Source organism: Diceros bicornis, chromosome 36, assembly GCF_020826845.1.
Source record: "Diceros bicornis minor isolate mBicDic1 chromosome 36, mDicBic1.mat.cur, whole genome shotgun sequence".
NCBI lineage: Eukaryota > Metazoa > Chordata > Mammalia > Perissodactyla > Rhinocerotidae > Diceros > Diceros bicornis.
In genome coordinates, this window is record NC_080775.1 from 17644080 (window position 1) to 17874598 (window position 230519).

Below are 230519 nucleotides of genomic sequence, written 5' to 3' on the forward strand. Positions count from 1 at the left end.
TGCAGGAGAGTGATCCGATGACAATGTGAAATAGTTTGGCTCATCAATTACTGATTTGGGAGTGGGCCTCTCTTTCAGCCGGAAGCTGTCCTGTCCACACGTGGTCCAGGGACTGCCCAGGACCCTACTGGACAACCTCCTTAAGTTTTGCCCTTGACTCTGGTGCCCTGAGGAACATCAATAAACCGTAAAACCCATAATGGTTATATGGGGGCTCATTAGACTATTCAATCCACTTTTCTATATATTTGAGATTTTTCCAGAAGGAATTCTTGGACTCTACCGTCTTGTGAGTTCCTTGCTAAAGGTACTTTGAAAGGCTTTAATGAGTTAACTTTCCCGAGTATCAAAAATATTTATATTTCAGCTGGAGTCTCCTAGAGACATGCCTAGGTCTTAACCTGAAAGACCAGTGTGAGAGCCTTTTGGGGAGCAAATGGGCCAGGCAGCTCATAAAGCTGTTGCCAGTGCTTTTGTCACCTGAGAAATAACTACATATATCAAGAAGAGAAATACAAGGCTGCCTAGTTCCTTTCTGCTAATTCATCACTTAATTAAAAATATTTAGTTGACAACTAACCAGAACTTTGCACATAGTAGTGGATCAATAAATGTCCGGTAAATGAATAAAACACCTCGGAACCAATGCTATTCTTAAAGAGAAAAAGGTGTAAAAAACGGAAAATAAATGTGACTGGAAATATGATTTCCTTCCATAGCTCATTACTGCTGTTAAAGTATGTACTAATCAATAAAGAAAATTTGCTACTTTTATGCAAGACTGACATTTTTAGGAATCCAGCTGCTTATCTTAGCACGATAAAGTAATGCTGTATTCATATAGTGCTAAAATAATAAAGTCATCCAATTCTACGTGCTTGAAAGTTTAAACATTCTGTTAGATAAGTAGGATATGGCACAATTATCTTGAAAATAAAAAAGTTGTCTGGATTTGGAAGATAGTCTAAATTTTATTTCTCTTAGAGCAAAAGACTTGTACAGACAACTCAGGATGAAAATGGTTTGCAGAAAAAGAAAAAGGCATTATTGTATCAGTCAGGAACCTGCAATTTCACCTAATTTACTAAAGTTTAATATTTCAGCACAGCTGGGCTTAAGGCGACAGCAGAAGAGGCAGGCTTGCACTGGGCTCCCTAAACACCGTTGCCACAAATGAAGTTACTTTTTATCAAGCTAATGGCTATCAGCAGGTGACTCACAAAATCCCATTTTAATTGGAAAACCAAGTGTAAATTTGCAATGGGAATTCTGAACCAAGTGTTAAAATTTGATAGTAGAGAACTTCACCACAAGCTTTGAAATTGAAGACTTGGGTAGGTAAAATATGAATTATCTTTCTTATCCTTGAGAGATAAAAGCACCTGACAAAACATGATTCCTTAAATATTATCAGGCATAGACCCAATACTGGAAAACCGTGCATTTGTTAACTTAACGTTAGCAAGTTTGACCAGAAACCGCAAAAATCTATGCCATGAAATAATTTGAGATACTGCCAAGGCCCAGAATGGAAACAGAAACTCAGGCCAACATGCAGAAGCCCAAGTTGGTGCATGAACTTACCTCACTCAGCCAGGCTGCTCAGCATTCGCCTCTCCTTTCACCTTTGTTAGTCATTATTCATTATCACAAATGCCCTTACTTTCATCAAATAACAAAAAATGATTGCGAAGTTTTGATATATAAAAAATGTCCAAGGAATTGAAAATCTTCCTGGAAGATGCGGTTTCTCATTTTCATGTTAAGTTTTTAAACTCTTCCATAGGCACAGATTTGGGGATTCGTGAAGAAGAATCCCAGATATCAAGTGTCTGCTATATGCACTGGTATACACCAGTGAGAACCCTCTATAGCGGGAAAGAAAGGAGCACTGTGAGAAACACAGAAAATTGATGCACCAAAGAGTCTTTTCTTTCCTTTGGGTGCCATTTTTCTCTCTCTGTCTAGAAAGGATGGTTTCTGATGTCTTCAGGCTGCTTGATTAGTTTTAGCAATATTAAAGGTTTGTGAGCACTGCAGGACAATAGCGCATTCATAAATATTAAACTGTTCCTTGGGGGAAGAAATTCATAAGGACAGTATAACCAAGGTTACACATTTTCAGTAAATCATAGGATATAAATAAAAGTAGAAATAATGTCAAGAAATCAACAACTTTGTATGTGGAGAGCTATGCTTTCAAATATATTTTATTACAGATTTTGGCTACTGCTAATTGAATATAAAAAAAAATTGAAGCAACTCCATTTTAACTTTAAAGATAGAACACCTAGGATCATATACAAACTCCACATAGGTGTTATATATAAATATAAGAAATCCAATTTGTAGTATAACTAAAATTACAGAACAAAAAAATGAGTTATTATTCACAGTATGAAATCGATTTTTAATGTATAAAACGTTTAATCTTCTGAAACTGCTCTCCCTGAAGTTCACTTAAAAGATCATAAAAGACCAAAAAGAGAAATGGAAGCTATAAAATAGTCACAATCCCATTCCACTGACTCCCAAGAATGCCCACTAAAGGTGAACCAATTGGACAAGAATGCCAAGTTCAAGACCTATCTCCCCTATATATGACCTTCGATTTATCGGGGGAAAAATGGAAAAGTTTTTGAAGGTCCTACTGATACTTAATTTGGAAGAGCAAAGGCTGGGAGCAGGTCACAACAAAAATGAGTATCCATCAGTGTGAATGGCCAGGGCCACAGAGTTCAAAGGGAGATGGTGATCAATATTTCTGTTTTCAGTGAATTCAGCTTTCTAGCCAGAGGAGTGATAGCCTAGAGACAATGCTAATCTTGAAGAGAGATGGTATAAGAGAATTTTGTAGCTACTGATTAAAGTCAATTTATCAAAGAAAAATGAGCACATATTCTACATGGTCGATGAACAAAAGATTCTTCAGCCATTGGTTTTTACACTGAATTGTCCTCTCCCAGAGTATCCTGCCTAATTCCAGAGTTTGCAAGACTGGAGAACTCCAGTTGTTTCAACAGACTGGGGCGTGGAAACTGTGTGTGCAGAGATAATATACCCAAACCTACCATATTTCTTTCCTCAACTTCTCTTCCCCACCCCTTCATTCCATACAATCTAAACCAGAAGCAGATAAATAACTAGACAAAAAATATCCAATAACAAGTCCTTAAGGCAAAACTAAGTTTCAATAAGTGAGCAAATACTAAGGACTGACAGAAATTTTCTATTGACAATATTCCTGGCAAGTAGCAGAAAGAAATAGGCATGACTCCTTTCAAGATGAGTAAACAGAAAAAAAACTATGCAAAATTTCTGCAAAATAAGAGATAAAAGGAAATAAATGTAACCAATAAAAAGGCAAATAAAATATACGTTGGAGCAAGACTTACTTCAGGAAACAGCAGAAAATTCAAGCAACAATTACCTCACACTCCCAGGAAATGAAATATAATATAAATATTCTGATAGAAGAAATAAGAACTGAAAGGAGAGATAGCAAAGCAATAGGATGAAAAGTGAGCTGACAACAGTAAAAAACTAAACAAAACAAGAAAAACATTGTAGAACTTAGAACTATCTTAGAAACCTGAGGAGCAGAATTAAGATGGCAAAAATCTGAATCAGTGTCATAGAGATTAGGTTGATGAAAATTGCAGAAAACACAAAGAAAAGGGACAAGGAAAATACACTGATTAGGAAAACAATTGTATATATCAAAGATAGATACACATCATGTAGGTATTAATGGTTCTTTTTCAAAAGCATAACAGTGAAATATTAAAAACATTTTGGGATATAATAGAAGAAAACTTTACTGAAATAAAGAAATATATAAATCTGCAGATGTTTTATATTCTCATTGTCTGAACTCAATATGTAAACTCGTGGTGTTCCAGAGAAATTTAATAGAGAACAACTAACTTCATGATTTTCCCTCTTTCACAGATTATTCAAAAACAAAGAATGAATCCTAAAAGCATCCAGACAAAAGAGACAGGTAAAAATTAGACTTAAAAGGAACAAAACTATATTTACAGAGTTTTTAAGCAGAAAAGGTGTGACCCCAAAATTCTATACCCAGCTAAGATAATTTTCATAAATAAAAGCAAATATTTTTACATATGAAATTTTCAAATATTCAAGAACTTAGAATGTATAATACTTATGTATGTATCTTGGGAAAAAATCAACTTGAGTCATAACCCAGCCATAAAACATGAATCAAAATAAGGAATTCAAAATGAAGAAGTTTCGATCATAAAGAACTGAGATGAGAAATAGATCATTTTTAAAAAAGAATTGAGTCTAAATAATATAATTCCACAATATATGTTACATTTTCTTTAAAAATCACTACATAGAAAATAATAAGTTGATACCCTAAATCTGGGAAGGAAAATTCCAGTTTGTGGTAAATTGTGGAAAATATGAAAAAAGAAGAATGAAAGATGTAGTGAAAGCACATTACTTTCCTCATTTTTCAGGGTGAATATACAATTAAATCATAAAAGCCTTGTTAGTCAAAAAAAGTAATAATTGTTTTACAAAAAAAAGAAAAAAGAAAAAATGTATAAATATCTTTCAAAGAAGAAGGGGCAGAAAGAAAGAAAACTTGGACTTTTTAGCTAAAGATAGAAAGAATACCTATTCAAGCAATATATGGATCTGTTACCAACACTCAAAAATGTTTTATAAAATATAACAGTAAAAAAGGAATGCATGACTGAGTTCTCAATAAAGAAAGGAAAGGCCCCAGGTGCGAGAAATGAGGAAAGAACTGAAAAAAAGAGTAATAAATGTGTGATCTGAGCAGCAGCTCACGTGGAATATACTACATCCTCATAACCTAGAGGTTGCTTTTCACATCTACGCAGGGAATGAAAGAGGAAGACTGGGTTCCCAGTGAGACAGAGTTAGAATTAGAATTTCTGTGTAGAGCTTTTTTGTTGTTGTTAAAATAAGTGAACTAGAAAAATAAAGATCCACACACCTGCACAATGACAATTGTTTGCCTTTGCCTGAGCTCTGAGTGAAAGAATTTTACTTTAAAACCTTTGCTTTCTTTGGGTTTGACGTCCCACGTTACAGTGCCTAAGTGGTCCTGAAATTAACATAAAGATTGCTCCCCAGCTAATGATGCCCTGAGGTGCATGGCAGAAAAGTGCTAACTATTCTGGCTCTGTAAAAATCTCAAGGAAAAGGAACCTCACTAAAAATGAGCATAAAATTAAAAACTGCAAAACACTTGAATTCACCATGAATATGTCTCAGTAGGTGCAATTAACAGAATTATTATTAAGCAATAGTTAGAAAGAGAACATAAAATAAGTAAGTGAAGAATCATTAAGGACATAAAGGGTGAATCAACACGCTGAGAAAAGAACTATGATTTAAAAAAAGCAGACTTTGGGGTCAGCCCGGTGGCGTAGTGGTTAAGTTCGCATGCTCCATTTCAGCGGTCCAGGGTTTGCAGGTTCAGGACCCGAGCGCAAACCTACATCCTGCTCGTGAAAGCCACAGCATGGCATCCCACAAACAAAGTAGAGGAAGATTGGCACAGATGTTAGCTCAGGGCCAATCTTCCTCACCAAAAAAAAAAAAAGGCAGATTTTTTTTTTTTTTAAAGAACAAGTAGAACTATAAGAAAAAAACATTTGGTCATTAATATCAAAATAATCAATTGATGGGTCAAGTGATAAGATTATATGTGGCTAAAGAGAGAATCAATGACCTAGAATACCAATCTGAGAAAATTATCCACTGAAAGATGAAAAATATGAAAGAGAGGCTAAAAGACCTGCAGAAAAGAATGAGAAGATCCATATTCCTGTTACCTACTGCTATAAGAAAGTACCCCAAAACTTAGTGGTTTAAAACAATAACATTTTATTATACCTAAAAATTTTGTGAGTCAGGAATTCAGACAGTGCCCAGCTGGGTGATATTGATTTTCACATGGCATCGAATGTGGTCTGGAGGGTTCAATATGGTTTCACTCACATGTCTTGCCCTTGATGGGGATGGTTGAAAAGATGAGTTCAGCTGAGACTGTCAGCTGGAGTGTCTACTCATGAACTCTTCAGCATCTTGATCTCGGGATAGCCAGGCTTCTTACACTGAGGCTCATGATTCTCGGTGAAAATGTTCTAAGAGGCATGGGTAGAAGCTATAAGTTTCTTATGATCTAGTCACAGAAGTATCAGAACATTACTTCTCCCACATTCTATTGGTCATACAAGTCCCTAAGTCTAGCATATATTCAAAGGGAGAGGAATTAGACTCCATCTCTAAGAGAAATAACAAGTGATTTGTGGCTATCTTAATCTATCATGACCCAATATTTGTGTAATAGGAATTGCAGGAGAGAATAGAAATGGGGAAGAGGTAATATTTGAAGAGCTAATGTCTGCAAACTTTCCAGAACTAATTAATGATTTGAGACCTCATATTTAATAGTGACAACAAATCCTGACCAGGATAAATAAAAGTACATTCAAATCTAGATACATTGTAATAAAACTGCAGAACCTCAAAGAGACAATCTTAGAAGAAATCAAAGAGGAAAGAAATATAACTTACCAAGAAATGATAATTGGATTATGACATATTTCTCATCAGCAAAACTAGAGCCCTAAAGTTAACTCAATTTTCAAAGTGCCAGTAGAAATAACTATCAGTCTTAAAGTATATATCTGTCTAAACTATCACACAAAGGGGAGGGTAAACTAGAAATTGTTTACAAAGTCTGAAAAAAGTTGCTACCCACAGACCCTTGTAACTATAAGTGGTTCATTCCAGGAGAAAAGAAAATGACCCCAGAAGAAAAGGAGTGAGATCTAAGAATAAAGGAAAACAGCAAACCAACTGTGACTATATAAAACAATATAATGATGACTAATCTGTGCAGGGAACTACAAAACAAGACTGAATTAAAATAACAGTCAATAATAACATGAAAGACAGAACAGGAGCTGAGTTAAACCACACTAAGTTCCTTGCCTTATTCAGGAAGTCTGTAGAAATAACAATTACCTCTATTCATTGTTAGGTCAAGTATGCACTTTTTAAATGTTAAAACATCCACCATAATATGTGAGGTGATGGATGTGTTAACTTTATTGTGGGAATCCTCTCACAATGTATACGTATATCAAATCATCACCTTGTACACTTTAAATATATTACAATTTTGTCAATTATACCTCAATAAAGCTAAACAACAAAAAGACATCCCCTATAAAGTAAAAACATAATCGTCTTAAACCCCTAGAAGAGAAAAGAGAGTGAGGAAAAATCAACCCATTCAATAGAAGACAGAAAAGGAGGGGAGTGAAAAATAAATAGAAATCAAAAATAAAGCACAAAATAAGATGGTATAAATAAAGTCAAATATATCAGTTATTATAATGAATATAAATAGACTGCACTTACCAGTTAAAAGTGAGAAACTCACAGCATAGATAAAAACAAACAAAATGACAGAAAAAAGATGAAAATAACAGTACGTAAAATGATATACAAAGAAATACTCACCAAAAGAAAGCTAAAACAATATTAGACAAAACAGACATGGAGGTGGAAAGTATTATTAGAGATAAAGAAGGACATTTCATAATAATAAAAGGCACACAACTAGGTAGAGATAAAAATCCTGAAATCTGTATGGAACAACATAAACTCAAATTATACAAAACAAATTTGATAGATTCAACACACCTTTCTCTCAAGGAGAAGAAAACTTAGAAGAAAAACATGGATTGAACAACACAATTCAAAAGAACACAGTCTTCTCAAGCTAACCTGGAATATCTCTGAAAACTGGCCATATTGTACTCCACAAAGCAATCCCCACAAAAAACTGCAAAATGGATATTGTAGAGATGACATTCTCTGATCATAAAGCGGGAAAATTAGAAACCAATGACAGAAAGATTAATAAAACCATCCCCATACTGAAACACACTTTCAAATTATTCGTAGGTCAAAGAGGTCATCTTAATTAAATTTAGAAAATATTTAGATAAAGCCAATAATGAAAAGACAGCATACCAAATAGTGGGCTATAGTGAAAGCTGGAAAACACATAGCCCTCATAGCCCATGTATATATTAAAAATTAAAAAAATTAAATATCAATGAATTAAGCATCCAACTTAAGATGCTGAGAAAATAGAGCAGAGTAAACCCAAAGAATGTGAAATATACCAAAAAATGGCATTATAAGGAAAGAAAATTGGGAGATCAATCTAAGGAACCTATTATCCAAATAATAGGTTATCTTAGCCCGGGTCCTCCCCCTGGATCTCTAAAAGCAAAGCTGAGACAGGGGCTTTTGTGCAGGTAGTTTGTTTAAAAATAAATCTGTGGGAGCAGGAGTGAGAAACGGGGGGAAATAAAGCGGGAGAGAGAAAGCTTCTCCATCAGGTTCTGCTGCACAAGAACGAATGACAGGTATCCTGCCGTGGCACCATGACCCCATATCAGACTTCAATTTACAGGAGAGTGCTCCCTTATTAATAAATTCTCCCCTCTTCGGTTGTATATTCTGCCACGCCTGCTCCGGCACCTTCAAGATCCACGCTCAAATGTGTTCCTTGGCTTCTGCCAGTAGCTACTGCAATTTGTGTGATGTGTATGCTCTTTCCTCCAGGACTGAGTAAAAACACAGACTGTGTTTTCTTGCTTAAGCCATGCTGTGACTTGACCCTAGTTTTTAGTTTGGAGGCAGTGAGGGAGGTGGGGCCAGATCTTGAGGAGGAAAAACATCATCAGAGGTATCCGCTTCCGTTGAGGTCTTTGCCTGCATTGAGGCACGGCGAAGCTGCTCTCTCTTACCAAAGGGTGGGAGGTACAGCTTCTCCCAGTGCAGAGAGTTTAGGGGAACCTAGGCATTCAAGATTCTCAGGATTATCCACCCAAATATCCCCATGACAGGCGTCAAAGTCCTACTCGTTTCCTACCATAACTATGGTATTTGCACAGAGGACCTGTCAAGGCTGGAGATTCAATCGGCTTTATGGCTCTGCCACCCATAAAATTCAATCATGGGCCAAAATGTTCTGCAGCCACAAGTCATGATACCTTTTTTAAACGCTACTATAGATGTCTAGCTTTCAAAGCCTGCTTTGAGTGAATAGCCAAACTAAGCCTGTCATTTTCTCAATTTAAAGCTTCTAAAGCATTAACCAAAACCAGCCAATCTATGATCCTTTTCATTCCCATTGCCCCATTCAATGGCCTCACCTATCTCTTAACTGAACATTGTCCTCACCTGTTCCACACTCCAGTCCACTTCAGTGAGAGTCTCAGTAATTATGATATCAAGGATGCTCCCACCCCATCTACCACCAGCAATGGGGCCCTGGTTGCTGTCTGACTGGTAAGTGATTCAGTTCCAGAACTCTATCCTGAGTCTCTGCCTTCTAGGACCACTTCTGATACCAACTCTTGACCTGCCCACCACTGTGCCCACCCCCAAGCAAAGCCGGAGGCAAAGGCTTGCAAGTAGGAAGCTTATCTGAGACGTGATCCCCAGAAGGAGGAAGGAGGAATGTGGAAAGAGAAATCATGACTTGATGGGCCCTTCTCTGGGAAGCTGGAGTTCAGTCCCAGTAGACACCCCCAAGGCCCCACATGGAACGCACCTCAGAACTGTTCATGCGAAGGCCAGGCAGAAGCATTTATCCATCAGCTTGTGTCCCCATCTGTCAAAGGTTGTCTCCTGAGTGGAAACTCCCCCACATTTTCAAGTTGCACATGAGTGAGGCCCAGGTGGGTTCCTACAGAAATAGGACTATCACACTATGGTATCAGAGAAGCTCCAGAAAGAAAAAAGGAGATATACGTGACAACTGAAGGTTACACCTGCACGAATATGGAAATCTCAGCAGTGGACACCAGATAAAACAACAGGTCGTATACAAAAGTATCAGGAATTAAACTGTCGTGAGACGTGGTATCACCTAGTGGTTGAGAAGGAACTCTCGAGCGAGACCACCGGGGTTCATATGCAGGTCTTCCTGCTTACCTGCTGTAGAATTTGGGGTAAGATACTTTGCCTTTCTGTGCCTCAATTTCCTCATACTTAAAATGGGGATAATAATAATCATATCTATCTCATAATGCTCTTATAAAGATGAACTGAGTTTTTTTTAATATAAAGAGGTTAGGACAATGCCAGGCACGTCATAAACACTTTATAGATGTGACAATTCTCAAAAGCAACAATGGAAGATAGAAGACAATGTAACTACAGCTTCAAAATTCTGAAGCAAAATTATTTCTGACCTAGAATTTTACACCAAGTAAGAAAGTAGAAACTACCTAATTGCCCTTCAGTAGAATGATAAATATTTTGTCACTTACTCATTCAGCAATTAAAATGAATGAACAAGGCAACATACCATAAATCTCAAAAACTACTTCAAAAGAACCATTAGCACTGTATGATTCCAACTATATGACATTCTGGAAAATGCAGAACTATGGAGACAGTAAAAAGATAAGTGTTTGCCAGGAGTTACAAGGGAGGGAAGGATGAACAGACAGAGCACAGGATTTTTAGGGCAGTGAAAATACTCTGTGATACTATAATGACGGATACATGTCATTATACACTTGTCAGTAGAATGTACAACACCAAGCATGCACTCTAATGTAAATTATGGACTTTGGGTGATTATATGTTAAAGTAGGTTCACCGGTTGTAATAAATGTACCACTCTGGTGGGGGATGTGTAATGAGGGAGGCTACGCATGTGTGGGGGCAGGGGGTATATGGAAAACCTCTGCACCTTCCTCTCAATTTTGTTCGAAACCTAAAACTACTCTAAAAAAATATAGTGTTTTAAAAATAAATAAATAAAGTCTTAAGAAAATGGAATCACTGGCATTTATTCTCATGATGCAAAGATGGTTCAACCTGAGAAAATCTAATTTTGTTTATCTTACTATGTGATTATTGCAGGAAAGCCACGATCATCTTAGCGAAGGAAAAAGAGGCATTTATAAAACTTAGCAACATTTCCCAGGTTTAAAAAAAATCCTTAGTAAAACAGGACTTCACAGCAACGTCTAATAAAATGATAGAAAAAATAAACATCTGGAATCAAAAGGCAACCTCATGCTTAATTAATTATTTAATAAAAACAATTTCTTTTTAATGAGGAATAAAACAAGTTCTCAATAAATATTTGTTGAGTGAAGTGCATCTGTGGTCCTGGGTAGGTTCTTGATGTGCCATTTGACTACTCAATATTGCTAAAAATAAGTTTCTAAACATTCACAAAACTTTAAACCCGAATGGAACCACATAAAATTACTCAGCATTTTCATCCATGGTTTAACAACCAGTATAATTGCAAGTTATCAGTTGTTCTATCCTGATACTTAACACCAAAAATTAGGATTAATTTTACAGCTATCTCTAAAACTAGAGAAGAAGAAATTAGAAAGTAAGTCTGATTTTAGAATCAGTACCAATTAACCCAAATGATACTCCTCACTACTCATCTATATGACCAATTTGATCCCCATCAAAATGCATGTAGATTTTAGACTTAGTAGAAAGTTCTAGCTCTATTGGGACAAGTGATTTAACTTTTGTCTTCACTGGCAATTCAGAATCCTTAAAGGCATCTTTCTCCCAGACATGTATCTAGAACATGATGTTATAATTTAAAATTGAGGGAAAATATTTAGAAATGTTTTGGGATCAGGCATAAACCTCAGGTAATTTCCTTCTTGCCTCCTTTCTAGCATTCTTCTCCTAACTATGAGGAAGGGAATACATATTGCACTTGGGAAGCATGAGGTCAAATGATTCTGCCACAGGGTCTTTGCACTGGCAATCCTGTTTCTTCTGCCAGAAAAACTTCGTGTTCCAGATATGTTAACGGCTTACTCTCTCTTCCTTTAGTCTGGTCAAATGTTACCTTAATAAAATAAGAACTGCCCCTCAATTTTAGATGACCAGCACTTCTTGCCTTCTTCCCTTGCTTTAAGTTTACAATAGCACTATCCCCACCAAATACTTACATATTTATTTGTATACTGTCAGTCTCTCCCAATTACAGTGGAAGCTTCGTGAAGGCACACACTTAGTCTATTTTGCCCTCTTCCTGCATTCGCAGCACCTAGAACACATAGAAGTTACAAGATAAATATATATAAATAAATATATAAAACAAATAAATGCATGTAAATTCTAGAGTGTTCAGAATGTACAACTGACATTTTCCTATAGCTAACCTAAAAACTGCTTTTCCTCTAAAAATTTCAATGGCCTTTAGAAATGGGCACAATAACAGTAATAATGTAAGCATAAATATAAGGAGAAGCTTTTTAGCCACTAAACAATGCAGAATAAAGTATAATGAAAGACCAGAAAAATGTACTGGTCATAGACTGAAAAATTCTACCAAGTTGTTTTCCTATGAAAATATTTCTTCCCACTAAAAATTTCAACTGGAAATATTTCTTTGAAAAGATGACATGTGTAGATAAAGAACTAAGATTTTAATAGATTATTCCCCGATCTTCCTATTCTGATACTCAGAGCACTTTGTTGTAAGAGAAAGAGCATGAGGTTTTTATTCAAACAGATCTGGTGGGTATCCTGGTTCTGCCACTCACTGGGTATGGGATATTTAACCTCTCAGAGTTTCTACATCTGAAAGCAGCAGTAGGGCGGGCCCCGTGGCTTAGCGGTTAAGTGCGCGCTCGGCTACTGGTGGCCCCGGGGTTCGGATCCCGGACGCGCACCGACGCACCACTTCTCCAGCCATGCTGAGGCCGCGTCCCACATACAGCAACTAGAAGGATGTGCAACTATGACATACAACTATCTACTGGGGCTTTGGGGAAAAAAAGGAGGAGGATTGGCAATAGATGTTAGCTCAGAGCCGGTCTTCCTCAGCAAAAAGAGGAGGATTAGCACGGATGTTAGCTCAGGGCCGATCTTCTTCACAAAAAATAAATAAATGAAAGCAGCAGTGAAATGAAGCTAACGTGGACTCTGTTCCTCCTCCTGGGTTCTCTAAGTGAAGAGCATCATTAGTCAGCAAGTTGCCCAAGCCAGAAATCGAGTGCTATCCTTCACACCTTCTCCTCCTCACCACCACCCCACATCCACCTGATCAATAAACCATTTCAAGTCTACATCATTAAGGGCTGTTGAATCCTCTCATCGCTCTGCATCCACACTGCCATCTGCCGCTTCCACGGCCCAGGTCACTACCACCTCTCTTTATCCGGATTATCGCAACAGCCTCTTGGCTGATTTTATAGCAGGCAGTTCCCCCGCAACCACCACCGCCATTTTCCCTCCATTCTCCAAACATCAGAAGGGATGATCACTCTAAAACACAAACAAGAGAATAAGAAGCAGACATTTGCCTCTTTTCCTGGCTGCCTGATATGCTAACCCCTCTTTCTTCCTCTATTTTGTGGCAGAATTCCACATTTTGTGAATTCTGGCAGGAAGGAGGCCAACCCCCCACTATCCAAGTCTGTGAGGGTCAGACATTCTTTCTCGAAACCCTCTGGAAACTAAGTTATGGGTCTCTGAACCAGGCTTGGCCAATCACACACTCACCTCCAAAACTTTGAATATTAGGGAAGTGATACCAAGCTGCAGGGCCAGCTGGGAAATTACGCAGCACGGTGGCAGTGGTATCTGTGAGAATTCTGTGGCTCTGGTAGTGGTGTGTGTCTGTGGAACAGTGTCCACTGCAAAGCCCTGACAGGATTGTCCCTGTTGCCTGGCCTCTCTTGGTTCATATCTGTCTTCCAAGTTCTGTTCTCTAGTCCTCCTGATGTTTCCAGAACTAGCCAATAAATATCCTTCCACTAAATTCCACTCCTGCCCATGTCAATTACTTGTGCTGGCAACCAAGACCGCTACCTGGCACGTCATGAAACGCCCGCCTCCTCCAACTCCTACAAGCCCTCCTACCACTTCCAGTGGCCTCATGTTAACCCCCACCGTCCTTAGCGTTGCTTAGGGATTCGAGCAGCACTCACCTCTCCAGCCTCCTCTTGTCATCTTACACCCAGCCACACCTACCTTCCTGCAGTTGAGCTAGCATGGCGTGTTCTCTCTCGCTTCTGGACATGCTTTATTTTCTCTGTCTAAGGTCTTCCCCGTTTGCATGCAAGTGTCCTTCTCTCCTATTGCCAGAGGAGTCTCTTCAACTAGCAGGAGACGTAGCCATAGGCAGCTCCATACTTAATGTCCTGAGAGCTTCACAAAGAGAACCTTTTTATACTAGGTGCACTTAGAAAAATCCTAGGGCAGGACCCAGTTTGGGTCATGAGCTCATCTTTCTCATAAGAAGGATAAGGAGCTGTGATGATCTAACCGAGGTCCTGTGCCCACCTGTGTGGCCTGGAGGGCAGAGTCTTTGATTGTCCTCCCTCTGCCCCCTTGCAGTGGTGTACTCTCCCCAGATAGATAGCCCAATATCTAGCTGTTTTATTTAGAAAAAGAATTCCGATTGTGAGTGAGGGATGTAAAGGAGAGAGAATTAGAAGGAGGCATTAGGTATTTCTGGAGAAAACAATGAGGGTAGAGAGCTATAATAAAGACAGAGCTAAAGTGGGGTGCTGTGAGTTGTATGAAGGTGCTGGACACAGGGCTGGGAAAGAAGATTCTAGGAGGTGGGAGAAGAAGGCATAAAGGAAAGAGGAGAAGACAGACTTTAGGTGCTCTGTAATTCTACCTAGGTTTGGTAGCATCACCATTTATAGATGGAAAATCACCCCAGTGCCTAAGTGACAACAGGAGAAGTAAAATGAATCTGAGATGTAAAGTCAGACAGACTCGAATTCTCAGTTCTGCCAATCACTGTCAGGCAACTTAACCTCTCCTAGCCTCAATTTCCTCCTTTGTAAAATAAGGATAAAACATCATTCTCAATATTAAATGCCAAAAGTAAGGTGCAGAACTATGTGTATAGTATGGTCCCATTTATCTATTTTAGAAAAGGCAGTATTTTCGTTAAATATCCCTGTGGATACGTGAAGTGGAAACAGTGGCTACCTCTGGGAGAGGAGACGGAGCGGAGTGAGACATTCCACTGTGTCTTCCTTTGTCTTTTTGAATTAAACAGTAGGTATGTGTTTTAACTATTCTCATTAATTAATTAATTGCTTAAAAATATCTATCTCACAGAGTTGTTGCAAAGAAAACCCACCATTTAATAGGATTCCAATAAATACTGGTTCCCTTCCCCTTCGTAAGGCAGCATAAATCACCCGTCTGGAGTGGCATATGAAAGCTAGAGACCTTCTAGTGTAAACCCCACTGGTCACTGGTCTATGGGAGCAAGCCTGCGTGCGTGCTTCAGTATGAGCGTGTGTGTGTGTGTGTGTGTGTGTGTGTGTGTGTGTGTGTAAATCCTGCATATCTATAGTAAATGGGAATCACACAACTTGAACCTACATCCTGTCGATTTGAGACTGCTGTACCACTAACTCATCTTCAAGAAAGTTATGACATTTGAATGTGCTTAGGTTCATACCTCAATCCAAAACAGTTTAATTTTTATAGGTACAAAAAATAAACACTAAACATTGAACAAGCGACTTTGACTCTTTCCGTTTCTGAACATTGATTGATATGCAAGGTGCAGGTGGTCCAATATGAGCTAATAATTCTGAAAAGTGAAAGAAATTTCTAGTACATCTAGAATAAGCCCTCATTTTTACGCATTAGGAAACAGCTCCCTGCGACAGGTTCTCTAACTCATTAACCATCACCTTCTTAACGTCTGCCCGTTATTCTGCACACCTTGCTTCCACGAGCCGTTTCACCAACCCAGTCTCTAAATCAATAGCGTGCTTGTCCACCTGTGCATTTTTCCATTGTCAAAAAAGGAAAGGAAAAATTGAACATGGGGTGGAAAGCAAGGGTTTTTGAAAAGAAAAATCTAGTAACCTGGAACAACTAGTAAATACAGAAGCCTCTGTGACTTACAAATAGCTCTGAGTTAGATATTCATTAGAAGCAAATGCATGAAATATATTGTGGATCTAAATATATAACTGTTACTGTGCAAAGGTATTCCAAATTAACAGAGGCCCAGGAACCTATCAAGTATGTACGTGGTTCTTCTAAATACATGTTTTATTTACCATCAAATACATAAAATATTTACTTTTTTCCTAAAAAGATATTGTAAATTATTCAAAGTCCAGTACATTTCTCCATTTCTTTCCACAGGTAAAATAGGTTTTTTGGATCATTAGTCATTTTTTTCAAAAGCAATCTTGGGCCGGCCCTGTGGCATAGCGGTTAAGCGCGTGTGCTCCGCGGCTGGCGGCCTGGGTTCGGATCCCGGGTGCACACCGACGCACTGCTTGTCAGGCCATGCTGTGGTGGCATCCCATATAAAGTAGAGGAAGATAGGCACAGATGTTAGCCCAGGGCCAGTCTTCCTCAGCAAAAAGAGGAGGATTGGCATGGTTGTTAGCTCAGGGATGATCTTCCTCACTAAATAAATAAATAAATAAACAATCCTGAGATCCCAGACAAGCACAATTCAGTCAAATCAAACACCCACACAGGAGACTTAATTGTTCCAAAAGCTAAATATGAAAAATTGGATGTCCATGTGGAAAATCAAAGGTAGTCATTTGGAGATTAACAAATAGCACTAGTGTGATCAGAAAATAGCACAGAAATCAAATATCTATTCTTCTGTACCCTACTAGAGTAGATGAAAAGTTATGATTTGGAGGCATTTTTGATATAGAGTCACAAGAACAGCACTGGAATTTCTATTTAAATCAAAACCATTCTAATGGATAATTAAGAAAACCAATCTAATGGATAATTAAGGAAATCCTTGATGAATAAAATACTTCATTTCACACTTCTTATCTTTCAGTCATTATCTTTTCCATTCTATTACTTAGGGACATGTAAATGGTATTCCCCCTGAAGACCTATTGGTAAGGAGACCCCTGCTTAGTATTTCACCTCCGAGTCACCATCCTTTAAGCGAACATTCCCTTATACTCTTTCATACATTGAATTACTTGCCATGGCTCCACACCAAACACATGGATCACGGCAACGTTCCAACTCACCTATGTTGTAAACTAGAATTCTTGTTCTCTTAGAGTCTTCCTGGTGTGTCAATGGTAACTTCACTCTTAAGTTAGGTGATAACCATATGTTTACCCATCTTAATTCATTTTCCCTTGTAAAACGTTCCTTTCATTATGTTTTGCATATTGGAATGAGGCCCATTTTCCAGCTGTGTTCAAAGGCACCTGATTCTGATGGATTGCTTATCAAGGTTAGAGATAAGATGCCATGATAATGGACCACACGTGTTTGACCTGGCCGATATTTGTAACCTATTTTATCACCTCATTAACTCTATGAAGACTTTTCAGTGCTATTTAACATCTTATGAATGCGTAATTAAAATATATTATAACTAAAATTATAGAGCCAAGACCACTTGGCCTTCTCTTCCTCATTTCTCCCAGAGGTTCTCGTTACTAACTAACGCTGACCCTCTCTCCGCCAATCATCTTCACTGTTTTTCTTCCATGGGCACTTTTACTTATTTCCTTTTAACAATTTTCCTTTGACAACCACTTTGCTTCAGTTAAGTTTCCAACATGCACATAAAATAAAAGTTTGAAGGGGTTATTCAGATCATTTGAGCCAATATCATGTTTTGTGTTTGGATTATTGGAGTAAGAACAGCAGAGCCAGAATTTTCTTTCCTGCTTTATCTAAACAACAACCTAATTACCCTTCCTATTCCAGCTGTGAAAGCCCAACCCGTGGGAAGGGAAATGATTTTTCCCTAGTCCCAAAGTAAGTTATTAGCAGCTGTGGACCCAGGAATCTCTCCTGTCTCCATGGGTGCCCAACAAATATTACCCCATGTGCTACTGAGCTGGAAGAAGATGTTTTTCCATGCACCTTCCTGAGAATGGCTGCCTGTTGTAGTTACTGATCGTATTCCACCTTTGAATTACTGATTTTGTCCTAATTATTTTAAATCTGCTCCATAAAACAGTTTAAATACATACAATAACATTAGTACTATGACTGGGGCTTACATTTTCTGTGAAAATACCTTAAAAATTAAAAGATTTTTACTTGGAGTTATTTTTTGGTACAAATAATAGAAATTTGTCAGTGATACAGGGAGAGAGATATAGAGATAGGCCAGTGTGTCCAAAAAATGTTTAGTTATTTAATTAAAAGCAAGGACAGCTAGAGAATTAAAATTTAATACAAGAGATTGCCAAATCTAAAATTACAGACCAAGATGAGTTGCTATTTTAAGAACACACCTTTTTATAGAGTCATGCATTAAGTTTAAGCAGAGCTGAACAGATGGGTATCATTTAATACAGGTAGGAAAGATCCCTCCGCTGTGAAACACCACCACACAATAGACACCTGAGAGAAGGAAAATTCCTCATGCCCTTTTCTCATCAGCTAATTTTTATTAAAGCACATTTTCAAAAGTCATAATGTTTCAATATAGATATTGGAATAACACGACAATTTGAGCCCCACACGTAAATAACTGATAGTTCTCTCATATATTCTTGTTTTTCAGGAATGACCAATTAACCTTATTTAACTGGTTTTACATTTCTAGGTATTTAAGAAATTTAAATTTTCCCATTTTTTTAAATATCCTTTTCATTTAAGGAAATATATAAAGCTTATAGTTTTTCTGTTTGTAAGTCCAAGCTCCCGGAGAACAGCCGTGATGCTTGCCTTGTTCACACTCTGTCCTCGGCACTCAAAACCACACTGCTGCCAGCCGGCCCAGTGCTGTAGTGGTTAGGTTTGTGCGTTCCGCTTCAGCGGCCTGGGGTTCGTGGGTTCAGATCCCGAGTGTGGACATACACTCCGCTTGTCAAGCCATGGTGTGGTGGCATCCCATATATAAGGTAGAGGGAGATGGGCACAGCTATTAGCTTAGGGCCACTCTTCCTCAGCAAAAAGAGAAGGATTGGCAACGGATGTTAGCTCAGGGCTAATCTTCCTCACAAAAAACAAAAAAACCACACTGTTGCTTAAGTAGGTGACAGTGAACCTTTGCAGAATGAATAGATGAATGACAGGAGATGACATATGTAAAACACAGATTGAGAGTTCACTTGCAAAATATACATTATTATGATGTCTTACAAGTATAAATAAATTTCACACCATCTTGAGCTTTTAAAAAATGTGACTTCTTGAATTTGAAAATGGTAGATCTGTGGAATTCACTGAAGTGACAAACACATAGAGCAAAATATTTTCTTCTGAGGGCACTGGCAAGCCAGACTAAAATGTCATTTTTACTCCTGAGACAAGTTCTATTTCAGAAGTGGTGGCACCAACACCAACAGCATTCTTTCAGGAACAGGAAAGCTGGAAAGCATAACATAAAAACTTGTTGATGAAGAGCCACAGCTGTAAGAAATGGACCCCCCAGATGAATCCACACCTACCCACCCCTTAGGACTGAGCGGGAGAAGACAGAAAGAGAATCACTCATATCAAAACAAGCGAGTTTCATTAGCAACATCTGAGAGTGGTCTTCACAATGGCTCTGGTCATGCTCACTTATTCTAAAACCAAAGTGAGTCACATTATAATCAATTAAGAGATCTGTTGATGACATGAGTATGTTATATGGCTCAGGTTATGGGGGTGGAAGAAAGGTCAAAAACCATTGGAAAAGGTAGGCATTTTCCCCCTATAGTTCAGTCCTCAGTCCTCTCCCCTCTACTGTGATCCTCAGGGAACACACTTGCAAATATGGATTAGCTCCTTTGCTCCTTAATTGGATGACTCCTAAATTTGACCTCCAGCTTTGTCCTCTCTAGTGATTAGAAAACTCCTGGGCCGGCCCCGTGGCTTAGCGGTTAAGTGCGCGTGCTCCGCTGCTGGAGGCCCGGGTTCCGATCCCGGGCGCGCACCGACGCACCGCTTCTCCAGCCATGCTGAGGCCGCGTCCCACATACAGCAACTAGAAGGATGTGCAACCACGACATACAACTATCTACTGGAGCTTTGGGGGAAAAATAAATAAATTAAAAAAAAAAGAAAACTCCTATTTCTGGAAGCCTGCCGGACATCTCCACCTTGATGTCCCACCAGTTTATCTGCTCCTTCTCCCAAACCCAGTCTTCCTCACAGCCTCCCTATTTCCTATAAGGACGCTATCAAACCACTGTCAAGACACTCAGACTAGAGTTCTCAGATTCATCTTGAATTGCTCCCCCTCCCTTCCCACCTCTTCAGCCCACTCCCACTGACACAGCTTTCCCCTGTTCCAGCATCAGAACTGGTCCCTTGACTTCACTTACTGATTTATTCCACATGCCACTACCAAAATAATTTTCCTTAAACTTGTCCTACCTAGGTCACGTCATACAGCTGTTCCAAGCTCTAATCTTCAATCTCTCTCAATTGCCTCTCAGTTGAGACGAAACTCAATGATTGACACCCAAACTAAACTCAGGACCGAGACACTAGGGTTCAACGTCCTGGGTTTGTCACTTCTTACCTCTGTGATCTCAGACCTCATCTCTCCATGCCTCAGTTTCTTCACCTGAAAGGTTTCCTCTTAGGTTGTGTAAAGAATAAATGTGTTAATGTACATTGAGCATTTAGAACAGTGCCAAGCACTTAGCATATAATATATTGGTGTTTCTTGTTATGACCTATCTTATAACCTAACAAATGGGACCACTCACCATTTCCAAAATATGTCTTCACTTTTATCGTTTCTGATCTTTTGCTCAAATTGTTCCCTCTGCCTTAAGTGACATTTTCTCCACCTAAGATCTACTCATTTTTTAAAAATGTTCTTCAAATACCAACTCTTCCCTTGAAGCTTTCACTTAAAAGATTTGTCTTTTTCTGAATTCAAGATAATGTATCTACCCGATCTTTGTTCGTAATAAATGAAATAATACAGATTTTAGTATTTTTAAATCTCTATATAAGATGCTATCCTATAGAGCCATTATGTTCTTAAATTGACTTTATCGCAGCCATGCTTCAAATATTTTTTATGTTATTTTATTCCATTTGTTTGTAAGTGGCTTTGAATTTCAAATCGTTTTCAATAGCAAAACCAGAAATAAAAACACAGCTTTAGGAAGAAATAAATTAGAGCTGTTGAAAAACATAACATTTTTAGGCTTTAGGAAGATTTTTAAGAGCAAAGATTTTAAATATTTTTGAAGTATAAATTCAAAGCATTTCTGGAGACTCTGAAGCAACAGATATAGCATTATGCCAGTATTGTATCATTTACTATTATTTCACAGACGATTCTAAAAGCTGGATGATTCTTTTTTTCCCTTCAACTTCACTTTTTCTGCTATATTTGATGCATTGCGAGATTTTAAAGGTTGGCCTCTCATAGAGACAAATTACACCTGAGGAAATTGGTCCAGGTGCAGCCAATTAATTGTGGAGTCAGAAACTCCTCCGAGAAGTGAGACTGAGCGTTCCCACCACATGCTCTGCTTTAGCTTCTTTTTCTCAGATGATGGATCTTCACTTTTAATACGAGAAAAGTGACCCCATGTGGTTTGTACTTGACCTTCTTTTTTTTTTTTTTTTTTAAATCTAAAGATGATGCATTTTCCTTATGGAAAAGCGGATAGAACTAGGAAGAAGACGGTGCTCTCCTTGGCTCACCGTCTCCCACCCATCCTTGCTGAAATGGTCTGTGCTGTCTTCCTGAAGGGCCAGGATCCCTTGATGGACCAACCCATTCTAATATTTTCACGAGGGAGACAAAGAAACCCTTCAGCAATGGTCTGTGCTGGGCTTCTCTTCTCTTTCATCCATTGATTCCATCTGTTTCTCATTCCCACTCTCATCCCTCTGATCTCCCTCCCTCCAACTTTTCTAATATCTTTGATGAATGTTCTCTTATCTGTGTTTATTCTTATACAACGTTTATATTGGTTTTGTGTGCAGTTCTCAAAGCCTTACATAAATGGTAGTGGGCTACAGATATCATTCTTTCTTACTTTAGTTACTCGGTACTACGTCTTGAAGGCTTACCCATGTTACTGTGTGTACATTCAATGCGTTGCTTCTATCTGCTGCCCGTATTCCATATAATGTTCCATGTAGAACATTATACCTATCCTCTATTCCAATGATAGACATCCAGATTGCCTCCAGTTCCCGCAAACAGTGCTATAATGAACACCCATGTACATGTCCCATTGGAGGCCTGCACATGAATTCCTTAGAAATACCAAGGAAGACAATTTCTGGATCCTAGGATATACACATACTTAATTTGATCATTTCCGGCCAGAATAGTCTCCCGGATGGTTACACCAATCTATACTCCCACCAGCCATGCATGAGGGTGCCTATAACTCCACATCCCTATCACTCTGCCAGGCTAACCTGTGTGAAGTGGTATTTCATTGTAATTTTAACTTACATTTTTGATGAATAATGCATTTGAGCAACTCTTCAGTGCTTGTTAACCTTTAAAGTTTTCTTTTCTGTAAATTGGCTATTCGTAGTCTTAGCCCATTTTTTATGTTGGGGTTCCTACCTTCTTCTGATTAATTTGCAGAAATTCTCCTTTTCTTATGTATTAGGTTTTGGTCCCTTGTCAGTTTTAGGCATAGTCAAATAATTTCTCCATATCTGTCACTTCTAACATCGTCCACAGCTTGCCATTGAATGAAAATCCTTAGTTTTGCTTTACGGTATATGCTTGTGAATATGTAAGAAGTCCTTTAGTCCCCCATATAAAAAGATCTTCTCCTACATTATCTTCTATTAAATTTTAATGCATACTTTTCACATTCAGGTCATTAATCCATCTGGAGTCCACCCTCGCATATGGAATTGGGTAGATTTTTCATTTTTTATTTTTCTTTGTATGGGGAGTCAGTTTTCCAAACATCGTCTACCAGCATGCAGACTTTCACATTAATTTGCAGTGCCATCTTTATCATATATTAAATCACTGAATTATCTATTCTATTCCAGTGGTCTATTTGCTTGTTCTTATGCAAATATCATCCTTTTTTAATTACTGTGGATTTGTAGTATGTCTTAATATCTGGTAGGGCAAGACCTCCTCTTTTCTCTTTTTTCTAAAGACTGATTTAGCCATTCATGGACCTTTATTCTTTCACATAAACTTTATAGTAAATTCAACCAGGAATTTTGAGATTTCCTTTGAATATATAGATTAATTTGAGAAGGAATGACATCTCTATAATATTAACATCCATCCAGAGACATGGAAAATTTGTTTACTTAGATTATTTCTGTGTCCTTTATTCAGTTTAAAATTTTTCTCAAAAAGGTTTTATGTATTCTTTGTTAATTCCCAAACACCTTTAAATTTTATTATAATTATGAATCACATTGTATTATTTATTGTACTTTCTAGACAATTAATATAATTATTTTTAAAAATCACCAATTTTTATAAGTTGACATATCCAGCAATATTCCTAAAATCCTTTAATTGTTCTAGCAGCTTGTATATTGATTCTGTTATTTTTTCCTAGGTAAATTATATCATCTACAATAATGACAGCATTATACACCATTTCTTTTTCTTTTCTTATAGCATTCACTAGAATTATGTTAAGCAGTAATAGTGCTAATGGGCATTCTTGTCTTTTCCCTATCTTAAAGGCAGTATTTTTGGTTTGAGATATATAATGGTGGCAAAAAAATTCTTTTTTTTTCACTTTTCCATTTTGTTACAGAACCTCTGAATTTTTAGCTGGATTCACATCCATCCAGAATTAAGACTGCCTTTCCCAGCTTCTCTTGCAGCTAGATATGGCCTCGTGACTAAGTTCTGGTGAGTGGATATGAGTAGAAGTGATGTGTTCATCTTTTGGTTGTACTTTAAAAAAGGAAGGGCCAAGGCTTCACCTTATTCATTTCTGATGGCTGAAATATGGATGTAGTGCTGATAGCTACCGTAGCCACTATGGATCATACAGATGAAGCCAGCACCCTAAGGATGTCACACCAACATGAAAGAAAGAGCCTGGGCCCCCCAAAGCATGAAATTGCCCTATTAGTCCTGAACTGCTGTTATACAAACAACACACTTGAAGGAAATACAGTCACGCACTGCATAATGACGTTTCGGTCAATGACGGGCCGCATATATGACGGTGGTCCTGTAAGATTAGTACCCGTATAGCCTAGGTGTGTAGTAGACTATCCCATCTAGGTCTGTGTAAGTACACCCTATGATGTTCACACAACAATGAAATCACCTAATGACGCATTTCTCAGGACATATCCCCGTCGTTAAGTGATGCACGACTGTACTTAAATTTTTATTCATACCCTCACGTATAAATGCCAATATGGCTGGATACAAAAATTTTGGCTCAAAGTTCATTTCTTTATCAATACTTTTATTTTATTTTATTTTATTTTTTTGTGTGTGTGTGAGGAAGATCAGCCCTGAGCCAACATCCATGCCAATCCTCCTCTTTTTGCGGAGAAAGACTGGCCCTGAGCTAACATCCGTGCCCATCTTCCTCCACTTTATGTGGGTTGCTGCCACAGCATGGTCTGACAAGTGGTGCGTTGGTGCGGGCCCGGGATCTGAACCAGTGAACCAAGGGCCACTGCAGCGGAGCGCGTGCACCCAACCGCTTGTGCCACCAGGGCGGCCCCAAGGATTCATCTTTAAACTCCTCAAAAGAATAGGCATTGAGGGGCCGGCCCAGTGGCATAGTGGTTAAGTTCACGCTCTCCACTTTTGCGGCGCCAGGTTCTTGGGTTTGGATCCCAGGCACAGACCTCCACATCGCTTATCAAGCTATGCTGTGGCAGGCGTTCGACAAATAAGGTAGAGGATGATGGGCACGGATGTTAGCCCAGGGCCAATCTTCCTCAGCAAAAAGAGGAGGATTGGCAATGGATGTTAGCTCAGGGGTAATTTTCCTCACCAAAAAAAAAAAAAAAAAGAATAGGCATTGTGAGTACGTAGTCTCCTTCAGTTGCAATCGACTAGTCCTGGGGGGTTAGAGACACAGAAGTGAAGACAATGCCAGAGTGTGGCTGGTCATTCCTCATCTATTTTTATAAACTCTTCACTCCTGTAAGGCTTTTGCTCTGCCCTGATATTACCGCAAAGGCCCTGGTACCAAAGTCCTGGACTGTAACAACTGATTTCTGTGGAGAAGGATCCATCAACTATTGACCCAGTGCCATGTAAGGAAGAAGTAAGAACAGAACATGAAAACTTTTCTCCAACCTGTCATCTCACTGCAATGTACCATCCCGCTCAAGCTACCCCTCTTCCCTGCAGTCCACCCTCCACCCTGACCCCTACCCAGACACAGGAGCTCACCACACCATTCACTCTCCCCAGGAGTTTCACGCCATTAGTGTTAGTTTCTCAAATCCATACTTTCTTCTCATTTCTAGTTCCTCTAAGGTTGACTTGAAGAGAGAAAGCCAGCAACCCATCCTAGTTCACCATCCTAATGGGAAGTCAAAATCAGATATAAGAATTTTTTTAATGGCCTTATGGAGATACTGGCATATTAATAGTGAAACTTGTAGACCTGGAAGGAGGGAAAGATAGCTTCACTAGAGCCTGGAGAGGATGATAAATTAAGCCAAATGGAACCTTGCTGGACCACCGTATTCACACACAATGGGTGGCTACAAGCTACTCAAACCATCAGCGAGGCTATCTCTGGGGAAAGACATGACCTAGAGTAGAGTAGCATTTTGGAAATCCCTAGAGAGTCACCTAATCAGGCATCACTGTGACTGGTCCTGATAGTCAACAGGACTCAGTTAAGAAGAGAGGTTACATAAAGCTTTCTTTCCCATCAGTGTATCTCAGAAGCACATTGCAAATTAAACACAACTGAAATAAGACTGCCCTGGTGTGTCCTGTTTTTTTGTTTTTTGTTTTTTTTCCTGAAATCTGCATGGATTGTTCCTTCTCTAAATAGGGACTTGTCTTAGGGATTTTAGGGAGGTCATTATTTAGGCTGCCTTTTTGCCTGTAAAAGTACAGGACGAAAGAGGCAAAGGACTATTAATGCCCGCGTAGTTCGGTGCTGCTGAGTCAACATGACTTTGATTGAGCCCAAGGACCATTTAGAAATAACAGCCTCTGGGTATTGTCTTAGTCCAATGCCTAAAAGAAACTGTCTGGGATGACAATTAAACCGATGGATGTCAGGAATGAGAGCAAAAGTTCTAAAATCTCGCCTGAGAAAGTAGATGGGTCCGAGTTTGTTCTACCACCATTTTCTAAAGAAAAAGTAGAGACGTCTAGCTTTTTTAAAGTCAGTGTTAGAAAATCCCAAATCCCAACCATGGAAGGGCCATTAACAAAATATGGAACATATCAATAGAGGACAATACTGTTGGCAATCAAACTGGATTGATCCAGAAATAATACTTTCACACACTACCTTTATTACCTGCTTCTCACACTTCATTCTCTCTATTGCATCATCCACTCCTAGAGACAGCTTTACCCACTGGTATTAATTAAATGTGAATGTCACCATGTAGAAAGATTTATAACTTCCTTGGCCTGACAGCTGTGCTGTGGCTGAAATGCATCAAAGAGGATGAATGACCCTGTCTACCCCACATGAATTATGATCCATTCCTCCAAATTGGCCAGAGCTTTTTTAAAGTATTTTGGGGAACTTGCCAAAAAAGCCTTTTCCCTCCGTCCTCCTCACCCGCATTCTAACCACTGCCACCATCATAAAAGGACCACATCCATAGGAAGCAGTGTGTAAAACTGGGGCTCAGGTTTAAAAAGGGAGAAGAAAGTGAGAAGTAAAGATTTGATTAAGTGCCGAATTACAAAGTTCCAAAGAAAAATAGTTTGGCCTAGAATCTCCCCTATTTGAACCACAGCCAATGTAGGCAAACAGAACAATATATTTTCATATAATCTACCTGTACAGATGTAAGACAGGTCAGAAACAAAACTCTTGGCCTATTTTAGACTGTGGGGCTCGATGATGGAAAGAATGGATGTCAAAATGATACCAGCTCAAGACAAGGTTGACATAAGGGAAGCCATATTGTAGCAAAGAAACCTTTTGTAATTTTGAATGACCTCTGACTAACTAACCCAGCTGGATATGCACCCTTCAGGAGATCTAACTGCTCTGTAGATTTTACAACCTCTGCTTGTGCATGTACCTCCCAGCTGCGATAAGATGATAACTTTATTCCTTTGTGTTCCTTCAGAATGTGATAACCCCTGAACAGAGAGTCTATGCTGATAGCCATCATCAATGAAAACTGAAAGATCTGGTGTGGCGACTCCCAGTCTGTAACACCCGAGGGTCAATATTTCTAACCCCCTCCTCTATAACCCACTGGCCTATATAACTGCTGTAAGATTTTGTGCCCCCTTAAGATGGTTCTTTGAGACATTAGTCAGCCATCCTCCCCCTTGCTGGCAAGCTGTAATAAACTGCCCTTTCTTTTCCACCGTCTTTCCTCTTGACGATTGGCTTTTGTTTTGCGGCGAGAAGATCGTGCCCTTTGTGCAGTAACAAAAACACCTCTGAAATTTCAGAACAGAAAATAGAGAAAACAAATTTGAAACTGACAACTATTTCTCATCATGACATTTCCTATAGTTTTCAAATCCAACTTTTCAAAACTTAAAAAATTTATCTGGGGGCCAGCCTGACGGTGTAGCAGTTAAGTGCGTGTGCTCCACTGTGGCAGCCCGAGGTTCGCGGGTTCGGATCCCAGGCACTCACTGATTCACCACTTGGCAAGCCATGCTGTGGCAGCATCCTATATACAGTAGAGGAAGATGGGCACAGATGTTAACCCAGGGCCAATCTTCTTCAGCAAAAAGAGGAGGATTGGCAACAGATGTTAGCTCAGGGCCAATCTTCCTCACACACACACACACACACACAAAATTATCAGTACTGTGATTTGTGGGAATCACATGAAGATTTTTTGTGTGTGTGTGATGAGATCAGCCCTGAGCTAACATCTGCCAATCCTCCTCTTTTTTTGCTGAGGAAGACTGGCCCTGGACTAACATCTGTGCCCATCTTCCTCTACTTTATATGCGACGCCACCACAACATGGCTTGCCAAGCAGTGCATCAGTGTGCGCCCGGGATCCGAACCGGCAAACCCCAGGCCGCCGCAGCAGAGCGCGTGCACTTAACCACCTGTGCCACCGGGCCGACCCCCACATGAAGATTTTTAATCCTGATTTTATGTATCAATTTACTTACATAATCAGAGCGTCCTCATTAACATGACTTTACTATTCCATTGTCTTTATAACACTATTAGCATAACTTTACTATTCCAGGACTCTTTTGCCAGGAACGACTTGATTGATCATTACAGGAAGTTCCCAGAAGGCCCATCAAGGCTTCTCTAGGAAGCATCAACAATTGGTTTATGCTTCCCTGACACTCTTTAAATTCCTTGCCTCAAATCTCTTGCTTTGCTGTTTCCACCAATCCTAATCTGTTCTATCATGATCCTTACCCAATCCTAATAAAACCTCTGCTTCGAAAGCCCCACTTTAAAGCAAGTTTCAACTTCTCGGTAAAATCCAACTAGCCTTTCTCCTGGAGACCCTATAAAAACTCTGCTGAGGCAGTGGTCACCCTCACCATGATAAGCAGCAAACTTTGTCTTATCAACAGGTTGTATTGGTGATATTTGGGGAGCACTCGACATGAGATAATATAATACTGCTGCGTATTCATTAAAAGCATTTAGAACTTACAGTGCAAAGAAAGATGTAAATGACAAATTTTTCACTTTAGTAAAGATTCATCTGGAAGAGAAGCTGATGGAGAGAACTTGAAATTGTTCTAAATGGTAGAATGTGTGGGTCCCATGCTACACATAGTTATGTACCCTATATAAAGTAACAAACTTCTCTGCCCCAGCACCCCCTATTGTAACCACAGGACCAGGAACACAATTTGTCACCCCCAAATATGCCTCTTGGACCTAAGAATTACTTTAGGCTGATTATTTTTAACAGCAGACACGGAAAAGCTCTGAAAACCTAGTAGAAGTTACCCATTTGTAAGGGAAATTTACATTTATGAGAGAAATCTCCATTTGTAAGGGTGTCTTCCTCTCTGTGCCAGGAAGAGAGGATGACTAAGTCTCTGGAAACTCTTATCAGTGGAGAAGGCAATGACTTAAAGCTACATAACAACATTACGCTTGTTTACAGTGCTGACCTCATCCTAGCAACAGAGTGTTAAGACTGTTATTCAGGGACCTCCAGCCAGCCAGGAGCAAGTGCGGAAGAGGAAATTTTGATCTGCCAATCGAAACTCATTCTACCAGCTCTTCCGTGTACCAGCCTGCCCTCCCTGATGCCTTAAACCTTACCCTATACGCTAGATCGCAGAGACAAATTTGAGACCCCGTCGTCCTGTCTCCTTGCCAATCGATTGTGTAATAAACTTTCTTCCCTCAAAGACTGGTGTACACAGTATCGGCTTCTATGCACACAAGCGGAGAGAGCCCTTGCTCGGTAACATTATTCTCCAGACACTGCTGTCTTTCTTTTTTGTGGAGAGGTGTAGGGGATAGGGTTCAGCACGGAACATCATCTGCCATGCTAACCACACATACACAAATTTGCTTATTTGTTTATTGTCTGTCTCTACACACAATCCTAACTCAAATGTAAGCTTTGTGAGGGCAAGGACATGGTTTATTCCCAGGACCTAAAACAGTGCCAGACTTAAATATTTGTGGAAGGAAGGAAGGAAGAAAGGAGGGAAGGAAAGAAGGAAGGAAGAAGAGAAGAGAAGAAAAAAGAACGGAGTGAAAGGGAAAAAAAGAAAGAAAGAGAGAAAAGCTAAATTAAATGAGGCTACTTAGTCCAATGGCAAGTGCCCAGATTTGGAAGTTAGAACTAAATTCAAATTTTTTCACCAACTTACTAGTTATACGACCTCGAGCAAAATACTACAATTCTTTGAGCCTCAACTTCTCCTCTATAAAGTAAAGATAACAATATCTATACTGCACAGTTGTGAGAATAGGAAATGTACAAAAATATCTGGAATGGGTCCAGCACAGTGCCTCTCAAGCAGTAAATCATTAGTAAATATAAGATCGATATGTAAAGAGAAAAAAATCAGTAGGTTTTTAGGAAAGAATGATGGCTAAGCTTTGCATTCTAAGGGAGGGGGAATATTTGCCTATTTATTTTAGTGGAAAATGGGATTTTAGTTGGGGAAAAAACACCTTGATGAGCTTTTTTGGTTTAGAAATTAAGGAACCTTTGGCAAGTCAAAGAGAGGAGAACTTAGCTCAAAAGTGCTCAATTGTTTTGTATAATTAAGTGCCAGTGCTGGGAATGGAAACTTGGTGGTTTCTAGCGGGAACTCAGGAGAGAGGATTGCAGCACCCTGAACAGGGAGACAGACAGAAAAGAAGAATGTAGTCTAGAGGGAGGAGGTGGAGGCAGGGCCTTGGAGAAGGGCAGCCATGCAAAATTCTCCGGGGGCAGGGAAGGCCAGGGAACTTTAGAACAACGACATCTATGATTCAGGTTTCAGTTTTTATGTGCTCTGTGCTATCCTCTTCCATCATTTGAAACTTTCTGTAAAAGTCAGCTACATACAATTACCTTGTGTTCGTGGCACCCTGGGGAATTGAGGTAGGAGCAGTGAAAGGAAGAGTTGCTTTCTTGGATCATCCAGCTTTGGATGTTAGGTGGCTGTGGTCCTATGTTCAAGGGAGAGTGTACGGCTTCAGTGAGGACTGACTCCGGAGCAGATGCGAGCAAACTCCCACTCCCCGGGTGACCCTCGAAGGTAGCAGAAGAGAACCTGCTCCTCTGTGGATCCTGCTGTTGAGAAGGCAGATGTGGTGAGAGAGGAAGAGAGACCTAAGTGAGCACAGCAGGCCTGGACTACGGCAAGGCAAGGGACACGCACCTCAGTCACAAGATTTAAGGGCTTTCCAGAACACTCGGGAATCTAGAGAAATAATGTTTTCCTGCAATAAGTCAATAAGCCAAAATTAATGCAAAAATATCCACAATGAACAAATATCAAAATTTTAAATTAAGACAGGATCATGATGACTGATTTTTCCTTTTGCCTCAGGCTCCAGTGAGGCTCAGCATGGCCTTGTTACTGAGTCTGACTTTTTCTAAAATTTTGATATTTTGTTCTTCATGGATATTTTTGCACTGATTTTGATTTTTAAAAATATCGTGTTAGGGGCCAGCCTGGTGGCATAGCGGTTAAGTTCACATGTTGCATTTTGGCGGCCCGGGGTTCCCCGGTTTGGATCCTGGGCACAGACCTACTCACCACTCGTCAAGCCATGCTGAGGCGGCGTCCCACATAGAAGAGCTACAACTCTACAACTACAATATACAACTATGTACTGGGCTTTGGGGAGGAAAAAAAAAAAAAAAAAGAAAAACAGGAAGATTGGCAACAGATGTTAGCACAGGGCCAATCTTCCTCGAAAGAAAATATATATTATGTTAAAATATTGTATTAGCATTGGGGCCGGCTCAGTGGTGTAGTGGTTAAGTTTGCACACTCCACTTCAGCGACCCCAGGGTTCACAGGTTCGGATCCCAGGCGTGGACCTACACACTGCTCATCGAGCCATGCTGTGGCCGAGTCCCACATACAAAAATAGAGGAATATTGGCAACAGATGTTAGCTTAGGGCCACTCTTCCTCACCAAAAAAAAAAAAAAAGATATATATAGTATTAGCATTCTGCAGAGAGACAGAACCAATAGAACGTACATATAATATGTAAATATATATGACAATATATGTAATACATTATACATACCAATAGGATATCTTTATTTATATATAAATATATATAAGATAATATATATAATATTTAAGATATATACCAATAGGTAGAGATTTATTATAATAATAATAATTGGTTCACATGATTATGGAGGCTGACATGTCTGTCCCACGATCTGCCGTCTGCAAGCTGGAGACACAGGGAAGCAGGTGGTGTAGTTCCAAGGCCTGTGAGCAGGAGAGCCGATAGTGTAGATTCCAGTCTGAGTCTAAAGGCCTGAGAACCACAAGCACCAAGGATAGAAGAAGACCCAGCACAAACACTGAGACAGAGAGAGGGCAAATCCAGCCTTCCTCCACCTTTTGGTTCTAATCAGGTCCTCAATGGATGGGATGATGCCCACCCACATCGAGGAGGGCCATCTGCTTGACTCAGTCCACCAATTCAAATACTAACCTCTTCCAGAAACACTCTCACAGACACACTCAGATATAACGCTTTATCAGATGTCTGGGCGTCCCATGGCCCAGTCAGGTTGACACACAAAATTAACCATCACAAATATAATTTATCTTGATTACTGAGTTTTTTGGCACACGAGGTGAGTGAGGCCCTGGACCACCCTAATCCCAGCCCTGGACCACAGATGTTGTGTTATCTTCTATGTGGATCTTATTGCAGTCCAAAAATTTTAAGAAATATTTATTAAACTCAGTGTCAGTCACTGGGTTCACGTTTAGGGATTGAATAGTAAGCAAGGCAGTCATTCCTCGTGAAACTCACTGTCCAGTGATAGAAACATACATCAGACAGTCAAGGCGATGGGTGTTACGGAGAAAGTATGAAAAACAATGGGAATCTACAGCCAGAGGTCCTCATCTAGGAAACGGTCAACGAAGGCCTCTCTGTAGAAAGGACACTTCACCTCAGTCCTAAAAGACACATAGGAAGTGCCTAGATTAATGAGGAGGTAGAGAGCAGACAAGTGTTCTAGGGAGAGAGAATTGCATACAGAAAGGCCTAGAAGCAGGAAAGTTTATCTTTGTACAGGCAGTGAACAAAGTTCAGTATATGCAAGGCATAAAAAATATTAGGCAAGTTATAAAATAACTAAGTCCTGGGGATGTAAGGTACAGCATGATGACTATAGTTAATAATACTAGACTGTATATCTAAAAGTTGCTAAGAGAGTAGGTCTTAAAAATTCTCATCAGGAGAAAAAAATTTGCAAGGACATGTGGTGATGGATGTTAACTAGACTTGTTTTGATGATCATTTTGCAATATATACATATATCAAATCATTATGTTGTACACCTGAAATTAACATACCGTTATATGTCATTTATATCTCAATTAAAGAATATTAGACACAAGCTGTAAAGATAGGTAGAGGGTAGAGGACTTGGAAAGTCACATGAGGGGTTCTAGACTTTATCCATAGAGCAATGAGAAGACTTTAAAGAATTTTAAGTAGAGAAAGGACACAGTAACATTTGTGCTTTGAAAAATTGAAATTTGGAGATGGTATTGGCGGAGACAGAACGTGTATATTGCAATGGCCAAGGCAAGAGAGATAGAGGCCAGGACAGAGGCAGCAGGGTTAATGAGAAGTAGAAAAGCTCTAGAGACATTTATAGATGGAATAATCAGGATTTGATGACTCATTTAAAAGAGTAGTGAGGTAGAAGAAGGAATCAAATATGATACTGTGGTTTCTGCCTTGGGAAACTGAGTGGTTGGTGGAGTCATTTTCTGGAGATTGGGCATATTAATTAAGGTGGCACTCGCTATATACACAGTGCTCTAGTGATTAAGACTGGGGGCTCTCACTGCCACCTGGGTTCGTTTCCCACTCGGGGAACCACATCACCCATCTGTCGGGTGTCATACTGTGGTAGCTGTGTGTTGCTGCGATGCTGAAAGCTCTGCCATTGGTATTTCAAATACCAGCAGGGTCACCCATGGTGGACAGGTTTCAGTGGAGCTTCCAGGCTAAGACAGACAAGGAAGAAGGAGCTGGCCACCCACTTCTGAAAAAATTGGCCATGAAAACCCTATGAATAGCAGAGGAACATTGTCTGATATAGCACCAGAAGGTGAGAGGATGGTGCAAAAAGACTGGGCAGGGTTCCACTCTGCTGTATACAGGGCACTAGGAGTCGGAATCCACTCGACGGCACTAACAAAAAAGCTATATACACAATGGAAGTTGATAACTGAAATGATTTTGTATGCTGCATATTTACTTATTTACTCCCTGAAAAGAATCAGATTCTAAGACAAAGAAAGTTTTAAAAAAACCCAGAAATCAATTACATGGGTTGATTGTTATACCATGTGATAAAAAGTTTTAAGTTGTCATTAATCATTTTGAATAGAAAATAAGTGATATAAGATTTTGGTAGTCGCACATTATATAGTAACAGAATAACAATAGATCTGGAAACAATGGATCTGGAAAATGTGGAAGTTCATTTCCTTTTAATTCATCCAGTTTGTGTTTCTTGGCTTATTATTCATACATTCTGTAAGCCTGAATTTCTGAGAGGCTTATCATAGGAAAAAAGGTCATAATTCTCAATATTTATTTGGAAGGGGATTGTAACGATTTCTTCCATAATATTACAAACACAGACAAAATGGCCTTCTCTCTCGAGATCTCTGATATTTTCCAAACTCCGCTCAATAGTTTTCACTGTATTTTCAAACAGTATCATGTTTGTTATCTGATAAGTTTAAAGGAGAGAAAAAGGACAAAGCCATTACAAAGAAAAATAAAATCTCACCTCCCGTTTTACATGTTTAAAAATATCTACAGCAGCCCATTTACTCCCAAATTACCCAAGACCGTAGCAGTGGCAATAACACAGTTTTTCAATCTCCCCAAATCACACCCAGCCCCTCAAAATAGAGAGAACAGTTGAGACAACAAAACAAAAACCCATGGACAACATCTACGATAAAAGTGACAAGGTACATATCCCCAAGAGCAGGAGGGGTCAAAACACCAGCAGCAACAAGATGTGCGGTGACAACTACAGGAGGAAGCAGAAAGACGAGGTACTTCCACCAAACAGCCCAGAAATTGAATTGCCAACAGGGACCCACTCTCAACGGGATGAGTCCACTCTCAGCGTGGAAAGCTCTTCAGGCCAACCTGACAAGAGCAACCAAACTGGCAAGGGGCTTAGCAGGCCCCAGGTGCCCTGCAAACTCGCAGATTGCTCAGATCACAATGCACTTCAAAAGATAAAGAAGTCTTTGTAATTCTAAAAGCTAACATTCACAATGAAGATACAACAGGTATTAATATTTTTGCACTCAAATACTCAACACCACTTTGCTAAAGCAGAGACCACAGGGTAAATCCCCAGACTGGAGAGAAACTGCCGGGCATTGGATGTAAGCAGAACAGATCAGGAGCGCTAAAGGCAAAGGAAAGAGAAGAGCCAGACCAAGGTGGGAGACAAGCAAAGGCAACCTATCCCAGAAAGGGGAAGTCCTTAGAGCTGGATACCCCACAACAATGGGAAGGGGAGCCCTGGAGCATGAAGCTAGGAAAGGTATGCTGGGCACCCTCCTCTCTACGAGCATGGAAAACCGTGATCAACAGCACTGATTGTGGTTGAAACCACGTGATGTTATTTTAAGAAAAAAAAATGGACAGAGAATACTATTCCTATAGACAATGAAATCATGTCATAAAGACGTGAGCGTAAAACAATAGAAAACTTAACCTAATGTTTCCCGATGAGCTAAGAGAATTTGAGAAAATGCTAGACGCTATGGAAGAACGCCCTAAGTCAGGATTAGAAAACGAGAGGATTGGACAGAAGAAAAGTTCAAAAAGTGAGTGGAGAGAGTTTGAGAAACGATTAAAAGTAAAAGAAATCAATAATTTCAGAAATGAACAAAAGTAAGAAGAGCACAAGGACAAATCAACATCATAAGAAAAGACAGAAAATAGAAGGGGAAGAAAATAAAAAATAGAAACAAAATAAGGAAAAAGACAAAAACGATTGGAGAGAAAGTAGTAGATTATTCAGGAAAATGTTCCTGATATAAAGAAGATCTGAATCTACCTATCTAAAGGGCAGAGGAACCTGGAAAGTCAACCCAGAGTGGCCAAAATGAGACATATTTTTATGAATCTATTTAACTTAAATGAAAGGAAAAAAAAAATCTTTAGACATCAAAGCAAAATGACCAAGCCCCCCATTAAGGAAAGAAAATAGACTGACATTAGACTTTTCAATAGCAATATTTTTTGTCGTAGGACAACAGAGTAACACTTATGTTATAAGAGGTAGGAAAATGTGTGCAAGGATTTTGTATTCAGTAAACAGACATTCAACTTTAAAGTCATATACAAACTATTATGAATATGCAAGAACTCGGGGAGTGTTGTTCTCATGTGCCCTTCCTGAGGAATCCACTAGAAAATGACTCAGACAACCAAATGACTGAAGAAGAATTGGCATAATGACTGGCCGTGAGCGTTGAATATATATTCACGCGTAGAATTAACACCAAGTGATGGGCATAAAGACAGTATAGAATATAATTGTCATATGATACAGTACAACTATAAATAATTATAATCCAAAATTTTCTTTAAAAAGTAATCCCTATAAATCACAGCAAAATGAAATGAATAAACTTAACTATTTATCCAATTGGTGGCATATGCACAAAAAAAGGAAGTATTTCAAGTGACTTTAAAATACGACAATCTGGTGACACGACAATTCTCAATGCCTAGTGGTATGTGCCCTAAAAACAAACAAAATAAATTTTAAACTGTTTTTAGTAATCAAATTTTTAGTAATAATATTGGTATTGCTATTCTGCAACTCATATATTCTATAGGAAAAATTAAATAAGTAATTCCATGCGTGTTGTTAGGAACCGAGATTTTCAGCACGAGAAAAGGAGATAAAATCAAAGAATTAAGTTAAAACTCTATAATCTAAAATTTCAATTGGAAATGTAACTATTAACTAACAGTATAATTTAAAAATATATACATAAGCATGTACATGTCCTTAAAAGGACTTAATAACAATAACCAAAGCAGCAAAGAGCACCCCCTAGTGTCCGGGATGTATTCTATAAACACTATTTTGCACTAAAAGAAACCAGGGATCTTGGATAAATGGCTGATTCCAGGTCTAGGGCAAGAAATGTACAAGATAAGCCTAAAATATCTTCTAATGCCAAAATGAGCCTAAAACAGCACATCAAAAGAACTTAAGAGCCAAACTGAAGAGTCGCTAACTGGCCAACAATGGGACAATATGAGGATCAAAGAAATATTAACTGCAATAAACTGAAACATGTCAAAGATGTTTAAATCCACTAGTCAGTAATGATACTAAAAAAATCTCACTGGTCACATTTGGAAGATGGTAGAGAATCAACATGTTATTTTGAAAAATGATAAGAGTAAAATGAAGACAAGTAGTTATCTTGCCTTACTTGTTTGAACTGTACCTCAGGACAATAATCAATGAGGGAAAATTTGAAAGTATTTTAGCTAATAAATGAAGATAGAGTGATAACCTTTTTTTTGCAAACCTTAGTGAAAGAATAGATCTAGGCAATGATCACTAGTGATTGCTGATATCACAGAGAGCCAACCAGAAAATAGGTGCCTCCTGATGGAAACACACAATACCACTAATGCAGTATTACCATCAAAATCTTGAACCCGAATGATCAAGACTCTAGATCTCACTACGCAATTTACACGAAATGCAAGAAAGAGAAACTTGTTAAACCATATACTACAGGGATGCAATTAGAAAATTTCAGAATATGGGAAGCTTAACAGACAAGTATCCTGGTTTCCTTAAGAAATCAATTATAATGAAAAATGAAAGAGAAGGGGAGAGAGGAAGAATCTATAGATAAAAAGAAACTTAAAATATACATCAATAAATTGCAATGCACAGATCATATTTGGATCTTAATTCGTACAAACCAACTGTAAAAAAATTATGAATCAGACAAATTTGAACCCTAATTGAATAGTTGATAATATTAAGAAATTATTGTTAATGTTTTTAAGTTTAATAATGATGTTCTGGTTGTATTTTAAAAGAGTCCTTATGCTTTAGGGATTCATACTAATGTATTTTTGGATCAAAGAATATCAAGAATATCATAAGATTTGCTTCTTATGAAATGAACTTGCCTCAAAATAATCTAGTAAGCGAGAAGAGTATAAAAGGGCCAAGAATGGCTTTGAGTTGATAATTGTTCAAATTGAGTGATGAAATTTGGGGCTTCTTGTATTATTCTCTATACTTTTGTATATGTTTGAAATTTTTCCATTATGGAAAGTTTAAAAAACATAAATCGTCCTTTTGTTTTAATCACAACTTTATCTCAACCAGTTCTTCTACAATGAGCATGTTAGATTAATTTTCCAGGTTATCAAGCCATTTGAAAATGGGCTCTAAGTTGAAAGAGTAAATCATACTATAAGTGTGACACATTTCCCTTGATGTTGTTGTATATCATTTGTCAATGAATTTTAATAAACACTAGGTGGCATAGTCATTGCTTATACTAAACGGGCAAAGGAGAAAATGGATTATCCCTGACATGAATAATGCCGTCTATCAATGCTACGACATGGTGACACCACTCTTTGAAATTATCTCATTTCTCAATAGATGAAAATATATTTTTTCATTTAAAATTATAATTCTGCCTCTGCATTACAAGTTTACCTAAACATAATTTATTAAAACTTCTATTTATATAGTAATTTTCATTCTTGCATTTTTTTCATTGTTCATTTTATTTTCACATGTCTGCGCCCTGCCAGGAAGAAACTGAACTTGAACTTTGCATAGTTAAGTAGGAGGAAGAATTTTATATTCCTCAAACTGGCTTGACACAAAGTATGCCATATGCTGCAAAAATTAATATGAAGTAGCCTTGAGCCTTTTCTCTAATATCTGCATATTGCTTCTAGCTTCTCATTCTCATACCATTAATTGGTCCGAAATCTTGTTTTAGCTATCTCCTGTCAGCTGATTTTTTTCTTAACCAAAATAACATATCATTCTATTTTTACAGGGCATGACTAATTTAGGGAATCACTGAGGTTTTAATTAATGGATTATGATTAAAATATTCGAATTCAAAATCCATTATTTTGGACAGGAAATAAACTTAACAGCCAGTGAGATAGTAGAAAGAACGGTGGATTTGGATGTCTGGAGAGCCACTGTGCCACATAGCATCGGTCCACTTAATTCATTTCTCTGTGTCTCAGTTTCCTTCATTCAATCTTTAATGAATGAATATTGATGCACCTACTAAGTGACCATCTTTGTGCTGAAGCTAGGAATACAGCAGTAAATGCAGTATTACATCTCTACCAAGGTGTTTGAATGGAGACTGAAAAGATGTTTAAGAGTTATCCAATTGAAGAGTGTTTGGGGAAAAGATAAATTCAGTGGTCCTGAGGAAAGGAACTGGTATGAAATGGAGAAGCATGATTTAGAATGAAGGAGGAAGATAAAATAGAGAGGTGCACTTGCTAAATGGTAGGCTTGAACAAAATGACCCATTAGATTCTTCCAGTTATAAATGCGTATATAATTGATTAGCAGTTGAATCAGAGAATCTTGGCTTTCCATATATTATCGCCATGATCATATGCAAATTCTTAGCATCACTAAACCTCAGTGTCCTAGTCTATAGAATAGTGAGTATAACTATCTCAAGATTGTTATGGGTTTAAATAAGATAATATATTTAAAGCCTGTGTCTGGTATACAAGAAACGTTCTGTACATAAATGGGAAGGATTATTGTTAGCTTCTACTTTGCCCTTCTCGAAGAAGCTCCTGCATCTTTTATCTGATTTTATTCCAACAAAAGTCCTAGGAGAGATTTATGACAGTATATTACTCCTGTTTTGCAAATGAGAAAACTTGAGCTCAAAGAGGCAGCATAGGAAATGAATAGAAGAAGCTGATCTCCTGGCTTTCTGGTCGGCCTTCTTTTTTCCATCACATGATACTCTTCTGACTATTTTAGCTTCCCATTAAACAAGTAAGAAATCTTAACACAGACTGGGGACTTGTACAAATTTGTTTTTCTTAGAGCTCAAGATTTCAGGTTTTCCTTTGGGTATTTTCCTATTATTCCAACACATCGATCTCATACAGAAGCTATTCCTCTCATGCTAAGCCTTCTTTTTGGAGCGTTAAGGTTATGAATGTCCTGTCAGTCAGTGACCTGTTAGAATGAAGACGAGCAAGTGTTTTTAATCATTTTTATGTGCACTATAGTCTCTTCTCTGTCATTCTTCCATTACTTTGGATTTGTGAGCTAAAGCTTTCTTTATAAGCTATTTCTCAAGAAATCAGTAAAGCTTCCACTAGAAATTGCCTCAAATTGGATCACATATCTCAAATAAAAAGTCACCCTGTCTTGGACTGTGAGCTCATCTTTCCTTGAAAATTCAGTAGAAATAGGGTCACTCCTAGCCTCGTTTTTACTTGAATTGCAGATAATCAAGAAAAAACTAAAAGCTATCATCACTGGATGTATTGGAAAGTGGAAGAAAGAAGAAGGATGGGCGCTAAGGGGCATACTGCAGCAGTCTTCCCAACTTTTAAACACTTTAGAGCTCACCTTACTACTGTTTAAAAATGATTAGATGGCAGTTCCTCTCATGAGCTGCCGCGCAGTTGAGTATGTGGGTACAATACTCCAACTCAGTTCTCTTCCAGGCAAAGTTCTTAGTTGATCCAGGAAGAGGAACAAGACATTTTCTTTCTGACAACAACTCAAAGAGACATTAAATTTATTGGTTTCCATAACTCTATTAAGGAAATATTTCTTCTGCTATTCACCTAAAATGTAGCTGAAGATGTTTCCTAAATATTAGATACCAACTTTGAGCGTGTTGACAAGTGTGACAAGTTAATTTTACCGAAGTTGTTGCTCCTGTTTCTATATATCAAACTTCTCACCACCTTTACAAAATTGTTCCTGATTCTCCCCAGCCCAATCAGATGGAATCTTGCCTAGAACTCATGCAACAATCACCCACTCCCACAACACGTAGCCATCTGTGCCTCTCTTGAGTTGAGGTTGTTTGTGTCCTTGTCACAGCCTTTACTTGACTGCTTCCTGAGCTAAGCCTTTGTTGCCTCACCACCCTGCAGTACTTACCATCACTCCCTGAACATGGTAGGTAGGAGTTTAGAAAATGTGCATAGAATTGAATTCTCCTGCCTTAAACCAAAAGTACTTTATGCACCAGAAAGATGATGTTTAGAGGAAACAAATGCATTCCTTTGAAGCCTTTGAAAAAAAAAAAGAACAACGATACAGTATACTTCAAATTATGGATCTTAGACTCCTAAGCTTTTAATACAAGCCATAAATTTAGGCATCAAATTGTTCTTGCTACGAAAGGAAAGAGTGAATGTACTTTTTGGTTGTATGCTGATGATTTGGGTTGTTTTTATGATGGGAGAAATCTGTCTATCAAGAGACTCAGAGTGCTGCATGCTGCATAATCATTACCACTCAGTACAGGGCTGTCAAAGGTCTTATTTTAAGTGGGTTTCCCTGAAAATCATCCCTGACCATTTGTCTTGAACAGCTATATTTCAAAAATAAGATCTTTATTGAAAAATGTAAGACAAAAACAAGAAGGTATAAATACTGATGAAAGATATCTCACCGGCAAAGATTCACAGAACAGGCCCAGTAATACAACACTTGGTTTTGTAAATTTCCTGTCTCTTTCCAGGGCCCTTGGAATGATTTCTACTATAAAGTCAAATTCGCATCTAGGATGCCATCATTGATAGAGTTCTAGGCTAGAAGTCTATCAATAAACCAGCATGTCTTTTAATTTCTTAGTCATTATAAGTTAAATATGCATATAATAACAGACTTACAAACCCACATGATATGCCTACTAAGATGTTTAAACACTGGTGATACACATACTATATATATTGTCTGTCCGTGAAGCACATGATGAGAAGGAGACCACTCTCTTGTCTCTCTTGACTTCTCACTCTACCCTATCCAGGATGCACTATGACAGACAGATTTATTATCTCCATTCCCTGACTTTGAACTTCATTTGCCTCATTGTCCTTTTGCTGTTTGAAGCACAGCACTGTCTCCACTGTTCTCAGTGGAGAATTTCTCACCAAAATCTACACAACCATGCTCCTTCTATTACTAAAACCAGAATCAAATGACTAATTTCATTTGACTTATACGTGATAACTGCCTTCAAATTCATATGACTACCAGTTGCTCTTTTTCTCCAGAGGAAATGACATCGTTTTTGTTTCATGGATGATATGACTTTGGTTTGAGTTTGTGTTTTCCTTTTTGCTTTGGCTTCCTGGATGCTCAGATTCAAATTTGTAGCCCACTTCAGTAAACTCAAAGGACCTTTTGCTCCATAACATTTTCCAGCTTGTTTTATCTTGCTAATGTACCTGTGTTTTCTCTGGCCTTGATCTTTTTTTATTACTCTCACATTTTATATGGCTTTTAAACCATATCAAAATCTTTATAGAATAAATAAGGGTATAAACATATAAATAATTACTTCAGGTAGAGAATGCACTTCAGAGAGTACAAGAAAGAGTCCAGAGAGTTTAAGAAAGTCAACTTATTAATGATTGGCTTTATAAGCATTTTATTCTATAACAGAATAACAAACTGGTTTTCTTAATTTTTAATTCATATTGAAAATTCTAGTTTCACCACTTCTTTCCAAGTTCAGCTCAAGAACTGTCTTTTAGCCCCAAATTTTCTCCCATCTGTGATTAATGTTTACTCTCTAGCATATGTGGAAGCAATATATCTTAATGATCAAAAGGTTTGGCCACAAGTCAACTGAATTTGGGTTCAGCCACTTACTTAACCTTATCTGTAAAATAAGATAATAATACTCATTGAAGTTTAAAATTATGTCTACAAATTCTTTGACAACCCTCCAATCAAAAGGCAGAGTCTATGTACCTCCTCTTGAAACGAGGTATATCTGTGACTTGTTTGTCACCGATAGAATAAAGGAGAAACGATACTAGCTACCTTTGAAGACTAGGTCAAAAAAAGTCAGGCAGCTTCTGCCTTGCTCACTGAGATACTTGTGAAGACTTGAGCTATCATTTAAGAAGTCCAGGGGCCAGCCCCATGCCCTAGTGGTTAAGTTCGGTGGGCCCCACTTCAGCAGCCCAGATTTGGTTCCTGGGCATGGACCTACACCACTCATCAGTGGCCATATTGTGGTGGCGACCCACATACAAAATAGAGGAAGATTGGCACAGATGTTAGCTCAGGGCAAATCTTCTCCAGCAAAAAAAAAAAAAAAAAGAAAAAAGAAAAAAAGAAGAAGTCCAACTACTCTGAGGCCACCATGCTATGAGGAAGCCCAGATCGCATGAAGACATCATATGTTAGGTGTTTCAGTAGGAAGGTCCAGGTGAGGTCTCAGCCAACAGTCAGCATCAATTGCTAGACATGTGGGTGAAGACAGCTGCAGAGGAGTCCAGCCCTCAACTGTCAAGTCATTGCCTGCTCATAGTCTTTCCAGTTCAGGACCCAGCCATCATGGAGCAGAGACAAACTACTTCTGTTGGCCCTGTCCAAATTTCTGAGCCATAGAAAACCTGAGCATAATAAAATAGTTATTTTAAGCTACTCATTTTAGGAGCAATTTGCTATGCAGCAATAATAACTAGAACAGAAATTTGGTACCCAGAAGTAGAGTGCTACTATATAAAAAAGCTAAAGCATGAGACATTGGCTTTGAGACCACTGTCTGGCAGCAGCTGAAGGGAGATAGTTCATGGAAGCCTGACAAGGCTAGAAGAGGCTGTCAGTAAGGATTTGAAGAAAAGCAAGGGAAATATTATAAGAAGCCAGAGGAAAGTGAAATCTTACTACCAAGGGGTACAAAGTTTGGCTAAACTGTCATGTGTGGTAATGTGAAAAAGTGGAAATATACCTAAGGAATTTGATGATCTAGCTAAGCAAATTTCCCTGCAGAATGTTTAAAAAGCTACCTTTCTTCTTGCTGCCAATGATAAAAAGCAAGAGGAGAGAGATGAGCTGAAAGGCAAACTGTGTAGTTTCAAGCAAAATTTTGAAGAAACACACACAGGAGCTAGAATTTACTGGGATCAGACGTAAAACTGTTTCACATTCTTGGCATCTCCAAAGGGCAAATGATTTCCAAATTAAGCAGTATTTCTAGGGCAAAGATCAAATCTAAAGGGAAAACTGTAAGATCATTTGTTAAGGCCTCAGGAAGATCTAAGACTGTGCCTCATGGAAACTTTCAGACATACAAAAGGACCTCTAAAGGTATTAAAGGCATATCTCACAGACCCTCCCTCTTAAAGGGCTTCCAGTAATCTTAAGGGCCTTGTCACTCAGCAACTTCTCAGGGACCCCAAGATAAAGAAGGGCTTGCCCTAAAGACATGTGTGGTTGTGGCTTTTGTCTAACAGAGTAAAGCCCAATAAGATTCAGAGAAAATCCACAAAGTTTTAAGGAAATTGTATCGAGGGAATAATGTCAGCTTGTACTAAGAGAGACAAAAACAGTGTAAAATGAAAGGACAAAAGTTCTTTGGACTGAACCCCTAAACTTCTATGGGCAGGAAGCAGGATGAGGAGCTTACTCAGTTACATATGTGGGCCAATTATTATGAAAAAGGAAGGATGACTCAAAAGATGGAACCAAGAGTTTAGAGGGAAGAGTCAAGAACCACAGAGAAAACTCCTAATAAGTAGAACTAAGCTCTAATCAGGGGTCTGGCAGCCCATGCCTGATGTGATTTCAGAATTTCTGTGGACCAGTGGCTGCTGTTCAACTCCCATTCTCTACCTTTTTGAACCAGAATGTGTTAGCAGTTATCCTATGCCTGTCTCACCATTGGGTAGTGGTAAGCTGGATGTGTGAGTGGTAGATAGTTTCTTTAGTCTTCAGGTCTTCAGATAAAGAGGAACCATTCTTGAAGAGCCATACCTGAGAAATTGTACCATAAGGGAGTCTTATCCACACGTGGATTTGATTTTGATGACGAGAAACTGAACCTCAAACTTAAGCCTGATGACATTATACATGCCACTATTAGGGGATCTTGGGAGGACGCAAGTGTGTTTTGCATGAGAATAGACTGTGGCTGTTTTAAAACGTGTCTGCAAATTCTTTGACCCAAGAAAGTCAAGAGGTAGGGTCTATGAACCCTCTCTGTGAATACAGAGCAGAGTTGCAATTCACTGGTAACCAATAGAATGCACTGGACATAATGCTAAATGACATCCAGAGGCTATTCATAAAAGTCAAGGTAGTTTCCCCCTTGTTAGCTAGGACACTCACTTTTGGAGGTCCTGAGACCACCGTGCTGTAAGGAAGCCCAGGCCACATGGAGAGGCCAAGTGTAGGTGTCCCAGTCTACAGCCCTAGCTGACAGCTAGCATCAACCGCCAGATATATGAATAAGAACATTTCCAGGTGATTCTAGTCCCAGCTCTCATGTCACTGCTGAGACCCGAGACTTCACGAATCACAGACAAGCCATTTCCTCTGTACTCTGCCTAAATTCTTGACCCAGAATCTGTCAGCATAAAATGGTCATTTTAAGCTGCAAGCTTTGGGGATATTTGTTGTACAGCAATAGTAACTGGATCAATACCTCAAAGGATTACTATGAGGATTAAATGAGACATGTGCATAAAGCAACAAGCACGGCGTTTGGCAGAATAAACATTGAGTGAATGGGACCTATCAAGGGCTAACTCTTCCGCTTATTTGGCTCTGCTCAAAATATTCTGGGATATACAAGAGATGCTTAATATATCCTTGTTGACTTGAAGTGATTACAGACTTGAGGATGGAAAAGATGAAATTGCAGAGAAATTACAACCTCATTTTCCTGACCTGAGAGGGATTTTTTTTAATGCTATTAAAAGAAACTGAACTCTTCCTGCTGCAGTCTATAAAATTCTAAAATTTATCTTGGTGAGAAATCAGATTGTGAAATTCATTTGATTGCCTTCTCGGCTAAGTCTAAGGTAATAAAATTGTAAATACTTGGATTCAGCGAATAATAGTTAATTTGGGAAATGTGGGATCCTGGCTCACAAATGTGGGATATGGATACTGCAGTGGTCCACATCTGTCCCAACCTTCACTGCAACTCTGAAGTAAGTGAGGTTTACTCCCCCTCTCATCTACTCTTGCATACCCTCAAACCCTCTCCCCAGTCCAGCCTTGTCGCTGTCATCCTCTAACCCCTAGTGTAATTTCCTACATCTCATCACTTAGAGTCAAACACCAGAAGGACTTTTTGTGCCTAAAGCATTTAAAACTTTTTTCTGGAGACAAAACCCCACCTGGAATTTTGGGATATATGGATCACAAGTAAGAAATACTTTGATTCATAAAATCACATTGGATTAAAACAGTCCCTAATTTCTCACCTACCTTGTCACAGTTGGTGCAAGAGACAATACAAAGTGACTGGTGAGCCTTGCCTGGTTCCTAACCTGTGGAGTCTTCATCTTCCCATGGATGAGGCCAAGCAACCACTGCAGGCACCTTTCTTGGAAGGAATCTGAAGAGCTCTAGCTCAACAGGTAACAACATTCTGATGTCTGCGTTCCATGTCTGATAAATGGTCTTGACCTCATTTCCCAACTGGAAAACATGCCTAGATCTTAGCTCTTCTTGGACTAAGGTCCTGCCTTGCTGTTGCTAATCAATTTCTTGGAAAATTCTAATCTCTGTCTTAAACTCCTGAGTAGCAGCTAGAAGCCTTGCTATGATAGACTTCCCTAACTCCACAGATCCACAATCAGGGCTCCCAGTGTTCTCCCTCACCAAGCCAAGCTAGTCTTTTGGAGCATTCTAACACTTTTGCCAAACCCCCCAATTAATAACTTGACTGCTGGTTGGCTGATATCCCCTCTGAATATCATATTCTGCCACTACCTGGAATTTTCCCGGCATCTGCCCCATCCAGCGGCTGAGACCAATTTTGTTCTAGTTAAGCAAGTCATGTGGAATGATATGATAGTCATGTGAGAATGAAAACCTTCTCAGTTTTTTAGAAGGTTCTATTCTCCAGTTATAACATGACAAATTAAATATGCAAATTCATTTGCTCCTTGAGCTGCTTCTTAGAGAAGCAGAAAGAGGTTTCAAAATATCTGTAAAACGAGGCGAAAGGACATAGCTTTCAGTCATCTGAGTAATGATTTCTCTGCTGAGAAAAGGGTAAACAGGAAATAATTTCATTTCATTTAATACTAAAGACACTGAAAATGTGCCTTTTGAATTAAGCTCTAGAACACTGTCCAAAAATTCTTTTGGCTCTAGGGCAAATCTTTTAATAGAACCAAAAAATAACAAAAAAGAAGGCTAAGAAAAGAGGAACTCTTTTCACCCCAAGACTGATCTCATGCTTGTTTTTTTTTTTTTAAAGATTTTATTTATTTAATTACTTCCCCCCCAAAGCCCCAGTAGATAGTTGTCTGTCATAGCTGCACATCCTTCTAGTTGCTGTATGTGGGACGCGGCCTCAGCATGGCTGGAGAAGCGATGCGTCGGTGTGCACCTGGCCCCCGAACCGGGCTGCCAGCAGCAGATCGTGCGCACTTAACCGCGAAGCCACGGGGCCAGCCCTCTCATGCTTGTTTTTAATTCAAGGAGTATTCTCTAAGGAGAGGGGGTGGGAAGAAGGATAAACTGTTAAGGTCTGTAGTCCTTTTCCATTGGGAGAAACTGAGAGATAATGAGACAGAAACACTTGACAGGTCTCCCCAAGGATAAGCCCCACAAGCTGCTTCAAGTGGCAGCTCCAAAAGTACCCCTGTAAGTTTCTTAGACTTCTCACCCATTAAAATTCTAGGAAAAGGAGGCTAATTTCACGAGAAGCTAACTGTAACTTCCTGCTACATGTGCCTCTTATAAAACGACAAGAAGAGGATTACATGACAAGAAGACTTGAATAGCCATGGCAGTTTTTCCAGGTACTCATAGAGATTTGGTAAATAGATACTACCTCAAGATGTTTACAACTTTTTGTTTTTAAATAATTAATTAGATTTGTAAGCACAAAAGGTACGATTGAAATAGTTACTAAGGATACTACCAATGCTGTTATATAAGAGATACCTCTGCTATTGTACTCAGTGGTCCTGCTATGCCTTGTGGCATGTGTGTGAAAGAGGCACATTATATAGAAAGGATTCTGGCTGGCCCAGTGGCTTAGTGGTTGAGTGCTCCTGCTCCGCTGCTGGCAGCCCAGGTTCGGATCCCGGGCGCGCACCGACGCACCGCTTCTCCGGCCATGCTGAGGCCGCATCCCACATACAGCAACTAGAAGGATGTGCAGCTATGACATACAACTATCTACTGGGGCTTTGGGGGGCAAAAATAAATTTAAAAAAATCTTTAAAAAAAAGTAAAAAAAAAAAAAGAAAGGATTGGCATTGGTAGATTGAAGACCCAATGAAAATGGGAAGAAAATCTCTGGCCGAGGTAAGCTAAATAATTGAGAGAGGAGGAAAAACAAGATGTTGACCGCCAGTGAAGGTGATCGGGTGTTGTGGTAGATCATCTACAAAGAAGGCAGCCAACAATTCCTCCCATCCCTGCACATGCGTGCCATTCCTTCCATCAAGAGGTTGACTCTATTTCCCTCCGCCTTGAATCTGGGCTGGCCCAATGGCTTGATTTGACCAAGAGAAAGCAATAGAAGTGACAGGACTTCAGAGTCAAGGCTTTGAAAGGCTTTATAGCTTCCACTTTCACTTCTTGGAGGCCAGCTACCATGTAAAGAAGCTCAGGCTAGACTGTAATTATAATGAGAGGCCAGATGGAGAAAGAGATGCCCAGCTAGCCCAGCCATTCCAGTCACCAGCTGAGGTAACAGGCTTGTGAAAGAAGCCATCTTGAACATTCTAGTCCCAGTAGAGCTCCCGGCTGAATGCAGCCCCATGAGTGACTGCAGCCAACACTAAGCAGAGCGGAAGAACATCCCAACTGAGCCCAGAGAATCCACAGAATTGTGAGAAATAATGTGGTGGTTGTTTTAAGATAGTTTTGAGTGATATATAGGTAGCTGAAACAGATCCTCTGTCCCCAGCGACAACGAAGAGATAATTTGGCAACATGTATGGCTTGAGTGGTGAGTAGACTAGATGTGTGGACAACTGCTGTGTAAGCCAGTGGATTTCTGGAAGGTGGGCAGGAAAAAGGTAACAATCCAAGCAACCAGAAAGCTGTTGCCAGTTTTGACAGGATGAAAAGAGGGCAGACAAACTGGGATCGAGCTGAGGGATCGCTCAAACTGGGATCGCTCTTAAACTCAGGCTGTATGGCGGCATCCCAGAAAGCTGAGTGATACAGCACAGAAACAATCGCTTCCCGAGGTCTCTCATGCCAGCCTAGGGGGAAAAAAAGGAATAAATTCAAGCAGTTATAGGATATTTTAGTTTAGGTTTCCACTGAAGACCCTGAGACCAGGATTTGAGTGAAAGCAGATCACTGAGAGGAATACAGAGAGGTGAGGGGGAAAACTGATTAAGAGAAGTGAAGGTAGCCAGAGTTAGGAAGCCAGTTACCAGAGCTGGAGACTGGGAATCTCTGAGAAACGGTGCAAAATACACACTCCAGTATGATCCTGGCCAAGCTGTGAGAGAGCTGGAAAGAATATACTCATCTCTTCATAGATATGTGTACTAATGGTTTTCCAGGAATGCTGGGAAAAGGAGTGGAAAATGCTTCCCAATATATTCCAGGAAACTGATTTCCTGGAGGAAGGCAAGTAACATACATTGATGAAAGTTTACGGTTGAATCCACAGACACTCCTTGTGAAAAAGAACTCACAGGATGGGCCGGCCCCGTGGCTTAGCGGTTAAGTGCGCGCGCTCGGCTACTAGCGGCCTGGGTTCGGATCCCGGGCGCGCACCGACGCACCGCTTCTCCGGCTGCGTCCCACATACAGCAACTAGAAGGATGTGCAGCTATGACATACAACTATCTACTGGGGCTTTGGGGGAAAAATAAATAAATAAAAAATTTAAAAAAAAAAGAACTCACAGGCTGTGGTCTTTGCCAAGTTAGAAGCTAGACGGGCAGCAAAGTTATCTCAAAATCAAAGGGAAGGGCCAGCCCCATGGCTTAGTGGTTAAGTGCTCGCACCCCACTACAGGCAGCTGGGGTTCGGATCCCGGGCGCGCACTGATGCACTGCTTCTCCGGCCATGCTGAGGCCGCGTCCCACATACAGCAACTAGAATGTGCAACTATGACATACAACTATCTACCGGGGCTTTGGGGGGAAAAACAAAAAAAGAGAAGGATTGGCAATAGATGTTAGCTCAGAGCCGGTCTTCCTCAGCAAAAAGAGGAGGATTAGCAAGGATGTTAGCTCAGGGCTGATCTTCCTCACAAAAAAAAAAAAAAAAGAATTTCTAAAATCAAAGGGAATTCCTCAACAGGAAGGATAACTACACAATCCACAATTGAATGTATCAGAAGCTTTGCAGTCAGAAAGCCATATCTTCTCACTTCAACATGTCACAACATTCTACAGAGTCATGTGACAAACTAATTAATGCATCAAAGTCCCCAAGTCACTGCTAAAGTAATAAAAACTGTGTTTCCTGAGGACATATATTTTAATCTGTAATGAGATGAAATATAATAACTGAGAAGCCTACTATTTCAAAACATCAGACAAATGAATTATTTTCATGACAGAAGTCTTCAAAGTGATGAGAAAAATCGTGTATTAAGCATCTTTAGTAAAATAGTCTTTATAAAATGAAAGAAAAAACTTAGATTGGCACTTTTATGTCCTAATTTTTGTATCTATACCAGCTTCTTGATAAACCAACTTAATTGTTTATGTACTTGATACTTATTAACGTACAGACGTTTAAATATTAGCCTATTAACTTGCTCAGGATTTTCAGATATTTCCACTGCTAAACTATCAAAAGAATATGCTTAACTTCTAATATTTCTTTAAAGGTTTTCATAATTTTATTTTTCCTTCTATTTTTGTGCACTAGTGAATGAATTCATTAGGTAGAAATATCCCTATGGAGAAAAGATTCAGGTACCTATTATAATTGGATGGGAATAAACTAAGTAATGACTAATTTATTTGTTCTTAATTCTTTAATTTTTCATTCCTAATGTTTCTAGTGTATGACTATTCTAATGAGGAAATCCTATTCAAAGGAATTAAAACAAAACAAACACATCACGTTGTGACATTGAGATTTGAGTTTAAGACAACTCAAGAATTGTTACATATTAAATAATAGCTTGTGTTTGGCAATCTATAGTCAGAAACTGTAACTGAAAAACAACAAAAAATATTTTCAAGCAAAGAAAAAATATTGAAGAGGAGAATTCCCCTCCGTTAGCACAATTAATTTACAAAATACTAATAAATATCTACCCTTTAAAGAGTGATGGTATCTACAAAGCATTGTGGTCATTATTGAATCCATACAGCAACCTTTATTTTACAGGTGGCAATCAAGAGAGATTAAGGAACTGGCCTTAATGGCCAGTTGTGGTTGTGGTTGGTCTCACAACCAACAAGTAATGTGAGACCCCAACACTTGTCTTCACAGTGTTAACCCAAAATGAGAATTTTGGTAGCCTTTGCAACACCAGAAAAAATTTCCTCTTCTCTATTCCAGAGCATCGGGTTGACAATATTGCTAAAGATTTAGGATCAAGATCATACGTTCACTACATTTTTAAAATAACACATGGAAATCAGAGTTATGTCAGTAAAAATTCTTAAATTTATAATGACAACATTTCAACAATGTTTTAACAGGGAAAATGGAAATAAGGGTGCAAATTCTTTATGAAATAATTTTAGTTAGCAATAAATGCTCATTGTATAATAGTCAAAAAACAGAAGAGAATAAAAAAGACAATAATCCTACCCAGAAACACAGTGCAAAATGTTAACAGCTATGTAGAAATATAGCTCTTTGGAAGGCCCCTAAGAGATAATCTGGTCCAGTTCCTACCTTGAGTAGCTGAGGCATTTTTAACCAGAGAAGTCAAGTAACATTGCCAGATCACGTGGCCACTCAGTGGTGGAGCAAACACAAGAACCTCAGTCTCTTGCTTTTCCATGTACTGTTCCTTTCAACAACAGGATGCCGCTCTCTTAACTTCGGTGTAGCAAGAGGACACAGCCAGCTGGGGGAAAGGCGCAGGCAAAGTCACTGATCACCGGCTGAGCAGAATAGACATATAAGCCCCGTAAAGGACGCTGGCAACTTACAGACTAGTCCAAACTAGGTAGCTTTTATCATACAAGTAGACTTGGAAGTGGTACTGGGATTGAGGAATAAAAGCAGAATGCAATCTAGGACTTCAAATATACTTGAGACTTGTTTTACGAGTAATTTTGTGTTAGTCCTTGTTTTGAAATGCTCAAAGCATTTTCTAGTCCTCAGCAGTGGTATTGATAACCCCAAATTAATTCAAATTCTCCCCTACACCTTCCGGAAACAGATGCAGGAATGCAAACCATAATGGATGCTTTCCAAAGTGACCGTGAGTCATAGCAGAAGGGCGAAAATCAGGAGAGCTAGGCTGAAATAGTGCAAAGTCACCAGCTGATGGACTGTGGGTCTGATCAAGCTGAACCTTGTCCTCCAAAGGGACAGTCTTGTTTCTCGAATTTGTTTTAATGCATATGATAAAAGCTCAAAGAGGCTCTGATATATTGACCTATAATAATGGAAACAGTAATAATAGCTAATACTTAGCATCTGTTCTAAGCACTTGGTTCATTTAATCCTCATAGGTTACCCTGTGAAGTAAATATTAATTTTTGCCCTACTTTTCTGATGAAGGAACAGAGACACAGGTAAGGTAACATAGCTAGTAACAGGCAGGGGGGTATTTGAACCTAGGAAGTCTGGCTCCAGGGCCTCTGCTCTTAACCACATCTCCCTTAAGGTCAAAGGGAAGGCATGGAAGTCTTCACTTCCTGCAAGTTCCCTGAGCCCTGTGTAAGGTTGTCCCTACCTCTCCACCACTCCTCCTCCCCTAATCCCAAATACCTAAAAGATTATAGAGCAGAGACTTCGTCAAAAGACAAAATGTACTGGATGATCCATTCCACAGAGTGATTAGGCCCCACCTGACTGAGTAGACAGCAGTCATCTAACCAGTCCTTCCAAGAATAAAGAATAAAAGTCACCTTCAAAGGCTATTTTTGGCCTCTACCTAGATGAGAAGTATCTGGAAACTTTTCAAACAATGTTTCCTAACATGGCATTCACGAAACTTGCATAGGAAAAAAAATTGCATCTTTGTTCTCATTATCCTTCAGCTGAAATCTAGTATTTTCTTCAATTATGAAGGACAATCTACAATAGCATTAGCAATACTTGTGACTTTGTAACCCATTGAAATATCATCTCTCTTCATATCATAACAGTTTGCAGATATCTCAAAGGATCACTTACACTAGTCACTATTTTGACATTCTGTTAGTTACATGACTCGCTGCTAAATCTTGTTACATAAGATGTTAGTGAAGAAGCACCTGTCTTGCTAATTGCAAATTTATTTTTTAATAGTTCAGTAAGTATATTTCAATATAATCAGTGTCCTTTGTCATCCTATATATTTTATTTAATGCATTTTAAAATATTATTGTGAGAAGAAGTCCATGGGCACAAAAGATTCATATCCTTTATTTACAATGGGTTTCTCTCTCATGTTCCATAGCCTTGATCTCTTTCAAACTGTCTCTGAGCATCCCATCCCTTAGGTGTTGGTCTCATTCATTCAGCGCAGAAGCAGTTCCATCTTCCATCTTTAAGATCCACTGTAGACTCTCTCAGAGGGTCCAGAAAGAGCTGAAGAAATTTGGAGCTCCCCAGATCTTCAGAGAGAGAACTCCCCAGAATGCTCCAGAACCTAGGGTTTAGAAATCAAACCAAGCAACTAGAAGGATTTGCAACTATGACATACAACTATCTACTGGGGCTTTGGGAGAAAAAAAAAGGAGGATTGGCAATAGATGTTAGCTCAGAGCCGGTCTTCCTCAGCAAAAAGAGGAGGATTAGCATGGATGTTAGCTCAGGGCTGATCTTCCTCAGAAAAAAAAAAAAAAGAAAGAAATCAAACCAAAGTATAGCATTCTCTTCTTTTTCCTTGGCTTAAAACAAAGAAGTTTATTGTGTCGTAGTCTGGAGGCCAGAAGTCTGAAATCAAGGTGTAGGTTGGGCCATGCTCTCTCTGAGAGCTCTAGGGGAGAATCCTTCCTTGCCTCTTTTAGTTTCTGGTCTCGAGTATGATCTCATCTTAATTTAACTAATTTGCAGTGAGCCTATTTCCAAATACAATCACATTCTGAGGTTAGGGCTTCAATATATCTCTTTTTTTAAGGCTGTATTTTTCTAGAGCAGCTTTAGGTTCACAGCAAAATTGAGAGGAAGATACAGAGAGTTCCCATATACAGTCACGTGTCGCAAAATGACAGTTTGGTCAATGAGGGACAGCGTATATGGTGGTGGTCCCATAAGATTAGTACCATGTAGCCTAGGTGTGTAGTAGGCTGTACCATCTGGGTTTGTGTAAGGACACTCTGTGATGTTCACACGATGACAAAATCGTCTAACGATGCATTTCTCAGAACATTTCCCCGTTGTTAAACGACGCATGACTGTACTCCCTGTTTCCCCACGAACAAACCCTCCCTCATTATCAGCAACCCCCTCCAGTGTGGTACATTTGTTATAATCGATGAACCTACATTGACACGTCATTATCACCCACAGTCCATAGTTTACAGTGAGTTCACTCTTGGTCTTGTACATTCTATGGGTTTGGACAAATGTACGATGACATGTAACCATCATTATAGAAGCATAGCTTTCTGGGAGGGGCGGGGGGGGAAGCTGGACGCGGCAAGAGTATGGCGCTGCTTCTACGCTGGGCTTCTAGAGAAGTCGGGAGGGACAAACAGACCTGGGGCTCCCTGGCCTAGCTGGTGTGGACGGAAGGGACCAAGATGAGCAGAGGAGACTGGCAACTGCCCAGTAGGCACCACTGAAAAGTGGCGGGAGCCATTTCATGTGCAGCTGCACGCGAGAGGCAACAGCAAGCAGTGGTTAAGAGCAGGGTATTCCAGCTCTGCTGCTTACCAGCTGTGGACCTTGAGCAGGCTGCACAGCCTCTCTGTGCCTCAATCTTCTCATGTGTAAAATGGGAACGATCATGCTCACTCCAGGGTTCCTCAATGCGGATTCAAAGTGTTAATACATGTAAAGTGCCTAAAACAAAGCCGGGCACATAGTAAGTACTTAAGAGTTTCTGACTACAATCTTTCCCACTGCCACTACTATCAATATTATTACTTATAGTTTTCTTCATCATTAGGATGACACAAGGGGTGGGAGGGGCAGATAATGCTTTTCAAATACCAGCTGCTTGAACTAGTCACCATTTAGGATGATGGGCATCATGGTTCTTCTCTTATAAAAGGCTGCATTAGTCAGAGTTCTCCAGAAGCAGAACCAATAGGCTGTGTGTGTGTGTGTGTGTGTGTGTGTGTGTGTGTGTGTGTGTGTATTTACATATATAAAGAGAGAGGGAGATGGGTTTTAAGGAATGGGCTCACGTGATTGTAGGGGCTAGCAAGTCCCAATTCTGGAGGGCAGGCTAGCAGACTGGAGACCCAGGGAAGGATTGATGTTGCAGCTCAAGTCTGAAGGCAGTCTGGAGGCAGAATTCCCTCTTCCTTGGAGGACCTCAGTCTTTTCCCTCTTAAGGCCTTCAAATGATTGAATGAGGCCCACCCACATTATGGAGGGTAATCTGCTTCACTCAAAATCTACTGATTTAAATGTTAATCTAAAAATATCTTCACAGCCACCCCTAGACTGGTGTTTGTCTAAACATCTGGGTACCATGGCCTAGCAAAGTTGATACATGAAATTAATCATCACAGAAGCATAATCACAATTGATTATTTTGGCTTTGGAATATAGTCATAGTCAAATACTACATTTTGCTCCTCTGAGTCAAAATCCGTCTCCACCTAGATGTAGCCACAGAGAGGAATAGAACAATCAACCATGCAGGTCATCAATTTTGATAATACATGCACACTGCCACAGAGAGTATACTGAAATCTCAGAGAGTCATGTTTCAACAGACAAGTCAAGGCTATGTGAGGTTTTGAGCCTTGAATTCAAAACTGCTGAAATTCTGCTTTCTCCTCTCTCTGCCGGAATTTACTAAGAACAGAAATTATCCATGTAACCATAAACCATGGAGATATAACAGTGCTGCTGCCATTGCAAAACAGCACATCTATTCTAATATAATTTAATTGGAAGATTGTATATAAGCCCAGGATGGAATCCTCCCCTCTTATTCATAAATGTATTTCTCCCAATGAACTCTATTTTCTGGGGGTAATCTGACAGCTCTTCCTCTGACTGCCCACTTGGAGTAGGAGTCTTTCAATAGCCAAGGGATTTCTCAATTATGAAGGAACGTCAGCTTCCTCTTCTACTGGGCTGTGGGGACCTAGGCCAAGGGCTAATTTCCAGAGCCAAACAATAGGATTGAAATAATTATAATGGTAATTCAGCAAATGATATTTAATTTTTTGCAAGTTAATCTGGGTGGTGTCCACAGAGATGAGCTTCTCAGATTCCCTTCAAGAGAAACTGCTGCAGGATGTGTAGTTCCCACAGCGAGGATGCCAGAGCTAGCCCATTCCTGCCTGATGTGGGGCTCCCCCAAGAGGCAGCCTTTGCTTGGGGGCCCCATCAGTCTAGTCAAGTCTTTCTCAGAACTGTGCTGCAATCCGAGGTTCTTTCTACCCAATCCTCCTCCCCGCCTCCCTTCCTTCCTTCTCTTCTTTGACAGGTATCAGACCCACCTCTTCCTGCTCCCTCCCTCTTCATCCTTCACAGGAACTTGCCCTATAAATCTCTTGCTCACCCTGGGACCTGATTCTCAGAGGACCTGAACTGACCCAACCTACTTATGTCCCATTGCTTTTATGACGTCCAGAAAATAAGTGCTGTTGTAACATCCGTTATTAACTATAACAAAGAGGATCATATATCCTGGTTTTCCCAAGGCAATCCCAGTTTATACTTGTTTCAAGCATATATTAATAGCCCCCTGCATACTCTCAAAGACTCCCACTCTAGATAATAAATATATGGTTACCCCAGCTGTAGCTTATATTTAAAGATTCATCTAATAACATGTTTCCCAAAGTGTATTTTGTGGAACACAACTCTTAGAAGATGCTCTAGGAAAAAGGGTTCATTGGACAAATACACTTGGGAAATATCCTTGTAAGTTCACAATTCATATTAGTGTGTTAAAATCTTAGAGAGGTTCAGCAGGAGAAAATCTTGTTTTAACCATTTTCTCAATGGTTCCCAAGCTTATTTGACCACACAACATTTTTACCTCGAATCCGTAACACTGTGGAGTGAACCACCACTAGGACTGGATTCTTTCCACTCACAGCTACACTTGAAAACAGCTCAAAACGTTAGGAGGTTCAGAGAGTAGCAGCTGGTCCACTTAGGGGTATTGGCTGATGCAGGAAACAAGTGGGCCCCAGTCTGTTCTGGCTCCCGATTCACCTCTGAGTGCAATTCTCATTAACAACTGTGATCCACAGCGGCATTTCGGCTCTTGGTTAAGGGGAGTCATTTGGATCTAAATGCTGCTTTTAATGACTTCTAATATTCCTCATAAAAATTTTCAATCATAAAAATCCTCATTTTTAGTACTAAATTGGGAATTTTATTAGCGAATCACTTGATCCAGTCACTAAGGTAATTTCAGAGAGCCCTTTCCATCTGGCCAGTTTTCCTGCTCCCAGCCCTGCCAAAACCATGCCATAAACTCAGTTTTTCAATTTGGAATGCAGTGGTTGGCTGCTTCTCTCTTTAGTGTGCTTGTAGCTCACCCCATCTCTTAGTTCACCCTCTTGTATTATATGTATGCATATCTGTCCTTTAAGAAGAGATATAAGTCCTTCAGGGGCCAACATCACGCTGTAGACATCTACATATTCCCTACATATTTTGGCAAAATGCTCTGTGCCTAATGCTTAGTTGAAAGAGAGGGAGGGAGGGAGGAAAGAGGGGGTGACAGAGAGAGAGAGAAGGAAAGAGAGAAAGAAAGGAAGGAAGGAAGAGATTTTACCAGCACAAAAGAAAACTATAAAAAATGGCTTTATGTTTGCACTAAAAGACTAACTTGACATTTTGCCAAAATAGTGCTTATATTCTGCTGATGCCCCAAAATATTTTACATTATATAATTGCTCTATAAATACCAAGACTTTTGTTTTTAAAATATAATATTAAATTCCCTGCTTTGAAGAAAATATAATAGTCCATTGTATTACTATATATATATTTTTAAATCTGGGTCCTAAATTATCCAATGGGATAAAACAGAATTCCCCATTCATCCTAAATATTGATCCATTAAAATATAAATTTTAAAAGCTAAAGAGCTTGTTGAGTTCTTATTATCAGCTTTAATTTTCTGTCTTTAAAAATTTGGAGAAATCATTTATAATGTAAAATCATCTTTCTTATATTTCTGAAGAAAATACCCTAAACAAGATAGTGATGATACAGTTATGCAGAATCAACTAAATTCATATTTTTTTTTAAAAAAATTAGAGAATAAGGAATTTGACTACTGGTTTAAAATGATGTCTTTCTGGCACCTCTGATCTAGCTTTCTGAACTTCTCTTAAAATATGCTACACAATGACAGAAGAAAATAAAAACCAATAGCACCACAAAAGTCTAGCATTGGAGATAATTTCGATTTAATGTAAGTCCAATGGAATTGCAAACAAAATGAGCCTGACCTACTGAATAGAATAAGGAAAGACTATTTCTGCCTCAGGATCATTTCCCGGGTCCAATACACAAGACCTGAACCATTGAGAAGAGCGGGCAGCTGCCCTTCTGCTCGAGTGTACTTTGAGAAACTCAGAATGCTTTTGGTCTTTCCTCGTCTTCATTATGCCCCCTCCCCGCCGAGTCATCAGTTCCTCTCCTCCAAAATCCCTTTGGAGACTGCAGTCACCATAAACTCCACTGGGCAGAAAAGTAGGTGAAGGTCTGGAAGTGGTACTTTTCACTCTAGAAAATTCATCTACCCAGATCGAGTCAACGCCAAAGCATCCGTACACCAATAGCCCGGACTGCTCCCCTTACTCCAAACTTTCTACTTGATATTACTATACTTGGAAGTCCCGCTGACATCCTGAGTCCAGAGTGAGATCAAAATCTTCCCCCTTGAGGGGCCAGCCCCGTGGCCTAGTAGTTAAGTTCTGCACACTCCGCTTCGGCGGCCCAGGTTCGGTTCCCAGGTGTGGACCCAAACAACTTGCTGGTGGCCATGCTGTGGTGGCGACCCACATACAAAATAGAGGAAGATTGGCACAGATGTTAGCTCAGGGCCAATCTTCCTCAGCAAAAAAATAAAATTAAATAAATAAAATTTTAAAAAAATCTTCCCCCTCAAGGTTGCTAGCCGTCCAGTGTACCCTCTCCCGATAAAAGGCAACACCGTCTACACAGTTAGTTATCCTAGAAAACAGGCATTAGTTTTTGATTCCTCCATCTCCCTCATCCACATCCAAGTCTGTCAATTCTGCCCCTTCCATCTTTCTTGGAGGTACCCGCTGCCCATCACCACCACCACCCTATGTTCTGCCATCATCCTCTCTTTTCTTCTGCAGCAGCCTCTGAACCATCACCTCGCCCCCACCCCTACCCCCCTCACTCCAGTGTCCACAGAGCATCCAGTGGGATCTTCCAACTACACATCCAGTCACGGCACCACTCTGCCTAAAACTATTTAGAGGTTTCCTGTTTATTTTAGGAAAACATCCCAAATCCTCAACGAAGGCTGCATGGTCTGCCTGGGCCCCTGCACTTGGCGTTAGCCATCCTAGGCTTCTTTTAGCCCAAACACTCTAAGCTCTTTCCTGCCTTGGAAGCTTCGCTCAGCCATTTCCTCTGCCTGATATAGTTTTGCTTCCACCCAATATGAAGCAAACTCTAAATCATCCTTTATTGCCTCAGCTTGAGGAAATTTCCACAACTTCACAAACGCTCAATTCTAGGACAGAGGCTCTGTTATGTCACATCCTGAATTTTTCTTTCGGACCACAAGTGTTACTCAAAGTTTCTTATGTAACGATTTAATATCTTTTTCACAACCAGTCTGCAATTCCACGCCTGTCATAGCAGGGTCCCCAGTGCTCTCAGTGACTGCGTGTAGGAAGGCCTCAGTCAATATTTGTTAACAAAAATGAAGGAGTACATTATTTTTAAGAAATCTATACTTAAAAAAAACAGAGGTAAATAATAAAAGAATAAAAAGAGTATTTTTTTGTTTAAAAAAATTGGAAAAGTATTTAAGTACCAGAACATACTCCCAACTGCAATGTCTCTCCTTTAATATTAATTATTATATTTAAATTTAGCTTGTAAAGTATAATGTTTTATTTTAAAAACCTGAATTCACATTTTAATGCACAATAATATGTGATCTCTAATAAGTAGGTTATAATATAATAACACTATTTAATTTATTCATATAAATTGTGTGCCATGTGGATTAAATAAGGGAGATACAATGTGATGGTTAAGTTTATGTGTCAATTGGACTGGGCCACGAGGTGCCCAGATATTTGGTCAAACATTCTGGGTATTTCTGTGAGCATATTTTCGGATGAGATTAACATTTAAATCGGTAGACTGAGTAAAGCAGATTACCCTTCCTAATATGGATGGGCCTCATCTAATCAGTCGAAGGCTTGAAAAGAACAAAAAGCTGACCCTACCCAGAATAAGAGAGAATTCCTCCTGCCTGATGGCCTTAAACTGAGACATCAGATTTTTTCTGCCTTCCGATCCAACTGAAACAATGGCTCTTCCTGGGTCTCAAGTCTGCCAGTCTTCAGACTGGAACTACACCATCAGTTCTCCAGGCATCTGGCTCGCTGACTGACCCTGCAGATCTTGGGACTTGCCGGTCTTCATAACCACATGAGCCAATTCCTTATAATAAATCTCTTTTTATATATACACATACGGATCCTATTCGTTCAGTTTCTCTGCAGAATCCTAAGACATGCAGGTACCAGTGATACTAGAAAGGCAAGAGAAATAGTAAATAAGGGACATATTAGCGGAACCAGTAAAGCGTCGTCCTCAAGTGCGTCCAGGGAGCAGGAGGAGACACTAACACAGGCTTCCAGAACTGACAGGAGGTTCAGAGAGGGGCCAGACTTAACTTATGCAGTTCAGAAGCACCAACTAATGCAATAAGGTCTTTAACGTGACTTAATTTGTCCTCAGTCCTGGGGCAATTTGGGCTCCATTTGTAAAATACCCAGCACATCATAGCTTAAGAAATTGTAGTTTTATCACTTTTGAATATAACCTCATGATTCCATTATTTTAATTGGAAAAAGCTAATAACCAGATATCTGTACCTAAATTTCTCTTTATATTGTCCTTCACCTAGATCATATTTTCAAACTCTACTGTAAGAAACAGCTGAGGAGATTGTAAAATGCTAACTCCTGGGCCCACCCCCTGGGGATCCTAATTCCATGCGCCTGGAGTGGGGGCCCGAGAATCAGCATTTCAATGAGCTCCCACGAGTTTCCGATGCAGGTGGCCCACAGACCACAGTTTGAGAGTCACTGACGTAGGACCTGTAAACAGACCTATTATAACTCTACTTTAAAACCACCACACATAAGATATTGTGATATTCAACTGCAAATAAAAGAGCCTTCCAGAAAATACATAAAACTATGAGTGATGGAGTTCTTAGCATTCTTAATTTTCTTTTGTACTTTTCTATACTTCCTGACTTTTATGTTGAGATGCAGGTTTTTAAATTAGAAAGCAATGTCTTAAAAATAATTAGGATGTGCTATATTGGTTTTGATATATGTTTTTAGTTTTTGGTCCACTCATTAAAAATGAATCACTGAAAATATTCGAAGGAAAAAACACTAAAATATTAGAGGTGGTTCTAGCTCTTAATAGAGAATGAGATTTTTTTCTTCCTTTACTTTTTAGCACTTCATTGGCTTTTTTGGTGTAAGAACATTATTTTTAAAATAAAATAAGGATGTTTTCTATTCAAAGAGTTCTCTCTTCTCGAACCATTTCATAAAGTACCTGACAGTTTTGACAGAAATAATACCAAGTCCCCATCACAGTTCCTGCTCAGACCCTGAAAATAAACCAAAGCAAATGGCTGACAAATCGTTTTTATTTATGTGTGTCTCCAACATCCTCTCTTGGTTACTTTTTCCCTCTTGTGCTGGCGTAAGTTCCTCTGCTCTACTCCATATTTTCAGGCCTAGTCTGTTCCGACCTTTAAATCCCCTTCTCCTATCCAAACAGACATAATAATGAGTATTATCTCATTTTATCTTGAATTTGTTCACGCTCAAGTATTAACTCTTTCAGGGAGCCCCTTGTGCCAAGAGAAAACCCACCTGCCCTGCCCTCCTCCCTCCTCACTTCCTTGATTCCTTTGGCATAAATAACGAGGGGCCCAGAACTTCTCCCCTCCCAACCCAACACTCACAGCCGGGCTGCCACTGTAGCCTTGAGAGCACAGCATTCAGCCCATTGTACCCTTTGTCTCTTGTTTAATCCACGAGCAGCTCCAGACCCCAGGCCACACTTTATGCCCCGCATTCTAACAATCCTGCAGTTCTGCATATCCCTTCTCTGTCCTTCCTTTCTCCTCCTCTTTATCCCCTAAAACTGCTTCCACTGTGCCCTTTGGAGCTTATCGTCCATTCATCTGCAAAATCCACTACACTCAGCCTCTCTCTAAATACAACCAGTCCTGCTATAATGCAACATAGATGTTACTTAAAATCACTGTGCTGTTCAAATCACCCTGTAAAAACCAGAGTTTATGGGGAAAAAAGCATTGCAGCCTAACACTCAAAAACTTCATCAGTGACACATTAGAAAAAAAAAGCTACGAGCCTAATAAAAATAGTAGCACAATTTTACACATGTTAAATGGTTAGGAAAGACATAAATATTACAATAAGTATGGCGCTCGACCTTGTAAAAGACCTAAGTGTGCCTATGGAAGTGAATGTCAGAAGGGTTGCAGCTGGCGAGTTATTGTGAAGTGGGGGAAGAAGGTCAGCTGAAATTGGAGGGCAATTTGTAACTTCAGCTGTGGGTGGGTGCGGCTCAGAACACAGGCAGTAAACTGAGGCAGCTGGTAGGTGTTTGCCTAACGAGCTCCAGACCTGGTGCAGTCTTTAGTGTTTCACTTAGTATGTCTCACAGATGAAATTGCATATAAGTAAATGCAAAATGAGCCTTATGCTCAAATTGTTCCCTAGTATGTCACATGTGCTGAAACATACTCAGATTTCATGACAAGTGTTGCAGCAGAACTGGCTGAAGTCCATTTGCATTCTTGCTCGGAACCCAAAACCTGACTTTACCTGAGGACATTGCATCTTCTCCAGCCCTCTCCAGTGGTGGCCAGTGTCACTCAGCCTCCAGGTCTTGTACCACTAGACCTACACGTGGGGTCGGTGTCCTCTTTGCTCCTTGTTGCTACATCTAGACCATTCTTTCTCTCCTTATTTTCCTTGAACACCTCTCTGCTATTGATCTTTTCATGCATCTTGTCTCTGTCACTTTCATTATCATACTCTAGGCCCGTCTCATTACCCATAACTGAACACCCATGTATTAGTCAGGGTTCTCCAGAGAAACAGAACCAATAGGAGATGATAGATAGGTAGATAGATAGATAGATAGATATGGAGATATCTACTATAGGGAGATATGTAAGTATATAGATAGATTTATTATAAGGAATTGGCTCACATGATTATGGAGGATGACAAATCCCGCAATCTATTATTTGCAAGCTGGAGACTCAGGAAAGCTCATGGTATAGTTCAGTCCAATCCAAAGGCCTGAGAACCAGGGGAGTTGATGATGTAATTCCCAGTCCGAGGCAGGAGAAGACCTGACTCCACTTAAGCAGGTTCTATTAGGCCCTCAGTGTATTGGGTGATGCCCACCTGCATTGGTGAGGGCAATTTGCTTTAGAGTCCACCAACTCAAATGCTAATCTCATCCAGAAACACACTCACAGACACATCCAGAAATAGTATTTAGACATGATTTAATATCACTTAAAAATATGATTTAGAAAGTAGCCAGGTAAGCTTCTGTGTTAATACAATTATGCATTCAATAACACATTTGGTAGTGTGAGCATTTTTTTAAACATCCTCATTATGCAAGTATTCTTCTACAAGCTGGCTATAAATGAGAAGAAAAAAACACAATGCAGATAGCATAATTTATAAACTTGTAAACACTACATGATGAACAAGAACTGAAGAAACACTTGTCCTTGGAGTTGTCGTGGAGATACAGGGATAGCTGAATGGCGAGCAGATACTAGGATTACACATGTGGGCTGGTGTATCCAGATCAGATCTGGATCTCCAGACACAAAGCAAGCAGTCCTTGCCTGCCTCGACAATAATGCTGAGTAAACAGTGCCTCAGCGAAGATGGAAATGGGGCTGGGAGGTGGAGAGCAATCTGTTAATAGTTAGATTCTGCAGGCTTGATCTCGTTCTCAAGACAACTGGAACCAGAAGTAAACTGAAAGTAAGTAAAGCAGCGATACAATCCTGATTCAGTTCGCTTACTGCCGAAAAAAGAGATGAAACTTTAACCCTAAAGGGTAAGACTTTTCCGGAAAAAATTATTATCTACTTCAATCTCTAATGCTCTTTAGTCACATAATGATATTCAATCAAAAGAAGAATGAAGAGGGGCCGGCCGGGTGGCCCAAGCAGTTGGGTGCACATACTCCGCTGCGGCGGCCCGGGGTTCGCTGGTTCAGATCCCGGGCACGCACTGACACACTGCTTGGCAGGCCATGCTGTGGTGGTGTCCCATGTAAAGTGGAGGAAGCTGGGCATGGATGTTAGCCCAGGACCAGTCTTCCTCAGCAAAAAAAAAAAAAAAAAAAAGAGGAGGATTGGCAGATGTTAGCACAGGGCTGATCTTCCTCACAAAAAAAAAAGAAGAAGAATGAAGAGAAGCTTGAGAATATGACTTAAATCAATAGAAAAAATGATCACTAGAAGTAGACCTATAGATGACCCAGATATTAGAATTAGGAGATAAGGACTTTGAAAGATCTATTATAAATATGTTAAAGAACTTAAAGGGAATGATGCACAAAATGAGGGGAAAGATTGAGAATTTGAGTGAATTTCCATTCTAATATGAAAAGTCCTAAAAAAGAATTGAATGGAACTTCTATAACTAAAAAATATAATATCTAAAATGAAAAGTTCATTGGGAAGGCTTAATAACGAACTTGACACAGCAGAAGAAAAGATAAGTGTTCTTGAACAGGTCAATAGAAAGTATCCACTCTAAAGCACAATGGAAAAAAACGGAAAAAAAACAGAGCAGATCATCAGAGACTTACAGAACAATATCAGTCTAACATATATGTAATTGGAGTCCTAGAAAGAGACGAGAAAAAGATATGAAGCAGAAGCGATATGTGAAGAGATAACGGCAGAGAAGTTTTTGAAAAAAATGATCCTGGATAAAAATCAGAAAAGGTCAATATACGAGGAAAGATGTAAAATTATTTTTTAGTGCTTTAAATTTTTCTTTAAAGTCTCTTTACAGCAAACATAACTATAAGAAATTGTGGGATTTATAATGTGCAAAAGTCAAACACATGACAATAATTCCACAAAAGTCAGGAAAGGGAGTAAGTTAAACTACAGTTCTTAAAAGATTCTTATATTACCTAGTAAGTGGTATTCCAGGTGAATTTCGATATGTTCAGTTTGCATTTTATAACCTCTGTATCACCACTAAAAATAATTCAGAGAGGTAGAGCTAAAAGCCAATAGAGGATATAAAATGGAATACTAGAAACTACTTGGTTTATCTAAAAGAAGATGGGAAAAAAGAAACAAAGGGCAAGTGGGAGAAATAGAAAATGAGGAAGAAGATGGTATAACTACATCAGTAGGTAAATTAGATGTAATGGACTACGTGTTCCAATTAAACTAAGAAATAGTCTCGCTAAAACTAGATAAAATAACAAGGCCTAGTGATTGCTAATTACAAAAGCTACAATTTAAATATAAGATGAATTCATAGTAAAAGGGTAGAAAAACGACTTCCATACACCAATCATAAGCTAGTGTGCCTACTTTAATATCAGATAAAGTAGACTTTAAGACAGCGATGAAGAGGATATTTCATAATGATAAATGGGTTGATTCATCAGGAAGACAAAACAACCCTAAATCTATATGTACATAATAACACAGCAAAAAATGATAGAAATAAAAGAAGAAATGGAAATATTTATGAATGTAGTTGGGTATTTTAAGACATCTGTCCTAGTAATTGATAGAACAAACAGATGAAAAAAGAAGTATGCATATAGAAGATTTGAACAGCACTATTAACTAACTCAACCTAGTCAATGTTTACAGAACACTAATGCAACAACTGGAGAATATGCATTCTTTGCAAGTGCATGAGGAACAGTTAACAAAATCAACTATATGCTTTCTCATAAAGGAATTTCTTGATGAGTTTCAAAAGATTGAAATCATACAGAGTATGCTCTCTGATTCCAAGAAAATTAAACCAGAATTAAATAATAATAATAAAGTAACTAGAAAATCCCCCAAATATTTTTAAATAATGCAGCACACTTTTTTAATAAGCCATGGATCAAAGAAGAGATAGTAGTGGAAATTAGAAAGTGTTTTGAACAAAATGATAACAAAAATGTGATGTATCAAAATCCATGGGATGCAACTAAAGCAACATTTAGAGGAAATGTTACGTAGCTTCAAACACATATACTAGAAATTAAATATTCAAAGTCAATCATCTAAGCTTTCACCTCAAAAAGCTAAAATCAGAACAGCAAAATAAACCCACAGAAACCATAGGAGGGAAATAATAGGTAAAAGAAGGAACTCATAAAATAGAAAAAAGACAAATGACAGAGAAAATCAACAAAGTTAGTCCTTTGAAAGATTAGTAAAATTGATAAACCCTAGAGAGAAAAAAAAGAGAGAGAGAGAGAGAACACTTATACCCAATATCAGGAACGATAAAAGAACATCACTCTGCATCCTATGACATTAAAAGAATACTAAGAATATTATGATAAACTTCTCAATAAATTTGAGAAAATCTCTAGAAATTAAAAATTTCTTAAATAAAAATTCGCGAAAGTGACACAAGAAGTAGAAACTCTTATGAGCAGTATATCTGTTAAAGACATGGAATGCCTAATTAAAAACCTTCCCACAAACAAAATTCCAGGCCCAGAATACACTGATGAATTCTACTAAACTTTTAGGAAGAAATAATCACAATAATACACAAACTCTTTCAGTGTATAAAGGAAGAGAGAACATTTCCCAACTCATATTGCCAAGACAACACTGATACCAAAATCTAAAAAGGATATTACCAGAAAATAAAACTACAAAGATTCCTCATAAACATAAACACAAAAATCCTTAATAAAGTATAAGCAAATAAAATTCATCAATATATAAAAAGGGTAATACCTCAATAACAAGTGAGGTTTATTCCAAGAACGTAAAATTGGCTTAACACTCAAAAAGCGAACAAATGTGTAATTCATCACGTTAACGAAACAAAGGAGCAAAATACGCAATTAACTCAGTAGATGAAGAAAAAGCCCTTGATAAAAGTCAATACAGGGTCATAGATAAAAATGACAAGGGTCATAGATAAAAACTACCAGCAAACCAGTAATAGAAGAGAACTTCCTCAATTTGATAAAACATATCTATAAAAAACTTGCACTACTATCATTCTTAATGATGGACTATTGAATGCTCTGCCTCCTAAGTCAGGAAAATAATAATGATGCCCACTCTTACCGCTGCCATTCAATATTGTACTAGTGGTTCCAGCCACTGCAATAAGGCACACAAAAAGAAAGATAAAGGGCATAACAATTGGAAAGGAAAAATTAAAACTGTTATTTACAGACGACATGGTTTTTGTACACATAAATTCAAAGGGATCAACAAATAGCCAGACTAATTGAGCTAACATGGTTATGGGATGGATACAAGGTCAACACACAAATCAATTATATCTCTTTATACCTGCAACGAACAATTGGAAAGTTAAATTTTAAGAAATTACCATTTATAATAGCATCAAATAACATTAAAAACTTTTGAATAAATTTAAGAAAATATGAGTAAGACCTCAAAACTGAAAACTATAAAACCGCCAAAATAAACGAAAATAACACAAAAAATGAAGAGATGCAATTTTCATGGACTGGAAGCCTCAATATCATTAAGATGTCAGTTCTACCTAAATTAATCTTTAGATTCAACGTGATCCCAGCAGATTTGGCGGGTGGTGGAATTATGTCACTGATGAGAGTTTAAAACGGCACAATGTCTTTGAAAAACCTATTTGGCAATTTCTAATGTTAAACATAGAGTTACCCCTTGACCCAGAAATTCTTCTCCTAGGTGTATACCCAAGAGAAACAACTAAATGTGTCCACTGAAAGGCATGTCCAGAAATGCCCCCTAAAGCTTTATTCATAATAGGTCAAAACTGCAAACAACTCAATTTTCCATCAACAAGAGAATGCATAAACCAGTAATGACATATTCACACAGTATAATTCACACTATTTTTCTCACTCAGTGAGAAAGAGAACAAACAACTGATACATGTTAGAAAATGAATGAATCTCAAAAACATTATCTATTGTGATTGAAATAAGCCAGACATAAAAAAAGTACATACTGTAAGATTTCCTTTACATGGAGTTCAAGGATCAGCAATACTAATTCATGCTGTTAGAAATCACAATAGTCGCATCAGGGCTAATAGGCTCTGACTAGAAAAAGGCACAAGAGAATTTTCTGGGATAATGGAACTGTCATATATCTTGATTTGAATGGGGGTTTTATATATATATAGTGGTCACACATGTATATGTATATAAAATTCTCTAGCTGTTCACTGAAGATTTGTGCATTTTATTGTATAAAAATTATACCTCACTAAAGTATTGAAAAAATATATATTCTCACACTCCCTATCCCTCTTCCTGCTCTATTTTTCTTTATGACACCTATCCTATTTTAACTTACTACATTATTTCTTATTTAGTTTTTATGTTGTCCATCTCGCCTAGGAGAATATACGTTCTAGGAGCGCAGGCCTTTGTTTGGTTCATTACAGGATCTCAATGATGAGACTATTAGCATACAATAGGCAGTCAAAAATATTTGTTGAAAGAATGAATGGTATCTGTATTTTTACGCCTTATATCACTAAATGTGGAATTAAAAGCTTTCTTTCCAATTAAAAGAATGCCATGTGGTGGCCAAAAAGTAGGAGAAAGGGGGTCCTTCTGCCTGCTCCTCAAATCCTACTGGCCCTGAAAGTAAACCTCTTGTATTCATGTAGGCACGCAATCTCTCTTCAAAATGGGGGCGCTGGGAATAAGAGTGTCATAAGAGTGACCGTTTGTCCTCTTCTACTTTTCTCTTTCCTATAAGCCTGTTCTTCCTCTCATCCCTTTGTCACTAGACTCTCAGACACTGGTCTCTGGGCAGTGGCATACCTAGCATATTTGACACCAAGAGTATATCCTTTTTTAACATGTCCCTTATATGACAAAATTATTTTCAGTCATGTCCTTGTAATGAAACAAATAATAATAATGGCCAGAAAAAAACACAGTGAAAATTTTCTTTTAACTCTCTCTATATGCTCATGCCAGAAAAACATTGCTAACAAAAATTAATTATTATAAAACAAAAAAAAAGGAAAAAAGTAATGGATTGATACTTTTAAATGGGATTTATACTTTTATCTTGAAAATGGGGGGAAACTTATTTGTATATACTGTTCAACCTCCGTAATGAACAATAAATAACAATTCAGTTTTTATTTTAAAGCCTAAATGATTTCATCGAAACTGATCTTTTCTGCATAGTCATACAGTAGATAGTATAGCTAGGTTTGTCAACCCATCTATGCTTGTACGTGATCAAAGCACACTTTATTAATTTTAGTTTCAAAAAGTTTATTTCACATAAAGCAACAGATACACAAGTAGGTAGAAAAAGTCTTAAAGACAAAAAGTTCGACAGAGATTTTTAAAATCTTTTTCACAGGGAGATGTTGGTCAAAGAGTAAAATTTCCAGTTATAATGAATAAGTTCTGAGGATCTAATGTACAGCATGGTGATTATAGTTAATAATACTATATTACATACTTGAAAATTGCTCAGAGAGTAGATCTTAAATGTTCTCACCACAAAAAAGAAATGGTAATTATGTGATGTGAAGGAGGTGTTAGCTAACACTGTGGTGGTAATTATTTTGCAATATATGTGTGTATGAAATCAACACACTATACACCTTAAACTCACACAATGTTATATGTCGATTATGTATCAAGAAAGCTGGGGAAAAAAAAAGTGAAATAAAATAAAACTCCTTTTCACAATAAATTTCAGAAATTGCAATACTGTCCATGTATTTGTTTCTTTAGGATAGATTCTAGCAGCTTTCAAATATGCCCACAGTCAAGAAATTGAGTCCACAGGTGTCCAGGGCAGTTATATAACCGGGCATCCTCCAAACTGACTTCTATGTAGACTCTGATGCATATTAAAAAATAAGAAGTTAAAATTTTCTTATTTGAAACATACCTATATACCATTAAAACAGTAAACCACAGCAATTGTTTAGACCCTAGACCAGTAAAAGATTTCAGAGGAGAGAAATATTTTACCAATGACATTGCTTAGAATTGCCCTTCCGTGGTGAAAATAAAAAGCCAACCCCTCTTAGTCCTTTTTCTTTTTGTTTCCACTTCTCCACAGACAACACATCCTCTTCTTGCCTGTTCCCGGGGCTGGTTGCTCCACTGCCCTGCCCTTGGCGTGCTACTGAACTTCAGAGAACATTTTTACTGGCCCCTCTCCTGCCCTTTAGCGTCAGTGTCCCCTGACATTCCCACCCACCTGCGCATGTGGAGAGCAAGTCAAAGTCCCTTAGCACAAGGTTTCACGGTCCAGAACCTTCAGTGCAGGGAATGCAAGATCACAAAGATAAGATGTCAGGAATCTCAGCCCTTGGGTGACAGTGCAGACAAATGTTGGGGGCACCCGGGACCTTTGCTTTTCAGAGTGATGATCTGGATAGAAAAAGGAGCATGGAATGAGAGAAAATAGTGACTCTGATCCTGATTCAGACACTGGAGAACTCATAAAACGAAAAGAGGAAAACATGTGTTTAAAAATGGCTCTTTGTGCAAATAATACTAATTACAGTCATTCATGTGAACTAATTTCCATTTTTCCTAATCACCGTGCACCATACTGACAATAATCTATACCACCACACATGTGTCAGATTAACTGAGTTTAACTGGATCTCTGTCATTACAGTTTATAGCTCCTGTAGCCTAACCTAGCCGATATGCACATAGGTTTAAAGAATTTAATGCAACATTTGTCCCATGAATTTTTTTTCCCTGTAAAAGCTGAATTCTAGGAAGCTTTGGGCTTTCCACGGTTGGAGACTTAATCACTGTTCTCTGCTTTCGTTTGTGTCTCTCTCCACGGCCATCTATTGCAACTGCTGCTGGGCTTCCATCTGCTGCAACACAGGCTGAGTTTGAAAGACAAAATGGAAACTTCCAGTGTTTCAACAAGAAATTGTTTGGCATCGTTTCGTGGTCATTAATCAAGAAGGCAAAAACAAGGAGCTTTGCTCTCTGCAATGCTTACATTATTATCCCCCAACTAAGGAGATTATAAACCATCACTCACTGAGCCATATGGACGACAACCTTAGGTTCCAGATTTCCCACAAGTCCAGATTTGAAATATTCTGTCCCCCAATTTGGGGTTCAGAAAACACAGTTTCTGTATTCAGGGCCCGCGACTGTCCAGTTGCGTGTTACCTGAAACAACAATGAAGGGTTTCGTGTGGTGGGGTGCCAAGTGCTCTGTAGTACTGTTCAGTGTTGAGTCTCCTTTGGAGAGAAGAATGGGATGATAGTGACAGTGGACATGCTGCCAGGCCACCCTGATGGCCGACATCATGGAAGTTGGTCGCCTTCTTGAGCCAGGGACCAAACCTCCACGTGCGGACCTGGCTACATTGCTTCAATTGCTGTTTTAGAACGTTTGCTATTTTGAAACAAGGAAATGGTTTGGGAAACTGTGATCTGTTATGACAACAACAGGCAATAATTTAAAATGATGGTTGTATTAAGTCTGGATTGCTACTGTAACAAATTACTACAAATTGAATGGTTTAAAACAGCATACATTTATTATCTTCAATTCTGAAGGTCAGATGTCCAAAATGGATCCATAAGAAGCTCTAGGAGAGAATCTCTTTCCTTGCCTTCTCCAGCTTTTAGAAGCCACCCACATTCCTCAGTCCTAGGTCTCCTGTCTCACTCTGACCTCTGCTTCCGTGGTCACATCTCAGATTCTCCCACCTCCTTCTTTCCCTTATAACGGGCATTGTAATTAAGTCAGACCCACCTAGATAATCCAGGATATTCCAGGATAGCCTCCCCATCTCAAAATGCCTAATCTAACCACATCTGCAATGACCAAGAAATTCCAAAGCAAGGAAAAACATTCCTGATACAATGTTAATTGAAGCAAATACGCAATTGAAATTATATGGGACCTAAAAATGTACACATGGAATAGAAAATCAGGGTTAAATGTGAAAAACGTTCTGTAAAAATAGCAAGATTACGGATGCTTTTCTTTACCCACCACTCTATCTCTAGCCAATCATTTTCTTTAATGGTATATTATAGAAAAAAAATTGACATTTATCAGAATACACAAAGACAGACAGTAATTAGAACTGGAAAAATAGTAAATATGTTTCCTTTATCTCAACACATAATTAAATTAAAAGTCTCATTTTTCTACCTGATTTATAATAAAATGGGATAGAAATAAATGAATGAAAGCAAAACCAAGATTAGCTTGGTCAGATGGATGAGTAATTATCACTTTGAATTGAATTTAGTTGAATTATCACTTTAATTTCACTTGCATGATTCAGTCAAGTAAACAAAGGTAGTATAGACATTCATAATATTACAAGAAAACAAAGCTAATATACGAATCTAGAAACCTAACTCTACACCAATTCTTTAGAAATTCTGTTTATACTCTAAATTTAATTGTTATCAATTTTTGTAACAACTTTCTTGAGATATATTTCAAGTACAATTTTCAACCACAACTCATGGTTTTTGGTATACTCACATAGTTGTGCAAGCATCACCAGTACTCAACTTGAGAACATTTTCATGACCAAAAGGAAACTCCATACCCATTAGCGATCGCTAGCCATTCCCCTCTTCCCCCGGCCCCTGGCAATCACTACTTTCTGTCTTTATAAATTTACCTATTTTGGATATGTCACACAAATGGAATCATACAATGTGTAGTCTTGGCTTCTCTTACTTAGTATAATGTTTTCAAGTTTCATCCATGTTATAACATGCATCAGTATTTCATTCCTTTTTATGTCCCATTAATATTCCATTGTATGGATACCTCGTTTTATTTATCCATTCATCAGTTGATGGACATTTGGAGTGTTTTACTTTTAGCTATTATGCAAAAAGCTGCTATGAACGTTTGTGTACTAGTTTTTATGTAGACATAAGTTTCATTTCTCTTGGGTATATCCCTAGGAGTAGATTTGCTCGGTCCTATGGTAACTTTATGTTTAACATTTTGAGGAACTGCCAAGCTGTTTTCCAACATGGCTGCTCCGTTTTACAATCTCACCAGCAATGTATGAGGGGTTCAATTTCTAGACATTTTCATCAACTCTTGCTATTGTCCATTTAAAATATTTTAGCAGGGGCCAACCTGGTGGCGCAGCCGTTAAGTGCGTGTGCTCCACTGCAGCGGCCTGGGGTTCACAGGTTCGGATCCCAGGTGCGCACCAACACACCGCTTGTCAAGCCATGCTGTGGTGGTGTCCCATATAAAGTAGAGGAAGGTGGGCACAGATGTTAGCTCAGGGCCAGTCTTCCTCAGCAAAAAGAGGAGGATTGGCATCGAACGTTAGCTCAGGGCTAATCCTCCTCATACAAAAACATAAATAAATAAATGAAATATTTTAGCAATCCTAGCGGGTATGAACTAGTATCTCATTGTGGTTTTGATTTGCATTTCTCTAATTATAATGAAGTGGAAACATCTCTTCATGTGGTTATTAGCTATTTGTGTATTCTCTTTAGAGAAATATCTATTCAAATCCTCTGCCTATTTTTTTAATTATTTATGTTTTTATTGTTGAGTTGTAGCAGTTCTTCTTATATTCTGGACACAAGTCCCTTTATCAGATATACGATTGGCAAGTATTTTTCCCATTCTGTGGGAGTGTTATTAATTTTTCAAAAGCAAGTACACTCTAGGCATACTTATTCAAGATAATAACACTGCCAGAAAACTTATCGTGGATGTGATTTCTTTCACATGTGTATTTTTCTCTCCATTTCTTTTATTGCCTGTTTAAAGTTCAATGTTACCATTCTAAAATTATTTAACATGTGATTGTCAAAGACAAATATTACCTTGACATTGAATACATAGTGTAACTCCTCTCTACGAAACACTTGTTCTTTTTAGTTTGCACTGCAGTTTTCATTTCTTTGTAGCTGTAACCAACCAAAAAAAAAAAGAGAGAGAGAAAGATTTTTCTAATAAATGCTCTCATCTCGTCTCTTGCTCATAAAATCAAAGATAATACCCCATCTTGTAGCTCTAGGTAAGTCCCCATGGGTTGCTTCTGTCAAAATTCAGAGCAACTAAGGATGAATTTCCTGCTCTATTTGCTGAAGGCTGTATTTTTCTTTCCTGCTGTCAGTACTTTGCTGTTGTGCTTTTTAAACATAAAAATCTTTTTAGGAGCCATAATCCTTAATTGTGCAAGTGATAATCTCTGTCTAGGCTGTCTCCAAACTTTAATAACTCAGCAGTTTGTGTTTAAAGGAACATCAGCCAAATAACTGTCCTGGAATATGAGTCCAGGTACTATTTTTCTTTGGCTTTGCCCATTATTCTTCACTTTATCTTCAGAAAGCTATTGACATACTATCAAATCGTGTCACTTATTCCTTTCACTAGCTTTTCCTATGAGAAGATAACTGTAATTGGACCTGAGATCTTCATTCTGCTTTCAATACTTTTTCACTCTCGCAGCTTTTCTTAAAACCTAAACTGTTAGTATTTAAGGTCCTTTCTCAATACTCATAGGAGGCATTTTGATAAAATGGTTTCCATAGCAAAATACATCCTCACTATGAAATGGGAGTTACCTGCAACCTTTGGTGATCATGCAACACGAGGTAGTGATATTTGATAAGGCCAAGTAAGAGTCTCCTCTGTTGTAGAATCATTCTGAATGGTTTAAGTTTAATTTCTCAATTGTTATTAAGACATTTTTTTAACCCTGAAAGCCTATGTAGTTGATTCCATTGTCATTTCTGTTTACTTGACTCTCCTTCATATGAAATTATCAGGAAGGCTTGTGAATCGGTTAGCTAAATTATCAATGAGATAACTAAGTGGATTATTGGACATCCACATAATAGAATATTACATATCTAGCAAATATTTATCAGAACTAATAACAAAATGAAATTATGCCTATATTAAGTGAGAAAGCAGGATATACAATTGTAGGTTTAGTGTAATTTCAACTATATAAATAAAAATGCTTTGGGGCTGGCCTGGTGGCATAGTGGTTAAGTTCACGCACTCTGCTTCAGTGGCCCGGGGTTCACAGGTTCGGATCCTGGGCGTGGACCTGCACACTGCTTATCAAGCCATGCTGTGGCAGCATCCCATATACAAAATAGAGGAAGATGGGCACAGATGTTAGCTCAGGGCTAATCTTCCTCAGCAAAAAGAGGGAGATTGGCAACGGATGTTAGCTCAGGGCCAGTCTTCCTCACCAAAAAATAAAATAAAATAAAAATGCTTTTAAAAGACTGAAAGGAAATACACCAAAGTATTAATGTAGTTGGGAATATCCATGATTATTTTCTATCTGTCAGTTCGGCAAAAGCATATTCCATTGATTCTCAGATGTGCTTTTTCTCATTTTAACATCTCTGAGATTGGGATGAAACTTACAATGCTCTCAGCCATGCAGCACTCATGACACAGTTCTCACTGTCTGTGCAGGAGCATCCAAACTGTGGACCGAGTGCAGGCAGCATGGACGAATATCCCAGACGCAAGAGCGCAACACTCATTTAAGCAATGCTGCCTTGACAACACCCTATTCTCTCAGAGGATGATATCGCATGGAAAATGCAGACTTAGATGATTTTGTGTCAAAAATCATTAGAGGAATTGGGCTCTATGCTGAAGAAGTTTTAGTAATACCTTAACCAGTTTATTTGTCTATATTTCTTTGTGCATTTTATGTACACACACGAGTGATACGTGATTTTTTTAAATCTCTGCAAAAATAAGCCTAAAAAGGTCTTATTTTAGAGTTTTTTTAAAAACAAAATTTTTAAGTGACAAGAAAGCACCGGGAAATAGTATATTTGAAAGTGTATTTGCTTTCTTAGTAGTATATACACTAACGGTGAATCCAATCTATGGCGTCTTAGACTGGGCTGCATATAACAGACACTCCAAATAACAGTGTTTAAATGAGATAGAAATCTATTTCTCTCTCTCATAAGTATCTGTATGTAATGGTGTGGGGCTGGTACAGTGGCTGCTCAACAAAGTCACCTGGAGATTGAGATCCTTCAATCTTGTTACTCAGTCATTCTGAGGGTGTTCCTCTCAGCTACATGGCTCACCACCACACTCGTGCTAAGGAGCAGGAGAAAGGGAGGTGAGCAAGGGGCGTGCCCTCCCCTTTAAGGATGGAGCCCAGATACATGGGCATGAGCCCAGGGGCATGGACCCACCTAGCGAGCTGCAAGGAAGGCTGAGAAGGGTTGTCTATATTCCATATTAAGGGTCAGCAAACATTTTCTGTAAAGGGCTGGATAGCAAATATTTTAACCACATATATCTCCATTGCATCTTCTTTTTTTTTTCAACAATTCTTTTGGTGGTTAATTTTATGTGTCAACTGACTGGGCGAAGGGATGCCCAGATAGCTGGAAAAACATTATTTCTGGGTGTGTCTGTGAGGGTGTTTGTAGAAGACATTAGCATTTGATTCAACAGACTGAGGAAAGAAGAAAGGGAAGGAAAGTTTTGTTCCGGTCGGGCTCCCAACAGACGGAATGATGCCCCCCCACATACTGAGGCGGGCAGCAATCTGCTGGGAGCCCGACCGGAACAAAAACGTGAAGATGGACCAAAAAGGGGAAGGGAGAGCAAAATCTCTCTCTCCCTTCTTGAGCTGGGACGTCCACCTTCCGCCCTCTAACATCAGAGCTCCTTGTTCTCAGCCTTCGGACTGGGAATGAATTACACCACGAGCTTTGCTGGTTCTTCAGCTTGCAGATGGCAGATTCTGGGACTTCTTGGTCTCCACAATCATGTGAGCCAATTCCTATAAGAAATCTCATCTTATATACATTTATATATATATTTATCCTGTTGCTTCTGTTTCTCTGAAGAACCCTAACACATTCTTACAAATATATAAACCATTCGTAGCTTGCAGGCCATACAAAAACAGACAACAGGCTGGATATGGCTCATAGGTCATAGTTTCCAACCCCTACTCCCGATGGTCATGTGAATAGCTGCAAATCTAGAGTTCCATTACCATGGAGGACTGGGGGGGGTGGGGTGGGTGGATATATAATGAGGATCAACTAGCTGTGTCTGTCATAGCATGTATCCATGTTATGATATTTGTAAAAATTTAAGACTACCATTTATTTGAAATAATAGGGAAAATGCTCATGAGGTAAGTTTAAAAGGCAAATACAAAGTTTATTGCATATTTTTAAAGCCCCAAATAAAAAAATTAGACATAGAAAGAAACCTAGAAGAAAATTAACTAAAACATTAATACAGACTCTCTTTGGTTGATTTGCTTCTTTGGTTGATTTCATATAATTTATCTTCCTATTTGTCTGAATGGTAACAATTTTATTATAAGGAGCACATATTACCATTTAACCGCATTTTTTTTTAAAAGTAAAAAAGTCATTAATAATTTAGGCTATCCTTTCATTCATATATAAGAATAAACCCATATTTTTTACCTAATGTGATTTATGGCATAGTGATATATTAAAAATGAAATATCTGCTAAAAATTTCAGAGGTGGAAAGCACCTTAAAATCATCTAGTTCAACCCCTGTATAAAATTTTAGGTTTACAACAGTTTAGTTCTAGAAAAAGATAACTTTTGTTCTCTAGTTATTACGTACAGAAATTAGATGTAATTTCTCATCACTGGCTTGAAGTCAGAGAGCTCAATAATGAAGAAAAGAATTTTCTAGTCAGTGGTTCTCAACAACAAACCCACTCCAAGCTTTGCGGGGGGGGGGGGGTGGAGGTGGAAGAACTTAAATTGTCACAGCAACTGGGGAGCACGGCTGACACTTGGTGGGTGGGGATCAGGAATGCTAGGATTCCTCCAATTCGGGGAGACTCCTGCCTGATCAAGAGTGGTCCTATGTCTCACGGGACTTTAATAGAGATGAAAACCCATTGATAATGATCTGAGCTTAGAATTTAACTCAGATTTACCTAAAAACCAAATTATTTTTGCACATTTTCATACACTGAATTTTCTAGGACAGCAATTACCACATTTGAGGGAAATTTAATATTTGTTTGTTTTGGAATTTTGCCAAGAGTTGTTCACATTTTAGAAAATCATATAGCTGATAGCAACACTGCACATATTATTTGAGTCACAAATGCAACACACCTGAATCTGGCTATATTTGTAGCTATCACATTCATGGTGAGCTTGCATACAGGAGCAAGCATCTGATCTCATTATCTCTTCTAGTATGCTCATGCCCAAACGTTTACATATGAAATGAATATTATTTAAATTATTATCTTTTGGGCCGGCGCCATGGCTTAGCGGTTAAGTGCGGCGCTCCGCTGCTGGCGGCCCGGGTTCGGATCCCAGGTGCACACCGATGCACCGCTTCTCCGGCCATGCTGAGGCCGCAGCCCACATACAGCAACTAGAAGGATGTGCAGCTATGACGTACAACTATCTACTGGGGCTTTGGGGGGAAAAAAATTATTATCTTTTTATTTATTTTGATCTTCTGATCTAATGTAGGAAACCTATGTATAAACTGGGAGTGTTCTTAGATAGGATTATGAGGCTACCGTTCATCAAGCCATGCTGTGGGTGGCAGACGTCCCACATATAAAGTAGAGGAAGATGGGCACGGATGTTAGCCCAGGGCCAAGCTTCCTCAGCGAAAAGAGGAGGATTGGCAACAGATGTTAGCTCAGGGCTAATCTTCCTCACAAAAAAAAAAGAAAAAAAAAGAAATAAAAGAAAATATTGCCAGTTTTACAAAGAGGTAAGTTACCAATTTAAACCTCTACCAGCAATATATGAGGGTTCCAGTTGCTTTACATCCTCATCTACTCTTTGTATTGTCCATCTTTTACATTTTAGCCATTCTGGAGGTAGCAAATGCTTATTCTGTATCTATTCAGATGGTCTTATGCTTTTTCTCCTTTATTCTGCTAATGTGGGGAATTACACTGATTAATTTTCAAATGTCAAATCAACCATGTATTCCTGGAATAAACAGTCATAGCATATTATGCAGATTCAACCTGCTACATTTGCTTAGGATTTTTCTGTATGTGTTCATAAGAACTATTAGCCTATAATTTTCTTTTATCAAAATATCCCTGGCAAGATTAGGTGATAAAAGTTGTGTGGGTACACATCACCAAGATGGTGGAATAGAAGGCTTCTGACTTTCCCCCCTCCCATGGACATCAAATATATAGCTACACATAAATCAATTTCCTCTGAGAGAAATTCAGAAACCAATTGAGTGATTCCTACACATCCACCAACTGAGAAAACACTCATGGGTAGAAAAGGCTAAGACAAGCTCTTGCAATAAACCCTACCCCTGGCACAGCACCTTACAATCAGGAGGGAGCCCCCCACTTCCAGTTTCTCCCTAAGGAGTGAAGGGTTTGGACCACACATCAAGCATCCCAACTTTGTGGCTGCCACCTGAGAGACGGGACCCAAATAGCCTAGCTCCAAGAGCCAACGGGGCTTGGCATTCACAAGTCCCACAGGACCAGATTAAACAAAGAAGAAGTTCTTTTTTTTTTTTGTGAGGAAGATCAGCCCTGAACTAACATCCATGCTAATCCTCCTCTTTTTGCTGAGGAAGACCGGCTCTGAGCTAACGTCTATTGCCAATCCTCCTCCTTTTTTTCTTTCCCAAAGCCCCAGTAGATAGTTGTATGTCAGTTGCACATCCTTCTAGTTGCTGTATGTGGGACGCGGCCTCAGCATGGCCGGAGAAGCGGTGCGTTGGTGCACGCCCGAGACCCAAACCGGGGCCGCCGGTAGCAGAGCGCGCGCACTTAACCACTAAGCCACGGGGCTGACCCGGAAGAAGTTCTTTAAACAGGCACCGGAGCACTTCCCATGGCTATCTCCCACTCCCCAGGCTCAGTGAAGAGGGAGTAGGCAAAAGTTCTCATCTCCCAGTTTCTCCCTGAAAGGGATTTGACTACTTCCACTCCCGCCCCCAGTTGCTGACTGAAGGTCTGAATTTTAATCAGCCCACATGTGAACTGACTAAGATCTTCCCAGGAGCCTGAAAGAGCTGGTGGGTACATCCTCTGCCTTCTCCCTCGGTTTTCCCCAGCAATCAAACCAAGTCTCCAGCTTCCCCCTGAAAGGAGTTTGTCTCCACCTCTAGCACCCCACCTTCTGCAACAGGTATCTGAGGGACTGGCTTCTAAATAACCTAGCTCTAGGAGCTGATGAGGTTTGGCAATTCACAAGTCCCACAGCACCACACAAAATGAAGTGGTTCTATGTGGGTGCACAAACACTCCCAGAAGCTATTCCCCCTGGCTCAGTGCAGAGGGAGTTGGCAAAAACACTCAACTACCAGTTTCTCCCTAATATAGGCTAGACCACATATCTAAAATCCTGACATTCCCACCTGCTGCCTGAAAGTTGGGCTTCCAATTAGCCTGCGCTGGGGAGCTGAAGAGGCAGGCAATTAGCAGTCCTCTAGGAGCCTGAATGGGCATGTGGCCAATTCCCATGCCTTTGGGACACTGAGTCTTGGCACACCTTATTCTCCTAGGAGCCATTAAAAATAAAGACAGCAGCTTGGACAAATACAAAGGTGTGAGAGGAACAAGGAGCTCAGGCTGGGCCAATTGCTGAGGTTCAACTCCTACACAAGGCCAGACTTCCAAGACTGGGACAGATGGCTGTTTTACCTAATGTGAGGAAACCAACACACAGAGTCAAGGAAAATGAAGACACAAGGGAATATGTCCCAAACAGAAGAACAAGATAAACCTCCAGAAACTGACCTTAATGAAAGGAAGATAAGTGATTTATCTGACAGAGCATTCAAAATAACAGTCACTAAGATGCTACTGAAGTCAGAAGAGCAATGCATGAATAAAATGAGAATTTCAACAAAGAAATAAATAATATTAAAAGGTACCAAACAGAAATCATAGCACTGAAGAACACAATAACTAAACTAAAATATTCAATAGAGAGATTCAACAGCAGACTAGATAAGTGGAAGAAAGGATCACAGTACGTGAAGATAGGTCAGTGGAAATCATCCAATCAGAGGAGCAAAAAAAAAAAAAAAAAGAAAAGTAGAAAGAAAAAGAGGGAAGAGAGCTTAAGGGATTTATGGGAAACCATAAAACAGACCAACATATGCATTATAGGCATTCCAGAAAGAGAAGAGAGAGAGAAGAAAAGTCAGAAAGCTTATTCAAAGAAATTAATGGCTAAAAATTTCCCAAATCTAGGGAAAGAAACAGACCTCCAGATCCAGGAAGCTCAGAGAGTACCAAAAAAGATGAATCCAAAGAGACTCACATGGAGACATATTATAAACGAATTGTCAAAAGTTAAAGACAAAAAGAGAATCTTAAATGCATATATACAAGGGAACACCTACAAGACAATCAGAGGATTTTTCAGCAAAAACCTTTCAGGCCAGAAGGAAGTGGGATGATATATTAAAAATGCTGAAAAAAAAAAAAAACCTGCCAAACAAGAATATTTTACCTGGGAAAGCTATCCTTCAGCAGAGAAGGAAAGATAAGGACTTTCCCAGACAAGCAAAAGCTGAAGGAGTTCATCACCACTAGACCAGACTTCAAGAAATGACAAAAGGAGTTTTTCAAGTAGGAATAAAAAGAAACTAATTAGTAACATGAAAATATAAAACTCACTCGTAAAGATAAAATATAGTTAAATTCAGACTACTCTAATGTTGTAATGGTGGTGTGTAAATCACTTATAACTGTAGTATAAAGTTTACAAGAAAAAGTATTAAAAAATAACTACAGCGGGGCCGGCCCGGTGGCGCAAGCGGTTAAGTGCGTGCGCTCCGCTGCGGCGGCCCGGGGTTCGCTGGTTCGGATCCCGGGCGCGCACCGACGCACTGCTTGGTAAGCCATGTTGTGGCGGCGTCCCATATAAAGTGGAGGAAGATAGGCACAGATGTTAGCTCAGGGCCGTCTTCCTCAGCAAAAAAAGAGGAGAATTGGCGGATGTTAGCTCAGGGCTGATCTCCTCACAAAAAAAAAAAAATAAATAAATAAATAAATAAAAAAAAAATAACTACAGCTATAACAATTTATTAATGGATGCATAATATAAAAAATGTAAATTGTGACATCAAAAACATGAAATGTGGGAGGCTAGTAAAAAAAATGTAGAGCTTTTGTATGTGATTGAAGTTAAGTTGTTATCAGCTTAAAGTAGACTGTTATAACTATAAGGGGTTTTATGCAAGCCTCATGCTAACTACAAAACAAAAACCTATAGTAGATAGACAAAACATAAAGACAAAGGAATAAAAGCATACCACTGCAGAAAATCATCAAATCACAAAGGAAGAGAGCAAGAGGTGAATAAAGGAACAAAGGAATTACAAAATAGCCAGAAAATAATTAACAAAATGGCAATAGTAAGTCCATAACTATCAATAATTAATCTAAATGTAAATAGACTAAATTTTCCAATCAAAAGACATGGAGTAGCTATAATGGATTTTGTAAAAAAGTAAAAACCAATTATGTTTCCTTATTGGCTTTTTTGTGTGTGTGTGGATGATCTATCCAGAATGGATAGATCCAGAATGGATAGATCATCCACACACACACAAAAAAGCCAATAAGGAAACATAGGACTTGAACTATACCTTAGACAAAATGGACCTAAAAGGCATAAACAGAACATTCCACCCAACAGGAGCAGAATACACATTCTTCTAAAGGGCACATAAAACATTCTCCAGGATAGATCATATGTTAGGCAGAAACAAGTCTTAACAAATTTTAAGCAATTGAAATAGTATCAAGCATCTTTTCTGACTAAAATGGTATGAAACTAAACATTAATTACAAGAAGAAAACTGGAAAATTTACAAGTACATGGAGATTAAACAACATGTATCTGAACAACCAATGTGTCAAAGAGGAAATCAAAAGGGAAATTTAAAAAAAATCTTAAGATATAAGAAAATGGAAACACAACATACCAAAACTCATGAGATGCAACAAAAGCAGTTCTAAGAAGGAAGTTTATAGCAATAAACACCCACATTAAGAAAAAAGAAACCTCTCAAATAAACAATCTAATTTTACACCTCAAGGTACTAGAAAAAGAAGAACAAACTAAGCCCAAAGTTAGTAGAAGGAAATAACAAAGATCAGAGCAGAAATAAATGAAATAGAAACTAGAAAGACAATAGAAAAGATCAATGAAGCTATGAGTTGTTTTTTGAAAAGAAAAACAAAATGGACAAAGCTTTAGCTAGACAAACTAAGAGAAAAAGAGAGAAGACTCAAATAAACAAAATCAGAAATGAAAGGAGGCATTACAACTGACAGCACAGAAATACAAGTGTTCATAAGAAACTACTATGAATAATTTTGCGCCAATATATTGGATAACCAGAAGAATGGATAAATTCCTAGAAACATGCAACCTACCAATACTGAATACTGAAGAAATAGAAAATCTGAACAACCAATTATGAGAGAGGAGCTTAAATCAATAATCAAAAACTTCCCAACAAGGAAAAGTCCAGGACCAGATGGCTTCACTGGTGAATTCTACCAAACATTTAAAGAGGAATTAATAGAAATTCTTCTCAAACTCTTCCAAAAAATTGAAGAGGAAGAAACTCATTTTACAAGGCCAGGATTACCATGATACCAAAGCCAGATAAGGACACTACAAGAAAAGAAAATTACAGGCCTATATCCCTGATAAACATTGATGCAAAGATTCTCAACAAAACATTAGCAAACCAAATTCAACAATATATTATAATCTTCATACACCATGATCAAGTGGGATTTATTCCAGGAAAGCAAGGATGGTTCAACATCTCCAAATCGATCAGTGATACACTGCATTAACAAAATGAAGGATCAAATTATGATCATCTCAATACATGCAGGAAAAGCATTTGACAAAATTCAACATCCATTTATGATAAAAACTCTCAACAAATTAGGTGCAGAGGGAATGTACCTCTATATAATAAAGGCCATATATGATACGCCCACAGCTAACATCATACTTAATTTTGAAAAGCTGTAAGCTTTCCTCTAAGATCAGGAACAAGACAATGATATCCACTCTCACCACTTTTATTCAACATAGGATTGGGAGTCCTAGCCAGAGAAACTAGACAAGAAAAAGAAATAAAAGGCATCAAAATCAGAATTGAAGAAGCAAAACTGCCTGTGCAGGTGACACAATCTTTTATGTAGAAAACCCAAAAGACTCCACCAAAACATTGTTAGAACTAATAAACGAATCCAGAAAGTTGCAGGGTACAAAATCAATAGTCAAAAATCAGTTGCATTTCTATACACTAACAAAGAACTATTAGAATGAGAAATTAAGAAAATAATTCCATTAACAATAGCCTCAAAAAGAATAAAATACTTAAGAATAAATTTAACCAAGTTGGTGAAAGATGTGTACACTGAAAACTATAAAATACTGATGAATGAAATTGAAGAAGATACAAACAAATGGAAATCTAGTCCATGGTCATGGATTGGAAAAATTAATATGAAAATTCCATACTATCCAAAGTGTACTACACACACACACACACAATGAAATATTATTCCACCTTGAAAAAGAGGGAAATCTTGCCATTTGCAACAACATGGATGAACCTGGAGGACATTATGCCAAGTAAAATAAGCCAGACAGCAAAAAACAAAAGCTGTATGGTATCCCTTATATGTGGAATTAAAAAGAAAAAAGTTGCACTCATAGAAACAGAAAGTAGAATAGTGGTTGCCGGGGGCTTGGAGTTGGGGGAAATGGGGAGAGGTTGGTCAAAGGGTGTAAACTTTCAGTTGTAAGATGAATAAGTTCTGAAGATCTAATGTATAGCATGATGAATTATAGTTGATAATACTTTATTGTATAATTCAAATTTGCTAAGAGAGTTGATCTTAAGCATTCTCACCAAAAAGAAAAAAGAAAAAGGTAACTGTGTGAGGTGATGGATATTAATTAACTTGACTGCTGGAATCTTTTCACAAGGTATACGTATATCAAATCATCATGTTGCATGCTTTAAATATGTTACCTTTTTTGACAATTATACCACAATAAAGCTTGGGGGGAAAAAAGATGTTTCTATACCACAGATACCAAGTATAACAAAATAAAGTTGTGTTTGCCTAATAATGTGAGTTGGGAATTGTTCTTTCTTTAATCTGCTATTTTTGGATGTGGTATCATATGTATATCACTTAGGTCAAATTGGTCAACCAGGTTTTTTAAATCTACTGTCTCTACTGATTTTGATGTTTGTCTTCTTCTTTTATCCTTTTACTATTTTGAAATGTCCCTCTTTATCATCAGTAATACTTCTTGCCTTTGTTTATTATATTTACTACATTTAATCAGTATAGCCACACCAACTTTCTGTTGGCTATTGCTTGCCTTCTATATCTTTTTCTACCTTTGTACTTTTATTCTACTTACGTCCTTTTATTTAAAGCATATATCTTGTTCATCAGTGGGATCTTTTTTACCCAGTCTGATAATCTTTGTGTTTTAATTGGAATGTTCAGGCTTTTCACATTTAGTGTAATATACTGATATCATTTAAAGTTTACTATCTTGTTATTTATTTTCTATTTGTCCCGTATGTTAATTTAGTCCAAGAGTTGGCAGACTTTCTCCATAAAGGACCAGAGAGTAAGTATTTAGCCTTTGTGGGCCATGTATCTTTCTTGCAATTACTCAACTCGGATATTGTAGCACAAAATCAGCCATAGACAAAATGCAAACAAATGAGCAAGGGTATGTTCCAATAAAACCCATTTACACAAAAAGAGGTGAGCCTGATTTGGCCCTCGGACTGTAATTTGCCAACCCCTAGTTTTGTCACTTTTATTGTTGCTCCTTTGAATGTAATGTGTCTTTTTTTTTTTGGTCTCTGGCAGATTTAAGATATTCTCTTTGGTTTAAGATACTCTCTGTGGTTGTCAACAGTTTGACTATCATGTGCCTAGACATAATTTTCTTTGTTTTTATCCTGTGGGGATTTGCTGAACTCCTTGAATCTATGGGTTAATATTAGTTTTTAATTTTAAAATAATTCTTGACCTTTATCTCTTCAGGTATTGCTTTTGACCCATTCTCGCTCTCCTCTCTTTCTCAATTACATGTTTTCTATCTTTGTGCATCCCACTTCTCTATTTTTTTAAATGTTCTGTTTTTTCATTCATTCTCTCTCTCTCTCTCTCAATTTAGATATTTTCTATTCATCCACCTTCAAAGAAGTAATTGTGTCTTCTGCTGTGCCAAGTCTTCTCTTACATCTATGCAATGAGTTCTTAATTCCAGGGATTTTTTTTAAGTTCTGGAATCTATGTTTGACTGTTTTTTTATATAGATAACATTTCTTTGTTGAAATTCTCCATCTTTTATTCCACTTTGCCATCTTTTTCTCTATTTTCTTTAACATATTAATCTCAGTTTTCTTCAAGTTCCTGACTGCTAATTCCAATATCTATGCATCATCCATGGGTCTCCTTCTGTTGTCTGTTTTTTCTCTTGATTATTAGTCACATTTTCCCACTTCTTTGAATGGAGTTTGTTTTAATTATATGCTAGATATGGTGTATAAAACAACCATAGAGACTAAAATTGATGTTATTAACTCCTAGGAAATTTGCCTATTTGCACTTTCCTCTGTTAGGCAAATAGTGTAAAGAGTTGACCACCTCAATAAGAAATGAGTTGATTTAGGGCTTGATTGAACGTTTATTTAGAGTCAGTTCACTCTGGTTTTTGATTTGATTTCTTTTTGCAGGCCCATCTTTCTACCAGGAATCTATATTCTAAGCATCCTGAAAATGAAGGAAATTTCACTCTATCTTTCCAGCCCAGCTCCCTAACCTCCCATGCAAAAATCCTCCAGCTAATAATAGCCACGTGTCTGGGGGGGGCCTCTATATTCCATTCTATCATGCCAGCTTATGCAGCCACCAAAAATTTCACTGGTTTCTCTTTCCACCAGTAGCATTTCTCTGTGTAGGCCAAGCCAAATCTTTGGTCTTTGGCCATACTCAGCAAATGTCCCTCAGGAAGAAACTGGGTAGCAATCTCTGCTTATTAGGAAAGGTTTTTCTCTCTTGGAAATTTGATTTCATCTAGTCCAGTGTGGTCCCCAGAACAGCAGCATCAGCAGCATCCGGGAACTCGTTAGAAATGAAAATTCTCTGGCCCCAACTCATGCCTACTGAATCAGAAACTCTGCAGAACGGAACCCAGTAGTCTGTTTCAGCAAGCCCTGCAGGTGATTTCGACACATGTTAAAGTTTTAGACTCACTGATCTAGTGCTCTTTGTTCCATCAGCTCTACAAGGTTTTTAAAAATACGATTTTGATAATTTATCTGCTTTTCTCCCTAATTCTTATGGCAGGAGCCATGACCTGCTGCTACTTACTACATCCTACCCAGAAGCAAAAGTTTCCTACACTTTTTCTTAATTGTTAGCAAGGTAAAAGACTGGAACATTGCTATTTGATAGCCAATATGATTTCCCTTTTCTTTGAGGACACCAAAGTTTTCTTAGAAAATTGTATCATCAACCACGTCGTTTGGGTGGTTTAAACTTCCATCTCCAGCCCCAGAATTTGACACTGATTGGCACAACCAATCAGATTAATTCCATCCACTCGTCCATGGTAATCGGCTCAAGACACATAAACCCACCAAATCCAGCGATGCCTGAAGGTTTCTGGAACAGTGACACTTTCTCCACTTCTACTGGTTTTCATGAAGTGAGAATAGAAGGTTTGAAGCTTGACTTCTTTTGATTAAAAATGAGGGGCATGAAACTATCAGTGATCACTTTGTACAGCCTGAGAATGTAGCCTACACAAGGTATATCTGAGAGGTGGGATCCAGATGACATTTGATCCCTGAAGCAAGCCATTCCTGAACCCTACTCTACCTATAGAATTTTCATATGCAAGGAAGATGACCAACCATCCTAGTTTGCCTGATACTGAGGGGTTTCCCAAGAAGAGGGACTTTCAGTGCTAAAACATGTGAAGTCCTGGGCAAACTGGGGTGACTTAGTCTCCCTAGATGCAAAAGATATTTAGAATTAATATATCTTTATATTTTAGCATTGGGAATAAGTTACAAATTGTCACTACAAGAGAAGAGCAGACATTTTTTGTGTTGCAGTTTTTCTCACTTGATTTTTTGTTTCATTTTGGTTCATCCAAGCCTTTGGAAAGATGGCACATCTTTTTTCCCCCTAAAGCTCCAGTAGATAATTGTATGTTATAGCTGCACAGACTTCTAGTTGCTGTATGTGGGACGCGGCCTCAGCAGAGAGGCGGTGCTTCGGTGCACGCCCAGGATCCGAACCCAGGCCGACAGCAGCAGGGCGCGAGCACTTAACCGCTAAGCCACGGGGCCGGCCCAGACGACGCATTTTAAATTTAAGTCATGACATTTCCATTTTCTGCTGCAAAATTGCTACATGGCTTTCAAAGAGACTAAAGCATATAATATATTTATCTAAATCCATTTATCAAAATGATGAATGAGTAGGAATACATTTAAAACACATCGTTAACAGTTTTCTGGAAAAATATTGAGCAAGTTCACTTCCCTAGGAAGTAATGAGCTAAGAATGACAAAACCTGGGGCAGGCCCGGTAGTGCAAGCAGTTAATTGCGTGTGCTCCCCTGTGGCGGCCTGGGGTTCGCCGGTTCAGATCCCGGGCGCCCACTGATGCACTGCTTGGTAAGCCATGCTGTGGCAGCGTCCCATATAACGTGGAGGAAGATGGGCACGGATGTTAGCTCAGGGCCAGTCTTCCTCAGCAAAAAAAAAAAAAAAAAAAAAAAAAGAGGAGGATTGGCAGATGTTAGCACAGAGCTGATCTTCCTCACAAAAAAAGAATGACAAAACCAAATTTAATACTAATAACTTTAATTTGCATAATGTCTTATAAAAATTGCTTTCCAAATACCTGAAGAAATGTTTGTGAAGTACACACAACTAGTAGAAGCTGCACCACTTGTTAAATTAAATGTTAGGGAATATACTAATTTTTATTCCGTTGGTCCATGTGACTTAACCTTTGTCTGCACTTGTATCCTTAGATGTTCAATAGGAATAATGTTGATGGCCTGTTGCATTTGGCCATGATGAAAAAAAAACTAAGATTATGTACTCTAAATCACAAGATGAATATAAATTACTGTCTGATTAATAATGAATAACTCAGCCAGGTGGCTTTCCCTCTCCTGACATCTCAGATTTCCAAAACTACCTTGGAGGAGCCTTTTGATACCTTAAAAAAAAAAAGCAATCTAACTCAAAAGTATGAAGTTGTAAAATCATTCTTTTAAGAGCATGATCCTAATATAGTAGCAGAAAATAAACCCATACCTTTCCTTTTCTGTGACACAGCTGTCAGCCTAGCTTTGACCATGACTGTTCATCTAGTCTATGACTACTACAAATCCAGCTGAGCAAAAGAAACTATAGCTCATTAAAACCCATTTCTCAATTCAAATAACTGCCAACCATACAAGCTGTCCGTGCAATTAAGGAAATGTAAAGTGATCCCCCACAGAGAGGAGTGAAGTCAAGTCAGAAGCTAAGCCAACAGATCATTCTCCTTACAGCTTCCCAGAAAAGCTTTGGAAGAGGAATGACCAGACCATGAACTAGAATAAACAGATGAAGGTTTGTTTCTATCATGACTCTATATATTCACCACATGAAAGAACTTTCTCCCTGGACTATAGATTCTGGATTCCATCCAGATTCCATACACTTCCAATAACTCTGCTGCTCAAGTTTTATATTATTAAGAAATCTGGAGAGTCAAGAATGTTCCCAACATTGGGTAGATCAAGTCTACATTGCTTTACTTCTGACTTCCCTTCACTATAAATTCAAATAAGCCTCAGGCAGCTATAATTCTACTTTTCAATGCATTGTTCTAACTGAACTATAACTTTGCACTTGAAGCAATTCTTTCAGTCTTTCAGCATAAGAAAATGTGAATTCTGCACACAATGTTTGCAGTATTTATTCAAAAAGTCATTTATCCCACGTTTTCCTGAAAAACAAAATTATTTTATTAAACACCACACTGCTACCCTCCTGATAGCATTTTGGCATGTCCTTAATTTTAATTCCTCTCTGGGTTGTTTGCTTGATTAGTTGTAGGGAAAATATGAGAACCAGAATTTAGTTCATTGCCATGAATGACTCATTTTGAAATCTTGTTTAAATCAGATATTAATAATCAAATACAAAGTTATGCTCTGTCAAGTCTGATGATTCAGAAGCTGCTTGGAATCTATGATCTCAATACAGAAATGCAGAATAATTATTGTATGAACCCCAAACAACTTACCAGCTCACTAGTTCTATACCCCCTTTTTCACCACCACCTTTTGTCATTCCTCACCTTTCCCTCTTCCTGCCATGGACGGACACACAGTCATGCCCGCACACATACTCATCCATTATTTGAGAGATTTAAATCAACCTAATAAGAAAATTATATGCAGAAAATTAAGTGGTTGATTCCTCCTTTCATTACACACATCACCCCCTCATCTCTGTAATATCTTTCAACTGCCTACTGGGCAGAAGTGACACAAAGATAAACACGTAGACCAATGGAATAAAACACAAAGCCCCTAGTAGATCCTAAGATATATGGATTTCTGTGGTTTCAAATAATAGAGAGAAACATCACAAAGGAAAATATAAACAGCATGTGTACCGAAGCACTTGTGTCCAATAGGAAGGGGGTGTAGGAAACCTACAATTACAAGAGAAAAGAGAGAGGAAAAGAAATTGCAGTGAAACCAATAAACAAAGACAAATATCTCCACCAGATAAATGGCCCATTCAAATTGATAAAGAGAATATCAAGAATTCCATAGATTCAAACAATGAAAAAATGTTCATCTTAGTAATCAATATTAAGACAACTCTGAAGTACCATTATGTACGTTTAAGAAAATATTTTATAAATGCTGGTGAGGCCAGAACAAAAGGGTAAAGCTAATAGCATTGAAAATTAGTATAAACTTTTGGAAAAGAACACAATGAAAAAATGCATCCAGAATTATTAAAACATTCATACTATTGAGCCCAGTAATGCAATTGATCGATATTTATTCTAAGGAAATAATTCAATAGAAGAAAAAACTATCTGCTGAAATGTATTCACTTCAGAATTATTTTTACAATAATGTAACTGTACAATTATAAGAAAACAATGTAACAGAAGAAAATATTATCTGCTAGAAGTTGCTCACTGCAGCTTTATTTACAGAAGTGGGGGAGGAAAGCCAAATTAATATCCAAAAAAGGGAAATTATGTAAATAATATGTTCCATGAAATATGATATAGCTGTTTTAAATGATAACTATAATTGCTATACATAAATCTGAAAAGGATATCAGTAAAAAATTATGTTTACAAATATATTATAGAGTGGAACTATGGGCTTTTTTCCCTTCAGATTTTCTTTGATTTTTTAAAATATTTTTTTAAATAAAAATGGGGGCCTTTTTGTAAATAGGTGCCAGTCCATAAGCACCTTATAGTGAAAGCAAATTTGTGGTATGTCTATTTCCTTTGAGAAATAAGAAAGTTCCTCACCAACTTGTTTCCCCTTCCTGCCGGGCACCAGGATCCTTCACAATTTATTTTGGTTCTGTGATTAAGTTTTTGCCCCTCGAACATCTGTGAACGCCACTGCCACATCTGGCGCATAAAAACTCCCCACATGTGAATCTGTATGTCTCTTCAGCTCTGTTAGCTTGATATAGACAGGTGCATTGACCTTGGAAGCCATGTGTGAAATAGGGCACAGCCATAGGATAGAAGGAGCCTGGGTCCCTGAGTCACTGTATGGAGTGAGCTGCACACCAATCCATTTTGACTTTTTGTAAGCTACTAAGACTTTGGATATATTGGTTAGAGTAGCTAGCTTTACTCTACTACCCCTTGACTAGCAGTTTGAGGATTTCTAATTAGCTTTAGCAAAGAATTAGTAGGAAACAAGCTGGAACTCAGCCAGGCAAAAATTCCAAGTTAGGACTTGGTAGCTCCTATGCCAATAACCTTGGTTCTACTCCTTCTCTTTCAGTAAAAACTACTCCATCCTCCAATCTGTCATCCCCCTTCTTCCTGTTTAGACTTTATTTTTTCATCTAAGCAAAAACTCATAATTATGGTATCAAATTATCATATCAATAAGCATTTGAAAATCCCCTCCCCAATATCACATGGAAGAAGGAGCATTATTTGTTGACTACTCTGCAGCCAGTTTTACCAGGTGGGTGTTTGGCTGACATAGGTCAGCTGGCTAGCAGCCGAAGATCAAGCCAAGGAAAAGGAAGTCGGAGAGCTTATGGCCATGAGATGCATTCCTGTGCCACAACTTATTTCCTGTGTCTCTTATGGTTCAAAGAGTTTAAAAGTCAATGTGGTTACCAAAGCATTGGTTCAGAAAATGTCTAGAGTTCAAAGATTTGGGGAAGGAGGCAAAGAAGAGTTGTCAAATTTCTTGCCACTACTCCCAGATTGAATTGTCAGAGTATATTCTCCTCTGCAGGGATGGCAATGCTTAGAGGACACATGCCGGCACTGGCTATCTCATGCCCATGCAGATGTCACTCATGATCTTGGCACTCTTTCCAGCCAATTCTGAATCCTTGGTACAGCACTCGAGCAGCCACTAACAATCAATCAGTTGGTAGATGAGATGAGAGATTGCCATCCCTGCTCCAACGGTTGGGAATTTTCTTTAAGGATCTTGTAATTGTAGTTCAAGGCTGCTTGCCCTCATATAGCGGGAGGGCCTTATGGAGCTGACAAGATGATTTAAATGCCCTGAAATAGGAGTAAAGAATCAGAAATATGAACTCTTGAAGAGAAAAAATATATATTTTATTCTCAAACTTGACCTATTTTACCTGAGAGCTTTCTAGAAAAACTACTATTAAAAGGTAAAAGTGAATTAAAAGAAAACTTTTTTCAATTATTTTATTGAGGTCATAATGGTTTATAACATGGTGTAATTTCAGGTGCACATTATTATTTATCAGTTTCTGTATAGACTGCATCGTGCTCATTACTAATAGTCTAATTTTTATCCGGCACCATATATATGTGCCCCTTTACTCCTTTCGCTCACCCCGCAACCCCTTCCCATCTGGTAACCACTAATCTGCTCTCTTTATCCATGTGTTTATCTTCCACATGTGAGTGAAAACATGCAGTGTACTTAACATAATACCCTCAAGGTCCATCCATGTTGCAAATGGGACAATTTTATCTTTTTTATGGCTGAGTACTATTCTGTTGTATATATACACTACATCTGCTTTATCCACTCATCAGTTGATGGGCACGTGGGTTCCTTCCATGTCTTGGCTATTGTGAATAATGCTGCAATGAACTTATGGGTGCCTAAGTCTCTTTGAATTGTCAATTTCAAGTTCTTTGGATAAATACCAAGTAGTGAGATAGCTGGATCACATGGTATTTCTATATTTAATTAAAAGTAAACTTTAATGTGGCAACATATATGCATTGTCTGACCCTCTCCTCCCTACAGTCCCCATTCTATCATGATGTGCCCCGATCGGAATGACCATACACATTTGTTTTGTCCCTTCTTCTATTTCATAATCTGGGCTCTGCCTATACCTCGATCCTCATCTTTCATCACTTCTCAGAAGATACCTTGTGTACCAGCCATGCGGAACTACTTCGAGATTCATACCTCAAAATCCTCCATAACTGCATGCCTTTGCTCGGGCTGCAGTTGCCTCTGCCCTGTCTCATCGTTTCCACTTACATGGAATCTACACAATCCTTCAAGACTCAGCTCCAGCCTGGCCTGCTCTGCAGACTCTTTCCTGGGCTGGTTGACCCTCTTCTGTGCTCCCATTGCATACTCACAAAGCCCTTTGCACATGTATTTTTAATTACAGGCTCACTTGTATTTTTTATAACAGACTGTAAGCCCCTCGAGGGCAGGAACCACCTTTCATCTTTGCGTGCCCAGAGCACAGTGTTGACACATAGACAGGTGTTTAATCAATTTGTTATATGATTGATTGAGTGAATTCTGCAGCTTAGAGCTGATTTCAAAAATGATGCCAACCTAACTCCACACCACACAGCTTTTTAGTTTGTTAACCTAACTCCACACCACACAGCTTTTTAGTTTGTTAACCTAACTCCACACCACACAGCTTTTTAGTTTGTTAACCTAACTCCACACCACACAGCTTTTTAGTTTGCTAGAATGCAATCAAGTAGTGTGGTTACTAAGGTGTTGGAGAGATTAGATTTGTTGAGACAAGGCTTTTTTTGCCAGACACAATTTATAAATAATTTACCAGAAATTCCTCACAAGCTGCTTGTCTCTGCACATCAGATGCTATGCTATAGTCAAGTACTGATAATGGAAGCATCTAGTACACACTTGTGAAATTCAGTTTTCTGTTGATAGAATTCATTCATTCACTCGTTCAATAAATATTTCAATGCATACTCTATGCCAAGCTAGGCACTGGAGCTGCAGCAATGAAAGAAAATGAAAAGACTGACAAGCCTGCCCTCACTGAGTTTACATTCTATTTAGGGCGAGACAAACTATATAGATATGTATTTTGTCAAGTGTTATGAAAATAAGTTGGAGTAGAGTGGATGTAGAATGCAGTGGAGGGAAGAGGGTTACTACTTCATAGGGTAGTCAGGGGAGGCTTCTCCAATAAAGTGACATTTTGAGCAAAAACCTCAAGGGAAGGGGTAACAGCAAGTGCAGTGGCCCTGAGGCAGGAGTGTGGTTGGCATTTTCCAGGAACAGCAAGCTGCCAAGTGTGGCTGGAGCAAAGTTGCAAAGGAAACTAAGGTAGAAGGCGACTGAGGCAGTGGGAGAGGCAGCAGATTACGGAGGGCTTGTAGGCTGTAGTCAGAACTGTGGTTTTTACTCTGAGTGAAGTGGGGAATTGCTGGAAGGTTTTGAGAAGAGGGATGACGGAATTTTACTTTTGTTTTGAAGATAACTGTGACTGCTGTGTTAAGAGCAGACTGAAGGGAACCAGGGATGAATCAGGGAAAGTAGTTAGGAGGTTTACATAATGATACAGGCTAAAGAAAGTGGCGGCCAGACCCAGCATGGTATCAGCAGCGGAAATATGAAATGTTTGTATCCGGGATATATTTTGAAGGTCAAGTCAACAAATGATGAATTGTGAGAGAAATGATACATCAATGATGACTGCAAGGTGAGGGGAAGAGCAGAATTGATCTGCCATTCACTGACATGCGGGATTCCATTAATGTGTATCTTTGGGGGAAATGTAGACAATGTCTTCTTTATTTTCTTTTTCTGTTAGATAGTAAGGTCATATTTATAACTTATATGCTTAAAAATTCTGAGGGTTATTTGAAGGTGTACCTTTTCCTCTTCCATTTCTCTCCAGTCATCAAATCCTGAAGGTTTTTTCTCAACGTCTCAAATGTCTTATCCACCTTTACTTTTTCTCTCACGTTCCCTCAGTTAAGGCTCTCAGGACTTCTTGCTTGGCATAACGCAGTAGCCTCCTAACTGGTCTCCAGCCTTTGGCCTTTGACACCTCCAGTCTCTCCCACGATGATGAAAGCACAGATGGAATTGTCCCCACCTCATTGGAAAATCTCTGATGGCCGTTGTCTACCTTTATTCAGCAGGTAGGTACATACCTCTCCGTGGGGCAAGCATCCACACAACACGCTTTTCTAACCTTGCATCTTATTACACAGCCCACTACGTGCCCCTTGTCTCTGTTGTATATACTCCTGGCCTCTTAGTTTTATTGGTTTGCACTACCTCCCTTCCAAACCTGCCCCAGCCCCAAACTCACTTCTAACTGTGCGTGTTAGAATGTTTCCAATCCTTTAATATCCAACATTCCAGTGAAGCCCTCAAGCACCACAGAGTAAGACCTAATTTTTTCCTCCCCTTTGGGCCTCTCCTCAGGCGTTCCATATTGGTTATTTAGGTGTATATCTCTATATCTCCTTTCTGATAGTAGCCTACTGTATGAGAATGCAGGATTTGTTTTATTAACCACATCTCTACAGTGCTCAGCAGAGTACTGCTCAAAACAGATCCTCAATAAATATCCCTAATAGGTTTAAATAGCAAATTGCTGCAACCATGAGAACAGTCTTAATATTGGGAAAAGATTTGCAGAATTTTTGGTTGGTCCCCACCCACACATAACCAGTACGCACACACATTATTTTTTTTTTTTTTTTTTTTTTTTTTTTTTTTTTTTTGTGAGGAGATCAGCCCTGAGCTAACATCCGCCAATCCTCCTCTTTTTTTTTTTGCTGAGGAAGACGGCCCTGGGCTAACATCTGTGCCTATCTTCCTCCACTTTATATGGGACGCCGTCACAGCATGGCTTACCAAGCAGTGCGTCGGTGCGCGCCCGGGATCCGAACCAGCGAACCCCGGGCCGCCGCAGCGGAGCGCGCGCACTTAACCGCTTGCGCCACCGGGCCGGCCCCCACACATTATTTTTTAAATGCATTTTCTTTTATAGGCTATTATTCTTATTAGACTCTGTTTAGAACAAAACCACCAAAACTACGTAAGTATTTTAAAGGTCATGTTCAGAGACTCTCCACAAATATAAGCCTCTCTGGAGTAATATTTAGAAAACATTGTAAAATAAATTAGATGTTTTGTTCCTCTGAGGCCAAGTATGTTTTCATTTTTGTGTGCAAATAAAAAAATATTGATGTTTTTCTTTACTGAAAAAAATTTCTTGAAAACATACTAGGCAAACTGTTTATGTGTTGCAGAAAGCCAGATATCTAAGGGCACTGAAATAGAAAAATTAGTACTGTGTCTCATAACTTACAGATATCTTAAGGGAAAGCTGATGAATTTCGTGATTTGGAAATTTGAATCTAGCTAGTTATATTCTCCTTAATATCAGAAGCGCCTCCAGAAGCCACTTCACTGCTGTATCTTAACATTATTGATATAAATGTATTTTCCTACTAGATTACTGCCCTTAAAGCCACACTTCACTCCTGTGCATTACAATTATTCTATAAATATATTTTTCTTCACTAGATTATGAATTCCCTATATTCCCTAAAGTTACTGGTATTTATAAATGTGTTTTTCCCACCAGACTCTAAGTTCCTGGAGGGCAGGAACTGTCCTTGATTTATATTCCACCAGCTCCTACCACAGAACTTTGCACACGGCATTCATTCAACAAATGTTCAATTCATCTTGCCTCTTGGCTACTACTCCATCTGACTTCCTTTCTTTGCTAAATGACACTACAGCATATCCCTGATTTAGAATCTTGTATGATTTGTAATATAGGTTCAGAAGCTGTAACAGAGATCCACAATAACAGTAGTTTACACAGTTCAGGTGTAAGCTTCCCAAGACTGACTCCTGCAGGCTAGCCTACCTGCACAGGTGGCTCTGGGCGACGGTGTGTGGTCGTGCAGGATGTGCACTGCACCACTCTATGGGGTCCCATTCATGACACTGTGGTCTCTGAGAATGGTGCCCGCTGTGCTGGTGTGATGTACAACTTCACAGCCGTATTCAGCAGCCCTGTGGCTGCTCCGTGGTGGTAGAAATCCATGCTCCTTTTTCCTATTGCCCCACTATTCCAAGGGAGTTCCAAAATCCATCAGGTTCCAAGATGGATCGCTGCCATCACATCCACATTCCAGTAAGAGCATGCTTACTGGAAGGTGCATGTGTCATTGCCACTCACATTCCATTATCTAGAACTTAGTCATACAGCCGTGCCTAGCTGGGAGACTGAAAAATATCTTTCTTCTCAGTGCCAAGTGGTAACTCAAGGGTTCAATTACTACAGAAGTGGAGAACAGATTTGGGGGACAACTAGAAGTCTCTATTACAGACCAGAATGCCACCTATCATTTTGTCACTTACATTTCGACTACTGCCATCTTGATTACAGCTATCACTTCTCCTTTATTCCTGATAACCAGGAAGACTTTGTTGCCTGAGTTTCTGCAATAGCATCTGTGAATGATGACAGATGTGTTTCTTCCTCATCCTTATACACTTCCCTCCTCTTATTTCACTAGCCGGGCCCTCCAGAACAAGGGTGAACTGAAAACGTGATAGTGAACACATCTGTCTTGTTATGAGAAGGAAAACATTTACTAGATCAGTCTTTAGTATGACATTTGCTGGAGCCTCTTTGTAGATACTAATTATTAGATTAAGGAAATGCCTTTTATTCTGAATTTGAAGGATGAGGCATCTATAAGCAAGAGTTTTTGAGAGAGAAAGTATCTTTGCGACCTCCAGCATCCCCTTTCTAACCCCTCTGAGACTTCTTCCGATGCTTCGAGATTCAATATTTTCCGCTTTGGCTTCTCTATGAACAGACTCTTGCTTTCAGTCATTAGGGCATAAATTTAAGCTGTTTTATCTCCATCAGCGATAATGTTTTTGTGGTTGTTTGTCTCATTCTTTCATGTATTCTCCTATTTTACAAAAAGATTTTAGAAGATTTATAAGGACTGGAAAAGTAGACAGAGATAGTAATTAACCTCACAGAAGATAGAGCTAGTGTGTAAAATCATGACTAAGGCATAGATAACATGTAAATGTATGCAGGTCATATTCTTCAGTATTCTTAAATCTGACCTGCACATTTTTCTGATGTTCTTTATAATAAGTTCTGCATTGACTCTAAGAAACAATAACATCAATTCCTCAGAGGAAATAAAAATTTCCTAGCACTAGGATTTGGAAAAAAAAAAAATCTTCTTTAATGCTCTTCGCAAAGGTAATATAGAGGCCAATATCCACAACTCTGAAAGTAATGCAGAAGCACATTGCCTGACTGTTTATTGTAGTTCTCCTCAAGGTAAGCAGAGGGCATTATTCTAAAACAAAACTCACTAAACACAAGTTTTCAAGCTACCCCAATATTTTGGACTAGGTAGCCTGTCACTGATACTCCTCCATGGTCCACCACAGGTGAGGGCGGGGGGTGGGGCATTCACATTTGTTTGGAGTTATGATCTTAACTTTCCTCAAATAAATTTGTAATTCTCCCAGGTAGGATTTTTTTTTTTTTTTAAATATGAGTTGTGCAGTGGATATTCTAGTTATAATTAATTTCTGGCAAAGGCTTACTTCCTGTGGCTGATTAAAGAGGGACATAAATGATTTGTCACTCTCCCCACCAGGAGTGGCTTTATGTCCCCTTCCTTTGGGTCCAGGCTGGCCGGGTCTGCCTACACAACAGAACGCGCTGCGGGTGATGCTCGGCCAGTTCTGGGTCTCACCGTTCTGAGGACAGCTTCTCCTTCCTTCCTCTGGGGACACGGCCTCGCAGAATCCAGCCACCCTGGAGAAGCCCAAGCCATAGAGAGAGTCCACGCGCAGGACAGCCAGTTGAGAGCCCCAGCTCAGCTCTCAGGTGACAGCTGGCGTCAAATGCCAGCCACGTGTGTGAATCACCGTGGATGTCCTAGCCCAACTGAGTCCTCAGGCGATTGCAGCCTCAGCAAAAACCCTCATAGAGGAAAAAAAAGTGCCCCCCTGAGCCCAGTCAATTCTGAGAATGGGGAGAGAGTAAAATGAGTTGTTTCAAGTCAGTAAGTTTTGGTGTGCTTTCTTAACTCAGTAATATGTAATGAAAATACTTATTCATATTTCAATTCACTGCACGCAGTCTTGCTTCTGCCACTAACGCTCTAAAGACTCTGCTCGGGTCAAGTTCATAACTTAACAAATCACTGGGAAATGTAATAGGCATCTTCCCATTCTCATCTTACTGGAATTTCTGCTGCTTTTGATTACTGACCACTCCTTCTTAAAAAAAATATATGGATAATACTTTCACATGGTTCAAATACTAGGGAAAGTTTAAAATTGTCACAAGCAAAAGCTCTCCCCTCCATTTTTTTCCACACCAGGCCAATTTCACTCCCTACTCCGCCCCCAGTGGGTAAAAACTATCCTATTTCTCAGATCTCTTTCTAGAGTTTCTGTATATACATACAAATATGTTTCTCCTCTTCCCACTTTTTAAACAAAATATGCATCTTATATACACTACTCTACCCTCTTGTTTTGTTCCCTGTTAACAACATATCTTGGGGACTTTTATATGTAGGGAAATCAATTTTAAAATTATATTCCTAAAAAGAAAGTACCATATTGCTAGTTCTAGATTAAAAGGCTGTTTGTCCCACTGAAGGATTTCCAGACGGGCCACAGAAAGGTAAGAAATTTTAGCGCATACGTGGCTCTCCTTCCTCTCTAGATTCGTACATGGCCAAATATGCCATTTCTAATTGAGGCCTGCCCTTACAAGAAGAAAAAAGAATCAACAAGTAGATCGTAAATGGATTTTTCCTATTTCACCTTGTAGTGTCAGTGCCTGACAATTAGCTTTTTTGATTTTAAGTGCCTGACATTAAAGCTTTTGATTGCTGAGCCATCCATTTCAAAGACATCCATCTGGAACAAACACGTAGCCACCTATTTAACGGGATAGAGAGCCAGGCCGCCCCACCACGAAGTTCCCCTGTTAAAAAGCCCTGGGTGACCTAGAAAACTGACTGCTTGAGTGACCCTGCTTTTCCCTTTCCACGCTTTAATTCCCACTCTATAATTCATAAATAGAGAGTAAACTCCCCAAACCCAAGCCCCCCCACCCCCAATCCCAATAAAGGCAGAAACCCCAGCCCGCGCTCTCCCCCTTTCTATCTTTCTACCCACAACCTCGTGTGTAGCCCTCGGACGTACCGTGTACCTCACCTCCAGGACCTGTGACTAATAACACCTTGTTTTTTCAAAATCCCTTATAGTTGTTGCAGAGGTGCGTCCTGCCATCGTAACAAGAACCACAAGGGCAGGTCCGGCCACAACACTGGCTCCTCCTTCCACAACACTGGAAATGTCTGTGGGGCTCACCCACGTAGTACCGGCCCAGGGGAGTGTCTCAGGCATTCCTAGCCCATAGCATTACTCTCAACAGGCTGCGACACAAAACACACCTCCACCAAACAAATATTTCAATTTCAGAGTGAAAGCGGATTCATGCTTGTATTTGAAGAGACATGGAGACAAAAATGAAGGAAAGAAGGGGAACTGAAACACACAAATCCCCTACATGTGTGACGTCCAAGAGTCTCTTCCTTTGTCTCACAGTAGTCATCGTATATTCAGGTAACCTAAAGATGAAAAGTTTTCCTGACCTATGCCATAGGCAGCATTCCACTTTGGTGAGAGGAAGGAGGGTCTTATTCAATGAATGCTGTTAAAATAATTTGAGATTCACGCAGATAAAAATAAAATTAGATTCCTACCGTACACCATACCACTGAAAATTTCCAATGAAGAGACTTACACAAGCCATAAAAGAATAAGAAAATGTACTTAAGATTTTTGAGGTGTCTGGGTCTTTTTAAGCAAAACATAAAATCAGGGAAAAGACTGGTAGATTTTATACATAAAAATTTAAATCTCCTATAAGACAAAAGTCAGTATAAAAAAGCTAAACATAAGTACTCAGTGGAAACATATATGACAACGAATGCATATCAGTAACTTAAAAATATGCAGTTACAAATCAATACAAAGACTAACAATTCAACTGAATAGTGGGAAAATAATACGACAATGCACAGAAAAAATGCAAATAACCAATAAACATATGAAAATATATTCAATTTTAATAATCAAGTAAATACAAATTTGAAAAAGTTTAAAGATTTACACTATTTAGTGTAAAAATATGAGGAAACAGGTGTTCCCATACCTTGCTGTTGGGATCGAACTGATACAACTTTTTTGGAACACAATTTGCAGCATCTACCAAAATTTAAAATGGTGTTCCCTTTAACCTAACAATTTTACACCTAGGAATCTCTCACATGTAAACATTTAGATAAAGGTACAATGTGCTCGGGTCTGTTACTTAACCTCTTTGAGACTGATCCTTCATTGGTAAAATATTTATTATAATAGTGTGAACCACATTTGGTTGTTATTTTTAAGTGAGATAAATTAGCACATGGCCTGATACTCAATAAATTTCAATAAATGTTATATATTGATATTACTATTATCATCACCATTTTATGAGTCATTTTTGTGTAACTATAATTATAAATTGTAAACAAAATGTCTATAAATGGAGAAATACATATTACGAAATATATGCACATATATGTACATACACACCTGAATCTCCAAGACATGTGAGCAAAATCATATATGTATAGATTATTTCCATTTATTTGACAATCTGTGTGTGTATGTGTAAAGCGAAAGAGAATGAATGTCTGTTTTATAAAGGTCTAAAAAGATACCAAGCTGTTGTTAATGATTGAAGTATTGGGACAAAGGGAAAAAGCGAACAGAAATGTACCCTTTTTTTACCCTGTGTCATTCCATGTTGTTTGAATTTTGACTTTTCTGAAAAGCCACTGGAAGCAGCAATGTTCCCTCCAAACCAGTGAACTTGACTCATCTGAAGCCATAACAGCTGGACCCTATGACTTCAGTCTATTCTAACCAATTTGGTCATTTAGTCTTTCAGATTAGAAACGATAAAAGATAATTTATAATTTAGATTTTGCACACCATTTAGGATGATAGAGATTTACATCAAATTTTCTGTAAATGGGGACTTGAGATGAGCTTAATTTTTTTTGGAAAATCATCATATTGCTAACAATGGCAGATTAATGAGGCATTTCTGAACAAAATTATTTCATCATATTGTGATTAAAGAACTCTTCATTTGAGAAGCCTATAAAAATTTATATTCTTCAATTAATACCGTACATACAAATTATTAATAAGATGCTGACACAATAGAATTCTCTGAAAGGATCTCCTGTTGTCAAGATAGTGGTCACATCCCCTCAGCCCTGGGACTCCTGTCAGTGGATCAAAGCCCCCCTCCTCCTTCCCTGCCAGCACTGCGAGGGGGCAGGCTGGCTGGAAAATCTCTCACAGCCTCTGCCTTATCTGAAATACTCACACCCTCAGGATACCACATGTATCCTAAAAGAGACCAGTTTATAGGTAGCTCCTTTCCACTGTTCTCCTACTAAATGAAATTATAGCCTTCTACATCTAATCCAAGAAAAATAATTAAATATAAGCAATCTTTCAAATCGATAAAAATAGAAAAAATACAGGGAAAGAAAATTTTACCAAAACAATTTTCCATGACATTAAATTCTATCCAAGAAACAAGTGGGTTTGGTAGGACTTCAGAAATTTCATCTGGCACAATATAGTTGTTATAAAACAATGAAAAGCAAATTATCATTAATGACAAACTAATAATTATTGAGTATTTATATCTGCCAAGCTCTGTTCTACACAGTTATAGATGTTATCTCATTTGCAACTCAGAGAAACTCTTAACCCATTTTACAGATGAGGACTCGGAAGCTTAAGAAAATGAAGTAGTTTTTCCCAAATGCAGCACAGGGCTCACTCCCAGGCCGTTTTTAACCATGACACGTCACCATTCCACCCCTGAATGTGGCTGATGAGAGAATTTAAAAAGACCTGTCATCAGAATCTAACTGTTGCAACAAGCCGCAAGAGAAAGTCAAGTTACATACAAAGGAAACCCCATAAGGCTATCAGCTGACTTCTCAGCAGAAACCTTACAGGCTAGAAGAGAATGGCACGATATATTTAAAGTGCTAAAAGGAAAAAACTTACAGCCAAGAATACTCTATCCAGCAAGGCTATCATTCAAAATGGAAGGAGAGATCAAAATTTTCCCAGATAAGCAAAAATTAAAGGAGTTTGTCACCAAGAAACCAGTGCTACAAGAAATGTTAAAGGGACTGATTTAAGGGGAAAAGAGAAGACCACAAATAGGAAAAATTATCTATTTCCATGATTAGAACGTAATGGATACAAATGCACAAAAAAGAGGTTAGATATGATATTAAAAACATAAAAGGAGGGAGGAGGGGAGTTAAAGAGTACAGCTTTCAGACAGAGGTCAAACTAAAGTGACCATCAATTCTGTATAGAAGCAGTAAGGAACAGAGAAGGACTACTAAAACACTGAGGGGAAAAAAAAAAAAAAGTTAAAAAATGGCAGTAAGTACATACTTATCAATAGCTACTTTAAAAGTCAATGGACTAAATGCTCCCATTAAAAGGCATAGGGTGGCTGACTGGATAAAAAAACAAGACCCATATATATGCTGCATACAAGAGACACACTTCAGACCTAAAGACAATCACAAACTGAAAGTGAAGGGATGGAAAAAGATACTCCACGCAAATGGCAATGAAAAGAAAGCTGGGGTAGCAGTACTCATATCAGACAAAATAGACTTTAAAACAAAAACTGTAAAAAGAGACAAAGAAGGGCATTACATAATGATCAAGGGAACAATCCAACAAGAGGATGTAACACTTGTAAATATCTACGCACCCAATGTAGGTGCACCTAAATATATAAAGCAATTATTAACAGACATAAAAACGGAAATAGACTGTAACACAATAATAGTAGGGGACTTTAACACTCCACTTACACCAACGGATAGATCATCCAAACAGAAGATCAATAAGGAAACATTGGCCTTAAACGACACACTAGAACAGATGGACCTAGTAGATATATACAGAGCATTCCATCCAAAAACGGAAGAATACACGTTCTTTTCAAACGCACATGGAACATTCTCCAGGATTGATCACATATTAGGCCACAAAAAAAGTCTCCATAAATTTAAGAAGATTGAAATAATACCAAGCATCTTTTCTGACCACAACGGTATGAAACTAGAAATCAACTATAGGAAGAAAATCAGAAAAGCTACAAATACATGGAGATTAAACAAAATGCTACTGAACAACGACTGGGTTAACGAAGAAATCAAAGAAGAAATCAAAAAATACCTGGAGACAAATGAAAATGAAAATACGACATGCCAGAATTTATGGGATACAGCAAAAGCGGTTCTAAGAGGGAAGTTTATAGCGATACAGGCCTATCTCAACAAACAAGAAAAATCTCAAATAAACAATCTAACAATGCACGTAAAGGAACTGGAAAAAGAAGAACAAACCAAGCCCAAAATCAGTAGAAGAAGGGAAATAATAAAAATCAGAGCAGAAATAAATGAAATAGAGACCAAAAAAACAATAGAAAAAATTAATAAAACCAAGAGCTGGTTCTTTGAAAAGATCAACAAAATTGACAAACCTTTAGCTAGACTCACCAAGAAAAAAAGAGAGAAGGCACAAATAAGTAAAATCAGAAATGAAAGAGGAGAGGTTACAACAGACACCTCAGAAATACAAAAGATTATAAGAGAATACTATGAAAAGCTATATGCCAACCAATTCGACAATCTGGAAGAAATGGATAAATTCTTAGAATCATACAACCTTCCAAAACTGGATCAAGAAGAAGTAGAGAATTTGAATAGACCAATCACCAGTGAGGAGATCGAAACAGTAATCAAAAACCTCCCCAAAAATAAAAGTCCAGGACCAGACGGCTTCCCTGGTGAATTCTACCAAACATTCAAAGAAGACTTAATACCTATCCTTCTCAAACTCTTCCAACAAATTGAGGAGGGGGGGAAGCTCCCTAACTCATTCTACGAAGCTGACATTACCCTGATACCAAAACTAGACAAGGACAACACAAAAAAAGAAAATTACAGGCCGATATCACTGATGAACATTGATGCGAAAATCCTCAACAAAATACTAGCAAATCGCATACAACAATACGTTAAAAAGATTATACACCATGATCAAGTGGGATTTATTCCAGGGATGCAGGGATGGTTTAACATTCGCAAATCAATCAACGTAATACACCACATTAATAAAATGAAGAACAAAAATCACATGATCATCTCAATAGATGCAGAGAAAGCATTTGACAACATACAGCATCCATTTATGATAAAAACTCTGAATAAAATGGGGATAGAAGGAAAGTACCTCAACATAATAAAGACCATATATGAGAAACCCACAGCTAATATCATCCTCAATGGTGAAAAACTGAAAGCTATCCCTCTAAGAACAGGAACCAGACAAGGATGCCCACTGTCACCACTCCTGTTTAACATAGTATTGGAAGTCCTAGCCAGAGCAATCAGGCAAGAGAAAGAAATAAAAGGGATCCAAATTGGAAAGGAAGAAGTGAAACTGTCACTATTTGCAGATGACATGATTTTATATATAGAAAACCCTAAAGAATCCACCAGAAAACTTTTAGAAGTAATAAACAAATATGGTAAAGTTGCAGGATACAAAATCAACATACAAAAATCAGTTGTATTTCTGTACACTAACAACGAAGTAGCAGAAAGAGAAATTAAGAATACCATCCCATTTACAATTGCAACAAAAAGAATAAAATACCTAGGAATAAACTTAACCAAAGAGGTGAAAGATCTGTACACCGAAAACTATAAAACATTTCTGAAAGAAATTGAAGAAGACACAAAGAAATGGAAAGATATTCCGTGCTCTTGGATTGGAAGAATTAACATAGTTAAGATGTCCATACTTCCTAAAGCCATCTATAGATTCAATGCAATCCCTATCAAAGTTCCAACAACATTTTTCACAGAAATAGAACAAAGAATCCTAAAATTTATATGGAACAACAAAAGACCCCGAATAGCTAAAGGAATCCTGAGAAAAAAGAACAAAGCTGGAGGTATCACACTCCCTGATTTCAAAATATACTACAAAGCTATAGTAACCAAAACAGCATGGTACTGGCACAAAAACAGACACACAGATCAATGGAATAGAATCGAAAGCCCAGAAATAAACCCACACGTCTATGGACAGCTAATCTTTGACAAAAGAGCCAAGAACATACAATGGGGAAAAGAAAGTCTCTTCAACAAATGGTGTTGGGAAAACTGGATGGCCACATGCAAAAAAATGAAAGTAGACCCTTACCTTACACCATACACAAAAATTAACTCCAAATGGATTAGAGACTTGAATGTAAGACCTGAAACTATGAAACTTCTAGAAGAAAACATAGGCAGTACGCTCTTCGACATCGGTCTTAGCAACATCTTTTCAAACACCACATCTGACCGGGCAAGAGAAACAACAGAAAAAATAAACAAATGGGACTACATCAAACTAAAAAGCTTCTGCACAGCAAAGGAAACCATCAACAAAACGAAAAGACAACCTAACAATTGGGAGAAGATATTTGCAAACCATACATCTGATAAGGGCTTAATCTCCAAAATATATAAAGAACTCATGCATCTCAACAACAAGAAAACTAACAACCCAATTAAAAAATGGGCAAAAGATCTGAACAGACATTTCTCCAAAGAAGATATACAGATGGCCAACAGACATATGAAAAGATGTTCAAAATCACTATCAGGGAAATGCAAATCAAAACTACAATGAGATATCACCTCACGCCCGTCAGAATGGCTATAATTAACAAGACAGGAAACAACATGTGCTGGAGAGGATGTGGAGAGAAGGGAACTCTCATACACTGCTGGTGGGAGTGCAAACTGGTCCAGCCTCTATGGAAAACAGTATGGAGATTCCTCAAAAAATCAAGGATAGAACTACCATATGATCCAGCTATTCCACTGCTGGGTATTTATCCAAAGAACTTGAAAACACCAATTTGCAAAGGTATATGCACCCCTGTGTTCATTGCAGCGTTATTCACAATAGCCAAGACTTGGAAGCAACCTAAGTGCCCATCAAGGGACGAATGGATAAAGAAGCTGTGGTATATATACACAATGGAATACTACTCAGCCATAAGAAACGATGAAATCCAGCCATTTGTGACAACATGGATGGACATTGAGGGCATAATGCAAAGTGAAATAAGTCAGAGGGAGAAGGTCAAATACTGTATGATTTCCTTCATTAAGTAGTAGATAATAACAACAATAAACAAACACATAGGGACAGAGATTGGATTGGTGGTTACCAGAGGGGAAGGGGGGAGGGAGGAGGGTGAAAGGGATAATTTGGTACATGTGTGTGGTGATGGGTTGTAATTAGTATTTTGGTGGTGAACATGATGTAATCTATGCAGAAATAGAAGTACAATGATGTACACCTGAAATTTTTACAATGTTATAAACCAATGTTACTGCAATAAACAAAAAATTAAAAAAAAAAAAGAAACAATAAAGAATGATGTAGGAATGCTGATTTTTTCAGTTATATTAAGTACATGGAATATGGCATTTGCAAGAAGTCGTCTCCCTCCGCCTGTTGATATTTCTCTACTGCAGTGTTTCTCAAAGGGTGGTGGGACAACAAACCTGCCTGCCAGGCACCTTGCTAAAAAATGCAGATTTCTCGGCCCCACAGCCACTGATGCAAAATCTCTGAGGGGGGGACTCTGGGGTCCTCAGACGACTCTTACAAAAGCCACGATCTGGAAACCCTTTTTCTACAGTCATTATCCTCAAAGTAAAACCACAAAGTGTTAAATGGATTTAAGAATATTTTTCAATTTTCAAATTATAGAAACTGCATTTAAAAATATAGGCATAAGGCACTATCATAAATCAAGAAATAACATGTATTTTTACCACAATCTCAATCTTGCGTTATATATCACTTTAGTAAAGCAGAATAACATGGTAAGAGCATATAATAACACAGAACAAAATGCTATAGTTAAGAATTTTAAGCAAAACCAAAGTCTATTAATTACTCACAGAGTTTTACAGTCTAAGGGTGTAAGAGTCAATATAAAGGTGAGTTAATAATATGACTGGAAATAGCGTGTGTCAAAAAAATTTAGTACTTTTTAAGCACTTCAAAAGACATTGACCTTCATACATCAGAGCACAGGCATATTAATCAGGTAAAAAAAACTCCCAGTGCCTCATCTCAAAGCCAAATTCCAATGACTTACAGCAAAGGGCCTTCTATTAGTAAAATACCTATGAAACTAAAATATTAAAAAATAAAAACCCTAAAACATCCAAGTTAATATCACCAGTAAATGAAACAAATCAATATTCCTGCCGAAGGGTGCATAAATTAAATCCAATCATGAAGAAACATCAAACAAACCCAAATTGAGAGACTTGCTACAAAATAACTGTCCTGTATTGGTGAAAATGTCAAAGTCGTGAAACACAAAGGAAAACCAAGAAACTGTTCCAGACTAAAAGAGATGACAACTAAATGTGATGCCTGAACCTGGATTGGATCTTGACGCAGATCACATACGTGTTCAGAACATCCATGCTGATTTGAATAAGGTCTGTAGTTTAGATAAAGGTATTCTACCAATGTTAGTTTCCTGATTTTGGTCATTGTACCATGGCTATCTAAAGGAATGTCCTTGTTCTTAAGAAATATACACTGAAGTAATGAGGGGTTGTTTTCAACTTATTCACAAATGGGTCACAAAATATTATGAATATATAGAGAATGCTAGGGAAAATGGGACAAAATGTTAACAAGTGGGGAATTCAAGTGAAGACTTTGTAGTATTCTTGCAACTTTCCCGAAAGTTTGAAATTATTTCAAAACAAAAAGCGATAAAAATATTTCTAAAAGCTTAACAGGAACACCAAAAGAAGAAAATCTAAAATTTTTAGAATTCATTTTTAAGCTTCATATCTAAAGGAACTACTTATGTCTATTTGTTTTGTAAATTTAGACAAAATGTGAACAAATTAAATTTTCAATTCCATTTAACGTCTTCATATTAGAAATTACAAAACTGTGTTGCTCTTTTTATTCTATCAATTATATGTATATTCCTATCTATACATATGTGAATGGAAAACACCTCTACATTTTACATTCGAGAAATATTTTAAATGTTGCTTCTTATATTTTTCCTTCAATGTTGCACCTTAATAATTTATGAGTTTCCTATCTCTAATTGATTTTGTTTGTTTGAAAGTAGTTTTAAAGTAGAACGTTACCTATTTAGTGGTGCTCTGATTTGTTTATACACATATAAGTCACAAAGAACCCTACCACATCAGATTACCAAACAATATTTTGTCAAAGCACAGATCATTATTTTGCAATGTGTTTTCCTAACCAATCTAATCTAGTAACTGTGTCAGAGGTTTACTGTGTAGTGTGGAGAGAAATATGATAGGAGGAAGATGTTAATTCCCTACAACAGTACCTGGCACACAGTAGGCACAAAGTGTGGCGGAGGAAAAAAGGATTATTCCATGATTCCATATAATTGCAATGTATCGTCAGAAACCATGAGATAGTGGCATAATAATTAGATGCTTAAAAATCTAAAGATGTGAAAATAATGCTTCTGAGAATCTACAGATGTCAAGTTACAAAAGCTTTTGGTGAAAACGACTTTTTAATATCTATTTTGGCATGCTTTTTATATTAAGTTATAACTATCAGGGATGTTGCCATACTAATATCAAATTAAGATCATGAAAAGTAAAAAAGAAAAAAAGACGCATTTTGTACATATTGTATACTATATTGAGCTATAAAGCTATGAAAATTTAAAGCCAGAATTTTACGGAATGTCACCAAATCCAATTGAAAGTTGCTGGTATCAACAATTCTTGATATACGTTTTTGAAATGCTGGAGTCTACAGGATTGAATTCAAGCTCTATTTGATTCAAGCCCTGACTCGCCTACTGAAAGGAAAGTTATGGTGACTCAGGAGAAATCCAAAGGAAGATGCAGTCACAGGACACAAGCGCAAAGGACTTTCAAACACTTTCTCCTTTTGAAATCAAACTACCGCTTAAGCACTTGATTTTCAACACAAGGACGGTTTAAAATTAGTTGGAACAGAAGATCCTGAAAATAAACTGAATCTACAGTTTAGGCGTACTTTGAGTATATTAACATAGGTCACTGAAGAGTCTGATGCATTTTCATTTTTATTAAAGTTAATCACAATTCCTACTTCAAGATATTCCACAACTTAAGAAAAAAAAGAGGATTACAACTGCTCGAAGGGAGTACAAATTGAATTAATGCAAATTTTAGGAACAGGATTTAAAATATTTTTTATAAGACAGGCATCGAACAAGATAAATATGTGAACTTCTTATACTATGTTTCCAAAAAGAAAAACTTCCTGAAAATTTCTTCCATATAAAAATTCAAGATGAAAATGGATCAAGCCATGTAAATCAAGAATGAACATCAGCACTTTGAGAATTAGTAACCAAATACATATTGCTTGTTAAAACATTCAGCTGCAGAGGAAATATTAAAATGTAAAAAAAGAAACAGCACCTTTTAAAAATCAAGTGATCTAAAATGAAAGTGTGCAAAACTATTCTGAACTACAAATCTCCACGTGAAGTAAGTTGAAAAGAAGGTGGTAACACAAAACAAGCAATTTTGAGAAGTGTTATTTTACATGTTGACTGTAAATGCAAACAATACAGAACACTTAAAGCCAAAATGACACCCACATATCTATAGTAGGCAAAAAGTTCCTTTTCTTTTAAAGTCTCATATTTCATATTCTCTCTAAACTGGAGCAAGCAGCATACCTTAATACAAGGGGGAAACTTTTTAAAGGACCTACCTAAGAATGAAAGCAGTACAATACCTTCAGTGTATCTTTCTATTAAACATCTGGATGCGAGGTCTGCTATTCAACGGAATTCAGAATAAAATGAGCCTGTTTCAAATCATATCCCAAAACCTTTTAGTTACCTAAGTACTACAAAGGGATTATCATAACATGATTTTTATTAGATTATTCCATGGTACAGAGCAGCCTTTTTGAGTACAACATTACAATAAGACCTAATATTATTATTTTTTTCACAAGTGAGGCAAAGTATATACTTAAATTTTTTCTAATCCCTTAAAATCCTTACAGCGGAAAAGGTTGTCCTTGAGTGGTTAATTCAAATAAAAATAAATGTGCTTAGTAGTATAAGTAATTTCAATGGCCTAGACATATTTTCAAAGAATATTTTCCAATTGTGACATCTACTTGAATATTTTTGGGTTTTTTACGTGGCTACTTTATCTATATCAAAAGTCTTCCCATATAGCAAATTATGTCCACGCTTCCAAAAATTATCAATCAAAAATGCTGCCTTATAATTTGAAAGAAATAGATCTTGGGTTCAAGAAATATCAATACATAATTAACAAGTTATTATAAGTCTGTATTTACTTTCATTTAGAAATATCACACAACATAAATATCACTGGCAGGGATCATAATGTTAAATCATTAAACTAATCTCTAAATATTGATTTAAAAAGCTTTGAGCATATGTTGCAAAAAAATTTAGTAAAACTAAAAAAAAAAGTTTTTTTCCCCAGGTAATACTCCCAATTATTTTCTTAATGATCATCACCCACCCAGGAGTTGATAATAAATACTTGCATAGTTCTTGTAGAAAAAGGACCTGGCACAATGTGAAGAGAAATATTGGCAAATAGCACGTGTCTCAAGTTCTATTTTAAGAAACAAGACAATTTGTCATATTTCATGAAGTTGTTTATTCTTGTTATTAAAACTTGGACTCAAGTAATCCTGGTTATTCTGGAAAAAGCACCTTGTGTGTAGGGATCATTTAATCATCCTTTTCTACAATCACCTCTCCGTGAAGCACCTTTCTTCTTTGACGTAACATATGAAAATAGAGTTGTGGAAACACTTAATGGAAAGAAGAAAACAAAGAAAGATGAGTTATGGTTGGAAATTATTTATATTCGAAATCTCTTAAATATGGCAAACTTTGAGAGCAAGCACAGCACATACGACCACTATCCCCCGATATTTACAGATCCCAGGGTAGGATAGGAGTACAAAGGGAGGCCCACATACCACATACCTAAATATTTTAATCCATAAACTCTTGGGGTTTCTTTAGCAAACTTAAATATCTTGCAAATATACCTTCATAATGACCTGAAAGGCCATGTTTAAATTTGGAATTCTGTAACTCTTTGGAATACTGTGCCAGAACGTTCTAGCACAAGGAGAGCTACCCAGCCTGGCCCCTTCTCTCCGTTCTATTGGCTGTCCTGTACCTTGAGTGGTCTCATGAACACATGTGTGGATATCCAAGCCCACACAACCCAGCTTCATCCATACCCCTCACAAATGGCTGCCCCTTGATCTCAGGGATGTGCACACTGGTGACACGATTAACCCTCAGGAGAACAGATTGGAGAAGAGACCTCTGCAGTCCCTAGATACACCCTAAGCACCATTTGGGTAGCAAATTCCATGATCGGAGGTTTCCAGAATGTCATCTAGAAGGGAAGAGGGGCCTGTGTGGAGGGGTGATCAGTAGAGGGCCAGAACAGGGCCCTCTAAAACAGGGCCCAGAGCAGAAGCCCCTCTTGACTGGGTATAAGGGCAGTCTGTTACATACAAACACATAAATGTATATGTATTAGGTCAGTTAGACAAATGGTCATCTGCCCTGTCAAATATGGAGAATTATTCTGAGCCAATTTGAATCAGTGCTTTAAATTACAGTTGTAAACGTTAGTGGATAAATAAATTAACATCAGCCTTAAACAATATAAATGTAAAAATACCTCTGAAAATGATGAACAGAATAACCAAAACCAATGAACCTAATGACAAAACAAGTTTTGAATATCTTGCTTAGGCAACTTTGGATAACTATCTTTAGAACTTAGCTCAAATAGAGCAAAAATGCACAACAAACTCTTTTTTTAAATTTAGGTACTACCCATCTTGATACATGTAACCACCACCTTATACCTAGGTGGCCTAAAGATATTCACGTCATATATACTTCAAGCTAACTGACAAATTATTGCAAATACTTCTATAACATTCTGAGTAGTTTAGTAGAAGTATGGGTTTGAGTTCAAATCCTGACCATATGTACAAGCTGGGTGATTTTTAAGCAATTCACTTAACCTCTCTAATCTGTAATGTCCTCATTGATAAATGAGAACTAATAGCACTTCTGAGTATTAAAATAAGTACTCAAAAATATTTATAATTAGCAAAGGATTTAATAAGCAAAGTAAAATTAGTTGTTATTACTGCTAATACTAATAAACAAGTGGAAAACATTCCCCTGGCTGACTGATCCTTCAGCAAGTGGGACTCGCAGGTAACTGCCAGCACAGTCAACTGAGAAGCTACTACCGACATAGGTAGAGTCTGCATCTCCCAGGACACCTGAAAACACACAGTCAAAAGATACTGGTTTGATGGTTCCAAACCATGATCTATTGGGCCCTGGGTTTCCGTGGAGATGCCTCAGTGGTCATGAGGAAGAGGCGGACCCAATACCTGAACCTGTAACTATGTTATGACAGACAGCGAAGGAAGGTCTGTCTCTGCTCGAGGCATGCTGCCGTTCACTAGATGTTGGGATAAGCAGAGCGTATAAACAAGCGCAGTAGATGTACCACTCCTTAGCCCTCCTGCACTGGCTCTGGTGGATAATCTGACGACAGGCTGAAAGTGTAGAAGATGAGGGGAGTAAAATCAACATCTGACCGTAAGTCAACTTTGATGTCGGAGGAGCTTAAAAGTTGGAAGCCTCACGGGGCTGGTCAAGTTTTATGCTCATCCCTTTTAGATGAACTATTTTGTATCCTGTCAACGCAGATTTTAGATTCTATAAACTTTTCTCATTTCCTTATCCCCCCCGCACTGACATTAGAGTCTCTAATTTTATTGAGAAGACTAACAGCTTTGCTTTACCTTCATATTTCCTACTAATGACTACCAAAATTTGACCTAAAAATATACCACTATTAGTGTTTAAACAAAGTGAGTAAAGCCTCACCAATTCATTGCAACTATTGAAAGGTGATGAGAAATTAGACAAGAGGCTGAATTATTCAAAATATGTAAAGAAAAGCAACTTCATTATTTTCTAGTACATAGAACAATACACATAGACTAAAAAGAACTTCAGATGATTTTTCCAAGTATATGCTTAATGAATAGATACAAATGACCTGAAATTTTCTTGGGTGAAATGTTTATATTCAGATACATAATTCTAAATGCTTGCAAATAGTTCACTGACGCATGCTTTATTTTTCCTTTAAAAAAATAAATCATATTAAGCTTATTTTTAAATGATTTTGAGAAGGCAATCTTCTTTGTATTAACCTATCTTTTTTCTCATAACTAAGAAAAAGTCTTTTTGTGCTCTTCAATTATTTCAAATCATGAATACGTGAGGGACTGAATGGAGGTTTTGATGTATTTGTAGCTATTATTTCTCCTTGCTTATTAAACTAGCATATTATAATATCTTTCCAAAAACTTTCATAGCATATACTAAATCAAAGTATTAATAAATACATACTTACATGGTATATATGAGGCCATGGTTATAAGAAGAAAATAATAGTAGTCAAAAGAAATATTGTATTTATTAGGAAGTCTTATTGAAAACATTCCCGTTTTCTTCACATATGGTAAGGCAGCGTATATTGTAAGAAGTTCACCAGCAACTCCGACAGGATATAAGATGATAAAAAAATTATATCTGCAGAAAGAAAAACCTCAGAGAATTATTTTCTTAAAATAATTATTGGATTTTATCATGGTTCTTTTGCTAACTACTATATTTAAACTTAAAAATTCTCCTTCTTATGTATTGTAAATACATATTTACAATAACCTTATATAATGTACATTTTTTTCTGCTTTAATCATTTGCTTATTAATTTAATTATCATGCTTTTTTCTCATAGCAGTTTCTATTTTAAACAGCAAAATCTTAACAAAATAAGAAGCCAACTTACTCTACAGAACTGAAATAATTGTATACATTTGAAAAATGTACATGCAGGATATATGTATACATGTAAAATGTATATACTTAAAATTTTTAAGTATTGTAAAGTATGTAAATATTGTATTGTATTGTAAAGTATATGTAAGTATTGTAAGGAACTGTAAAGGAAACTTCTTTGACTCCTGGAATCATAACTGACTGTTTTTTTCCTGCAGCTAATCACTGACTGATCAAATGCTGTGCTTTAGAAGACCAGCTATGATTCTATTTTATATCTAAACCTTGAAATTACCAAAGTACTTCTCTGGAGGCATTTGGAAAACCCTTTGTGGTTACTAATTAAAAGAGAATTACTATTTCAGAGAACTGATAATACTACCCAAGGCATCAGTAACTACTAATGAATACATCGTCGAAAACAAAACAAGTAAGAAAAGTTGTTTCCTGAATTCCCACATTAAAGGAATAGCTTGCTTTAAACAGAGCTGAGAAAGTTCTATTCAAAATCCAAAATCACAGTGTGTTCATTTGGATCGTGGCAAGTTCTCTCACACAGAGAAGGTCAGACATGAGTTATGCCTACAGTTTCGGGAACACACTGCAAGTCTTTACTGGTCTCCAGCAGGGAGAGCCTCACGGACCCATATTTCATTTAATCATTTTGTTGGCATTATGAAATATTTGTAAAGAAAAGTTAAATTTATCGACATAAATTATGTCGATAAGCTTGGAGACAACTTAAAAATCACCTTATTTCTCTATGCCAAGGACATACAGGGTAAGAAATGGTGGAGGGGGACAGAATTATTTGCCAAAATAGATTAACTGGTAAAGAACGAAGAATGATCCTTTTACTATCCCTGTTTATTCCCTCCTTGCCTTGGGTACATCACCTGCTTTCTTACCAGTCTTGTGTAGTTACTTGCATATCATTTAAATCAATCTTTTCTAATCTCAATTTAAAATGACATATATAACCGAACATTTTATATTCCCTTCTCAAGTAAAACAGTCAAACTAATTTAAATGGTTCTTTAGCTTTATGTCACTCAGAAATTTTTGGTAGCATTGTTCTTTAGTAGAAAAAAATATATCACTCCTAGAATAAACTAGTTTAAAGCCTTAAAGACAGCGATTATTTTTAACGAAATGGGAACAAATTATATAATTTATTTGACTTTAGTTGCACTTTAACAAGATTGCATGTCACTAACTCTAAGTTCTGATGGCAGCATGAGAGATATAACTACCTATTCAGAAAAAGCTATGCTTCTTTATGCTTCCTAATTGTCACCTAAAATTTTTTTGAAGGGAATGCATTTTTGAAATTAAAATGGAAATCAATATGAAAACATAACTATACAATTATCTATCCAGTGGACTTTTCTAGGAACACTTCTAACGTATAAATAGAATCAAAATAAATTCAAACCGTCACAGTAGGCCAACTATTTACAATTAAGAAGCCATTTCTAAAGTAAAGTTTTATTTGAGAACAATAGCTTCAACATTTGAACATAAATGCAAATATTATTTTAGGTTATTTAATGGGGTTGGCAAATATATATAGACAGTTGGGATCTTTAAGATTTTTGACGTGAAATATAATTATTCATGATTATGATTAACTGACAGGATGTATTATGCTAATATGTGCATTTCAAAGTTGAAAGATTTTATAATGCTTCATTTAACATTAAGGCAAGTGACAAAAGATTTCTAAACAGCAAATTTAAACATGCAATGGCAATTTTTAACTTTTCCAGAAATTCAAAACATGCAAACGCATTCCAAAAGGCAGACAAAGCATTAAAGACCGTTATCTTCCGCAAACAGATTTTATAAATGCAGCAAATGTGAAGAGACTATGTTATGAATTAGTATTTTTAAAGGCGCTAGAGCTCCAGAAAACTGCAGTCATGCAAAATGGCACTGAGATGCATTCTAGGATCAAAGTCTAGATACGTTCCAAACCGCCAACCTTGTGAAAGGCCCAATCACTAAAAGTGAGTAAGTTTTCAGGTACAATAAGAATAAAACCAACTAAATGCATATAAATGGTAGTGCAACCTTCTGATGACAGGCAGTATGTTTAAGCTCAAATTATAATTTTAAGGCGTTTTATTATATACAAAATGGTCAGCCACAAATATCTAAAAAGGAGCTGGAGAATACAAAAAAGTCTGCAAGAATACATATCACAATTAACAGTGATAATTCTTGTGTAGAGGGATTATAAGCAATTTAAAAGGTTTTTTCCTTCTTTTTGGTTTATTCATATAAATTATTATATTAGAACATGTATAATATATGAGTTATAAAAAAGGAGTAATCACTTAATAAAAAGTGTTAGGCTTTGAACATATGGGGATCAAAAACAAAGGTGACACTAGCTAAGGATTATCCTCAAATAAGTTAGGAATGTATGAACATAATATCAGAGTTTTAAAAAACAGGAAGATGGATATAGCACTGTCTACAATACCTCAAAGCATTATTTATGATATTAGAAACTGGAAACGATCTAAATTCTAGCAATAGGAAACTGGTTCAGCCACCCTATGAAATATTGTACAGCATTAAGAGTTAAAAAGCTGGATCTAGGGGCCGGCCCCGTGGTGTAGTAGTTAAGTCTGGCGCGCTCTGCTTTGGCAGCCCAGGTTCGCTGGTGCAGATCTCTTGTGCAGACCTACACCACTCATCAAGCCATGCTGTGGTGGCATCCACATACAAAATAGAGGAAGACTGGCACTGATGTTAGCTCAGCGACACTCTTCTTCAAGCAAAAAGAGGAAAATTGGCAACAGGTATTAGTTCAGAGCAACTCTTCCTCGCAAAAAAACAAAACTGGATCTAAATATATCTGTACCGATAAAAAAAAAAAGAGCTCTAAGATACAAAAAGCAAGTATCATATCATCCTATTTATGTTTTAAAAATCTCACATCTGTGTGTTCACATTTTTCTTAATGTGAAAAAGTCTAGATGGGTAAACTCTAAACTTTTCCCCTCCAGAGGCAGGAAGGGGGGTCAGTTAGGAGAACAAACTGGAACTTTCTATGTTTATTCTATATACTTCTGTACTGTTTGAGTTTGTTACAATGAAAACACATTACGTCTGTAGTTTAAACAAAGAATTTAAAGCATGAAAACGCTGAACCCTTTTATCCTATCTATACGGGACAGACATATATGGGGTGGACATACATGGAGTAGATGTATATGGGATAGGGGGTGGATGTATATGGGGTAGACGTATATGGGATAGATGTATATGGGATAGAAGTATATGGGGTGGACGTATATGGAGTAGATGTATATGGGATGGGGGTGGATATATATGGGGTGGACGTATATGGGGTGGAGGTATATGGGATAGGGGGTGGACATATATGGGGAAGATGTATATGGGATAGACATATATGGGATGGATATATATAAGATTGAAGTCTCTTACCCCAATTGTCTCCTTGCACTTCTCACCACCTGGCATTTCACATGCCTGTTAGTTATTTTATTTTTTGTCTCCTCCGTCTTGAGAGGACAGAGACTTTGTTGTGTTCATAGCTGTGTCTCAGGTATGCAGTAGGCACACAGTTTATGTGATTGTTATTACCATTATTGCAACTGAAAGTACAACACAGAGAATGAAATGAACAAATCTATGCTGGTTTGTAATTTGTTCTCCAAAGAGAAGTCTTGTTTTTACAATAACTATAAAATATCAGCTGCTCAAAGAATTCAAACTTTAAAAAGAACAGAATATCTTTTGCTTTAAAAATTGTTGCTTTAGAATAGAGATACTTAGAGCCCTTGAAATATAAATTTTGTCCACATTCCAAATAACACTATTGCAAATAAGTATGACTTTTAAAAATGCCTGTCTCTGCTACTTAAAACACACAAAAAAAGTTGACATTGTATATACAAGACACAAAAAATTGTGGATACGGGATTGAATATTAAAATAATTTAACTCAATCAGACAAAATGCCATGTTTTTGGTACAGAGTTGAATGTAATTCCAAAACTATATAATTTGCTTTTAAAGAAAAATGACCAATTCGGAGGTTAAGGATATTAATATAATTTGTCTTGAATTGATTTCACCCAAAATATATATTAATATGATTCCTCTCCGATCATTAAATTAAGCCCTTAGAATGCAAGTTAAAACACTGCTAAGATCCAAAACAACAGCAGCCTGGCATCACGGGGCGAAGACACAAATTTTAATTCTCTGGTGTTAGCTCAGCACACAAAATCTGCATGCACAGGACTGTGAGAAACTAAACCACAAGACATCGGCACCTGGCCCATTTAATGAAGTACGGTAAGTGGTCGAGAAGACTGAATGTGTAGAAGGAATAGCGAGTTATCTCTGTCACAGTCCACGAGACCAGAAAGAGCACCACACTCTCCTCATTCTGGATCTGCAGAATTACAGAGAGATCCACAGTGTCGTTTAACCTTCAACTTATATTCCCATGAAAAGATATTTTACTGTAACTATTTATCATGTGTCTTTATTATAATGGAATGTTGGGGTTAGACAGATGCAACACAGAAAACTTAATACAGTCACTATTACAAAATTCACTATTAACATGCACCTTAAATACGTCCTAAGCACAGGATGGTCAAATTTCTACTGGTTTTTCTCTCTCACCTGTCACTCCAGCCAATAACTCAACCATCCCAGGATAACAACACACCCTCAAAACCAGCGTGGGAACAATCTGACCCTCTGACTTTCTATTAGTCGCCAAATCGCACCCACTCTACCGGAGCACTAACTCTTGAATCTGCCCTCTCCTCTTGGGCCCTGCTACCACTATTTAATTAATCACCTCTCATCTAGACTACTGTAACAGCCTCCTAAATAGTCTCTCCACTCTTTATTTATTCTCTCATTCTCTTCATGGATTTAAGTGTTCTCTTAAAAGCAAAACAAAGAAGCAAACAAACAGAAACCAAATGGGAAGCAGCTAGTCCTGTGATTTAAAAGCTTCATTGGGTCTCCACTGCTCAACAGGAGAAAAGGATCAAATCCCAGGACCTGAGCACGATGTTCAAGGTTCTTCACAATCCGTGCTCAGAAACCTCTCCAACTTCATCTACGATCACTTGACCTCCCCTCCCACCGTGACACTAAACTCTGTGTTATTTCCAGAATATGCTCTGAACGTTTGTGTCTTTACACATGCTATTCTCTCTAATCAGAATGCTACTCCCTTATTACTTCCTTATTGCCACCTTTCTCATCTTTTAAGATGCAGCTAAACATCCTGCCCTCTGGAACACTTTTCCCAAACCCCTCCCCTCACTCTGAGCAATTATCTGCTCATCTTCCTTGTTCTCACAGTACTTTGGTCATATCCGTATTGTAATACATGCCAATCTGTATGAAAATTTCACATAATTTAATATGTTAATTTAATATAAATCAATTTATATATTCCTCCCTCAGGGGAGCCTTCCTTCACCCCCTAGGTCAGGCTGAGTCCCCTGGTATACTGCAATGCATATTGGTTTCTTGTTTCAGAGTAGTAACACTAAATAATGAAACTAATATAATTATTTGTGCAACCCTTGGTTCAGCATCTCTCCCAACTGCAGGCTCCACAAGGCGGGAACCATGTTGTATTATTAAGAGGCAGATTCCCAGCACGGTATCAGGCAGCAAATAAGTGCACAACTAGTATGTGCTGAATGACTCAACATGTGTGTGACTGCCCTCACTCCCCAACAGCCAGTGCACTCGTAGCTCGGATGCCTTTTTCATTTTTGTAAATCCAGAAATTAGCACAGTGTCAGGTATGTAGAATGCACTCCATAAATGGTTGAATTAATTAACAAGTGGTGCACAGGTGCCAATAAGAAATTACTGTCGGAGAGAATTAAACAGTACTATTAAGGCAGAGGTCTTGTGGAGGACAAAAAAGAGCACATGGATCTCTTTTCTATTGGGGACCAGCCACTCTCTAGCTTCTCTTAAACTCCTTTTCTCCAGTTAATGTTGGCCATCCTGTCTGTGTCCTTTTTCTTCCTCTGTCTTCAGACTCTGCGTGGTTCTGGCCCAGCTATTATATTCATTCACTGTCTGGAATAGACTCTCTTTCATTCTGTGCATGTCGGACTCCTGCTTTTAAAGTCCTGGGCCATGTGAATAAAAAGCTCGGCTCTCCTCGTGGCAGTGTTCACTGCTAACTGTACCGCAGTCGCTGGTTAGGGACCAAGTGGATCAGGTAAGTTGAGCGAAAGATACTAGTCAAGAGAGCTAAAGTGTAGACTATTAAGAGGGCAGAAGGTCAGTGATCTGTCCCTGCTCAGACAGGAGGCCAGTGAGTCTAGCAGGCAATGGAAGGGAGGTCAGGTATCACCCCAAGCAGAGAGGACACAAGAAAGGCATCTGAGGAACAGAAAGGAGGCCAGAGATCTGTCCTCAAGTAGACAGGAGCCTCCGGAGGCTGTCAAGAAGGTCAGAAGGGCCCATCTGGGAAATGCTTCTGTCACGGGTTTACAAGGCCCAATGACTCGACATAGCAAGCATGGTGTGTGTTTGTCTAAAAGAGTTTAAGCCCCTAATTAGATTCACGTCTGTCTCCTGTCATGCCTCAATAAATAACGTTTATTTTTCCCTAAGTCCCTTAACCCTTCTAACTTTCAATTTTGTCTCTCCATTTGTTCAGATCTACAGAACTCCATTTATTTTTTATGTCTGTTGCTATAATACTTAGTGCTAAATGAGGAAGATTAAACTGTTTATACTGACAACTTCAATTACATAATCAAAGAGAATACACATAACTTCAACAAAAAAGAAAAATTTCAGTTAACTATTTGACAGAATATGAATATTAATTTTAAAAATTGGAAAACACCAGAGGAGAGTATATTATGGATATTAAATGCCAATACTTGGTTTTGCTCGTGTTTCAAAATCACTCTACTAATTATAATTAGTATTCTACTAACACACTAAGTCAATGTACAATCACACTTAAATCCAAACCCAACTCTTTTTTTGTCCATGGTTCTGCTTCCTGAAATATACCAACGTTAATATTTTTGATTCCTATGAGTAAACAAGCTTTCCTGTGGGCTCAGGTAGAGAACATGTTCGTGTCACTTACTGGTTTTATACTGTGAGTAACGAGCCACACCATAAAGATTCTTGAACTCACTTGGACCCCAGCCACTATCACAGAAGTAGGTACAATTCCTTAAAGAGAAAAACAAGTCAACCATTGCCCTAACCAATTTATATCAAAAATAAAAATTAAATCAAAAACTCACCAATTAAACAGTGGACTATCTGTAAGCAAATAAAAAAAATAATCACAAGTCAATAGTATACAACATAAAATAAATCCCTGTCAACACTGGTTTTAAATGAATCCATAGCTGGTATGTAATCAGCAAAATAAGATTGATTTTGCTCAACAAATAAATTTTCAAATAAGTATTACAATGACAGAAAAACAGCACCATTGAAAACTTACCTCAAGTAAGGCAAATGTCTGGAAAAATTTAAGCGTCTTCTGAACACTTTTATATAAACCTTTGTGTGTTCCTTTTTCCATATAAAAACGTACCATGGCAATAGCTAGAACCAACCACCTGCAGAAAATAAAAGTATTTTATAAAGTTCTATCAAGATGAGCAGCACTAATCCTCCTGAAAAGGAATGCCATAATTTATATAGTAATAACATGTACGTTTTATTATGCTCTCAGTTCAAAATTCTATTTAAAAAACCCACAGGAAGAAATGAAAACATTATTTTTACACTGACTTTTCAAAAGGATGAACAGAACATATTCGAGACCAACTACCTACAAATGTCAAACCATGTCCATTGCATTTCTGGTTTCAGCAGATAAACTGACAGACTGAAGAAACCAGGTTTACTACCAAAAATGAAGTTAATATAAAGCGTTTGATAATTATATAAAGATTTCTTAAGGTAAAAAGCTGTGTGTGTATAATCTGTACTTTATACAAATACAGATATAATTTTATGTAATTATAAGTAAAAATATTTAATAAGAATCATTAATTAATATTTTTATAATTTTCACTAAATAAAAACAATTGTTGTGCCACAGAAGGAAAGCGTAGAGAAGGACTGCTTTCAAACAGTTTGTTTAAAAAAAATAAAATAGAAGGCCAGCCCGGTGGCGTAGTGGTTAAGTTTGGCACGTTTCACTTTGGTGGCCCGGGTTCACAGGTCCAGATCCCGGGCGCAGACCTACACCACTTGTCAGCCACACTGTGGCGGTGACCCACATATAAAGTAGAGGAAGACTGGCAACGGATGTTAGTTCAGGGCTAATCTTCCTCAGCAAAAAAAAAAAAAAAAGAAAAGAAAGAAAAGAAAAAATACATATGCCCTTCCTTTTCAACTTACATTTGTACGTTATACATAGATTCTGTTGTGAATTAACGGTACTCAAAATACAAGCTACCCCTGTGGAGCCCAGCTTTCTCACCCTACCACTCAATCTCCAAGAGTCACTGATGAGAGGTCATTTTTTTCCAGTTTCCCTCACAATTACAAAAGCACTTTTAAGTTTAAAAAGCTGCATCATCAGGGGCCGGCCCGGTGGCGCAAGCGGTTAAGTGCGCGCGCTCCGCTGCGGCGGCCCGGGGTTCGCTGGTTCGGATCCCGGGCGCGCACCGACCCACTGCTTGGTAAGCCATGCTGTGGCGGCGTCCCATATAAAGTGGAGGAAGATAGGCACCGATGTTAGCCCAGGGCCGTCTTCCTCAGCAAAAAAGGAGGAGGATTGGCGGATGTTAGCTCAGGGCTGATCTCCTCACAAAAAAATAAATAAATAAATAAATAAATAAATTTAAAAAAAAAAAAAAAAGCTGCATCATCTGCAACTTTAAAAAATCTTTACTAATACACCCGCGGAAATGAGCAGCTACCTCAGGCTTTTAAAGTCAGTGGTGTCCAGGTGTCTAGTTAAATGGATGTACGAATTACAGAATTATGATACAGTTTTAACTTGTTAAAGAGCACTCATAAAATAGACAAATGGCTTAACGATTCCTGCAAAGAAACTACTGATCGAATACAATGGAAGTGAAAGCTCAGGGGAACAGCAAGCAAAGGGCAGAACAACAACTCTCCTCTGGGAATGTCCACTCCTCCTCCTCACACGATGAGGAGAAAGCAATGACTTTCTCATGAGATGTGAGAAGAAGTCAGGTGAATGCAACTATCACAAAGACCTTTGAAATGCAGAATAATGATAATAATGACAATGATAATAATAAGTACACTTTCAGGAGCTGTCAATGTTCCAGACTGTTCTATATGCATATTTAACATATTCAGACTCCATCCTCACAAACCCTACGAGGCAGCGACTACTATTCTATTTTCCTGCTGTAGAAACAGCAGAAACAGTCACACAGTCAGCTGGGACCTAAACTCACCACTGAGCTCTGAGTCTTGAACCACCGTGCTGTACTGGTCTGGCTCTCAGTATATACTGTGCCTTGGGGTATCAGCTAATCACAGTAATTCGTGTATTTAAATTATAAGTAATTCTAAAAGTGATATAGAGTGTTATGCTCAAATATTTCAGCTGATAGTAGTGTGCTCTAGAAAAAGTCTGCAGTTTTATATGAGACAATCACTACGCAGAGACATCTAGTGACTTATCCTAAGTCGCAGAGTAAGTTAACGGTCGAGGTCTCCTAACCCCCACTGCTGTCCCCTTCCACCACACCATGGCTGTCCTGGATTCAACTGATGGCTCCATCCCATACGAGAGCCAACACTGGATTCTGTGCTGGGCTAACCTAGCCATGCTACTCTGGATAACGTTTTAGGTACTTTCCAGGTTTCAAATGTTATCATTTCATTATCCTCAATTCCAAGTCCCTCTACTACTTCCAATAAGAAAACAAAAAGCTTAATAAAATGTTTTAATTCACATTTTCTATTCACTTGTCTTTTTTTTTTAGGCAAATCCAAATCAGATTTTTAGCAAAGATCAATTTGAACGGTAATTATTAACCTACCAAAGAGTTCATCAAAGAATGAGTTTTCTACATTTCTAAATAGCATTATGTAAAAATCCAGTCATTGTAACAAAAAAATTGTTGTTATAAATTATACTGCTGATCCATAGGTGGCAGTATTGCACCAACTGGTATATTATGATAATACCAATCACTAACTTGTTCGAAATAAAAGAAATGAACACTCCAGGGCTAGAAAGGACCACGGAACCACCTATGCTAACTAATCACCTGTTTTTCAGTAAATCTGGCCAGGAGCTAATCTGAACTAATCTGCGCTCACTTCCTAAACCCACCATCACAAGGGGGGACAATCAAAGTCTCTTGTAAGGGCCCTACATTTAACTAACCTTGGACTTCCTACACCCATCAGTTTAGCACCTGTGATTAAAAAAAAAAAAAAATTCCAAAAGCAATTGGAGCTTCTGCAATTAAGAATTCTTTTCTGGAAAGTTCTGTTTTTTCAAAATACGCCAGAGCTATTTATTATCCAAAAATGAACCCAAATAGATACACTCCTTGATAAAATATTCTTTGGAAAATATAAGCCTGTGCTCTCTATGTAGAAGATTTCTTGCTTGCTTAATTCATTTATTTATTCGTTCATCTTCAGGTTTAACATTTATTGCTCAGCCAAGTTCTGCGCTAGATGCTGGGGAATTAGAGATAAAGTGGACATCGTCTTGGCCTCAAAGAACTTTTAAATTACTCAGTGGAGACAGGAGAACAGTGCTATCACAAGAGATACCTGCCATAACCTACTAAACACAGGGGCCTTCTCCTCAGACCACCATGGCTACGATGACCCTGAAAGCCCTCATCAAAGGAGGGGCTCTTTCTTCTGGCTGTCTTCTGATGCTTCTTTTTCTCCTGAGATTTCTTAGAGACCACCTGCTCCCTGAAGAACTTGGTTATATACACCTCTATCTCCTTTTCTTAATTTCAACAGTGCTTTTAAAATTTTTATTATAAACAACTTTAAATATACACAAAGGCACAGAGAACGGCATAATGTAGCCCCAGGTGCCCACTACCAGCTTCACACATTATCGTCTTATGGATAATCTTGTTTCATCCAAACCTCTATTCATATCTCTCCCCACCTCCCCTCCTCTGATTATTTTGAATCAAATCTCATACATCCTATAATGTGATCCATAAATGCTTAATTATGTTTCTCTAAAAGGATGATTTTTAATCAACATAACCATAATACTATTATCCCATGTAAAAAATTTAATAACTTCCTAAATCACAACACATACAATACAAACTTGCTTAGTTGTCTCATAATTTTTTAAAATCATGATTGAAATAAGGTTCATACCTTGTAATTAGTTGCTATGTCTTTCATGACTCTTTTAATCTATCCATTACCCCTCCCTCCCTCCATCCATTCATCTCTCCTTCTCTCTCTCTCTCGAAATTTGTCATTGAAGACACTGAGAGGTTTGCCCTGAAGAGCAACCCTCAGTCTGGGATTGCTAATCGGACACCCACAGGTCATTTATTGTGCTCTTCTGTCTCCTGTATTTCCTGTAAATTGATAGTAAATTGACAGCTTCAGGGGCTTGATCAGATAGATTCACGTTCCAGGCTAACTCACAGGCTGTGTTGTGGACCTCTCTAGGGAGCACATAATTCCTGGCTGTGGTTCTTGTTTGTGATAGTAGCAGTCATTGATAATCACTGCCCAGATCCATTATTTCAGCACCTATTGAAAATATTCTAATTTTATTATTTCTTCTTTATGCCTCCTTTAAGGTAACCATTTGGAGGCTCATACCAGAGATGGTCTTTGACGTTCATACCATCCATACTTGCATGTATTGTTCACTGACATTTCTAAACTTCCTTTCCTAGACTAAATTGAGACTTTTGTTTAGTAGCCAATATTTGTTTCAACTTATTATTGCACATCGTCACTCATGCCGAAAGAGTTAGGCTGAACGGTTCATAAAAGAAAAAAACAGATAAACTGGACTTCATTAAAATTAAGGCCTTCTGCTCTTTGAGAGACACTATGAAGAGAATGAAAAGCCAAGCCACAACTGAGAGAAAATATTTACAAATCACATATCTGATAAAGGACTTGTATCCAGACTACATAAAGAACTCTCAAAACTCAATAGTAGAAAATCAAACCACCCCATAAAAAAATAGGCAAAAGATTTGAACAGACACTATACCAAAAAAGATACACAACTGCCAAGTAAACATATGAAAAGATGTTCAGTGTCATTAGTCACTAGGGAAATGGGAATTAAAATCACGATGAGATAACACAACACACCTATGAGAATGTCTAAAATTATGATGACTGCCCACACCAAGTGTTGGCGAGGAGGTGCAGCGACCGCAACTCTCATTCAGTGCCCAGGGGAACATAATATGGTACAAGCACTTTGAAAACAGTTTGGCTGTTTCTTAAGAAATCAAGCATGTGACCAGTATATGACCCAGCCACTCCACTCATAGGTATTTACCCAATAAAAATGAAAGCACGTGTCCTTACAAAGACTTGTAGGTGAATGCTCATAGCTTTATTTGTCATAGCCCCAAACTGGAAAGAACCCAAATGTCCATCAACAGATGAGTGGAAAAACAAGCTGTGGTACATCTAACCTCCTCGGGAATAAAAATGGATCTACCCTCCTCAGGAAGAAAATATATGGCTATTACTTAACATTTTGGGAAATGTATATGCCTGAACTTTGGATTTGGTGCTCTAATAATTCACACTATCTATACTGTGAAAATATCTAAATAGTTCCTCTTTCTGCAGGAAGTGCATATTTAAATTAACCACTAGGAATAGAAGTTATTTTTAAACACCCACTGTGTGGCAGGCACCCTGCTGAACACTTTGTACGCACTCTCTCTTTATTCCATGTAATAACCTAGCAAAGCAGTTGTCTGGTTCCAACTTTAAAGATGAGAAAACTTACCGTCAGAGAGATCGAGTAACTTATCTGAGGTTACCCAGCTAAAAGGAGTGAAACATAACCTTCAATCAGCACCTTTCTGTTTACAGATTAAAATCTGAACAGGTTAGAAAAGCATTTAAGGCCCTGTGCAGTCACAGCCCAAGTTACCCGTCCATCTTCATTTCCCACCTTACACTTCAGGCCCATTCGTTGCCGCCTCAACAGCATGTCTAGCAATGTCACCTCTGTCCCCTAACTCACGCTGTTTGCCTATTAAATCCTACTCATCCTTCAAAGCTTAGCTGAAATGTTACGATCTCGCCGACAAAGCTTTCTCTGATTCTTCCTACCTGTCTGACCTGACACCTCTGTAGGGCGCTTATTCCGTCCCGTCTTTTACTGCAATATATAAACGCCCCAGGTTACACTTCTTCAAGGACGGGGCCTAAAATATTTACCTTCTGTCTCTCACTTGACCTAGGACAAGGCACTTAACACATATGGGCTCAAAAGTGTCTGTTGAAAAGCAAAAAAAAAAAAGAGAAATGCTAGCTTCCCTAGTCAAGCACCTAGTACGAACAAGTACCATAAAAATCTTCACATCCTTTAAAGGGGTAATTCTACTCCTGGGAATTCATCCTAAGCAACTAATCCAACAGAAACAAATAAAAGCAAACTGTCATCGGGGGCATGATTTAATCCATTATTGTACATTAACTCCATACACTCTTATGTAACCATGAAAGAGTGTAATTATAAAAACTACATAAAAATATTTGGTAGAATATTAAGTGAAAATAGAATATAAAACAGAGAAGATACTATAACTACAATGCTCTATAATATGTATTCATTTGATAAATATTTATTGAGTGCTTCACGGGCTTACACCATAGCAGGGGGACCACAGACAACAAGCAACGAGACAAATCAGTAAAATCCATTGTACACTTAACATGTCAATAAGTGGGATGGAGAAAAATAAAGCAGGCAAAGGGGAAAAGGAATGTTTGTGTGGAGGTTCCTATGTGAATGAAGACGGCCAGGGAAGGCCTCCCTGAGAATGGAGATTTGAGGAAAAATCTGAAGTTACATACTCATACGAAAGATAATAAGGAAAAATGAAAGGTTGTGCTAAGCTTACAGAATTAAGCAAGTTCTTTTTTTACATTTATATAAAAATTTTATTTCTTAAATATTATTTGATTGTTTTCAAAACTATTACAAAACATTAATAAACACTCCAAAGTTCTGCTAAAAGACAAAAACAAAATAAGCAAGTCAAATAAACAAAAGGACCCTCTGCTAGCCACACCATTAAATGTATGCTTTTGTTTCCCACTTTCAACACCACAATGTATCTAATCTTATTTGCCACTATTCACGAACCCTCCAATTAAATCGAGAGAATATGCCCAGTTTTCTTGCATCTCATGGCTATTTCTGGAATTTATCTCACTTGAAATATCTACCCTCTACATACACCAATCGTATTCCTTCTTCAAATCTCAACATCTCTAAAAAGCCTCCAGAGTTAAGTTACACAGATTATTCCATTTCAGCTATCCTTGCCTTTAAACAGAGATGAAAATGACCAGGGACCTCCTCAATAATGGCAGGGAAACAGACAAGTTTCAGATAAGCAGTAATTTGTACGAGCAGTGATGAGAATGCAAAGGAGAGAAAACTTAATTCTTGCTCCAGTGGGATAGGAAATCTAGAAAACTTCAGAGGTGGGCTTGGTTAGAAGTCATGGGAGCAATATGGAGGATAGCATACAATGAGTGGACAGCCTCAGCAAAGATGGAAAGAGCCGTGAAAATAAAAATGCATGGTGCTTTGTGGGCACAGTGAGTTAGAGGAGATTTCAAATGCAAAAAAACTGGAATCAGGGAGCATATTGCAAAGGGCCTTGAGTGACAGGCAGCCTAAATCCTGTCGATTACAGTAGAGGAACAGCGAGTCACTGCAGGCTTTAAACTTCAGATATGCGTTGATTTTTATTTAATAGGCAACTTGGCCTTCAGAAGGGAGAGTGGACTGGAAAGGGAAGGGACAGCAGACCAGTTAATAAATGGCAGGTATTCCAAAAATGTTTACTAACTGGATGAGACTATGACAGAGAAGAGAGAACTCCTTCAGCCTCCACTGTATCTAAAGGCGGCAGCGCATGGTGGGCACTCAATTGTTCTCCAGTTGCTCTGAAGACATTAGTCTTCTCTGTCAAGATTATAAAATTCAGTAAAGTGGAAAGGCAAAGCAGCAGCACCAGTGTGGAGTCAGACTGTCTGGGCTGAAAACCAAATCTGACACTTGCTCGTGTGATCTTAAGCAAGATACCTGATCTCTTTGTGCCTCAGTTTCCTTATTTATCAAATGTACTATCATGGACCGCTCACAGGATTGTACAGAACTAAAAACGAGACAGTACCTCTAACATAGCCAATACAGTGCCTGGCACATAGTAAATCCCCCATAAATATTATATTTTTTCTGACCTGTATTTGGTATTGAGATGGCACACCAGGCACAGAATAGGTACTCAGTACTGGGTCAAATCATTTATTAAATCTTTGTCACTCACCTGTTTCCATAAGCCCTGGAGAAAAGTTTCTACTAAACTTTTCCCCACATTTACATAGGTTAATAAGACTTCATGTGATAACAGGAAAATAACTTGTAAAAGGCAATGCAACTTAGCAACGGAAGAGCATTTTCCCAATAGGTTTTGAAAAACTGTCGGCAAGGAAGTCACTTTGACAGCTCTTTGAAGAGCGATAGTGACTGTGTAACCTTAACTTGGAAGTCAGATTCAAAGCCAGAAATTCAAGTACGGGGTATCAGTAGTGGGGCATGGGGCCACAAAGATGCTGGACACCAGTGTCATGCTCCGACACGACAGGGTTTTAAGAAACTCGTCCCAGGTGAGAGGCTCTAGGGCGCACAACTGCTGTAAAACAATCGTGGTGACACGAGCCGTTAAGAAAACTCTGCCGGCGCTCAGCAGCACGAGGAAGCGCACTCTAGGGGCGGGCGGCCGAGGAAGCGGGTTCGGGCCACCGGCCCGACGGCTCCGGCTCCGGGGTGGCCGGACCCCGGCGCGTGCTCAACAGCAGCAGCAAGCAGCGGCGCCCGGGGCGGCCGCCTCCCCCGCAGGTCAGCCCCGCATTCCTGCCCGGGTCTATACTTAACCTCCGGCCCGCGCCCTGCGGCCGCCGCGCCCCGCCGTGCACCGTATTAGGCAATGCCCGGCGAGCGGGGCCGGCCCCCCCGCCCCGCTCCATTCAACCCGGCGCCCGCGCCCCTCCCCCACGGCCCCTGCGCGCGCCCCCGGCGCCGCGACCACCCACGAGCCGCGCGCGCCCCGCCCCAAGCGCGCCCCACGAGCCGCGCGCGCCCCGCCCGCGCCCCAAGCGCGGAGCGTCAGGGCGGCAGCGCCGGGAGGGCCGGGGCAGGGGAGGGCCCTTGGGGCGCACGTACCCCGCGGTCATGGCGATGTTGTAGAAGATGAGCCAGGCGGTGGCCAGCCAGCCGCGGCGCCGCCTCTTGCCGGCGGCCTCCCTCTCCTCGCCGGCCTCCGAGGCGCCGCCGTTGGTGCCGTCCTCCTCGCTGGACGCCATGGCGGCCGCGCAGCCGGGGGAGGTGGACGAGAGGGGAAGGGGAGTGGGCGGGGGCCCCGCCGAGCGCGCCGCCGCAGCGCCGCCGCCCGCTGCCGCCGCCTCCGTCAGGCGCCCCATGTGCCGCGCGCAGGGGGCTCGGCGCCGCCTGCCCGGCCGGCCGCGGGGGAGGAGCGGGCGCCCCCGGCCGCCGCCGCCCCGCGCGCCCCGCCCCCGGCCCTGCCCCCGGGCCTCGGGAGCGCGCGCCGCGCGGGGACCCGGCCGCCCGGCCTGGGCGCGGGGGCGCGGGGGCGCGCGAGCCCCGGGGCACGATTTCAAGGCGGCGGCGGGGTCGTTTCCGCTCGCACCGCAAACCGCTCCGCCTCGCTAGCTGGGCGAGCCTGCTTAGAGGGACGCCGCAGACGTCCTGGGCCCTGGCGACGTGCGCCTCGCTAGCGCACTTAGTCGGGACAGACGGAACACACCTGGGCTTGGCGTGGCCCTGCCCCGCCCAGCTTATAAGGTAGTTTCTGGATGGGGAGACTGGTAGTGGATCTTCCCGCCAAAGACTCATTCTTAGGCGCGTCTGGGGAAAAAGCGCCCACTCATCCTGGTTCACTTTCATTGGCCAGACGGGCATGCACTGGAGGGGTGCGGGGGGAGGGCAATAGGATTACCCCACTTGTGTGGATTCCACCGGAGCCAGTGTTCGAAGGGCATTGATTTCAGTGCAGAATATTCAGAATGTTCGATGTTAGAGGGAAGCTGGAGGAAAGAGGATATGACAAGATACCAAAGGAGAAAACTTTGGACAGATAGAGGCAATCTGCAGCTATCGGGCTCACAAGAACCCTTTCCCGCAGGAAAGGTAGTATCCTCGGTTCTCCACTCTGTATCTCGTCTCCCTTTTTTCTCTTCCTCCAAATGCCCGTGCTTTCTCCTAATAGCTCTTTCCCCTTAAAGCGCACAGTTAAGAAGGCAGGCTCTGGAGTCAGATTACTGAAATTGAAACCCTCAATTCCAGGCTCCGCCAGTCTTATTAGCTGCGGGAACTTGGGCAACTAAACCTCTCTATGCCTCAGTTTCCTCATTGGGGATAATGTAAAAACCTACCTCATGGGGTTGTGAGATTTAGGTGAAATCATCCGTGTAAAACACGTACAGGCCTGAAACAGTTTGAGTCACCAAAATCAAAGTGTTAGCACCGTTCTGGCAACCCCGATCTCCCTTGATCCAGCAAAGAAATTCTGCGCAAGCCAACGAAAGCGAGCTGCTTGTTAGGCCTTGTTAGGCCGTTGTCCTGGAACCGGAGCCCGGCCACGGGCGGGGGACAACCACTGGACGGCCACAAAGACACTAGTCCAGGAGCTCCTCGGTATGGAGTCATCCCCATGCAGAGGAAACGGTCAGAGAGCGCACCAAAGGGGAGAAAGGGGGACCCCATCCTTGCGGGTCCGGATCTGGGCTCTGGGCGCTTTGCCCAGAAGGCACGCCCAGCCTGATCCAGTGAATTTAGATAATTCTGAGGAAGACATTCCAATAGGGGACGAGGAGTCGGAGGCGCGCCTGGGGAAGAAATAATGGCTGAAAATTGTTCAAATTTGATGAAAACTATGAACCACTATTTTTAAAAGGCATTTAAATTGGAAAAGAAATAAAACTATTTGCTGATGACATTGTATAATTAGAAAATCCTAAAGAATAGACAAAAAAGCTACTGGGACTAGTTACAGGATACAAGGGCAATGTAACAAAAATCAATCGTTTTCTACATGGGAGAAAAGAACAACTGGAAAGTGACGTTTAAAATAAAACCATATGTTCATCAGCATCCAAAAACATGAAATATTTGGGGATAAATTTAACAAAACATGTGCAAAACCTGTACACTGAAAACTATAAATCACTGACAAGAGAAATTAAAGAAAGAAATAGCAATTCCATGTTCATGAATTGGAAGACTCAATATTGTTATTATGAGTTCTCCCCAAATCTGAGCAGAATATATTTTTTTTAATTTGACAAGGTAACGCTAAAATTTATACAGAAATGCGTAGGAGGAACCAAGTTGGAGCACACACATACTTGTTTTCAAGACTTAGTATAAAACTGGAGTTTTCAAGACCATATGATAAGCATAAGGATAGACATGTAGATCAATGAAGCAGAATAGAGTCCAGACCTGTATGTATGTGGTCAACTGATTTTCAGCAAAGATGCCAAGGTAAGTCTTTTCAGCAAATGGTGCTGAAACAACTGGATATCCACTTGAAAAAAAATGAACCTTGATCCTTGCCTTCCACCACAGACGGATATTAACTAGATAAGGATCATAGAGCTAAACATAAAAGCTAAAACTATAAAACTTCTAGAAGAAAACAGCAGAATCTTTGTGACCTTGGAGAAGGCAAAGTTTTCTTAGGTACAATGACAGAGAAAGAAAAAGCATTAATCATAACAGACAGGTGGAACTTCATCAAAATGTAAAATTTCTGTTCTCCCAAAGACACCATTTAAAAAGTGAAAATATTCACAATACATGTATCTGACAAGGAACATTTATCCAGAATATATAAAGAATCCTCGCAACTCAATAATAAAACAACCTGATTTTTAAAAATCAGCAAAAGCTTTGAATAGACACTTCAAAAAGAAGATACAGAAATAGCAATAGCACATGCAAAGATGCTCAATCTTATTAGTCATCAGAGAAATGCAAATTAAACCCACAATGAGATAGCACTACATCTAATATTTTTAGATGTCAGCAAGGATGTGGAGCAATTGCCATTCTCATACATGGCTAACAAGAATACCACTTTGGAAAACAATTTGGCAATTTCTTAAAAAAATCAACATATGTTTGCTTACCATATGACCCAGCAATTTCATTCCTAAGTATTTAACCAAGAGAACAAAAATAGGTCCACACAAAGACATGGACACAAATGTTCATAGCAGTTTTATTCATAGTAACCCCAAACTGAAAATAATCCGTGTGTCCATCAACATATAAATGGATAAACAAATTGTAGTATATTCATACAGTAGAATATTACTCAGCAATGAAAAAGAACAAACTACTCTACATGCAACATGAACGAATCTCATAAACTTTATGCTGTGTCAATGAAGAGTTACACAAAAGATTACATAGTGTGTGATTACATTTGTGTGAAACTCAAGAAAAGGAAAATCTAATTCATAGTGACAAAAACAGAAAAGTTGTTGCCTGGGGCTGGGAATGTGTGTGGAGAGAATAGACTGGGAATAGACACAGGAATTTTTGAATATATATTTTGAATATAAATGTTCTATTTGTTGATTTAGGTGTTACACAGGTATATACATTTGTCAAAACTCATCATACTAAACACAGAAAATTCATTTTTTTGTGTATAAATTATTATTTAGAGTTGATTTTAAAATGCCATGAATAAATATTTTAAAGTGTAAAATTTATGATATTATTATGTTTAGCATAAAACCCAAATATTGTGGCAGAATGGGTTTGTATATTGCAGTTAATAGTTTCTCTTCCAATTTTTCATTTAAAACATTGAATATGACAGGAGATGTAACTCATTTTTACAATGGCTATGTTTTTTTACAAAGTTGAATATAACATTTGAAAAATTTTTAAAAATATCCTAGGAATAAATCACATACCAACAGACTTGTAAACCTGTCTCTTTAAAAAGTGAGTAATTTGGGGCCAGCCTGGTGGCGCAAGCGGTTAAGTGCGCATGCTCTGCTGTGGCGGCCCGGGGTTCGGCGGTTCAGATCCCGGGCACGCACCAACGCACTGCTTGGTAAGCCATGCTATGGCGGTGTCCCATATAAAAAGTGGAGGAAGATGGACATGGATGTTAGCCCAGGGCCAGTCTTCCTCAGCAAAAGAAGAGGAGGATTGGCAGATGTTAGCACAGGGCTGATCTCCTCACAAAAATAAATAAATAAATAAATAAAAGTAAAAAATGAGTAATTTACTATGTACAAATAGGTGCTACCAAAATGAATGAAATTTGGGGCCTGTCGTCATGAAGCTAACAGTGCTTTATGGTAGATAAGAAAATCATACAAATAAATGTATTCCGAGACATGCTAGTACATACCACCTCTCATGTGCCAGGCACTTCCGCTGACTTAATCCAATCTTTACAGGTAAGTGTTATTATTCACATTTTACAAATGAGGTAATTGAAGTCTGGAGAGATTAACCAACTTGCCCAAGGTCACAAGCTAATAAGTAGTAATTTTGAAATTCTGCCTGACTCCAAAGGCCATATTCTATTATTAGGTGCAGAGTAAAATAAATTTGAAAAGTAAATTGCAAAGTGCAATGGAGGTTAAAGAGCTGTCAGGAGATGTAACTTGTTTGGAGGATTAGTAAAGCTTCATGCAAGAAATCCCTTTTGGGGCCTGTCCCAAGGTGGCCTAGTGGTTAAGTTCAGTGTGCTGCGCTTCGGCAACCTGGGTTCAGTTCCCAGGCACAGACCTACACCACTTGTCTGTCGGTGGCCATGCTGTGACAGTGGCTCACAAACGAAATAGAGAAAGATTGGCAATAGCTGTTAGCTCAGGGCGAGTCTTCCTCAGCACAAAAAAACAAAAAAAAATCCCTTTTGAATACTTGAAGAATGAGTATGATTCTGACAGATTTTGAGAGGATATTGCAGATTAGGACTCTGCATGAACAGGGGGGCAGGAAAAACAGACAAGCTTGAGGAAAAGTGAATTGTGCAATGTGACTAAATCTTAGATGTATTAGGAGAAAAATAGAATAGAAACATGTTGAGAACTACTCTATTTTAAAAGGCGGTCATGAGCTCTGAAGGCTTGTGAGGAGGAAAATCATATTAAAGAAATCTCTTTTCGAAGGTTAGTTCAACAGCTGTGTATTGAATAGACTGGCAGGGGGGGAGGGAGGAAATCAGGTCAGTTGTAGTCTAGGAGAGAAGTAATAAGGGACAGAGCTAGATTGGTGGTCTGTTTCAGCATGAAGAAGGGAATGAATAAGGAGATACCTTGAGACACAACAGAGTCAAAATAAGGTTTTTGTTTGTTTATTCGCCGAAATGAAGGTGCCATAAGGTAGGGAGAGATTGATTACCTCTGGGGGATAGGCCACCTTATGAAGCAAGATCCCTCTGATTGTGAGAGAGTAAGGGATCAAGACACTAGATGGAGGAATTAGGTTTCAAAAAGAGAAAAGACATTTCTTTCTGAGACAGCAATAAAGGAAATGGAGGTGGGGATATTTTGAGGTAGGGAAAAGAATGTTGAAGTAGGTAGCATAATTGAAAGTAAGGTGTCCAGAAAGCAAAGAGAGTTTGGAATACCATTTTACATACAACCTTTTTTGACTTTTTGAAACATTATTTTATCAATCTACAGATTAGCCCTTGCCTTTAGGATAAAAACTCATCTCTTATCTTGTCTGCAGAGCTCTCTACTAAAGGAGCCAGGAGCCAATCAAACATTTTCTCTTATTAAGCACATGTCACCGAAATACTGTGATCCAACCAAGCAGGTCTGTTCATTGTCCATAAACTGATCTGGATAGCCTCTAATCCAAATCTCGGTTCTTTTCACCCTACCCAAACTGCTATTTTCCCTTCTTTCTTGTCTGTATAAATCTCATTCACTCTTCAAGGCTGCATTCAATACGAGTTCTTTCAAAGAGGCTTTCCCTGACCACTTCCACTCATATTGGATCCTTATTCTTCCCCAGTTCCAATAGTTTGGACTAATAGCGTGTCATTTATTTTCGCAGTTAATTATATATTATCTTTTGCATTTACTTAACTTACACTTGTGTATGTTTTGTCTGTGAGGAAGAATTGCATATCAGAAATCATGAACTATATTGTTAAAAAATTTTTCTCAAAGGCCAATTAATGTTTTGCAATTTTCGATAGCTTTACTGAGGTATAATTGACATATAGTAAACCGCATGTATTTAAAGTGTACAATTTAATAAATTTTGACATATGTATCATCTGTGAAATCTTCACCACAATCAAAATAGTGAACATATCTGTCATCCCAAAAAGTTTCCCTGTACTCCTTTTTAATCCCTCCCTCATACCCTGCCCCACCCCAGCATATCCCCAGGCAACCGCTGACCAGCTTTCCATCCCTACAGATTAGTTTACATTTTCAATAATTTTATATAAATGAAGTCATACATTATATATTCTTCTCTATTAGGCTTATTTCACTCAGGATAATTATTTTGAGCAGGTCCAGCTTTGTGGGTGTGGGACCTGTGCAGTCCCACAGGATCCTGTGTGTCAGAGGGCCCAGCACTTGGTTCAATGCTCTATTGTCACTGTTGTGAAATTCTTAATAATTTATGAACAAAGGGACCCATATTTTCATTTTACAGTGTCCCACTAATTATGTAGCTGGTCCTGAATTAGAGATTCATCCATGTCGTGGTGTGTATCAATAATTCATTCTCCTTTATTGCTGAGCCGTATTTCATGGTGTGGATATACCACAATTTGCTTATCCATTCACCACACAATTTGTTTATCCATTCATGTGTAGACATGGGCTCTTTCCAGGTACAAATAAAGCATCTAAGAACATCTGTTGACAGGTGTTTGTATAGAGCTATGCTTTCATTTTTCTTAGGTAAATAATTAGGAGTGGAATGACTGGATCACATGGTAGGTATGGTCTAACTTTTTTAAGAAACTGCCAAAATGTTTTCCAAAGTGGTTGTACCCTTTTACAGTCCCACCAGCTGCATATGAGAATTTCAGTTGCTCCACATCCTAGCCAAACTTGGTGTGGTCGGTCTTCGAGATTTTAGATATACCAATAGGTGTGTTGTGCTATCTCATTGTGGTTTTAATTTTCATTTCCCTGATAAGTAATGACGCTGAGCTTCCTTCCATGTGCCTATTTGTCAATTGTATATTTTCTTTGCTATAGAGAACATTTGAATCTGTTGTCCATTTTCTTAGTGGGCTGATTCATTCTTATTATTAAATGTTGAGAGTCCTTTATATATTCTGGATACAAGTCCTTTATCAGATATATGATTTGCAAATATTTTCTACCAGTTTGTGGGTCACTTTTCATTCTCTTAACAGTGTCTTTAAAAGAGCAGAAGGTCTTAATTTTGATGAAGTTCTATTTATCAATTTTTTTCGTTGATTGTGTTTTTGTGTGTCATACCTAGGAATCTTTGCCTGACTCCAAGGTCGCAAAAGATTTTGTCCAGTTTTCTTGTCGAAGATGAATAGTTTGAAGTTCTACATTAAGGCCTGTAATCCATTTTGACTTAATTTTTGTGCCTGATGTGAGGGGTAGATTGAAGTTCGTATTTTTGCTGATAGATATCCAAGTGTTCCAGCGCCATTTGTTGAAAACCTGTCCTTTCTCTACTGAATTGCCTTTGTATCTCTGTCAAAAATCAGTTGTCTGTAGGTGTATGGATATATTCCAGAATGATGTATTCGTCTATCTTTACACCAGTACCATACTCTCTTGATTATCATAGCTTTATAACAAATTTTGAATAGGGTTAGTGATTTGTGTTAGTGGTAGCGTTAGTGACAGTGGTAGTGATGTTAGCAATCGGTAATACATATTTTTAGCACATCATGATAAAACCTGACCAGGCTTGGTCTGGTTATTTCAACAGGATAAGACCAATGGTATCAATACTAGGAAGTGGTGGTGTTGATTTAAAAGAAAAAGCAATTTAAGATTTTAACCGGTTTTTCTATTTGTAGGTATCACAATTGGAATGAATATGAGAGAGAAAGCTGGTAGATTCAGAAGGAGAGGATTTGTGAAATGCAGCAGAAGTGAGTAATGGAAGTACATTTAAAAGCAAGCACAAAGAATGAGAACTGAAATGTGAAGGGTGAAAACCCTCTAAACACAGAGATATTAATCTAGAAAATGATAAATTGAGCACTGTGGTCTGGAAGGAATATTGGAATTAATTTATTTTTTTATTGATGTGAAAACTGAGGCACAGTGATATCTTTACTTAGAGCTTATCTAGAATCTCCTCTGGAACAGAATCAACCATACAAATTTTATTCTAGGCTGACAGTTGAAAGTCAAGTCTTTGTAAGTAAAATCCTTCTGTTCTATAGGCATATTGTTATGAATAAGAACTTCATTCCTGCAGAACCATTTCAGACCTTACACAGTTGATTATGAAAATGAAACAAAACATACACATATGCTATTGTAAACATTAATTATGTTAGGCTAAACATAATATAAAAAGTAATATTTTAAATGCTCCTTTTGGGAACATTTTCTACATAGGCACTGATATAGCACAATGAACTTGAGAGTCAAGATGCCTTTTTTCTTCTTATATACTTTCCTACAGTAAGCACACACAGGTTTCATTGTGCCCAGAAATTTTAAACTACCTTTGAAATTGGAATCATCTGTTTTGAGAATCTGTGCCTTATTGTAATATTCATGAAAGCCCCGGAAAAGTCTTTGAATGGTAAATGCTGGGGAGGAGCAGATTCCTTGGTGAGGTCTTCGTTTTCAGAGATCCTTCCGGAATCACCAGCTGCAAACTGAGTCAGCAGAATCACCATAAACCCCAACCCTCTGGTGAGTGTTGCTAATCCAGTTACTCAGTCTTGGGCAGTTATTAGGTTAAAGGAAATATATGATCTTTATAATAAGAAAGGGGTCAAAGGTGGAAGTCACAAATTGAGCTATAATAAATCAAGGAAGTTTATGTTTATTATAAAACTGTTGTTTGTTATGAAAAGGCTATTTATAGACCCCGGCATTATACAGATTGGTCCAATCTGCTCAAGAAAAGATGTTAAACCATGTTAGAGGAAGTAACTGTTCCAGAATTATCTATTTTGGGAGTCTGGGGAGGTAGGGCAATATGTTTCTTGGGGAATGGGCTGTCTGTGTTTTTTTGAAACATTTTTTACCTTCTCTCATATTTTTAAGCAATCATCTAAAATTTTTTATCGAAACTATATAAATTGTTGCAAAGGATATAATTTCTGGTGATTTTTAACAGCTTTATTGAGGTATAATTGACATGCAATAATCTGCACATATTTAAAATGGACAATTTCATAAGTATTAGCATATATACATATACATCCATGAAATGATCATCACTGTCAAAATAATGAAGATAGCCCATGAGGAAATTGGGGGGAGGAGGGGCCCCCCAATTTCCTCATACCCCTTTGGAATCCCCAGTGAATCTTGAAGTTAGGCTTGAAGTTAATTTTTTTGAAAGTTTTTAAAAAGAAATTACATTTTTTAATGGAAATAGAGCTATTCAGATAAACTATTTCTTTAATGAGCTTTAGTAGTTTGTGCCTTGAAGGAATTTTCCATTTCCTCTAAGTTATCCAATTTATGGGTACATAAAAAGTTGATCATAATATTCTCTTATTCTCTTTTTAATATCTGTAGCATCTACAGTGATATCACTTCTCTCATTCCTGAAATTGGGTAATTTGTATATTTTCTCTTTTTTATCTCGTCAGTCCAACATAGTTTTATCAATTTTATTGATTTCCTCAAAACACTAGCTTTTAGTTTCATTGATTTTCTCTATTGTTTTTCTGCTTTCTTTTACATTGCTTTCCTCTCTAATGTTTATTATTTCCTTTTTTCTGCTTATTTTTGGTTTCATTTGTTATTTTTTCTCCATTCTTAAGATGAAAGCTAAGATCATTGATTTGAGACCGTTCTTCTTTTCTAGTATATGTGCTATATTACATTATAAATATCCCTCTAAAAACTGTTTTAACTTCTTCCCACAAGTTTTGATATATTATGTTTTCATTTTGTTCCATTCAAAATACTTTCTAATTTCCATTTTTATTTACCAGTGGGTTATTTAGAAGTGTGTTCTTTCTTATTTATTTATTTATATTGAAGAGTAATTGACATATAATTTCCTATTAGTTTCAGGTCTACATCATAGTGATTAGATATTTACATACGATATAAAATGTTCACCACCATAAGTCTAGTTACCATCTGTCACCATACAAAGTTATTACAATGTTATCAACTATTCCTTATGCTGTACATTACATCCTCATGACTTATTTATTTTACAACTGGAAGTTTTTACCTCTTAATCCCTTTCACCTTCCCTGCTCTGGTAACCACCAGTCTTTCCTTTATCTATGAATCTGTTTCTTTTTTGTTTTGTGTGTTGGAAGTGTGTTCTCTAGTTTCCAAACATTTGGGGACTTTCAAATATCCTTCTGTTATTCATTTTTAATTCAATTCCATTGTAGTCAGAGAACATGCTTTGTAGAACTTTAATCCTTTTCAATTTTTTGAGATTTGTTTTATGGCCCAGAATATAATCTATCTTGATAAAAATGTGTCGTGTGTACTTGAAAAGAATGTGTATTCAGCTTTTATTGGATTTAGTGTTCTATCAATTTCAATTAAGTCTACCTGGTTGATAGTATTCTTCAAGTCTTCGACAGCCTTATGATTTCCTGTCTACTTATTCCATCACTATGGAACAGGAGAGTTGAAATTTCCAACTGTAATCGTGGAGTTGTCTATTTTTCCTTGAAGTTCCATCAGCTTCTGTTTCATGTACTTTGAAGCTCTGTTATTTTACACAAAACCATACAGGTTTGTCATGTTCTCTTGATTATTTGACCCCTTTTTCTTATAAAGGGGTCAAATAAAGTGACATTCTGTATCTCCGGTAATAATCTTTGATCTCAAACCACTTTGCCTGATATTAATGTAGCTATTCCAGCTTTCTTTTGATTAGTATTAGCATGATATATCTTTATGTGCCATGATATAGTTTTATGTTTAAAGTCGGTTTCTTGTAGGTAGCCTGGTAGTTTTTGATTGGATGTCAGATATTGTACATTTTGTCTTGTCGGTTGACGGATATTTTTGAGTTTCAGTGTGTCTCCAGTACTCTGCCCCTGCAAACCCTAATGGCCTTGGCCTCTCTGGACTCCCAGCTCTCTTTCCTCATTGCAAGGAGACTGACTTTTTGCCATGGCCTGGAAAATCTGTTCAGGCAGTAAGTAGGGCACTTATAAGGCTCACTTCATTTGTGTCCCATCTCTCAGGGATCACGGTCCTTCCTTGCCTGATGTTTAGTGTGTTGAGAACTGTTGTTCATATGTTTTGTCCAGTTTTTTATCTGTTTCAGGCAGGAGGATAAATCCAGTCTCTGTTACTCCATCTGGTCCAGAGGCAAAGTTCCAAACTTATATTCCTTTTATTTTTTTCTTGACTTCAGCACGGTCTAAGACCATCAGTATAATATTGAATAGTAGCGTGAAAATGGGCATTCTGGTATTGCTGCTTAATATATATAGAGAGAGAAATACCAGCATCTTTCAGCGTTAAAATGGTAGCTCTAAGTTTTTTTAAGGTGCCCTTCATCAGGTTGAGAAAGGTCTCATTTATTCTTAGTTTGCTAAGAGTTTTTATCACAAAGTCTTTTGAATTTTGTTAAATATATTTCTGTACCTATTGAGATTAGCATATGGTTTTTCTCTTATATTCTGTTAATATGGTGAACTGTGTTGATTGATTCTCAAATGTTAAAGTAACTTTGTATTCCTGGGTTAAACTCTACTTGGTCATGATGTATTATTCTTTTTATGTATTGCTGTAAATTTCTAATTTTAAAGGATTATTATATTTATGTTAATGAGGGATATTGTTTGAAGTTTTCTTGTAATATCTTTGTTAGATTTTGCTATCAGGGTAATATTGGTCTCATAATATTAGTAGGAAATTGTTCCCTCCTGGTGTATTTTCTAAAAGATTTTGTATAAGTTTGACATTATTCCTTCCTTACATGTCTTATAGAATTAACTAATGAATTCATGGGCCTGGAGATTATTGTAGAAAGTTTTTAAATAAGAATTTAATTTCTGTTATTGATATATATCTCTTCAGGTTTTCTGTTTTTTCTTGACCCAGTTCAGGTCATTTGTATCTTTCAAGGATTTTTTCCATTTCACTTATGTTGTTAAATTTATTGGCATAAAATTTTTAAACAATATTTCTTTATGAATGTTTTGATTTAATATCATTTAATTCCTATAATTAATTACAAGATCTGTAGTCACATTGCTTCTTTCATTCCTGATACTGGCAGTTTACTGTCTTCCCTCTTTATCTTTTGATCTAGGTAGACTTTTATCAATTTTATTGATCTTTTTAAAAGATTAAATTTTGGTTTTATTGATTTTCTCTATTGTTTGTATTTTATTTCATTGATTTCTGATCTTATCTATTATTTCCTTTTTCTACTTATTTTGAACTCTTTTTCTATCTTCCTAAGGTAGCTTAGGTCATTGATGTTAGATCTTTCTTTTCTAATACCTAATACTTGAAGTATTCCTCAAAGCATTACTTTAATTGCATCTCACAAAAATATTTTCTAATTTTTCTTGTGATTTTTCTTTGACACATAGGTTATTTAGAAGTGTATTATTTCCTTACATATGTTGGAATTTTCCAGATATATTTTTGTCGTTGGTTATTGATATATTTCTGTTATCTTTCTAAGTTAATTCTGTTTTAGTCAAGAAACAAAATATATATGAATTTATCTTTTAAATTATGTTGAGTCGTTTTAAGGCCAAGCATATTGTCTATCTTTGTTAATGTTCTGTGTCCACTTGATAAGAATGTTTCTCTTGCAGTTTTTGGGTGGACCATTGTGAATGTCAACTAGGTCAAGTTGGTTGATAGTATTCTTTGAGTCTTCTGTGTAATTACTGATTTTCTATTTGTTCTATCTTTACCTGAGAGAGGAGTGTCAAAATAGCCAAAAAAAAATACAATGTGTCTATTTCTCCTTTCAGTTCTCTAAGTTTTTGCTTTCTTTTTTTCAAGCTCTGTCATTAGGTTGATACACATTTAATGTTGTTATGTCTTCTTGGTGAATCCTTTTTATTAGTAAGAAATGTCATTCATTATCACTGGGAAGTTTCCTTGTTTGTTTATTTTACCAGATATTAATATAGCCAACAGCTTTCTTCAGTGTTTTCTTGGTATATCTTTTTCCATCCATCTACTTTTAGCCTATCTTTATCTTTATTTTTAAAATAAGTTTTTAAAACACATTATATAGTTGGGTCTTGCATTTTTTAAAATCCATTTGACAATATCTACCTTTTAATTGAAGTGTTTAGACCTTTTGTATTTAATGTAATTATTAATATTGTTGGATTTAAATCTGTCATCTTACTATTTGTTTTCTATTTGTCCCATCTGTTCTTTTTTTCTTGTTGTCCTCTTTGCTGCTTTCTTTGGAATTATCTGAATTTTTAAAAATTTTCATTTATTTCTACCATTGTCTATCTATACTCCTTTGTTTGATTTTCTTTGGGGGCTATTGCTATACGGCTTACAGTATGCATTTTTAACTTATCACAGTCTACTTTCAAATAATATTTGTACTACTTTATGTATAATGTAAGAACTCTTCCAACACTATATTTCTATTTTTCTCCTCCTATCTTTTGTGCTATTGTTTTCCTATATTTTACTTCTACCTATGTTATCAATCCCATAATATAGTTATTTTTGTTGTCAAATAAATTTTAAAATGAGTAGGAATGTCTTTTATATGTACTCTCATATGACCATTCTGATGGTCTTCATTTCTTTGTGTAGATTCATATCATAGATACCATCCTTCTTTCACCTGAAGTTTTTTTTTTTGTCTGTCTGTTTTAATATTTCTCATTGTTTAGGTCTGCTGGTGATGAGGGGTTTTTTCCTTCTTTTTTTGTATGTAAGTCTTCACCCACATTTTTGAAAGATATTTTTGCTGATAGGGCATTCTAGGTTGACAATTTTTAAATTTCAGAACTTTAAAGGTACTGTTCCACTGTCTTATTTTTATATTTCACAGTTTGATTAGAAGTCTACTGTAATTATCTTTATTCCTCTGTATATAACGTCTTTTTGTTTTCTATATGCTTTTAACATTTTTGTCTTATCACTGACTTTCAGCAATTAGATCATGCTGTTCCTTGGTGTCGTTTTTTTATTGTTGTTGATTATGATTGGGGTTCACTTACATTCTCAGATCTGTAGGAATATAGTTTTCATTAAATTTGGGAAAATTTGGGCAGTTTAAAAAACACTTTTTCTCTCCTTTTTAAACTGCCTGTGAAACTCTAATTACACACATTTATACTGCTTTATATTTTCCTACGGGTCATTGAGTTTCTTTTAATTTTTTTCAGTCTTTTTCTTCTGTGCTTCAATTTGTATACTTTGTTGCTACATCTTCAAGTTCATTTATCTTTTCTTCTGTAGTGTCTAATAATTCTATTTAAAGTTTCATCTTAGATCTTATATTTTCATCTCTATTTCCATTCGCTTTTTTTTTGATATCTTTTATTTCTTTCCTCATTATGTTCATCTTTTGTAAATCTTTGAGCATATTGACCATAATTATAATAGCTCTTTAAACATTCTTATGTTAGTTCAGTCATCTCTTTTTATTGCCCTACTGGTTATTGGTCACATTTCCCTGCCCCTTCATGTGTACAATAACTTTTTATTGAAAACTAGCTATTGTAGAATTTTACATTTTCATTGCTGTATTTTTTTGGCGGGGAGGAGTTTTCCTTTTAAATTTGATACTTTCTTCTTCCTTCACTTAAGTTATATGTTAGTCATCTTGATTCTTCCAAGAATTACTTTTTAAGCTTTTCTTTTGGTGAGGAAGATTGGCCCTGAGCTAACATCTGTTGCCAATTTCCTCTTTGTGCTTAGGAAGTTGGGCTCTGAGCTAACATCTGTGCCCAGCTTCCTCTATTTTGTATGTGGGATGCTGCCACAGCATGGCTTGGTGAGTGGTGCATCAGTTCGCGCTGGGGTTCGAACCTGTGAACTCCTGGGCCACCAAAGCAGAGTGCACAAACTTAACCACTATGCCATCGGGCCAGCCCCTTAAGCTTTTTTTGGGGGCAGATCTAGAGTGCCTTCTCTCTTATGCTACTCCCACTACTAAGATATTACCCTTTTGGGGTATTTACTAAACACCCAGCGTGTTCAATTAGGTTTCTTCCCTCTGGCTTTGAGAACTCAACTGATTCCTAGACTTGTATGAATGCTTGGGATTTTTCAGATTTTGGTTCCTTGGTAGTGCTCTTTCCCTAAAAGTTCTTTACCCAGACTTGTAGAGCTTTACCCTACCCACAACAAGATTAGCGTTGAGCCCAAGTCTCAAGGGGATTCCTATATAGATTCTGGAGCTCTTTCTCTGCATAGCACCCTCCTAGCATTCTGTCCTCCAATTTCTAGCTCCTTGGCCTCCACAAACTCTGGTTTTTATCTCTTCAATACAATAAGACCTTTTGGGTTTTAGGGGTTCTCCCTCCTGGGGCCACAGTCCAGAAACTGACTCCAAAGAGAAAGCTGTGGCAATCATAGAGCTCATTGCACGTTTCCTTTCTCCTTGGGATCACAGTCTACACCAGTCTGTTGTCTCATGTTTGGAATCAATTGACTCATATGTTTTATTTTGTCCACTCTTCTATTTGGTTATGGTGAAAAGATAAGTCTGGATCCTGTTGCTCCCTCACAGCTGGTAATGGAAGTATGCCATTTAAATCATAATGTATTTTATTTCTTTACTACATTAAACAAGCTTTTTTTAGAACATCTACTCTGAAAAGCCTGGAAATAGAGACAAATGAGTCCCAGACTAATGCTATACAAACCAGTAGCAAGTTACAATACAAAATTACAGTAGCTTTCAAAGATGGTCCCCAAAATACTCCTTTCATCAAGAGGTGGGTTTTATTTTCTCTTCCCTTGAGTGTAGATGCTGCAACTGCTCGTCCAATAGAATATGACTGAAATGATGCTGTGCCCATTTCCCAGCTCAGGTCTTAAGAAACTGGCAGTTTCCTTCTCCTGTCTCTTGGAATGCTCAGTCAATATGCTGGGAGGAACCAAGCAGACACATAGTAGTTCCCATGTAGTTCTGGCTGACAGCCCCAATGACCCAGCCAACTGCCAGCATCAATTGCCAGATATGAAGGGCACAATCTTTCAGATGATTGCAGCCCCAGGTGTAGTCATCCCAGCCTTTGAGCCACTGCTGCTGACACTGCGTGGAAGACAGGAAGCTGTGCCTGTGGAGCTCTGACCAAATTTCTGACTTGTAAGCAAAATCAGATTGTTGTTGCCCTAAGACACTAGGTTTGGGGTGGTTTTTATGTAGTAAAAGACACGGGGAACAAATATAAGACCATTAAGTACTGCGATAGAGGTGGCCAATAATCAAGTAATTAACAATATTTATTACATGCCTGTCACTGGTCAGGTACTGAGTCAGGAGAGGCTTTGGGGAAGTGGAATCTGAGTGGTGGTTTAGAGAAGGTATAGGATCCAAATAGAATCAGAGCAGCAAAGACAGAAAGAGTTGCTTATTTGAAGACATGGAAAGTATGGGGACATCAGAAAGACTAAAGTAGAGGTTATGAAAAAAGAATGTGAAGAGATGAGGTACTCAGGGGCCAGTTTGGTAAGGATGTAATACTAAAGAATTAGAATTTAATCCTGAAGGCAGGAGACTACTCTGCACACTTGTAATCATACAGTTAATTTTTTATTTAATGATTGTGTTCCCCATAAGCTATACTCCAAAAAAGGTTATCTCACATAGAGCTTTTATTGCTGTATTTCCAGCATACAGAATGGTACCTAGCACACATAAGGAGTTAATAAATATGTACCAAATGACTGAGTGACTGAAGAACCATATGAGAATTTTAAAGGAATGACATAATCAGATTTTTGTGTTAGAAAAATCATTCCAGCAGGGGGGTGGAGAACGGTTTGGAGATAGGTAAGTGTATTAGTCAGCTTGGGCTCCCATAACAAACTATCATAGATTGAGTGGCTTAAACAACAGAAATTTATTTTTTTATAGTTCTGGAGGCTGGAAGTCCCAGATCAGGGTGCCAGCATGATCAGGTTCTGGTGAGAGCTCTATTCCTGGCTTGTAGACATAGCTGCCTTCTCACTGTGTCCTCACAGGGCAGAGAGAAGAGAAAGAGAGCAAGTTCTCTGGTGTCTGCTCTTATAAGGGCACTAATCCCATCACAAGGGCCCCATTCTCATGACCTCATCTAAACCTAATTACCTAGTTTTTCTACTACCAAAAGTCTCCATATCCGTAAACCATCACACTGGGGGTTAGGGCTTCAACATGAATTTTGGGGGGACATAATTCAGTCCACAGCAGTAGGGAAGGAGAAAAACAGAGTAGGGGGTGAATGTAATAATTCGTCTAAGAGATGATAAGGGTGTGAACTAAAGTGGTGCCAATAACCTTCCTAGGATATTCCTTTTCCTAAACCTTAAAATTATAGATTTTTCCTGGAGTAACTCCATTTGCATGTTACTTTCTGTTTTTTTTTTTTTTAATGAAGAAGAATTTTCAAAATTAAACAAAAAAAAGGGATTTAACACTTTAAAATTAACCATAGAATTTAGGAAACATATAACATTACAGAAACATTTTAATGTGAAATTCATACATAGTCTCTATAATGTTTTAAAAACTATGGGATTACTAAAAATGAAACTCCTCCAGTTTCAGTGGTTTAAGGGATAATAAAAGAAAGTTAATTTCAAAATACAAACCCATTTCACTTTTTATATTTGCCTTTTATGTTAAACATAATATTAAAAATTTTACACTTTAAAATGTTTATTATTTATAGCATATTAATGATAAAGCCCCAAATAGCTAAAGTCATTCTTCTAGATCAGAACACATGGATAATGCTATCAAGACCATTAGGTGTTATTCATTCATCCTTCCCAGTGCTCACGTACGGATAATCAAGGCTTGAACAATTTGATCACTAGTTTATTACTGGCAACAGAATAATTCAGTCTCATTGCTGAAGCACAAAGCACATCCAAATGCATTTTCATAAATATTTGGCTCTGATATAGGGCGATTATGGTAATGTGCCCCAGACACTGCTCAGCAACTTGAGTTGGACGAGTTGTCACTTGATTCTGTCAGCCTAGTAATCAAGAACCGGTTTTTGAGAGAGAATGCTCTGCTTCACATATGAATGATGTTTTGGAAGAATTTTATGCTTGTCATAACGAAACACAAACAAGCTCTTGGTATTGGCTCCTCAAAATGTTAAGAAAAAGTGATACTAACATACCACATTTTTTACATTGTTGTGTTTTAAATTCTTTTCTGCTTTTGAAAGAAATATAGGCTCATCATTAAAATATTTGGAAAACATAAAATGCATAAAAAACAACAACAAAAAATCATCCCAAATCTTACCATTGGGAGATAATCATGTCATAATATACTCATGTTTTTCCTTTCAGACTTTTAAAATTTGGGGTATTTTGTAATTTTACATGATTTTGTAACCTGCTTTTTAAAACATGTATTTAGAAGTCTTTCTATGTAAGTATAGATCTATATTATCCACTATTAATAGCTGTGTAGTTTTTATATCATGTGTACTATAATTTACTTGACCAATACTAATTATAATGATTGCTTACACTTATTTAGTGCTGACTGTATGCTAGGCACTGTTCTAAGGGCTTCGCTTGTATTAATCCCTTCGATCCTCACAACCCTATTATTATTTCTGTTTCTTACAGATGACAAAACTGAGGCACCAAGAGATGAAGAAATTTTTCCAGTGTTAATGTTGGACTTTTTAGTAATTAACAGTGCTTTGATATTATAAACAATGTTGCCATGAACATCTTTGTTCATGTTCTTAAAGAACGTCCTTAGGAGAAATTCCAAAAAGTAGAACAGCTAGGTCCAAAGGTGTTTACATTTTTAAAAGCTTTTGTTACATACTTGCAAATATTACCTTTAGGAAGAGTATAATAATTTATGCTTCGTTCAAGATGTGAATATACGACTCCCCATGTCCCTTCTTCTTTCTCATCCTTGTCTGAATGACAAAAATGTACCCAAATGCTCCTTAAATTTGCATTTTTCACTTTTAGAAATGCGATCTCCTTCTTAACGGATTTTTGTAAGCACCCTTTGTATACCAGGATACTAATCCTGCTGTTGAGTAAATATTTGTTTACCTGCTACATTTGGAAGTGCTCTAATTTGGGTATAACTTACTTAATTTCAATTTACGTGCAAGATACTCTTACTAAATTTGTTCCCAGTGGGACGCAAAATCTCTAGTAGACGCTCTTTAAAATTTCTACGTGATACAGAGAATATTTTTCATTTGTTAAATAAGCTTATAAATAAAATTACTAGATAATCATTTTAAGTTGCTGGGGATCACTCATCAATGTCTAGCTCCATTTTTCAGTTTTCTTTTTTTGCTCGGTTTCGGGGGCTATCGTGGACATTCTCGGGTTCTGACACTTATTTTCTGATCACCACGGCATAGCGACTACACACTTAGTCAGGACGAACCCCCGGCCAGCTAGAAGCGCCTGCGGCAGGGATTCTGAAGCCGGGCGCGCGGGGACTCGGGCAGGTGCCAGCGGTGCTCCAGCCTCTCGGAGGGAGCCGCGCGCCGGCCACTCCCCTCTGGAGGGACCCGAGCCAAGACGGCCAGCTCACATGACTTCATCCCAGCAAGTGTCCTGTCACCTCGGACAGCGAACTGAGCGTATGACTTATTACTTCGATGACCCCCAGTGAAAGAGTTTCCATCCCCCTCCAAAGGGACGACAGTTATGACAGCTGACGGAGCGAGGGGACCAAGGGCTTCTCGCTCAACTCAAACGCGACCCTTCTTCGTTCTCCACGGTCTGATTCATTCCTGGGGTCGCTAGTCGCCTTCGGCGCGCCTGGAGGACCCCGTCCTCCGGAGAGTGCTGGCCAAGGCAAAAGCAGGAAACGCAGCCGTTCCTCCCACTCTCCTGTATGACTAATCAAAAGAGGAGCCAGGCAGAGGGGGCGCTTTGTTTGGGCCTGTTTTGGCGGGGAAGGTTCTGGGCGGGTTCCGGGAAGGCAGTGCCGAGGCCGCCTAGATTCCCGACAGGCTCCACGCGGGGCCTCGCTCGGCTCCCTCGCTGTTGCCGCCGCTGCCGCGGTCGCTGGGGGTCCGGGGGAGGAGGCGCTGTCGCCGGCCCTGTAGAGTCCGTCTCTGTTGCTGTTTTTGTCTGAGGAATCTTCCTTCCTGCGTCGCACCCTGACTCCCGTGGTGTCGAGGGGGAGTCCCTGGGGACACCTGGGCGCGCAGTGGAGATGCCTCTCTTTGGCACCAATCCCTTCGATCAGGATGTGGGTAAGTGCTTTTGCCGCTCGCTGTCCCCCCGGCCCTGGACTGCAAGCCCGTTCTGCCCGCTCTCTGCGAGCGTTCTGGACCCCCCGCCGCGGTCAAGCTCTTCCCCTTTCCCGAGGCTCCTTCCTAAAGAGTCTGGAGGAGGTTGGGAGCTTGGCGCATCCTCTTTGAAAGAAATGGGACTCCGAGAGCCTGCGAAATGGGCCTTGAGCTAGGACTGTGGGTTTCGGAAGAGCTGGTTGAAGGGTTGATGTAGAGAGCCTCGGAGGACCAGCTGGTGTGACATCTGGTGCTAGGACCAGTGCTTCTGGAAGAACAGAGCTGAGGGCTGAGGAGTAACTCGGCTGGCGTAGGATTATAAACCCAGTAATAAAGTGTATCCCTGGACAAACGTTAAACGTCTACAACTAGGAGGATGTTGCAGCTTAGGTTTCTTAAAGAATTTTGAAATCCTTTTTGTAACTGTAGCGGGAGGAGAGAGCTTCTGGTTGGTTAAGGGTAGACTCAGAAATGTTAGGAGAGGTGAAAAGGGACTATTTGGCAACAGCTGAAACGAATGAAGGACCTGAGCCATTGGGCCGCCTTCGTTAGGCTGGGTCTCTGTATTAAAAAGTGTGGACGAGGACTTGGAATCCGAAAATGCTGATTTGGTTTGAATCTGAAATGCTGTTTTTTTGGTGTTCTGAATCATTGGTTTTAGTTACTGATCATACCAATTCAACAGGTTAGCTTTTTGTTTATATTTTTCTGGTGTGAGGGTGATGATTACGGGAGTTTGAGTTTCCAGGAAGAGAATTTGGGGATGATTTGAATGTACTTAGGAACTACCTTGGCACACAAATGTGGAATGAAAGCAAGCCAAATGCCGTGTCTAATTGCTATAGTAAAGAAATATAAGGACAACTTAGTGGAGTTGCCTTATAGATCTTTGTGTGTTTTAATTATGAAAGGCGGGTGTTGAATTTGGTTTTTTAAGTCTTCCTTACAGCACGTCACTGAAGCTTAGAGGTTTGGCTTACGACTAGAAAAGTCCAGTCCTATCTCTACAACTGCCTGACTCAGAGTGAAATCATGAGCATGTTCTTAAGCTCTTTGAGTCCCAATATCCTAATTTTTAAAGAGGGGAAAAGTGCAGTCTGTTTGTGATTCAATGAGGTAATATGTGTAATGGGCCTACTACAACATATTTTTATAGTAGGCACATACTAAATGATAGTTTCTTTTTGGTTCCAGTTTAAGTGAATATCCTGAATCTTAGCAGTGGATGGAACTTGAGAGATTACCTATAGTACTCAGTAAATAATTAATTGGAAAATTGCATTTAATTTAATAAGCACTTAGCACAGACTATTTACAAGACGCTGCTCAGAGACATGAGATAGAGTGATGAATAAGACAAGGCTACTGCTCTCAGGCAGTTGTATAACTTATTACATTAATTTATAGGGCAAATGCTTAAAATAAAATAGTTTAATACCTTCTGTTTCCAGCAACTTTGTCTAGTTTTTGTGGTCGTATGTAATCTAGCTTCCAATTCCCCAATCACCTTTATATCCTACTGACTTTTTGAACACGCATTTTCATTGGATTTAGATAAATTTCTTAAGGTCCAGCCCTTTCCCAGTACCTACACCACGCAGTTCAAACACAGGCTCCTTTTTACCTTTATACTTTTGCTTCTGTTATTTCTTCTACCTTTCTACATGTCATCATGAGTAAAGGCCAACTCAGTATCCAACTCGTTGGTACCTGAATCATTTCCTGATTACTCCAGCCTAGGGTTTCTCAGTAGCCATGCTAGTGACAGTTTGGACCAGATAAATGTCTTTGTAGTGGGGGCCTGTCTTATGCAGTGTAGGGTGTTTAGCAGTATCCCTGACCTCTACCCACTAGATGTGGGTGGCACCCCCTCTCAACCCGCAATCAAGATTTAAAGTTTCCAGATGTTGCTAAGTATTCCCTGGGGGCACAAAAGAGCTCCTGGTTGAGAACCATTGCTCCAGCCCACCATAACCCCCATCCTTTTCAAAACTCCTGCAACACTTTTTGTCTTTACCAAATTATGTAGCATTAAAGATAGTTATATCCTGTATTATGTTCTTTAATTGTTTTATTGGTTGCCAAATAGAAGGTGTTTAATAAATGTTTGTTGAATTGAGACTGTGTCAGGTGAGCCTGCTAGACAGTAAGCTTCTTGAGTGTAAGGACGTTATTTTGCTCCAGAAAAGCTTACTTTTTAAATTTAGTCAAATTTTGGTATTTGGATCAATTCTCTCCTCATGATTTACGTATCAAAATATGAAAGTTTTATCTAAGAAGACCTGTCAGAGTAAATAATCCTTGGACAGAGTCCAGTAGACTCCCATGTCTAACTTTTTACTAGTACAGCATATGGAGTATGGTATTTAGAATACATTTAACAATATCCCTTCTTACTGTCCATCAGTGAGTATGACAGTGATGTTAAAGTGGGCCTGCTGACTCACTTGATTTAATTATCACTTAACATCAGTATACATTTGTACTTCTCAAAATTGTCTTCAGCCTTATTCATAAACTGAAAGGGCATGTCAGAAATTTACTGATTTATGCAATATAACGTTTCATATAAAGAGGCAAAATACTGGTGATAGCTTTTCCATTGAAGAAACACCTAAACGTGTTATGAGAATGTGAGCTCCGTGAGGATAGGGACTTTGGTTGCTTTGTTCACTACTCTATCCCCAGCCTGTAGACCAGTGTCTGGCACTAATAAACATTCAGTAAACATTTCTTGAACAAATGAATTTCATTTTGGATGTTAGATTTCTTGCTAAGTTCAACTCTTGAATTCTAAAGATAACTCATTCCGTCAAGCTTTTATTTCCAAGTCCCTAGTGACTTCCATCTTGCCAAATCCAGCGGTCAGTTCTGAGTCCATTTCTTTGTTGATCTCTTAGCATTCCTCTTTGATATACTTTATTCATTTGGTTTCCAGGACAACAGACTTTTTCTCATTTTCTGCTTGGCTCTTGTTTTGTCCTTTTGGCTTCTCCTTTTTGTGACTTCCAAATGTTGAATTGAGCCCCAGGCTCAGTTCTAGAACTTCTTCAACATTTTTTCCCCTTGGAGTCTTAGGAGGCAATTTAGCTCAGTGTTGAAGATTCAGACTCTGGAGTTGCACTGCTTGAATTCAATCCCCAGGTGTGCTGCTTACCAGCAGTGTGACTTTGGGCTAGTTGCTTAGATACTCTGTGCCTCAGTTTCCTTATCTTTAATATGGGATATAGAGATAATAATAGTGCTTAGTTTCTTTTCCCAGACCTGCTCATTTCTTCGTCCTTGCCTATTTCAGTAGGTGTCACCATTAATATTTTCTGTCACTCATCTTTAGTGTCTAGGAGTCATCATTGATTCTTCTTTTTACTTCACACTCCGCATTCATTCTATCGGCAAGATCTTCTGGCTCTACTTCAGAAATATATCCAGGATCTCATGCTTCTCCTTCCCTGACCGCTGTTGTCTTACTGCAGTCATTGTTCTCTTTCATAGGCTGTGGCAAGAGCTTTTCCAGTAGGCTTCTTTGCTGCCACTCTTGCCCCTTACAGTCAATCCTCATCTACAAAGGTCACTGATCTTTTAAAAATCTTAGATAATGTCACTTACCTGCTCAGAACCCTCGGTAGCTTCCCATCCCACTTACAGGGAAATGCAGATTCCTTATTGTGGTCCACAGCCGACCCCATCCTATGTCTCTGATATGATTATGATCTCCAAACACTCTCTCTCATTCTAAGCTTCTTGGGTCTGAGCGCTCCAAGCTCGTTCCTGCCTCTGGATCTATATTGTGCTGTTTTCTTTGCCTGGGATCTTCTTCCCTCCGGTGTTTGAAGGTCTTGATGTCCATCACATCATTCAAGACTCTGTTCAGATGAGTTTCTAAGAAAGGCTTTCCCTACTTTCTGTAAAAAAATATCCATCTTGATCCCTTCACTCTATTTCTTTGTTACATTTTATTTTTATAGTACTCAACTACCTGATATTGATTGATTGATTGATTGATTGTCTCCTGTGTGGAATATAAACTCCACAAGGATGAGAACTTTTCATTTCTATCTCTAGTACCTTAGGAACAATGCAGGGTACAGAGGAAGCTCTCAATAAGTATTTATCAAATAATGAATTATTGATATTTTTCTAGATCTCCAGTCTTGTATTTCTATTTGGTGTTCTGTTATCACCTAAAAATCAATCTATCAGAAAACTGAATTTACCTTTCCAGTCTGATTCTTCCTTCATTATATGGTAATTTTATAGTGTTCTAGTTGTCTTGATTTGAAACCCAAGAGGCATCTTTGAGTCATTATCTTGTCTCTGCTAAATCGTCATGTCTTTGTTTTTATAATAGCACATTTGCGTTCCTAGTCAGACTACTTTGGGCCGGTTCATAGTCTACAGGCTTGAACATGTTTTCCGTCTGTTTTGTTAGTCCAGTTGAGTATCATGAACCACAGCTAGTTTAACCCTCATGAACGTTAATGTCATGTTGTTCTCCTGTGGTGTGGTGTGATGGGGAGACCTTGGGCTTTGGATTTAAATTGCAGCTGCAGCATTTACTGTTAGTAAATGGGCAAAATATGGACGTGGGCAAGTACAGAGTTCACTTTCCACCTTGGTAAATAGGAATAAAAATATCTGCCACGTGGAGTTGCTGTGAGGAATACTTACAGAAACACGTGACATTCTAACTCTTTACTGGAGGAGTTGAATGTGCTTCAAATGCAGCGTGTTCAAAATCATATTCAAACTTTTCTTCTCAAGTATGCTTTTCCTCTGTTCTGATGACTGGTGCCTCAATTTACTTAGTCATATATGTCAAGAACCTGGGAGTCGTTCTTGACTTCTGTAGTTGTAATTTTCTACATTCCAAACAACAAATATATGCTGTCTGCTGTGTGCTGGGCGCTCTGAACATGCCCTCAAGGATTCTGATGTTGCCGTAGTGTATATGCTGTATCTTCCTAATAGCTCTTGAATCCGTTCATCTATCCCTCCAGTCCTGCCTCCCATCCTTTCTCTTCTCATGGCCACTGCTAGGGCAGGTTTAGATCACCGCTCTCTTAGATTATTAGTACAGTAGCCTCTAACTGTTATCTCTGCTTCAGTCTGTCCCCAGTCATTTTCCAGGCAGCTGATAATGATATTTCTAAAATGTAAATATAATCATATGGCTTCTCTGATTAAAATGTTTCAGTGAATTGCTTGCTTTCATAGGAATTTGAACTTTTCAGCATGGCATGTAAGACCTTTTAGCATTTGGCTCCTTCTTACCTCTTCAGCTTCACTTTCCACTGTGTTCCTCGAGGCACATTTCCTTGTTGGTTTCACACTACTGCTTTCTCAGGTGTGGAGCCTCTGGTCTGACGTATCCTTCTCTTCATTAGTCCCCATTAGGGTAGTTTTAAGGAGATGATGCATGTAAAGCACTTAGCACAGAACCTGCCTGTAGTAAGCAATGGATGCATTGTAGCTCCTCTTATAGTAAAGCTAGAAATAGATGTGGAGCTTCCAGAGACTCCTCATATTCTAAGGGGTGGAATCAGTTACTGTGAAAACATACTCAGGAGAGAAATGTGACAATTCAGACTACAAGCCTGTTAAAAGTCTGATAGCCAGTGGGTTTAAGAAATTGTCCTCATTGTTTCTTTTGTTTTTACTTTACGTCTCCTGTAAGCTATTCTTTCTAATGCTTTTAGGTTCTCACTTGTATTTTATGCTCTTCTCTGAGAGTTTCCATGCTCTTCCTTTGATGCCTCCTTTTTCTGGGTTAGTAGAGCTTCAGGTTGTTTCTCTGTAGATAAAATTTCCAGTGGTCAGGAAGGACAGGGACATTAGATGAAACATTTTTGAAAAATTGATTCCCATAATCTCAAAAAGAAGGTAATTTCTTTAAGATTTGCTTTCTCCATTGGTCATTTTTGATGAACTGTTGCATCTCCAAGCTGTTGAATGACAGTGTTTTTCCTGTAGCCTGAACATGATGGGCAGTCATCCTGTCAGCGTTTCTCACCTCCCCAAATCTTTGACAGTCATAAATTTTGAGATCAAAAGTAGCCACTTATCAGGCCGGCCCCGTGGCTTAGCGGTTAAGTGCACGTGCTCCGCTGCTGGCGGCCTGGGTTCGGATCCCAGGCGCGCACAGACGCACTGCTTCTCCGGCCATGCTGAGGCTGCGTCCCACATACAGCAACTAGAAGAATGTGCAACTATGACATACAACTATCTACTGGCGCTTTGGGGGTGGGGGAAGGAGGAGGATTGGCAATAGATGTTAGCTCAGAGCTGGTCTTCCTCAGCAAAAAGAGGATTGGCGTGGATGTAGGCTCAGGGCTGATCTTCCTCACACACACACACAAAAAAGTAGCCACTTATCAGAAAAAAGTTCTCCAGTCCGTTGAGAAGACTGTTGAAATTCAAATAAGGCTCTGTGTGTTATTTTCTGGGTGCTGCTAGGCAAATATCTCAATCTCCTCCTTTTAAGTATTAGGGTAAGGATAATCTGAGGATGAAAGGAGATCGTTATGAAGCTTTGAATTCTTTAGAAGCAAATCTGTATTATTTTTGCTTGTCACTTTTCACTTTCCCACAAACCCTATTTTTGTCTTAGAAAATAAATAGTTTTGATTTCATTTGCTATTCACAAAACCACGTAGAACTGCTACTAGTAGTTTATATTCTCTGATTTAAAAAATACTTGTTGTTTTATAACTGAGAAGAACTGTGCTCCTGCCCCTGTGGATCTTGAGACAGCATCAATAAATGTGAACAGCTTTAGAGTTCTGAAATGGGTTGCATTTCTGATCTATACATGTAAGTTTGAGTTAGATACTGATCCTGTTGGTATATAGGAAAGTAAAGAAGGTAGTTCATGAGTCTTTAGCATAGTATTTGCTAATGACTGTACCAGACACTCCTGGGTATGCCTTAATTCAGAAACTGTAAGATCATGCTTAGTTATGATAATAAGCAATTTATATTTGATCAGACATAAGCCTGTCATTTCTAGTGAACTATTAACTTTTTAATAAGTTTTAATAAGCTTAGCTATTGTGCTTTTAAGTAAGGTGATAGGTAGGCATAGGTGGGTTTTTTTAAAAAAAAAAAAAGCGCCATGCTTTCAATAAGCCTGCTTGGCGACCAGTCAGTAAAGATGAGGAATGAATTATTTAAATGCACTTCCAGATCAAAGTAACGATTTGCTTTCCTCTTCTAAGATGAAGTAAATGTTTAGACTGGAGGGTATTGTTCAGGTGACTCATTTCAATCATCTCGGGCTTCAGAGGGGTCGGGGGTTCTATGGGGCAGGGCTCTGGTTCTCCTCAGTTAGAGCATTTCCACTTGGATTTGCTTTACATATTGGGTTTCTTTTAAGATAAGATTTTCTTATAAAAGAGAGTGTTGAATAATAAAGATTTTGACGGGCCTGTGTCCTTCTTTCCTGGGAGGGAGCCTCTAAATCCTTGGTATTTCCTAGGTGATGAGAGCATTTCTTATTCATGGTAGTCTCCTGGGGCTATACCTTAGTTTATGCCAAGGAGTTGACTTAACATAGGGGTGGTCACTTCAGATAGACTAACCTTGTGATTAGATGGTTCAGGCTTTGAGTCACATGATATCAGCCAGATCTCTAGGGAGGGGAAGGACACCTGGAGACTGAGTTCCAGGAGGTGGCCAGTCATTCAGTCAATCATACTTTCATCATGAAACCCCAATAAAAACTCTGGACACTGACCTCAGTTGAGCTTCCTGGCTGGTGATGCACATTGATGTGCCAGGAGGGTGATGTGTCCTGAGGGCACAGAAGCTTTGCATTTGGGATCCTCCCATACCTGCACATCTCTTCATTGGCTGGTTCAGATTTGTGTCTTTTATAATAAAACTGTAATTATAAGTGCTTCCCTGAGTTCTGAGTTTCTGGAGTTGTTATAGTGAATTATTGAACTTGAGGGGATAGTGAGTGGGAACCCTGAACTTGTAGCTGCTTGGTCAAAAGTGCACGTGGCCTAGAAACCCCAGAGCTTGTTTCTTGTGTCTGAAGTGAGGGGGGACTTGTAGAGTTCTGTGTCCTCAACCTGTGAATTCTGCACTAACTCCTGGTAGTAAGCATCAGAATTACATTGTAGAGGATTTCTGCACTGAAAAGTATAATTTGAAAACCATTGAAGTAGATGCTGTTAAAGGTCTGTGTGTTTCTATGACTTTTATTAGTTCATATTACAGTTACGTGATTAGGTTTAGTATTTATTGAGCACTTAGGCTGAGAGCATGAATATTGAAAGAAGTACCCAAAGTAGAAATTGTTATTATTTTCAAGGGATTTGCAATATATTATGGAAGCTTGAACAGTGACAGGTAAATTTGACTCAGTTATCCTCTTGGCATATCCCCTAGCCAGAAAAAAATTAAACAGCGTTTCAACATTTGCTTTCTAAGTAACCCATTTTGTTGCCAGAGTAGTGTTTGTTTCTCGTTATGTTTTCTTGTTTTCCCTCCGGCAAACTGTTTTTACATGCTGGCAATAGATTCATTTTTTTCTAAAAATCAAGTTCTGATCAGATTATTTCCTGGCATGAAACTTTGACTCTCTTATGTTTCTTGAATTAATGCACGCCCCTCATCTTGTATTTTAGGTCTTAGAGTGTTTCCACCCTTTCCCAGAGTAGTCTCTACTTCAGCCAGCCTAGATTCTTTATTATACTTTTCCTCTGTTCTCGTAACTTTACTATCTACTGTATTCACTTAAATAGAAACAAGAGTTTATTATTAATCCTATTCTCTTCTGTCTTAGTTTCTGAGGATATCAAGAAGCCTTTCCTGATCCTCCTCTTCTCACCCTCCAGGTTTTTACCTTCTTTTCAACTTCAGGCTTTTCATGTTTTCTGTGACACATTTTTTATGTTATATTTAAGTCTCTATCTGCTGATTTCGTTTCCTTTTTGAGTCTAATCTACTTCAGATAGGTCCTGGCATAGACTAGACAGTTATTCCATTTTGTTGACTGTCTGTCCAAATTTTGTAATTTCCTGCAATTACGTCACTTTATCAAGATCTTAGATGTTTTGGACATTTGTGTTACTTCTTACACAAGGAGTTCCTTTGTGTGAATAACCTGCTTCTGTTATCTTTCATTTTAGAAGAGGGTAGGGTGGCTAGGCATAGGTACCCTACCTACCACTACCTATTAGTTATCATCCACTGCCACCTTATTAGATACTTATTCTAGGTCTCCAGGGGCATTGACTAACTGGTAGCTGTTGCCGTAGTCTTTGGGGCTGTGATATGGATCAGGTATTGTAAGCCTGCAAAGAATTTGGACAGAGTTGACAGCTTTCTATTTTTTACTTTTAAACTGGCTATGACCAACCTCCAGCTCTCAGTAGTAGGTCAGAATGGGGAAATGAGTGTTGACTGCTGAACCAGGCAGCAGGGCATTGAGGGGAAGCGGGGACCAGGAATTTCTCTGTCACATCACCAAGACCAGCCATTATAGATAAGAATCCTGGTATGGATCAGGCCTCCCACCTTCAAACCCTGGAAATGTTGGTGAGGGTCTTGGTAATGTTATCTTTCAACATATCTATTCCCTGGGTTACAGTGCTTCAGTCACAACAGGTTGCCTTCTACTTGTATATGGCTTTCGTTTCAGAAGATAGTAATGATTTCTTTTTGAAGTTTTTTTCTTCCTACTTAGACTCTTGTTTCTTCTAAGTTGCTTTCTTCTATTTTTTTTTGCTATATTTGTTTTGTTTGTCTTTTCCTTCGTCTTCCATGTTAGAAGATTTTCTCAGATAGCGGATAGTCTTTGGTTGTCTGCGCCTGGCAAACACTAGAGAAGTAGAAGGCACATTGGAAGCTTTGATCATGTGGTTGTCCTTACTGACTGTGAACTTCGTTATGGGTAGATCTGGTGTACCATTTACTGTGGAACCTCTCTCCACCCCTCTATATCACATCTGTAGTATCTTTAGGTCTTTTCTCTTGGGCTGACCTGGAGTCCCCAGAGAACAGTCTTATAATCTTCTCTCTGAGGGTGAAGATATGACTGAGGGTGAGGGGGTGGGATAGGATAATTTCTGGGAGGGCAGGCATTGGGTGAGGGAGACCTCAAGACCACCCCTCAGTTCTAGGATTCTCCAGGACTCATAGGATTCAGCATATAATCATACTTAGAGCTGATTTATTACAGTGAAAGGACCCAAAATACAATCAGCAAAGTGACAAAGCTCATGGGGTGAAGTCCAGGAAAACCAGGCACAAGCTTCCCAGGGTCTTCTCCCAATGAAGTCACACAGCACACACTTAATTCCCCCAGTGGTGAGTTGTGATGATGTGTGTGAGATGTTGCAGCCAAGGATGTTTGTTGGAGACTCAGCGCCCCGGGGTTTTTATTGGGAGCTGATCATGTAGGCACAGTCTGCCTGGCACGTACCCAAACTCCAGACTCCCAGAAGAAAGGCAGGTATTCAGTATAAACCATATTGTTTGTACAACCAGTTTAGGCATAGTGAGCCAGTCTTCTCAGTTCTGAGAATGGTGGGAACCCTCCAGAAATCCAAGTTCCCACACACCAGGCAACGCTTGTGAGTAGGCCTTTTATAGGATAGCAGTCAGGCCTGTATGCTCTTTTCTATATAGCAGGTATCAGCATTCATGCAGTTGCTTAATTCCTTTGTTTATAAATTTTTTAAACATGGGCTTTATTTTTTAGAACAGTTTTAGATTCACAGAAGAATTAAGCAGAAGGTACAGAAATTTCACATATGCTTCCTGCCCTCCCATATGTACAGCCTCCCCCTCCATCAACATCCTGCACCAGAGTGGTATATTTGTTACAATTCATGAACCTGCATACACTTATCATCATCACCCAAAGTCCATAGCTTGCGTTAGTGTTCATTCTTGGTGTTATGCGTTGTAAGGGTTTTGACAAATACATAATGACACCTACCTACTATTAATAGTATAGTGTATAGACAGTGTAGTTTCACTGTCCTACAGATCCTGTGTGCTCCGCTTGTTCATCTCGCCCTCCCCCCAACCCCTGGCAACCGCTGATTCTTTTGCTGTTTCTGTAGTTTTTGCCTTTTATGGAGGGTTATATGGTTAGAAACATGCATTATGTAGCCTTTTCAGATTGGCTTCTTTCACTTAATCATATGCCTTTAAAGTTTGTCCATGTGTTTTCATGGCTTGCTAACACATTTCTTTTTAGCACTGAATAATGTTTCATTGTCCTGTTGTACCACAGTTTGTTTATCCATTCACCTACTGAAAGACATCTTAGTTGCTTCCAAGTTTTGGCAATTATGGATAAAGCTGCTGTAAATCCCTGTGCAGGTTTTGCTTTAACATGTTTTCAACTCCTTTAAGTAAATACCAAGGAGCGCAATTGCTAGATTTGTATGCTAAGAGTATGTTTAGTTTTGTAAGACACTGCCAAAGTGTCTTCCAAAGTGTCTGAACCATTTTGCATTCCCACCAGCAGTGAATGAGAGTTCCTGTTCCTCTACATCCTCACCAGCATTTGTTGCTGTCAGTGTTTTGAATTTTGGCCCTTCTGATAGGTGTGTCGTGGTATCTCATTGTTGTTTTAATTTGTAATTCCCTGATGACATATGATGTGGAGCATCTTTTCATATATTTATTTACCATCTGTAGATCTTTTTGGTGAGTTTCCTGTTCAGATCTTTTGCCCGTTTTTTAATTGGGTTGTTCATTTTCTTATGGTTGAGTTTTAGAGTTCCTTGTATATTTTGGATAACAGTCCTTCATCAGATAGGTGTTTTGCAAATATTTTTCCTGGTCTGTGGCTTGTCTTCTCATTTTCTTTACAGTGTTTTTCATACAGCAGAAGTTTTTAATTTTAATAAAGTCCAGATTATCAGTTATTTCTTTCATGGATCATGTCTGTGGTGTTATATCTAAAAAGTCATTGCCATACTGCAGGTCATCTAGATTTTATCCTATGTTATCTTCTAAGAGTTTTATAGTTTTCTTTTACATTTACATCTGTGATCCATTTTGAGTCAGTTTTTGTGAAGGTTGGAAGAGCTGTGTCCAGATTGATTTTTTGCATGTAGACGTCCAGTTATTCCAGCACCATTGAAAACACTGTCTTTGCTCCACTATATTGCCTTTGCTCCTTTGTCAAAGATCAGTTGACTTTATTTGTGTGAGTCTGTTTCTGGGCTTTCTATTTTGTTCCATTGATCTATTTTTCTGTTCTTTTACCAATACCACACTGTCTTGATTTCTGTAGCTGTAGAGTAATTCTTAAAGTTGAGAAGTGTCAGTCCTCCAATTTATTCTTCTCCTTCAATATTATGTTGGCTATTCTGGGTCTTTTCACTTTTCATGTAAGCTTTACAGTCAGTCTGTTGATATCTACAAAATAACTTGTTGAGATTTTGCCTGGGATTGTGTTGAATCTGTAGATCAAGTTGGGAAGAACTGATATCTTGACAATATTGGATCTTCTTGTTCATGAACATGGCATGTCTCTCCATTTATTTAGTTCTTTGATTTCTTTCATCAGAGTTTTGTAGTTTTCCTCATATAGATCTTGTATATAGGGCCAGCCCCGTGGCTTAGCGGTTAAGTGCACACGCTCTGCTGCTTGCAGCCCGGGTTCGGATCCTGGGTGTGCACCGACGCACCGCTTCTCCGGCCATGCTGAGGCCGCGTCCCACATACAGCAACTAGAAGGATGTGCAGCTATGACATACAACTATCTACTGGGGCTTTGGGGAAAAAAATAAATAAATAAATAAAAATTATTTAAAAAAAAGATCTTGTATATATTTTGTTAGATTTATACTTATTTCATTTTTTTGTATGCTAATGAAAATGATATTATGTTTTTAATTTAAAATTCCACTTGTTTATTGCTGATATATAGGAACGCAATTGACTTTTATATATTAACCTTGTATCCTGCAACCTTGCTATAATCACTTATAAGTTCCAGGAGTTTTTTTGTTGATGCTTTTGGATTTTCTACATAGATGAACATGGTATCTGCAAACAAAGACAGTTTTATTTCTTCTTTCTTACTCTGTATACCTTTTATATCCTTTTCTTGTCTTTTTGCATTAGCTAGGACTTCCTGTATGAGGGTGAAAAGGGGTGGTGAGAGGGGCCATCCTTCAGATTGTCTGTTTTTTCTTGTGTGTGTGTTGTGGCAGATGTGTCTTTCAAGGAATTGGTCCATTGCATCTAGGTTATCAAATTTGTGGGCATAGAGTTGTTCATAATTCCAGTGTATGTTTTTCCAGCATCACCGAGCAATTCTCCGATTCTCAGTGGACACTGACTGTATGTCCCACAAATTTAACTCAATTCTGACACTGTTTGTCTACCTGGAGATAGGTCAGATCCCACAGGTTAAAGACAAGTCCTATAAGACTGCCCCCACTTCCCACACAGATGCCAGTCGCAAGTCTAGGATGTTACCTGTGCTTCTGACTGGCTGTAAATTGGAGGTTCCCATGACCCTCTCAGTTTTATTGACTCATAGTACTATTTGTTTAATATACTTTTAATGTCCATGAGATATGTAGTGGTGTCCCCTCTTTCACTTTTTTTTGAAAGATTCGCCCTGAGCTAACATCTGTTGCCAGTCTTTCCCTCTCTCTTTTTTTTTCCTCCCCAAAGCCCCAGTACATAGTTGTATATATTCTAGTTGTAAGTCCTAGTTCTTCTATGTGAGCCCCTGCCACAGGGTGGCTACTGACAGACAAGTGGTGTGGTTCTGTGCCTGGGAACCAAACTTGGGCTTCCAAAGTGGAGCGTGCCAAACTTTAACCACTAGGCCGTCACAGCTGGCTCTTTCATTTTTGATATTAGTAATTTGTATCTTGTCTCTCTCTTTTTTAATTAGCCTATCAATTTTATTGATCTTTTCAAAGAATGAGCTTTTGGTTGTATTGATTTTTCTCTTTTCTGTTTTCAGTTTCATTGATTTTTGCTCTAATTCTTTTCTTCCACTTACTTTGGATTTAACTTGCTCTTCTAGTTTCCTAAGGTGGAAGTTTATGTTAGTGATTTTAGATTCTTTTCTTTTTTTTTGTGAGGAAGATCAACCCTGAGCTAACATCCAATGCCAATCCTCCTTTTTTTTTGCTGAGGAAGATTGGCCCTGGGCTAACATCCATGCCCATCTTCCTCTACTTTATATGGGATGCTGCCACAGCATGGCTTGACAAGCGGTGTGTTGGTGCTCGCCCAGGATCCAAACCTGCGAACCCTCGGTCTGCTGAAGCGGAGCACGTGCACTTAACCACTACACCACGGGCCCAGCCCCGATTATAGATTTTTTTCTAATGTATGCATTCAGTGCTATAAATTTCCCCCAAGCACTGCTTTCAGTTGCATCCCACAAATTTTGATAGGTTGTACTTTCATTTTTGTTTAGTTCAAAATATTTTTAGATTTCTCTTGAGATTTCTTCTTTGACCCATGTATTATTTAAAAGTGTGTTATTTAATCTCCATGAATTTTGAGATTTTCCAGTTATCTTTTTTATTAATGATTTCTAGTTTAATTCCTTTGTGGCCTGTGAGCAGACATTGTATGATTTCTAGTCTTTTAGATGTGTTATGGTGTGTTTTATGGCCCAGAATGTAGTCTATTTTGGTGAATATTTCATGTGAGCTTGAGAAGAATGTGTATTCTGCTATTGTTGGATGAAGTAGTCTATAGATGCTGATTATATCCAATTGATTGATGGTGTTGTTAAGTTCAGCTATGTCCTTACTGATTTTCTGCCTGCTGGATTTGTCCATTTCTGATAGAAGGATGTTGAAGTCTCCAACCTATTGCTGTTTGCAGTTCTATTACTTTTTGTGTCAGTTATTTTGACACTCTGTAGTTAGATTCGTACATATAAAGGATTGTTATGTCTTCTTGGAGAATTGACCCCGTTAACATTATGTAATGCCTTTTTCCATGATAACTTTCCTTGCTCTGAAGTTGGCTCTGTCTGAAATTAATGTAGCTACTCCCACTTTCTTTTGATTAGTTTTAGCATGGTATATCTTTCTCCATCCATTTACTTTTAATCTATATTCTTGTAAACAACATACAGTTGGATCTTGTTTTTTGATCACTCTGATAATCTCTGTATTTAGACTATAACATTTAAAGTGATTATTGATATTGTTGGATTAATATCTATCATACCTGTTACAGTTTTCTAGTTGTAGCCCTTGTTCTTTGTTTCTATTTTTTCTTCTCTTTTTTCTGCCTTTTGTGGTTTTATTTGAGCATTTTATATGATTCCATTTTCTCTCTTTTTTTAGCATATCAATTATACTTCTTTTTTTGTTTTTGCTATTTTTAGTGGTTGCCCTAGAGTTTGCAGTATACATTTATAACTAGTCTAAGTCTACTTTCAAATAACATTATGCTACTTCACTGGTAGTGGAAGCACCTTATAATAACACAATATTCCTTATTCTTCTCTCCTGTCTCTGGTATGCTATCATTCATTTCACTAATAAGTGAATATGTGTATATACACACACGCAGACACATACATGTATATCTCCTATATCATTTTCCTCTCTCTGAAGAACTTCTTTTAACATTTCTTGCAAGGCCAGTCTACTGGTAACAAATTCTCTCAGTGTTTCTTTGTTTGAGAAAGTCTTTATTTCTCCTTTACTTTTGAAGAATAATTTCACAGTGTACCTAATCCTAGGTTGCTGGTTATTTTCTCTCAACACTAACCGTTTCATTCCGGTCTATCTTTGCATGGTTTCTGAGCTGTCGGATGTAATTCTTATGTTTATTCTTGTACAGGTAGGGTGTTTTTTCCTGCTGGCTTCTTTTTCTATTTTTTCTTTATTTTTGATTTTCTGCAGTTTGAATGTGATATGCCTAGGTTTAGTTTTTTGATGTTTACTGTGCTTGGTGTTCTTGGAGCTTCTTGGACCTGTGGTTTGGTTTCTGACAATAATTTTGGGGAAATTCTGAATCATTTTGGCTTCAAAAATTTCTTCTGTTTCTTTCTCTCTTTCTTCTCCTCTGCTATGCCAGTTATGCCTATGTTACACCTTTTGTAGTTTTTCACAGTTCTTTGATAATCTTTTCCAGCATTTTTTTTTTCCCCAGTCATTTTTTTCTCTTTGCTTTTTAGTTTTGGAAGTTCCTATTGACATATCCTCAAGCTCAGGGATTCATTCCTCAGCCATGTCCAGTGTACTGATGAGCCCATCAAAGGCATTCATTTCTGTATACTGTTTTTGATCTCGAGTATTTCTGTTTGATTCTCTTTTAGGATTTCTGTCTCTCTGCTTACCTTGTCTGTCTGTTCTTGCGTGTTGTCTCCTTTTTCCATTAGCGTTCTTAGGATATTAATCATAGTTTTTAAAATTCCTGGTCTGGTAATTCCAACATCCCTGCCATGTCTGAGTCTGGTTCTGATGCTTGCCCTGTCTCTTCAAACTATGTGTTTTGCCTTATAGTGTGGCTTGCTGAAAGCTAGGCAAGATGCACTTGTTAAAAGGAAGACTAGCCTTTAGTGGCGTGTTGGTGAGGTGTCGGAGGAGGAGAAGTGTTCTATAGTCTGGCGCTTAGGTCTCAGTCTTTTTTTTAGTGAGGCTCTGCCCCTGGGGTGTCAATTTCTCACGTGCTTGTCAGATTTTTCTCCCTTCTTGGGTGGGACAGGATGGCTAGAGTGGGCTAGAGTTGAATATTCCTCTTCTCCTGCATGGAAGGCTAGAGCAAGCTGGAGTTGGGAATTTCTCTTAGCCCGGGTGGGTTAATCTCTGGCAAAACCCTTGTTGGTTAGGTGCTGGTACAATAATTTCTTTTGAGAGTAGGCCTTGCTAAGAAGAGGAGAACACTTTGGTATATTTTTAATGATTTCTTTTCCCCCTCCCCTGCTGGAAAAATAGGGAAAATTTTCTCTGATATTCACCTTGAGAACCTGGGAGAGCTCATGAAAGTAAAACTCAGCAAGTATAGGGGCTCCACTATGTCTGGGCAGCTCTGGAGTTTTAACTCTCAGACTTGTGCACACTTAGCCTCCAGCAATTTGTCAATTACAGTGTAGATTTTCATACCCTAGTACTGGTTCCTGGTTTCTGCTCTAAGTTGTGATTCTCTGTATTCACCTGTCTGTGTCTCTAATTTTTGGGGCAGCGGTTTGCCCTGTGACCTCACTTCTAAAGGATCTAAGAAGAGTTGTTGATATTTCACTTTGTTCAGCTTTTTACGTGTTAGGGTGGAATGGTAACTTCCAAGCTCCTTACATGCCCAACTGGAAACCAGGAGTAATTCCTTATTTTTGGTGCCTGTGTCTCGGTTATGCCTGGTGTCTCCTTGTCTAGAAAAACTTGGCTTTACCTCCAGAAAGCAAACCTTCACTCATTTGCTCAGGCAGGGGAGAGGTGGTTGCTAGAGCCCTTGAGTAGGAGAGGCAAAGTAGGGACCTACCTGTATTTCAGACAGCATTAACTCATTTTGCCTAACTTAAGTCTTCTTTTTCACTCTCAGTTGCAGACGTTCCTTACTCAAATTTTCTGAGAATTCATTGGTGTAAAACAGGCTGGTTCTTAAGCTTTTTTTCTTACTGCCAATATATGATTCACTTTTCTTGGGTCTTATAAGTAGGTTACCATGTGTCTATATTGTTATATAGATTTTGAGATATTGTTGCTGTTACCACTTCTCATGTTTTCCTTGTGTGTGTTTGTCTTAAAAAAATCCTTTTATTGTAATTAAGGGAGTGAGCTAAATTCGATGATTGGGTTCAATTTGCCATACCTCTGTTGATGTTTTTAATTTGTCAAATTTTTAATTAGGGAAAATATTCAGTTAAAGCTTGGTTTTCTTTTGTTCAATTTCCCCCCTCCCTTCTCAGAAACCGAAATCAACAAAACTAGAACATTAATTAATTTAATTACCTGAAACATTTTGATAGAGATCTGTGCCTAGTTCTGTTCCATCACTGGCAAGTAAAGCTAAGAATTATTTGGTAATGAAATTATTTCTTATTTTAGACATACTGTGTGAAGAAAGGGGTAGACCTGTATATAATTTTTTTTAATAAAAACAATCAGTGGTCTATTTTTTATGCTCAGTAACATGCAACTGAAGTGTGAACGTAATTGTGATAGGTAATAAAGGTGCCCCCTCTCCCTTTTAAAGATGGATTTGAACATCTCATTAACCAGACTGCTGGCAACTATTCTGATTTGTTGTTGATACTTAATTGTACTACAGTTTGGTAATTTGAATGTGATCACTTTACCTCTTAAAGATTTTTAAAAATAATGTTTCTGTAATTTCTTTTTATAATACACAGAGAAAGCAACCAGTGAGATGAATACTGCTGAGGATTGGGGCCTCATTTTGGATATTTGTGATAAAGTTGGTCAATCTCGCACTGGGTAAGTGTGGCAAAGTTTCAAAGGATTTTTATTCATTCTTGCTTTTTATTATCACGAATAAAACAAGAATTAGAAGATAAAGCATCTTACAGTTGCAATTTAGTTTAAAAAGGGAATGTTGGGGCCAGACTGGTGGTGTAGTGGTTAAGTTTGCGTGCTCCACTTTCGTAGCCCAGGGTTTGCGGGTTCGGACCCTGGGTGTGAACCTACACACCGCTTGTCAAGCTGTGCTGTGGCAGCATCCACCATACAAAATAGAGGCAGATTGGCACAGATGTTAGCTCAGGGACAATCTTCCTCACCAAAAAAAAAAAGGGAATGTTTTTGCGAGCAAGATTTGAGGAATCATTCCATTTAAATTACTCCTTATAACCAGTTAGGGTAACATGACTGGTAACAGTATTGAAACTTGAATCAATCACCCATGTCCATATTTGACTTCCTGAAATCTAGATTTTTCCACTGATTTTTAAAGTCATCAGTGATTTCTCAGTTACCAGATTTCGTGGTTATTTCCGAGTTCTTCTTTGTCACATCTGCAACATTCCACCCAACTGATCAGTGACTGTTGAAAGAGAGGCAGTTTTAGGGAAATAGAATCTTAAACTTTTTGGCATACAGACTTACTGGTAATATAGAGCTTTCTAAACGGTGTAGTGAATGGTTTAATGGTCTCCTTAGTTCCTATGCTAACAACATCTGGTTATTAGCCTCATTTACCCCTTTGTGCCACACACATACTGTCTTATTTATGTACTTTCATGTGAAAAAATGTTAGGGAGCACTGCTGTATTATACTTGATTCTTCTGGTGCTAATCTTAACCCTGTGACGGTGCCTTCTTTGGTTCTTCTTCCTTCCCTTCTAAATATAGCTAGTTCCTTAAACTTGCTTTGATCTGCTTTGATTTGTTTTTTTCCTAATCCTTTTTTCTTTTCTAATAATTTTTCTTTTGAAATCTCACAACTTCCAGATATCTTTATGTGGGTGACATCTGTATTTTCAGCTCTCATTTTTCTTACCCAGGCACTAGTCCTGTGGACACAGCCTTATTTCTGGATATCATACTGTATAAACCTTAATCTCACCATCCACAACCTGAACTCATGTCTCTTTTTGCTTTAAACCTACTTTTTCTCCTTTGTTCCCTGTCTCTGTTAATGATAAGATTGTTCTTTCGTTTGTGCTTAAAACCTCAGAGTCACCTCCACGTTTATTTTATTACTAAATTCCGTCAGTCTGCCTCCATAACACCTCTCAAAATGTTGAGGTTAGGACGTCTCCGTAGTTAAGTTCATGAATGTGGCCAAAACAGGCACGGGCGGTTTGTCTTCAGGGCCTTTCTACCCTCCACTAGCCCTTTCTGGCTCCTAACATGCTCCCCCTGTGAAGTTCCCTAAAATGTGACCTCCGAGTGTGGCCTCGTCCCCTTTGTTGTCTTACAGTTTAGTGCACTAAGTCTTGTTCTTTCTGACCCTGTTGGTGCCTTAATTCCTTAAATTCGTTTCTTAATTTAATTGAAATTTGAGTTGCTACTGTGTGCTACGTATCTATTCCTTTTTCTCTATTTCTATTGGCCTTACTTTTCTTGAGACTAATAATGCCTAGGTTAGTGAATTAACCTTCTGGCATTTCTTTCCATTTCCATCTCTTTTCTGTCCAGTTCTTATATCGAGTTGCCATATAACAACTCTGACCATGTTACTCCTTACCTTCCATACTGAGTTAAGTCTAACCTCCTTAGTCCTTGGAATCATTTATTTCCATTTACTTCTTTCATACATACCATTCTTTTCAACTCAAGCGTCTGAGTTACCAGTGCTTTTCTACCTTAATTTAATGCTTTTGGTCATTCTGTTCTTTCAGCGTGGAATATTTTCTTTTCACATTTCCTATCTCATACCCTTCCACACCCAATATAGATATCATTTCTTCGACAAAACCTTTCCTTATCCCCTTTACTGAAAATCATTTTATGGTCTTCTAAATCCTCAAAGCACTCTTTCAAAACCATTCTTACTTGTGTTTTGTCTTGTATTATAGTAATTTATATCTGGCTGGTAGACGTAAATTTGTAGAATGAAAGGTCAGTGAATTTTTGTTGTACAATGGAAAGAAGCAAATAGTTTAGTGGTTGGGAGCATGGACTCTGGAGTCAGACTGCCTGGGTTCAAATCCTAGCTCTAACCAGTTAGCTGTGTCACACTGGGGAAGTAACTTACTAGTTTGCTACATAAGAATAAAAACAGTGTCTTCTTTATAGGCGGCTAGTTGTGAGTATGAGATTAATTTATATATATATAAACATGTATATAGTGTTTATAGTAGTACCTGGCACATGGCTAAATGGCTGCAACTCTGCCTCTTTTTGATTAAAGTCATATTTGTGACAGTTTGTCTGTTGAGGGCTGGGTGTCAACCTAGCTCCATCCCTGTATATTTGAGATAAAACTTTTATCTAGTGTTCCAGTTGCAAAGTCCCTCGTCTTTTCACTCTGTTAATTTTCTTTTTATCTTTACTTTGATAGTCTTCATTTTGTAGATACTTTTTATAATAATTTGATTAGTTGCTTGAAATGAAAAGACAAACTCTCTTTCATTACTAGAAATATTCCATATTTTTCTAGTTAAAAAATAAATTTGTAGCCCATCTGAAATTCTGTATGATGTATAATGAAGACGAAGAGATCAATTTGTTTTTCTTCCTGTTAACGTTATTATACTAGAAACATTTATTTGTTATTCTTTTCCCTATTTTTTACTTGTGATGAGAATTTTTAAGATCTACTCTCTTAGCAACTTTCGAGTATACAATGTGCTACTAGTAACTGTAGTCACCATACTGTACATTATGTCCTCAGAAATTATTTATCTAACAACTGGAATTTGGTACCTTTCGACTGCCTTCATCCATTTCACCTGCCCTCACCTCCCTGGCCACCACTAGTCTGCTCTCTTTTCTATGAATTCAGTTTTATTAGATTCCACATTCGGTGAGATCATAGAGTATTTGTCTTTCTCTGTCTGATTTATTTCACTTAGCATAATGCCCTCAAGGTCCATCCATGTTGTCCTCGTATATTTAAAATGTACTAATTTGTAGCTTTAAAAGACTATTTCCCATTTGTCTGTTTTTTGTTTTTATCTAGTATCAATAGGTTCAGATACATGCTTATTTTTTATTTTTTCAAATTTATTTTGGACAGCATACTCTCAGCATATTCCTTAATATTTCATTTATCCTTTGGGAATTTTAATTGACATTATGCTAAAGCTATGAATTTACTTAAAAAGTATTTTCAACTCTGGTAATTTAAATAATGAGGGGTAGTTCTATTTGTCCTTTTAATCTATATTTTTTCTTTTCCTCTTTCCTTCTCTTCCTTTTTTCCTTGCACTTATTTTTCCCTCTCTTAATAGTTATTGCTCTCTAGTTCCTTTAAATCCTCATTAATTTCCAAGCATTTATTTGTTTATGTAAATGCGATATCTCTTGATAACTCTTCTTAATAAAGAATTGTTTGAAAAGGATTAAATAATAATTGAGATACCATTCTAATATTACTGAGGTTTTTAAAAAAATGTCAAACCCTCAATATTTGCTCATTTCTGGGATTTCTCTTTAAGAATAATATTTTATATACATATCCAGTTGTGCTTTTACTTGCTTGCTGTACCTTGGTAATTTCATAATAGGAAATAGTAAGCATCAGGGCCACATTATGACTTTCACGGGCCCTTGGCACTTTTGCCTTCATGAGTCCCTTTCTTCATAAAAATGTAATAAAAATATTTTATGACTGCATTGTTATAAAGACAAGTATATTATTATACATTAAAACATTTTCTTTGACCTAAAAGTTCATTTTTTTCTTCTGATTTTAAAAGAAATTAAAACTTGTGTGCCCCTAAAATTATTGTGAGCCCTAGATGATGTGTCTACATGCCTAAGGATAACTATTACAGAATTGGGTTATATATTCTCAGATCAACTTAGTAATAGAAAATTATTAAGGTTCTTTTCAGGTGAGTAATAAACTATGGGATATTTATGATGGAGTTATGATGTCATTTATTTATTTTTATTGTGATAAAATATATATAACATAAAATTTACCACTTTAACTATTTTCAGCTGTACAGTTGTGGCATTCAATACATTCACATTATTGTGGGATCATCTTTATCCATCTTCAGAACTTTTCATCATCCTTAACTAAACCCTCCACCTGTTAAACAACTTCCCATTCCCTCTTCCCCCAGCACCTGGTAACCACTTATAGTTTGTTTTTAATGTTTTGTTTCTTTTTTTCCTGTGAGGAATATTGGCCCTGAGCTAACATCTGTTGCCAATCTTCCTCTTTTTTTCTTTTTTTTTTGGTGAGGAAGATTAGCCCTGACGTAACATCTGTTGCTAGTCCTCCTCTTTTTGCTGAGGAAGACTGGCCCTGGGCTAACATCCGTGCCCATCTTCCTCCACTTTATATGGGACGCCACCCCAGCATGGCTTGATAAGCCAGGGGTTGGTCCGCGCCCGGAATCTGAACCTGTGAACCCCGGGCCGCCAAAGTGGAGTGCATGAACTTAACCGCTGTGTCCCCGGGCTGGCCCTGTTTTTAATCTTTTAAATCATTTTATAATTAGTGTTTATGGGAAACTTATGGAGATCTGGTTTATGTTATCTAGGAACCTAGATACATGTGTTTACATATGAGTTGCTGATGAAAGCATAAGAATATTGAGCAGTATTGTAGGTTGTCAATGAGATATTCTAGATACCCGGTGTGCTTTAGAGAAGACTGAGACAGGTACTTGGTGTGAGAGAGGAAAGGGGACGTGAGTTTTCCTGAGACAAATTTAGATAGGGTGTGTTGAAGTAGAGGGAAGTTATGGATTGGAATGCAATTCATAAAGTTATTTGTATACTAGGCAACAGTCTAGGTTTTTTAGCAAAGCGTTGCCATTTAATGTGTTAATGTGTTAATCCGTAATTTTATAAACTGTACAGATCTATTTAAGAGGGCAGATTTAGGGATGGTGGAGGGAACTTTGGGGAAAGTGTTTCTCTTTCAATAAGATTTGTTTTTTTTTATCAAAATGATTTGTAACCAGCAATGTATTGTAGAATTACTTAGTGCATAAGTAAAATAATTTGTATTAATTTGTCTTTCTTCCCTAAGAAAATAATTTTTAAAAATCCTTTTGGCCTTTTCTCTTTTTTTTTTTTGGTAAGAGTCATCTGTTTTAGAGTTGTAGTAGTTAGGAAAATATTCTCAAGTTTTAAGGGGAAAAAAAGAGCCATTATTGTGAAACTTCATTTGGTCAGAACTTTAACCCAGACACATGGCTCCCAGTGATGTTTTGAAAAACGCTTGTTAATTCTTCCTCTTAAAAAAAAATCTTAGTGTTCTGTCCTTTAAACCTGTGTTCTTTAAACTATTCTTTAAACATACGTATGTGTATTTATGTTTATTGATTTAAAGAAATGCTTATATAAAACATGTACGTTTTTGTTTTAAAAATAGATATATGTTCACAAGGCTCAAAAATTAAAACAATTTAAAAAGATTCACATTGACAAGTTTAAGTCCTGTGCCTGTTTTCCTCTCTCATTCTCTATAAGTAACCACTCTTGTTTCTTTTGTATGTTTCCATTGTTTCTTTACACAAATATGAATATATTTTCCCCCCATTCAGAGACAATGAGCATATTGTATACACTATTCTACGTTTGTAATTACTTAATTCCTTAATGTATCCTGTCAGCCTTAAAAATGTTATTTCTTTTAATGTGTATTAGTATTGTGCTGGTTGTCAAATTGCTAAATTTAGAAATCATTTTCTACTTCAACATCACTTTTGATTAGTGGCATATAGAATATTTAACACTTTAATAATTAATTACAATTACTTATTAATTTCAAGTAATTATATCAATCTCAGGAAACCTAGTAGATACAATTCCTATTTGCTTCGTATAGGTTATAGGTTTTTTGTTTTTTTTTTTTTGCCTGAAATGTTTGAATATGCTAGACTTAAAACTTTAAAAAAAAATTCTGAAAATTTTTTTCTGCCTTCCTAAGATATTCACATGATGTTTAGTGTGCAGCTCCAGTGTGTGAGTAAGTACTGAAAAATGCTTAGCCAGTGAGGTCATATGATGGACTGAAAAGTCTCTGTTTGTTTAGAATCAAGAGAACTTTCAGAATGGTGGTAGCAGTTTTCTTTAACATATCTTCACATAATAAATAGCTTTTGTTTGTTAATTTTGATTGATTTCTTTTTTTTTTTATTGATGTTTTAATGGTTTCTAACATTGTGAAATTTTGGGTTGTACATTTTTGTTTGTCCATCACCATATATATGACTCCCTTCACCCTTTGTGCCCACCCCCCACCCCCACTGCCCCTGGTAACCACAGTCCAGTTTTCTCTGTCCATGTGTTGGTTTATATTCCACATATGAGTGAGATCATACAGTGTTTGTCTTTCTCTTTCTGGCTTATTTCACTTAACATAATACGCTCCAGGCCCATCCATGTTGTTGCAAATGGGATGATTTTGTCTTTTTTTATGGCTGAGTAGTATTCCATTGTATATATATACCACATTTTCTTAATCCAATCGTCAGTCGAGGGACACTTAGGTTGCTTCCACTTCTTGGCTATGGTGAATAATGCTGCAATGAACATAGGGGTGCATAAGCCTCTTTGGATTGTTGATTTCAGGTGCGTTGGATAGATTCCCAGTAGTGGGATGGCTGGATCATAGGGCATCTCTATTTTTAATTCTTTGAGGAATCTCCATACCATTTTCCATAGAGGCTGCACCAATTTGCATTCCCACCAGCTGTGTATGAGGGTTCCTGTTTCTCCACATCCTCTCCAACATTTGTTGTTTTTTGTCTTGGTGATTATAGCCATTCTAACGGGCGTGAGGTGGTATCTTAGTGTTGTTTTGATTTGCATTTCCCTGATGATTAGTGATGTTGAGCATCTTTTCATGTGCCTATTGGCCATCTGTATATCTTCCTTGGAGAAGTGTCTGTTCATTTCCTCTGCCCATTTTTTGATCGGGTTGTTTGTTTTTTTGTTGTTCAATTGTGTGAGTTCTTTATATATTATGGAGATCAACCCCTTGTCAGATGTATGTTTTGCAAATATTCTCTCCCAGCTGGTTGGTTGTCTGTTCATTTTGATTCTGGTTTCATTTGTCTTATAAAAGCTCTTTAATCTGATAAAGTCCCACTTGTTTATTTTTTCTTTAGTTTCCCTAGTCTGGGTAGGCATGTCATCTGAAAAGATTCCTTTAAAACCAATGTCAAATAGTGTGTTGCCTATATTTTCTTCTATGAGTTTTATAGTTTCAGGTCTCACCTTCAGGTCTTTGATCCATTTTGAGTTGATTTTTGTGAATGGCGATAGCACATGGTCCACTTTCATTCTTTTGCATGTGGCTGTCCAGTTTTCCCAACACCATTTATTGAAGAGACTTTCCTTTCTCCATTGCATGTTCTTAGCACCTTTGTCGAAAATTAGCTGTCCGTATATGTGTGGTTTTATTTCTGGGCTTTCAATTCTGTTCCATTGATCTGTGTGTCTGTTTTTGTACCAGTACCATGCTGTTTTGATTACTATTGCTTTGTAGTATGTTTTGAAGTCAGGGATTGTGATGCCTCCTGCTTTGTTCTTTTTCTTTAGGATTTCTTTAGCTATTCGGGGTCTTTTGTTGCCCCATATAAATTTTAGTATTCTTTTTTCTATTTCTGTGAAGAATGTCATTGGGATTCTGATTGGGATTGCATTGAATCTGTAGATTGCTTTAGGTAATATAGACATTTTAACTATGTTTATTCTTCCAATCCACGTGCATGGGATAGCTTTCCATTTCTTTATGTCATCATGGATTTCTTTCAATAATGTCTTGTAGTTCTCATTGTATAGGTCCTTTACCTCCTTGGTAAGATTTATTCTTAGGTATTTTATTCTTTTTGATGCAATTGATGATTGATTTCTTTATATTCTCATATGTGAAAAATAGATGTTGAGGGTAGGTAAGTCTTTGATTTATTCAGACGTAACTAGAAGGATAAAATGATAGTCATTATTGGTATTTTGTGAAAAATATAAACATAAGCCTTTGGGAAAGAGTTTGTTAAAAATGTTTTTCACTGCCTCTGTATTGTCTTGTCCTAGACCTGGGCTATGACTGTTTCTGACTTTCAACTGGAGGTTGATAGAATATTTCCTGATTTTTTTTTTTTAAGGGAAAAGTAATCTCTGACCTAGACATCTGCAAGTTGGAAGGGCAGCATCAGGTAGAGAAACATCTCTTCCAATATATATTTTGTTATAATCATATCCTCAATTTACAGGCCTTAATTTTGAAAGTCTTTTAAGAATAATAGCCAACATTTATTGATTGCTTGTCATTTGCCAGCTCGTATTTAAGTGCCTTATAAACATGTAATTATCACAGCAGCTCTAGGTACTGTAGCTTTCTCCAGTTTACAAATGAGAATCTGATTCATACTTAGGATTCTTTAATATAACTTAAATTAGGGGAAGAGTTCCAACAGGAATAAAATTAAAGAATTTTTTTCATAAAGTGTGATCTTGATTTCCATGCTCTTTCACTTTCTTAACATCGCAGAATTACTGTCATTGGTTTCATTCTCTTTGCAGCAGTCATTTTTCTTTTTATTTGACAAACACTTAGAATTGGCTGGGTGTCGTGCTTTGTGTATACAGTGGTGAATAAAGCAGGCACAGCCCTTGCCATCAGTTGTGATGACAGTCCACTAGTGGAAGATAGAAATAAACGGATAAACAGGTAATAGGCTAAGAAGATAGCGAGCAGAGTACTTTGGTGAGGAGTAAAAAGAGAGGCCTGCTTAGAATTTTCAGGGAAGGACTTGTGTGAGGGAATAACAGTAATGCTATGATTTTAAAGTTGAGAAGAAGCAAAGAGCTGAGAGCAGAGGTCCCAGGCAGAGGGAATAGCATCTGCGTGAATGCAGCAAGGTAGAGAATACTTGGTGCTTTCTGAGAACTTAAAGATATAGAGTAGCTGGAGCAGAGGTGAGTTGCCCTAAATGAGTACAGAGTTGGGTATAAGAGAGAGTGAGTGAGTCAGAAAAATAGAAGATGAAAGTTGGAATGTTTGAAATTGAGATTATAGAGGGTTTTCGATTATTGGTAATGACGTGGTCTAGGATGTGACCATGACAGTTGATGATAAGGTGGGATAGAAGTTGAAAAGCCAAGATGTTGAAAGCATCACTTACATAGTTATTAACATCTCTGAGAATTAAGACAGGAGTAATGTTGGAGAGAGTGGCAGTGAGCCAGGAATTAAAATCATTGAGAAATGAGGGGACCGTTGAGGTTTTTGTAAATGAACTGCAACTGATCTGACATGATCAGGACTGTACTGTTTTAAGAAAGAGGGAGGGAGAATGATTTGGAAGGAGCGAAGAGGACCCATACCTCATTTAGTAGAGGTATGTACTCCCAGGTAAGAGCCCTGGGAGGACAAAAAGCTACCACTTAAGATGGCTGCAGGAGAAATAGTAGACTCCATGGAGAGCCAGCTTTCTGTAGAGTAAAAGGACCAAAGATAGGGGCTTTTGTTGATAATGGGCTGTGAATTCTAGAGGATACAGCGGAAGGTGTCAGAAGTTGGGGAGTAATGGATATGCAGAGCTGTTTAATGATGGAAAGGAGCTTTTAGGGACTAGTATAAACAAGAATAACAGGCGTATGTTCTCAAGTTCTCAGTGATTGGATAGGTGAAGAAGCTTGAGGTTGAATAAGTCTTACATCGAATCAAAGGCTCACTCTTATCCTTTACTGGGGTGAACATCTTTTCCTATGTTTAAGAGCTGTTTGTGTTTTCTTTCCTGTGAACTGTCTCTGCATATCCTTACCTCATTTCTAGGAGTCCTTTATCTATTAGGAACATATCTGGTCTGTAATATGAGTTGCATATATATATATATTTTTTTTCATTATTCTTTTGACTTAAGAATAATGTTTGTTTTTCCTAAATGGAACAACATGTTTTTCCATTTAGGAGTTTTTGATTTTTATATAGTTGGATTTATCAGTATTTTCTTATGGTTTATAGAATTTTGAGTTATATAGGACTTTCTCCACAGTTTTAGTGGCATTATCTGATATGTTCTTTATGGTTTCATTTTTGTTTTATAATGAATAGACCTTTGTTTAAATACAATTTTAGATTTACAGAAAAATTGAGCAGATAGTACAAAGAATTCCATATTACCCACCCAACCCCTATATCCAGTTTCCCCTATTATTAACATCTTACATTAATGTGGTACATGTGCTACAGGTAGTGAACCAATATTGATACATTGTTATTAGCTAACTAAAGTTCATAGTTTACATTAAGGCTCACTTTGTGTTGTAGAGTTTTATGGGTTTTGACAAATCCATAATGACATGTATCTATCACTACAATATTACACAGAATAGTTTCACCATCCTAAAAATGTCCTGTGCTCTACCTATTCATCCCTCTCCCTTCCCTCTCTCTGAACCTCTAACAACCACTAATTTTTTTTTACTGTTTCTATAATTTTGCCTTCTCCAACATGTCTTAATTGGGATCATGTAGTATGTAGACTTTTCAGACTGACTTCTCTTACTTAGCAAAATGCATTTAAACTTCATATATGTCTTTTCATGGCTTCATAGCTCATTTCTTTTTATTTCTGAATAATACTTCGTTATATGGATGCACTATAGTTTGTTTATCCTTTCACATATTAAAGGACATCTTGATTGCTTCTAGTTTTTGGTGATTGTGAATAAAACTGCTATAAAATATATTCATGTACAGGTTTTTTTTGTGGACATAGGTTTTCAACTCAGTTGGGTAAATACCTAGGAGCATGGTTGCTAGATCAAGTGGTGAGACTATGCTTAGCTTTGTAAGAAACCACCAAATTGTCTTCCAAAGTCTCTGTACCTGTGGTTTCATTTTCTACATTTAAGTCTTTGATCTCTTTGGAGTTTATCCTGTTATGTAGTGTGAGGTATGGCTCTAACTTTATTCTTTTCTGTTTGAATACCCCAAAGTTCCAACACCACTTACTGAATAGTCCATCTTTTTCTTTTTTTATTGGAAATACTACCTTTATATGTTACATTCCCATATGTATTTGGATCTATTTTTTGAACTTTCTCTTTTGTCCCATTGGTATTGTCTCTTCATGTCCTGCTACCACATGGTTTTAATTATTAAAGCTTTTAATACATTTTAATATTTGGTAAGGCTAGTTTTCCTCATTTGTTTTTTCCAGAGTTTTTCTAGATACTCTTGCTCCTCCCTACTGTCCCCAGATAAACTTTAGGATTGGCTTGCCTAGTTTAAAAACAAAACTGTTTCTTTTTAAATTGGTTTCGTTTTAAATTAATGAATTGTCTTTATGATATTAAATCTTCCTATCCAAGAACATAGCTTGTCTTTCTGTTTGTATCCTTTAGCAGTGTTTTAAAGTTTTGCTCTTATAATTTTTGTACATTTTTGGTAAAGTTTCTTATAAGGTATTTTGTCTTTTTGCTACTATTTAAGTGGAGTCTTTCTTTACCTGGTTGTTTAATGGGAAATTTTTTTTTCAAAGGTAAACTATGTGTATCCTGAAAAGAATGATCCCCTGTAAGGGGAAAATTGAGATGATGATTCAGGAGAAAGTAGGGAGAGCAGCAGGAGCCAGTCCTTGACAAGGCAATAGGGTATGGGATCTGATTAGATCTGATTTTCCCATCTTTACTTGCCCTGGACAATGATTTTACTTGTATTTTACTGTGATTTTTAAAACACTATATATTTTATAGAATGGGACCTATAGAATCCAAATCCTAGTGACTGTAGAGATCGTTTCACAGATGAAGAAACTACAGCCCTGAGATTTTAATGTGACTTGTCCAAAAGTAGTAGCAGAGGCACAATCAGAAGTCAGGTTTCTTTACTCCCGATTTTATGTTTTTTCTCACTTTGCTGCTGCATCCTTAAGTGCCTATAATTAACAGTTATTTGAAAGTTATTATCATGAATCAAGACATGCCAATTTTATATTGAAGTTTTTAGTGATTCCTTTCTCTCCCATACATTATATTACATTGTGTTTTGTTTGACTGAAATAATACCTTAGTGTTATATGGTCTGGGAAATTCAAAATATCGTCAGACCGAATTTAAGTATGTGGTGACTATTATCTACCCTTCCATTAATCCTCAATATTTAGTTTCTAGAAGTTTAGTTTACCTCCTTTTCTGATAAAGTCCTTTGGGATCATGAACTTGCTCTTCAAATAGCCAGATAACATCCTTTGTGTACTATATTCATGTTTCATCGATCATCTCATAAGAAATGCCTACTTTACAAGCTTAAAATCAAGAATTGGATATTTGTACTCAGTGTTTTGCCCTTTCCCCCCTTGTGTTGTGTAGACTGTGTTTTATGTAATGTGTATTACAATTCAAATATGCATTTTTAATATGCCATTGAATATAGAGTTATTCTGATTTCTTTCATATTTTATATTAGCATTTCCTTACAGTTAGTGTAATGCCTTTATACTTTTGAAAGGCATTCTCTTAAATTAGACTCCCCTCAGTATTCAAGGAGGGTTTATATTATCTGTTAATTAAAAAAAAAAAAAAACATATTTACTTCATTCAGCAAAGATTTGAGTTTCTGTATCTTTTAGTGTGTGCCTACTAGATACTAGCATACCTATCAAAGCTGTGCAGACAGGTCTACCCTCCCTCCCTCCACGATATAGATGTACGTATATCCTTGAATGGTGAGATGTAGTAAGGCACTTTTTTATAGCATGTAAGACGAAAATGTAAAGTCTAAATCACTCTAAAATAGCTTTGAAAGCTTAAGTTGTAAAAGTAACTTGATAGAAGAATTTCTAAGACGTGTTTATGCTTTCTAGAACTAACATTGTTGAGTGTCTGTAAGTCCCTGACATGATTCTAGTTTTGTAATAACATACTGATAGGGAAACATTAGCATCCCCTTTACAGATGAGGTCTGTCAAACTTTAAATCTTTTTCTTCTGCATCACAGTGCTACTTTTGTCTGGCAATGGTTCTCAGCTCGGGTGGTGTTGCGCTGTTAGGGATGGTTTTGGTTGCCACAATGACGGGGTTACTACTGACATTGATTAAGTGGGGACCAAGGATGTGATATACCAGATAGTCTTACACTACAAAGAATTTTTCTCTCCTGAACATCCAGTAGTGTCCCTATTTGGAAACATACTGTTAGTATCTTTGTACTTTTTCAGTCCTACTTCATAGGTGATTAGAAGTTAACTGTGCAAGCACTTTCATTAACTGTGCTTTATATTATTTTGTGCGTATGTGTGTGTGTGTATATATATATATATATTTACTATTTTTCTTTTATATTTGCAATACCTTAAGGAAAATGTCCTATTATTCTTCTGTCAGGCCCCATGAGGGGGATAATGAAGAGGTGGTATCCTCATTTTGAAAAGTGGTTGATCTAAAATCAGTGATTGATTTAGTAATAGATGTAATAATTAGAATTTAAATTTACTTTCTTTTCAATGGTAATAATTTCCTTAAGAGTATAAAACTTTCTTATCACAATTTAACCTAGTATTTTTATGATACAAAAGTACTTTTCAAATGAGATGTAGATATGAGACATATTTGAAATAAGAGACCTTTTAAAAATTTTATAAAGCATAAGATGTCATAGATCTTGACTCCTTTATCCAACAAAACCATTAAATATTTTTGGCTTTCTCCTTATATATTAATGGAAAGACATTTTTAGATAATCTCACTAACTGGTGACTAGAGACTAATGTTGAGCTATTTATCTGTCATAACTGTACAACAACATACCTATAAGTAGGTAGACCTTTATAAATAATGTGGTGACAACTTTGGAAATTTGCTTGTGGCTATTCAAATAGATTTTAAATTTCAATTATTCCTTGAAAAATTACAGGAATGCAAAATTAGTTTTAGTTTTCCTTGATCCTCTCAGTAGGATGTTTTCCTTGATCCTCTGAGTAGTATGCATGTTTAACTTATTGAATTTAACTCTATTCTTTGCAGCCCCCTCAAATTTTATTTTTCCTGAAAACTTGTCCCTCCTGTCCATTTATTGAACTTATATGTGCTGTATCACAATTACAGTTCCTAGTTCTCTTATAGGGTGTGAATATCTTACTGTACTGAGTGCAATTCTTGCTCAGGCTGTGCACATTTTAAACAGCATGGCCCTATATGCAAGCCATCTTCTTCAACTGGTGCTCAGAGTAACAATTTTGCTTTAATAATTGAGGAAAAGTTGCATGTTGAGCCTATCTGAGAGGTGGCAGAGTATGTACTCCAACAGGTAACTCGGTAATCAAGGAAAATTGATTAACTGCAATTTTTGCCTTACACCCTGACTTTGGAAATAAACCCCAAGAAATGGTACTATTCCATTACATTTTACAATGGTGTGATTTGTGCTTTGGTCATTTATCATCAGTTAAGAGTAACAGAAAGTTATTTTGGGGTTGGAAAGCTGGGAAAGGTGAGAGATGATTCTCCTTTCCCTTTTCTTATCCCTATCCCTAACCCCTGTCTTTTTGTTTTCCCATGTCAAAAGAAGGAAAAGAGAGGATATGTCTTAAAAAAGCTTTAAAATACCAAAATGGGGTTTTGAGAGAGATGAGGATTTGGCTACGCTTTACAAAGGTAGGTGATGGAAAACATTGGTAGACTCCTCTAAATGCACATGCAGATTTTATCTCAACATGTATTTTTACAAAATACTTCAGTTGTGTTTATTACCATCAGTCTCTTTCCTGACATCCTGTGCTCCTCCCTGCACTACTTATTATGCATTTTTCCCCTAATTATGGTCTTATTGTAATTCTTAAGAAATACATTTTGTGAAAACATGTACATTTTCCACATAGAAAGCAAACTCAGTGGAAGATATACAGAAGTTGGTAACACATAGAGCTTTATAATGAAGATTATTCAGTTATTCTAAATACTAATTACAACAGTGAAAAGTAGTGTTTAAATATTATTTAGCTCAATGATTTTATCATTGAGTATCTGCCATTTTGAAGGCAGTATTCTAGACAACATTCAGAATGAAAATGTTTTACCTTCATTCACTGGAGAGTAACAGTAGTTGCTAAATAAATCTTATTTTTGTTCTCTCAAATTTCACTTGAGAGTAGGGAGCCAAGGATGAGCAATGTAGCCCGGGACCCTGTCTTCAGGAACCCTCAAGATGGGGATATAAACAGTTAAGGAAATTTTATTCAAATTTTATTTTAAAAAAAAAGAAGATAAAAAGAAAACTCAGATAATTCTAAATAATACAGGTTAGTGTTATTTAAAGCTAACAGCTGTCACTACACTTTGTTAGAGGCAATTTTAGTTATCTATTGCTATGTAACAAATCATCCTAAAACTTAGTGGCTTAAAAGAGCAGTTTACTATTATCTCATGGTTGTGTGGGTTAACACCTGGGCATTTCTTGTTTCGGGTCTCTTATGGAGTTGCAGTCAGATAGTGGCCGGGACTGGAGTCATCTGAAGGCCTGACTGGGATGGATGCTCAGTATGGCTGGCAGTTGATGACAGGCCATCCTCAGGGACGTCAGCTGGGGCTGTCACTTGAAACACTTACTGAGGCCTCTGCATGTGGCTTGAGTTTCGCACAGAATGGTGGCTTGGATCTCAGAGGGAGCATCCTAAGAGCAAAAAATGTTCTAAGAGACCTAGCTGTACTCCACTTAGCTTCTTATGAACTGTAAGTCTCAGAATGTCACTTCTATTACATTGTGTTGGTCAAGCAGGTCACTGAGGTCAGCCCAGATTCAAGGGAGAGTCATTAGACTTTACCTTTTGGTGGGAAGAGCATGTGAGAAGGGAGTTATTATTGTGGTTATCTTAAATACATGATTTGCCACAGAGGCCTGTTAGTTCTATAAGTGTTGAATCAGAACTTTGAACTAGATAACAAAAACAATGAAATATATCATTAGAACAAAAAAATGGGCTTTAATAAACAAAATAGTAAATTCCATTTTTAATACTTGAAACAATCATTAAGAATGTGAATGGCAAAATGTGATGTAAGAGTTCCTTTATTTTTTTAATCTAGCATTTATTTAGGACTTTTTACATAGAAAAAAATTATTCTGTGTTGAGAAAGGTCTACCCATTTGTACATATTTGTAAACAGGAAGGGCTAACATGAAATCTTAACTGATTTGGTAGTCATGAAGATTTAGTCATGGTGACCTTTCATGGTTTTGTTTTATATACATGACCTGATAAAACTTTTAATTTATGAAAATTCATAAAAGCCAAATTGAAGATGATGGCATAAGATCAATTAATGAAAGTATCAACAGAGTTATTTGCTACCTGTTGATGATTTTTTCACAGTGTTATTGTAATTTACAAGGAGAAAGTGATTCATTCGGACAGTGTTGGTGACCGAATTGGATTCATCACCTGGGTCAGTATCCTTTAGCACTGGTATAAACATATAGCACTCTGTGCAGAGGACTCTTGCTTTCTGGGTACTTTCCCAGTAAGAGGAATGAGCAAGAATGAGTTTTGTTAAGTCATGGTTAGATCAAAGTGGTAACTGCTGATAAAATTCATTTAAAGAATATATCCTTTCCAGAATTGCCTTAAGAGCTTCAGGTTTGACAGAGTCTGTGTTTCATATGGGAAACTGGAAAAGTCTAAATTGCGAAAGAAAGCATGGTAGCATGGCTCTGTGATATTTGTGTCTGAAGATTAAGGAGGGTTCATATCTCAATTTTCATTTACCTTCCAGGATGAGGTAGCTTATTTTTAGTAGTTGTGACTTCATGTAGAAACTGAATGGCTGAGAGTGATATGATGGGAGGGGAGTGGGAGTAGAGAGGATTCCATAGAGCAGAGCCCCCTCTTAAAGCTCTGGTTTTTTTGAAGCCCGTGTACAGTTTGTTGAGATGGATTGGAGTATTACTTCTGCATAGTGAAATTGACTTTGATGCTTTAGTTCATTAGAGCTGACATATGCCAAGGCAGCTGTGTACATTCCTGAAAAGTCTGTTTTCTGTCTGGTCTACGATTTGAGAATAAGACATTAGAAGCCACAACTACGTGAAAGTACTGCCTTTTTTTCTTACCCTGTTATGAACTACATGCCCCAGATCTGTGCATAAAAAGATGATTTTGTAGATGAACATAGTTTTGGCTGGAATGACCATACATCCAGTTTGCTTTGGATAATTTCACTTTATGCCTGCTGTTCTAGTATTATGCCCAGTTAGCACTCCCTTGCACTCTCTAAAGGGTACTTGTGTAGATGATAAACTATACAGACACTGTGTTTGCAGTCAACTTTCATTTGTCATTGAGAGGATGATAGTCATAATATCCCTACTTTAAATTCACTTTTAACTCTTAAACCTTTTTAAAAACAGTATTTTAACCATAATCTTTCATTAAATTATAAGATTTAATAATAAAATATATGTTTAACTTCAGTTTTACTTCTGTGTTTTACTTACTGTCTTCTGGAAATACTGAAAAGCTGAATTAAAAAATGCGTAGAGTAGGGGCTGGCCTGGTGGTGTAGTGGTTAAGTTCACACACTCCACTTCAGCGGCCTGGGGTTCGTGGGTTTGGATCCCGGGTGTGGACCTAGATACCGCTCATCAAGCCGTGCTGTGGCGGTGTCCCACATACAAAATAGAGGAGGGTTGGCACAGATGTTAGCTCAGCAACAGTCTTCCTCAAACAAAAAGAAGATTGGCAACAGAGGTTAGCTCAGGGCCAATCTTTCTCACCAAAAAATTTTAAAAAATGCACAGAGTGGAATGAGAGAGTTAATACTAGATTTTTGTGGGTCACTTCTATTACTGGATAGTGCCAGTTTTATACACAATTCTGAAGGGATTTTTTAAGCTTATTGTATCTAAAAAGATATTACTGTGTTAGCATACATAAAGTGTTCATCAACACTTATAAACATTCTGATGGGCTTTTTATGGTGTTATCCTTTTTACGGTGCAATAGCCGACTTTGTTTTGGTGCCAGAGATATGTTTGCCTTGGTTTTTAAAATTGGCTGTGGTGAAACATTCAAACAATATAGAAATGAATGAAATAAAAAGTGCAAGTTCCATTTCAAAGCACCTTTCCAAAAGTCACCGCAGTTTAGATTTCTTTCTTCAAAAAAAAGTGGTTTATAAACAATATACCAGAAATTTTATTTAAAAATTTGGTGGTAAAGCAGTATAAAGGATTATTTTCTAAAATATTCGTTCCCTGAGCTGAATCATCTTTGGATTGTTATTTTTTAATGATTTTAACTTTAGTATTCAGATAATTCTTTTTGTATTTGGCCTTTACCAGTGCTTTGAAATGATAATTTTGTGGTTTTATATGTCAGAATGGTTTTCACAACTGCAAAAATTAGCATGGGGTCACAGACTCTGGCTCCTAAAAAAGTCCAACTGTGAAAAAGGCAAAATCTAAATAATAGTGTTATAGTATATTATTTCTTCAGTCTAATAATGCTGCTATCGGATACTTTTAATGTCATACAAAATTAATAAAAAAGAGCTTCAGAATCATAAGAGTTGAATACTTGATATGTAACAGGCATTCAATAAATATATATATTTTTCTCTTTTCTCCATGCTCTTTAGGGTGGAAAGGTTCCCAACAGGCAATGAAACATCCTTAGAAACAGAAATTCTATTTTTTATTTTTCCTTATTTAAAATGATTTTTTCTGTTTATCGCAGTGCTTAGTAATTGTATTCTCCATTCTTAAAGAAATTTTTTAAGATAATTATTCTTACTGGCCGATTTTTCCAGGGCTTATTAGAGTTCAAATCACTTGATAATATTTTTTCTTTTGTGTGTGTGTGTCCACTATCCATTTCTAAAACTTTTCTATAGTCCGAAACAGAAACTCTGTATGTATTAAATAATAACTCTCCATTCCCCTTCCTCCTAGCCACTGGTGACTTCTGTTCTACTTTCTGTCTCCATGAATTTGCCTGTTTTAGGTACCTCGTGTAAAGGGAATCGTACAATATTTATCCTTTTGTGTTTGGCTTATTTCACTTAGCATGTTTTCAAGGTCCATACGTGTTATGGCATGTGTCAGAATTTCATTCCTTTAGGCTGAATGCTATTCCATTGTATTTTGCTTATCCATTCATCTGTTGATGGACATTTGGCTATTGCGAATAATACTGCTATGAGCATGGATGTACAAATATCTGCTTGAATCCCTGCTTTGAGTTCTTTTGGGAATATACCTAGAAGTGGAATTACCAGATTTTATGGTAATTTTATGTTTTGAGGAACTACCAAACTATTTCACAATGGCTGCACCATTTTACATTCCCTCCAGCAAAGCATAAAGATTCCAATTTCCACATCCCCAACACTTTGGTATTTTCCTCTTTTTTTCTTAAAATAGTAGCTGTCCAGGGGCCAGCCCAGTGGCCTGGTGGTTAAGTTCACGCACTCGGCTTCAGCAGCCCAGGGTTTCTGGGTTCAGATCCCAGGTGCAGACCTAGGCACCGCTCCTCGAGCCTGCTGTGGTGGTGTCCCATATACAAAATAGAGGAAGATGGGCACAGGTGTTAGCTCAGGGACAATCTTCCTCAGCAAAAAGAGGAAGATTGGCAACAGTCTTAGCTTAGGGCCAATCTTCCTCACCAAAAAAATAAATAAATAAATAAATAATAATAATTATAGTAGTAGCTGTCCTAATGGGTGTGAAGTGGTATCTCATTGTGGTTTGATTTGCATTTCCCTAATGACTAGTGATGTTGAGCATCTTTTCATGTGCTTATTGGCCATTTATATATCTTCTTTGGAGAAATGTCTATTCAGGACATATTTTTTTTGGTGAGGAAGATTAGCCCTGAGCTAACTTCTGTGCCCAACTTCCTCCGTTTTATATGTGGGACGCCTGCCACAGCATGGCTTGATAAGCAATGTGTAGGTCCGTGCCTGGGATCTGAACCTGTGAACCCCAGGCCACTGAAGTGGAGTATGTGAACTTACTACGCCACCGGGCCAGCCCCAATTCAAGACATTTTTGAATTGGGTTGCCTTTTTTGTTGTTGAGATGTAAGAGTTCTTTTTGTATTTTGGATATTAGTTCCTTATCAGATATGTAATTTGCAAACATTTTTTTCTATTCTCTGGGTTGTCTTTTCACTATTGATGGTGTCCTTTGTTGTACAAAAGTTTTTAATTTTGATGAAGTCCAATTTATGTATTTTTTTCTTTTGTGAAGAATTGATGGTAATTCTTCATTAAACATTTGGTAGAATTCACCAGTTGAAGCCATCTGGTCCTGGGATTTTCTTTGTGGCAAGTTTGTTTGATTAGTAATGCAGTCTTTTTTTTTTTTTTTTTTTTTTGTGAGGAGATCAGCCCTGTGCTAACATCCGCCAATCCTCCTCTTTTTTTGCTGAGGAAGACGGCCCTGGGCTAACATTTGTGCCCATCTTCCTCCACTTTATATGGGACGCCGCCACAGCATGGCTTGCCAAGCAGTGCGTCGGTGCGCACCTGGGATCCGAACCAGCGAACCCCGGGCCGCCGCAGCGGAGCGCGCGCACTTAACCGCTTGCGCCACCGGGCCGGCCCCAGTAATGCAGTCTTTTCACTTGTTATGTAGGTCTATTCAGATTTCTGTTTTTTCTTAGTCATTTTCAATAGTTTGTGTCTTTGAGGAATTTGTCCATTTCATCTAGGTTATTTAATTTGTTGGTATAAAATTGTCCATAGTGATTTTTAAAAAATCTTTTTATTTCAATAAGTTGGGAGTGATGTTCCCCCTTTCTTTTCTTATTTTAGTAATTAGAGTCATCTTTCTTTCTTGGTCAGTCTAACTAAAGGTTTGTCAGTTTTTGTTTTTTGTGTTCTTTTGCTGAGGAAGATTTGCCTGAGCTAACCTCTGTTGCCAATCTTCCTCTTTTTGTATGTGAGCCGCCACCACAGCATGGCCACTGACAGATGAGTGATGTAGGTCCGCACCCGGGAACCGAACCCCAGGCCGCTGAAGTGGAATGTGCCGAACTTAACCACTAGGCCACTGGGACTGGCCCTGTCAATTTTGTTGATTGTTTTAAAGAACCAACTTTGAGTTTCATTGTTTTTTCTCTGTTCTCTATTTCATTTGTCTCCTCTCTAATCCTTGTTATTTCCTTTTTTCTGCTTGCTTTGGTTTAGTTTGCTCTTCTTTTTCTAGTTTCTTAAAGTAAAAGTTTGGATTATTAATTTAGATCTTCTTTTTTTAACATATGTATTTACAGGTAACTTTCTTCTAAGTGCTGCTTTTACTGCATCCCATAAATTTTGGTGTATTGTTTTCTTTTTCATTAATCTCAGTATTTTCTGATTTCCCTTGTAATTTTTTTTTCCTTTGGACCCATTGGTATTTAGGAGTGTATTGTTTAATTTTCATATATTTGTGAACTTGCCAAATTTCCTTATATTATTGATTTTTAATTTCATTCCATTGTGGTTAAAGAATATGGTTTCTATGATTTCTGTCCTTTTCAATTTGTAGAGATTTGTTTTATGGTCTAACATATTGTTTATCCTCTATAATGTTCCATGGCACTTGAGAAGAATGTGTATTCTGCCATTTTGGGGTAGAGTATTATATAGATGTTGATGATATTTTATAATATTATTAAGTAAAATATATATCATTTCAATCTGCTGAATTAATATATTGAGGCTATCTTCCTTTGACTTATATAAAGAGCTCCCAGCTTATGTTAACTGAATTCATTGCAAGGCAGTTCTGTGGTCAGAACATAGAGTATTTAAGAGCCAGCTGTACCTGGGTTTGAATCGTGTTTGTACCAGTTACTATCTGGTAACTGGTGTCATGAGCAAGGAACTGAACTTCTCTAAGACTCAGTGTACTGTGAGTGTTTTGAATATTGAATATGTTCCTTGCTTGTCAGTAAAATTTTGAGAACCTAAACACGTAGATGTTCCATAGGTTGAAGTTATTTCTATATCTATTATTGTTAATTATGTAGCATCCCCATGAAATACATATTTGCTGCATGTGTGGTCTGCTATTTAAAAAAAAATAAAACTGTTTTACTGAGATATGATTTATCTGCAATAAAATGCATTCCTTGTAAATGTACAGTTTGATAGTTTGATGAGTTTTGACAATTTATATGTACTATGTAAGCACCACCTCAATTAACATAGGGAGTATTTATCACTCCCAAAAGTTCCCTCTGCCCTTAGCAACTGCTAATCTGTTTTCTGTCATAGATTATATTTTCCTTTTCTAGAATTTCATAAAATGAAATTGTGTAGTATGTATTCTCATGTCTAGCATAGCATATGATTTTGAGATAAATCCAGGTTTTTGTGTGTATCGATAGTTTCTTCTATTTATTGCCAAGAGATACTCCATTGTATGGCTGTATTACAATTTGTTTATCCATTTACCTGTTGATGGCCATTTGGATTGTATCTAGTTTTTAGCTGATATGAAGAGAGCTGCTATGAACATTCTTGTACAGAATACTTGATAGTGTGCTTTCATTTTCATTTCCTTAAGTGAAATTTGTTTTTGTGATTTCATTTGATGTGAGAGTTATTTAGATGTGTTGTTTAATTTCCAAATATTTAGGGATTTTCCTGCTATCATTTTGTTATTAATTTGTAGTTTAGTTCTGTTGTGATCAAAGAATGTTCTTTGTATTATTTTAGGAGTTTTGGATTTGTCAACATTTGTTTTATAGCCTGGAATGTGATCCTGTCTTGGTGGATTTTCCATGTGCTTGAAAATGTGTATTCTGCCATGTGTGAGTGGAATGTTCAATAAGGTCAGGTTGCATGATAGTGTTGTTTAATTATTCTGTATCCATATATGTATGTGTGTGTATATATATATATATATTTTTTTTTTATTTATTTATTTATTTATTTATTTATTTTTTTGGTTTTACTTGTACTATCAAATTATTGAGAGGAGTATGTTGCAGTTTCCAATAGACTTGTCTTGTTTTTCCTTTCATTTCTATCAGTGTTTCCTTTATATATTTTGAAGTTCTTTTGTTGGGTACATACACATTTAGAATTGTTATGTTTTTGTAGAGAAGTTACCCTTTCATTATTATGGAATGTCCCTGCTTATCACTGTTAGTATTTCTTGTTTGAAAACTACTGAAGCCATTTGACTTTCTTTTGATTAATATTTATATGGTGTATCTTTTCCTATCTTGTTTTTTTTAATCTAAAGTAGATTATATATTTATATTTAAAGTAGATTTCTTGTAGACAATTAATAGCCAGCATATACTTGGTTCCTGTTTTTTTATCCAGTCTGACAATCTCTGCCTTTTAATTGGAGTGTTTAGACTATTTACATGTAATGTAATTATTGATATGTTTGGATTTAAAGCTACCATTTTGCCGAAAGTTTTCAGTATGTCTTATCTGTTCTTTGCTCCCTTTTCTTTTTTCTCCATTTTCCTTGCTTTCTGTTGGATTGAGTAATTTTTTATTATATTTTTATCTCCATTTTTGGCTTATAACTTGTGGGTCGAAGAGCAAATCACAAGAGCAATTGGAAAATGTTTTCAGTGAAATGCAAGTGAAAATACAATATACCAAAACTTGTAGGATGTAGCTACAGCAATCCATAGAGATAAATTTATAGCATTAAATGATTATATTAGAAGAAGAAACATCTCAAGTCAGTGATCTAAGTTTCTATCTTAAGAAACAAGAAGAATAAACTCGAGCAAAAGAAAGGAAATAATAAAAATAAGAGCAGAGGTCTATGAAATTGGAAGAAGAAAAACAACAGAGAAAAATCACAACTAAAGCTGTTTTTTGGAAAAAATCAAGTAGGATTTATCCTAGACATGCAAGACTGGCTTAGCACTTCAAAATCAATCAGTGTAATTAACCGTTTCAACAGACTAAAGAAAAAAAGAAAAACATATGATCATCTCAGTAAATGCAGAAAATATCTTTGGAAAAATTCAACATCCGTTAAAAACTTTCATTAATCTGAAATTAAAGGTAATTTCCTCAACTTGGTAAAAGGCATCTGCAAAAAGAACTATATGTTTAACATCATGGCAATTGTTCAGTAGAATTCACTAGTGAAGTCATCTGGACCCAGAATTTTTGTTGGAACTCATTTTATGAGGCCTGTAATACATCAATACCCAAAACAGAGATATTACAAGAAAAGAAAACCACAGACTTGTTATGTACAAAGGTACAAAAGTCCTCAACAATGTTGTAATAAAGGCAACACTGTATAAAAAGGATAATATATTATGACCAAGTGTGGTTATTTAGAACTTGGAGAATTTCCAGTTTTCCTTATGTTACTCATTTATAATATACTTTTATCATGCATTTTATCTAACATACCATGTATCATTTCAATTTTTAAAAAAATTAATTTTTTTTATGGTTCAAAATATGTTTTATCTTGGTGAATATTCTGTGTGCACTTGAAAAGAGTATATAATCTGCTATCGTAGAGTGGAGTGTTCTATAAATGGCATTTGAGTTAGGTTGGTACGTAGTATTATTCAGGTCTCCTATATCCTTACTGATTTTCTGTCTAATTATTTTATCAAGTTCTGAGAAAGGAATGAAGTCTCCAACTATGATTGTGGATTTGTCTTTTTCTCTTTTATCAGTTTTTGCTTCATGTATTTTGAAGCTCTCTTGTTAGATAAGAATACACATTTAGAATTGTTGTGTCTCCTTAGAGAATTAATCCCCTATTATGTAATTTTCGTCTTTCTCCCTGCTAATATACTTGTTCTGAAGTGCACTTTGATATTAGTATAACTGCTCCAGCTTTCTTGTGATTCATGCTTGCATGATGTATCTTTTTCCCTCCATCCTTTTACTTCTAAGTTACATGTGTCTTTATATTTAAACTGAGTTTCTTGTAGATAGCATTTAGGTGGGTCCTGCTTTTTTTTAAATCCAATTTAGCAATCTCTGTCTTTTATTTGGTGTGTTTAGATCATTTGCATTTAATATAACTATTGGTGTGGTTGAATTAAAATATTAAAATCTGCCGTATTTCTAGATGATTTCTGTTTCTTCTGTTTAACTTTTGTTTGTTTCTTTATTTCCATTTGTCCTTTACATATCAATTGAATATATTTTATGGTTTTCTTTTATTTCCATTTCTCTTTTAAAAATATTTTTAGTGATGGCCCTGTATTAAATTATTTTAGTCTTTTTTTCTCTCTGTACTTAAGTTCAGGTACTTTAAGCACGTCTTCAAGTTTACTGATCTTTCATTCTTATCTGATTAATTCCATCCAATTAATTTTTCATTTTACATATTTTTCATTCCTGGAAGTTTTATCTGGTTGTTTTTTTTGTGTGTGTAAGGAGGATCAGCGCTGAGCTAACATCTGCCAATCTTCCTCTTTTTGCTGAAGAAGACTGGCCCTGGGCTAACATTCATGCCCATCTTCCTCTACTTTATATGGGACGCCGCCACAGCGTGGCTTGACAAGCGGTGCATCGGTGCGCGCGCCCGGGGTCCGAACCAGCGAACCCCGGGCTGCCGCAGCGGAGCGCGCATACTTTACTGCTTGCGCCACTGGGCCAGCTCCTATCTGGTTCTTTTTTATATACCATTTTTTCCCTTATTACATTGATGATTTCTTGTACATCCTGAGCATACTTAAAATAGCTTTAAAAAGTCATTAACTGCTAATTTCATCATCTGTCATTTTTGCGTTTTCTTTCTTTCTTTCTTTTCTTTTCTTTTTTTTTTTTTTGGTGAGGAAGAGTAGCCCTGAGCTAACATCTATTGCCAATCCTTCTCTTTTTGCTGAGGAAGATTGGCCCTGGGCTAACATCCGTGACCATCCTCCTCTACTTTATATGTGGGATGCCTGCCACAGCATGGCTTGATAAGCGATGCATAGGTACGCGCCCGGGATCTGAACCTACCAACCCTGGGCTGCTGAAGCGGAGCATGTGAACTTAACCATTCTGCCACCAGGCCAGCCCCGTTTTTGCCTTTCCAATTGACTGATTTTTCTCCTAGGGATGGTATCTAGTAATTTTTGATTGAATGCTTAATATTATGATTTTTATATTGTTGAGTGACGGGTTTTATTGTATTCCTGTTAAAGGGTATTGGACTTTATTCTGTCACAAGTTAGTTTACATTTGGATCAACTTTATCCTTCTGTGGCTTGTTTTTAAGTTGTTATAGGATGAATTTAGAGTAGTCTTTTGGGGTAGTTTAGCCCCATTACCAAGGTGTAAACCTTCTGGATGTACAACAAAAACTCTCCACTTGGGTATGAGCTCTGAAAACTGTGTAAGCTTAGGGAACTCTTCAACATCTAGCTCTCAGTCACTTTTTGCCCAGCCTTGTGGAGTTTTTAACTTAAGCATATGTGGCTCTTTCCACAGTAGAACTAAGTGAACTCTTATGTAGACTATCTGGAACTTTTTCTGCGTATAGCTCCTTCTACTCTGTCCTACAAATTCTAGCTCCCTCAGCCTTCCTGAATTCCAGTTTCTGTCCCCTCAGCTCATTGGGATCACCATTTCTTCTAGGGATTGCCTACTCTGCACTGAGATCCGGAAACTGCCTTTAGGCAGAAAGCCTGTGCTACTGATATCTGGAAAGTGCCTCTAGGTAGAAAGTTGAGGCAAATATATGGCTTATTATTTGTATTCTTCCTTCTTGGAGATCATCATTCAGCACTGCCTCTGGTCTAGTCTCCCAACAGTTACCTCAATACATATTTTAAACATATTTTTTCAGTTTGTACAGCAAGAGTATAAGTCTGTTCTAGTTATTCCATCATGACTGGAAGTGGAAGTCTTGGTCTGCCATTTTATTTTCAAAACTTTTTTTCACCCAGAATTAGCCCCAAATGCCTAGTCTATAATTGCTAAGGAACAGTCTGTTAATTCTGTTTGAAAAATTTAAAGAAACTTTTTAGTGTACAGTTTTTCACTTGTGTCATTAACAAAAATTAAACTTCTCTACCATATTCGCCCTTTTGTATAGTAGTCTATTGCCTGTAGTAGTTAAGGGGGAAAAAAGCTGGATGTACTACTAACTGATTGTTACCATTCTCATTTTTTAGACCTAAAGATTGTCTTCGGTCTGTTATGAGGAGAGTGAACCATAAAGATCCTCATGTTGCTATGCAAGCTCTGACTGTGAGTGATTCTATTTTAAGTTCTGCCACAAAATTATCTGGCAAAATTGAGCTCTTTTAACTTCTGATTTTATGCTTTTAGCTTCTAGGAGCATGTGTATCAAACTGTGGGAAAATTTTTCATTTAGAAGTTTGTTCAAGAGATTTTGCTAGTGAAGTAAGCAACGTATTAAACAAGGTAAGGAACATTATTTCTAGAAATGAGTTAAGACAGTCTTCTTTCTTCATGTATTTCATTGTTCACTTCTTCACATTTTAAATCACAAAGGACAATTTTGTGCTTTTTTTTTAATCCTTTCTAAGCTGTGTCTATTCAATATATAAATAAATGTTATCTTTCGTTTAATAGACTACAAATTTACATACTTCGAGAGTTGGGTTTTTTCAAGGCAAATTAGAATATATTTAATCTCTTTTATCATTCCTTTCATATAATAAGAAAATATGTGTATTTCTCTGCCTGATTAAGTAATACCAGGCTATTTTAGGCGCAGTTTTTGTAACTATTTTTGTAGCCACAGAGATATTTTCCTGATGTGGAACTGTTCAGAAATACGGCCAAAATATGGCTCTGTTGTTTTCATCTTGACATGAATAAGGCCACTACCTGACCATCACAGAGTTTTAATGCTACACTGTCTACTTAACTGAATGTGGAATAAAGAATTCGAATTCTACAATTCCAGGAATTTTAAAAATTTAAGTTACTAATTAATATGTGTGAGTTTTCCCAGTAAAAATTGATGCATTCTAAAGGTAATTATTTCTGGCTTTTGGTGGGGAGGGAAAGTGGGGTGGATAGAGTGGGAATTATATATCAAGAAAAAATTTTAATGTGTTTAAAGGGAAAATGCCTCATGTTTTTTGGGAAAAATGAGTATTTCCAGGTTTTAGTAGAAAATAGTATAGAAATGAGATAAGAATTTAAAATTCTGTACTTCTTTACAAACATTATGATTATGTGATAATTCTTTTCCGGTTCTTTTATTCACTTATAATTAGGTATTTTCTACTAACTAATAACCATCCTTTTAATATCTTGAATGTCCATGAAAATGTACAACTGTTTATGAAGAAACTCTAATGTAATGTTTTCTATCATTTAATTGAAGGTGTGATACTTAAACTTGTATTTAGTAGCATCAACAACTGTTTTGAAAAGTAAACAGCTGCATATAGGACAAAGGACTTCTCTTTATTTTCCAAATGTTTTGCAATGAACATATTAGTTTTTTGTTTTTTTTTTTTTTTGTGAGGAAGATCAGCCCTGAGCTAACATCCATGCTAATCCTCCTCTTTTTGCTGAGGAAGACCTGCTCTGTGCTAACATCTATTGCCAATCCTGTTCCTTTTTTTTCCCCCAAAGCCCCAGTAGATAATTGTATGTCATAATTGCACATCCTTCTAGTTGCTGTATGTGGGACGCGGCCTCAGCATGGCTGGATAAGCAGTGCGTCGGTGCGCGCCCGGATCCGAACCCGGGCTGCCAGTAGCGGAGCGCGCACACTTAACCGCTAAGCCGTGGGGCCGGCCCGAACATACTGGTTTTATACTTAAGGGGGACATGTTATTTTGAAGAAATGAAGTTTCCTGGAATATTGACATGCAGTGGACCTCAAATTAGGTCTCAGATAATTAAGCAACTTGGAAAAAATACATAGTCATGCACATTAAAAGTCAGGAATTAGAAATAAAGGAACCATACCATTTATTCTCTCTTTCCAACTTATTTTTTATTGGCCTGCAAAAAACAAAACAAAACAAACTACTTTTCTTTGTCTTCCTGATGTACTAAGCTTGCTTAGTTGCAAAATACTCTGAAAAGTCCTGTCTTTCTGACCTCCAAAATAAGTTATTGCATATTGAATCTGTTTTAATTTGATGTGGGGTATGTATTGTGGTATCTTCTATTGTTTTTCACAGTGTGAAAATAAAATTAGTTTGTTTCTAGTAACCAACTATATTTTCTTATGTATCGTCTAGAGCTGGGGTAATTTGGGATTTAGAAAGAAATCTACAACACTTTATAATTTTTATATTTAAGGTATCTGTATTAAATCATTAGCCAGGAAATCAGTACTTTTTAATTAACTTTATTCTCTGTCTTTTAGGGTCATCCTAAAGTGTGTGAAAAATTAAAGGCTCTTATGGTTGAATGGACAGATGAATTTAAGAATGATCCACAGCTTAGTCTAATATCGGCAATGATTAAGAACCTTAAGGAACAAGGAGTCACATTTCCAGCTATTGGCTCTCAGGTATTTTGTAAAGTTGTGTGTGTGCTACACTTTGTTTCTCTGAGGTAGCCATGTTCATTTGAATTTTTCTCTTTTTCTTCCAAACCCAGGTAGGTTTTACTACTCCAGAGGAATTTTTGTTAAAAATCTTGCATTCACAGGTGCCAGAAAAATATAGTGGAATATTAATGTGTTCCAACTTCCGTTTTCCCACTGTTTCTCCTTATAAATGAATTGGTTTAATATTTTGCAGTTTTAAAATGTTTTTATATTATTTTAATAATATAGGCAAAATTGCTTTATTATGTCAGGTAATAACTGACAATCTTATTAAATGCTCTTAATGCTATAATTTACAAAGAATGACAGCTCAAAAATTAGGATAGGCTTAAAATTTCAGGATGAGTTTGAGGTTCTTTTGATTATAAAAATTATGAATTCCTGTATTAAAAATGGGAAGGAGTTATAAGGGAGTCCATGGGAAGAGAAGCACATGAAACATCTTTGCCCTTAACAAGAGCTGACTAGTGCATGAGTCTTCTTCCTTTCTCCTAATAAATATGATCCATTGAAAGGCTTGACTTTCCTTTTCCAAAAAAAAATTATTTATACGATGAGATCAATATCTAATTTAGGTGATATAGAAAAAAATGAAAGGGTATCTCTTTCATTCTTTTTCTATTCTGGGTCACCTTCAGGATGCCCAGCTAATCAAGGGGGTTAAACTGTGTGGTAATTTCCTCTACTGCCTTTTCCCACTGAGTGGATCGGGTGGAATATGATGAGTGGTGGGCAAGCCCGAGCACCTCTCAGCTGTGGAGGGCTCAAGTTCAGGGTTTTCACCACCTCAGGGAATTGTGAAGCAATTCATCCAGACTTATCTAGACTTTCTTCCCAAGGCACTTCTCGTTTATCTGAGTACTCTTGAGATGTGAAGACCCAGAAATCTATTTGGGGGGTGAAGGAAGGAGAGGATATTTTTCTTCTTAATTGCTATAGTTTTACAATGATAAATTATGTCTTTGAGCAGTATTCATTCTTGATAGCTGGCTTTTACTACTTTCAGAGTAATTTCTAAAATCGGTATAGTTAAGGAATAATTTTATGCAGAATAATTGAAGATATTTTATAATAATTTCCTTGACAACAGAAGCAACGTTTAATTATCAAAAAGTAGACCCACTACAGAGAAACAAAGAGTGTAGATGCGTAGTGGAATTGCAGTTTCTATACCCTGAGAACCTGTTCTAGAGCTTGTTACTTAAATTATGGTTGATTGACTATCATCACCACCACCTAGAAGCTTGTTAGAAATGCAGCATCTCAGGTGCCACTCCAGACCTATGGATTCATTAGCGCCATTTTAACAAGATCCCCAGATGATTCTGTATGCACATTAAAGTTTGAGAAACACTGCTCTTGAGTACAGCTTTCAGTGCAAGTGAAAACTTCATTTCATTCCACAAAGGGACTTGTTTCTATAAGAGAAGGAAAAAGAATTAATGGTCTCAGATGTAGCTTTGTTTGGTTAACCTAGAATCTCAGATAGTTGTGGGAACAACTTTAGGGATTCTTGAATCTAATTCCCTCATTTTACATATGAGGAAACTGAGACCCAGAATTGTTAATTGACTTGCCCAGGGCCACAGCTAGTAGTTGACAGAGCTGGAACTAGAAAACAGGCCTCCTGACTCTCAGTCCAGTGTTCTTTCCGCTACACGATCCTGCTTCCTTTTGATGTAAAGGTTAGTGGATATGTGTCTGTCCGGACTAGGCTTCAAAGGACAAGAAGTGGAGCGAACACTGGCAAGAGCATTTATTGATTGATTGGCAGAGAAGTTAGGTTACTGTCCTGTTCAAAAAGATTCAGAGCCTAGATCAGCAATCATGAAGTTAGCAGTTACTTCTCTTCTTTTCATCTAGATGTTATAAAATATGTGATAGCTAATTTTGTCATAGTTGCTGTCTTTCAGCCGCAAGAAATATATAAAGTGCGTGTAAAGTAAAGTGTGATGAGATAGAATGGTGATTATTTTTATAGTAGATTTTTAAAAGCTTATCATTGAAAACCATATTTGTAAAGAGCTTCACATTTAATGAAAAAGTGCATCATCTAGGATCAACTGCAGAAGTCCCTCTAGATTTTAAAGTCACTTAGTTGCTGAAGTCATTACTACAATTTAATCAGTCTAGATCTTTGTTAGCATACTTAACAAAAGCCTCTGAAAATATAAGATTTTTTTAAGTACATTTTTTCATTCAAGTACAGAAGAAAATAATATAAAAATATTAAGGCAAGTCATACTTTAGTCACCTAACTCATGCTGCTGTGGTTCTTTTAATACTAACTTTTGCCATAGAGATAAAAGTAATGCTAACACTGCTACTGTATTTGACTAGTTAATAAGGGAAGTATCATTGCCACACTTGGAACCTGATGATAGACAGAAACTTTGAAAAGTGTGCAGCTCAGGAATGTAGGGCTTACTATAGCTTGTTTCTGTACTTCCTTCTTGACTGATAGAGATTCCTTCACAGACCACAAAAGATCAATATGTCTATTTTGTGAAGTTAAATAATTATGGAAAAAATTTCAAGTATAAAGGGAAAGGTTACCTCTGACCAAACATACCTTCAATTTTCAGAGGTGTGTGATGATTAAAACATTATCTAAAGAAGATTACAACTAGAGGTGGGTCAGAATTTAGAGTGCTTAAAGTTCTAGTCCACGAACTACAAAAAGATCAGCTTTTCTAAAAATAAATGCCTTGTGCATTTGTTTGACAATTTAAAATATACTAAGTCAAGAATATAGAACCATATTTTACTATGATGTTGAACATTTTGCCTTTAATTTACTCAACAATCATTTATTGATTGCTCGTAATGTTTAGACTCAGATACCCTCAAGGAACATATAGTCTGGTTTTGGAGACAGATATGTAAGCAGATAATTATAATGGAAGCTGAGATTTATTGCCTGTTACTATGTGCCAGGCATTCTTCTAAGTACTGAACATGTAGTAATTTGAATATTTTTTAGAATTCCATTTTTTTATTGGTTACTCTGAAATTACAATATACATTTGTAACTTCTCACAATCTATTTTGATTTGATGTTGTGTTATTTCATGAAAATGTAGAAACCTTGCAACTGTATAGGCTTTATTTACTCCCTACTTCAGCACCCTTTATGCTATAGTTATCATATATATGACATACATTACCTCTACTTACATTGTAAATGCCAGGAATGTTATACTTTGTTTTAAACCCTGAATGGCCCCCATCCTATCTGATTTTGGAAGCTACATGTGTTAATTTAATCCTCTCAGTACTCTATGATGTGTAGGTGCTATTATTCTCATTTTGTAAATGAGGAACTTGAGGTGCGAAGAGGTTAATGTACCAAAGGTCATACATTAGAAACTGGTGGGTCTGGGATTGAACCCATGTTTTCCTGACTCTACAACTTGCGTTCTTACGTACTCATATCATAGTACCTTCTTTAAAACTGTTATAAGAGGAACACAGAAGAAGTAATGCTTAATTAAGGGATTTAAGAATGTTTCATTGAGAAAGTGATATTTGAGCTGTTTACTGACAGTGACTTGAAACTCAACAGGGAAAAATGTGGATAGAGTAAAAGGAGCTTGAGGGGAGGACATTCTAAGTAGAAGCAAATGTGTGTCAGAGGTGTAAAAGCACCAGTATATATATAATATAAAAGATAAACGTACCCGTATATGTGTGTGTGTGTATGTATATATATAAGTATACTTATTTTATATATATATATGTATATATAGTAACTGATAAAATGGATGAAAATGAGGCCAATAAGATAGGCTGGAGTCTGGTTTGCCTTGATTGCCATGTAAAAACTGAGGTCTAGAAGCTTGTAATTCCGTAAGTGTGAATCAGTGTGTGTATTTATTTACTTGTGCACTACCTCATTTACAAAATATGTTTACAGTGGACAGTAATATATTATCAGAATTAACTACCTGTGTTTTGGTTTACAAAATAGTATAATCTTATGAGCATTTATATTGTTATATATGTTCCTGAAGGTAACATCCTGACTTTTGATCTGCAAGGAAGCAATAAAATATAACTCTTAATAGATACTTGAAATTTTCAAAAACGATTTATTTTTAAAATAGTTATCTCCTTCCCTCTCTCAATTCCTTTTCTGGTTTTAGAATTTTTCTAAAAATTTTTAAATCTCCTCTGGTCTTTCTTCTCTGGTTTGCATACCGTCTGCTTTTAGTTTAACCTCTTTACACAAATCTGAGAGAGTGTGGTTAGGCTGCTGGCCCTAAATATGCAATTGCTCTCAGTGTGTTTTCTCCAATTCTGACTCTTCTTCTCCCTTCAAAGTGGAGGCTGCTCCGGTTTGGGTTTCTTTCTTCAAAGTCTGTGGTAGATTGATGAGAAAGTCTTGCAAGTTCTTAGGTTAGGTGGGTAGGAAAGTTTGAGAACAACCCTTAAACGGTGTGTTACTTCTTTTGTGTTAGGCTGCAGAGCAAGCGAAAGCAAGCCCAGCTCTGGCAGCCAAGGATCCTGGTGCTGTGGCTAACAAAAGAGAAGAAGAAGATTTAGCAAAAGGTACGTTTTTAAGTCCCTGATGGTGAGAAGAAAAGTCTCTTACTTAATATTTTTATCCCTGAGATATTTAGAAATAAAAGAATGGGGGGCTGACCCAGTGGCGTAGTGGTTAAGTTCGCGCGCTTCGCTTGGGTGGCCCGGAGTTCCCGGGTGTGGACCTCCACACCGCTCATCAAGCCACGCTGTGGTGACATCCCATATATAAAATAGAGGAAGACGGGCACAGATGTTAGCTCAGGGCGGATCTTCCTCACCAAAAAATAAATAAATAAATAAATAAATAAATAAAAATAAAAATAAAAATAAAAATAAAAATAAAAGACTAGGACTTTACAGCTAAAGCCGAACTCTACTTTGTTCCCCTCCACAGTTTCATTTCTTTCCTCTCCTCTTCCAAGGCAGCTACTATCAAATGTGTCCTTTCAGTCTATGATTTTATAATATTTTTACTGTACTATGTATCCTATATATCTATAAACAATACCAAATACTTTGTGTCCAACAAATTCTTTTTTCATTAATAGTATATGCTAGGTACCATCTACGACTTGTTTTTTTCATGCAGCAATATGTTTGAGATCTATTCATAATGAGACTGTAAATCAAGTTTATTTGTTTTAACTGCTGTATAATATTGCCATGTACTAATAAATATATGCTGTAATTTATCTAACCTCCTACTGATGGACATTTGGGTTTTCTGATTTTTTTTTTTTACTATAACAAGTATACTGCGTTGAGTGTCATTATACATGTTTTCTTGTGTGTGTGTGTGTATATATATATATGTGTATGACTATTTTGTGTGACTAAAAGTGGTATTGTTGGCTCATGGGGTAGGTATGTCTTCAACTTTGCTAAATAGTTGTATTATTTCCTTTTCCATCAGCAATGTATGAAACCTCTTATTATTATTTTTAATCTCCTGACAACATTTAGTATTGTCAGAGTTTATTTTTTGTGAATCTGATAGGTTCAAAATGATGTCTAATTATTTTAATTTTTATTTCCTCTGTTACTGGTGAGGTTTAATCCTTTTTTGTACCTTTATTAGCTATTCTGATTGTCTTTCTTTTTTACTGAGTCTTTTTTTTTTAAAAAGATAATGGTATGTAGAAAGTCTTTATTTTGGATGTTAATCTTTTGCTTGTTATATCTGTTGTAGATGTCTGCTCTTGGTTTGGGGCTTATGCTTTAACTTTGATAGTAGTGTATTTTATCAGACAAATTTTAAATTTTGATGTAGTCAAAAGTTTTACTTTTCTCTTATGACTTTTGCTTTTTTATGTCTTAAGATATTTTTCCCTACCCCGAGATGCTAAAAGATATTTTCCTATGATAGTTTTAAAGTTTTGTTTTCCTATTAGGTTTTTATTGATCTGAAACAGAGGTGGAAGGGAAAAAGAGGTTATAGGTTGAGTTGAAAGCAGGGTAATCAATCTGTTAAGATTACATTGCCAAGCCTTAGTGACACATGGTGATTAGGGGAGGAGATGGAGGAGACACATTTGAAATCTATTTTGGAGAATCTGTTAGGAGAGACTTTACTGTAGTTATTTCCAAATTCCAATTCTTAGACTGATTATGTAACAATTACCTTTGGAGCAATAAAATACAAGTTCTCAAATGCTACCTTTGAGGCTCTGATTTATTAAGTTCCTCAATGAGGCTGGGGACTCTTGACTTCCCAAATGATTTTGCTTATTATTTTGGGAACTTAAGCTATAGAAATACATTGAAAATATGAAAGAAAATATAAAATATCTGCAGCTAAATTTTAAAGAATAGATCTAAGAGTTTATATCTTTTTATTATCCACAATAATTTAAATTGTATCCATTCAGTAAAGATAGGTATCATGCTGTTCAATTTTTCTGTTAGTTTGCTTTTTAAACTTTCAGTTGTGAATGAATGAATAAAATTGATGGAATGGTGTTTGTTCAGTATAGGGTGTGTCCTAGTTTCCGGCTACGCTGTTGAAAGAAGAATACTCTTTACCTTCAGATGTCTTTTTGTACCTCTTTGGATTATTGGGTATATTAACATTTTTGGTCTTTTTAAACCCATTATTTTCCAGCCATTGAGTTGTCCCTGAAGGAACAAAGGCAGCAGTCAACCACCGTTTCCAGTCTGTATCCAAGCACATCCAGTCTCTTAACTAACTTCCAACATGAAGGCCGAAAAGTTCGTGCTATATACGACTTTGAAGCTGCTGAAGATAATGAACTTACTTTTAAAGCTGGAGAAATTATTACAGTTCTTGATGACAGGTGATGCTTAATATTAAATTGCACATTCATATGAAAATATACAACTTACCACTTTTGTGTTTCATATTATTCCTGTTGAATGACTTTACCTAATATAATAAAAAAAAGATTGATGCAATTATTTTCTCTGTAGGAGAGTTGGTTGCTTTGCTTATGTCATACTGTCTAGATTCTTATTTTTTAGTTTAATTTTTTTCTCATCTATTATTTAGTTTTTATTTGTTTTGGAGGCCTAGTTTAATCTATTCATTTTTGGTTCCGTCTAATAATATATATTGTTAAATTTGTAAAAAAGTTAAGATTTTAGAAAATACACTGAATATGTATATTTATGGAATTTATAAGAAATACATAATATATTGTATTTATTTCTTTACACAGAATAGTATATCTGTGTGGAACAGATTCGTTTTACATGGATTATATACATTTACCTAATCATAGGGGAGGTGTACAGTGCATTGCCTTTTTTACTACAGCTTTATGTTTACTTGAAAATTAATTGTTACTGATGATTGCTACTGATAACGAAGTACTAAAATTTGCAAGTGGTTTTTAAAAATAATTCAAATATATTTAAGGTTATTCCTATAGTATCACAGTTATAGTCTAATATGTTTTCTTGAGTGGAAGAAAATGAAATAAAATTTGAGTTGGTCAGCTGAAATTGCACAAAACCTTGATCATTCATTCATTCAAAAAATATTTGAGAGCTTGCTAGCTTTCCTTATACTGGGCACTGAGGATATAGTGGTGAACATGGGTATGCACCTGAGAATGTGTTCCTTGAGAACGTTTTGTGCTATAAATGGTGTCATCTGTGTTCTCTTGGGGAGGAAAAATTTGCTAATATGTACTAGAAAGAGCATTGATTTAGGAATGGAGATCTAGATTAAGAGCCTACTATTTATCTTATTACAAAGGATTCTTAGGCTGGAGTCCCTGAACCACCTGAAATTGACAGTTTTTAAGTGTGGGGATCTCTTTTTTGGGGAGAGAGTTTAGAGCCTTATATTAGATCCTCAAAGTGTTCACCAGCTTTCCAAAAGATAAAGAACTCTGTATTTAATATCCTCTTATCTTCTCTGAGGCCTCATCTCTTATTTGTAATAACAATACATTTATTTACTCCTTTACTGGATTGTTGTGGGATTCAAATCTGGTGATAATATAAGTTAAACACTATAAAAGGTAAAGATGTATAGAAATAAAAATATTTATTGTAGTAAAGCATTGTTTTTTGTTCCTCATAGTGATCCCAACTGGTGGAAAGGTGAAACCCCTCAAGGCATGGGGTTATTTCCCTCTAATTTTGTGACTGCAGATCTCACTGCTGAACCAGAAATGAGTAAGTATTTTCTAGTCTATCAGTGGATGATATCCATAATCCTCTTTTAATGAAAGTAGAGTAAATTCAACTTTCTGGAGCAGGGATTCTCAGATGTTAGTGCTTCCAAGGTGTTTTTATAAAAATACAGCTCCCTGGTCAGTAGATTATTTACTAGAAATCATCTAATTATCTAAGAGTTGAAATCATCTGTCTACCAAGATAATTTTTAGATGGACTATGGACTTTTCTTTAAAGAGAAAAAAAAAATATATATATATATGTGTGTGTATATATATATATACACACCATTGTAAAAATGCAGATTAAGAAGTGTTCTGGAATATGCATTATGGAATATACATGTACATTATGTATTTTCATTATCATCAGTTGATGAAAGTGTAACAAATGCAGTGTAACCTCAAAGAGAATTCTTTCTGTTCACAGGTTGAGACCATTTCTTTAGTGTCTAGCCCCAAACTTGGAAGCAGTGGCCTCTAAGTAACATAATGGCTTTCCTAAGCCCTCATGCCAGATATGCAGAAGATGTCATAACTAATCATATAAATAGTTTTTTGTTTGATTTCCACACCTTTGCTGACCAGGAGAAATAAACTAGAAAGTGGGCCAAGGAGGAAAAGTGATATAACTGGCAGGCGTAGTAGTTGCAAGAGACGTTAATTGCCATTAGCTTGTCGAAACATTCATAGACAGGTCACTGTATTTCTACATAATAATGTATTTTAATGACTCTTCATAATGGTGAGTTAGAGTCATCAAGATTAAGTCATAATCTCCCTCTGTTTAAGAAAACAGAAATATGTTCTAGTCTAGAAAGAGTTCTGTTAGCAATTGAAGTGTTTAGAATATTAAGAGTTTTTGTATATAAGTTGGTAAGCTACAGTTACCTGGAAAAAAAATCTCATCTCATCTCATCTTTCTATAATGTCAGGTAGAAAGTATCAAAAAAGGTTATAAACCACAAGATGCTTAGGTCTTTTTTATAAGAATTTTAAGAAAAGATCTTTGTATTTTATATCTTTTTGTTTTCAACAGCACCCAGTACTGAATATTATCCAGAATACAGGCTATATAAATATTTATACAATAAATGATACATAAGTGTATGTGTGTGTGTTTATATATATGATAATAATAAAAAGATACTTTTCTTTAAAAACGTAGGAATACCTCTCTTTCAAAAGAAGGCTTTAAGAACAAACCGGACATTACAGATCTTTGATAAAACAATGCCCTCTCGTAGTTATTGCCAGGTTGTCTTGTGTTACTTTTATAGAGACAGATTTCCTGATACCCATTCCTTTAATGGAGTTTTTTTTGTTAGAACTCAAAGAAAACATGTTGTAGAGCCTTGTTTAAGTGGCAGCGCATAGTGTGCCAACTTTTTACCCTGTGCTTGTGGTGGTGTTTTTTTGAGGGGGGGGGGCGGTTAGGGTTTTTTTTTTTTTTTTTTTTGGCCCAAATCAGCTGTTGGAAAGGATAGAATTGCTTTGGACTTCTGTTCAAGATGAGATCCAAGATCTCATGTAGGTCGTGTAACCCTCTCATCTTTTTTCCCATTGTATAGCAATGCAGCTTTAAAATGAGCATCCTGGCTCTTCTCATGTGTTTCACTCTGTACCACCTGAGAGAGAAACAGGAGCGTGTGTTAGAGCATGTGTAATGGAGTTACAGTTCTCAAGCTTGTTAAATGAGTGCTCTCATGGTCCTCGTAATATCATTCTTTTTTTTTTTTTTTTTTTTTTGTGAGGAAGGTTAGCCCTGAGCTAATATCCATTGCCAATCCTCCCTTTTTTGCTGAGGAAGATTGGCCTTGGGCTAACATCCGTGCCCATCTTCCTCTACTTTATATGGGACGCTGCCACAGCATAGCTTGACAAGCGGTACATTAGTCCATGCCCAGGATCTGAACCTGCGAACCCTGGGCCACTGAAGCAGAGCACGCGAACTTAACCACTATGTCACCAGGCTGGCCCCATAACATCATTCTTTATGAGGAAGTAGAAGTCCCTTTCACTTAATGTGTTAAGTGGAAGTGTCTGTCCTATTTAGCTTGTTTGTGTTTTGGAGATGCAGTAAGATACTGTGAAAGCACTTTATATATATGTATATATGTTTTTTTAATTCATTTATTTTTTTTGGTAAGAAGATTGGCCTTGAGCTAACATCTCTTGCCGATCTTCCTCTTTTTGCTTGAGGAAGATTGTCCCTGAGCTAACACCTGTGCCAATCTTCCTCTATTTTTTGTATGTGGGATGCTGCCACAGTATGGCTTGAGGAGCAGTGTGTAGGTCTGCGCCCGGGATCCGAACCTGCGAACCCTGGGCCCCCGAAGCGGAGCATCCTAACTTAACCACTACGCCACCAGGCCAGCCCCCACTTTATCTCATATATATATATATATATATATATATATATAATATTTTATATGTATACACACACACACACATGCATACATAGTATTAGTTCCTCTGAGAAAAAGCACTGCAAACTTGTGCATGTCAGCTGTTAGGATGTGAAGTCTACCATGTGTTCTCTTATGGGTAGCAGCCAATGCAGTGCCATCCTAGCTTTCTGCTTGTTAAAAGCTCAAGATATAAAAAGCAGAAATATCTATAGCAGATGTCTCTTTTTCCCCATGGGAAAATGAAATCAACTGAAACTTTTTTTTTGGATGTAGAATTTTGCTGTATGGTGACTTGAATGGGATAAATATGTTCCTTATGTTGGAAATGAAACTATTTCCATTTTATACAGAAGCACACAACACAGAATATGTCAGTGATAGGACTTCTTGTTCTCAGAATAAAATCACAGGCCAGATTCCAGTAGTGTGGCTAGTGGAGCCAGACAGGTTGGCATTCAAATCTAGGCTTTGCTGTTTATTAGTTTTCTCCTGTGCAAGAGTTTTTAATCTTTCTAAGCCACTGTTAACATCATTTATAAAATGGGCATATCTCATAGGATTGTATTGAAGATTCATTGGGGTGAGGGAAATGTGATATTCCATTAAGCAGATTTAGTAGTTTAATAACTATTACTTCTCTTCCTCAATTCTGCCCCTTTCCCATGTTGGTTCTTAATGTTTTTATGAACACTAATTGAGGACATTGATACAGAGATGAAGAATCCAAAAAGGAAGTTCCTTCATTAAAGCTGTATGTGTCTCTCAGTATTATTTTGGAGAAGGTTAATTGCTATGTTAAGCATAACTTTATGTTAACTCATTAATTTGAATTACTAATTATATAGTTTGTTACTAGTTATATTGATTAGTTTTTAAAGATTGCTTTGTTTTTTGTTTTTTCCTGTGAGGGAGATCAGCCCTGAGCTAATATCTGTGCTAATCCTCCTCTTTTTTTCCTGAGGAAGACCGGCTCTGAACTAACATCTATTGCCAATCCTCCTCCTTTTTTTCCCCAAAGCCCCCCAGTAGATAGTTGTACGTCGTAGTTGCACATCCTTCTAGTTGCTGTATGTGGGACACGGCCTCAGCATGGCCGGAGAAGCTGTGCATCGGTGCGCGCCCGGGATCCGAACCCGGGCCGCCAGTAGCAGAGTGCGCCCACTTAACCGCTAAGCCGCTGGGCCAGCCCAAGATTGCTTTGTTGAGCAAAAAAATATTGCTTCTGGCCAGTAGTTTGTGGATCCCTTAATAACCACTTTTTCATCGCAAAGAATAATGTAACTAAAAAATACAGGCTGATTTAGTGGAAAATCCAGATTCCTCCCAAGGCCGCTTGTAAAGTTCTCCACCGGCCTGGATGTCATTCCCTTAATAAAAAGTCTGAGTAGTGTGCTGGCGAACATATAGCTAACTTTCCAATTCATTACATTGAAATAGCATGGTCTATTAAACGAGATTTTTCTTTGAAAAGACTGGTAATTTAAAAAGGATTTATTTTAAATTGCAAGGGTCATTTATCTATTGTAAAACTTTGCTTTTTGTCCAGCAATTTACTAAATTCTCATATGTAGTAGGTGATTAATCTTTGTTTCAGAAATATACCTCTTTTTTTAGTGACATATCTTTATATCTCATCTCTTCTAAAGATGAGAAACTTAAGAAATCTCGAGAGAGTTTCTTCAAGTAATGTTCTGTCATTATTGCCTATATCTGCAACCTATTTCTTCTTTACATTGAGTCTCTCAGCTTGAAGGGAATATAAGAAAAACCCAGTTTTCTCTTGGAAGTTAAAGTGCTTTAAAATAGAATTTTAAATTTATTATAAGGAAAAGATAAATGTTACATGTTTTACAGTTAAAACGGAGAAGAAGACGGTACAATTTAGTGATGATGTTCAGGTGGAAACAATAGAGCCAGAGCCTGAGCAAGCTTTTATTGACGAAGTAAGTGATGTGTCCTGCATGAGAGCAGTTCATACTTGGTGTTGAAGTGGAAATGTTTTTCTTGTCTTCTTTAAAAAATTGATTACTTGATTAATGCATGTATTTTGTTGTTTAAAAAATTCTAATAGTATAGACAAAGCAAAAGTTCTCCTTGAAATGGCCTCTCTAGTCCCATTCTTACCATATCAGTACGTATAAGTTGTACCTTATTATTTTAAATAATAATATTTAGTATTCCATAGAGTGGATTTATCGTGATTTAATTATTCTGTTAGATGCTTAGGTTCTTTTCAGTTTTTTGTTGGTTTTTTTGCTATTACAAACAGTATTGTAGTGAGACTTTCTTTGGATATATTTAAAAGAATGTGTGACTGTTTTAAAATATCACTATTTGATGCTCTGAAAATCATATCCTTTGTAACATTTTAAACTTATGATGAAAAATGAGATGTCCTCTTTAAAATATGTGAAGGGGTTTATAGATTTTTAGCCTTCTTTTAGGGGAGCCAGAAGTGGAAAGTTTGAAGAGCGCTCTCTTAGAGAAGCAGATTGTAGAAGACCGTGCTGAGAGCCAAGGAATGCCACTGGCTCAGGGACACTTGTGTTCTGCCGATTGCGTCACATAAGAGAACGCATGTGCAGCCAGACTAGTGGTCTTGTTTCTCTGAGAGTAGATGATTTCAAATAGGGTGTAGTTTTCTGTAAACAAACAAAACAGAAATTATCCGCGTGTTAGTTGATGCTTCCTCTCGTTTTACTCCCACCTCTCCGCCTTTTTTTTCCTGTAGGCAAACCTTTCTGACATTGTGTGCCTTCTTTTTTAGACTACTTAAAATGAAAATTGTGAATCTTTTACATTGAAAAATAGTAGCCATTTCAAAATACAAGATTCTTTTGACTTCAGAAGAGTTTTTTATATACTTGTGTCACTTTCACTCGTGATTAATTCACCTCAAATTGTTCTCCTTCTATACAGAATATAGAGTTTTGTTTTGGTTTAAATAACTACTTTGCTTAGAATTGGTAGTCTTTAGTTTATTTACCTAATGTACCTATATTTAGTAGCATAACCACATAAGAACCACTCATAGAGAAAAGTTTGTAGTTCTTAGCAGTATTCTTTGGTACATGAGATCTATATTTTGATTTTTAAAAACTTACATATAAATTCATGTGTACTTATATAATGTATAGATATATTTATGTAGTGATGGCTTCATTAGTTTCACTGGTCTTATAACAAAAGATTCTGAAACAGGTCTGAGTCATTGCTTTGAGATGCCTTCCAGCCTTTCCCACATAGGAGAATGGAGAAACCACAAATCCTCCTCCTTCCTTTTATGACAAACTGAAACATGGGTGGAAAAAAAATCTAGAACAAATCCTTATGGCCCTACTTAGAAGGAGAACAGCTGTAATGTAGCTTAGCTATGCCTTATTAAAACAGCTGCATATTCACCATGGTGAAGTAATAACTGAGTTGTTAGTCATGAGTAATGCCAGCTTGAGAGAGAGGTTACACCTGTCAGCATGGCAAGGCTGCAGCTCCTCCAAAACAAAGTGACACAGAAATCCACTAGCATGACATAGGAGATTGAAGAACTCACATGATGTAAGTTTAAATGTGGCTTTATTTCTTCTCATTTAAGAGAGTGTCTATTAACAGTTTCAAAAATAAGTAGGAAGAGCTTTCAAGGCTCTGACTTCACATGGTACCAAAGATAATACACAGATACTAAATACATAAAAGCAAAATTGGAGTCTCCATATCTATGAATTATAAAAGTTCTCTATCCGTTATCAACAATGAAGTGAGAACATATTGTTGTATAATGATTCATTGCTTTTTATATTAACTATTTAATTCCTGTAGGATAAAATGGACCAATTACTGCAAATGTTGCAAAGTACAGATCCCAGTGATAATCAACCAGATCTTCCAGAGTTACTTCATCTTGAAGGTAAACCTTGTTTTCTATTTACCTTGCAAATAAAGAATAATTAGAGGTTATATCTAGTGTTCATTCAAATTACAGAATGGTTTTATATTTAAATAAAATTGAGAATGATATAAAAAATGTTAACATTTCTCCCTCTTCTGTGACCTAGACTCACATTTATATGCAGTTTAATCCTTTGGTAGAATTCAAATTCTTATACTTTTTATTCAAATTAAGTATTTTATTCAACATTTTAAAATGTAAAATGAAAATTGATACTTGACAATTTTTGATATCAATACAATCAATCTAAAGTATTGATTTTCTAAATACCCGAAGTAATCAGTCTTAGGTTCTCTGGGCTAAGGTTAATTAATATAATTTTTACTACTACAAATTAGATTTTTTATTTCTTAAATTATATGAATGTCCATCAAAGACTGGCTTTCTTTTGCTGTGTTTTCTTATATTTCTTCAAATCTTGTCATCTTAGCAATGTGTCACCAGATGGGACCTCTCATTGATGAAAAGCTGGAAGATATTGATAGGTAAAAGGACATGTGCTATGTCTACATTGTGTACCTGCTTTCCTGACGTTGGGCCCCAAACTGCATAGTGGGATAGAGCTGCCATTTTATTTTGTTTTGTTTTATTTTATTTTATAAGCTGTGCCAAGGGAGCCAGTTCTCATTCACTTGTTTTCTGCTAGATGTGGGCATTAGAATTAGACCCTTCTGTCCTCTGTTTTAAAAAGTGAGGATTTATTTGACCTTCACTATATTAGTCTTTTTTTTAAAAATAAGCGTTAACTGTTGTAATCACGTTTGCTATAAGTGGCATTACCAGAGCCCGCAAATGACCCCTCTCTTATTAACTAGGGAAACCTAGATATTTCAAGGTAGAGTCAAGTACAATAAGCTAGAGTTCTCCCAGCACGGTACCTAAACCTTAAACAGTTTCGGTTGCGTTGGAGCTAAAGTATAGGATATTTTCTGTTACAAGGTTAGATTTTTAATAATGTCTACTTATACCACTTTTTGCTATTTTTAGGTGTCTTATTATTTAGAACATTGTATCATTTAAATAGCTATTATGTTTCAAATTATTGTATAATATTTCAGAAAACATTCAGAACTCTCAGAACTTAATGTTAAAGTGATGGAGGCACTTTCGTTGTATACCAAGTTAATGAATGAAGATCCAATGTATTCCATGTATGCAAAATTACAGAGTCAGCAGTATTATATGCAGTCATCTGGTGTTTCTGGTTCTCAGGTAAGCTTTTAAAAACAAGTATATCATTTTAAATTCTCAAATATATTTGAGATTATTTGGAATAGCTGTGTTTTTGTGAAATGTGCAACTTTCTAAAAGTAATGTTTAGAATAAAAATAAAGTTTAAAAGAATTTTTTACTTAAATAAATGTGTAATATACCCATTATACTAGTAGTTCTTTTTTGAAAAAACTGTTTTTCTGTAGGGGTACACATTAGAATCATTCATCAAGCTTTTTAAAAAATATGGATGCTTTTTGAAAAAATACAGATACTTTGGCCCCACCCCAGACCTTTCAAATCAGAATCTTCAGGAATGAGGCCCAAACATCTGTATATTTTTAAAGCTTCATATGTAATTATCTGGGTAAGAGTTGCAATTTTTGTCTGAGTAAAATTTCTAATTCTTAGTAAATTCTTCTGAGTATCTACAGTTTTCAGTTTTTTAGTGAGCCGGTTTAATCTGAATTTTTCCCTTTCCTTTACATGAGAATGCTTGTAATGCAGTTTTCCCTATATTCACCCAAAGCAACTATTTCAAGAGCCTCTTTTTCACAAACTCAGTAAGTTCAGAGTATAGGGAATAATTAGCCAGGCACTCCATTTTCTCCATGTAAAGTGACACAAACTTTGTGCAGATTAATGTTTTTTTAGCATGGTCCATTTCCCCTGAAATGAGGGGTCAAAACCTTGGAGATGAGCAGTCAGGCTTGAGGGGCTAGATAACTCCTCCTCATGGATCTTGATACCAGTTTGAGCCAAAAAAAAAACCAAAAGATTTGCAAAGTATTAAAAAAAAATGCATTTATAAAGACTGGAATAGAGCTGTGTTAATAATAAAGACCTTTTGTATTCTGATCTATGGTGAATCTCTTAGGGCTTAACAGAAGTGCTAAGATGATTGTGGTCTTGTATCCTGATGGTTGTGTTACTGTCTTGACAGCTGGTAAGAGTCTTACTACATAGACAGTGGAGTTTCTTTCCAAACGTGTGGAGTGGAAGGATCTACTGAATACTGCAGAAAATAAGAACATTATGTGTGTTTAAGATTTGGGGCATTTAAGACTTCAATTTCTTTAGATGAAAACAAGTATAGTTTTTAGATGCAGGAGGAGTAAAGGGCCAAATCTAGCCTTCTACGCATTTTTTTTAAATAAAATTTTACTGGAACACAACCATTCTCATCCATTTATGCATTATTTCTGGCTACTTTCTATATGGGCAGAGTTTAGTAGTTGTGACAGAGACTGTATGGCCCACAAAGCCTAAAATATTTACTATCTGGACCTTTACAAAAAAGTTTGCTGACCCCTGCTTTAGAAAGTTAGTTCAATAAACCGTAATTTAGGAAATACGAATTGTATCTGTAAGCAAATGCAATCTATTGATATGAAACAATGAACTGAAAGACACTTCTTAAACATCCTTTGAGATTCCTTTTAGGGAAGTATTTAAAATATCAACATGGAAAGAGATTATATTAGTATGAAGTTTCAAGGTAAGTTTCTTTACTGCTTCTGTATGGACATAAACACAAATTTAGCTAATGTGTACATAAGAACAAAAATCATCGGGAGCCCACTTCACTGAAAAGTGTTTTTTAAAATGCCTGTTAACAGAAGTAACTTAAAAAAAAAAAGACATCAGAGCTGTAATTGCTGTTCTTTTTGTAACTGAATGCCTCTGCAAAGAAAATTTGAAATGGCTGTTAAAATCTTGGAGAATCTAATGTGTTTTATCATGAACTGTTCTAGGTGTATCCAGGGCCTCCTCAAAGTGGTGCTTACCTGGTTACAGGGAATGCCCAGATGAGCCATCTCCAGAGCTACAGTCTTCCCCCCGAGCAACTTTCTTCTCTCAGCCAAGGAGCAGTTCCATCATCTGCAAACCCAGCCCTTCCTAGTCAGCAGACTCAGGCTTCTTACCCAAAGTAATTTGATTATTGACTCTTGTTTACAGTTAGTGCTATTAAAACTCTTAAGTGCCCTCATCATCTGTAACTATAAGAACTGGATAAGAAAAATCCAGGGTAGATGTCATCGCTGATAGCAGATGGTCAACCCCTGCAGTGTTGCAGTCCTAGCCAGCGAGCCAGTCCTTTGTCTCACTGATTCATTGAACTGCCGTGGTCTAGTTCTAGCTCTGTAGTTTTTATATTCCTGTCATAATTTGTGTTTTTATTTGAGTCTATGATGATATTTGCTAAGGATTTTAATGAAACAAATTTGATAACTATAATTTTTTCCACAAATTTCATATAAAATCTAGATATTTTTGTTATCATTATTGTTTTAAAATTTATAGTTCTGGGCTATCTCTTAAAGACAAATATTCTTTTCTTTTGCCCCGTGTTGGAATTTAGTATATATCACAGCAAGATAAACCATTTGAAAAGAGATGGTACAGAAGCTAAATGGCCCTGTGGTTCATGGGGCAAGTAGCTGAGCGTGGAATGACAGGCCTTATAATGCCCCCTAACATGTAGTTAAATGATTATATATTATATAATTTAAAATTATATAAATGCCTTTTCTGCTTCAATGGGAATCTAAGCTGAAGTCTTTCCTTTAAAGTGAATAAAAGATGGGCTTTAAGAGTTCACTGGTGTGTAATTCTAAAAGTCGTGATATTCTGACTCATGACAGAAGTTTCTTGGTGGCACAGGCACAGTTCCTAGGAACCTTTCCATCAGTGTTGCAGTTGCCCATAAGGTGCTCCTTTACTGCCCTCACTATTGTGTTATTCATCTTCAAAAGAGTCACACTCTGGGGATGCTTGGGGATTTTCAAACGTTATTTTGTGGTCACATCTAGTATTCTGAAGTGACCTTGAGAAGGACGGTAATAGGGAGGCCTATTATAAGCATCAAAAAACAGGGTGCTCCCTACTGGGTTATGTAGCCTAGGAAAAAATGTTAGATGTAGCTCTTTCCAACCCAGGACTTTTTTTTTTAAAGTTGAAATTTGGTGCAAGTGAATACCCTTACATGGAAAATAAGCTAATCGGTAGGGGCAGCTGTTCTTAGAAGAATAGCATGCTGCTTTAAAACAAGATAGAAAGTGAGCAGAGGTAGGTGGTGTTAAGAAGTCAGCCAGTGTGCATGGGTTATGTGGGAAGCTAGTCCTCTGTCATTGTGTCACCTGCTTCTGTAGCTACTTGGTTACTGGAGATTACTTGGGGACCATTCTTAATTCAAGGCCTTGAGAATTTATCCTTTTGAGTGAGATAATCTGTTGGTAGGTGCTTAAACCACGATGTGCTATAGAGCTGCAGCACTGTGTTGCTATTTGCTGGGGGTTGCTCTGTCGCTTCTGCAGTCAAGATGTGAAGTCCCTGGGTGGCGTGTGATCTATTCTGGGGCTTGACTCTGCTCTGATATGTTGTAGCTATTAATGTCAGCTCTCAAAAACACATGTAGATTTCAATAGGTGGTTTTTGTAGAGCATTTCCTTGAAATGTTTAACTCTCTTTGCCTGGCTAATTCCGATTTATACTTTAGTTCTTAGCTTCATCTTTTCTGAAACGCCCATCTTGCCTTCCCACCTGTCCAGCACTGTTCCTCCTCTTTGCTGTCACAGGACCCCAGCACACTGTGTACTGTACTGTCTTGTAATTGCCTGAGAACTTGTCTGTGTCCTCACTAACCTCTCTTATCTTGAGAGCTGGAGCTGAGTCTTTTTTACCTTTATATCTCCACTGTGTAGCACAGAGGTTTACACCTGGTAGAAACTCAGTAAATATTTGATAAATAAATGTTTAATGTTGATAAGAATTTCAAGTGCTGTGTTATGCCAGTGAGATATATTTTTTAATTCCTTGCAAAGGCTTCACAAAGGCTTTGAGGCAATTTTTAAAAAAGTATATAAATGTGTAACATATTTATAAATACATAAGAACAGGTGTGTGTGTGTGTGTGTATTTAAATGAAGAAATTGATGGCAAAGCCAATGGAGATAACAAGATGGGAAGGAGCAAGAATTGGAGTTAGAAGTATACTTGGTGGAGGTGTACTGCATATTTGACTCGAGCTTTTTCATTGTAAATCAAAGTCAATGATGACATTTTTTTTTTTTTCCGTTTTTGGTAGGCAGGTTTTTAGTATCCCTCAGTTCATATCGAGGATGCAATTTCTTACCCTTTTATATATAATTTTGGTTCTGGGGTATCACTTTTCCAGACCTCTGTCACCCTAGGACGATCTCACTGATAACTGGGGAAGATAGTACTGACACACTTTCTAAACCTGCCTGTAGTGATGGTGGCGGTGATAGTACTAAGCCGACCATAGCTATGCACTTGTCTATTATTTCAGTTTACTGCTGTTAAACAGATGTTTATTAAACATTTAGTCTGTGCCAGATACTGTGTTAGACATTTGATGTACAAGTATAATTTAGAGTTTCTTTTTTCTTACAGTTTTGAGATATAATTGACATATAAAATTTTATGTTTAAGGTGTACAACCTGTTGATTTGATACATTTATATGTTGCAAAATGGTTACTACTGTAGCATTAGCTCCCACCTCCATCCCCTCACATAGTTACCGTTTCTTTTTTGTGGTGAGAACATTTAAAGATTTCCTCTCAGCAACATTCAAGTATATGATTCAGGATTATTAGCTATAATCACCGTGCTGTTCATTAAATCCGCAAACTTATTCATCTTATAACTGGAAGTTTGTATCCAATATCTCCCCATCTCCTCCACTCCCTGACCCCTGGTAACCATCATTCTACTCTCTGTCTGAGTTTGACTTTTTTAGATTCCACATATGAGTAAGATCATAATGCCCTCAAATCTCATCCAAGTTGTGGCAAATGGCAAGATTTCCTTCTCATGGCTGAATAATATTCTATTTTGTGTGTGTGTGTGTATCTATCTGTACATATATATATATACACACATATACACACCACACCTTCTTTATTAATTCATTGATGGACACTTAGGTTGTTTCCGTATCTTGGCTATTGTGAGTAATACTGCAGTGAACATGGGAGTGCAGATATCTCAACGAGATCCTGATTTCAGTTCCTTTGGATATTTACCCAGAATTGGGATGCTGGACCATATGGTAGTTCTATTTTTATTTTGTTGAGGAACCTCCAAACTGTTTTCCATAGTGACTGTACCAATTTATATGCCCACCAACAGTGCACAAGTGTCCGTCCCCTTTTCTCCACATCCTTGTCAGCGCTTGTTATCTCTTATCTTTTTGATGATAGCCATTCTAACAGGTGCGAGGTGATATCTCCTTGTGGTTTGGATTTGCATTTCCCTGATGATTAGTGATGTTGAGCACTTTTCATGTGTCTGTTGGCCATCTGTACGTCTTCTTTGGAAAAGTGTGTATTCAGTTCCTCTGTCCATTTTTCAATCGGGTTGTTGGTTTTTTTGCTGTTGAGTTGTATGAGTTCTTTCTTTATTTTGGATACTAACCCCTTATCAGATATATGGTCTGTAAATATTTACTCCCATTCCATAGGTTGCCTTTTCATTTTGTTGATAGTTTCTTTTGCTGTGCAGAAGCGTTTTAGTTTGATGTAGTCCCACTTGTTTACTTTTGCTTTTGTTGCTTGTGCTATCATATCCAGGAAAGCACTGCTGAGACCAGTGTCAAGGAGCTTTTTCCCTATGTTCCTTTAGGAGTTTTACAGTTTCTAGTCTTTAATTTAATCCATTTCAAGTTCGTGTTTTGTGAGTGGTGTAAGACAGGGGTCCAATTTCACTCTTCTGCGTGTGGTTTTCCAGTTCTCCCAGCACCTTTTATGGAAAAGCTGTCATTTCCTCCTTAAGTAGTCTTGGCTCACTGGTCAAATATTAGTTGACCATTGATGTAGAGTTTCTTAGCCTCAAGGTGCTTACTGGCTATTAGAGGCAAACACACAAAAAATATGTAATTACAACAAATTACTAATAAAGGTATGTGCAGGGTGCTTTAGAAGCCTCAGGGTTCAGGGAATGTTTACAAGAAAATATGCTCAACTGTTCTTCGTAGCCTAGAGTAAAAAAAGAAAGATTTTCTATCATGAGCAAAGATGTAGTATGAAATGTCATGGTACCTATGGAATGATTAAAATGGGGAGTTGTGAAAACGCATGGTACATGTTGGACATTACCAAAAGTACAGTGTTACAAAAGGATTGAATTCTGTGATGGGAGAGGGTGAGAGACACACTTAGAGTTATTGACAAGGATATTGAATAGTCCTGGATATTGTATTAAGGAGTTTTTGTCACACCTAGGAAAGTCCATAAAGAGCTTTAAATGGCAATAGGATAGATGGATTCATAGGGGCTAGGTTAGAAACCAGGAGATGGTGTATATTAGGCGAGAAATGTTAAGTGTCTAACTGCAAGATATAATGATGTAGGTGGGAAAAGAGTTATTTAGGAATTAGCAAATTATTGCATATGGGTGACAAGGTGGGGAGATAGTGCAATGCAGAGGTATGAGAGAGACGTATTGGGTGAATTGCCGGGATTTGTCCTTGCGCAACTGGGTAGATGGTGGAACTGTAAGTTGAGATAAGACATATAGTACAAAATGGGAATGATTACAGTAATGGGTAACATTTATGGGATGTTTAGTAAGTACCAGGCACTGTGCCATATGCTTTACATGTATTAACTCATTTACTCTAATAAACTATGAAGTAGGTACACTATTATCTCCATTTTATAAATGAGGAAACTGAGGCATGGAGGGAGGAGTAAGGTCCCACTTAGCTAAGATTCAAAACCAGACAGTTTGGCTCAGCATTATATTACAGCAGTATTGTGGTCCTTATTGATGTAAATAATAGCATGAAATCTGACTTCTTTTAATATTTTATATCGCGCAATGCCTCACATATGGAATGGTAATGGGTGATGCCTTTAAGCATTACTTAAGGGGTGACATTAGTTGGTGGAATGTAGCAGTAAGTGACTGTCTGTATATTATAATAATGAATGTTTAGTTTGTGCAGAGTACAAGAGCATTGAATTTACCAACAATTGATTTATAAACAATCTAGCAATTGAAGAAAAGTTTAGAAATAGGCAGTATTTTTAAAATGTTGGGCAATTGCCCATTGTATAGCTTATTTTAATACATTTTTAATAGAAATGTGGGGAAAAATCTCAATGTTAAACCTCCTAGTATTTCTCTTTAAATAGCTAACCTAGTGTGTTACACATAGTAGAAACTTATATGTCAGGTTGGGAATGGAAGAGAAGCAGCAGGGACATGAAGAAAGACAACTTGGAAGGACCTCTTTTGCTCTGGTGGAAGAGGAGCAGTGCGCACGTGGAGGGTGCCTTGGATGGGGTGCTGACAGTTGATCAGTTATGGCAGGAGGGAAGGCGGAGTGTGTGAGTGGGCGTAGGTGCAGATGGTTGATGAGTGTTGTGGTGGGGTTAGATGGAAACTCTTCTCTTATTTGCTTCTTTGTTTTCAGGGAAATAAGAGAAACAAGGTTATCAAGCTTTCGTCTCCCCTAGTCCACCAGAACTGCTCTTGTCAGGCACCAGTGATTTCCATATTGCCAGATCCAATGACCACTTCCTTTTTGAAACACTTTCTTCACTTGGCCGTGACCATTCTCTCTTAGTTTTCCTTCTACCTTATTGCCACTCCGCAGTCTTCTTTGCCTAGTGCCTCTTTATCTTCCAGACTTCTAGATCTGGGGCTCAAACTATGAACTGCTTTTTTCTCTGTTTGCAGTCACTCACAGGGGATCTCATTCAGGCCCATGATTCTTTACACCACATGTATGCTGATGACTCCCAAATGTGTATTTTTAATCCTAACCTCTCCACTGGACTCCAGGCTTAAATAGCTGACTGCCTTTTCATTCTCTTTTCTTGTGAATCTTCTGTATATCTCACTTGACATGTGCAGAATTGTACTTTGATTCTCCCTCCCCAAATCTACTCTAGTCCTTATCTGTAGTCTTTTCCTTTTCAGTGAATAGCCATTCTACCAATGATTTCTACCAGTTATTCAGTTCTAAGACCTCAGACATTCTTGACCACTCTGCCTATTAGCAAATTTTGATGGCACTACCTTCAAAATCTGACCCTTTCCTCTCCTTTCCACCATGTCCACCATGGCTCCAGCCGCCTGTTAGCTTTCACCTGGAGGATTGTTATAGCCCCCAGGCAGTTATCCTTGCTTCTATCCTTGTCCCAGAGTGAGCCTGCTAAAACCTAAGTCAAATCACATCACTCTTCTGTCCAAAATCAACCAGTGTCTTTCCATCTCACTCACATGTAGCCAGAATCCTTATTACGGTCTACAAGGCACTATATGTTCTAAAGCTCCTCTCCTGTTTAATGCTGCCACTTAATTTTACGCCACTCTTCCCTTTGCTCACTCTGCTTCAGCTGTCATGGCCTCCTTGCTGTTCCTTGAACATGCCTGGCATTTTCTTTTCTCAAAGGCTTCCGTTCTTGCTGTTCTCTTTGCCTGAAATGCCCTTTTCCTAGATAATCGGTATGACTCCCTCCCTCACTTAAATGTCTCTGCTTAAATGTTGCCTTATCTGAGAGGCCTTCCCCCCGCCCTGTGTAGACTGCAATCCCTTGTCCCAGGAACTCTTGCTCCTCCTACTCTGCTTAATGTTTCTTCATGCCAGTTATTACCTCTCGATATATTGTAAATTTGTCATCTTTTTTCTCCTTTTAGACTGTAATTTCCAAGACAGTAGGGATTTTTTTTCCTTCCTTCTTTATGATATCCTAGTACCTAAAATAACAACGTTTGGCACGTTATAGGTATTTAGTAAATGTTTATTGAATGGGTTTCAGGAATTAATGAGTGTTTATTGAATAACTTTCCTGTTTATCTCTAAATGGCTAAGTCAATATTTATCTAATTGAGTGTTTTTTCCCCTCGACAGCACAATGGTCAGTTCTATTCAAGGAAATACATATCCCAGCCAGGCTTCAGTATACAGTCCTCCTCCTGCTGCTGCTGCTGCTGCTGCTGCTGCCACCGCTGCTGATGTCCCTATATACCCGAATGCAGGAACTAATATGTCCCAGGTGCCAAACTATAATTTAACATCATCAGCGCTGCCTCAACCAGGAGGCAGTCAACAGCCGCCTCAGCTACAGCAAACGTATTCTCAGAAGGCTCTGCTATAGGACTTGGGCCTCCTTCTTGTGGCAGATGCCTGCTAAATGCCGCTGATGATGTTACGAGATTCTTTAATATCTTAAGATTTGTTTATCCTCAGCTTATAGGAATTTATCTTGGTCGACAAGTTCAAATATTCAAGAAGGTAGAATTCTCTTCAATTTGCACTGACTTTTTAGAGGTTCTTCCTTCTCCCTTCCCCGGAGGAATGAAACTACTTACAACATTTAATTCCTTTCATAATATGAAAGAATTGATACAAGATTGTCTCGTATAATTACCTGGTCTGCAAAAAGTCAAACTACAAAAACTGTTGTGATAAATGTTATGTACATATATTGATGTGTAACTTCAGTAGTGGCCATTTTGTATCCAGTGGTGATCATGTGAATATATTTAACACTGTTAAATTAATTTACATTGCTATTTTATTTTAATCATGAACAACTACCGTATTTCATAATGTTTTGTGTAAATTTAAGATAATTACACTGTCCTTCTAAACTGCAAGAGAACAAAGCTATAGCATATTTACATGAAGACATTATGTTGTCCATGTTTCAGTTTCACATTAAACTGAACCTTCCTTTGATTAATTGTGAGCTAAACATATGTATATTATATCTTTCTGTAGCCTCTGCATACTACTAGCTGTCATCACACCAGCGTACAGTAGCTAAATCTTTGGTGCAATTATAGCAAATGATGATGTTCTCCTTCAAACTTTACATACTGGCATGTTATTTCAGAATATTTTGGGACCATGAGACAAAATTTAAGATCACATTCTTTATATCTTATTTTTAAAGAGAGAATGTTGATTTACTTTTTCCTAGTTGAAGATAGTAATTAGGTTTCTAAGCTGTATACTGTGTTTATTGGTGACAGTGACACCAAAGATAGAGGCAATGGATAGAAATTTTTAAACTGGAAAGAAAACATGAATTACACTACATTTTCAAAGTCTCTTGTAATTATTTAGGATGTAAACAAAATTTGATTCGTCTGTCTTATCCCACTACTAGTCTTTTAAGTATGTCTTTAACACTTTGTATCCTTTAATTCTTCATTAAAATGGATATAAGTAGATGTTTCAAAATAATGTATATTACTGGCTTTACTTAACAGTTTGTATTTTTGTTCTTATGTTTCAAACTGGATTTTTGGGGTGCTCTCTCTCTTTTAAAGTTCTGAGGGAATTATTTTGGCTTCCTATTCAGGAGTGTTTTTGAATGAGTGCTTTTCTTTTAGTCCATATGAAATATGTTTTCCACTGACATTTTAATCTTCTTAAATATTTATAATTTCCCTAGTTGTTGCTATACTGTTATTTAACACTATTATTTAAATAATTGGAAAATTGAATTGAGCATCATATTAAAAGAATTTATTTATTAACAGATTTCACACCATAAATGAAAACTTAATTTGTATTTTCTAAAACTATTGTAATCAAGTAGTGTGTTTCTTTCCTTTTTGACAAATGATTCCATCCTGGCAAGTAATCTTATGGTGACTAATTTCATAAGTTCAGATTTAAAGCACCCTCTTCAGCTTCAGCGTTTCACCCTAGTCTTGTGTTTTCCTGAGCTTGGAGTATGTTGCTCTTGGGGCCGGTCTGGTGGTGGAGTGGTTAAGTTGGTGTGCTCCACTTCAGCAGCCCAGGGTTCACAGGTTCAGGTCCCGGCACGGACCTAGGCACTGCTTATCAAGCCACGCGGTGGTGGCATCCCACATATAAAGTAGAGGAAGATGGGCATGGATGTTAGCTCAGCGCCAGTCTTCCTCAGAAAAAAGAGGAGGATTGGCAACAGATGTTAGCTCAGGGCTAATCTTCCTCACCAAAAACAAAAAGAGTATGTTGCCCTCAAATAGTAATTTTAAAATTTGAATTCAAACTTTACATTTAAAAATATTTTAATACGTTTTGATAAACATAGACAGATTAGTCTTTTTCATTACACTTCGAATATTCTAGTTTAACTGATATGCTTTTCCCCAAATCATATTACCTTTTTCTTTTTGTCTTTTGATAGATTCCTGTTTACCAGTGGCAAATTAATTATCTTTTTCCCATTTTATTTTGATATCCTTCATGCGGTAAAATCAATGACCTTTTCTCTAGGATGCTTTTTGCCCTGTAAAAGTCAAAGAAAGGTGAAATGAAAAAAAGCTACCCTTATTACTATGCATATACATTTTTCTTTACCTATTACATTACTAAACCTATAAAGGTTTAAATGATGAATACTTAAAACTGATAATATATTTGTGCTTTTCATTTATTAGGTGTAAAAATACCAGATGGAAAAATTCCGATGAAAAGGAACTGTTGGGTTTTCCATCTTTCAGATGATATGGCAAGGACAGAAATAGAAAAGCATCAATTAGGAGCACAAATGGTTTATTCTGAAACCAGTATATGTGTTGCATTTTCAAAAAAATCTTTGTTTAAAATATAGGTGTCCTTTTTTTAAGAAATAGAGTTATTTATAAAATGAACTAACTGTAATATGAATTTCTGTGAAGAAAATTTTACTGCTCAATTTCTTTCCTTTATAGTTTGTGTGTGTATCCATAAACCAGTGACATCTAAATGGAAAAATTCAGTCCAGTTACTATCTAGCATAAATAGCTGAGAAACCCCACGGCAATTGGATATGATAATGTATCAATGCCCTAGACCTACTTGGAGTGATATGTAGTATGTACTGACTGTGATTTTACAGTCTTTTCTGACTCTGTGACCCTCCTTCACCGTCACCTATGTCTCCTACTCAGTGAGGGACCTTTTCTGTGCCTGGAGATTCCCTTCTTTATATTAAAAAACTTCTGGAACTTTGTGTCTATACATCTTAATTTTTGTTTTTAAAATGCTTAATAGACCACTAGTGTTCCTTTCTGATATTCATATATGACATATGTAAAATTCAGCTTGAAAACAAGTTTAGTCCAAAGCTTCAAATTTATGTAAGACAAATTAGTGTCCTATATGATCAACTATGCAACTATCAAAACTATAAATTATTTCGTAAATGAGGTCCATTGGTATAATTGGTCAAATTTTCATCTGTTTAATACATTAAAATCAGTTTTCTCATCTGTTTTCTTGGTCTTCTTACCACTTGCACTAATAATTATAGCTTTCTGTTATATCACTTTAAAAAATTTAATAGCAAAACTATAGTTTAAAATTTTCACTCTTGTATCATTTTCTGATTTTTTATTTTTTGTTGATTAACTGCTCGTACCCCTTAGAATAAAATATATAGAAGAAACTTACCTAAATATTTTCTCAAAGGCCTTATGTTCAGATATCTTTTATTTCAGAATCATGGTTCAATGAAGTATTTTTGTCAAGTATCTAGGTTATTTTCTATACTATTTATAATGACATGCCCCTCTGGTTTTTAGGCAAAGCTATCTGAGTTTTTATGTATTTTTTTAGTATGATCTTCCTTTGAGATTATAATAGTTTTTTTTCTGAAGTTTTCCTAGCTTCAACAGTATTTTTTCCTGATGATATTCTGGAGGATTTTAAATCTCAGTGTTTAAAATCTTAGATTTCCTTGCTGAACAAGACTTGACATTTTATTGGTGATGACTTTTGGTCATATTGTCCTTTGCTGATTTTCTGAGTCTCTAGCTTGTGTAAAACTTCCCACTACCATCATTGTCTGTCTGCTGATTCTTTTGGGCTCATAGAATTTCTGAGAAGGATTGCATATTAAATTATTAAGAGTCAGTAAGCCCTTGTATAGAAGCAAAAGGGACCGGTTTTAATGATCTGTTGGTGGTCAGAGACTTAAGAAAAAACGTTATGTCTATTTTAAAAAAGAGTGGTGTCTACATTTTTTGATCTGATACCCTCATCAGTAGCAAATACTTTTGAGTATATAGCCTCAAGATATGTATGTATATGTATTTACAAATTGCACAAATTCTACTATAGTAATATATATTGTAGATAATGAAGCAGATCAAAGAATAGAAATCTTAAAAGGGTGAGAGAAAAAGTTATTAATAGAAATGCTAATATTTTCCTCCCGTGTCTCTGGTTCTTGTAGTCAGTGTCCTATGATGTGTATACCCAATTTGGAGACCTCTGTTTTAGAGGTTAAGATTAAACAGAGGGAGTAGGATATTACTAAGTTGGCCCCTGGAAGTAAGTATCTGATACTACAAGTGATGCTTTTCCCAACAACTTTTTATATTGAGGATTTTCAGACATACAGAAAGATTGAAAGAATA

General features: G+C 37.6%; 2 protein-coding genes and 1 long non-coding RNA gene across 4 annotated transcripts; 2 read left to right on the top strand and 1 right to left on the bottom strand.

Annotated features, from left to right (window-relative positions):
- Positions 1–111707: 111707 nt before the first annotated feature.
- HACD1 (3-hydroxyacyl-CoA dehydratase 1) lies at positions 111708–133274 on the bottom strand. The gene is made up of 7 exons (XM_058532497.1): positions 133018–133274; positions 124075–124192; positions 123869–123887; positions 123706–123794; positions 120881–121002; positions 116140–116318; positions 111708–113476 (listed from the first exon to the last, which is right to left on the bottom strand). Exons 1-7 carry the CDS (start codon positions 133272–133274, stop codon positions 113394–113396), a joined length of 867 nt encoding a protein of 288 aa, XP_058388480.1. The 3' UTR covers positions 111708–113393.
- Positions 133275–133469: 195 nt separating this feature from the next.
- On the top strand, positions 133470–152415 carry LOC131398952 (uncharacterized). Its single transcript, XR_009217033.1, has 4 exons — positions 133470–133656; positions 140885–140959; positions 141502–141737; positions 151791–152415. It is a non-coding gene; the product is annotated as an uncharacterized LOC131398952 (long non-coding RNA).
- Positions 152416–153186: 771 nt separating this feature from the next.
- On the top strand, positions 153187–227827 carry STAM (signal transducing adaptor molecule). 2 transcript variants are annotated; one of them, XM_058532498.1, is made up of 14 exons: positions 153187–153403; positions 171750–171834; positions 199035–199110; positions 199192–199287; positions 201221–201367; positions 205867–205957; positions 208035–208227; positions 209481–209575; positions 213840–213928; positions 215802–215889; positions 216362–216416; positions 216990–217143; positions 218898–219073; positions 226030–227827. In XM_058532498.1, exons 1-14 carry the CDS (start codon positions 153364–153366, stop codon positions 226274–226276), a joined length of 1632 nt encoding a protein of 543 aa, XP_058388481.1. In that variant the 5' UTR covers positions 153187–153363; the 3' UTR covers positions 226277–227827. The 2 variants fall into 2 exon arrangements, with proteins under 2 accessions (XP_058388481.1, XP_058388482.1); XM_058532499.1 differs by lacking the exon at positions 153187–153403 and adding an exon at positions 180099–180149 and having other exon boundaries at positions 171756–171834.
- Positions 227828–230519: the final 2692 nt, after the last annotated feature.

Coding starts and splice junctions, on each gene's coding strand:
- STAM (XM_058532498.1), top strand. CDS start 153,364: ATGCCTCTCTTTGGCACCAATCCCTTCGATCAGGATGTGG. Junction 201,368..205,866: donor TTCCAGCTATTGGCTCTCAG/GTATTTTGTAAA, acceptor CTTTTGTGTTAG/GCTGCAGAGCAAGCGAAAGC. Junction 208,228..209,480: donor ATTACAGTTCTTGATGACAG/GTGATGCTTAAT, acceptor TGTTCCTCATAG/TGATCCCAACTGGTGGAAAG.
- HACD1 (XM_058532497.1), bottom strand. CDS start 133,274: ATGGGGCGCCTGACGGAGGCGGCGGCAGCGGGCGGCGGCGCTGCGGCG. Junction 124,193..133,017: donor AACATCGCCATGACCGCGGG/GTACGTGCGCCC, acceptor TATTTTCTGCAG/GTGGTTGGTTCTAGCTATTG. Junction 116,319..120,880: donor TACTTCATTAAATGGGCCAG/GTGCCGATGTCT, acceptor TTCTTTCTGCAG/ATATAATTTTTTTATCATCT.